Here is a 239,347-nt window from a genome sequence, read left to right on the forward strand (position 1 = left end):
ATTTAATGCCTGAAGTTTCCTGATACTGCACTGATAGAAATATTTAAATTCCAGTCTTTTAGATAATTGAAGCTTGTCTTAAACACACTCCACAACATTCATTTTGGTCTGAAGAAAACAATCATTTTTGTCTTTTTTGAATTCTCAGTGATGCAAAGCTAGAAAGCCTTCCTGTGCCAGCCACAATTTGTTTTGTGGTTAGTGGAAAATGAAGTAATGCTTTTAAAATGCCTAACAGCTGGTGATGGAAGCTTCATCCAGGAAATTCTCAACACTTGCAGTTTTGCTTTGCCCTAGAGTATTGACCGTTTCTGTATTGAAATATTTATCAACCCACTGATGGGCAAAACACATCTTTGCTTTGCCTAGTCTCTTGGATTTCTTCTCTGTCCCCGTGGATGATAATCTAATCCATTAATAACAACATTAACCCTAAAAACTAATTAATGCAATTGATAAATTATGTCTCAAATAGTTCTTGCTATGCTCAGCATAAAGGCTAACTGTTCCTCTTCATTTGTCCACAATGCTGTATTGTTTAGCAAGCCTGGAAAATAATGCCCATTGTATTTCTTTTGCTGCACTCCATGCAATTTGTGTTTTTATGTGGGAACAGGAGAAGTAGGTTTGAATAATGCTCGAAATCCCAGAAGTTCTCCACAGAGGCATTCCCCTACTCTTTCCAGGGAATTATCACAGCTCAATATCTTGCAGCACTGGATCCTAAAATATCCTTCATGGCTCGCTGCAATTCATTTGTTGTACACAAAGATTCAATTCCGGCATGTATCACTGAGAGTTGTTTTAATTTCTCAGGGGTTGAATTCCGTAGAAGCACAGTTAAAAAGCATTTTCTGCACTTAATATTAACCAAGTCCCTTAGCAGATGAGTCTCACAGCACAAAACTCACTTAAATACTCAACTGAATACGTGGTAGTAGATTTATGGATATAAACAGCCTTTAGCTTTTATCGGAAATACCAACGCAGGCATTAAGAACAGTAGCATTGGGTCCTCTAGGTGTATCAAACATGGTATTTTAACTGAAGTGCGGGAAGCAAGGAATAGCAGCATGACTATGAAAGAAACTAGAGGGAGAGAATCAAACTTTCACATCAGTCTCCAGAGAGACTATGATAGAGAGTCAAGAATCATTCAGGTTGAAAAAGACCTTTAAGATTATTGAGTCCAACCATAAATCTGGACAGTGTTTATATGGGACTTTGTTGGCTGAGCCATCTGCAGCCTGGGGTCTTTACTAGCTTTATCATTCTCCCTTGTTTTAACTTGCTCCATCTGTCAAAACAGCATGGACACATGTAATTACTCCATCAGGAAACAAGAACACACTGCCTTCTCCTGAAAAATTGTCTGGTCTTCACATGACTTGGTTGTTCACATATAAATGGAAGAAATGGCACTAATCTTCCTATTGAGGGCTGGACAAGTTCAATGAGGTCTCAGATCAATCAAGTGTGAGATAGGTGTTGGAAATGCAAACCCTTTATCCAACAAAGTTTCGGTCATCTTTCCAGCAAAGCAAATACTGAAAGATCTACCCTGCCAGCAGACAGCACTTTGCCATATAGCACAGACAGAAGCTGTCAGAGTCCTGTTAGGACTGCTGTCTTTCATTGCATGGCAGTGCTCCCCACAAGCAGGAACACTCACCTTCAGCATAACCATGAAGTTCAGGCAGCCATACAGATATGCTATGTTCTCCTTTATTTTGTTGCCTAAGTTGGTTGAGCTTAAAGCCAGCTCTGCTTCTACATTGTTGGCTTGGAAGATGAGCAGTGTGTTTGGGGAAAAACTTCTCCTTCAACATCTACACAGAATGAAAATGTAAAGCACATATAATTGATGGGGGATGGTGTTGCAAGGTCTGGATATAGAGGGGAAGATCTTTTCAGCTCCACACCTTATATTTCTAATCCTGCACCAGAAGAACAATGTGAATCAAGATCCTGAAATCCCCTGCCCTTCTTAAATTGTTCCTGTTCATAATAGTCCTGTTCTTTTGGAAATATCCCAGAGTACAGGCAAGTTCAGCAGTTTTACATAAAGACAGTTGTGAAGTCCTTCACAACCTAGGAAAACAGACCCAGCTTTTCTTTTGCATGGGTACTAAGAATTCACAGGTATCTCTGGCAGGGAAAAAAGAAAACAGACTTTAAAACCCTCACTGGCCCATCTATGAGATAGTTTCCCTTCTTGCTGCCAGAGAACTCAAGTTCAAAATAGTCTGTTTAGTTTCACTTCAGGAGAAAAAAAAATTAGTTAACTGCAAAATTGAGACCTTTTTTTAGGGAGAGAGCAAAAGAAAAAATGACAAGTCAAGCAAATTCCCATCCCACAGTCTGCTGGCATCAGTGCCCTTCTCTTGCTATTGTCCTTGCTGAGTTTCTGAGCTGTTTGGTGTTCCAATACCCAGTTCTCCCCAACTGAAATCCATTGACATTGTCTTAGTGATGCATAATCAAGTCAAAGCCTGAATGCCCACGCAGGTTTCACACACAGCACTGGAGAATGCGACACAGAGATGTTCAACCTTATTGAGTCCACTTGGCTTCAACAAAGCTAATTTAGTTCAGTCTTTGTAATGACAGACATTGTACAGGTCTCATGCTCCATTCTGATTAGTAACTCAGAGCAGCAGAGAAAATCAGGGGACATTCCCTAGCTGGCATGGCCAAACTGGATCTGGAGACAAGAGGTAAAGTTGCTGGACCCAAACTTATTCCGATCACCCAGACTTACCAAGTCCCTCCGTCTCTCCTAACACATAAGATACCATCAAGTGATAAGAGCAGCTATCAAGACAATAGGAGGAACTGTAGTAATAGGTCTTAGCATTAATACTAATACTATTAATAATAGTATTCTTGTAGGTGCATGTCATTGTGTATGGGACCTTATCCTGACAACATGATTTCAGAGGTGCACCTCCAGTACTCACTGGCAGATACCAGAAAATTCAGTGGGTATATCTAGTGGAGAGGATCCTGGATAGGAAAACTAAATGTATTACACTGGTGAAGGTGAGTGAAATGCAGGTGTAACTGCAGGAAAGGTGCTGGACAAGAGCAGGATATGAAAGGCTTGCTCTCAGTGTATGAAATTTTCCCTGTAAAGAACGGTGACAATAAAGATCAGCAGTACTTCTGCCTTTCCTCAGATTAATCCTTTTGAGGATTGTGAGGAGTCATTCCCCTACCATACAATCAGTGCTGTACCTTTGCTGACTTTTTAGCCAATTTTATTAGCTTCATGGCTGGACCTGCAGAAGTAGACTCAGCTACCTTAGCATAATATAATATGCGATCAACCCCTTAGTGCAGATCTTCAATGCATCTACGGCAATTCAGTAGATGAAGTGCATATACTGGCCAGGGTACAGGCCACCATTGTACCAAAAAAAAAAAAAAAAAAAAAAAAGAAAAAAAGTATTACTGAAATGAAAGGACAAAGCTGGACTCAGAAAAACTAGCTGAGTAGAATCAAGCCAGAACACGGTTTTTCTCTGATAATTTCTCCTCCCTTACCCTACCACCTCACTCTCTAGTAAAGCAGAAGGCCTTAGTTGGGGATACTTTTACATTCCTGTGCCTCTGCAGGGAACAGATAACAAGGTAAAAACCTACTAAGCCGGTTGCTACGTCCACACCCTCACATCAATTATCAGGAGCAAGCTGGCAACTATCCAGCAGTCACTACGCTCAGAGCCAGTGCCTCCAAGGGCTGCTTGTAAAGCATGATTAACTATATGTTCTTGAAGGGAATTTGCTTGGCTAGGCAAAGACATGCAACAAAAGGTGGCTTCTTGTGCCAATGCAGAGAGATGGGACCATCAAACAGAGCTTCAGTATGAAGTATTTACAGGCTCATTGCAGCACTGACTAGGTGAGATAGTCTAGACCATCAGGGCAGGCACTAAAACAGACCTGGAGAAAAAACTGGAGGGCTCATTGTTTAGATGACAGCTACTGATGTGACAGAAGTGCTGCTAAAGGCAAGCCTTGTTCATCCTCAGTGGCTATGGAGAAACTGGGGCAGAAGACCCCTATGACCTGGTGTTAATCCCAACAGTATTGTCTATTTCTTCAAATAGTTTTCTTATAAAAAATTTAGGGATAAACATTTGACAGTGCTGCAGTCACTACAGTGAAACACATTGAGAATTTGTTCTCTGGCCTGGAACAGAACATGGGTCAACTTGAAAGCAAAGTTGATGGCTTTGAATGTGAATGAAGAGCAAATTTACCAGAATGGTATCATCTGAGGGGTATGAGCAGATGAACAATAGCATGTGTAGGATAATATTGTTAGTTAGTATAGAATCATAGACCTATAGAATGGTATGGGTTGGAAGGGACCTTTATCTCATCTGGTTCCACCCCACTTCCCACTAGATCAGGTTGCTCAAAGCCCCATCCAGCCTGGCCTTGAACGCTCCCAGGGATGGGGCAGCCACAGCTTTTCTGGGCAACCAGTGACAGTGAGTCACCACCTTCACAGTAAAGAAATTCTTCCTCGTATCTACTCTAAATTTGCCCTTTCAGGTTGAAGCCATTCTCCCTTGTCCTATCATGACATGCCCTTGTAAAAAGTCCCTCCCCAAGTCTGTAGTATAGTACCAAGAGGAAGTGTTCTTCTGAATATTAAAAATAAGTTCTCAAAAAAGTTAGTCAAGAACCTTAAATCTTTACAGGCTTTCATGAAGGCCTTCCATGAAGGAAATATTGTATGTGTCATTTAATTAGATTCTGAACTGACTCAGGCACATGTTCTCACACTAATTAACTGCAAAGACAGCAAAGACAGAATATGCCCAGATGTTTGCAGGACTTGCAGACTCTCCAGCTAAGGAACTAAGACTTCAAACTGCCTCTAGACAAACAAGTTTACTGGGACTACACACAGTCATACCAGCATCTGCATGCATCTAAAACCCACACAGGTCCTGAAGCTGTTTTTGCCTCTGGGATGCAAACAGAGGAAATATAGTAACTTGGCAAATGAGCATGACTGCATTGCAGTGAGCAAGATCACAGTGTCACACAGATCAGCTCTGAAGTGATGCTGATTGGAGGTGCGGAGATGTCTATCAAACTACTTCTTAGACCAATGCACTTAACCATATTTCCCTTCCTTCTGAGGACAAAGTCATATTCTCAACAAGAATAATCAGCATCCCTGACATTCTGGTCCCAGATGTATTTAAGTAGAATCACAGAATGTGCTGAGTTGGAAGGGACCTCTCAGGACTATCAAGTCCAACTCCTGGCCCTGCACAGGCCACCCCAAGGGTCACACATGTACCCCAGAGCATTGTCCAAACACTTCTTGAATTCTGTCAGGCTTGGTGCTGTGACCACTGCCCTGGGGGGCCTGTTTCAGTGCCCAGCCACCCTCTGGGTGAAAATTTTTTTCCTGATATCCAGCCTAAACCTCCCCTGACTCATACAGCTATACGCACACCAACTTCAGAAGCAGCTTGCTTTTCTACACTTCCCAATTAAAATGTGAAAATGCACTCTAGATCCCAAAAGGGCTTCTTAATCATATTATGATTTTTATGATTTCAAAAAGGTACTTTTTGAGTATACTAAAATCAGTGTTAATTACAGTAAGTAAGTGCAATCAAGGTCCCACCCATTTTCACATGCATATCATAACATCACTGATCTCCCATGAAAATTAACACAGGGTTGTTTCAGGAAATACAAGACAGATATGATATATGATAGATAATATCTGTGATACATAATGTTATCTGTTGCACTGTTCATGCTCCCAAATTAATTAGCTGCGGCAATTTTATGCAAGTGTGGTTTGTCCTTGCACTTCCTTTTTTTTCTTATACCTCCATAGCTGACTATGCACCTCCTGGTAACTATCACTACTAGTTCATCACTGATAATTCTAAAACTTTTTAAAATTACATGTTTTGCAGTTATACATTTTTTAAAGGTAAGTATCTATTTCACAACCACATATTCTTTCTCTGTCATTCTATGTATAGGGAGGTTTTGATGGAAACAGTGAGAAACCCAGTGAAGCACAATCAGTAAACATATTCCTTTGGACAAGTTACCTATTTGTTGGGTTGGGGTTTTATTCCACTCAAAAGCTTCTCATTAAGAAATCACATTGATCCAAAAATTCTATCCAAAATGTGTATTAATAGACTGGACAAAGAGCATAGGTAGATAATTCGTTATGCTGGTCTCTGAGGAGAGCAAATCAGTGCTTTTGTTCAGTTGTTCAAATAACTAAAAACCCTATGTGAATTCATTCATTATGGGCATGTTTTTACTATAGGTACAGTGCTTGCAGGTGAAGCCTTTACTGGCATTAAACTAACTCACTGACTGAAGATTTCTGTGGTCTCACAAAGGATAATTTGCACTTTTCTCAAAGGTCCTCATTACTAACAAAGTCATAATCTGATTCTTAAAACAGACAAAATAAGTAAAGTCAGGGTAAAAAAGGGATTCAAGTTTCATATTTCATGTGTATCCAAAGGTAATAATAGATTGAAGGTCTGATTTATAACTGCTTTTAAACTGCTTCTCTACCTAAAAGAAAGGAGGGGCTGTGCCCACCAAGGAACAACCCACTTTCCCCAACAGCAAACAGAGGCCCACCAGCAAAAGGTTTGCTTTTCTTAGCTTTTGCAGTGATTAGTTTTTAAGAGGCTACATACACTTACAGGATTCTATGGATTATAGGTGGAAACTCACTGGATAGAGCAGACCCTCCACCTGAATTTCAATGTAGCCCAAGGCAAATTTCAGCAAAGCTTGACCCTTTTCTGCCTGTTGTCAACTTCAATTGAATCTTTAGCAAAACTGGAAAACAAAAAAAGTACTTTTAAAGGCCAAATTGATTTCAGTGTTTGGGAAACAAACAGTAATTGCACAATCTACAAAAAGTAATCTATTACGCAATATTAGAATGTAAAATGAGTCCTGTAGGGAAGGTGCAGTTCTGTGGTACAGGGTAGTACAGTGGAAAAATACTGAACTATACACGCTGTGCATCCATGGTAGCTGTGCATCCAGCTCACCTGAATATTATTTGAGATGACATGGCTCTCCTGGGACATAATGAACTGTACTTGTGAGAAATGCATATAGTTCTCAGAAAGCACTAAATCACATTTCTTATGAGTAACCAATGCAGCTCTTTGCCCAATAAACAAGCTGCTGTTAACCATCAAATTCCTCAAATATCAAGTTCTGCCATGGAAACTGTATGGAAAATAACTTTTTTTTTTTTTTTAATGGAAGGTTTCTTTCCCCTTTAGATGTAAAATGCTACTCAAAAAGCAAATCTGAATGATGACAAAAATCCTCAGTCTTCTGAGCATTCACAAAACATTACAACACTCCTGTAATCTTTGCTTTTGGTTTTGCTGAAGTGCAAGGCACAAGCAAAACACAAAAACCAGAAAAGTCTTAATGCATGTTCTGAATCTGTCCTATGAGATCATCTAAGATATTGACAGTTCTCTGTACTCAGAATATTCTCTGAAATAAACTGGAGTTTCATGCAATGTGTAAACATGCCCAAACTACGTTTAATTGTGGAATAACATCAAGCTGATATAAGAACAGTAGAGCACTGCATTTAACAAAACAGGCATAAACATGTTATAACTATATCATATAATTATCTATTTTGTAACCTCACTGTGGAATAAAGTAGCTAACCAACAAACCGTTCAATGTAAGCCTGGATCTGAAAAATCCTGCAGCAAACAGAAATTTCATGCGAATCGTAGGTAGAAACCCAAATGTTAAGTATCCAAGAAAAAATTTAGCCCTAACAAGACATTAAGTCAAATAACTAATAGCCAGAATATGGCTAAAAAGCATGAAACACTGCATGTAACCCAAACACAGATTTAGCTGTGCCACCGTAGTATGGCCTCTTGCCACACACCTCTGTAGCCACCACAGACAGGGCTTCCACCTCTCTTTGGGGTGGTTCTGGTACTGAAGGCAATAGCTGCATTTAACACAGTATTCCAGACATGGGGCAGCAGCTCAATTAATTGAGAAACTCAACATGGCCCAGCAATTTGTGCTTGTGGTCCAGAAGGCCAACCTTATCCTGGGCTGCACCAAGAATGCGGACATGTTGGAGGGAGTCCAGAGGAGGGCCATGAACACGCTAGAGGTCTGGAGCACCTCTCCTATAAAGCCAGACTGAGAGTTGGGGTTGGTCAGTCTGGAGAAGAGAAGGCTCCAGGGAGACCTTAGAGCACCTTCCAGTGCCTAAAGGGGGCCAACAGGAGAACTGAAGAGGGACTATTTAGGAGGGCATGTAGTGATAGGACAAGAGGTAAGGGCTTCAAATTGAAAGAGAGAAGGTTTAGATTAGCTATTAGAAAAAATTTATTGACAATGAGGATAGTCAGACACTGGAAAAAGTTGCCCAGAAATATGGATGCTCCATCCCTGGAAGTGTTCAAGTCTAGGGTGGATGGAGCTTTAAGCAACCTGTTTTACTGGAAGATGACCATCACCATGGCAGGGGAATAGAACTAGATAATTTTTAATGTCCTTTACAACACGAAATCATTGCATGATTCTATGAATTATCCCATGCAAAGCTTAATGTGCTACTCTGGCAGCCACTGAGTGCATTCAGAGTGGTGCTGGGTTTTCTCCCATTGCATTGCACTGTGCTGTGTAGAGAGAATTCTCTGGCCTCTGTAGCATCAATTCTTGAAGGAAGCCAAAGGGTCATAAAAGTCATGAGAGTAATAGATCATACTCATTATCTCATCTAACCTCCTGAAAACCTCTGCCATTGTATTTTCCTCAGATAAAAGCAAGCCATTTATAGAGACCTCTGATTTTTGTTAAGATTTCAAGCAATCTTAAGTAATTGATTCCTATGTTATCCTAATTGCTAGAATAGCACAACTTAGTCAAGGCTATGTTTGTTAAACTTCCAGTCATGGAAATCACCTTATGTCATAAGACTATAAATTTAAAGACTTTAAATCCCTCCAGCATTATGCTTCTTCCTACATATAGTGATTCATATCCTTCTTACCCCTTTTCTTTGATAAACTTTGTTTAAGGTCCTTCAACCTCAAGTCAAAATTGATTTTCTATCTTGAAAGGCAAACATGACAGCTGGAGACAGTATTCCAGTCACTTGTTTTATGGATGCTACCTATACAAGAAAGATCATTTCCTTATTTGTGTTTGCCACTCTTCATTTATATATATATATTTATATATATATTTATATATTCAAGGATTGTGTTGTCCTTTTGGCAATATCACAAAAAGAACTTACACTGAACAGGCTACATAAGAATATTCCTACCGAAAACAGTCTCCAGTCCTGAAGTAAGCATTGCATTCTTCATCACTTGCTTGCAGCAGCATTAAAACACATTATTTTTTTTTTAATCCAACAATTGAATCCAGCTATTCAGATATTTCTTACTAGTAATTTAGACAGTTTAGAGAACCATAGAAAAATTTATGTTTAAAAGAATCTGAAAAATATCCAGTCTAATCTCTTGTTCAAAGCCAGGCTAGTGTCACAGTAAGAACAGGTTGCCTAGGTCTTTTCTCAGCCTCTCTGGACACCATCTTTCATGGTTTACCCATTTTCAGGCAATTTTTAAATTTTATATAATAAAATCTGTATTATCTAAAAGCATACCATAGTCTTTGAAAAAATGCAAATTTTTGTTTAAAAATTTAGCCACAAAATGTCCACAGGCACCTTATTATCAATAACCTTGTTCACTGGCACCTGACCACTGACTATCTGTTAGAGAAGTGTCAGTAACCCAGTTTATAGTCCACGTAGCAGATATAAAATCTGTTAATTCAGTCTAATTTCATTGGTTCAGTAAACAGCATGAGATATTGAATTAAAAGTTCCAATACAGCCCAAGGAAACAAGAAGACTCAGTCAGACCAGTTGCTTCTGTCCAAAAAGATATACCTTTTAAGACAGCAGGCTGGCTAGTACTCATCTTTTTTGACTGCTAACTTTTGCTATTAGTGTCCTCCATTTCTCCTGGGAGTTTGCAAAGCAAGAGGTACTGCCTCATTCCACCTCCTTTCTCCAGTTGCTAATTTCAGCTGTACAACTTCTGCAATTTTCCCAGTTCAGCTGCTTAAAGTATTCCTCAGCTAGGTCTTTAACACTTGGGAACTAACTATACAGCTATGCTGATTAGAAAATGTTTAATTTCAGCAAATGCTGCTTTTCATCTTCCTTGAGTGCAGCTAATATTTCTATTCAAGTCTCTTATCCAAATGCCAATTAGTCCTTGAAGCACACAAAATCTGACCAGCAGCAGATAAAAGATAAACCCAGAAAGACCTTATTGCTTTCCATAGGCTCCCTGCTCTTGGCATTAATGCTGCATATTTATTGGTGGAGAAGTTATTGCTATGACAACATTTTGCTTCAAAATGTCTGTCTGCAAGATAGCACTCTAAGAAGGCAAGTTTGATGGTTATGAAGTCCTATATGGAAAGCAACTTGGTAGGCTAATTTACTTGGCAACTTGTTCTTAATTTTATTTAAACACACTTCTGTATCTTTAATGAAGTTTTTTTAAATGTCGTAACTGTTTGAGTGTTGCCACATTAGGTTGTTATAGAAGAAATGTTTATTTCTTCTCCATTTGGGATTATGAATCTAATATACAGCAACGTGACTATTTAAGAGGAGCCATTACACTTTATGTCAATCCAGCTACTATGCAAGTACATAAAATTTGCATAATAACACTCCTTATGTTAATTTCGATTTTAAAAACTGTTTGCCACGAACCATTTCTCAGCTTTGATATTTTAACTAATTGAAACATTTTCTTGCCAAGATAACCAAATAGGCTACTGTTTATTGTTAATTAGAGAAGTTTGTGCTGAATTCAGTTTATCAGAAGTGGGTGGTTCATATATACAAAACAATATTTAAACTTCTCTAATTTTAAGACAGCAAAATGTATTTTTAATCTGCCCTGAAAACTTTTGATGGCAATTTTTCCACAGCTTCCCTAATTATCTATACTAGTGCTTAAGTACTCTTGCAGCTGAAAACTTTTATTCATATGCAACCTTGAACTGCTGTACTTTCAACTCCTCTGTGGTATGTGAAAAAATAATGGGTGAGAAGAATGCTACCTTCCTCTTTATCCCAGCACTCCTTAAGCAAACGCAAGAGCACAGGTGCTACACAGGGAAATAGTTAAAAAGAACACCATTCTTCACTCAGTCATTTATTTCTCTACACCACTGTCCACCGAAGAGAAGGCAGGAGAAACTCAGTGGGACTCTGCCACACTGCCACACCTTTCTTGGATGGCAGCTGACCACGTTCCTTTCTCTTCGTGTGGACGACAACGGTAGAAAAACCAGAAGGCTGCCGACAAACCTCACAGAACTGCAGTGTGAAATTCCACGTTCGTGGATGGTCTTTAACAGAAGCCTCCATGTTCACACAAGCTGCAGCTGACCTACAAGAGGTGGCCGCCACGTGTCTGTGACCAACCCCTCGCGGTGGAGAGCTGGTGTGTGTGCTGGGTTTCTTAAGAATGGCCTGCCGCACATAGCACTTAGAAATAAGGTGATGGCTGGACTGATGAGGCTGACGCTTTGGTCCATCCAAAAAGCGTGGCTACATGGTATGTCCCTTAATCCGAGACTCTGCACAGTGCCAGGAACCGCCTCTCCCGGCTCCGCGCGCGGATTTTCCTTCCCCGCCGGCAGCCCTCGGAGCAGGGCCTCACCCAGGCCCACCGCTGCCCAGGCCCGGCCCGGCCCACCGCCCCCGGCCCAGGCGAGGCCGGGCCGCCGGATCCGGCCCCTGCCGGTCCTCCCCGCCCCGCGGCGCTGCGGAGCTCCCGCCCTCGCCCCTCTCTCTTCCTCCGCCGGCAGCTGCGGCATCCCCGGGGCGGTGGGACCGGCAGCGAACCGCCCCCCGCCCCCGCGCACGGCCCGGGCTGCTGCGATCTGTGCAGTCCCCAGTCTCTGCCCCGAGGCGAGCGCGGTGAGGCGGGGGCCGCTTGCCAGGCCCAGCTCCGGCGGCGCAGCGATGCCGGCAGCCCGCGCCGGGCCGCGCCGGGCCGCTCTGCGGCCGCAGCATCGCGGCGGCCCGTGTGCGATGAGCCGCCAAACCCTGGGCACCTTCTCCGCCCCGCTCGCCTCCTCCTCCCACGGAGCCACCCTCCTCCTCCGCCCCCTCTCCTTGCCAGCCTCCTCCCCGCCCTTCCCCGCACTCCACGCCGGTGCCGGAGCCGCGCGTCACTCGGGCTCCAGCCCCGCCGCAGACATGGCGACACTGACAGCGGTCCAGCCGCTCACGCTGGACAGAGGTAAGCGCCGCTGCCGCCGCTCCCGGGCCGCGCCTCCCGGGCCGCCCTGCCCGGGGGCCACCGCGGCAAGCGCCGGGTCTGCCCCCGCAGCTCCAGCGCGGCGGGCGCTGCCGCGGCAGCGCTCCAGCCCCGCAGTGCCCGGGGCCGGCTGTGGCGGCGGACAGCGGGGACGCGTCTCCCCGCGAGGCTCAGGTGGGCAGCGGGAGAAGGTCTGAAATGGAGGAGAAACTTTGTGCGGGCAGGGGCCGGGATGGGGCGGGTATCCCGGCGGCGCGGCGGTGCCGCAGGCGCAGGACGCGGCTCCGCGGTCAGCGCTCCTGCCCGGAGGCGCTCCGCGGTGCCGCTCCTCCGTCCCCGCCCTGCGCGGCTCCCCCGTGGGCGCCCCCCGCCGCGGCTCGGCGCCGAGGCCGCCCGTCGGCACCCCCGCAGGTGGCTCGGCGGGGGATGCTCAGTGGCGGGGCAGCGCCTTTCCGGCACCGAGTCGGGAGCCCGAACCTCTCGACGAGAGCGTCGTTTGCCGGCAAAATTCGGCTTTTTGGGGGCTTGCACGGGGGTGTGCGGAGCGGGCATCAGGGGTCCGTGACTGCAACTTGTCCGTTCGCATGCAAAAGAACGGTTCTGCGTATTCCTGTAGACAGCTACTCGGTCCTGGTAGGGAGAGCGTTGATGTTTGGGTAGCCTTGAGGCTAACGTCAGTAACCTTGTACAGGTAGTGTAAGGGGGTGCTGAAATCTTGAAGTTACGTTACCATTCAACTTTTGCCTCCAGACTGTAAAAATTGAACCTCTCCCTTGCAATGCAGTTGTTCCCATAACAAGGTTCAGCAGAAGCCTCATTAGATTTCTGTGGGTTACAAGGGGGAGTAACTTTGCTCCTACCCCTCCATCGGGTAGAGAGGTCCATCAGCTCCCAGTACGGCATCCTGAATTGCCGAGGTGTCCTTCTTCCTCACTTGCATCCAGAGGCTCCAAGAGGCTCCCAGTCCCTGTAAATCTTGTAGTCTTGAAAGCATAGTTGAGGCCAGTGCTTTGGTGTTTTAAATGTTTGGGGCTTTTTTCCAGAGGATTAAGATGGGTTTTTGAGGTAAGATAGAGGTTTTATTTTTTTCTGTAAATCCTATGCAAAAGAAACACAAACTCAGTTTCAAAATTATGAAGGAGAGGTAGGCACCTTTTCTAGAACCCAACCAAGAGCAAAACAGCCCACAAAGTACTCCAAGTACAGTTTTCTGGGCTTAGATTCTAGCATTAGTAGAAAGGAAGAATCTTAAGTTATTTTTACTGAAATATCAAAGTGTTAGCCTGCACTTTGAATTAAACTGCTCAGAAATCCACTGTGTAATCTACAGTTTCACCCTAATACTGTTTGCAGTAAGCAGGACAAATCTATTTTCTGGCAAAGGGCTGAACAGATGGCAATCCATTAGCAAACCTGACTTTTCAAAGGAAATATTATTATTTCAGAATTATACATCCCTTTTTGTAAAACTATGTTTTAAAAATTCCACAATACAGAAAAATGCAAATTAGTCCTAATTTAAATATAAGCATCTGTTGTCTGTGTCCAAGATATGCCTAACCATTTGGCAGGCATGCCAGTGTTACGGTCTCCCAGTTGTCAGCCAGGGCCGGTATTAATGTGAGTGAGATAAAACATCACAGAATGAGAGGATGTGATGTGCAAAACAAAAATACAGACAAGAGGAAATAGATTTAAATAGCGCACCTGGTGTGCAGAAGGCCATTTTGTCAGAGGGATACACTTCATCACTTGTAACATGCTGCTGCGTCAACTGTAGAGGATGGGCTGAAGCAACTCCAGGAGCAGCTAGACCAAGCCCAGTGCGTCCAGATATTTCCTCTGTAGTCTTTCTTTCACAGCCATGGGAAAGTTCTACATAGTGAGATTTTCTAGATTCCTGATGCTTTTGTTAAAGCAGATGAGCTATGTTTACTGTCACTATGCCTTGCACTTCTCTGCTGTGATCTAGGCATAGCCCTGAAAAGTCTTGTACCCTCATATCCTTTTCACCATGTCCCACAGGCAGCTCAGCAGAACAAGAAAATAGGCAGCGTTTCAGGAGAGGTGGTATTCTTAGCCTCTTGTGTTTCTGGGGGAATTGCTGCTTGATCTCTGTCCAGGAAGTGTTCTGCATTCCTCCTTTTTATGGGTCACTGACATGGTAAAACATCATATGGGTATATACATTAGAAATCTGAATTACGCTCTGACGTGATTTCCTCCTGGACAAAACATATTGACTGTATGCTAGTACATAGATGGAGGCTTTCTTAAAGCCTGATGTAAATGGCATTCAAAACCTGTATGGTAAAATGAATTACCATTTAAAGGTGAAGGGCATGGTGTGTGTGAATGATTGAAAGCCAATTATATTCTGGAAGATTACTTCAGTCCAAAGCACAGGAATTAATTTCCTTAATTCCTATCATCATATGCCTTTCTACCTGCACAAATGTGTGCAAGTTCCATTAGGGCTCTTTAATATGTAGAACAAGTTCACAAAATAATGGAAATTTTAATCACTTACAATCTAATCTCAAAGGCTTTTGCCTGACCTTTGCATGGTGCTCTGTTGGGAGGGGGGGAAGAAATCAGCAACTGCTTCGGGAAGGAAACCTAAGGCACTGTAGCGAGGAGTGGTACCACTTAGGAGAAGGTGGCCCCAGCATTTGGGAGCTTCGGGAGAGGAAAGTGCCTGCCTGCTGGGTGTATTCCAACAGAATCAGAGTTTTCTCTCTGAAAAAGTGCTCCCTTCCTACCTTTATTGCAAATGTCTTACACCCTGAATAGATAGCACCCCATCAGTAATCTCCAGTGTGCATCAGAGCTAACTAGGCAGATTCAAAGCTTAAACCTTCAAGGTATAGAGAGCTATACCTTGTTTCAGGTTGAGACCAAGTTACGGTAATGTCTTTAATAAAATGACAAGCAAGGTTGGGATTTTTTTTCTTTTTATTTTATATTCCAGGTTATGGATTTTTAAGTACATTTCCATTTTAATTTAACTCCATTAAAAAACCCAAAGTGGTCACTTCAGTCCAAAAGAGGAACGTTTAAAAACACCTATACAGTTACTTTTCACTTCTTCCACAGGTGTGTCTTCAATAAGAACTTTGTTGGCACTGGTTACAGACAGCTCTGGTTACAGTTAGTTGGCATTTTCCAACAGTGTTTATTTGTACTGGCATACCTCTCAGCTCACATCTTACTGCCTTTGCCTCTCCTCTCAATGTCCTTTGTCTTCCACAAAGCCATTGTTTCACCCTACCCCGTGACTAACAGTAGCTGCCTTCCCCTTTATTATCCAGAGCCCCAGGTCTCCCTTGCTTACTGCCTTCTGTTGCCTTGCTCTTCTCAAAGCCCTGGTGCAGTTAACTCCATTGCTCTGTGCGTTGCCCTTAATCTTTTTCCATTTTCACTGTTCAGCAACCCAATTTCCTCCTCTAATCCTCGGTTCTTCTGCTGTCCTGTGACTGTCGGCACCTCACCAGCCTGACACTGTCTCAAATGCTGCGTACAGATCCAGCAGCAAAGTTCTGCTTTTCTCCAAGTGCAGTGTCATCTCCCCCAGCCAGTTTAGCCTCCTCATGGTTATATGAAGACCTCCTGTGAGTTCCTGTATACTGCAGGTACACGTTCTAAGCAATGAGAAATTAAAGGAAGCTTGTTATGGTTGGGATCACTTAGGCTGTTTTAGCACAGTCTGATGAAATCATTTTCTACAAGTACCATTACCATCCTGGAAATATGTTAGAAGGGAATAGATTTCTGTGCTTCCCTTGGCACACTTTTAAGGAGTGGTCACATGGAGGCCTGCAAATTGAAGGAGGCATCTTTCTAGCTATGCATTATAGATGTTCCTCTCTATCTGAACTGTTTTATTTGACTAAATGTCTGAAATATTTTTCATAAACCTTATCTCACTTCAAATTTTGCTTGTATTTGTCCTTACAAGATGAAAATCATCTTTGAAAGAAAACTGACCATGTATTTTCTCAGACTGCTGCAAAATCTCAGTTCCAATTCCTCTGCATAGGATCATGAAAATGGCAGCTTTAAAAGGGCACTTTTCAGAAGTTGTGGTTTTTTTTGAAGATATACAATTAGCCTATACAAAGACCACCTCCTGATCAAGAACAAAGGAATATCTTTTCATATGAAGGGGGACTTTCAACTCCCTTTAAATAATCCATGTCCTACTATGTTTTTCCCTATATAGTTACTATTCATGTCACTGATGGTTTCACTTCTTAATGTGACTGAGGATAAAAGAAGAAATTTGAATAGACTGAGTATACAGTGCTGATGCTTCAATCCCTGTGAAGTTTCATAACAAGGTCATAGCTATTGGCTATTGACAACCAAATTTCTCTTGATTCCTTGGAAATGGAAAGACTTCTTGCTGTTTGGCTGTAATGCATAGCTGAGTTCCATTATTGTTTACGAATTCAAGCAAATATTTTTCCAGTGGAGTGCGTGTCCCAAAACTTCCTGAAAATCTATTATAAAGCACCGTGTTAAGTGACAATAAATAAAAATATGAATGGGCTTGGAATTGCCATCAGCTGTTAGAGATGTTAGACAAACTTTGTCAGATGGGGTAGCAGATGGCGCCTGACCGTTATTATACGCGGGTACTTGCTAGAGTACTCCTCCTTCCTTTCTTTTCATCTCTTCTTGTCATCTTCCTTGTCACCACATCCATAGCCTTCATAATTGGGGATTTTTTCCCCGTCTGTGCCTAAATGTATGTATACAACAGAAATTGTATCAAACATAAGTGGTGTTAGACTGTGCATATACTATTATAATGTATATTATCTTGGAAAAAAAATAAAACATACTCATCAAGAAGAGAAAATCAGATTCATAAAGTGTGAAATACAGTCCTTGACAGGGGAGCAGCATAAAGCCAGATCTCTTTTGCACAGGGTGAAGCCCTGTGGAGCATTGCTAAGTGATGTGCTGCTCCCTGCCTGGCTGCCTGTCTGTCATGGGGATGTCTTCTCTTGCTCTTCAGCCTAGCATGCTAAAATTGAAAAATCCTTCTGCAAGTGCCACACACTTCAAGTCTAACATTTCTCCTCTTGATGTGCCAGCTGAGGACATATAAATAACCAAATTCATTCTTCCAAGGAAAAAAAAGGTCTATTGTTTGTAGGGACAGAAAAAAAGTGACAATTCTAGTCACAGGCTAAAATGTTTGGGGTTTTTTTACATCAATATGTCACCATTTACTTGATTTTTTAAAATGAATTTTTCTGAAAGGATGGATTAAGGTAAGCGGATTGAGGCAGTGGTTTGTGGGTGTTGACTGGGACGCTGTATGAGGATCTGTGCAGTTGAAGCATTGGTTAGTTAGATGTAAAGCTCAGCTGTGCCACCTGGAACTCTGGAGCTGGAGTGGAAGAAAATACCCACCTACCTGTCATCTCTGATACTCATGAGTGGTGTAAAAATACATGGGTTTAAAATTTAATAGACATGTCCAGCTTAAATGTCTCTGGCAGTAGAGTCCTCCCCTGAAGAGGTGCTGGGGCACACAGGAGCTCTGTGCAAGGTGAGATATGCCTGAGATGGCTGGGCACCCACAGGAGCAGGTCTTTTAAGTTGGGCTTCCCCTTGTAGGTAGGGCCTTGTCCTTCAGCCCAGAGTGATGCATGGTGACATGGAAATTGAGAGCTGCACCTGTATGCAGACAGATGGAAGCATCTTCTAGGCAGCTTTTAACATTAAATCACCTTTGTGAAGTGTAGAGGGGGAAAACCTTATTTTCACTCATGTTTCCTTCAGAAGCATGTGACTAATAAGAAGGCAGAATCTGCAGATGTATGTGCTGTCGGGACAAGTTTTTGAGGCACCCTTGAAACTGATGGCAATGCAGAGACCTTGAGTTCCTCCTGCTCTCCCCATATGAAAATGTTCATTAGACATGGTAGCAGTGAATGAATCATTTTAGTCTATCTGAGTTTATCCTGCATAAAGGAAAATGGTACATTGAACTCACCGGTGTCCTGCTTTTGACCCCTCTAAGAGCATCTGCTTCTGCAGCTGGGGGTAGAGGCTGTGACAAGAGCCTGCACAGTTGAAGGATTCACCGTTTGCAGCAGGTTGCAAGAGTATTAGTGATTAGAAAGCATGAGGGATACTATTTTCTATGTTATAAATGTATACTCCCTGTTTACAGATAATGCTGAAAATGAAGAATTTATTTTCTAAATAACATCCCTTTGCTAGGTCCTACATATTTCAGTTTCACACTGATGTCTGAGAGACATTTTTATAACTTCAGAAAAACGTATTAATCTTTTGATGTAATTGTAAAGGAACAGTTTTCTTAATTACATCCTATTGCTTGAGTTGGACTTCTCGGATGATGTTACCAGAAAGAAAGTTTTTTGAAAAATATAACAAGTGAAGTCATCAGCTTTTTGCAGAGGATAATTTGTCTGATGAATTCGCTGTTTCAGGACATGTACATGCCCATTTTTCCTTAACATAGATGACCCTCATGCAAGTGCAAAAAATATAAGTACAAGTTTTTGTCTGACCTGTGTTATTTGAATACAAAATACTGTTCTTGTAGGTAATGCTATAGCATTTGAAATATGAGTTAGGTAAAATTATTAATTTCAGTTACTCATTAGAAGCACAAATAATGAGAAGGAAGGATTTAAGATGAAACCAGGCTAAGGCAGATAGTGTTTTGAAGCACCTAACTCTAAATTTGTGAGTCCACCTTCCATCACATGCCGTTAATTTGTTTTACATGATGCATTTTTTAAATTTTTTAAAGTAATATTTACTAATGTGCTATGAACTGTACATGTATGTATAAATCCAGGCATTTTCAAAGTTAATCTCAGTCAGCTTAATCTTCTTTTGAGACATTTGCTGAAGAGTCAGCCTCTGAATGAGAAACATTCAACTGTTAATTCTCTATTCAGATGAGAAGATTTGATTCATAAATGCACATTTTCATATAATAATGTTTTCCTGAGTGTATAAACCACAAGCTTGGATCTTAGATATGTTAAATAAAGAGGGAGATGTATGTACGTATTTGAGAACTTGTTTTACCAGGATCCAACATGGAGTGGTTAAATAAACCTCAAATTTCTCAAATGCAATTTAGCTAAGCTACCAGGAAATGCACACAGCTTCTCATAACATGTTGTTACCCTACTGCTACTTTACTAATAATTATAAGAAAAAAGAGATTAAAAAATCTTGATTGGAAAACAGAGATTAAAAAAATCTTGATTAGAATACCATGTCTCAAGAAGAGATCAGAGGGTGATTGTCCTTTGTTTTTTAAAAGATGGAACAATGAAGTATCCATGAATACACAGAGCATCAAAGCATTGATTTTGTTTCCGTTCAAACAGAGATAATTGTAGAAGAAAGAGTTTTGCTGAAAATAGGTTCTTAATTTATTTCTCCTGAACCAAAGTTACATTTTACTGGTTCTTTTCAATAAAAGCCCATGTTTAACCACTAATCCTTCACATCCACTAACTTTTTTAGTTTTCTGTTTCAAACATGTCTTCTAGCGAAGTAAATCTCCTGGACCTTAAGGAATCAATTCCTCTACAATCAGTTAAGCATTGGGGAAGAACGTACTTGATACAGATTAGGTGGATAACTGTGGCCATCAGCAGCAGTCCTAGCCTTGAGAAATGGATATATCATCATCTCTTCACTTTTCAATACACTTGGCAGCTGTGTTTTTGTGAAACTTACTGAATCAGCACTGGAGCAAAAAGATAATATAGCTGTTCTTTGTTACACAGAGACACACCAGAGAAACTTGAAGAGGGTGTGGTGGCTTTCAAATCTATGAAGCAGTCACTGGAAAAATAGGTGGTTTTATGTTTGATCTCCTCTGTAGCCTGACAGTCTTGTAACCTGATAGCTATGGAGTTACTATACATCACCTTCTGTATCCTACTGGTACAACTATGTGAAAGTGTGTGCTTCTCATATCTTAAGTAGATACCTTGGAAAATGAAGCTGCAGCCTGAGAGGAGTTCTACTACTCCTGTTCCAATTCTTGGGATCATTCAACATGTAGACACTAAGCAACAGAACTGCAAAGGTGACAGTGAGCTCTCTGTTTCACATGGGTTTTCTGTTTCAAGGTTTTGTTTGTAACTTGCTGCAGCAATTCAACAGTCGCAGCTTTCTTCAAAGATCATATTTGTTTCAAAGTTGAAAACTAACAGTGATCAGTTCTTGAAATCTGCCATCAGTGTATCTGTAGTGCCTATCTGTTTTGCAGGGCTTTATTAACAAAGGATTTTATTTTTGTTGCTTTCTTCTTGCTGTTGTAGGTTTTCACCTACACACTTTGAAAGAACAGGGTTTTTCTTTCCTGAGAAATGACGAGGATGTAGCCAGGTATCAGAGAGGTTCAGTCTGCAAAAAGCAGTATCTTTAAATGCAGTAAAATTTTAGGGCAGAATATTACCTCTCTTCTCATTACCTAAACCTACAAATAAAGTGTTAAACATGCATGTAATTATTGTGTTGCATCCATTGTTTTGCACAAATGACATATTTTCGCTGTTGTCTCATTAGACTCTCACACCATGTAGAAAAATAGAAGATAAAATTCTGATTCTAGACTTCAAGTGACAGTTTGTATTGTCACTATGTACACTTGCCAGTAGCCCACAGCCATCTTTCTCATCTTTCTGGTAATCACATGAAAAGATTTAAGACTAAGATAAGACTGAGGGGAGGCAGCAGGAGACTCTAGTAATGACATACGAGCAGGGAAAAAGTGAGAGTTACTGCTTTGGCTCGAACACAGTGCCTGTTGTGAAGGAGAATTAGCATCCCTAAGTTAACCCTACCTCCCTTTGTGAGACACCTGTTGGGTCTTTTTTTTCCCCCCTCTTCTATCTTCTTCCCTGCCAACAAAAATCTCTATGATGCAGGCTAAAAACACATGCTGGAAGTAGCAGTGTGGGAAAGGCATGAGGTTGCCCATATGGCCAGTAGTTTTGTGTTGCAGTGGGGATACTGCGACATGCATATATCAAACCAGGAGTCCCGTGGAAAGGAAATATATATGGACAGACAGATTCTTGCTAGATGTTTCAGAGATGTTTATTTCTCCAGCCGCATGGCCAGAGCTCTGCCAAGGAACTGTCCCAGTCACGGGACCAAGGGTCCTTCTGCCCGCGCAGGGAACACAAACCAACCAATGGGAACGAGGCTGAGCAGGGGCAGGGAAGCCCCGTGTCTGTGCCCTCAGGGCCCCTCTCCCAGGGCTACACGGCAGGGGAGGGACCCCAACATTTCACCCGTTTTATTTTAATAAAAGGAGAATGAAAACAACTGGATAAACATAACAAGAACAGTTTCAAGACAAAACAGGCCACCCTCCTGAGTCTTTAAATGTCCAAACAGATTCTGTGGAACATCTTAGGGCTGACAGAAGGGAGACAGAACTCTCTGAGCATGCTTTGTGGGGAAACTGAGGCAGGAGAGGGTTTAACTTCTTCCCTCCCCCTTTTCATCCCCCACTCGGCATTGGAAAGGGATTTTTTGGGGAAACAATTGGCAAAAGCATGGTTTTGTGAGGGAAACCATGGTGAAAAAACGGATTGGGAATACACTGGGGGTAATAGGACATAGGGTAAAAGGGAAAGGGTGGGATTAGGAAAGGGGAGACTGTAGGGGGGGGTTTACAGTGGAGATATTGTCTAACATGACTACGATTTTTTGCATATATACTGCCTTTTACAGGAACACCATCAGGCCCAGTGACCTGCGATGCTTGTAACCCTTTTCTACCTCGTATAATTTTGAACTGCACCACCTCTCCATCTCCCAAGCTTGGGATGCATTTTTCAGGGTTATTCTTTTTAATAGCAGTTCTATGCACGAATATGTCTTGCTGGTTGTTACAACCCTTGTTTATAAACCATAATTTTGCTTAACATTATACCATTTTACTATCCTAAGATCTTAGGTTACTATGATCTTTTCCTTTTTCCGAGTGGCTGCTGTTTTCTGTCTCGCTGCGTCTTTGCCCTCTCTTTCGGTCGCTCCCGTGTTGGAATTGTCGGGGCTGCTGGTGCCTGCGCGCTCTTCCCGGGGTTGCGTTCGGGGCTGCGCGGGCCGGGCCGGGCCGCGCCGCTCAGTTCTCCGCGCGGTCGCCTCCTCTGGTCGCAGCTTCGCTGCCGATGCCGGACGCTGCACCCCACGTCTCGGCCGGCCCCCGAGCGACGACCCCCCCGCGCCCTGCTCCAGCGCGCGTTTCGGCTGGGCGCGGCTCCGTTCCACCGCCGCCAGCCGCCGCCCGCGCGCCGCCCCTCTCGGTCGGGCGTTCCCGGGGCTCGCTCCACCACGCGCTGCGCGGGGCCGTGCGGGCACCGCCGGGTCCCGCCGCTCCCGCCGCGCCTCGCTCCACCACCGACACTGCGGCTTGCGTGGCTCCGCCCGCGCACGGGAACTGCCTCGCTGCTGCTCGCAGAGCGCTCGGTGCACGTGGCCTGGGCCGCACGGTCCCTGCGCCAGGCTTCCCTTCGCCAGGACACAGCTGACATTGCTCAACAGTCTCGGTAATTAAATAATATTCATGAAAATATTCTTCCATCGGCATATATTTTGACTCCAGTATTAACTGTGTCCAAACGGTTTTCCAAAAGCCCTTGGTAATAATTAAATCCCAAGAAACATAGAAAAAGTTCTTAAACAACCATGCCAGGAAGTGTTTCAGTTCTTTTTGAGCTTGAATCAAGCTAAAATTTACAAATCGTTGTTCAAGAATCATTTTAAGATAAATGTCCATATGCGGCCCTGAGAGCCAAGAGTCTTCCCACCGTTCCTCCATAGTTTAGATATGGAATAGCAAAGCAAAACCAAGAAGAGGAATCCAAAGTTTCCAGGGTTTATTCACACAAATCAGTCGCTTAGGGATCGGGGATCGTTCTGCTCACAATTCTCCACCATTATATTGCAGTGGAGATACTGCAACATGCATATAGCAAACCAGGAGTCCCGTGGAAAGGAAATATATATGGACAGACAGATTCTTGCTAGATGTTTCAGAGATGTTTATTTCTCCAGCCGCATGGCCGGGGCTGTGCCGAGGAACTGCTCCAGTCACGGGACCAAGGGTCCTTCTGCCCGCGCAGGGAACACAAACCAACCAATGGGAACGAGGCTGAGCAGGGGCAGGGAAGCCCCGTGTCTGTGCCCTCAGGGCCCCTCTCCCAGGGCTACACGGCAGGGGAGGGACCCCAACAGTTTTGTTTCATGATGCTCACATAGTGTGTATAAATACTTGCTTTTGCTTAGGCAGGGGAGCAAGAGAATGAATTTTAGCTAAAAGTGTGTTGTTTTTCATTCTGTTTTTCTTTGTTCAGGCAAGGTTTTTCCCAGTAATAATTTCTGTTTTCTGCTAGTCAAAATTTCAATTTCTTCACTGATTTTAATTTTTTTCCTATATACTTGAGGTTTAAAACACAAAAGTAAGTATTATGTCTAAATCCTCAGATTATGTTAATGTATCAACCTTTTCTTTTTCTTTTGATCTGTGGTCAGAACCTCTAAAGTGTTTTACATTTGCAGTTCCAGCCGGTCCAGAGTCCTTCAGTGTCTAAGAGTGCTTTTTGCCTAGTGTTTAAAGGAGCTTCATGCCAGCATTGTGAGCAGTGTCCTGCCAAGGTAGAACTGATCCTAACAAGATCAGTGATGTGATCAAGACAGAGAGGCTGGTGAAGTTATCAAGGGCATCACTTTACGTGATATTTATTGCTACAGAAGGCAGCAGGCAGTTTCCTTGCTTTCACATAGTTCAACTTGTAGGAACTTAATTCATTAAGGTCGGGTATATTCACCATACTGAATTTCTCAGTGAGTTGTAGCTTTCATTCAAAGGAATTTTTTTTTTTTTGTTATTTCACAGTTTCAGGGAGTCAGACAGAACATCAGTTCACATGTGTAGGTAAATAACTGCTTTAAACACCTGTGATCTCTATTTTTTAAAAAAATGCTTTCAGAAAGATTGAGAATTTAAATAACACGAAGTCAGAAAACTACAGAATACCTGCTGCATGCAAGAAACAAGTGTTAACTAATATATTCTGTATATTCCTTATATAAAATATATACTTATTTGAATACAAAATAAACTTTAAAAAACCCTGTTGTCTTTTTGTAACATATTTGTAGCCAACTGTACCTAGTCAAAAAGAAAGGATCAAAATCATGTCTCATCTGTTCTATTCATCAGTGAGTGGCTATAAATCATAGTTAGGATCACAATGGGCAGGTATGATTAAACATTATAAAGTCAAAACTACATACAAATGAAAGAAATTTTACCTTTTGAAAAAAGGAATTTGGCCTTCCCTCTTCTCTACAGCTAATTCAGGGGAAAAAATCATGAGGTTTTGTTTTAAGTAACATATTAGAACATACCACAGTTTTTAATGTTGTTCTGTTCTTTGCATTTTCTGCTTTATGTTTTGATCTTTTCTCTTAAAGGATAATTTGGTATCTTGCTTTTACAGAGATGCTATGTTCAATGTCTTCTGTACAAAGAAGTGGGTGCTGTCAAATGCAAAGGGTTGTTACAGCTGTAATTTCATCTTTCTCACAGATGGCAAAATCTTCTGGTGAAAATTTTCAAACTCGTATTTATGCACCTCATCCTGATTCCTTTAGAAATTGGCAATGAAACTAATAATTTGGAAGAAGAAAAACTATATCAGTGTTTAAAAATTATTAGGCTTTAATTTTAAATGCTCATCTTTGAAAATTCTATTTGTGTTATTGCTCTTCAGGCCTTGATTTAAGCCAGTGAAACTCATTGAATTGATCCTGAATTATCCATTAATTTTTCCTTTACTGTTCTGTGACTCATTATTATTTCTTTAAAAATCAGGACTGGAAATGTGACAGTACCATGCCACCTTCTCTAAGTAACTGTTGAACTCTTAATAGTTTTAGGTACTCTACAGATCAAGCTCACACATGCACAAGCAAATCAAATCTGAAATTGCTGACAAAGATGCTCCTGTGACTTACATTAGTCACATGAAGGCTTCAAGGAAAAAATTGGACTAGTTCTATCTATGCACAGTAATGAATATGCTAAGGAGATTGACCAAAGTAAAGCAAATACAGTTCTCACGGTTGGCCTTCATGCTAGGTTAAGGCTACGAAAATCCCTAGCTGAGGATAAGAACAGAAATCACTAGGTAAAACGTAGTGGAGTAAGAGGTGGCACAAGATTACTTAAGACATTGTAGACATTGTGAGGTTCAGAGAACACTGCATATTTTTTCTTTTAAGGGAACCTTTTGAATGTAGTATTTTGAATGTTGTATGAATGCAGAGCATTCAGGAGCAGTTTGCCTGAAATGTCAGTATTTCAGTGTTTGCCCGAACCAGCCAAAGTGACCTAAGTATGTGAAGAGAGCACTGAAGGGCTTTCACGGTGTTGAGGATGCTGGATTGAGGGGTCTCAAGACAGTTTGTTGTCTGTGATCTCAGATGGCACTGCTTTCCCTGCAAATAAACTGTGTCCTTTCTATAAGTTATTTTGCAAAACATCTCAGACCACCCTGTCTTGTTGAGATGTTGCTGCCAAAGCTGCTGGAAACACTCGTGGTGTGTAACACTGCCCTGGGTTGTGCAACAGTGGGGTCACAGGCTCTGTGTCTGAGAAATGGACTGAAGCAGAGAACTTGGATGCCTGTGGTGTGCCTGAGAAGCCTGAGTCAAACAGAATCTGAGTGCGGCTCAAGCAAATAGACTAAAACAAGGTCTGATGAGTAGCCAGAGAAAATGAGCCTGCTCCAGGCGTTGGGGGAATGTGTGTAGAAACTCATGGGGACAGACCATTAATGTTGTTGAGGGCAGTTGCCTTACATCAGGCAAAATGAGACAGACAGACATATACTGAATTATAGCTCATGATTTCCTGATTTTTTTCTCATACAATCTTTCTTCTTTTAAGAAGAAAAAAGAAATCCATAAAATAATTAGTTAAGGCATTTTTAAAAAGCTTTAAATCAAAACCACATTGGACTGCCTTGTAATGACACTTCTCTTGTCAAATATAACTCTTCTGAGGTATGATGTCTCCTGGACCACATGGAGATAAATTTGCCTGAGTCTTTCCCTATATATCTGGACAGAAGTGGGTTTCATCATACTGATGTAGGTGTCTGATATGTAGGATGCAGGCGTTTACATCTAAGGTAATCATCTAGTCTTTCTTTATAATCAACAAAGGGACAAGATGCTCCAGAATATGATTCAATTCATGTAAAGTAGGTCAGATGAATTGTAGCCTCAAAGTGTCTGTTCTTCCTCGTTGACTGTAACAACAGTTGAGGGTGAGTCAATGAGCTGTCCATGTCTACGTCAAAAGTGCGGCACCACAAGATGAGTCATGAGAACTCTGTACGGTTGTTCTTTGTTTTTTTATTTATGTGTTCATAGTAGTGTTTAACTGCAAGAGTGTAAAGTGACAATCCATTAAACCTGTAACTGCTACCCATATCATCTAAACCAGAGTGTGAAAGCACTGGCAGTATTATTCCTGCTATAATTAATTTGAGTAGACCTTACAGATGCATACTATGAGGTGTTAAATAATGCTGTTTTCTAACAGCTTAGCTCAGTGCTGCCTGTACATCAAGTTTGATTTACCATGGTGAAGTACACCTTTATGCTTACTGATTAGCATGAAATTTGGAGCAAGACAAACATATCAATTTAAATGAGAAAAGAAGCTGCTCTTTCCCTCAACATTTCTGAACTCTCCAGATTAGACTAAATAAATATATTAAGATAATGGAAGGGCCTCTGAATTTAGGAGAGCACTGCGCTGATAGTAAGGCACCAGATAGGTGAATGGAAGCATCTTGGACAATCTGGTATTATAAGAGTAGGACTTGCCATGTTGTATAAACCAGTGGCTGACAGCAGAACTCTAGTAATACAGAACATTTTCCGGAGATAGACACTGGAATTTTTCCAAAGCTGGTGCTTTAACCATGAAGTCACATAAATACTTTGATACAATGTACTTGGGCTGCTGGCTGTGAATTATGAATGAACTTTGCTAATCACTGCTGAATTTTGATTTCCCAACCATTGATTACCTGCTGTCATTTGATAGTGTTTTGAGAAGATTGCTAAATATAATAAAGCATCCTGTGTAGGCCTGTGGAATTACGATAAAAAGTTGACAGAATAACATTAAGAATTCTGGAGTGTATTCTCATGAGCTTAAAGGAATAACTGAACCTGAATGCAAGTATTGGAGGAATGAAAAACTAGTGGCAATTATAGGGACCTGTTATGTCATGCAAATTCTTCACCTTCAGCCTGATTAAAGGTCTTCAGGCACAATGGAACAGAGCTTGCAAATTTCCAGGATTATTACTCTGTAATGCCATGGCGAAGCTAGTGAATATTTTAGAGACTTACTGAGTATCCTTGCTGTCAATTTGTAGTGATGTTTTACCTCATTGAGGTATCAAAGGCTGGTGTTTATGCAGCACATTTACTTTTCCTAGTAACCAGCATACTAATGCAGTGACAGCCTCCAGAATTAACACGAACGAGGCATAGAAAGGACTCAAGAAGATGAGAAACCTGTTCTTGATAATACAAGAGGTCACCATATTTTGGCTTTGGGAACAACCCAACAGCTTAATTCTATAGTACTTACCAGGGTAAAGAAACACTGTGTTTCTTTGTGATTACTGTTTTGACCCAAACTGATATTACATAGCATTGCAACTACTATTTAACTGCCTGATAGTCTCTTAAATCAGATCATAGTATATTTATTTTAAAGACTGCAGACCAATTCACTCATGGACTAGCACAAAAAAGGAAGGTTATATAGACACTTATCTTGGTAGATCATTTTGCAGTATAAAATATGCACATACATTCTTTTTCAAGAGTGACTCAGGTATTAGATGGGCCACATTTAGCATGCTAAAATAATTTGCTACATTTTTCCTAGTAATTTTCAATCTATCTAAGCTGAAACAAACGTAAACCGTAACACAAAATCTACCAGAGAACCTCAGCCTGGACAACTTTCAGAGAATGCTGGAGCCTGGTCTACTCAATTTTAGTGGTAATGTGAAAGAGCACCAAGTTCAGACCAGCCTGGATTCATAATTTGCTTTCAAGTTGCAAAAGCTGTACTAGAAAAAACATTTGCTTTTTAAACATTAGCAAATAAAACAGATCAGTCTGCAGTGCTCATTGCTATCTATTTGAACAAAAGCCAGCAAATGAAAACAATATATAACAGAAAAAAGTGATAACTAAGCCAGATGACCTTTTTTTTCAACTGCACTCTGCTGTATATATATGTATATATGATATATACAGTGTTCCACTTGTATTGCAGTATGGTATCCTGCTACTTCTATGTTCTAGTGATTTCTTCAAGGGTTCGTATAGCAATCTTTTCCTTGTGTCCTGCAAGCAGTGCAAGTGGAACATCATTCAAATGAAAATACAGAAAGAACACTTGAAGATTTTTTTTCTGAGAGTCATGCTTTTCTTCTGATGAGTGCACTTGATAAAATACATTCCACCCACCCGCAGCCCCCTGCCTTCTCTGTGTTCCACTGATAACGTGACCCACCACACTGAAACAGTATTATTTCCTGAAAGGCTGTAGGCAAGCATGATGATGAGAAGAAAAAAGAGGAACGAATGTTAAACAGAATGGGAGAAAGAGGAATTGTGCATATGTATGAGAAAATCAGAAAAAAAAATTCAAAAGTGTGCTGAGAGTTGGATATAATAAGGGGGGAAGTAAGTGCATATTCCTTTTAAAATGTATGTATCATAAAATACAAAGGAATAATTCTACCCACATCATCAGTCAATTCCTACCAATTTGTGGGATGTGAATGGGGGAAATGACGATAACCACATTAGCACAAGTTTCGTGTTAGTATAATGGAGTGAATATTTTGGAAAATGTTTGAGAGTAGGCAAAACAATCTTTTTCAAAAATAAATATCTTTGCTTCAAGAGAGGACAAAGGAAATATACAGAGATAAAAAGCAGGGGTATTTAATTTATGTAGAAGTTAACTAATTTTAACATAATTGCAGGAACTTTTTTAACATATGTCTATGTAAATACACACACACTCTCTTCATCCATTTGCCCTTTTCACAAGTATGTAAGAAAATGGTATTTAAGAACAAATCCTTGGTGATAACATTTACAAGTAAGTCTAGTTAGATTTATAATCAAAAGTGGGTTGGAGACAAGAAAGTTGTCCTTGCAGTATTTGTCAAACATGTGACATTGCTCTCTAATTGACTTCAACAGGGCAGATTCCCTGCTATGTGCTTTATTTAATGTAACTTTAAAGTGTTCCTCATTGCTAGTCATATCACTTCTTTGAGCAAGCACTTTCTGCAGTTTTAGCTGGAGCTCACCTTGAGAGACCCATCAGGAAGAAGCCTGTGCATCACTTCAGTTCTTGTACACTGCTAAATTTCACTTTTTAACCTGTCCTAAAGTTTCCCCTTCAAAGTTATTAATGGAAGGAAATACAGCCTCTTTCATGAGGTCATATTTTATACACTCATGTTTTCACATTTTTAGCCTGCTCAAAGTTGTCTGTTTTGTGCAAAGTGTTATATTTTGCTCCTGACAAAGCATCAGCTGATAACCAACAGCTTTGTCCCTGAACATATGCCTCATTTTCTTTCTGTAATTTATATACTGTTCTCTCTTCTGTGAGCAATATCCCACAAGTCATTGCCAAATTAAGCAAGCTATGGGCCTAGTGGTGACAAGAGAAAGAAGACTGTTTATTGTTAATGGATAGGATAGGTGAATAATAAAGCAAGAACTTGGGCATTGGCATTCATGTATTTTAGCATTCTGGATGAATTTAGAAGTGCGAAAAATCAGAATGCTTTTGGGATATTCTGCTTTTGTTTACCTCCAATCACTTCTGAGTCAGAAAGTTAAGTAATCTAGTATTGGCAAATGACAACTTAATGCCCAGTTTTGCCTGTGAGGCTACATACTAAACACCCATGCTAGGCTTTTCAACCAGAAGATGAACTTACCATTTGTATTGTAACACTCATCACTTTACAAGTGATTAATTATCATCTGGAGTCTGACCTCTGCCCTAGGGAAATGTTTAGACCTGTACTTAACTCTTTTAGATTGATTAATGTACCTAAAGCTTTTTATGTTTCCTTCCAATCAGTACAAATTTCTCATTTAATGTAGTTTAGTTCAGGACTATAGAAATATGGGCTGTTTCCCAGAATTTTCAGGTGTGGTGATGACACTTCAAAACTACTGCAAAATAGTAACCAATCTGCCATCTGTGGCACTAACTTTTACAGCTATAGCTGGTGAGAGGCAAAGACAGTTCAAAACTTACCTGAACTGGACAGGATAGGACCCCAGTCTGATTTAGATTACGTCAATAGCTATCGTGCATAACATGAATTACAGAGGCCTTATCTGATCTATTATAGTAGGCTGTTGAAGCTTCTTCAGAATAAATCATCCAATTGCTTTGTGCTGCCTGATACATCAGTTTGCACCAACTAGTAATAATAACTGGAGAATGTGAATTCAGTACTTAACTAGCTACAAGTCTTGTCTGGCAGATAAAGAAAAATTCCAAGGTAAATCATTCAATAGCTTTGTTAAAAAATCAATGTAACATTATTATTACTGAGAACATCAAAAATTGTGTTAGGTTTTCATATTAGGTTTCCAACCTAAATGATTCTGTGATTCTATGATACTTAATGTTCTGTCATTCTTTTGCACTCTATTGAAATGGTTCTTGCTAAAAGTGTATTTACCACTACTTAAATCTTAAAAACATCTTCTTTGATGTATTAGCTCTCATCAGTCATATTCTTCTCTCTAGAATCTAATTTTTTCTTGATTTCCATGGTCTTATTATCCCAGATCTCCTTTTAACGTTCTGATCATCACTTCAGTAAGTATTTTAGAGGGATCTTTCTTGATGCAGCTGTGATCTGGTAACATGGACTGGGTGCCCAGTAGCAGCTGAAGCACTGCTTGGAGCAAAAGTTCAGGTGCCATTGTTGAATGCAGGGCCAGGTTAGTTTAATCTGAAAGTTTATGAGCTCCAGGACTGCTCTGCCATGCAAGCTACAGCCCAGTTCTTTCATCCTCCTGAAATAAACACTATGTTTTCTCTGTGCTTCCTCTCATTATCTGTCTTTTGGCAGATGCCTCTAAAAAAGCTTGAGAATTGTTTGGGTGTTTGTTAATCTACTAAGGCAGAACCTACCATGATGACTAGTTGCCTGCCTCTTTTAATTAAATTATAAATTTTTTGAGATTTTTTGAGTCATCTTCTCTTTTCCTAACACTGATGCAGTGGAAAGTATGTTTTTGTTATAAACGCAAATACATGATTACAGTTTTTCCTGTCATGTCTTTTCTCTTTCCAGAAGATTTCTCATGTCTTTGTTGTATCAGACAGCTTGGTCAGTATAGCTCAGTTACAAGCCAAGGATTGTGAGAACTGTTTCAATTACCATAATCTCCCAGTCACAAACAGTACGATCTTTGTCATCACAAAGGAGAGTTATATAAGGTTACTTCTAGACATTGCAGTAATTTCTGGAGTTGTGTAGTTGAAGGGAGACTGTTTTTTTTTTCTGCGCTTAAAACACCGAATTAAAATGCCTCAAATACTGTTTTATCATTTAATACTATGCATTCATTTCTTCACTGGGATACAGACCTATGTTTAGCAGAGTGGTGTAACTGAACAGTAGTGGCTCTGGTGGTTATGCAAAAGACACAAGAATATGTGAGAATGACCACGTAGTCAAGATGGCAGCATTGCCAGGTTCAGCTCTATCAGCAAACTTAAAGGAAAAGCTGCCAGGCAGCATTAAATGGCAGAGGAGAAAAATCCTCTCCATTTAAGCTCTGCCATCCTGGAGACTGACCAGGATATGTTTTGCTGAGTTCACTCCTAATGTAAGTCAGTGTGTCCCTTGCTTGACTAGGCTAGCCTCCAAAAGACCAGCCACTATTTCTTGTTCCTCTGTGTCGCCAGCCATAAGGGGTTGTTGGGCATCTTATGGGTTGGGTTGGGCTTTTTTTGGTGTATTTTAGTAATAGCTGTGTAAATTAGGAACTAGTGTTAAGAAAAAAAAATTGAGTGAAGGTACCACTACTGTTCAGCTGAACCAGAATCCCACTCGCCATTCAATATGGCTTAAGCCCTCTGGACTGCTCTTCAGAGACACTTTGATCTTTCCCTTGACAATACACAGGTGCTTAAGGAGAAGTCAGGCCACCATGTATTTCTATGGGTCATACGGGTTTTATGTAGTAGATCAGGTTTTTGGAGACCTAGACAAGAACCTTACATTTACTCTTCTCTAGTAGACCCCATTCTTCCAGAGCAGATTTTACCTGCCTCTGGAAAACTTTATTAGTTGATATTTAGATTTAGAAGAAGAAAAGATCAAATATTTTTCTTGGGCATTGTCATCCTGAGGTTGTTTACATAAAGACACAGCTTCATTTTTTCAGATTTTCTGAAAGTAAACCCTATGTTTTTCCTGTGCCATTTTCTCTTGTGCAGAAAGTAAGAAATATTTTAGTTCTAATACAGACTAGCCACTTTGAACTTGTACCTTTTTTCCAAAGAGTGTTTCCTACTAAGACTGAATCTCTCTCTCTGTTGTACACGTACGTGCGTGGTTTGTCTGTACTTCGGGATTTGGATCTCTCAACAGCAGCGTTGTTGCCTAGCAAAGTCTGGTATTACACAAGACTAATATAGTATATTTAATATAGTATGTGTTGGTAAAGCTGATTTTAAATTTAAAATGACAGTGTGCCCTTTTTAGTGTTTTAATAATCACTGTTTATACTGATCTGTATCCCTTTTGTTTTCCCCACTCAGATGTTGCAAGAGCAATTGAGTTATTGGAGAAACTGCAGGAATCTGGAGAAGTACCAGTGCACAAGCTACAGTCTCTAAAGAAGGTGCTGCAGAGTGAGTTTTGTACAGCTATCAGAGAGGTATGAATCTGAGATTTTTAGTTATTTCTCAGACTAACATTTCTCACCTGTAGAGAAAAGCATATTTGCCTTTCAGTGCTATGTTCTATAAAGGATGATGGATGTGAAATGTGTCTGTAGCTGCCTGCTACTGTGCAGAATGTTGAAATTACTGAAAAGCAGACAAAGAACAGTTGCATCAGCAAGACATCAATTAGCAATTAGCCTTGCTTACGAGAAAGGGTGATTAATTAGTACTTCAGCATTCTGCTTGCACTGTTTGAGGGTCTGGGGTAACCTGTACAGCACTGTGCTGAGATATGGGGACATGCCAGGTTGGGTCAGTGCAAGCTTCAATGCCTCTCCTTTGAGCTGAGGCGTGTGATAGGGAAGTGCTGATAAAATCAGAATGCAGTGACAACCAAAAGGGGCAAGACTGAAGTTAGCCGAAGCTGGCAGGAATCTTACCTTTGAAGTCAGTGGTTGGGTCCCAGTGGGCTTTGCTCCTCATGTCAGAAATCCTTGTCATGCTGCCAAGAACTATGATCATGCCACTGCCAGCTGTGGGCCTTCCTAAGCTCTGCCCAACAGTAGATAAATAGTAATTGTTTTATTCGAGTCAAGCTAGAGAAGATGCACCACACTTCTACATGCTTACAAGCAGTATCTTTAAAGCAGTTAACACTTCTGTTAGAAGTTTCTTAGAAGGAAAACATGGTTTAATACAACATTGCATCAGATATTTTACCTACTAAACCAAGGACCCAGCCTGCCAAACAGAAGCAGTTCTAAATGCCCTAACGAAGGCAACATCTTTTTAGTAGAAAATCTGTAAGAACTTCTGTTTCAGTTTATCTGTCTACTGCCTGGAACTAATCCTCCATTGCTGAAATCAATGGGGAATCTAATGTTCCCTCAATGGTAGCAAAATTGAACTCCTGATAACTAGGCAACAGCAGCAGATTGATTGAGTGGACTGCTGAGTGGCTGGAAGGAAAACAGAGATGAACAGACATTAGTTTAATAAGCAAAATGGAACACACTTGTTACTTTATGGAATATATTCTTCAATGTGAGAATCAGAGAGAGGCTTCCACCTAATTAAATGGCAGTTTTCAAGGCTTTTTAAAGGAAATAGTGTTCCCTGACAATAAATAATAAATAGTGTTCCCTGACAATAAATAATGGCATTGTGTACCCTCAAAAGCTTATATTCTGACTAGTCCTTTCATTTAACCAAACTAAATGCTTCTTTAAGTAACCACAGAGCATAGTAAAGTTGTAGGATTGCTTGGGGTTTTCTTCAGATAGCAGAGCCTGGTACTCCAGTTGTTAAAGGCAGCTTCGAATCTTTGCAGCATTGTCAGTGAAATCTTAATCTCTGGAAAACAGTTTTAGCAGCAACAAACACAAAATATAAGAACTATGAAACCAGCTTAGAAAAATGCATTCTCAGTTCAATGCACTGAAAGTAGATTTTGACAAAATCATCTCAGTGGCACAAAAGGATTTTATAGAATATTTTGTGAAGACAACCTGCACGTGACTAGAGCTAGTTACACAAGAATTGAGTGATGATGAATAAACAGTTCTACCAACTTCATAAAAAAAAACATGTATTTCTTATTAAATATATATAACCTATCTTTCTAATATATCACTAGCAGAGAACAAAGTTTCTACACCCAAAAAATCTGTACTGCTATGTGTGTAAATCTTTTTTTAGAAAAAAATCTTCAAATCTAAAAGGCCCAGTTATAAATCTTTTCATTTAGCTAGAGTAGGAGGATTGACATATGTACATTGCAAGTACTTAAGGTTGTTCAACGTGTGGCTTGTCTTTTCAGTTGCATTAAGTCCTTGGCAAATATTTAGACTGTAACACTCTTTTTTTCTACCAGTTTTTCTACCAGAAGAGCTATTGAAAAACTCAGAAAATAATTGCTTCTAAGACAGTAATTATAAAAGCATGGAATATTTTGGTCACATTACACTGTTAGATATCTCCAAGCACTATAACAAGGGCTGGGAGGGTATCTGAGCTGTGTCGTGTCATTAATCAGGGATGCCCTTCTTGTGTGTCCTTCATGTACACTGGAGTTTATTGAACGGCACAGATTTTTCTGGGTGTGTTTGAGTTTGAGATAGCTAAGGCTAGACAGAAATTTCTCTACAAATGCTCTCTCCCGTTGTTTATCTTTTCTTATCTTAGTGCAAGATGTGAGAGTGCGGTGACTAGATTTTCATTTATTACCATCTACACAGACTAGAGGAGAAGAGTTGTTGACATTACAAGAGAATGCATGGCAGTCAGTTGGAAATAATGAGAAAAGTGGGAGTGAAGCAGACTGGGTGTGAGCTGTAGGTAGGAGTAATCAAAATGGGATGAGGAGGCCGGCTTTGTGTTAGTATGCAGATTCTGAAAGAGGCTGCTTATTATATATATGCAGATACTCAGATCTTCTGTAATGCAAGATCAAGGCTGACTTTTGTAGTCCTATAAACACCATAATGGAGGAAGTTTGGAATACTAAAATTTTCTTTTCCAGTCTAAGAAGTTATGGAAACTTAACTGTCCAGTGTGTTTGGTTGTTAAAATAAGTCCCAGAGAAATTCAACATCAGGCTGAGCGTAAGTGAAAGGATCAAAGATGGCACGTAATCTGCACTAGACTAACTAAATGTGACTTGTCCCTTCTACAAGTAGGAATTCTTTAACTACAGAAACAGGAGGTCACTTTTATGACCCATTAGCCTTTAAAGATATGAGATACGTTATTAGATGACATACATTCCAATCTAATGTGTAGGAATCTATCTAAAGGCTGTAATTAATTGTATTTATGGGAATCTACTTAGTAAATAAAATTTCAAATCCCTACACTAATATTCCATAGAAATAAATCTTTTTAAAAATGACTGAGTGAATGGAATTTAAATAGGAGTACTTCAGCATTTTTCAAGGATGCTATGTTAGGAAATGGTGATTAATGGTTCCCACTTAGCTAAATATAAGTGCCACCAACTGAAATCTTCTGTCTGGCACTAGGCAGGAATATGGATTAGCTCTGAAAATAATAGAAATAATTGAAGTATATAATGGCCTCAGTATTTGCTATTCACCTGAGGACCCCTAGACCAGAAAACAAGTTGACCAAAGTCTGATCACACTAAAGGTCAGTTTGAAAAAAAAATTTAATCGTGTTTTAAATTACTTATTTTAAAAGGTTCCTAGCCACATGAAGATTAATTAGCCTTCTGTAGCTTTATCATCTGATAAACCTTGCACAAATCTTGTCCATTAAGTCCTTTACCCTTCTAAATGTTTTTGCTGTTTATTCAAAGCTCTTGCTATGTTATAGTCATATGCTTTCCAGGGGGCTACTGGAGTAAATGAAGGGCTGTGAAAGTGATTGTATAATTGAGCTACTGAGAAGTTATATTCACATGCAACTAAAACTAGACAGCCTAATTGATAAAGTTACTTTAATTGTTATAAGTCAGTAAAAGAAAGTTATAAGAACTGTAGGATACGGTGAATGTCTGGTCTGGCTAGAAACCCTAAAAACCTGTGGGCACAGATGATAGAATAAACAACTGAGCAAAACACAGTGGATCATCAGCAAGAAAATGTGGCATGCCTTAGCAGCTTATGTGAATTTAGTTTACTGCTAACATCTGATAATTGGTGGTCAAGCACCAGGAGAATAACTTTATGACCCATTTGCTCTTGGTGAGCAAAGTTTTCTTTCAGGTTGATTCCCTGATTTCCATTTCTATGTCTTAAATATGTAATACTCAGGTGTATCTCGCTTTTCTCCTAGCCTGCTTTTGCTACTCAATTTTCTGTTTCAAGGTTAAATCTAAAGTTTTTCTGTGTGGATATTATTTGAAATAAGATCTGACTAGGAAATACCTGTGGTGAATCAATGCCAAGATTAGTCGGATAAAAATGGGGTGTGGCAACCAGACACCCGAAAGTAACCATTATTTTATATTTATTATGATTCCCACCAAAATATCCTATCGTCACAGAAAAGCAATTCTGTAGGACTCAGTCACTGACAAAGGAGGAGCAATCAACACAAAGTATTCTAATCTTGTCCATCTTGTATGAAATTAGTCATTGGGAAAGCATGTTATCTTTGAAAATATTTCAGTTCCTACCTCACTAGTTTAAAACATTTTTAAGCTTGCTATAAAATATATACAGAGCATCCTGGACATTTGAAGACCCCTTTTGACTTACAGGCGTAAAAATGGGAATGGCAGAACACTGACCCATTTTTATGAGGTCCTGATGCTCCCTAGTTGCTTTAGAGATAATATTTGCTTATGTTGTATAGTATTAAAAACAGTTTCATTATATATTAGGCAGGATAGTTTAATAAGCCTAGTTAGTATATTGGAATGATTTCCCTTAATTAATAATTTTCATTTCCATGCCTTAGTGATCTGAACGCCCAGAATCCCAGTGCTGCTGATGTGCAGTGTGTTTTTATCTGGTCATTTCCTCAAGCTGCCCACTCACACTTTCCATTATTAACCCTGATACATGTCTTTTCAAATATTAAGGGACCAGAAGACAGCTGCTGGGTGGTGAAAACTGAATCTGGTGGTACTGTGCTTATCGCTATACTGTGATGCCATGTGTGACAGCAGAAGGCTGTCTGGAGCCCTTAGATGTTCATTCAACTTCAGATGTCTCAGTGTGGTGGTGTACTCCATTTTTACAGGGCTGTACTGAATATAACAATCTGGGTATTAGCTGGACTCAGGCAAAAATCCTCATTGATTCTTTTATTCAGTGATTAATTTAAGATTTTGATGTAGGAGTCGTTTAAATACCTGTTTTAATTGTGTTTCAAGAATCTTAGAATTTGCTTGTTCAGTTTGCAGTATAATGCTGTTCCTCCACATCCTAGACCTAGTCTCTGAAAGCAGGATTTCATTGTTTTCTGCCTCATGAGTCCTTGCAAAAATGGAGGTGCACCAGGCCAAATTCTCTCAGGCGGCACCAAGGTAAGCCCCAGAGTCCAAATTCTGCCCTGTGTTAATGCTTTATATTTGCTAGAAGCTGCATATTTGTTACAGGAGGAGAAATACAATTCTGGTCAGTCTGTCATTTCCACAGGGCAAGCCCAGCTTTTGAAGTTTTTAAATTACAAGATGCAAGCTTGGAAAAAAAATGTATTGAGGAGACTTACTGCTATAATTCACAGCACAGAACTGTGATTAAAGCTCAGTAGGAAGCCTGACATCTAAAGATCCCCTACTGTCACATTTACCCATTCAAACTGAACTGTTGGTCAGATTGAGCAGAAGGGATATGACAGACTTACTAATAAGGCAATTAGTAAACAAAAGGGCAATAGGACAACACATAGAAGTAAAGTGACCGAGATTTATCAGCTCAGAGTTGTAGCTCAGGTCACAAAAACAGTATGGTTGTATTAGCATGATGCCTCATTAGGCTGCCTGGGAAGCAGAGTTCTCCTTAGGCTAATCTGATACCTTGTTATAACTTGTTCTGGTGTTCCTGATAGTTTATTCAGAATCACTGTGCCATTAGTTTAGTAATAGGACTCATGCAGTAGCAAATAAGGAATTGTGCAAATTGACCAATTTCATTCCAATTTTAGCATGTTTATGCATTGATTTATTTTTAACTTTTCAATAAAATTTGTATTCCTGGATGCTAGTTGTAAAGTTTTGGTATTTTATCTGTTTTTTTAGATATTGGAGTGGATTGTAATGTCAGTCAAACCAGTTCAGCTTACCTAAATTCTGGGGCTGTGTAGCATTTGCAAGAATCTTCTACCTTTCCATCCCTTTTTCATTTCCAGTGTCCTAGCAATGAAAAGCCACATAAAATAATGATGTAAGTTTACACTAAATGAGTACTTCCATCACTGATAGGGAAGGGCATTACTTAGCTTCACTCAAATACGATGGTATGGCACAATAGTAACATATTCATGTTTTACAGATTTTGCTTTCTGCCTCCTGGTTGCAGGTACTGTATCCATCATGATGAGTTGAGAGAAGGATTTGTAATGTGTGTTAATTAGATAATAAAAAAATCAGATTTCTAAAGATGAGCTGTCTGCTCTTTGTCTTGCTACCATGCTGGCTAAGGCATTGAGAAGGTTCAGCAGAAAAGCTTAAGTTAGTGGTAAACACAGAACTTTTTTCTTTTTGATTACCCTACTGTGTTAAAATATATGGGCTTTTTTAGGATGAATGTAATCAGAAATCAGTCCAATTTTGAAAAACAATGAAGTTTCAATTGCCACTTTACCGTAATTGATTGAAGCATTACTCTGTTGCTCGCAAGCCCTGGATGGCCTGAATGAGAAGTTTTGGAAATTATTACCTTGTAACTCAGCAGATGGCCTTCATTAATGGCAATTATGTGAATTTACCAAGCTGCCCAAGCATTATCTGAGAGAAGGCATTATTTAGTCTCTGTGCAATTACTAAGTCCCTACCACTTTCATGACTTCACTGCAGGAGATTTAAAACAGCTGCTGTTGACACTTTTTTTTTAGCTGCCTAGAGCTAAATACATAGATTTCACAGATAGAGTACCCTAGAATCTGGGACCAGACTATATCACTGGTCTTTAATGGGTGCTTTCTTCCACTGGTTTTGATTAAAGATCAATTTCTAGAGTTGGCTGGTGGCTATATATCTAATCATACTTACATTCTGCTTGTGTAACTGTGCCTTTCACAACAGATAAATACATACTTCAGTGCTTCAGGAGTCCTGCAATTTACAGAATCAAAACAATCACATATCTTGTTCATGTTACAGTTTATCTGAGTGGTGCTCAGGTGATGTTCTCGTTTTGGCACACAGCTGCAGTTGCATGTGCTACGGAAGGTGACTCCAGTGGAACATGTGTGGTGCATCTCATCATCTTTTTCATTTGCTCACATTATCATTTTAGTTTATTGTTGCAGTATCCTATTTGATTACATAAAACTCTTCAGAATAAACAGAATAGCCTCCACTGCAGTTCATCTCAAGACTGCTTCTTCCTCTTGAGAGAAATCAGCAGCAAGGTTAACTACCAAGTAATATTAGTAAGTGACAGGTTGTTGGAAGCCACTGCACTATTCTTTTTGCCTTGATGGAGCCTCAGTATCCCTCTGCTGCCACTTAACTGATGTCACTGATGAGACTCCTGAGAAATGCTGCTCAATCTCCATTTTTTAATTGTGCCTTCAGAAAAGAAAAGAAATTATAAACTGTTTTAAAACTCTATTTTAACTATATTTTTTTGGCATTTAAAACAAGAAGTATCAGTAGTTTCCTTCCTTCTCCCTGCCTTCTCAGCTTGATAGGAACATTTGAGATGAGCTTGAATGATGATGTCATGTTTCATCCAGGTGCTCATTTTGGCAAGGTTTTGACAAATCTGTTAGATTTTGGAATGTGGCTGTTGCATATGTCAGCCTCAACAGCGTATACAGACTTACTGATAAAGTGGAGGAAATTAGTGTTTATTAATGCTTGGTGTGTTTTTGAACTGGCAGTGAGGTCTAACAGAGAGTTTGAAATTACAAGCTGTGAGTTCCGAGTGGTCTTACAGGAGTTAACTCATCACACATGTTGGTATTTCTTTTTATCCCAGTGTATTGCAGTAGAAACAGCAAAAGAGACTTTTAGGACTGTATTTTGCTAAGGTTTAGTGATTGCAAAGGATGCAATTTCTACACCTGTAACACTGTTTTAAGATGCCAGATCATAGTTCCCATTGACTTAGAGCAGAATATAGAACAGTGTGTAAGAGATATGAAATAAACTAAATGATCCAATTCTATTTTTCTTGTTCCTCATGTAAGTAGTTTTTACTTGCAAATAAAAGTCTATTTTTCCTTATTCTTAAAAAGGTGTGATGTAAATTCCTATTGACTTCAGGGTGTCAGTGATGACTCCAGACAGAATTGAGACTGTAAGGGAAGAGGGGGCACACAAAGGTCTTGTGTGTCCTAACAGCAACACCAGGCGTGTTTCAGTCGACTCACCCGATATGTGCAGAGGATGTGACAGTGTGCATTTTTGGATACATCTGCTACATTCTTCTGCTTGCACATAAGGGAGGAAGGAGATTCTGGCCCCAGCCTGTAACCCCTGTTGGGTTATTTCTTGGACAGATGCAGCATCATATGGCAAGAGCTCAGGGACCAAAACTTGGGTCAGCTTTCCAACACCACCACAGATACTGTTAGAGCAGAGTGCACATCTCCGTTTTCCACACAAAAAAAAAAGGAAAAAATTCCATTTTAGCTTGAGCCTTCATAAAGTATTTCACCCTAAATTAAAATATTAGACCTTTGCAGTGATTATACTTAATTTATTTTTAGAAATGTCTCAGACCCGTGCTGTTTTTTCCTACTGCCTAAGGACAGCTTAATAATGCATCAATATTCAGATCAGTTTTTTCACTTTGGTGGAACTGACCTAGTTTCCTCCGTAACCCCCATCCCCCAAAGAAGGAAACATTCAAATAAAATATCCTCAGTGAAAATGCTAAAGCCAACATGCATGATATTTCTTCCACACGGTCTAAAATTAAAACTGTCTCGTCTCCTCAAGTTGTTAAACAAGACTTAGTTTCATTTGCAAGTTTGAGCTTTTTAATGGGTTAGCATCCCTATAGAATCATGTGGCAAGATCCATGAAGTGTTATTTCATGAAAGGGGATTGTTGCAACAATTGTGAAAATGATGCAACGTTTGGTTTTGAGAATAGACACCACCAGTGGTTTTCCCAAAGCAAACATGTAACTGCTCAAAGTAATGAGAGCTTATCATGTAAAAATATTCAGAATACCAGCAACCTTGAATGACCACATTCTGTCTGATATAAATAGCTCAGTAATACAGACTAGTTGTCACAAAGCAGCTTTTTCAAATTCAATTGTCGAAATTCAGTAGCTGCAGGCAACAACTTCTATAATACAGACGTGTTGGTGCTTCCAGTAAGAACAATAATGTATCACACGCCTTCCTCTCAAAGGTACTTTTCAGCCATTTCAACCTCCCCATACTCACAGGTATCTATCAACTTGTCCTGTTGACATTGATGAAAGAACTTTCATCAGCTTGCACTCAAGGGCAGACTGAAGAATTATGTACAGTATACACACCATGAGCATGGGTGTAAGATGGCCTAATTCTGCTTCTGTTGGGATTACTCAAACACCTGTCATAGTCCTATAACAAAATGGGCTTTTGTGATTCATTTGCTCAAACAATCTTGTTTAAGAAGAATCTAAGTTTATTGTAAGCTTGAAGTTGTGGTGTGTGTACATGGCATCCACGGTGTTCTTCCACGACCAGTGGTTTTGTGGGATTCTGTCCCTCAAAAGCACTGCTGTTTAGACAGTCTTCTCAAATTCTCTTGCTTTTCAGTCATTCAGAACAGTCTCTTCCCCAATTTTTTTAATTAACTACCAAAGAGAGAAGTAGCTATAACATAATGAAAAAACAATGTTAATATTTTTGAGTCAACTTGATTGATAGAAAAGAAAATCAGCCTGCTTTGAACTACCCTATGGACCTACTGTCTTCTAGACTATGGTGTATGACAGTGTTTAGTACAGTATCTTAACTAGAGGCTATAGCTCTGGTGGAGAAAACGTGCTCTTAAAGATGTAGATGTGCTTTCCCAAGCATGCTTATCACATGAGATATTTTTTAAAAAGCAGAACACAGGCACAAAACCAGAAATTTCATCTGATATTCAAGAGATACAAAACTAAACACCCTGTTACTAGATATTTTCCACTTCCATTGAGCTACCCCAGGTTTATGGCTGAATGGAAGTGCTCCACTGCTTTGGTTTTGAGCTTGAGTAAGATTTCAGATGTAAAGAGTCATTATGAAAGAGGAATTAAGAAAGAGGAATTATGAAAGAGGAAATGTGGTTGGGTCAGCTGCATACCTCCATGCTGCTAATAGACACACTTCTGGTTGTGTTTGATTTGTTTTCTTTTTTTATGTCCTCGTCTGTTCAGGTGTCATCTTAGGTGGATAATTAGATCTGTTTGTAAGTAATCTTGTAGAAAAGAAAATGCTGTTTGAAATATCAGAAAACCTATCATAAAGGGCAGAGATTCTGAAAACTCTTGACTTCTGAAAAGTCTGTTGTTCAAGCAAAAATGGTGATTGGTGTAAGAAATTACCAGGTATAATTCCATGGTTTATGTTGTACAAGAGGTTAAGGGTTACCAGAGTCCCTCCTGATCTTTGTAGCATTTAAGATGTCCTTGCTCACTGATTTGTTCAAGCATGATCTGAATTGAGTGCTGAAGCACAGCTCAAGGGGAGTCTGTCCAGGCACACAAACCAATGCATTCCTTTCCACAGACATAAATATGTTGGATTAAGAATGGAAAATAATAGGCAAGGAAGAATGGCAAACAGAATGTGAAAGAGTCAAAAATTATGAAAACAAAGTAGAGTGGGAGAGGCACAATTGATTTGTGCTGCAGGTGGCAGTTTGGTCTCAGAAACAAGGGATTCACAGGCACAGTGGAGAGGTTTGCAGCTTTCCAGTGCACTTCTGCTCTGTAACTTCTCCCAGTCACAAGACTGGACATTCTCCTGGCCTGCCCCAAGCACTGGTTCACGTACACCAAGTGAAATGAAGTGTGGGTTCCAGATCAGAAGGAGACTGAAGTCCTGAGAGTCAGCTCCATATTTTGAGAGGGAGAAGAGAGTCCAGCAACTATGCTGAATAAAGCATCTTCTGCTCTTCTCACCATGGTAGAAGACTTATTAAGATACTTCTTTTTGCTTGGCATTTTAGAAGGGAAGAATATTTATCATCCTCTCCAACATACGAAGGCAATTAGGAAGACAGGGATTCAGCTGGTTGACAGCAGATGCATAGTACTGAGGTGTAAGTAAATAACAATCTCTCTTTTGTAGCTTAGCGTCAGTTCTGCAAGGATGCGCACATATATACACTGTTCCATTGACGTGAGTACAGAAGCACAGTGAAGCCAATTATGTCCTCCTTGCTCTGGTCATTCTCATGCTAACTCTCCTCTCTGTACTGTCTGTCAGGCTCTTGTCTTCCCTTCCTTGAAAGTCTTCTTCCAAAAATAGATACACAGTTCTTTTCTACACTTGAAGCAGCAAAAAATACAGCAAATGAGCTAAAGGAGCGAAGCCCAGATGATGCCAATATACGTTTTAAACAAATATTTATCCGTCTTTTTGTAGGTTTTTTTTTCATTTCACCCTTTTGCCTGCTTACCTGTGATTTACCTAAGTCACTTACTTAGGTTGTGACTTCTTGAAGGAAACATATTATGTCTTTTTATTATCATCATACTGCAGGCACTGTGGAAAGACATCTGATTACTACTATTTGCATATATTATCCCATACAATAAGAAACCCCTAACATTTTCAAAAAAGGTAACTTCCTCACTTAGAAATTTCAGAAAACTTTATTTGGGCTTGCTACATCACAGGTCTGAATTGCAATGTACTCTGTCTTGGATTGTGTTTGTGGGGGTTTTTGAGTACTAATTCATTGCTGTAAAATGACTTGTGCTTCATACCTGTTCCCTTCCGGTGTTCGGATCAGCTTGTCCTAAATTTGAGCATCATTATTGTAGGTACAGTCGTACTAGAATTACATATTTCATCAGGGGATGAATCATTAAATACCTCTTACAGAAGTTAATACAATAAAACTGTTTAATTAAATTCTATCTTTGAGAATTCATCAGAAAAGATGCTGTATCATTCAGGTTGTAAACAGAATACTGCTTCTAGACACCTTTAAAAAACAGGCTGCTAAGTGCACTGTTTCTCCTGGACCTTCTACAGCTTCGTGTTGACATAAATAGCCCAGCCCTAAATATCTTGCTGCTTTGTTATGAGTCCATATGGAGTAATTTTTGATACGAAGCCAGCTCCTAAAGTACCTGTAAGGCTGTTCCACTTCCTGCGCTCCAATAATCCTAAGCCAGCTGCTTGGCCTCCCAGCTGAATGCGTGGGGATGAGAACCATCATCATAACAATAATACCTGTTGCATCTGACTCACTACAGCTCCTGCTGGGAGAGGTAATAAAATGTGCGTTTCTCTGTGCCTGCGAGAGCTGCCACAGTACACGGAGGATTCGCTTCCAAGTTCAAATTTTCTAGTTGTAATTTACCTCCCTCCCTCTTTTTGTAATCTTTGAGTAGTATAGGAGAATAACTTTAGGTTATGTCTGAGGAGACTACCTGCAGAAGCTGAAATAAGTCTGAGATCTATATTCGTGCTTTCAGGAGTATTGCTTGGTGGGAGCGTTGTGTTCTGTGCTCCACAGGAAGGAGAAAACAAATCCAAGTACATCTTGCGCCACAGCACAAATGAGATCTGTGTGAACAAACCCCTGTCTGCAGCACGCCTTTACCTATGAACATTCAGCACACAGACACTCACAGTTTTGGTAGAAATCGCTGGGGGGGAGAAATGATCTGAAACATCACCGTTTACCCTTCAGCTGTAGCTTTGTGTCTTGAAACATTGACAATTCATCTGTAATTTAATCTCTATTATTAATGAATTATGGAAGCTCTTTTCCCTATGCACTAGACCATCAGATTGTGTGTAGAGTCTGTCAGTAAATAGTATTTCTAAACACCCATGTAGTCTTACAGACACTCAGAAAAGAAATAGCTGTGCATACAAAAATAGATATGCTCTTTTTCAAGTTAGTAACATATAGTAACCATCTAGATTAGATACTGTACTGGGCAACTGGCTCTAGGTGGCTCTGCTTGAGCAAGGCAGTTGGATGAGATGACCTCCAGAGTCACTTCCATCCTCAACTCCGTGATTCTGTGACATGTTAATTTTCATTCTTCAGCTCAATCATACTGTACAATGATGTCTTTGAAAATGATTCGTCATAGTCAACAAAGGTCACTGTTTTAAAAGACTTTTAGTAAACATCCTAAAGGGGTGATTTTAAAATGCTTGAAATTAAAATCTGTGCCTCAGTCTTTTTCTATACTGACTGATATTTTGTTTAAGTAAAGAAATCTACGGTAGATCTTATACAGGCGTCTTAAGGATGACATCGTTAGATTCAGGAGAATTGCTATATGTTAAAAATATAATCAGATGTACAGATAATAGTAGGAATTGAAAGAAAATACTTCATAAATCCATTTCAATTATTTGTCACATACAGTGGATTGAACAAGAAGCTATATTCCAAACCAGGAGGATTTAAATGCCACCTTACTCAGTTTGAGAACAAAGAGATTTTCAGTTTATGTGTTCTCTACATAGAAGAGGGAGCAGAATGGATTTGTTGTGCTAAAATCATGGCTAAGGTGGTGCTGAGAACAGCATAGATAAAGGGCTTAGTGTGGCTATAGGAAAACAGACAGCGTTTGTTCATGGACTTCAGTGCATTGCAAAAATGAGCCCTGATTAGATCTGAACCCTACAAAGAGTTTAAGTGGCTTGGTGGAACAGGTACAGTTAATCTGTGTTTGGTTGTTAAACTGACTTAGTAATAAGGAGGTTATGTGGGTGTATATGTTTTATCATTCTTAAACTCAAGTTACATTAATCATTATGTAACAGTCAAATAGGATAATCAGATTTACAAATGCCTCAAGCAAATATTCAAGACCAGTTGCATCTCTTGCTTATAGAGAGTGAGATCTGACATGCAGGACTCTTTGTTTGTAAGAACTGTGCTATAGATACCACAATCACTGATAACTCTTTGCAGAATATTTTAAATCTGTTAGCATTGAGAATTTACAAATTAACCCAAGGATTATATGACACTATTGATCATATTTTTCCACAAGTTTTTGAGCTGCTGGATTATTTTTTTGCTTACTAATTTAATCACACACTCGTGAGTCTGTTCTTTTACCAGTATACAAGTTAGTTACCAGGATACTGGATGTTAGAAAGTCTACCAGCTAGATACTGGTAGGATGCAATCAACAGGAAATTATACAACTTCAAACCTAGCAAACAATGACATGAATGTATCATTATCAGATCACCTTTGTGATAATCGACCTTAGTCATGAATATTTTAAAGAACTTTTTAGTAACTGTTACTCTATATGAAATACTGTGACCTCTTTTTGAAACAATTTAATGTCATAAGAGTTCAATATTCAAATATATGCTTTTAGACATTTTAGCAAGCCACAGCATTTAAAGCTGTGCAAGCAAAAACAATATGTAGAATCTGCTGTCATATTTTAAGATGGAGGGAAACCTGAAGAAAATACAGCATTATCAGTGGTTCAGTACGCTGTGGGTTTTAAAGAAACAAGTATGTAATGATTCATTACTGCAATTACACAGTATTCTTCTTATATAATGTAGTAGTTCTTCTTATGTAATAATGTGTCCTACAACATAATACAATAAACACTGAACTGATCTGTGCAGTATAATGCTGAGTATGTAGACTCAACCCATTTTTATGATGATATCATCTGGTACTAAAACATAAGAAACCAGAGATCCTTTAGAGACTATAAAAGACCTTTATTTTCCCAAATGTTTAAAAATAAGGGCAAAATCCTGGTTTCTGCTGTGGTCAATGTCCATGTTACCAATGGAAGCAAGATTTCATTTCAAATCATGGGAGATTTTCAGCATGCTCCCCTTGTCTCAGTTTTTCTTAACTCCCCCAGGTTCTTACGAATTCAGTTCTAGAATGACGTGTGTGCTGACAATAGTCAAGACAAAGAATCTTTTGCTGTATTGTGGAAGTGTTTGTCATATTTTAGATCTTTGAAATGGATCGTATTTTTTACCTCCTTTCTTTTTTTGCCTTTTCCTTTTATATGATACCCCAAGAAAAAAGGTTTGGCGATCAGTCACCCCCAAACATTTTGCTGCTTAAGAGTGCTTGATTAACACTATATCTGTCCACTGAAGTCAGAAATGCGCCACAAATCTTAATTCTGTTTAGATGTTTGCAGCACATGCTTGTCAGTGTGTTAAGTTTTATATTAACAGGCTCAGTGGGGAAAGATTCATCATTATGGTACTGCATGGACAGTGGGATGGAAAACTTCTGTCTATCAATGGGACAAGCTATTGTAGGTTACTTAAGTACTTCTCTGCCAAAGTAACATTTACATTACCAAAGAGGAAAGTTCTGCTAAAGCATCAGCAAATGAGTAAAAGGTAAATATATTTTTGAAAGTACATTTGAGTCTGCGCTCCTCAAGGAACATAAGGAGATTGCTGTAAAAACTAACATACTTTACCAACAAAGGTTCTCTCTGAGGAGTGCAGCCTGAGACATAAAACACATGAAACGACAAAATTTCTGATGAATTAGGTCAAGAAAATGCCCACAGTAAATCAGTGGCATATAGGAACTTATTTTTTAAGTTTGGTGGTTTTATAAGAAAGTTAAATAAAATGTTTGGTTTGTTTGCATTCACCTTTGTCTTTCAAAACACTTTCTGTATGTTATGTATAAATACTTTTATTTTTTAAGTTTGCTTTCAAAATAACTGGCTAGCATCAAGGCTTTGGTTGTCATTTTTCCTCTAAGAGTGTGATAAATCTAGAGAACAAAGGCAGTGTTAAGACAAAGCCTTTTCCTTTCTCTTTACTGGAGATGTTTAAAAGGGAGAGTTAAGGACCAGGGAAAATGGGCCAAAAGTGTATACCAGAAAAAAATGACAGAAAGTTATATATATAGGCAGTGTTAATTTTATGTAATTTATGCATATGTACAATTCCTTTTTAAAGGATAATCTTAGCCATTGACCATGTTTGACCTGACCTAACCTCTTTTCACTGCTCCTGGTTATGGTTGATAGAAGGTAGCACTGGGACCTTTCTTCAGAACTATTTTCACTTCGATTCTTCAGCTGAGCAGCATTCTTTTTCTTCTGCTGTATGCTGAGCAACTTACGTATTTTTTTAACATCAGTTTCCTAAGTCTTTTAGTTCAAGAAAGTTCAGAGACCAAAGAAGCCTTTGTTGGAGGCTGAGACACCTCTCAGGCCAGTTCAGATCATTTGCATTCAAGTCAGTTGCCTGGAGACACAAATTTTTGCTAACATACAACTTAACTGTTCTGGTTTTAGGAAACTACTTGCTAGAGAATGGAAGGGAGTTGTCTTGGAGGATACAAAGTTAAGTTTGGAAAGTATAATGAGAAAAACAGATTGATGCTCTCTGTTAGCCTGGGCATGCTCAAGTTTAGCAGACACTTGGCTATGTGATTGCATGAATACAGCATTAATGAAAGTTAGTTCTCTGACAGAAGGGAACTCTCCTTTCTGGGTTAGTATAAAGTCCTTGTTTTGCTTCTATAATTAATTTCATTTTATTTTCATGAACATTTTAGGTGTATCAATACATGCATGAAACCATAACTGTTAATGGCTGCCCCGAATTCCGAGCCAGGGCCACTGCAAAGGTAGGATACGTGCAGCTGTTGAAATACGTGTTACCAAAGTGATCTAGTAATTGACTGTGCGCGTGTGTGTTTCAGGTATTCGTGTGTACACTGTAAGAAAATTTAGACATCAGTGGCAGCCCAGAGTCTAGAACCAGTGCTACTTCCCAGGTAACAATCATAATGGAAAATTTCAACCTTTATGCTGCTTCTGTAGCTTAAGAAAAGAGAATGATTTTATGGAATATGATGCTTTTTGAAAAGTTGCTTTGCAAAAGCAAATATACTGGTTCTTCTGTAGCAGTCTGCCTGCAACAACCAATATTTTAATGGACTGTTTTCCCATACATCTCATCCAGAGAGGACACAATTACTTGGGAGATAGAAACTAAACAGTCAAAATTCCCCTTTTAAGTAATGGGAGCTGTAGGTGCTGAGAGAGTGGTGAGGATGAACAGTGACAGAAATAGCCTGATCAACATTTTATTGACTCCACAGCCAAATGTAAGCCTGGATTTTTTTCTGATACATTATCTGTTCTATTAAAATGTATTCTCTCTTTGTCCATGTGGGCCTGCCTTTCTTATATCCTAAGACAATGACAACTACGTTACTGCTGCTACTGAAATGATAAGGGAATTCACACAACCATGAAAGAACCCATTCTTTGTGCCAGTATGAAATATGCTCTGTATTTTCATAACATGCACAAAGATAGATGCTTCCCAACAAGGGTGTCCACCATAGCTTTCTTTTTCCCATTACTGTTTTGTACAAAACATGTCTTTTATGTGGTGTAGCAGGTACTATGCAAAGTGACTTGCAAAAGCCATAGATCTTCTTTCGAGATATTTCTTTATGATCCCATTCCTGTGAACATAAACTCCCTGAAGTCCTAGTGGAACTAAGATCTCTTACCATTAAGTATTTATGTTCAGAGACTTTAATTTAAAGCTGTATCCGAAGAGGAAGGTTGGGAGTGTGTTACAAAATGATTTAAGAGTATTTTAGAGAAGTAAGCTCTATAAGAGCAGCAAATAACCTAATATACTCTAAATTGCAGTGTATTTTCCATATTAAATAGGACTTTCTTTTCTGTAGGCTGTACTTCTGATTTTAACCTTCTGATTAAAAGCTAATGGTCAATGTAAATTTGTAAGGTCTTTGGTTCTATATAGAGAAATGTGTATATGAAATCCTGATTGTTTACACTGCACATAAACATAGAAATTATTGCTATGTTATTTAGTAAATGGGGAGAAGTCTGATTAGTGTTTCCCATTCTCATTTCTTATTCATATAGAACAGCAGGTTACAGAGCAATGTTTCAATATCGCAATATTTCCTGGTTATTTCTGGGCTGTCTGTATTTCATTCTCCTAGTGCATTCATGTCTGACATAAAATGTATGCATGATGACAAGTTCTGCATGTGCAAAAACATGTAATTGAGAATGAACCATTATGTCACATCATCCACTAGCTTCTATTGAGCATAAGTGTTATAGGATGCTCAAAAATATTAGTGTAATGCAAAATTGTCCAAGCAGTTTGAACTACAAACACATGTTAAAAACTATAAAATATTTTCTTAATGTTTATTTAATGCTTTATTAAGACCGATAATTAAGAAAATGCTTGTGGTGAAAAATCAAGGATAAATGTAATATTTTCCTGGATGCAAGCTTTACAGTATGTTACTTTTTTTTTTTTTCTCCCATGGAATAAGCGTAACAATCTAGATTTTTCTAATTGATTTATATATCTGTTGTTGTCTTAAGATTTAATTTTTCAGTAAAAGTTTCGACAGAATTATATAATAAAACCTCCTATTCCTGTTCCAGAAGTTATTTCACAAAGTTTATAAATTAAGCTTTTTAATTTAAGAATATATTTTGAGGATTTAAAATAAATAATTCCATAACTCCAAAAGCAAAGCAGAGAGTTAACAATTCAGTTCATCCATTTTATTTCAACTAGGAACACATTAGAGATCCCATTATCTTATCCCACAGGAATAAATTTTCTCCCTGTGAAAAGGCAAAGGAGAAATGTAGTAATGATCATAATGGTGCACCACCACAGAGGTGGCTTTCTGGTGCCCACTTCTGGCTCTGCTGGTAACTTTCTGTATTATCTTTGACAAGTCACCTAAATTCTCTGTTCCTCTGTTTATTCCTTTATTTGAAAAACATTGGCATAGAACTTGATGTTTTTAAAATATTTTCAGATAATCAGAAAAAGTCAGAGTAAGATACAGAAATGTTTTCACAGGAAGGAGTTCTTCCTGCGAATGAACAACAAAGTGTCTATCACTGTTCCCCCTAAATAGCCAAATCAATCTTTTTTTTCTTCCAGGCAACAGTTGCTGCATTTGCTGCAAGCGAAGGCCATTCACACCCGCGAGTGGTGGAGCTGCCAAAGACTGAGGAAGGCCTGGGCTTTAATGTCATGGGAGGAAAGGAACAAAATTCACCTATTTATATTTCTCGCATCATTCCTGGAGGAGTGGCAGAAAGACATGGTGGGCTCAAACGTGGGGACCAGCTGCTTTCAGTTAATGGAGTGGTATGTGCAAATTTGATAGAGCTTTCATTTTCATCTGGATTTTCATTTTTCACAGCTGTTCTAATGCCACGATTTAAATGCAGCCACACGAAACAAAAAGAATGAGCTCAGTGAGAGACCTTCAGTGTGCGTTTGTGGTGCAGTGAGGCAGAGCTCCAACAACAACTTTGTGCCATTACAATTTCTATTGTACTGGAGAGTGCTTGAAGAGCTTAATTTCAAATCCTCACCACCTAATTTATGAGGAACCTATGTCCTTAATTGATAATTCTGTAAGTTCCGCTTGTAGTAAAAGCTTAATAACAGACTGTCGTTCTTTCATTTCATAGCCTTCGAGGCACACAGCCCTTTCCAAGCACGGTGATGCCACAGTGGCACTTGTGTAGTCTTGTGACCTTCAGAGCCTTTGAACACATAAAATTGAAAGAAATTTGGTAAGCACATTTGGTGCTGATTTGCAGTGGGGGGCACATTCTAGATTTCTTTTAGTGATATTCATCCAGCTGTGATATCTTTGTCGGAGAAATCAGCTGTACAAATGTTCGCATAGAGCATGTATGCTGGGTAAAAAGGTACACTTTTTACATGGTCATTTTTCATGTAAGTCAAGGCGGAGTATTTTGCAGTAATTTCACTGTGGATGTCAATATGGAGGTAAAAAAAAGGGCTGTTGGAATAGAAGACGTACAAGGTTCTGACTCCATGATATGGGTCAAATTCTGCCTTTCATTTTGCTTTGTGTCTTCTTTTACAAAGAAAAGTAAAGTACTGAAAAGGTAAGGATAGTCGTTTATATAACCCTACACTTCCCTTTATGAACATGTAGTCCTTTTCCATGCAAACCTCCATCTGACCCTGTATTTAAATACATCAAAGGCACATAGTTTCTGAGTCCAGTCAGGAATCTAAGACTTTGCAACTTAAATTTCTTCTTCTTTGCAAGCCTATAAAAAATAAAAATGATTTATGTTTTCATCTTTTTCTGTCAACACTAGCTATTCCCTTTCTCTTGTAAGTATTTCTGTAACACTTCAGACAGACTTTTTCCACTTCTTGTATTAACTATCATGTTCTCAAAAGAGAAATACTAGTTCTGGAAACTTGTACACAATGAGGAAGAAAAGAAAAACCCACTGAAAAGATTATTTAGTCTCAAAGAAAAACAAACTGAATATTTAAGGAAGTTTGTTACTTGAACTTCACTGATTGAAAGTCGATCAAAAAATTTTGTTGTTTCTTTCAACAGGTGATTAAAAAGGCAGACAAAAATAGTTTTAATTCACTAATTGATGGATGATTCTTGAAAAATCCTTTTACTGTCAACAGCATCTAGGCAAATACCAGAGAGGAAAGTGGCGAACCTTCAGATGTCAAGATATATTGAATTTGACCCTCTTGTCACCTCTGTTTTATGATTCTCTATTCAAAAATTTGATGCATGTGCTCTAGAATATATATTTAGGTAATGCAGCAAAAAAACACAGTACAAAATTTCCAATTACATGTGGACACATGAGAAAGTTTAGAGATGCAAGAGAAATGTTTTTGTATTCAGAGTCTAAATAACAGAATTTAAAATTTGAATTCAAGTGCATACTTGAAATAATCACAGAATCATAGCAGGGTTTGGGTTGAAAGGGACCTTAAAGGTGATCTTGTTTCAACCCCCCCAGCATGGTTAGGAGCACCTTGCGCTAGAGCAGGTTGCTCAGAACCCCATCCAACCTAACTTTGAACCCTTCCAGGGATGGGACATGCACAAATTCTCTGGCAACCTGTTCCAGGGCCTCACCACCCTCACAGTAATGAGCAACTGTTCATAAACCAGTCTTGGGCGGAATTAATCCCATACAATATAATTTGTAAAAAGGCAAAAATTACAGATGTGATTATTTGTTGCGATAAGGAGCAGCGCAGATTCCCCAGGCAGGTGCAAAGGAGAGCCTTTATTGCAAAAACTCACCCTTTTTAAGCAGTTAGCCATTTATCAGTTTACATAGTTTTAAGGGATAACAAATATGATTCAACCAATCACCATACACAATGTAAACACATGATGGTTATATAACATGTTTTTCTACCTTAATTGAACTGTGTCTCTTTCCCACAGTCCTTTTCTACTTAGCCAAAGTAACAGGCCTGAGCCATGATTTTACAAATGCAACAAGGCCTTCATTTTATAAGGTTTTACCTATATGCAACAGTTATTTGTTTGCAGACAGCTGGAGACGGGACAAAAAAAATCTTAATTTAGCATTGTTTACTGGGACTAATTCACTCTGATTCTCTTAATTTAGCTGGAGAAAAGCAAATAATATACAGTATGTACAGTAGAACATACAGCTCAGTGGTGGGACATGAAAATGAAATATCTGTAACTTGTTTGTGCTCAGCCATCGATGGTTATCCAACTTCATAATTAGGAACATAAAATTAGAGCTGTGTATTCAGAATCCAGATTTGTTATCCCAGCATGACTGGGAAGACTGTTCCTTGAGCTGTTTCACTGGATGTTAAAAAACAGTGTTTTCTCATTATGCTGAGGATTTTGTTACATACTTTTGTCCCGTACCCCCTAAAAATAAAGGAAATTGAAAGCAGTAAGCTCTGCAGATGGCTCGACAAAAACACTTGCTGGTGCCTGTTGATATCTGGCAAAGATTCTGCATTTGTCAGATACCTTGTGTGAGTCAGATACAGAAAGGATGCAAAATAGATTTATAATGACTAGTTTGTCAACTAAGTATTTCTTTAGAGATACCTAATAGAAAAATTCTTTTCAGTTTCTCAACTTGTGGGCTAACAGTCAGATTTTCTTTTTTGTCTTCAAGAAAGTTAATTTTTTTCTTTTCAATTTATGGCAAGTCTGTGAACCAGGATAGAGTAATGGTTGGTATTTGCCCACACTATATCTGCAGTTCTTTCAGCTGTTCTTATCTGTACAGTGTTTTGCATTCTTCTCTTTGATGCAATCTGCCAATGCAATAATGGAAAAAAAAGAGTAAGTATATGTAAGTATATGTAATAAAGATTTTATATTAAGTAAATATATACTTTCCAAAACAATTTTACCCATTTGGTGGGCAGTTCTAAAGTAACGACAGTGTCAGATCCTTGCAGTGTCCCCCACCACCACAATCCAGTCAGCAAAGTACCTTGTGCAGGAATGACCTCTACCAGCAGGAGTCCTTTGCCACCACAACCTTAGAGGTTTGCAGAGGCAGAAAAATTCCAACAGCAAAACAACTTCCTTTGCCCTTTCCTTTTCCCCACTCCAAGGGGCTCTGCTATTTCACTTGTACAGCTGCTGTTAAGCAGGTAAAGTTTTTGTAACACCTTGAAAATTGAAGTGCAAGCAGTAATAAAGACATTAAGAGCAGGTATAACGGTCATATTATTAACAGCTGAAAACTGTGGTTGTAAAGATCTGGGTGAGGTGTGTTCAGAGAGCAGGATTTGTATTTAGCAGTGCTGTTTGCCTTTGTTATTTTCCCTTCTTTTGTTTATGGCTCAGAGCAGTAGGCTTAATTCTGTATCATTACTATTCAAATCAACAGGAGTTTTCCATTGACCTGAATAGCGGCAAAGTCAAACCCTTCATTTCTAATTGGAAAATACCATCTGAACTGGAAGAACAAGGCTGGGAGCAAACAGGAGAGAAAATAGACAATCATGATAAATGCAGTTTTCTGGGTTGTTGATGGAATTACTAAAACACACCAGCTTGTTATTCCCCTACAGAACTATCACAATTTCTTATTTCTTAACCATCCAGCTCTTTGAAAGCAAAGTTTTTTGAAAGAAAATGTTTCTACTTCATGTAGGTTGGGAGCTTACAATGTTTGGTCATAGCCTGTTCTAAGTTCATACTGTTGCACAGCAGCAGAACCAGTCATGACACCACTGAATACCCTATCATTTCCCCTGAATGTCCATGCCATGCCATGCCATGCTGACCATGATTTACAAGCAAAAAAGGAAAAATAAAAAAATGCTAAATTTTGTACACTTTGTCTTAAGGTGAGACTTACATTTCCAAAAGCCAGTATCAAAGCCAGTCACAAAGAATGTGCTATAAAAGAGAGCTAGTTATAGCATGTGTTAGTTATGATCACCTAACTAACATTGAACAGTTACAGGCTAGGGGATGTGGGGAAGAAGTTTTCATTTGTATCTGTGACTTGTTCATTACAGCAATTTCACAAAACGCCCTGTTCATCTATAGCTTTTTACTTTAGTTCACTTTGGAACATTAGACACATTCACTGTTACTTATGCAACGAGAGTTTCCATTTTTTTTTTTAAATATTTGTAAGGAAACAATTTCTTTCTCCAAATTACTTTTTAGTAGCAGTGCTTCTCCAGCAGATTTATCCCAGTTGCAATTTCTAAAAAATCTGGTCATCGAAGATCATGAATTTTCTTGAAGATCTTTGGATCTACTGGAGGAATTTTGTGAACATACAACTCAAAATATATATGTTCTTTCTCTATTTCTGGTAATCATTTCAGCACCTGACATTCATTATTTCTCTGAGTTTCATTAATGTTTCCAAAGCATCTTAAAATTTCTGTAGAAACTTAAGTCTGGTCAGTTAACTCAGACATAAAATGATTGTATTAATATGTTGAAGGATATTTAACAGGAGAGGGGAAGATAACTAGCAAAGTAATAACCTTGAATTGTTTATGCTATCTGTATAGAGTGGCTGGTTTTTGAAACTTCTAAATCATTATTTCTACATCTTAATGTGCCACATCAGAAGTAGTTCTTACTCCCTGTTCCCGCACAATGCTACTCAGTCAAATAGGAGAGATGAGTATAGAAAGAATTTTCTTCTGGCAGTTGCTATAACAATGCTAAGTTATTCTTTTTGCATGAATCGAATTTAATATTTTGAATGCTGCTACTTCTCTTTGGAAGCCTGTGGGTATAGTTTCATTTTAAATAGCATGGTATACATAAGAGTTTTCAAACACAGCAGGTAGCAAAACTTGGATTTAAGTGGGAAGAAAAATACATATTTTTAGATGATCTAAAATCCATGTGAAGGTTGCAGATATTCAGGCTGTTGGATTTTCTTCTCTGCAGAGATACTTCTGTTTTTTGGAACACATCCTACAACACATGTGGACAATCATGCACCATTAGAAAATTTTTCCCCATGCGCATGCCTAAAAAGCACTCCAGTCAGTCCACTTAATGGTTGAAATCGAATACTCTTCTTTAACAGCCAAGTCACCTCCCTGTTTTGGAAATTTACTGTTTCAAGCAACGTTAGCATAGAAATCAGAGCTTGAAAATTAATACATGCCCAGCAGTGCATAAGTCTTACTTAAGGTTTTCTTTTTAGTGGTCCCTTAAAAAGTGTAAGGTGTGGAAACTACCTAAAACTCTGACAGGCTTTCCATATGAAAAAGACAGCTCTAGATCAAAGCACCATTTTCACTATTAAATCTGTTCTCCCTGCTCCCAGAGTGTGGAAGGAGAACACCACGAGAAGGCAGTGGAGCTGCTGAAGGCAGCCAAGGACAGCGTGAAGCTGGTGGTGCGCTACACTCCCAAGGTGCTGGAGGAGATGGAGGCCCGCTTCGAAAAACTGAGAACAGCCCGGCGCCGGCAACAGCAGCAATTGCTCATTCAGCAGCAGCAACAGCAGCAAACGACACAGCAAAACCATATGTCGTAGGTGAGAGGATTCATTGTTCTTCCCTAAAGGCCACTGACAGCACCCCACCTGGGCCAGCCGCTTCCAGGGGTCTGTCAGGGCAGCATCCCAGAGCCCATCCCAGCCCCAGACAGGAGCAGGGCAGCCCCAGGCCTGGCCACCTGCCTGGGGATAGAGACAGGCTGGGACATGAGCTCACAGGTGCTCCCAGTTTAGTGGGATCCCATAGCTGAGCAGGGCAGGGCTATGGGGAGCAGGAGACTGGCCCTGCTGGGGCATTGCTGTGGCAGGACATGATGGCCCTGGGGGCTGACATGAGGTCTTGGGCTTTGGATGGGATGGAGGGAGCCCCAAGGGGGGACAGTCAGGGGCCTGGAGGTACCCTTGGGGCCCCAGCAAGCACTTAATGGAGTCAGGATGAGCAGAGCTCATTCTTTGGTGTATTTCCACATGGTTTTTCCCAGTAAAAATGCATTTTGAAAACAGGTTAAAGGCACTAGGAAATTCTGGAGCCAGTTTCCAACTAATAAACCTGAGCTCAGTAGCCACTGTGCAGTTCTGGCTTATCTGCAAGTGAAAGAAGTCCTGGGAATGTTTTTTTATATTGACAACCAGAGCATTTATGACAAGTAAGAATATGCCGCCAGATTTAAAGCATTTTCAACAAATCTGTTACCAGTCTGCAACAAAACATCAAGGTTTCTGCAACAAAACATCATGGTGGCAGGTGAAGAAAAGTCTTCCTTGCTACAGGGAGCCCAAACTTATTTCTGATTACTCTGCAGGGCACTTCTAAGTGCTTGCTTTTAGATACAGTTTGGTAGGAAGTATTTCGTTCACTCATGACTGACATTCAGTATTACAATAGCTTCCAAGAGGTTTGCAAGTCTCCCAAGTGGCATATGAGGTTCAAAGATGCTCTGCATATGCAGTTTTTCTGAAATCAGTGAGAGTTTGTGCTCTGAATGCATTTATAGATACACTCCACTTGCCTAAATAAAATGAAGTAGGAAGCATGTCCCAATGACTTACATCCCAACCCTCATCTCGTAGCTGTTTGTTCCCAAAACAGTATGCGTGTACTAAAGAGACAACAAGTGACTCAGAAAGTCCCCAAATAGTTAAAATCTGAAGTGCCCAGTGATGGTTTCATCCTTATTAGTGTTGACACTGACCTCTGTTGGTAATCATGGGAAAACACCCTCCTTGTAAACACCCTGTCCTGTGACCACCAGAATTCCAGATTTGTCGATGCAAACAAGGGCTCTGTTTTGAATCCCACCTCAGGGCCTCAACTCAAGACAAGAGGTATAAACAGTAGTATTTCATTAAGTAGGCTTGAGGTTTCTGTGTAAAACAAGGCCATTGCAGGAGACAGACATACACATGAAGTTTTTCATTTTTTTCAGTTCCTAAATCATTTCATTAGCAAGTAAAGAATTTTTGCTGATTTTAAATTGAAAGAGAAGAAAGGCAGGCAGAGACAGCCAGCAGCTTAATTCTTCAGTTATTTGTGCTTGCTCTGAGGAATGTGTTTCTTTAATTCTAGGTTGTTCTCAAGAAAGAAGAAGCCTCAATCAAGAGTTCAGTAATCAAGCAACCAGAGCTGTACTCTAATATTCCAGCAAAAGCAAACAACTACAGGAACATGAAACAGAATTCATCTGGAGAATGTACAGTGCCAGACTAATATTAAGTGGGCCGTAGGGAGGGTACCATCATGATAAGGCTTTTCAACACACAGCAGTCACAGATACCTTTTACTTCTGTGACTCTGTTCCTAACGAGAACAGCATGATTGGTAAACCCTATGAAACAGCGAAGTCCAGGGCTTCCAAATAATTCTGTTCGATCAAATCTTGTACCCCTTACTCTGACAAATTTCTAGTTGGCTTTCTCTAGTCACTGAAAGTTTTGTTTAAGGAGGTTAAGATTGTCTACTTTTGAGAGCAGGATCTTTCTCTACAGTTATCTCCAAGAATGAAAAACATCAGTTCAAAGTTTTGCCACAGACATCAAACTCGTACATCACGCTTCATAACCACTTTGTACTATATATTGTAGAGCTGTTTTAACCTAACTTCCTGTTTATAATTTTCAGATTTCCCTCTGGAAATAGCAATTTACTATATTTATAAAGTATTCCATTTGTAGAAGCAATTGGCTTTTTACTCTTGGTGTTTCCATATATTTTATTATGCATCAACAGAGTGAGAAAGTTTTAGGTCAACTTTAATTTTATTAGTAGTAAAGTTAGGGAAGCCTAGAACTGTATTTTTAAACGTAGGTATTGCTTGTATCTATTATAGTTACTATTCAGAAATCTATAACTGGATATATTATATATTTATTCCATAAAATATATATTGTCTGAATGTACCTGTTAGAGAAGTAGGGTCTTTGCTTAGCATGTATTGCAAATGTAGTAAGCTAATGTTAGCAAAAGACCGAGCTTTGTTTGGCAGATATTACTGTGATAGCATAATCTCTGCATTTCTGTATTGTTTAATTTATTTTCCAGTCTAATGTTAATATATTTTAGCGAGGAGGAAGTGTTAGTTGTTTCTTTTAAGACTCACACATTATCATTTAAATCAGTTTGAAATTAGAGTTCGTACTTTTTTTTTAATTAAACAAAATTGGAATGTGCAAGCAAAATCTGTAAGTTCTTAAGTTTACATGTCTGCTTTTCCAAAGAAGATAGTCAAAGCTGGAAGGCTGTAAATGTCATCTACTTTTAAGAAAATAAGAAAATGGACCCCCAAATCCTAAAAAAAAGATCAATTTTACATGCCTTCTGTGCTTCATTAGAAAAGACTGGGGGAGAAAAGGAGTTCAGGGGAAAACCATACAGTCACTGCATGTTGAAAACTCCTGCCGATGTCAGTGAAAGTTCAGTAATGTGAAGAATGGAATGTAGAAATGGTCAGAAACAGTGTTCTGTTCTGAACTTGGAACAAAGTCAGAAACAATTAATATATTGGAGGATCTATTCTCAAACAGAGAGAGGCAAAGCAAAACAGGGGAAATTGGCAGTATCATAGCATATGTTAGAAACCAAATGCAGGCTAGCCAACAGTATTGACAGTGTTTCATCAGTGTAAGTAGCCATTGAAAGGAAATTACTGTATTTTTAAAACCAAACAGCATGAGAGAAGCCTCATTTTATACAGAGAGGTAATTGTATTCAGCAGTCATTGGTGACAATATCAGTTAAGACAGTGGAGTTTGAGGACTACCAGAACTGAAGATGAAATGTATTGTGCTCTGCACGGTGTCTTTTTATACTTAATAAAATTGTACGTACCTATTTTAAAACTGTTCTCAAACAGGCATTGCTATTAATATTGACAGTATATAAGTTGTTATTATGACTGCATATAACTGTTCTGTATCTCATCAGTATGATTTGAATTACACTGATAGCTGCATTTTCAGAGACCAAGTATTCAGATTTAGTCAGCCCACTGTACTACATTTTTCCAAACTGCCTCTCCACCTCCTTCCCTCCTCTTCCTCAAAAAATTGAGTGGAATGTGCTGATTAATGAATTTCAGTAATAGACTGTCATTCATATAGAGAAGCATATCAGATTCATTTTCATATATTATTATTCAATAAATTATTTATACACACTAAAATTAACATTCTAGTCTTTGCCAACATTTAGCAGTAAGAACTGTCAATGACTTTCAAGTGGAAGCAGGTAGAAATAACTTTCTGTTGCTTTTCATGCCCCTTACTGATCAAAGAAACATACTGCTACTCAATCACAGAATAACCACTGTCCCTGAGCCTATGGTATGCTTTTGCTTGTAACCAGTATTTTCATTTGTGATTTAAATGTATTTGGTCCTGATTCAGTACTGCTCTTCCGTATGTGCACGGCTGAATTAGTATCCAAAAGAAGTGCAGGGAAGACAGCCCTTTCCACATGCAGGTCTGCAGGTATTTGTGCATTGTATTTTAACTGATTGGTCTTCTGGCATTTGCTGTTCCACTGCACTAAATTGATTTTCTTTCATTCGACTTAGTGAGTTTTATTGCCAGTATTTACCTTTGGGGCTCCCTCATGTTTCTCTGCACTGGTAGCAAACTGAGGTAGGAGATGCAAGACGCCTTTTCTGTCTCTTTATTACAGTAACCAAAGGAGTGTTTACATACTCTTGCATCATGTTCACTTAGACTGAAGATCCAGATGCAGGATCTAACAATAGTAGAGATTCGGGATTGGTGGCATTTACTTAGTAAAGTTGATGGTTCTGCTGTGCTAGCCATAGTTTTTCTGTTTGCAGCATTTGGTCTGACTGGCACTTTATAGTGTGTTGAAGAATTCCATAGTCTTTGATGAAGCAAAAAGCTCACCAGCTTGAATTTTTCTCTTCTAGTGACCGACCAATCATAGATTAAAAGTCAATGAATGCGCATGAGTGGAAAAAATGACATAAAAATCTACCTGCAGTTTCGTGGTGAATAATACTACAGATTTCACAGTCCCGTACATTGTCCCTTGCGTATGTATTTATCACAGCCAAGAATCCAGTATGATTTAGTAACCTTTGGGAACTCTTGCAGAAGGCACAAAATTATATGCCTTATTTGCAAGAGAAAAACTGTTTACTCACCTACTAACTAGGGATTTTAGAGTTCTAAATGAAATTAGGATCTCATGAGCAAACCAAATTCCTAGAATAAAAAAAAAAAAAAAAGCTAAACAAGGGGGGGAATGGTTTTGCCTGTGTTTGAAATCAAGCAAAATTTTAAGCATAATTTCAGAATTTGAAAGTTATTATGCAGAAAAGTGTCTGGAAGTACTAAGGACTATTCCATATGTAAGCAGTGGATTATTAGCTAGAAGCAGTACTGCCCCTCCATAAGTATTAGTGAGACCATTCTCATACCCAGCATTCGATAAAACAAAACAGATTTCTAAACCTGAGAGTATTCTGGGTCAGTTTGCAAGAATGTGCTGCTTGCTGCAATACATGTCTGATGAGACATACAGCTTTTTGTGCTTAGCCATGAGAAAGTCAGGATGAATTAGGGATGTGCTCAAACAGTCTTGCAAGCAGACCCATGTTCACCCTGCTTGTCCATGAAGCAAATGCAGTCTGAACGAGCAGAAAGATTCAGATACATGTTTGATGGATTCATTGTCTCTACCTTCAGCTGTCCAAAAGCGAGCTGTGGAACTTACATTGATTTTTTCCAAAATCAAGAGTTAGAGGTATCCATTGAATGTGGTTCATTCCACTTGTCTCTGACATACATCTTAAAATAGAGTAGGGCATTCTGTTAAAAAGTTCATAAGCAGAGCCACTACTGAACAACTTAAACTACTAGCTTGGAATAGGTAATGGCTTTTAAGGATGTGTTGCTGCTATGCTTGTGCACAGCTTCACAATAAATAAATAAAAAGTCCCCAGTTTTTTAATTCCCTAGTCTTAAACCTCTACATGCATAGCTCAGACGACCAAGAGGCCTTGCATGTATTGTGGTTTGTGAGGAGGTTCCTGTCACTACAGATTTCTGTTCTGAACCATTCTAAGAAATTTGAGAGCTCAGAACAGGTATTGTTAGCAAAATGCTTTAGTTGTGGTGCATACAGGAGCAGATTGTAAAAAGCTGCAGCCTGTGAATGCTGATAGCAGAAGTCTGTACTGCCATTCCCAACACTGGGCTAGTATGTGTGCATTTTACAATGCCTACCAAGAAGACGAACTATTGCTTTAGATTTGCAGTTACAAACAGAGATGCACAAAAATGAAAGCCATTAAACTTCCAACGTAGGGATTTGGGATAACGAGTCATAGCAAAATTTACCCAGTTGTGAAATCTAAAACCTGCAGCTATCTAGGATTAAGTAAAAAGATTACAAAAGCAGATGTCTAAAAGGAACAGCCAAGATCCAAGAAAAAAAAAAGTCATATAGGAGTTTAATCTCCGATCAGCTTTCAATTTACCTCCTTAAAGTTATTTTCGCTCCTGTCAACTTATCAACCACAAGAGAAGCATATGATTCAGCAATGGCAGTTCCTTTTGCCAAAATCATAAAGATCTCATAGGGTGGAGGAATACCTCTTCCTTCCTCTCTCTCAGATTTGTGAAGCTGGATTGTGCTGCAAAAAGGTGATACCTAAACATACCGCAGTCCTACAGAGAGTTTCTTCATTAGTCCTTTTTACAGTTTCTTCCCACCAGCAATTCTCGAGAGAGCTCTTAAGTGTGCTTTCTCAAAGTGAGTATGTTACATAGACACACAAATTCATGTTCATTTCGAGGAAAACTGTTTTAAGTCTGAAGCTTTAAATCTTGACCAGCCTTTTAATTTTGACATCCCAAAACAGACCAGCAGTTGCACTTAACTATATTCCGCTTGGAAGCCTGAGATTAGCTTGTAAACCGGTCCAGTTAAAAACTGGATCTCGGGAGACGCTTCCCTAACATTTCTGTTGAAATTGAAGAAACATAAAAGACAAAGTACAACCTCTGAAGTACAGAGTAGCCAGTGCAACACTACAGAAGAGGGAAGATAGTTAAAATTTTTCACTTATCCATGAAAACTTGTCTAGGAATATAGAATATTATTTTTATCTGAACAAGTTACTTTTTTATGTTGGGAGGATAAACCATGTCTCTTACAGCAGTTTCTGGAAAGAACAAGACAAAATGCTTAGCTAAAACAGCGTGGAAAGGATTCTGGGTATGTTAAGGTACCCATGAACAGTTTGGTGGGTAAGAGTGGCCCCAGCTCAGATGAGAGCAACTCCAAGGTACTTCTCCACTGATCTCTCTCCTATCACTCTACTTTTTGGCCTCACAAATTCCCTTTGACAAGAGCCCAAATGTCACCAAAAAACTATTCCAACTCTCCCACTGCAGTATTCCCCTACCCTTCTTTCCGTGTGAGTTTTCTGTTAGCTGAGCAGTGACACTTTTTGATCACGTGCAATCTCTTCAGCATTTAGGCTTTGCCATGTCTACCTTCTGGAGTGCTCTGCTCTTCACTTGCGCTCCATATCCATTAGCTGCCCTCTCATGGCCACCATAGTCAGCTGTCTTAGGTGCCTTACGCAAAATAATTGCACTAGCCCTCAAGGACACATGGGGGAAAATATGTTGAGAGGGTAGAAAAAATGGTAGATAAACCTTGAAAAAAAAATACAGGTATGCCGAGGATGTTACCTCTTTCTTGAGTCACCCCTTTTTCATCAGGTGATGATTTTCCCTTTCATTTCATTCCCTGCTGACAAAGCACTCTATGCCATGACAGTGACTGGAACAACCATACATCCTCCTCTGGCTGAAACAACAGCTCCTTATCTGGAACCAATGGATATCTAGACCTGCTTGAGGCATTACACTGTGAATTAACTTACATGCAGTAGGTCAGAGTCACTGTGCACAGACTGAACAACTGAGGTTTACAGGTGAAGAAAATCCAGCACACCTGGCATGTAGACCCATGTCTGTCTAGAATTTCACAGGTAAAAGTGTGGAGCCAACTCCTGGCAGCATCCTAACATTGAGTCAGTGCCTTCAGCCATCCAGTCTGAAAGTGTTTGTATTATAAAAAAGCACCCAGGAACTAATGTTTTATTTGTTTTGAAATTCTATTTCAAATAAAGTTTCCAAGAGTAAGCAGTGAGAAAGCAAGAGCCTTTCTTAAACTCCCAGGGGTCAAACACATAACAAACTTAATTTCTTTACTAACATCATGCTTCAAGTGCAGAACTTACACCAGCACCACCTTTCAACCTTGGTTTTGTGCATGTTGTCCTTACCTTGATAACATGGGGTTGACTGAAAGAAGTTAAACTTCACCGTTGGGTCTTAGTACCCTTAAAGGGAAACATAAACTTGGTCACGTGAAGGGTGTTTAAGCATCAGTTAACTCAGACTAAAGTATAAGTGCTGACTAGGTGTTTTGAGCAGTATTTGTCTCCACTATGAGGGCACTGTATCAGGTTTACAGCCCCGTTGTGCGAATCTATCTGTGTGTCCCTACGGACTCAGGGCTCCGTTCCGTGGGCACGGCAGGTGGAGCTCGCAGCTGAATAAGTATGCCAAGGGAGACGCCTAGTGCAAAACGATGTTCATGGCACCGGGAGCTGCTCATTCCGCTGTCACTGCCGAGGGCTTCTTTCCTCCTCACCTTAAAAAGCTACACGCAAAGATGTGCGCAGCATTCACTCAGCATATCGCCACACGTATTACAGCGAGTGGACAGTTCAGAAAACTGAACTCGATTTACATGTGCAGTAATACCACATGAGTGAATGCTCTCTGTGCTAAGAATGGCAAATGGCAATAGCATTATGGCAATAAAAGCAATACTCATACCTGGGTAATTATTCTAGGGTTAATGTAAATACTGCTTCACATGGTTATTGGACTGCACACAGGGTCTGATCACAGTTCACCTGCCGCTGCTGCTGTTGGAGATTATACATGTGCTGATTAAAAAAATGTCCCTCAGTGCCGCTAGGCAAGTGTATCATCCACGTTGAAGTAAACGAAAGATGAAGCCTTGCTGAAGGGAGCCACATAAACCAGGTGCAGTAACAAATCGATGCAAGTCATGAATCTCCCACTGCAACAGCTGCTCTGCTTTTAGCGGGGGACTTGCCAAAGATAGCCATCAAATTGGATTTCCATTGTGGCTGTGATTTTCTCAAAGATGGTAACAGTCTGTACCACTGCCTGGCACTACCTTCCTCAGAGGGACACCCAAACAGAATCTTGGGTTATTAGATCCAGGTGTATCTATGGATTAGCTCTAGAGGCATTTTTATTTCTCCCCTTCTAGACACTCCTATAATTTCTTCCTCTTTCTCCACCAGCTATAATCAAGGCTTTGATATTTAGCTGAAGTATGCAGACATCTGAAAGTTCCCCTTTTTTTCAGCAGGGAAAAGAAACTAGGAGCTACATTTTGTACACCACATCTTATATTCTCAGGTAGCTTCCTCTCTGAAAGGCCTGGGAGAAGGCAATACCCCCAAGAAGCACTAGTTTGACAAATACAGGAGCCCTCAGAAAACTGGCACCAGTGTTTAGAAGAAAGGATAGAGGAAGGAAGCCAAATGATAAAATAGTCCTACCTTCAGCAAGCTTCAGAGTTTAAGCCCAGGCTCTGACAGCCTTCGCTGTCTGTTAAGGGCCAGGTATGCTGTTCAGTTTTCATGTTCTGACTATGGTGCTTAACAGCAGCCCAAATTCTCCAGTTCTGTTAGAAACCCACTGGCTCTGGTAAGGGTTACAATCCCAGGCAAGGAAAGGGAACAAGAAACCTATATTCACCTGGAATTGTCTGGTGTGACTACCTAACTGTTTGCCAATTTAGACTTTAAGGCAAGGTAAGGCCAAAAATATATTTTGTCAAAATGCATGCCAATTGCTTCAAATAATAATCTCCTGACATCTGTAAACAAGTCTTCCACTGAGGCTGGTGTGGCTGAGACTGTTTCTTCCCTGTATCCCTGGCTAATTCTAGGATGATTATTTTAAATCTGCATGGAGCAAGGATGTGAGAAATGTCATTGACTCCAAAGAAGTGCAAGTGATTTTCATGCGATACAAAAGAGTTTCCAACCAGATTCTTTGCTGAACTAATGAACCCTCAGCAGCTGTCTGCATTACAATTAGCACACCTCCAAAGCATGTTTTAGAAGCATTTATCTTGCCTTTATTAAGTTATTCAGCTCAGATATGCAGGTGATCTGGGTTACTGAGGAGATGAATGCAATCTTAAAGCAAATTTGCTCTGTAAGCCAAGAGTCAATGACAATCTTCAAAGGTGGAAAAAAATAGGAGGGAAAAAAAGAATTAATTCCAAGTATCAAATCAGATGAAGACTTGGCATGTTTCTTTGACTGTAAAACTAACTGTTGAAGCAGCTGAAGTGACTCAGAAGTCAGACGAAACACCTGACATTTTTTTCTGAGACCAGTGCAATTAATTGCAGCTACCATCTCTCTGCAGCTAATGGAGGGAACAATTATCTCCAAGAGGTGATTCACCTCATCTGTGTAATGGTTACTGACACAATATAATACCTTTTTTTTCAGTGAAGACAGCAGAAGAGTTTTTTAGTCATCCTCTTCCATACCTCTCCCCTCTGCCTTGCCAGTCTTAATTCCCACCTCAGCTTTAACATGTTTCTCCTTCAGCCAGTGTAGGAGCATAAAACCATTCTCTCACTTTCCCCATTGAAAGCAGTGGTTTCTTGGTTTGTCTGTAGGAGCATCGTATTCCCAACTTGTCACTGAAGAAAATATATTGGGTATCTCATATTAATAATGGGAGATGCCTGTTTTCCTTCATTCACTACAGAGGGAACTTAGATGAATATCAGATAAGAAGCCTAAATTTTAGATGCTGCAGAATGCAGCATTTTAGCTGACAAGCACAAAAACTTTTGCCACAGGACAGTAAGTGCCAGAGATGAGTGCACAGAAGCCGAGCAAACTGTGACTGTATGAAGTAGTATGCTATAACTGAGACAAGGAACGATGTCTGTACGTCTGCAGCACACTGAGGATGCTGAATCAATAGCTTCAACTGAACAGGCCCAGCTCCCTCAGGCCATCATCATAAGAGAGATGCTCCAGTCCCTTAATCATCTTTGTTGCCCTCTGCTTGACCTGCTCCAGGAGCTCCATGACTCTCTGGTCCTGAGGAGCCCAAAACTGGATGCAGCACTCCAGATGTGGCCTCACTAAGGCTGAGTAGAGGGGCAGGATCAGCATTATTTATAACTGAGAAGCTTGGGAAGCAGCAGAAAAAAAGGCTCAGTTTAAATGCATAAGAACAGCATCCACATTTCCCCAGACCCAGATGGAAAATGGTTTTGTGCATTTTGATGCCACTCCACATCGCAACAACTTCTGAAAGCTATAAACAGCAGCCTGGCTCTTTGTCATGCACTAGTAATAGCAGATGGGTTTATTCAGGCTGTGTACACTTTTTGATCAGTTTTTCCTCTCAGGGAGACATAAGCAGGTTCAAGCAGGATAAGCAGTTAGATGCATCCTGTGTACTGCGAGATGGACCTTGCTGCTTTAGCATCCTTAAATGTGCAAAATTACAGGAATCTGACATGGGTGACTGCCACCACTTTAAGTCACTCTAAGTCACAGGATTTAAGGGAATAGTGGGGGGGGGAAAAAAAAAAAAAACAAACAAGTGACAAATGCTGGTCACAGAACAGTACAAGCATGTAAGGAATCATGCCAAATTATGCCACCTGTGGTGCAGCAAAAGGACAAAACATTTCTGCCTGGACATTGCTGTATCCTTCAGCATTATTCAAGAGTCACTGTTCACACACACATTTATTTTAATGGTATTCAAGCCAGGAACTACTTGAGCATTGGAAAAAAAATGCTCACACTCTGTGATCTGCTGCAAGCTCACCAGTCCTTAAGATATTGCTGCAGCAACACTGCACTTTGCTGCTGAATTTTCTCAGAAATGTAGGAGACATAACACAACAACATACTCCAGATGTATGCCTGAGGTAACTGCCATTTCATCCTCAATTCATTAACCTTCTTCCCCATGGAGTAATAATTCAATTCAGCAACAGAGGTTACAAATACCTGCAGGTAGCACAGATTTCTCTTTGTTTCTCCTTCAGTGCTCTGAGTTGCTGAAGCAGTTACTATGTGTAATATGCAAACCTGTTCATCATTCTGGGACATAACTATTCAAAGTGCAGTGACCACCACAAAGAAACTTCCTCCAATATTTGATGAAGGCAGAGAATAAGTTATTATACATTGCTATTCCAGTATGTATACTTGATGTTTATCAGAAACCTTCTTGTAATTGTCCTAGAGCTCCAGCTTGTCCTAAGAGGATCAGGTTTGGCAAGGAGGCCTCCTCTAGAAAGCAAAAAGGTCTAGAAATACCCAAATACCCAAGTCACTCAGCAAATAGCTGTGGTGGATCAAGACCTCCCTGTTACTACTGCTCATACTCCTCCCAGGCCACAGCAGAGTTGATGGATTTTCCTGTCACAGGGTCTCCAGTTCACAGCCCAGAAAGATCCAGCTTCTGCAGCAGCCCAGTGGTTACAAGGCTGTTGCTCCCGGATATCCACTCAGTCTGAAGAAGAGGCATGGGCTATAGGTCCTGACCCTGCCTATTTGTTCTCAATGACAAGTATGCCTCCTTTGAGACCAAAATACATGTTGCAAGGGACACACCTGAAAATGAGAATGAGCAGACTGCTCCCATCACATCTGAGCACACACAAGAGGTCTTGTCACAGGACTGAATTTGCTGTCCTTGCAGAATGGAAAACACCAACAGTTTAGCCATGTACTAGCTGCGCTTCCAGACATATAACCAAAAAGATCACAGAGCCCTTCAGAAAGAGATGATTATATGCCACACAACTCATCCATCCCAAAACCTGGGGAAAAAAGGAAGCAGAAATCTGATTTAGGGGCAAATTAAATGTCTGAGAAGCCAAAGTCATCATTCAAGCTGAAGGAAGGACCATCTAGTTTAGTCCATGTAGTAGTGCAAATCAAATTTGTACTGGAGACACCATGCCCTGAAACACCCTCTTCTCTCCTAATCAAAACAGTCCCTTCAACACAGCCAGAAAAGGGCTCAAACTCATCTTCCCACATCATGAGTGAATGCTGTAAGTGACAGCCCAGTTAATAAAAGGGGAACACTTGCACTTCCCCTTTTAGTTTGTAAATGAAGTATTTATGCCTGCTTAGACGATGGAACACGGGGCTTGGGCACAGGATGGAAAGGCAGACAGACAGAAAGAAAGATGGACAGATTGATCTTGAAAGACACTATATTCCAATCCAGATTAAGACACTTAAATCAGGCATGTTCTTCATCAAATTCTTGCTATTTAGACAGAGCCCTGCTTCACATTATGTGTTTCCAGACACTTTACTGGGGCCCAGGTGCCTCTCACCGCATGTTGAGAATTTCCCGTATTCCCAGTGTTCTGTATATCATTACAAGGACAAGGCCCTTGGCACTGGGAATCCCTAACCCTGCTTGTGGATCTGGAGTCTCTGATTCTCAGCTATATTTAAACACCTAATCCCCCTGGAGAATTCGAGCCTTCGTCTGCCGTAGGATTTTGTGAAGTGCCTAACTCCTATGTGTTTCAATGTTTTAAATAGTACAGCTGATTTTTTAGTCATCTATTTAAAATTCTGTACTTCAACATTTTAGAGGAATGACACTTTTTTTAAAATCCTACATTCTGTAGAAGATCTGTCCCTTAAGTGTCAGAATTTTTTTTTTTTGGGGGGGAGGGGGAGGGGAGGGGTGGAGAAGCAGAGTTCAGACCTTGTCCTGTACTTCCTACTTTTTTTATTCAGACTGGAATGATTAGAACTACTACTGGGCCCAAAATAGATTTACCACTTTCAAATACTCCCCAGTGACAGCTGAGTAGCATAATGATGCTTTATCCCATATTAGTGGCAAAATAAATTGCTTTTCCAGCACACACACAGAGCCTTATAAAAAGAATAATCCCACTGGAAAAAGGATTCTTCAGCTTTGAATTCCTGCACCTAAAAGGGCCTCAGCTGCAGCAGACTTCTCTGGAGAAGCCAGAGGGAGTAAAAGCTCACAGAAGTGCAGGGTGTCACTTAAAGGTAGGTACTTCTATTAAGACCAAAAGAATACAGTTTATAGTGTTCTTATGTTTGGATGCTGCTGAGTTATTTTTAATTTTATAAGTATTTGTGTGTTATACTTTCTGCTGGATTGGTGTTATGCTTATAAATTCCAATTTTCAGGCTACGGCTGTTTGAGTCACATTTGGCTCAGATGCACAGCATATGCCTTCAATATGGATTCAGGATTTTTTCCCTTCTCTTACCAAGTGATTCATTTCATTTCATTGCAGTGGGAGAATTACAGCATCAGAATTAATCCAGAAGCTCTTCTCCCTACTTCCAGCTCTAAGTTAGAGCCTGGTATGCTGGTGTGCCATGCCGAACAGCACCAACGTCAGCTCTGACCTGCCAAACCCTGCCTGAGCATGCATGTCATCAGAAGATTTTGAGGACTGTTTAATGTTGGGGCAATGCTCTAACTCTTACAGCACAGGCAGTTCTCAGATAACCCACATTTTCAAGTGGATTATACACTGCTTTTCTCCTTTTCTAAAGGAAGCGGGAAACAGGAATATAAAAGCATTCATAAACCACAAAATATTTGCCAGGCACATTTCTTCCTGGAATTGGAGGAAGAAGGGTTGTAGGTGTTGCTCACAGCTTTTAACCAAGTGACCTTCAAGATTAGAATCGAACAGAGCTATTCAGGTAGCTAAAAGATGCAGAACCTCCCCTTTGCAAAACTGCTGCTTGCCGGGAGACTCTGATGTCTCTAAAGGCCCTGAGCTTTCTGAAAAAATCACCTGCAGCAGTATGATGAAAAAGCTATGGGGAAAGACTTTGCCCAAAACACTACAGACATCTACATCTAACATACCAGGATTACATATAATAAAAATTATGTGGGGGCTGAAGACTCAGTCAAGCACCACACGACCGATCCTCCCAAAAATACTCCTGTGTCATTTTGAATAAAGAATCTGGTAATACTGCTATATTGGTTTTCTCCCTTCCCCCAAATGGACTCCGTTTTTAGGCTTTGAACATGCTAAAAGCTGCATATATAAAGTATGCCTGTACATGGGTATTTCTACTAGTTCAAAAGGATGTGGAAATAAACTTGGTTGCATCTTACTCTAAGATCTTACACATACTGATTTCTTTCTAAAGTCTGAAATTTGTTTTTAAAAAGTGGAGGGTTTTATCATGTCTTCAGCAACATTTTCTCTCTGACTTTATTTCTAACTAAACAGATGGGCAAAGTTTTTTAAAAAATAATTAAGCTCCAGAGGAAGAATTCTTCAAGAGCTCCTTGCACTCTACTGCCTATCAATAACTACTGTGCTAGGTAGGGAGGTACCTACCTTGTCTTACCTATTCAATAAGAGCTGTTGGCCTCCAAGACCTTCAAAACAACACTGCAGTTATTGTGAGCACAGTTTCAAGCTTCTACTTCTAGATATCATGGCCAAATTAAACAGAGAACATGATTGTACTTGATATGCCAGTGTGTGAACAGAGTGTGGGCTCTGGCTGTCAAGCACACTGCAAGTTATGTGAACCACTGTATCCATTATAATCACAATAAAAAGCAATTTTCCACAGTACTTTTCATTTAAAGAAAGATTCCTCTGAAAGGGGGGCTTGGGGAATGGGGCAGCAAGTCTCACAAGGATTTCTGAGCTGAAAGGATCAATAGGAAACTTTCTGCCACAGGAGCAGGAAGGCAAGGCTGGTGGAGAGAGCACTGGGCAGCCTTTGGGGATGGGGCAGTGTCTGAAGACACAGGCTTGCTACAGTTAAGCTTCAATATCAGCTAGGCTAGTCCTTATTTCAGCTTGAGCACCAAAGCTGTGCCCCTGCCCTTGTTTACCCTCAGCAGCAGTAGACCCCTCCTTTTGAAAGCAAAGGAGCAGTTTCGGATACCAGAGGATTTGGAGCAGAGGATCTGGATATTTTAATGTTGTTCAGGCTTCAGTCATCATGAATATCACTTTACAGCTCGGCGCATAAACAGTTCATTTTTGAAGCATGAGAAAATGAATATATTGTAACTACATTCTAGGCCTTCTGGCCCAAATCTGTTCCTGGTGAAACTCCAGGGGCTTCAGTGGAGCTGCAGCAAGAATAAACCTAGCTGTCTAGCTGTACTTTATAATACATTATTTCTGATTAAAAGAGAGTTTACATGAAGATAAAGTTGTTTCTGTACGTATTCAACCCAAAAGGAACTCAAATTTTTTCATCTAAATAAGAGTATTGTTTATAAACAGTAAAACTTTATAGAGATGGGAAAAAATGGAAAATAAAAAGCAGTAAAAAAATAGGACTATTCACTTTACAAAAAAGAATGTAAGTAATCATGATATTGCTGAAATGATGTATTAAAGCATGACTATACACCAGAATACATACTTCTTTTTTTCTCATGGTCCTTATCATCCACACAAAAGAGAGTAATGGGGACGTGGGTTGTGGGAGGCAGACATGGTCAGGACATCCCACAGAGCAGACAACTTCTGCTTGAAAAGTCCAGTTTCATGAGCACTTTTCTAAAAGGAGTTTCACTGTCCTACTTCTTAGGAAGTTTAGAAATAACAAGTTTCACATTTCAAAGTTCAGTCATTTTTGTATTTCACCCAGGAAATAAATGTGAGAAATTTGTGAAACCCAGTGAGAAATGTGCATTTCAGGCACGGGTAGGATACAGCTGCCTCAGCCCTTGTTTACTTGGTTTCTCCTCTACTTCATGCTCAGCAAAAGGAATTTTAGAGTTATTAAACTTTTTCCAGTTGCCCTGAGTCACCATCCCTTTACTCCATATTGAGTAGCTGCATACACAGCCATGTGACCACTGCCCTCCCTGCTTTCTGTGCTTACCCTCCTGGCTTCAGCAGGAACCCCCTTTTTTCTGCCACCAGGTGTGTCTTCCGAAGGGAATTCCCAATATGAGACACTCACTTTCTCCCAGACTGGGTGTTAATTCACCCATATTGCCAGCAATCAAACAGCTTCAGATTAGTGAAGTGTCTGCTTTCCCACTGCATGAAGCACCTTCATGGGATGTGTCTTCCTTGGCCAGTTGCACAGGAGGAAGAAACTCGGCACTGGTGGTCACTCACTACGCTGTGACAAGGTAAACAGTCTCATAGAGTTTGCAAGGAAGGTGAGGGTGAATGCTTAAACTCAGGGTGAGGCCCAGAAAAATCCCCATTTAATCATGCAGGGATTATGAGTTCAAATCTTACTATTTAGGTGCTGCTGAAGTCTTCATTACTGCAGGTCTGCAAGGGAATGGTGCTCACCCATTTGCAGAAGTTTTACAGCCAAACTATTCCCATTTGGGAGTTCACAGCATTATATACAACCTGAGAAAAAAAGACCAGACGGACTCCCAGCTGCCCACAACACAATGCTCATGAAATGTGGGAGTCCTAGGATCAGAATGACAGCCCTTGGTAGGCATATGCCCAGAGGAGAAGGGAGTGTGGTGTCTGCTCCCAATATCAGCTTGATACTATCCAAAGGAGAGAGAAATATGACAGTGAGGACCAGAGCAAAGGCAGCCACCTCTAGATGACTGGCTGACTCTACTCCAGCCAGCTGGAAGGGGGTTTAATGCTTTTAAAGCTACATTTTATGTCATGTTATATGGATTTTTAAAACAGAAAATAGTATCAGTTCAAAAGCACATATTCACAGAAGATCAGAGAAATAATGAGAAAATATGCAAATTTTTTCTCTGCTGCTACTTTACATCTGAAGGCCTCTCAGAGACTGTCAGACCCAAATTCACCTGATTTAATACAGATACTGAAATACCTTTCTGATCTCTCTCTGGGCTTGCTGACCCTCGTATATCATGGTATCACCTTTTTCAAGCACAGATGAGCAATGCCTTTGGCATCATAGCCAGCAACATTTTTCAGCAGATTGCCAGGCAGTTCGTAAATGTTACTAATGCTCAAAAAGAAAACAGACTCCATGGATTGATGCTGCCTTTCACCTGGTCATGGGAGTGGAAAGCAGGAGATGTTTGAGAAAGTAGCAGTACAGGGTTTTGCATGAGATCTATGAGTGTCCAAGATGGATAAGCTCCTGGAGATAGGAAAGTGGGGCACCTGCTGGATAAAGGGAAAATATATCCCACCACATTTGGGAAGGGGAAAAACTCCCTCAGTCCAGCCCTGGTCTGGTGGATGGGTGTATCTCTTGGACTCCGTGGAGTGAACACTGTGAGATGCAGTGAGGGTAAAGGCCACTAATGAAGCCTAATCTAATACTCAACAGAAAACTCAAAAAAAGCATGTGAAAAAAACAGCTCTGCTGTCTCTTTTTTTAATCATTCCACTAATCCAATTGGGTGTAGGGGAAGCCTGGCTCTAATGCCCTGGGGCAGCAGCACATAGATGGAGGCACTGCTCACTGCCTCCACATTGGGGATGAGCCCCTCAGTCCCTTGTGCAGGGTCAAATCAGCCAGCAGGATTCCAGCCCAGTCTCCAGCTGGCCAAGCTCATTAGGCCTTTAGTTGCCAGGAAGGCAGTTGTGGCCAGCTGTAAGGCTGATACCCCATGCAGAACCTGCCGAAGGTCAGCAGTCGTCAGCTGGCCAGCTGTGAGTCCTCCAGCACGCCAAGGTCCAGCTGAGAGGAGCAAGGAGAAGTGATGAGCGAGTCAAGGGTTCTGCAGAGGAGAAAGAGAAGGTGGAGAAGGAAGTAAAGGAGGGGAGAAGGGAGTGAGGGAGGAGGTTTAGGATGGGGAGAGGTGAGCTGCCTGCTGCCTGCTGTGGTTAAGGCTGACTGCTCCTGACAAGCAGGGTGAACTGGGAAGAAGAGATGCTGAATTTCCACTGAAATGTAGCTATGAATTTGAGGTGTTCCTAGGCATATTTAGACAAGCACTAGGAATAAAGATCTCTTCATCCTCCAAGAACTAACTACTAAAAATGTATCACTTTTAAGCCTTACCACAGGAAAAGGAAGAGCTTGATCTTTTCCTACAGGCAAAATGAGTGGTTTTCCACACAAGCAACTCAAGAAATTTGAACATAAAGAAAGCAAGATTTTTGTCCTGATGTTATCTTTAAGAGACCTTTTCCAGGTTTCTATGTTAGTTTTGCAATGTGCAAATGTCCCTTTTGATCTGAATTTAAAATATGCATTTCACTAAAGATCTCTGTTTGGTTTGTTAACAAAAGATACAAGAGACTTCACGCACAAAAAAACCCAAAGGTCAGCTGCCTCCCTCAGTCATAATTTAAGCCAAATAAGCATGGTTTTCAGAGGTAAAATACAACATCAGTTGTATTGTAAAAAATGTACAGAATTATGCTCTTCCTTGCAGTGAGTGATAGTCAAAAAACTTGCTGTAACACAGCTTCTGTGCTACATTCATTATTCTGACAGCATGAGACATCCCTGCACCTGCCCACCTGCCTGAGAGGCCACTACACGCTGTCCCAGAGCCTTAAGCAATCAGACACATAGTAGGAGTTGGGATAGGTGGAGCTCAGATTTTCTAGACCACCACCTTCTTATTTATTTCTGGGTACAGCCTTCTTTAAATGAACATGCTTCATATAGAGCACAAATCCTTCTTTTCAGTTCCACTTATTAATATGATTATTAAATATGTAAAATCTGACCACAATGGTGTATCTCCCATCAGCCTTGTTGTTATTCCCAATCCATAGACTAAAGGTAGTTTCATGGTGCTCACTTCCATTGCTTACAAGGATTGTTGCACTTTTCAGCTCATGGGAGCTTTCTTCATAGCTGTCCTGTAATTGTTTCCCAGATGTGTATAGTAAAAACCTACAGCTTGTAAACTACCATAGTAGGACTTAGGAGGCTACGGACAAACATCCCACAGACAGAATGCTACTCCTCACACTCTGAAAAGCTGCTTCTCAGAAGTATTGACCTTTTTGTGACTCTTAAAATGTCTGCCAGCCAAAGAGAGGTGTACATTACCAACATGTGATTTGCTAGCGTTACTCTGCATACTTCATCCAAGATCACTTGCCAAGGTCAGCACACTGCAGAATGAAATGCTCAAAGTTCTCTAGCTTAGCTCACTTTAAAATACCATTTAAAATCATCTGCACTCCATTAAATCCTAGGCATAAGTATCCTTGGGATAGTATTTTGATTGAGAGAAGTGAACACTGCAACACTGCAGCAGCTTGTGAGGAGCCAGGAAACAAAACCAGTGATGTTCACAGTCTTGCATAAGGATTCCTACGAACAGCAGGTTCAGGAAGTGATCCCCCAGAACCAAGAAAGACTTGCATACTCCTGAAGCATCTGCAATGACAGGAGAGTGAGAATACCTAGTTTGTACCTCTGCATGACCGCAACTCAGGGGTTTAAAACCACTTTTTCTGCTCCATCATTACTTCGGACATATCTATATACACAGAAAGCCCATTCTGGTCAAGGCTCCTCCTGAAATACTCTGCAGGAAAAGAACACTTACCTCAAGGCTATGCACAAGGGCAGAAAGTAATTTTGAGGAAAGCTGGGCACGAAGGGTGGGCTGGCCTTGCTCTGTGTCAGACACACACCCTGCTGCAGGCTCAGGCAGGCAGGTGCCACCTCACCTCTGTGGCCCCTTGTGGGACACACAGTCCTTCAGTATGTTACAGGGACAGAGCCATCCCTAAGCAAAGGCTTCTTTTATCTTTGGTTCAGAGACACTGACAAAGAGCATTCAGGTGATAACTTTTGGTGACATGACCAAGCTGGGCTGGGTTCAAGTGAAAGATTTATCAGAGGTGAAATACCACTACCAGGCCCCTTGGCCACTGAGTGCTAGCAACACAAACACAAATGGCAAATACATCCTTAACCCACAATAGTGAGGTGTGTATATATCCCTTCCCACTCAGAGTATTTATCATATGAAACATTTCTGGATGCACTGAAAGAGCCCATCTCTCCATCTCATATATTGTTTTTCTTTTTCTTTTTTTTTTTTTTTTTTTGTCGGGGGAGGGTGGAGGGTGGAGGGATTGGCTAAGAAGATTTTGAATTATAACTAGAGAAGTGCAAAGAGCCGGAAATTTTTCATGATAGATAGACTTGATTTAGTGCCTGGAAGGAAATACTTGTTAAGTCTGAAGATGCATGAAGATTTGACCTGGCTATTTCCAGAGCCATGTAGAGTAATGAATTTGCATCCTGATTGGTAAGACCAAAGTCATTAGGAGCAAATAAATCTGTATTGCTTTCGGAATATTGTGAAATATACCTCGTGGCTTGTGAAAGAGATACATGAGGTTTGTTCTTACTAACTTTGCTAAACTTGTCTCTGCCAGAGCAAGAAGTAAAATTCCCCAGCACAGCATCAGAGCTAGATCATACAGTTGTTTTAAGAGCAGAGTCACCATGCAATTTTAGGGTCAAATTCTGGAATACACAGTCCATCTTCATACCCAGTGAAGAAACATGAGCTTTGCAGGGGTGGATGGGAAAGGAAGGGGGGGAGGAGAGGATAGAAAAATATTACTACGAAATATTACTTTTACTTTTGCAGAAAATAAAGGAACCGCTGCCCATAACAGGACATATAGTGTGAGTATTTAAACTTCCACGGTTTTGTTGCTCCATGAGGGGTCTCAGAATAATATGCACTGGTGGAATAAGAAAAAAGCTGCCAGGCCCCAGCTCAGCAAGACACTCCACGTGCCGGCTTGGGCCCGCCGTGGTGAGGCGGGTGCCCCGCAGGCAGGAGCCGAGGGGCGACCAAGGCTGGGTGGGGGCTCCACAGGGATGCTGGCGGGCGCCCCGCAGCCGAGTCTCGCTGCCCTCCCCCATGCCAGGGAATGCACTTAAAGAACCAGCCGGCCACACAGCTCTCTCACAGCACGTTTTATTTGCAGCGGGGTTTCCAGGGCAGCGCGTGTGTCCCGAGCCGCGGGGTCTGCCTGCCGGGATGCGGGAGATCCCGGGCCGGGGCCCAGAGGGGCTCTTTGCCTCCAGCCCAGGAGGGAAGCGGCGGCCCAGGTGCTCCGGGGCTGCCCCTCTCGCCCGAGAAGCGTCTGCAGGAGGCGGCCCCGGCGGGCGGCAGCGGCCCCGGCGGCAGGCGCGGGGTGAGGGCCCTCCGGCCCCTCATAGCGCCTGGTAGGTCCGTCGGGGCAGCGGCGTCCCGGGCGCCTCCGGCCCCGAGTCGATGCTGGCGCCGGGCGAGAGGGAGTCGGCGTCGCGGAGGGACAGCCCTGGTTCCTCCGCCGGGGAGAGACGGTCCACGATGCTGGAGAGGCAGTCCAGGCTGGACAGGGCGCTGCTCTGATCGGCGGCGTACCCTGCGCCGAGGGGAGGGACGGGGACACGGCAGCGCGTTACTGCGGGGTGCGGCGCCGCCTCCCCCAAATGCCCCGGGGAGCGGGGGGTCCCCGGGCCCCGCCTCTACCCCCCAGGCCGCGTCGGGTCGAGTCGGGCTTACCGTGGGCCATCTCGGCGCAGTAGACGGCGTCGAAGCTGCCGCCTCTCGCCGACCAGACGGGGCTGCCACAGTCGGCCTGCAAGACAGCGAGGGGCGAGTGCCGGCCCCGCCGCCCCCGCCCAGGGGCCAGCGGGACGCTCCCCGCTAAGGGAAAGGGCCATAAAGGCCGGCGGGGAGCGAGCGAAGCAGCCGCTCCCCAACCAGGCTGCTGGCGCTGGGCAGCGCCTTCCCCGTCTCCCCCAGCCTTACCCCTCTAAGGCCGCACTAAGCGGGCAGGAGAGGGGACGCCAGAACCCCGGGGGCTGGGGCGCCTGTAGGGTGCCCTCGGGCAGCGCTACCTCCGCCCCCCCATGCATCCCCGGATAGCCCACGTGCGTGCTCAGCGCAAAATCTGGGAAGGGGCCTGCTCTGAGGCAAACCGCCCGCCTTTTCCTAATGTCCGGATGACTTCGGCCCGTCCCACACCCATGGGACCGGTCCCACGGCGTTGACACGAGGGGGCCCTGCCCACAGGCCGTCCTGGGGTCCCCACAGCCCTATCACTCCTGCCTCTCTCTTACCATCCCATCGGAGCAGCTCGAAGTGGGGCTGGTCGGTTCGGAGCAACTCTGTCCCGGCAGGTGATAGTAGTTTTCTACCTGTTCCCTCAAGAGCTCCTGGAGGCTCTCGATGTATCTGATGGCGTTTCTCAGGATCTCTACTTTGGGGAGTCTTTGGTTGGGGTTGGCAGTGGTGCATCTCTTAAGGGTCTCAAAAGCCTGGTTCACTTTCTTCAGCCTCCTCCTCTCCCTCATGGTGGCTGCCTTCCGCCGGTCCATTGTGGTGGATTTTCTTTTGCAGGCTTTGCAAGCCCACATGAGGCAGTGACCAGCTTGGTGGTGGCCAGTGGGAGCTCGGACATGCTCCTCTTCCTCAGAGCAGGCGGGCTCTGGGGGCTCGTGGGCGCTGAAGGGGGGCAGATCCCTGGGCTCAAAATCCTCGGGGAACTCGCCCTCCGGAGAGGAGAGGCAGGAGCTGTCATAGAAGAGCTCGGACCGGGAGAACTTGCAGCTGTCCATCACCTCCATCCCTGCTGCGGAGGCGTCAGTGCGGGACGACGGCCACCGGCTCTCGGCGAGGCGCTCCGCAGCGCGCTGGGGCAATTTCCTCCGTAATTAGCGACCCGAGACCAAGTGTCCTTCGGCTGATGCGGGGGGCCCTTATATATACATGGAAAGGGAGGCTGGTCCGCAGCGGCCAGTCTTTATTAGCATATCCCACCACAGCCCCTGCCGGGAGCTGTCTGGGCAAGCCCCCTCCGGTCCCCAGGAGACAATTTGCTCCGCACCGCTCCTTTGGAGCGCCGAGAGACGGGCACTTTTCTAATGAAAGACCTCCCAAGAACTGCTTGCGACATCTCCGAATTTTCAACCAAGTCTGTGAATTTGCAGTTTTGGGGTGGAAAGAGAAAGAGGGGCACTGGACGCGCGCGAACCACTGACATTTCCTACTGAGCCCTTCCTCGTCCCGATGTTCCCATCTCCCGTTTCCCATGTTTCCCATCACAGTTTTCCTCGGGAGGGACACCTCCAGTGTCTACTTGCATATCCTTACCTCCCGCAGCCCGTGATCCAGATCTAACCTGAAACAATACAACTTTCTTCTTAGACCTAAGATGTGTTTATTTATCTCAAGGAGCGCTTTGTCCTGTAATTAAAGTTCTCTCACCAACGGCTCAAATTTACAAATTCGGGGACAACAATGCACAGCTACTTGTGGCCAGGAGAGACGGGGAGGGGGGAAACCAGATTTTACTGCTGTCGGATCGGGTCACAAGGAAAGGTACTCACAAAAGAAAAGCGTATGTGTTTGCTCCGAGACAAATCCCCTTCCCATTCTTTCTCCTACTCGTGTGACCTGGTGCTGCTAAAGACACAACAGTCAAGCAGTGGCTTGCTAATTTTCTGCTTTCAGGCAAACTTGTACCGTTACAGATGCGTCCCAGCTGCCAGTGCAACAAACCCCTCCTGGAAGTGTAAAATTTCTAACCCCGCAATCCCTAAGTAACTTTACACAAGTCGGGGACAAAAGCCTCGCAGAGCCCCAGCCGCAGCAGTAGCCGAGCGGAGAGGTGCAAGGGTCATTAGAGTGGTAATGAAGCCATTTAACAGGCATTTGCTAACGCGCAGGAATCCTTTGGTTTCATCCAGGTGGCTTTTGTAGCTGAGGAAAATACTATGAGAAGGCAAAGGAAACCTTCTCTACCTGGGAATAAAATTATGTGACCTAGGCTAACTCAAACGGAGAGCAAATGACCCAGCAGTAGTTCAAACGCTACGGAGCCGGTTTGTGTGCCCAGGAAAAAGGCGCCTTCAGTCAGCCTCCCTTCAGGAAGCGGTAATGTGGTGGCATGGCGAGCCGCTTGTCTTCGGGAGCCGCTGATTAAGTGAGCAAGGCAGGTAGGGAGTATCCCCTGAGAGAGATGCCCTAGCAGCGCACACAGCTGGGAAGCCCTCCGATCCGCACGGGCAAGGCAGAGAAAGGCAAGCACCTCGGCCTGGGCTGGGGCTGGAGGGAACCCATCCGTTTCCCCGCTACCACCACCCCCGAGCCCCCAAAGGCGGATTTCCACTCTTAGGCTAAAATTTTTCCTAAGAAGCAACCATGCACACACCCTTCTTCCTACGAAGGGATGCATAATTATCTAAAAGCTGGAGAAGGCTACACCTGCACTTGAGGCCATAAACGCGGGGAGCTCTCTTTGAAATGAATACTGTATGAAAAGCAGAGAGTTGATAAAGGAGTAAAGGTACAGAATGGGAAAGCTCAGAATTTCAGGCTTCTGCCACTCTGAGGTGCAGGTTGCTGTTTTGTTGGGCCACATCTGAAACAGGACAGTTCCTATTGTTTTCCTAAGACAGCATCAGTCAGGAGGGGTCCTGCTCGGCAGTAACTTGAACTCTTCACTGGGCTGTGGCGTGCACACACACAGACACACACGGACACATGCACACAATTTGATTTATCACGTTTGCGCTGGCTAAAATAGACGTGTTTACATATTTATGCTTCGTGCACAAATAAAGCTGATCTTTAAAGTGCCAGTTGCGGTTCCGATCACCTTTCTGGGTTGGTGCATGCTTGGTTTCTCTCCAAGCATGCACTGTAGATCTCCCGGTGCACAACGCCAAGCCCCTCAGTCCCGCTCTCCTGGCATGCAGAGCTTTAGCTCGCAGATTTGATTCTTAACTCAGCGGAGCTGGGGCTGTTAAGAAATGCGCTTTCCCCCAAAAGTCTTTGAAGAGCTGGAAAAATGTCTTTCCTTTTTCCTTGAATATTTTTGGGGAAATGGAAGAAAGCATCGAAGCATTTTCTTCCTGTCACTCAGGAAGAAAAAAAAAATCAGTAATTAGTATCCCTTAAGGAGCCCCCGGCTCCTCTGGTAAAGTGATCTCAAAACAAATTTGCAAAAATGCAGTAGGCGAGTGGAACTAAAGAAAGGGGAGAGAAAACACGAACTACAAGGCTGGCTAATGAGGCTGCTGGGGAAGGGCGGGGTGGGGGGCGGGGGAGGATAGTGCTGCATTTCAGGAGGCTCAAGTCTCAAAAGCGGGAGCAGCTTTAGCATCAGACACTGTCTGCTCCTGTAGACTGGTAGAGAGAAAGTGGTAAACGTGTCAGGATCCCTTTAAATTGTGTTCCTCACCCTAGCCCTCCCCGCTCCTCAGGAATCCCCGTGCCGCACCTATTCCTGGAGGGACTCCATCCCGTGTGGGCACCGTTTGCAGAGCGTGCCATTTTTTCCCGTGTCCCACGCCTTTCTGTTTAAGAGAAGAAAATCCTACCGAAACCATAAGTCACGGGACTGAGGGGGTGAGAGGTGTTTGCGGTCCCCCCGAGCGCACCCCCACCTCCGGCCTTCCCGAGCGCCTCGCGCTGTGCCCGGCCGGCCTCCACGGAGCGCACACCGGGGCCCCGTGCAGGGCGGCGAGAGCGTGTAACTTAATGCTGCCGTCCGTGGGTGCCAGCAGCCGCAGCGAGGGCTCCTCCGTGATGCCCGGACAACAAAACTGTTTCCCAGTCGGGCTGGTGGGGCCGGGCGCTTTCCAGACGTGTGAGAAACGTTTGGTTCCCCCCAGCGCTGGGAACCGTGCGCACCTAAGTAAACACATTAGTACCTGCCAGAGGGATTTGTGTAGAGGACAGCTGAAGAAGGCATTGGCCTCTGCTGGCTCCCCGGGACTCCCAGGGGAGATCAAAGGGACACGAGGGGGTTTTTAGCAGCCTTGAGACTGGGAAAAGTTGCTAGTTCCTGCTATCTGAGGGACGTCCCAGCGAGCACATGGTTCAATTATTCGACCTCCACCCTCCCTGCCCCCTACACCCATCCCTAGCTCATTCTCCACAGAAAGACGGAAACTGTGGAAAAATCGTACGGGGTCCCCAAAGCAGCAGTGGTCCACGCAGGAGTTCTCCCGTGGAAATAGCTGCTGTGTTGCCTCTTGACCGCCTTGACTTCCACCTCAGAGAATGAGCTAAGCCTGCTGCTGGCTGTCCGCTTCCCTCCCTGGACTGCGGCCGATTTTACCGAGGAAAATAAAGATATACAATATAAAAACCAAAACCAATCAATCAAGAAAACCCAACAAAACAAAATAAAATAAAAACCCAAAACCTCAAACTAAAAGCAAGTCTTTAAACACTAGGTCGCGTCACTTCAGAGAAAAGCGGTGTCAATGCGGCAGCACTGCAGACAGGCACCCCATCTTCCCCCACTTCCCCTGACTTGCCCCCATCGCTCCCGGTCCCGCAGGCACCTCGGGCGGGCGGCGGAGCTCTGCCACGCCGGGCCGGGCACCCCGCACCGCGGGCCGGCGGAGCCCCGCATCCCTCCGCTCCTGAGGGAGCGAGCAGGTGGTTCCCGGGGGAGCGCAGCAGGTAGAGGCGAGGGGGCCTGCGTTGAGCGTGGGATTTTCAGCCCGCAGCGGGGAGGAGGGAGCGGCAGGGGCACTTGCATTTGCGTAAAAACTTCGATGACTTTGTACGTGGTCCCTCCGGAAAAAGACTTCATTAAATCACAAACCTCTTGTCTTTACCCAGTTATTGCCCTTTGATTTTGTGATTCCAGGGCCCTGTTTGCTTTGGCTGGGGACTTAAGTAAAGATTATCGTTATTAATATCTAACACAAACATTTTAATTGCAAACACACTGACGACCTTCACTGGGAAGCCCGGCATGTCAGCTGCAGCCGCGGGGGTCACGGAGAGTCTCTTCGGGAGGTATTTTCTTTATTTAATGAAAAAACTCTCCTTTAGGCAAACTTACTCCAAACAATCGCTCAAGTTACCCTGCTGCTGGAGGAGGCACTGCCGTGGGGGTCCTATCGGGCGGACGGGCAGCTTGTTGAGGTGAATGCCCGGCTGCAGGCGAACCTGTCGGTTGCCCCGGTGTCGGCGCGACACTGTGGCTTTGAGGGGTGGCTCAGCACGGCTCCTGCCCTGATGCGGGCAGCGGGTCCCGTGGGGCTCGAATCGCCGTGTGAACTGTGTGTAGCCCTTCCCGCGGACCCAGCGGGGTTTGAAACAAATTAAGAAGGAAGACGACGAGCTACTAACCCGATCGGATATACTCTCTGGCTGGGCAAGTGCGTTCGCTATAGAAGCGAGCTACATGGTCTCCTCTCTCGCACCAGGTCGCAGAGGCGGCACGCAGGGATCCGCGGTCCCCGATGCACCGCTTTCTGAAGAGTCCCAGGGTTCCCCGAGGCAACGGGGTTTAATTTGATAGGAGAAAAAACGGGGAAACTGTTGCATTACCATGCCCACCACACTGTCCCGCCGCAATTACTCCTTACAACGGAGTATCTCATTAGAGAGCAATTAGAACTAGCACATGACTGGTTTAAAAACCCGGCTGGCCACGGCGACGCAGAAAGGGTGGTAAGAAGGCATGGTCGATTGGAGAGCTAGCTCTCAGGGTAGGCTCTGCCCAGAGTTTCCACCTCAGGCGGGCTTACCCGCGCCCGAGATGGCCAGGAAGGGGAAGACCTTCCCGAAACGCGACAGTGACCTTTCAAAAAAACAGAAAAAAAAAGAATAAATCAAGGGCTAAAGTTGACGAGGAGAGCGCACGCAGGTAGAGTTGAAGTGTCCTCCGTTTACTTGTGCAGGCTCTCCGGCAAGCCCCGTGTGTGTGCCAGGGGCAGAACGCGCTGTTCCCTGGTGGTCGCCCCTTCCCGGGGGCACAATCTATTACAAACCGTAACGCTCTGAATGTGAGCAGCTCCGTTCCCCCATCCTCAGAGAGGCTGTGTTTTTTTACATCACTGAGTGAAAGGCTTCATATGCTGTTACCCCCCCACCTCTAAACCCTTTCGGTCACTTAACTCTTTCCTCCCCGAAGGACCCCATTCCCTTCTCCCTCAGGCTCAAGGAAGTCAAGGGGAGTTACCTTTCCTGGGAAGAAACCACAGCTCCCTCCAGCCCCAGAGGGAGCGGGTTCCTGTCACAGCCACTTGCTGCCCCGTTAGTGCAGCAGGCCCGTCATTTTTGCGGCAGACAAGCCCTTGCGTTCAAGTCCTCGGTGCCGAGAGAAGGTGAGACACACTAAGCTTCTCCCAGCTCAAGAACCGGGGCAGGAGCCCGGGGCGGGGGGGACGGGCGGGGGTATCTTCTTGCATGCCCAGTTTCTAACCTCACCTTCCACGTGCAGGGCAAGGCCGACGAAGCCTGGCAAGGTACTCGAGCGGCACTGTTGGACATTTTAGGGGAGCAGTATCGCTTTCCAGGAGGACGTGCGTTCTGCAAGCACGGCGAGGAACCGGAGCACTGCGGGCGGCCGGAGAGGTGGCGGGTCCTGCCCGTACACCCACCCGTGCCCGCCCGGGAGCCCGCAAGGAGTGGGTGATTCACACCGTGGGTGCGGCTCTAAAGAGGGAGAGACTGTCCTTAGAGGAGTAAACGAAGGAAATATATGTCCCCTGTCCTGCCTCCAATCACACGGTTCGTGCTTCTGCTACGTGGGTCTGACTCTTCTGGCCTTCATCTCGCTAAAGTCAGTGGTGGGTTTTAACTCCAGGATCGGGTTATTTTATGAAATTACGGGGAGGGGAGGAAAACACTAACACAAAGAGCTTTATTTTACAATCCAAGAAATCCATCTGTTCTTATATACAGTATCACATTCCACCATTTAAATATATATGTTATGTTTACAAAAGAAAAGACAGTACTGAAATTATTTACAGGAACGAAATGAGGCGGGAACTCTTTAAATATGACTCACACGAAAGGCAACCAACAGCTTCACTCAGACAGGAATGAACTTCCCGGTGAGTCTCAGACAAAGCGGATCACCGGTACACAGGTAAGTATCTTAAATTTTAAAAAAAGGGAAAAAAAGAAAAAAAAAAAAAGGGGGAGGGGAAAGGAAGGGTGGTCTATGCAACACAATTTAAAGAAAACAAAATTCGGGAAAAGAAAGAAGGCAAGGGGTAAGCCTGGCTCGAGTCAGTGGGAGCCATTTTCTTTGGGGTGGGTGTACCTCGATTCGATCTTAAAAAGGCCCCTGCTTGGGCTTTCCACTGTGTGAATTTGCTTCGTTTCTTAGTTTAGAGGAAAGAGGGTGGGGGCTCCGTCTCCGTTAAATATACTACCACAAAACCGGGTTTATTTCTCCACCGCTTCCTCCGCGCTGGGCAGTTTGGGCTCGTCGGAAGAAATACTGTCCACTATTGAAGAGAGGCAGCGAAGGCTGCTGGAGGCCGACGACTCGACAGCGGAGACGCCTGCTCAACGAGAGAAAAGGCATTAAAGAGCAGACCGCTCCTCCTCGCCGGGCCTGTGGCGCGGGGCTCGCGGCTGCCGGAGGGCCCGGGCGCAGGAGGGAGCGTGGGAGCCGCAGCGCCGGGGCCGCGGCCGTCGGGGCGGGGGAAGGGGGCTCGGGCCCGCGGCCGGAGGGCGAGCAGGGCCGGCAGGGCTGCGAGCGGGGCCCGCGGGGTGAGTTACCTTCCTTGGGGCTGACTCCTAGGGCTCGGGAATGGTCAGAAACGCTTTGCCAGTCGGAGCTGCAGGTGCTCAGGAAGTCCGAACTGGGGATCTGCGGCACACAGGCGGGGGCGGGAGCAGGGAGACACGGGGAGAGGACGGGTGTTAGAGGGGAGGCCGCGGCTCCCCGGGCCGGACCGGGCAGGCAGACCTCTGGAGGCCCGAGGACTGGCAGGTTCCCCGAGGAGCGCCCGCCGGCCCTGCCGGCCCCCGCAGCGGCCTTGCCGAAGAGGAGGAGGAGGGAGGGGACGGCGCGGCGGCGCTGCCGTGGCGGCGGAGGGGCCAAGCGGCAGTGCTTACATTTCCCTGCTTGGGGCTGAAGCTGAAGGGGTCCCCCCCGATCTCCTGCATTTTCTCCTGCTGATCCAGCCTGTGCAAGAGGTCCTGCAGCCTCTCGATGTAGCTGATGGCGCTCCTCAGTATCTCCACCTTGGGCAGCCTCTGGTTGGGGTTCGCCACAGTCCGCCTTTTCAGAGCCTCGAAGGCTTCGTTGATCTTCTTCAGCCTTCTCCTCTCCCGCAGGGTGGCTGCTTTCCGTCTGTCCGTGGGAGCCGACTTTCTCTTGCAAGTTTTACAAGCCCAGATCAAACACTGGCCGGGGAAGTGAGGGGGTTGTAGTCCCGGGGGTGCCAGCACATGCTCCTCTCCGCTGCTGTCACTGCCAGCCTCTGGCTGCATTTGGTCCTGACATGGAGACAAGGTGCCATCGCTGCCTGGGTACAGCGGGGATCCCTCAGCCATCTCCAGCTGCTGCAGGGCTCCATTCTCCCCGTCCAAGTAGAAGAAATAGGAGCCAGTTTCAAAAAGGTCCATCATGCTGTCCCTCGGCCTCTCTGCCTGCTTGAGTTGGGTGGCAGTCTCAAAAACACCCCGAGGAACAACCCAGATGGAATTTAATTAGTGCAGTGACATAAGTCCCCCCTGCTTTATATAGGAGCTGCTGAAACCCTATCCAACTTTTAGCTGTCGCGGTGTATCACCCTCCAAAACTGATTCCAGCCAGTCTCCCGGGCGCTGTCCTGAGAACATCTCCTATTTAGAAGGGGGGGGGGGGGGGGGGGGGGGGGGGGGGGGAGGGAGGACGGGACAGGACGGGACACGAGAGGTGGGAGACAAATCAGAAAAAAAAAATTTAAAAAGAACAAAAACAACCGTAAAAAAAATACAACCCAACTTTCCACCCTCCTCCGAAAGCCCGTGAGTTCGGGGTGCAGTGAAGGGACGCGAGGTGGGGGCTCGGGAGCAGCGGCCCGGCGCGGCGGGCGGCCCCGGCCCCGCTGCCGAGCCCTCGGGGGCGCAGCTGGAGGACAAAGGCGCGGGGCTGCGCAGGGAGCCCTCCCCCAGCCCATCCTCACACCCCCGGCGCACGGTCCCTGCCCGGGGCTAAGTATAGATCTATAAGGAGAGATTTCAAAGGCAGCCATTACTTTCCAAATAGGCGGGTTAATATTTTCAGAAGAAGCCCCTGCTATTTTCCCCCCTCCCCGCCCCCTTCCCCTTGAAGTATGCCATTCCTGTGACCCAAGCCACTCGGGCCAGCCCAAGGTTAGGAGCCAAGCTCGCTGTTCCTCCACACATGGGGAAGGTTGCCAAGGCAGAGCTGGGCTGCGATGATGAGGCACCCACAGACAGTGCCCCTCGGCTTAGCCTTTCAGTCTGAACTTTCCCACGTTGCCCATGAGGTGACAGGAGTGATTCCAGGTGACTGGGTTGCAGTGTGACGGGGCTCTCTGGACAGCCCTTGTCCTTGACGCTGTTTAGTGCAAGCAAAGCCCAGCCATATGGTTTAACTGAAGTTTAATCCCTTGGGCCTGGCAGGGTATACAGAGCTTCCTAGACACTGAGACAGAAATGGAGCTTGTGATCACCCTCTGTTAGCTTATACTGTAACGTCACATCATGTCTGGAACTGTCTGACATAAAGAAAGAGGATGGGGAAAACGGCTGCTTTGCCTCTTTTCCAGCACTGCCTTGTGTTCTTTAAGTACCATGTAATGTTTTTATGCTCGTGTAAATATATATATGTGTGTGTGCGTATATGCATATGTGTCCATATCTCTAGGCACACACACATGCATATGTATGTATATTTATGTGGATAAGTAAGTACATTCCTGTGTGCTTATGTGTATACACACATGTAAGCTTTTTATAGAAACAGTAATACATGAAGATGAAGCACCTGCAATGGTCTTATAGCTCTCAAATGTAGCTCCAAACTTCATCTTTCTGAAGGCAAATGTAGTGGTATTGTTCATTTCTCTAAAGCTACAATGAAATTAATCGTTAACTTGACTGGGTCTCCAAAACTGCAAACCAATTTTTTGGAGTACAAAAATCTTTAGCACTAAGAGTAGTTGTAGTTTTGTTTTCACCACATCAGTGTTGTTGGAGTGGATCTCATTTCTGCTTTAATGAGGCAGAACAATATCCAGTTTTGGATGAGACAGAGAAATTCAGACTGTTCTCAGCAAAACTAATTTTCATACTATTCCACCACTGAGGTTTTTTTCCCTCTTCAGATTAAAGAAAAGGCAGTCTGGCAGTTAAGGCACTGACCATAAGAAACAGTTTCTCAGTTTCCATGTTTTGCAACTTGCTTTCTGTTTGACCTTTGACCAGCCACTCACTTTTCCTGTGATTTAATTTTCTACCTTTAAAGAGGGATATAATGTTGACCTTTACCCATCCCTTGTGTCTCTGATTTAATTTGCTAACTGTCCACAGAGAAGCTACCCCTCTACATGCTTTCAGGTATTACAGGGGTCTCTGTCCCATCGCATTAATAATGGTAGTAATAAAAAACCCCAAAGCAGCAACAACAAAAACCAACCAACCAAACACAAACAAACCCCTCAACAAACAAAAAACCCCCAAATGCCACAAGCCAAAAGAGTGCTGATTGTTTAAATTTTTTTTTCACATTTACTACCCTCATTTTTTTTCTTTTAATCTTTTGCTTCTTCAATACTACTCTGGGAATATTTGGAACAAGACAGACGAGATCAGTCTATTGGTAAGGTGTACAAATGAAAATTTAGTTTAAAGGAGAAAGATAATTACCAAATTGTTGTTGGCCTTTCAAGAGCTTTAAGAGAACTCAGCAAGTTGGGAAACTGTAAGTTTAGGAGCCAGATGCTCCTGCTGCTTTCAACAGATTTTTTTTTAAACAGGAAACAAAATCAGTTCTTTCTTTCCAGCACTTAGTGACAGAGTAAACAGAGTCAGTTCCTCGCAGTGATGTGGGCACAGCATAATTAGTCCTTTGTAAGACTAATTGATAGGAGCAAAACTCCTAACAACTGTAAATGAATTTTAATTTGAATGAACACAATGAGTTTCCCCATCATATTAGAAACTTGAATTTTGCTGTATCTCCCACTCCAGATCCTTGGTTTATATAACACAGCTAGAAAACAGCCCTAGCACATATGAACAAAATATCCTCAGAGATGTTCTCCATTACAAAGCTGAGTCAAGCGGAGTGGCCTTTTTTCTCTTCGTGCCTTGTATTCCCAATCGTGTTAGATATAAACATAAAGACATAAGAGGAAGTAAAAGCATGTGAATAAGAATAACTGGACATAGAATTGAAAGGAGGATCACTGCTGAAGTCTGCTTGTAATTTCAGTCCGCTTGATAGAACCTCACAGAAAAACTTACTCTGAAGCCACTTCTTTATTCAATTGTTCATGCTTCCACACGTGGTAGCTCTACTGAAAATACACGTTCAGCATATTTATATAACTGTGATGTGCTGTATTTGGTCTACAAGGTCTATTATCCTTACCAAAGAAGTATTTCAGACAGTCAGCGAGTTGTAAATTCAGTAAGTGGTCAGGATGACCAAATCCAAGAAAGATGCACTGCATTTTAAGTCACAGCTGGTCTCCAGGAGTTAGATCCCTTCAAATTCACTTTTCCACATACAACTTTTCTGGATAACTGTGGTTGAATAATAAGCCTGGAACTGCCTGGGTCACTCTTGACATATTTAAGCAGAAATTTAGTAGAGAACTATAGAGAAGTGTTTTGTCAGCTAGGACCTACTTAACACTTTATACCATTCCAAATATCTCCTTTTTCTCCTTCACTGTTCTCAAGATTCTTCCAACCACAGGCACAGTGCATTTTAAATCTTTGATCTCTTTGGCACTTTGCAGTGGCATTGGTAATCAGTGAGAATCCATCATATCCATTCCTATGTGTCACTGTGAAAGCACACCTGGGTGAAGGTGAAATTTTCAGCCCTTGTTATAGCCCTATTCTACTCATACAATACCTCATTTGAGAGATGGGTAGATACTTTGGCTACGAGGATAATGATTCTTAAATTGCTTCTTGCAGATTTCTGAAATGCAGGTTACCAGTGTAGGTCCAGCTGTGGGCATAATGGGGCTCTCAGAGTTTGTCTTCACTTTAGAAATGGAAATCTTTCTGTTCGCATTCTTACTCTCCTCTTCTTCCTTTTACACTCATGTTCAACAACATCTTTCTTAGCAGAAACTTTCAGTATATTTTATTGTTAATACAGGATGTTGTTCTTCTGCCTTTGTCTTTTCAAAAGGTTTATATTCTTCTAAACATGTTTCTGAAATCCCTCTAACATTTGACTTTATATCTTCTACTCATTGCTATTTCTAACATCCTTTTTCTTTTCCCCACAGGAAAAATAACACCTTTTAAAATTGTAGCATTTTTCATCTAATTTCTCAACAGAAAAAAAGAAAAAATGCTTTCCTCATTACTGTCTCTAGGCAACCACTTGAGTACTGAAAACCTCTTTGCTACTGGAAACCTCTAGGCTCTTGCTCTTGTTGTGTTCTCAGTCTATTCCAGTTTACACAGACCTTCTCAAATGAGTTTAGTAGGTTGTTCAGGTAAGGGTAGGTGGCATGTCTAGAAATATGTGTTACTACCCATGTTTTGTTGTCACTTGTAGCCTGTGTGGTAACATAATTAGGACACCAGTCTAAGCTGTTAGAGGGTTAATTGTCTGTCATTCCTCATGACGTGTCAGTAGGTGCACTCAGATACTCACCCAGGATGTGTTTACATTCTCGTTTCAGTTTGACAGGAACGCCTTTGTGGAGCAAATCTCTGACTAGCCCCAACTTACTGCACTTTCCATACTCTTGACAGGGTGCTCTCAAGGGTGCGTCATCTGGGTTCTGTTCATGAGAAACTAAGTTAGAAGGCACCCTGAAATGTTAAGGGGACGCTGGGTCTTCAGCACTGATAGGTTTGACAGATCTGTGCTTGGCTCACCTATATTAGCTGCTAACATTTGTAGTCACAGTTCTTAGGGAACAACGAGACAAGTGTGATTCGCTGCTGAAATAGAATATTATGCTAAGGATTGCAAATGGAGGATTAGAAACTTCATCCCTCCTTTCCCTTCAGAAGGATATTTTAAGCATCTACTTTGTAGCATGTTTGAAATGGCTGACAGATGTGTAAGGGGAGAGTTGGTGCACCAAAGATTGGTAGTCTGTTAAAAAGCATGTACCTATTTCTGAATCTACAACATATTACAGAAATGTTTGGTAAATAAAGATTAGAGATTTGCCACGAATTTTCTTCAAAGTCTGGGCAATGGAGGCTCTATGAGGCACCAACATTTTTTATGCCGACAATGACCTATGGGAAATTTAAGCAAAAGAACCTTTCTGACATTCATGGAAGCATAATTCCTGGTACTGGAACAAAGCATATGGAACTTCATGGCTTTTAGTATGTAGCACCACTTCTCAGCTGAATTCCATTAGCTCTTCTTGCCTTAAACTGAATTTCACATAGGTCTGTAGGGATAACACAGACCAGCTTTAATTCTTGATGGTAATTTATGTATGTTGTTAGACTTATCTGACTTTTGTTTACCTAGAATTTGTTGTTTACTTGACCCTATTCAAATTCTGCTTGTCCAAGGTTACTATTTGATGATATGCATGATATTATTTGCATATCCACTATGTCACACGCATTCTCACAGGAGATTTAGGAACTGATTAGAGGAAGTGTGTGTGTACTGTACATGCCAGTGCTTGTATATAAGTATGTGACACTTTAAAGAATTTAAAAGCACATGGGAGCAACCATCCCTCAAATGCAAGTTTTACAAATAGAGTAGTGAGCAGTGTAGTAGTATATGCTCTGGAGCTGGGGAGCCAGAAAGGTAGAGACCTGGAAAAGAGAACTTTGTGAAAATTTACAATCTTTGTAGGGGAAGACTTAAAAATTCTTATTCACAGAGGTCTTGACTGTTATAGCTGTTCCAAATTATTGCTGTTTGCCTTTGATTGGATATGGACTTTAGTGTTCATATCAGTTACAGTCCTGTTAGTATCTGAGAGGTGCAACCTTGCTAACTAAACAGACTTCTCCAGTTCAATATGGTAAGATAGGGTTTCATTGCAGCTCTCATGTTGGCCAGTTATGAGACACAGTTCTAAATGGCAGATGCTTTAATGCCTGTGTCAGGGTCTACAGTGACAAATAGTCACCACTGCACAAACACATTTATTTTACTACAAGACGATTTCCTGGGGAGGAGGGAGTGCCTATCAGAAACTGGAGGCCCATTGCACTGTTGCTGGCTGGGACAAGGATTTTCTATGGTTCTATCCTCAAGCAGGGATTCCTTGCAGGAAGAAAAGGAGTAATAATGGCAGATGTCTTCTACTTGTGATTAGGAAAAACGCAGGGAACATGAAATGTGACATGAGTACAAGACACATTGTGTGTTGTACAATCACTTGTTACCATGCTTTTTGTAGTTACATGAAAGGCTATTTTTAAAGTATATGCTGATTTGTCTCTTTACACTACAAACTGCTGGAAGCGTAAAATGCATTTTCACACCATGTTGTTTCTGAACATGATGACTGTGGCATCTAAACCTAATCTCAATCAAGAGGGCAATAGTCAAACCATAATTCTGCAAGTGAAAGGAAGAAAAGGGTATGTGAAGGGGTAGCTTCTGCATCCAGCACTGGCTGATCACATCCCTGCTGTCTATGTACAAAAGAAGAGTTTAGTGCTCAGACTGTGGAAAAACGACAGCTTACTGCTCTGGGCCTCACAAGGATTTTTTGCAGAGCCATGGGCCTTCATGGAAAACTGGAATGATAGTGGCTAGGAAGTGGAAGCTCTGGAGATGCACTGAGAGTAATGAATGCACACAATTCCCTCCTTAGCAGTAACATAGGGATTGTTTAAAACAGCACACCACGAAACCACAAAATGATTATGCCAAATGATATTTCCTTTCTTTCAAAAGGAAAATAGCTGCTGTTTTTGGAAAATAGAAGCTATTAAGATAAAGTCATCTGGAAATAAATTTGCAGTAATGACCTTGAATATTGTATCCTGTTGTTACAGAAACTTATTGCACAGCTGCAAAACTTTTTTAGGCTGTGAAGGTCACTCAGTTATTCGTCTGTGTGACATTTAAGGTACATGCTCATATACAAGGTTGGTTACCTGTGATCTGCCACTCCAAGGAATACAACAGTCTGTACTGTATTCCTTCGCCTCTGTGTTCTGTTCATGTCTCATCATTTCACTTTATAACTTCTGCATGTTTATATACTAAGGTTTTATTTGCTTTGGTATTCCTGAAGGCTCAGAAACATATTAAAATACACTGGGATATAGAGGTTTTAACATGGTTTCTTGAATATGACATGGGTACGTGGAACAATAAAAAATCTGCAAATTTATTTTTTGAGTTTTTTGAAATAAGTAGATGGCTCTGATAACTACTTCTGTACCATGTTAAAACACCCTGGTGATATTCCAAAATCCAAAGTAGTCTTATGGTCTCTCCTAAAAGAGTACATGACATTTCTCAAGGTGTGGAAAGAACCTTGGTTGAGCTGATACTCTTCCTTCCCTATGCAATTCATAAAATATAAACAAAGACAGGAATGAAAGTGGTGTAGTACTCAGAGATTCCATATCACAAAATGGGTCTTAACCTTCACATTCTAATCAGATTTCAAAAAAGCATGCCGAAAATCCACTTGTATTTAATTTTTCACTAGACTGCTCTGGACAACATTTCAGAGAAACTGCACAGACTAAAAGATTGCCAGATGCCTTCTTGGCCAGAAAAAAATCATCCAAAATAAGGCTTCAACTGAATCGATGTAAGCTTGTGGATTTTTTGAGAAAGTGTATTGATTATATTTTTGGGGCAATTTGAAAATTAAACACTGAGGAAAAGTTTAGAAGAAGAAACATATTCTATTCTGATTAGATAAACCACCCTGACAAAATAATCTTAGATCTATGTTTTGAAACCGGTAACTGACAACTTATAGCTATGTTTAGACTCAGAGAAAATCGTGAGAAAAATTTTTTTTGTGAAGTGTAAACCAGCTGGCTTATACCAGAATCTGTCAACCTGTTGTGTCATTATTTGTGAATAACATTCATGTATTAGAGCAGCCTAATAGAAGTGTTTGCCTGGAAGTGTATGCTTTACAATTATTACTTTGAAGTATTAGTGACTACTATAATAACTAAGAAATAGAATATACTTAAGTTATTGTTCACTAGCAATTCCTAAATAAACTCCGTATGACCAATAATAAATTAATTTTATTTTGATAGGTCCATACCTAGTAGCTTAGTCATGTGCTGTTCAGTGGGAGCTGCTGAGTGCTTTGGACTTCTTAGAAGTCCAGTGTTTAAGTGAGATGAGCAAGTATAGATTATAGACATAATTTTGGGGTAATACAATTAATTGTAAAAACTTTGTATTGAAACTACTGCCTTCAGCTTGGAACAGCCATAGTGAAACAGCTCTAGCTTTCCAGTAGTGTCTGCAGCTGGTTTCTGAAACTGGATGATATTTGAAAAGGGAAGAGTTAGAATTAGATGAGTTCAGACCATGGCATTTACCAGTTCATGTAACTGCACCTTATTTTCCATTTCTTTCAGAATCGGTGCTTGCAGCCATATTAATTAGCAAGTTGCAAATTAAATGGTGAGCAAGGGGTAATGAGAGCAGTTGTGCTTACAGAGAGAGGCAGTCTGAAGGGCATAGCTAATCACAGATTGCTTTCTTCTTGCATTCACATTGCTGTCATCAGCAAACCACGTCTTTCTTTGAGGAATCAGGGTAAGTTGAATTAAATAAAAGATACACAAGACTGAATTTCCATCTGCAAACTACTACAGGAGAAGAAGTAATCAAACTGAACTGGGCATCACAATAAAGAATATGACCATCTCTGATAAAGTTGTTGGTGCAAACACTGAAAATTAAACCTAATTAGCATTCATTGGACAATACAAAACTATCCACATTTCTGCTTTGACTGTGGTGAACAGCATCAGTGTTTATTTTAAAGCAATGTAAAGATTCTAAGTGCTGCTCCTACAAGGTCAGTTGAGCACACTCAACAGTATGAAACAGAATCACCTAACAATGGCTCTCATCTGCAAGAATAAAACAAGTATTTAACAACAGGATAAACAAACTGTGCTGTATTTGGAAGACACACAGTGAAGAATACAAAGGCTCAGAAACATTTACAGGAATGACCATTAGCAGGAACATGGGTAAAAAAATATGTTGTCTCTGATGCAGATTCACCGTGAAGATTTAATCTTTTATCATCTTTCAAGCTGCAAAATCCATGCTGTACAATATACTAACTCTCAAGAATATTATGGTGAAGAACCTGACATTATGAGAAGCCTTAAAGACACTTTTTCTAGTTTTTTTTTTCCCAAGGAAATTACTTTTCATTATTACAAGAGAATGAGAAACCAGCATCCAAGGTTTCAATGTAATTAATGAGGAATTACCAAGAAAGATTGCCAATGAATTAGTAAATAGTTAATTAATTGAAATTTATTTTGGAGAAGAGAGCCCTCTGAAGGTTCTGGATCACTAGGATTGGTCCATTTGGATCCAAAAGTCATGTCAGTTTACAGAAAGACTTTATATAGATACATATATATATATATAGTCTTGATCCAGCTGATGCTAGGCCTGAGTATTTAATGGAATAAGGAGTTATTAAATGGTCACACAATTGACACCATCTTTACAAACTGTATTATTCATTATATTGGCTGAAAAGCAGTGTGTGAGCAGACTCAAGCAGCATCAATGCCACATGGATGCTGATATTTAGCTTTCTTTCCAAGCAGAGGATGTGTCTTTGCTGAAGTTGATTTTACACAGGCAGCAGCAACAGTTTATAAACAATAAAGAATCTGCAGAGGCTCGGATTATCATCTCTCATTGTGGAGCTTTCTCGGTCAAGCATCTCAAATTTGACGTTTCCATGGTCCCAGGAATTTTGTGACACTTCACATAAACTATTTTCCAGAATTCCAGCTGTTCAGTACTGTATTTATGCCCTGATTCAGTTAACAGTGAACTTGCTTAGCATTTTTTGGAACTGCTAGGCTGCTTGTGAAGTCATGTATCTGAAGAAAGAGAAGAAAATAAGAGGCTAGAAAAAAGCAATGTCACTTTCTTGAGATGTATGATATTCTCTGACAGAAGATAAGTATGTGCTCACAATGTCCCTGAACTGAAAGTCAGGCAATCAGTAGAGAACTGCCTGATGTGATCAAATAATTCTTTTCCTGACCAACATGAGCTATCTAATAAAAAATAAATTATAGCTGCATTTTTATTTCTGAAAAGAGTCACTGAGTCACCTTAGTTATAGCATATTCAAGAACTGCATGCATGCAGAGAACAACAGTCATGCCTGTGACTCAAACTGGTGTATATAGAGAGGTAAATGAGACTAAAGTTAGTCAAACTGCTTGATTTCACTTCTCCATTGCTCCAAAAATTCTAAGTAAACCATGATCTAGGATGGTCATATCAACTGTACCAAGCTCTTGGAAGGAATTAGATTTCTGATTGCGATAGCTTTTGGTTTGAAATACTTTGACATTATTTTAATCAAAAATACCTCAGGCAGAAATGTGATTCTTTGTGATTTATTTGCAACTTTATAGTATCTGATAACAGAATTCATTTTCATCTGAAGAGTCCAAGTTATACCAACAGCTTTTTCGTTTGAGCTGTCAGTGCACACTGCTGATCCCAACAAACAATCTTGCTGAACTATGGTGAAGATGAGAGATGCATAACAGATACTTCTGGAAGAGTTTGCATTATGACTTGCCAAGTTCTCATTGTCCTGCATAGCACTACTTGACCAGTTTATTAGCATTGGTTCAGCAGGGTGGCATCCTAGGTCAGATCTTCATGATCTTAACCCTGTTGTACCTGAGCAAATGCAGTACTAGGAAGAACAGACTGGATTAATTTCGGCCATCCTTACATTCCTTTTTGCCATAAGAATTAACATGTGATAGCAACTATTGACCTGAACCAAATGGCTTCCTTTTACATATATAAGCCATCAGACCAGTCATGTATAGTCTATGCCCGTCATCCACACACTTGCTCTTGGACACAGTGAGCTTACAGAAATAATTAATGGATGAGTGTGACTCTTCCAATTTTCTGTGTTACAGAGCACATCCCTGCCTACTTCTGTTAGTATCTGTTTACAGACATGTTGCCCATGAATTTATCTAATCCCTTTCTGAACATCCCAAAAGTGTCTCACCTCCCGAAGTATTTTTTGCAATTACTTACATCTGATAGGGCTTGCAGGATTGAGTCCCAAAGGACAAGCCATTGAAGGGAAATCTAGATAGATAATCCTTCTTGGACTAGCCATGAGAAGGGTCTCAGAGCTGCCGAGAGACATCAGGAATTGCATATGCTAGCACATGCCAATTAGCACTAATGACATCAAGGGCCTGTTTCCACATGGGATTTATGTGCCTGTGCTCCAATTTGAGTGCCTAAATTCACGTGTATTTTCAGGCCTTGCTGCAAGACCTTAGAGATATCTGGAAAGGTATATGTGCTGCATTTTTCATCAGTAATTTCCAGAGGTACCTAAACAGGATCTTCTGGATGTTTGCAGAAATCACTCACTGTTGGCTCAGTAGAGCAGTTAGGTGCATTATTTTTCGTGTGCTGACATATTGACAGGACCTAGAACAGATGGACTCAGAACACACTCTCTAGATTGAACTTCAAATACAACTTCTACTGGGGCATTTTATGTGGCAGTTCAGGACTTACTTGTCATTCTTGATGAGACTGTAACTACCTCTTAGTGAAGCCACAAGATAAATGGCCATCTTAACATACCAAGACCCTGAGTAACCTAATCAAACTTTGGAGTTGGACCTGGGTTAGATGACCTCCACAGGTCCTTTCCAGCCTACGTTATTCTAATACTCTATTTGAAACCTGAGGAAGAGCAGTCATAAACAACACAGGAAAAAAAGGTTGGGAAAGAAAGGATAGCACAGACACATAAGGACAGAATCAGAAAGGCAAGGGACAAATCAAGAAATCAATATCAAAAGTCATAAAAATTAAGAAGAAACTTCTATTAAGGTTTGCAATATCAAGAGAACAAAGGGAACCTAAACAGAGAGAAAGCCATTAACAGATGATGCTGTGCTTAATGCCTCCGTCAATTCAAAACACAATTAAAAAATGAAGTGCAATTAGCTGGTTAACAAAATTATTAGCACTAATGACAAAAGTAGAAGGAGTCAGGACAGGACAGGAAAACCAAGAGGTAAAATTATTAGATTAACTTACATGTTAAAACTGGTTTGGCCCCAGTGTAATTAGAGAATTGCCTGAAATGATCTCAGTCCCATTTCCTGATGTCTTTGAGAACTACTGGTGGATGAGTGAGCTTGCAGAGGTGTATAGACGGGCAAATGTAATGTAGAAACAGAAGGACTTGTAGATGAGAAGTTCAGCCCAAGTTTCTGTGAAAATACTGGAAAATGATACAATATTTGTGTACACCTATAAGAATACAAAGGGGTGAATAATGCCAACACAGAGTAGTTTTGTTCCTGTTAAAAAATATTCAAGAGTAAGCTGTGCCAAATCGATTTTTTGCCCTACCATAATAGGTGGTTATGGAATAAGCAGAAATATAGAAGAATATAAGGAGAATAAGCAGAAAACACTTGATTTAAATGAAGTTTTCTCTACATTTTCACATGACATCCTCATGTGAACACTATGAAAATGAAGACTATAAAATGAAACTCCTATGGGTGTTCAACTCTTTGCAAGCTCATCAAAGCAGAGCTCTCAAATGAGGGACTTCCCAGAGTTCTGCTCTAGGAACTCTGATTTTAATTAATAACTCATCTGGTAGAATTGAAAATATGTTCATCAAGTTTGCAGATATCACAGAGACACCTTGAATTATCACCTTTTGGAGGACTTCTGTAGATTTCAAATTGTTCATGACCTCAATTCGACAAGGACAAGTGCACAAATGAGCACTTCAGGGAGCCAGATCACTGCAGAAATACAAACTGAGTACCTGGCCAGGTGGTAATTCTACAGAAGAAGGAAACTGATAGTTACAGTGAGTCGTAAGATGGATATATGTCATGCTGTTCAGAAAAGAACATCACACATGCCGCTAGGACATGCAAACAAGTCAGAGGCACATGAGGTAGTCTTTCCCTCCTGTTCCAGGCTGGGAAGACTTAGCTGCAATTCCATGTCCATTTTCAGGGGCTGCACTGCATCTCAAAACTGATACAGCTGGTACAGCTATAGAAAGCACAGAATGGGAAGATGAAAGGCTACAAAGAATCATGAGGTGCTTAGAAACATTGTGTAAATGTTGAATGAATGTGGTGATAAAGGGGACAGAAAAGTCAAGGGAAAGTGCTGGCAGTGATCAAGCAAGCAGTAAACACTGCTGCAAAGAGGAACAGAGTAAACTGATGCTGGTGTTTATATGGATAGAAACAAATACATGCAATTAGGTGTAATTAGGCAGATTTATGTCAGTCTCCTGATAGAAAGAAAAACCCAGATAGCTTGGCTGCAGAGAAGCAGCAATATCAACTTCTGCTAGAGGGGATGTTGCTTTCAAGCAAAATATGCAGACTATGGGACAATGAGATTCCTTTTTTGCCCTATTTTGCCATGAAATATATTATAATTGTTTCTTATTATGAAGAATTCTACTTTATTAGGGATAACTGAGGATCATTAAAGGTAGAAGAAGAAAAGCAGTCAAGGTATCAGTGCTCTTGCAGGAAGGGAGAAGATCCAGCCAGGCTCCTGTAATTTTTTTTATTACTGTACTTTGGGATTTGAACAGCTGCCTTCCACATTTCATGTAAGAGCCTGCCCCCCTCAGGCTACATCCCTTTCTAAAGGAATATCTGAATATTCTTGAAAATGGCCCAGCAAGACAGATAGTGCATACATGATTCCCCAGTATGATGATTCCCTGAGATGTGATAAACAAGGATAAATTGTTCCCCGTTCTGAATAAAGAAGAGGATGAAAGTAAATCAGTGTATTATTTGAGTGTTTAAAATACAAGCCTAGCGGTTTACTTCTGGATTATTTTTGGAGGGGGACATCAGAATTGGCAATTCCAGTTGAATTAGACAACAGTTTTTATCTATATCATCGGTCCTTGTTTTTTCCTAAGTCTCGTTCATAGTTTCTGAGAATGCCTTTCTTAACTTGCTATTTTTCTATGTGCTTTGAGTTTGAGCACTTGCCTGTCAGCTAAGGATTCTGTCCAAGAGTTAAGCTCTGTAACATTTAAATGTCCTTGAAATTCTCTAACACAACCCAATTCCTGTTTTATGTCATTGCTCCTTTCTCAATACCTTTCTCTTTGACCTTCAGTTAAAAAAAAACCCAAAACTCCAACAAAAAAAGAAACAGTCCGTGGAATATGAAGCAGATTGTAATCTACCTGGTCTGCATATCGAAAACTTCCTGTGCCCAAGAGCCACCAGTGTTTCTGGTACACAGGGAAGCAGGAGAAGAGCACTCATTTGGAAAGGCTGGAATGCAGGAGATTGCCTTGGTTGTCCTCTGATCTCACTGCTTCTTTGTGGAACATGACTGGGCTGAGTGCCTGGACTATTCTGATGCTGTTGGCCTCAACAGCTTCCCCTGACTCACTTCCTCCCAAAGGCAGGGTTTGGATTACCCAGCAATGCCAGCAGACCATCACTGCCAGTCATGCACTATGTCTTTGGCATGGAAACTTTATTTGAATTGTGTGTGACCTATGTGCAGCACAAGGCTAGCCTCTGCTGAAATACAAAGCCTAAAATTACTCTTGCAGTCCATCTCCAGAAAGAATTATAGGTATTTCTTCTACAGTATATACTGTATTGATTTCCTAAATGTGATTGAAAATACCCTATGTAGATTACAAAGGCTTATTTTATAATAGAAATAGTAATAGAAAATCTCTTTTAGTTTGATTTGTATTCTCTTAGAAATAAAACCATGAAGTCTTTATCACAGGTTTACATCTTTGAAAGATTAACTTTTTAGTCAAGTTCGTCAAAACACTGAACTCTGACTTTTATTTGGAATTTCTCTTAGGAAAAAGCAAAACACATCATATTATGTTGTATACCAATGGAATATAGTATTTCTGTATTTAATTAATACAGTATTCTTTTCTCCTAAAGATTTTAATACTCGTGTTTCAAACGCATTATTCAATGTACTTTTGCTAAATACAAAGTTCTTTTCATCCAGATATTGGCTCAATTAGCATGTTTTTTTCAAGCTCATGTCTAAGTTTTAAATCCTTCTGGAATTGACACCAGCTGTCCATTTTGAAACTTTTTTGTTCGTTTTATCTCAATGGAAGCATTCTCCTTCTTTCAGCTGTTGGAGAAATTTTGTTTCACAAAGTCTACTTAAAGATACTGCTGAACATTTTTTCTGGTTTTGGAGAACCAGAAAAAATGACAGCCCAAAGTTTATTTCTAAAATCAGAATCAATTACTTCTGTAGATTCCATAGACTTAATGGTCACCAAGCAAGCTAGTCACGCCTGACCTGACTGATTTGGATGTGCTTTTAGTTTCAAGAGCTTGAGTCTCTGTTTGTGCATGCATACATAATAAAGGATGTGTGGATGTGATATATCATAACTATGATCACACAGCAGAAAAAGTGCTTGCATCTTCAGTTAATTCTTGTAATTCTTCTAGTATTCCAGATACAGATCTGGGAGATTTTTTCCCAAGGACTGAAAAAGAAGGAAGATGCTTTGTGTGACAACTACCTGCTGTACTTCTGAAATTTTCATTTGGAATCTTTCCAGAAAGATGAAGTTAGCTTTATGCAAAATCTCTCTTAGCTAATGCCCTTCATCTTGAGAGCCACTTGCCTACCACTAGCTCTTCCTTGTCAAGACAAGCAAACTGAAGGGATGATAAAGGCTAAGCAAAGCATGAGCACTATGTTGCAGTGCTGCCATCCATAGTGACTCTTGACAATCTTCTAGCCATTTGTGTGGTTTGAGATAGAGAAAGAATTTATTACTCTAATGTTGTTCTTAGTTGTGATAGAAGGTGCACAAAGACATTTGGGGAGAAATTGCTTTCCCACAGAGCTTTCAAATACAAATACATAGGACACATGAACATCAGGAAAAAAGGTTTTACAGGTATATTTTATACAGAAATTAAGTGATCTGTTTCAGATATGCGCAGTCTGTGAAAACGTGGAACTAAGAACAGATTTTCTCCCACATTAGCAGAGGACGATCTTTCTCTGACTGCCAGCTGGCACTGGTAGTGATGCCAGGGATCCCTTCTGGTTTCAGAGAGAGCACACCAGTATGAAGGGGAGGAATGTTTGACTCATTAAATTTTGACAGAGTTAATATAGCTGATGCATTAATCACCATTAACCAGCAACCTGATATGTCCCCAAAACCTGCTTAGGAGTGCCAGGATAGGATAAGAAGAATTGGAAGGGCAAAAAGAATGGGAAAATCAAGAAGTGATTAATGTATCTGCCTTCATGAGCATTCAGTCACACTCTTGGTGTGCAGGACATTTACTAGGTATGTCCTTACAATAATGGCCACCCCACAGGGTATAGGAGTATTTTTTAGTGATTACAATAATCTGTCCATTATTATAGAACAATTTTTATCAAAAAATCTTCTTAATGGCTGTTTTATCAGGACAGCTCAGTATTTTCCTGAGGTGACCTGTAACTATTTAAAAGTCGTATGTTCAAATTCCCACTTTGAAAGAGAAAAAAAAAGATGTAAAGGACAGAAATATGTCAAAATGTAAGTGCACTTTAAGCGCAAACCATGAAGAAGACAGTAAGTCTTTGTAAGTTAAAAGCACTATTAATACCAGTTAAACAAGAGGTTTCCTTCTTGGTGTCCTAAGCAGCAAAGATGGGTTGCTGACAATGACAGTCCTGAATTTTCTTGTTTATCCTTAGCAGAGAAAGGTTCAGATTAAACTCCTACATATAAATGTCAGACAGCTTTGAGAACATTTTCTGTACTCCCTGAATGGGACAGTGCATTGTCAGATAACTATCCTGTTCTCAAAGGGGGTAGGATTACATGCTAGGCAGCCACTCTCCTCAGGTCATTTCCTTGCCTGGGCCTGGAGTGCAGTATTGTGCTAGTACAGCTCAGTGAAGAATTCTGTGCACAATATGCAAGCCCAGATTCACACTCTGTGCATTGTCTCTGTAATACTGACAGAGAATTAGTAGAATTCTGTAAGAAAAATAGTTAGATGGAGCTATGGTGAATCCAAACAGAAGGCTGATAGATGAAAAGACACCATTCTGTAACTGCTTTATGCTGGATTCTGAGAAAGGGATTACCAATATAGGAATCAAATTACAAGTGAATGAACGCCATTTTTGTGAATGAATATTATTCCCAAGTGGTGAGCACGTGCAGATAGCAGACTGAGGCAAAGAGAGGGACATACAGGTTTAATTACTTATACGCTTGTGTCTCCATGAGTGGAAGAAAATCTTCCTTGTCTATATACCGTCTGTCCATGTTCTACACTTGTGGTGTCAAAGTATTTATCTAAATAGAGTCCTTTGGTTCCTATCACTAAGCTGAATCACAAATGTTGTTACCAGCTGTCATAATAGGTGTTACCTGCATTTGTGTTTTTCAAGTAAGCAAGGGATATTTTATGGTAAAGCTTATTCAAATGCATTCCTGCATGCATGGCAGGAGTTCCCTGCACCGCGCATTACTCAGCTCAAGGGCTGTGTTACATTGTCCCAAAAATGCTCTGTGTGTTCTAGGACACACCCCCTGCTCAGCAGGCTTCATGGAATGCAACTGTGAATGGTACAGCTTTAGCTGCATATTAGGTTTCCAGTATCCAAGCATTCTTTTTATATCATTCAGAACTCCATCGCCTCCAAAATATTTTGGGAACATCCTTGTAAAACTTCCCCCAGCTCTCACAGTATTGACTGTAAAGAGCACTGGAACGGTTTACTCATGATTACAGTGGATAGCTGGGTGCAGCTGTCATCCTACAAAAAGATCACCCTGGTAACACCAATCAACAAGCAGAGTAAGATGATCCAAATATATCTTAAACCTTCTAAATGTTGTCTTTCAACCAAAATACAGACTCACAGCTTCATTGCAAGCTGCCTGATGATGTGGGATCTATGAAATATGTCATACATTGTTACTCAGTGGTGAAAAGCCATTGATTTTCAGTTTTGTTTACATAGTAGAATCTGAGAAAGGGCCTACATGATAAGGGAGATGTGAGAAGAAACAATTAAAATAAGTAATTAGTTCAGCATTGTTTGGGAAAAGTTATTGGGAGAAGAGAATCACCATGCAAAATATTGAACACTGAATCCATCCTGCTTCCTTCAGCTCACACTGAACAATGACCAGTGCTAAAATTTATACCAGAATTTATTAGAGCAGTAAGAGGAACTTCTGGGTAGGAAACCAGCTTACCCTTACAATTGTATACAGAGCTGATGCTGCAAAGATGTGCCTCTGGTAACATAGCTCAGCTCTGGAACCACAGAAGTAGATTTGCACTTGCCTTGTAATAATAGCCACAGAGAGGATGGGGCAGAAAATGTATTGAACTGGAGTCAGAGCAAAAATGCAGCTGATATTCTGTGATGTCATCTGGAAATCAACTCATAGGAAAGAGATGGAGAGAATGTTTGAAGTATGACCACTACACACCTGTAAGACCACTACCTGCAGATCATGCCTGCAGTATTGGAATTCAGATGACCCATACTACATTTACAATTCCTTCTAATATAGTCACATACAAGAAACACAACATTAGAAAAGAGAATAAAACACGGAGAACAACGTTGGGAGGACTCAGTTTTTTTGACACCATACATAGAGTGGTGACACAACAGTCACAGGGAAATGGTTGAAACAGAGCATCACCTTTCAGCACATTTTCTCTGACTCATTTCCTTACAATCAAAACTGACAAAGACATGTTCAGTGCTTCGTGTCAATGATTTCCAGCTACAATCTACTGTATTCAATGCGCTACAGATTTTGCAGCACTGAATGGGCACATAACTTAATTATAAAATGACCCTGAACTCATTATTACCATATGTATATCCCCTAAACCAGGGGCTAATTGAATATTTTTCATAGATCTTACAAGAAAAATTATTTTGAATCTATTTTTCTGTATATTTCCACACATAGACAATGACCTCGTGTTATGCTTAACACGTTACACTCTGAAACAGGTACTTCTCAAATTTTATTTTCATCTGCTGTTAAAACATTTTCAGAAAATCTGTTCACAGAATTCACAGGGCTTTGTGTCCTGAATCTCTGCAAATTTATATCCATATTTAGGATGCTCTTTAATTTCTGTATGCAGCCAAGAAATCTCCCTATCATGCTACCTTATTATGAAATACGATTGACTCATTCCTCTCTGCTGCTTTTTCTTAGTAACTCCTTATGAACATACTCTGTATTGCAGAAATATATAGGTGGTGTTACGCAGATTAATTCACATTATTAATCTTTTATATAATGCTATGAAATCAAATTACTGAATAGCTCCACATATGCAGTAAAATTACAATTGAACTCACAATTATTTTTATCAACTCTTTTGACAATTTAAGAAGTGCTTTAAATTCAACATGAACTTAATGTTCTGCTGTCTTTCTGTTACCTTTGTGACCTGAACAAGTCAGTTTCTTAAGGGCACTGACAGTAGCCTCTTGTAATGATGTCCAGCAGAACTGGCTATAAATATATATACATAAATACTGCTTCTTCTCTGCATGCAGACATATCAGTCTCTAGAAATTTCCCAGATAATTTAATAGTGTGACCTAGTTTCAATACGATTTTAATAATTCTGCAGAATTTCTGAATTTTTCTCCAATTTTTATTTGTTCCATTTCTAATTTTGGCAGAGTACGCTCTTGCTATATTAGTAGTGCCAAGAATTTGTAGAAAATAAAGTGGTGACATTAAAAATGAATTGATGTGCTGCTTCATATATATAAATATATTCTTAAAATAGCAATTGGACAAATTCTGCTTGACTCCAGCTCTGCAATGCTGTCAGTAGCACCACCATAGGTGTCATTTCATAAGAGAAGGAGGGATGGAAGACAAGAGACTATGTGGAAATTCTTCATTCATAACTGAACTGAGGTCTGGAGGAATTTCTTGATGCATAGATTCTCCCCTATCCCTGTAAAGCATTGGCAGACACACAGGAAGGTTCAAACTACTGCTGTGTTTATATTGAAAGCCAGTACTTGGAGAGAATTGCTTGAAGATACTTCTTTCCCTGACCATGTAGCTTCTGAGCTGTGGCCAGTTTATGCTGAATATTGTCTTTTACCCTGGAGATGACACAAAATGTGTCGAGGTAGCATGCATCGGATTGCTTATGTCAAACTGTACAGTAAAGTACTTGAATTACTTTTCATGAAGAAAAGAGAGTCACATTTTCTAGTCTCTTACTAAGTTGTCAGACAAGCAGGTTACTGAATGCAGTGTAATCTGCAGTGTAACCGTAGGCACATCCCCTAAAGGAGTATATAGGATTCTTCACCATTAAGTATTTTATAAAAGGCAGAAAACACTTAAGCACATTTAGAACTTCTGGAGTTCATCTCTATGATGTATAAGGCTTAGCCTTTTCCTCCAGATATTCCACCATTATGGATATAAGATTATACAAGATTATGACTTTATAATGTCGATTTATCACAGTGCTCCCTGTACTGCTACCAAGTACAACCACAAATCATGAAAAACATCTGTAAGTCCCTATAAGCAATTTGTCAGAATACTTTAAAGTACATGTAAAATAAATGAAGAACACATGTTTCATAGGAACCAAATGAAACTAGAGCTGTACCGAATGCTTTGCCAGAGACTTGAACAGCTGTGGACATCAACTCTCTCTCCCCCTATCAAGCGTTAAAAGGCATTGTTTTCTTTTTTAGCCTGACAGGTGATGTTTACAATACTGTTGATCTTCCTAAAAGACAGATTGCCCAAATATCTCTGTAGACCACTTCTACCTCCTTAAACACAGTGTTTTGATTTTCATTTTAGATATTCGACACTTTCTGCCAAATTACAAAGGGTCTTCACTGTACCATCCTTGTCAGCTTCTAAAACCACCGTCAATTAGTTCTGAAAAAGTACCATGTTACCTTCTGCACAGCATTTTTTGTCTGGAAGTAGTGAAGAAATGGAAAGTTCTGTTCATTGACTATTCTGTTCGGAGTGTGCACACACAAGAACAGTCCTTCATATACATATTTCAAGCTTCTAAAGAAGTTTGTCTGACTTCCCTGATCTTGATGTCTCAACAAGACAGCTTTTTCTTTGATGTCTAAACACAATATGAGATGGCAGTTGCATAGTCTCTTTATTATTATGTTTTCCATCTCAGATTAAGGTTACAGCTTCATTGTTATTCAGAATGATGATACATTTCTTTACACTGAGAAAAAATTAGCAATCAACCCTTCCATCTAATAATATCAATTGAATACTGTCACTTCCATGTAAAACCAGAGCACACAGTTTCATTATCTCTCTAGTCTTCCTACTCTACCAGTTTTTGCTTTTCTTCTCAGATACAAGCTCCCTGCTTCTCACATTCCTGTTTCAGATCTATTTCCAATAATCATCATCATCATCGGGAGTGGAAGATGTTTTCTTTTATTAAATCTCCAGATATTAGCTCCTGTAATTTTCTGTGTGTACTGTGATTTGTCAAACCTGAGGAAGGTGAAAAAGCTTTTTTACTTAACAACTTTGTTATAAAATACATTGATATTAAATTTTAAGCAACCTTTCAAAATGCTGAATAGTGTTGTATTCAAGAAAGGTGAATGAATTCTAAACATTCTATTACACAAGCCAATCTAGCATTCATTATAATAGTATATTATTAGTTTTACTTTGTTTTATCTGCTTGAAAAAGTAGCAGGAATGTAAAATATTTTCTTCTGCACTGAACATATGCAATCATCATTATATATTAAAAAAACCCCAACCTGCTGATTATAAAATGGCTTAAATAGCCCCAAGTGTCCCTGAAGAGCTACTGTGTACTGTGTAAAAGCTGAATAATCCTGCCCATGTCAGAAGGTGACTCTTCAGCTGTTCAGGATCATGGGCTGATGTGCTACCACTTGTAAAAAAAATATTCAAAACACAAGAACATAGAGTTAGGTAAAGATCACTGTCATGGTCTTGGAATTAATCTGCAAGAACTGACAACACTGAAGCCAGTCTAGCAAGAATGAGTAAAGAAACTGTAGCTTTTACTTAAAACCAAAACACGCAGAACACCGCAAATTCACACCAAAATAAGTTCAGTGGAAATATTAATCTTTTACGTCCTATTTGGCTCATTTTTCTTTTACAAAGATAGTTTGGAAAAAAAGAATGTGTTCAAATACACTTTATATTTAAATACATACTGAATGCACTATTTATATAACACCAGAAGTACAGTCTCTGCAAAAGTACTCCAAACCATTATTGCTCAGTGTTCTGAATAAAATACTTTAAGTTATTTATGAAGGCACATTGATAGAAGAAAAGATGTTTCAATCATCTGTATTTCGTTTAATCAACAAAATAGGGGAATTCACTTTGGCCCCTGTGCTTAGAAAAATATGTCTTTGATTTTCAAAATCTCCTTTCTGTAATATTTACTCCTAGTATTTACATGGTAGTTTCTTCCCATTCAAGCTCCACATCACCTGCAGAAGAAACAGATACATTACATTAACCTACCTTGTAAACAAATATTAACTAACGGCAGGTAACTGTTTTTCACTGAATTTAAAAGATCTTGCATGGAAAAAAGTGGGGAAAGCTTGAGCAATGACTATCACTATAAGGGGGAATAAAAAGCAGCAAAAGGCTAGATATGTATATTTTTGAAGCAAAAAAATGCATGTCAAAGGACTTTTTTCTGCTTCTTAATCTGGACAAGTCATTGCACCTGCTATGAAAAAATAATTTTGACACAGTCTGTATCTCCTTACCTTCCATGGCATCCAGAGAGTCCATCTTTTGCAGTGCTGAGTAATTTACAAAACATAAGGGCTGACTATTTCCCTTGGTTGTCAACAGATCCAATACACATTGATGTAAAAAAATGTATTGTGCCTGTAAGATGTGAATTTAAAGATGCTTGATTAGAAGAAAAATGTACTTGTAATACCAAATAACCTTTTTACTTTTTCTATAACACCTAGAAATATCTCAAAGTAACTGAAGTTTAACTCAGCAATCTCAGTACTTTGGTGACCATATTGTGTATGCCTGATCTGATTTCAATTATTATGAAGAATAGTGCTTTAAATTTGTCAAAACATGTTAATCCTTATGACTAGTAAGATGTATGAAATTAGACTAACCATAACTGAGGGCTACTCCACAATTTTCTGTGACTGTTTATTCTGTGAACAGACATTTTGCCACTAAAGCAGACTGAAGAAACTGAACGATAAGAATGTAATATCTAGATAAGAAAATTTTCCTCTTTCTACCATAGAGAAAACCAGCAGGGTGCACTCAAATGCAGAAGTTCAAGTAAATCTAAATGTATATGTTTTAGTAGAATGCACCAGTGCTAGGAGCAAATCAACCTAGTATTTTGAGTGATACTTCTCGAGCTGTAGCCTCATTTTTAACAGATGATAGCACAAAGAGTGGGCAACTAAAGTTAATTTGACACTTCCAGGACATGAAGTCTGAAAAGAGGAAAACAAAATAAGACAATGTAAGAATGAAATAAAGGAATGAAAACTGATAGAAAGATAATAAATGGATTAAGCATATATTCACATAGGAGAAGTATTTTATATGTAGATGCAGAAAATAAGACACGTGTTCAGGTTGGAAGAGACCTCTTGAGACCATCTGGTGCAACTACCCACTGCTCAAGCTGGGTCAGCTAAAACATGTTGCCCAGGACCTTGTTGAGATGGACTGGAATATCTGCACCAAAATCATACTATTACCATTGACTTTTGCACCGACAAAAATATTTATGTAATTTTTCTGCTCAATAATTGCTATTTTGTTTCAGAACTGCCACCAATTTGCAATTCAAGTGTCTCAGATGTATGAGAGAAATTTGCTTACATAGATAAGTTTTATGGTCACAGCTCCAGAGCTGTGGGGGTAATTAAAACAGCTTTTCCCAGGCCTCCTGCAGCATGCAGTACCATCACACTTTTCAATAACTTTCTTTCTGAAATAATAGCATGGCATTACTTCAAACTAGCCCTTGTACTAGGCAAGAAGATAAACTTTAACATGTCCGCTGGACAAACATGGACTTTTAGAATGAAGGTCTGAAATTTCAGTGGAGTTTAGATTGGTTATTCCAGTTCAGAATGCAGACTGAAAGCTCCATAATCTCTTGGACTCATACAGCTACTCCTGATGATGTAGCAATGAAAATCTTTCTGGGTTTGCCAGGGGAGAGTGAGGCAGGCTACCTGGGCATTTTATGTGTAACTAGTTATTTTCCCAGTTAGAATCAATGAGAATCTTAACTATTCTCATCCATTGGCTACAGTAACAGATCAAGACTCTGTTAGAAAAAAAAACATTATTTTGAAGCTATAAACAAGAAAAATACAGGTCTGAGAGCAATCAGCTTTTATTTACTCATAGAACTTACAGACAGTTTGACTGAGGGATTTCTATACTGAGTCCTGGGGAGGCATTGCTCCTCTAATTTATATCTTCTGTGCTGATCACATAAAATCTGATTAATAGGCAACTCAACAGTGTTTTATAACAGAACTCTTGGAACAGTTTGACTTTTGAATCCACCATAAAAATTTACAAGATTTATTCCCTTTGGGCAAGTTTTGTCGATGATCTGACTTTTGTACTGTTGCGAACATGAGCTAGAAATTACCTAGACAGAGAACAGCCAATCTCAGAATTTTACTGCTAGCATACAGATGGATATTTGATTTGTTAGAAAATCTGAACTCTGACACCATCGTCTTGTATTGCATTTGAGCACACATTTTCCTAGCCCCTGCCAAAATATTCAAATGAAGAGGTACACAAAAATCATGTATATTTTAAAAACAAACATTGATCTTATTGAATGTCTCACTGTTTTAAGATTTTATTTTGGGAGCACTCCTATTAAATTGTCTGCCAGCCTTTGATTTATTTTTAGATGATTCTACTTCTAGTCAAAAGTGTAAGAGAAGGACCAAAAATAGTCCCAGAATTCATCATCACAAGAAAGTGCTTGCCATTGCTTAGCGGCATCAAGATTTCAAAAGGAAAAATTTAGAGCAAATGGTAATCAGACTGCACCTTACAAGATACATCATGCCAGAGTATCACCAGAAGGTCTCAAAAACGTCTGAGGAAGGGTTAACTGCTTTGCATATTCTGACATACTTTTTACATATTCTGATGTGATATGGACTAGCAGAATTGCATTCCCAATGGAGAAAGTCTCCTTACATTAAAATCAATTTAAATCCATCAGTCACGTGGAAGTTCATCCTGAAACTACTCCTCCATACTGAGAAGCTGGTAAATCACACTGTAGACTCAAAGGCTTCAGGCTGCCCTGGGTTAGATCTGGCCTGCAGGAGACTTATGCCAGAAGCCTTATCCAAATAAAGCTGATTTCCATTCCACTGGGCATTTAGGATCAGCTTTAAATTCTTCTATTATTCCTTTACGTATACTCAGAATTCCAGATACAGCAGAAGGAAGTCTTCCTCATCAGCAGATCGTCAATGACTTATGTTCATACAAAATAAATCTGCCAGAAATGTACTTTTTAGACCCAAAACCCACCACTGATTTTGAAAAGTTTGAAACCTGTACTTAAATCTATCCATATGTGCTATTTTATTTCAAGCAATTGAAAAAGAATCAAGGAATCAATAATGAGTTCAAAGGTAAATGAATATTTTAAGGTCTGGTGGACTATGTGACATATGCATACACAAAAAAATTGCACTTAAGTAGTAAATGAAGTCAAATCAAGTAGTGAATGAGCAAATCCATTTTTAATTTAACAATTGTTCTTCATTCAAAACTTGAAATAAAATTTCTTAGAGACTGAGAAATTATTATTTAGCTTCTAAAAATAAATAGCACTCTTTTCAGCACTTGTCAAGACTTTGCTGGCTAAGTATACTTAGGTGGACACATACAATATATTTCCACAATGCTTGAAATAAATGAAAGCAGAGTTTGGTAGAAAATTAATTATACAGCTGATTGTTATGAGCTTTCTAGTCTTGTTTAGTAGATCAGAGGAAGAGATGACTAATTTTTCAACAACAGGAAAACACAATAGATAAATCTTACCAGATTCTGTACCATACACATTCTTTCACTTCTTAGCTCAGCTACAAGTCCATAGATATCCACAAAATCATGGTCATTTATATGTTGGGTTAAATGGTCAAGTGCAATATAAACACCTGTTCTTCCAACACCAGCACTGCAAACATGATAAACAAGATAAAATAAAGCTATTATTTTAATGCTTTTAGCATTTTCTTGGAATGTTCTGGATAAATTGTTTATTATGAAAAGAAAAACTTTTGAAAAAAAACCAAAATCTTTTTTCAGTGTCTACATTTTGTGAATTCCTTGCTGAATTGGATCAAGTGAAATCTGGATTTGAAGCATTTTCTAATTTTGAGTCTACAATTTCACATTTTCATAATTTTTTTTTTTTTACTCATTTATATGACCCAAACCTGTTTGAACAGATTCCTATGGCTTTTCTGTGAGTTTTCTAGAGCTCATTAATTGAGAGGAAAAAAAAGCATAAGATTTTGTGAAATCACACTTGGATTCTGTGATACTTCTGGTGTTTGAGACAAAACAACATGGGATCTAGCAAAAAATTTAAAAGAAAATACTTTTAAAGGAGGATGAGTGTGCAAGACATGCTGGTAGGTAGTGTTTTATTTCAAGGTCTCATAATGAATAGGATCGTTTCCAAATTACTGTCAGACTTCTCTGCAATTGGTGTAATCAGTGCAGGGTATATCTCTGCAGACAATCAAGAGATATATAGCAGAACTCTTGAACTTGCAAGATCTAATGAGGAAAAAGTAATGAATGAATTTTCTGGATATGAGAATACATAGTAATGCTCTATAACAATCAGGAATTTGAGCACAGGTGGATGTGCCATGCTGGCCCCTTCATACACCTCCGTTCTGAAAAGCGGATAGAACTTGCAGAGAGTCCCCACAGAATACAAGTGTCCTGAAAATATGAAGACCATATTGTTCTCTCCTGTAATAATCTCTCTGGCCCTTGCAGTAGAGGGAAATGTTCATCAAAGAAAACAATATCAAATAAATGAGGCTTTACCACCCTTTGTGAGTGGCACCCATAGGATGCTGAGGACAAATAAAAAGACCTCCCATGCATGATAAAGTGGTTTGGGAAAAGATTTGTAGCATCAAAGCCATCTTTTCCTTCCTCTTATTTCCAGACTCACATCAAGTGAGAATGAGGCAAAGACTCAGTAGCAGACCTATGAGTTCAGATCCCTTTTATGGAGCCCACTCATTCAGTGGGAACACTGACCTGCACAAAATTTGCAAACACACTCATCGGTTTCCTTAAGACTTAGGCCTCCCCACACACTCACTCTTTGAAACAGAAGTTTAAGGGTGCTAATGAAATCAGTGGAAACTATGACAGCTGAACACCTCTAACCATCAAACCATTTATTTAAGAGCCTAAATATCGGTTTTAGCTGTTTACAGGCATCCAAGATTGAAATCTGGCCTGTGCAAACCCTTATTCCTATTTGTCATTCTCTGTGGCTTCCAAATAGTTTTTTCCTTATGATATGTGACATGTGCATTTAAAATATATTTTTAATACTTGCTTCTTAAGAAGACCTCTAATTATAATAGAACTAATTTAAACCAACATATGTCATTTTCTATTCCTCTTCTTATGATTAAAGAGGAAAATGGTGATAAACCCAGCATTATTTTATGGTAATTGTTGGAGCAATTATTTCCCATCACCTCATAATCCCATAATGGATTTCCATACATGGAAGCACAGACATTGGCATTTTACCTTCCAGAAGGGAGTAAGAAGGACTGCTGGAGAAACCTTCACTGCTGTCCATACTAGAACCCTATCTGTGCAATCAGTCTTCATGGTTGTTCTTCTGGCAACTTCCCTGTGCATTAATACATACTTGAAATTCTAGGCTACCAAATGATGATTTGGTAAATACACTTACCTGCAGTGAACCACCATTGGTGTGCTATCATGTGCTCTACTTGCACGGATGAGTTTTACAAAATGGATAATTGGTGCAGTAGTTTCAGGGACTCCATGTTCTGGCCAAGAAGTAAAGTTACACTGCCGCACCATCATGCAGTCTCCATGCTGAAAAATACAAAATAATGCAGTTTTTACAGAAGAAATGCTACAGAAGGTTCAGTAAGGTATATGTAACCATCTCTGTAATCTCATGTAAAAAATAAAGTTAGAATAGCATAATAATTATAGGATTTACTGGCATGAAGGGATAATTTGTTGTTCACAGAACTTCTGGGATGTTTTTTTGAGGGATGGCATCGAGTCCATCTTTCAGGAAGTATTAGTGACTTCAAGCAGTCACTCTTCATTTGACTTTAGTCATTATATCACTGTAATTTGTAGATTGCGGGTTGAAGTTTCTATGGCCCATTTAGAAGTTTATTGGGCTGGGATGACAAATCTGTTCAGGAAAAAGCAACCATTCTAAGACTGATCCAGTGTAGTGAAGGCAAACACACATACATTGGTAAACATAGATACATTTTCTTTCATGCTCTCTCAATCAGAGCAGCAGCAACAGTAAACCTCAAAAAATAGGTTATGATCTGATACCTAGATTACTTTTGAAGGATGTAAAAATGAAAGAACAGGATCATGCCAAAGGACTGTCTAGTTCAATATGCATTTCCAACCGTGGTCAAAAAAATGTTAGGGAACATTATAAAACATGACAACAATATATCTGTAGTTCCCCAGAATATCCTTTCCATTCTTAATAGTTTTTGACTTTTGAGCTGCCTCAGTCAGAGACAGTAAACTGATATTTAATAATAGTACACGTCAGTATTTTCTTCTACTGATTTATGGAGATTTTTTGAATCCCTGTAAGTTTTTAGACTTCACAATATCCTGCAGCAAGGAGTACCACAGTTTAATCAAACGTGTAATGAACCAGTTCCTATTTTTTTAGATTTCTTTTGAACCAATTGCTTGCTTCTTTCTTATTGCAAGAAATATTGAACAACTGTGAACAAGTATGTGTGGCAATTACTTTGTAGTTGTACTATTTTTTTAAAACTGATCAACATGGAAGAGGAGTTACTTTGCATGCACAATGGCAATGGTTTTGAGTTATTTGCTTCACATACGCTTTTTACCTTCACTGGAAGATCATCAAGCATCCACCCACTTGTGAATGGATGTACAATCTTAAAACCAGCAATACAGCACATTTAATGACATGCTTATAAAGGGCATAGCTTCTTGTGCAAGGTAGTTCAGCTATAGTAAATGGATCACCCAGTCAATTCAGATTATCTTCTTTTCAGCCTCACCCTCATTAACACAAGTGACTTTGCATTTCACTGGCATTCATTTTTATTCTAAATACTCCTTTTTCCAGTCTTGTTTCTCTGTGCTCTATTTTTAGCTGAAAAAAAGGTTTATCTTCTCTCAACCATTTTTAAATGTTCAGTTTCTCTGTACTATCTGCACAACATACCCTTATGGGGTGACAGCTGAGACAAGCCCCTAGCTGCTGTGTGCCCTTTGGCACGTGCACATGCCACAGGGTGATAATGCCTGCATTTGGACAGCCAAGTTCAGGTCCTAGGATCTGGCTACACAACATACAGATCAATGCTGGGAGTGCAAAAGAAAGCTGACCTAATTTTGGGTCATAATCCCCAGATTGCTTTTTGAGCCCGCCTGCTGCTCTGACTTAATGCTGGGTTATAATTTTTCCAAGGCATGGAAAGTGTAGTTGTGGATCATGACAAAGGTGAAGATCTCTTCTGTACCCTTACTTTTCCTTCCCAGCACAAAGCGTGGGAGTAATACTTATATTGGGTGAATCTCCTGGGGGTGGAGGCCAATGGCTGGTGGTACAATGCAAAGCAGCTGCACCAGAGAATCTTGCCCTTTAATCTGAGAGGGATACATTCAAAGAGATTTGTCTGATCCCAGAATGGTTAGCATTACTCCTTTCTAGAAGAGACACTGAGGTGTCCAAGCAGAAACTTCACCTCCCACCAGACCAGAGGTTCAGTAACCTTAAAAGGTCCTTCATAGCATGTTGGACATATTTCTGAGTTCTTTGTGACATATATTCTCAGGAAATAAAACATGAATGGAAACAAAATGCAGGACAACCAGGCAGTAAAATGTATATACACTGAAAGATTAAAAGAAGAATATTGAGGGAGTAGTTGGGTGGAATATAGTATATCTGATGTTCTTTGAGGTGTTGGATGAATTTTTTCAGTCAACTTCCAGTTGTGGCTTACCCTTTCAATTTTTAGATCTCTGATGGTCCAGTCTATTTGAATATCTTCCATCAGTTTAGTAATCACTATATCCCCAAACACAGTCACTGGTTTATTATCTTCTGGCCAGTACTGATGACATCTTATCTGCAGGGAGATGATTACTAATTAAATAAAAATTATCATATTATAATCTTGACAGAAATTACATACAGAATTTCCAGTTGTATCAAATGCTTTTAATTGGTTCACTGGTAACTTACACGCCCTTTTTCAAAACATTGTGTGAGCATCACAAGCGTTTTAGCTCTTGTCTCCCACACCATTCTCCAGAAATCACCCACTGTTCCTGGTAACGGTCCCTGAGTTGCAATAAACTCGTTTGGACATAAATAGCCCTAAGAAAGAGAAAATATTTAATACATAATGGTTGGCAAGGAAACAAAAGAGTTTGCATGTGACTCATAGTTGTGCTTGTATCTGCCATGCCTAAGGCTAAAACCTTGTCAGACATACTAAGCGAATTGGCATATGCCTGGTTAATCACTGCATGGCAGGCTGCCTTGGAAAACTAAGGAAGTAATGGCATTTTTTTTTATAGTCCAGTTATGAAACAACACTCTACTGAAGTATGGGAAGTGCCATGGTAATATAAATGCATTTAGCAGAGAAATTACAGGGACATCAGGTCATCAAATCCCATTAAAAAATATCTAAGCCTTCATATTAGCCTTACCACAGATCCAGCCAGAGGTCACCAAGAACTATGTCAAGAGGCAGCCAGCAAAGTAGAATTAAATAGTGCTAAGGAGCAGTGGAGCCAGGGAAACAACTAAGGAACAGTCTGAGAGCTAGTGCAAGTAATACACCCACTAATGACCTTGCTCTTTGGTGATTGTCAGGGATCTGCTGTAAGTTACAGCTGGAGCTTACTCAAATAAATGATCTCTGATGAAAGGTTTTCAAGAAACCTACTGTAGGTGTTGACTTCTATTTTAGTGTTGGCTTCTGCTCTTTAGTTAATTTATAAATTGGTGTAAAACTTGGGGAGAAGGAAGTTTGTTGAAAAAATCTGTGTAAGTGCTGTGAGTGCACGAGTTCACCTGGATCTGGCTCCTCATAGAAAAGAAGCATACCTACAGGAACTATTATGTACTACAGAAAGTCTAAAATAACAACAGTGGCAATAATAGCAATAAATTTATGCTGTAGAACTAGCAGTTTATAATATCACAGAGTTCTGCTTATTGCTCAAAATGACTGACACAGTGTTTTATAGCACCACCAAAGCTTCTTGTTGGAATTACAGCCCTATAATTCACAGCTGCCTGTTGCTTACTCCATTTATAATATACAGAACAGGTGGCAGTGGGAAACTATGCTAATCCTCCTTAGTTTAAGAGTGAGGTGAGAAACAATAATTCAGGGAGCTCACAGTTCAGTTACTGACTTTGTTTAACCAACGAAAGCAAAAGTAGCAGCAGAGCTCCCATTTGTTAAAACTGTATACCAGACTTCTCTTTTCCTCTCTTTACAAATGTGCATATGTAAATAGACCTAGGTGATTAGGTATGTAAATACACATACATATTGCATGTTTTCAGCTATATGCATTTATATATTTATACATCTACAAATACGGAAAGTGAGAGCATATAAAGGGAAAAACTTTAGCCTTGAGAAACCACAACACTGGAATTGTCTATTCACTGATGAATGGTCACCTAAAATGTATGCATACGCGCAAAATCTCAGCAGGGAACACTCTGTAGCTGGATTTTGCATCTGTTTGGAAGTTGCTGTTCATGTTCACTGCCTAAGGCTTGGCCTGTCAGTGATAGAAGGGTAAAGACTAGGCCATGCTCCAAGTTGCCTGCTTTCCTTCTCGGTCACTCTGTGTATGGTCCCAGCATCAAGTGGCATGGTTCTTCCTATCTGCTAACCCTCGGAACAAAGACATTCCATAAAAAGGCCATAAATAGCATTTGCTGATGAGAAAGGAAGATCTCTCAGCTCTGTTGCTTATTCTCTGTAATGTCTCTTAGTTACCTGGAAATAACTATTTCTACTTTCCTTTGGGTCGTCTGTTTAGACTACAGTCTGCATGCCTTGCTATGTGTTTGAAAAGTGTTTAGTGTAAACCAAGTCTTGACTTCATGTGAGATCACCAGCCACTGCTAGAAGAGATTAAATGCATAACTATAATTCACACTTTGAGCTTCAATAGGACAAAAATGAGATAAAAATAGAGATGAAGAATTTACTGAGCACACAATAAGAAAATGGAAAGTCTGGGAAGAAAGCTGAGGATGAAAAATACAGTATTACTTTCTTCTTCAAGAAACCTACTTTCATTTTCCTCCATCATAACTTTCACAAAATAATAAGGAACATGCCGAAACTGTTAGCCACTTCTATGAAAATTTTCAGTTCAGTAATCTTTGCATTGTCCTATTCATATACAACAACATTAACTCCAGAATCAGGAGACCAAATAACACCTATTTAAACAACTGACCTCAGTGGGAGTTCCACTATTGTCTTTAATGATAATGATATGAGATAATTTATAAAAAGGAATTTGCTGGACACAGTTTTGATTATTACTGGAAATAATTTCTTAGCAATGAAAATGGGACATGTGTACTTTTAAATTTTCATATTTAGTGACACAGGAGCCACCTGAATAATGCCATGGCAACAGTGGCTTTCTTCTACCAGAAAACAAATACAGTAAAAATGTGAGAGACTTTCTACTTACAGACACATAGCTGGCATTAATGTAGTCAGATCCAGGAATACCAGCATCAGGCATCAGCTTTACTCTGTTGTTATTATCTATCATGGAAGTAAAGTCTAGTTAATGAAAAGATTCATTCAAAAACCATAAAACATGTAAAAAGTATTCCTGGAGTGCTAAGAAATAAAAAAAATAGTGTTATTTTTGCTAATCTAACAATATTTGACAGAGTAGAACACTAATTACAAAGGTAATTTAAACTTCTTCCATTACTGTATAGTCTTTCTTTAATGTTCCAGACATGTTGTATATAATACTTTTTAATTTAAATGGTGAATGGGCCAAAACCTCCAGTGTGATGTATATATGGGGGGATTCTCTACCTAAAAGTATCCTGTGTACTTCAAGCCATGCTGTTCCAGCACACACAACTTCTGTGTGAATCAGAGAGTAGGGTCAGGAATCTGATAGTTTTTTTCTATATACTTGCTGACCAGGTCTCAGATCTGATTCAGATTCTGGCACTTTTCCATAGTTTTAATTTTTGGATGTAAGGTTAAGTCATCAAAAAAAAAAAAAAAAGAGGGTTTCTGATTTGGTCCCACAGCACAAATGCAGAAATTACAATATCCAAGAAACATGTCATGTGTAACACCAGAATATTGGTGTTTGGTCCCCAACTTAGTAGAGACCATTGGAATAAAAAGTTAAATATTTATGAAACATGTCTGTTTATGTTTTATTGTGTGTCATGAATATAAATTTTTAGTGACTGTATCTTAGAGTATGACTTGAACATGGAAGTAGATAGCAGGAGCAGCTGCTCTGAAAAGTTAATAGCACAGAATGTAGCATTATTAACCAAGGAATCCCATGCACTCCATCTCACATCACAGCTAATGCCTAAAATAATAATGACATTTCTTGTCTTATTAACTGAAAAATGAAGCAGTGTTGAGTATAGAGAGACAGACTCCTGTCTCCTGTGATAATATCTAGCCTGGGCTTATAAGTTACCATACAGTCACTCTGATCTTCTGTGCAACCTTTGTAGCACACGTACACATATCCACAAGAAAGCATATCTAGACTTCTGAGGTAGCTGAATGCACAAACATATGGATTTTATATGTTTAAAAAATTACTTCTTTCTAAAGGGGAAAAAAAAACAATGAGGAAGAATGTTAAAGAGTTTGCTACATGGCTTGAATTACAAAGCCAAGAAACTATTGAGGCTACAGTTTCTTGCACCTGCATATTAAAGCTTGTGAGAGCAAGTTGAAAGCTATTTGCAAATAAAACTGTCTTTAAAAAAACCCACAAAGTAAAAACGGATTACTCAACAGAAAATTATTTCATAATGTGGACATGATTGTACTGCCATTTCAAAGACAGATCAAAAAAAAATACACTTGCAGTCCAAATATCTGTTACACTACTGAAAGTAAAGAGCAAAATTTAGAAGTTGGTCAGTAAACACACATACATGGCTTTATGTTTGGGAAACGATTCTTAGACCTGTTCCAAGGCAGATCAGCATCAGTTGAAGCAAGGTCTTCAAGAAACTTGGGAAGTTCCTACAGAGGAATAAATGTTTGTTGGAAAACTTTTGCACTTGAATGAATTTAAAATATGACACACTCATCCAGTAAGAGGAAAAACTCCAGTTCTGCAACTGTGCATTTCTAAGAGTAGCTGGAAACATTACAGAGCTTTCCACCTCACTGTCAACCCCAGTTACACCAGCAGTGTTGGATACAGCACTGCAGACAATGCTGTCAAGTTGAACAATTAAGCTTACATGAACTTTCACCTTTACAAGCCTGGATGAAGTCAGTCTATCACCTTTTGCAGTTCTTTTCTGGTTTTTTACATGAAGTCACATGCTTGGTTACTATGCCCTACTGACTCAGCCTTAGTCTTGAATAATGCCTTTTCCTGACTCCTGTAACTTGGGAGGTTTTGTGGTACAGCATGAGAACTGATGAGAATTTAATTGAGTTGAGACAACTGGCAATTAGCTATTGTTCATGGGACTGTTTGTGAAAGGGGTGGCAAGAGATATCTTGGGTTGTACTGCAGTTTCATAACTGGTCATTAGTTCTGTTACTGGAGGACAGAGAGATAAATCATTCATGTTGAGGCACTTATTTGATGAGGATGTTTGTGTGCATAAACAGCTATAATTTACAAAGTTGATTAAAAGAGTGGAGACAACTTGTTAATGGAGGAAATGTGTTAAAAGTGATGATCTCATCGTGGTGTTAAGAGAATAGAAAACTCAGAAAAGGCAGAATTCCAAATATATTGTTAACTTTAATAGAATTTCCCTTTGCTTGACAAATGTTATGCAAATGCAAATCTGTTTTTTATATCTAAGATATAAATTAAGAGATCCACCTCTTGCTTTGAATGAGTACAATACAAAATTACTCTGCTTGTGCAGAGTAATCCCTTCAAATTTGTATTTTAATATTAGTGGTTACTGTCTGCATGGGCTACTTCCAAAAGTTGGGCAGATAGCCTTACTTTCAGGCTCAATATTAATTATTTTCAAGTGCCCTTTTGCCCAGGTATTTGAGACAGTTTGTATTTTATAAATAGAATTTAATGGGAATCTACTAGCAAATAAATAAATAAATGAGAGAGGTAATGAAAAATGGAAAACCAGGACTGTTTTACTGCAATGCTTTTCTTTCATTGTTAACTCAAGTATTTTGTCAGCCTTGTGTGTAAAACACAGTTAAAGGGGGAGATGTTAAAATTCCTCTCATTCAGAAAACTGAAACTCTCCCACAAAGTTTCTGTCATTGAATGTTTTCATGAAGGAAGAACATACACAAAATGCTTATTTTGCAAGTGTTTTGGGCTATGGAATCCCATATCATGTGAACTTCAACTTCCTTCATTTGCCTCACTCCTCCAAGTTTTAGCTTGCCAGTTAACTTGTGTAGAGGTAGCACCATTTACTGGTAGCAGTTTGTAGTAGAGAGGAAACAGAGAAGCAGATTTTGTTATTTTCATAGTAATGCTTCCATGGCTGAACAAGTGCTCAAAAGCCTTGTATCAATTCTCTGCATTAGCAGGGATTTCAGCCTTAATTATTATTTTCAGATTTGGGAAAAGACTATTTGTGTTCCCAGACTCCATGACAAATTTTCACAGAAACCATGTTTCTTTGCAAACTCATACAGCTTTGAAATAAACAATTTGCATTTTGTTTACTGCAGTACTTTTATGGCACTGTGGTGACATTTTGAAGTATTTCATTCTTTTATTCATGAACAAAACTTATCATAAAACAAGTATTATACTAGTATTTCTGTTTCAGTAATTTTCCAGCTACTAAAAAAGCTTAAGTTCCCAAATGTATCGAGAGACACAGGAATCAGCTTGAAAGCTGGAAGTGTGAATAGCGGTGAGGTGGTGCCCATCATCAGTTACTTTGGCTTCTTATGGTTTCTTTAAATTTGTCTTCTCTGACAAGAAATGGATCTAGGTCCATTCTGAGGTCCGGATTCCCTTCTCATCACATTTACACACAGGTCATGTTCACATGTGGACCAAGATTGACCCCTGAGGATGTCCTGGCCTGGCAGTTTGGTCAGTCAAGCAAATTAGATGAAATCAGGAATGTTCATGGGTTACAAGACTATGTGAAATGGAAAGAGTCACATTTATACTGGAAAACTCCAAATCATGTTTGTTGCCCACAAATTGCCTATTGTAAATTATCTGTAGACTACTTTACCTACCAAAGCATATCTTAGAATTTTCCAGGAAGACTGCTAGGTCAAACAATCCAAATTCAACATAGGGAATATACTATCAGGTTATTAGTATAAATTATCATATTCACATGTTCAGTTTCCAATACACCTGAATTTACTAGACACTTTCTGGTAATGAATGTTAATATGTGAAAGTGTTACTGATAGTAAAACTTTCTATCTGTTCAGTCATGTATAATGTAACTATACTCATTCTTGCTCAAGTGAAATAACACTTCTGGTTTTAGGAAAAAATGTTCTTACTTTATTGCTGTGAGAATTTTATGGTGTTTTTTATTATTAAATCCAGACCAATTTTACCTAATGAGCATAACAAAAAAAAAACGGTAGGAAAAACCATTAATCTTTATACACTTTTGTTAGTGTTCTCTTGGAAAGTGAAATATTATAATTTAGCAGAAGAAAAGCCAGTTGTTAAATCTCTATTTTTGTTAATCGAACTGGTAAATTATTCATGGTAAATTTATAAATCCAAAATAATAAAAATCACTGGACACTGACAAATTATTTTTGGGCAAATGACTGTATGGGTAAAGAAAGATAATGGTGATAAAGATTCTGAAATAACAAGAAGTTATTGTTGAGAAAAAAAAATGATAGCCATAAAATATTACTTAATGAAGATAGTGAAAACTTTGAGATCTAAATTTGAAATGATACGTGTATTATATTATCTGTAATGTATATTTTGAGAACTAGGCTCTTTTCAGAAAGCAAGACAGGTTGGCTGTGTTTATCTGCTCATGTAAGGAGATGGAGACTATTCACATGGAAGCTATTCTCAAGAGCATAACAAATATGACCCACTACTTGTAGAGGAACAAAAAGCTAAGTACCATGTGCAAACCTTTTACTTTCTGCACCAAAATCTATGAAAGGAAAACATTTCTGAGGCAGTGGCAGTATGACTGGGGCCTGAAAATTTCACAGAATGAACATTAACTCTGTTTTTGGAGTCATCATCACTCAGGAAAATGAACATATTTATAGCAGTTAAATATACCTGTGCATATGATAGAAAACTCTAAATAACTTGTTCTTAGGTAATCTACATATAAAACACTACATATGTAAAAACATAAATATGGTGGTCTTGAAATGTTGGAGACTAAAGAAGATCATCTTTGGCTGACACTAAGGTGAATAATTCTGACCAGGTTGCAGTATAGACTGCAGAATCCAAATCAGTGTACTATTACTTTCTAAACAATCAACCTGGTAATTGGGTATTGATTATCAAGGCCAGAGTCCTTCATGGCCTTGCCTGCTTAAAATGGACATGAAATGTGACACATGAAACGACTGAAGGTCTTGCGATGTTGTGACAACTGCTAGCAACATACCGAAAATTCTTCCTGAAACTTTAGGTTGTTGTTTGTGCAAAGCCCTTCAACATGTTGTAGAAAGGATTTCTTGCTTATTGGCCTGAAAATAAGGACAGAAGAATTAGAAACCCATAGGGAATGTCTTTGTCATTCTTTTTATTTAACTGTAGTTTGTTAATAAGCAATGTTTTCCAGTTCAATGGAAACTGATACTTACAGAAAATGAAAAATTGCTTACAGCACGCTTATTTGATTTCTTTTCGATCACTTAAAAGGGAAATATTTTATCCCCTTGTTGTTCCCCTTCACAAAATTTTTAATGTTGCTAATGTTAAGAGTACTGTAGGCTATGATTATTTTTATAGGTAACAGCATTTCAAGGCTAGGTTTTGACATTAAAGTAAATTTGTGAACTTATTATTGCATTCTAAGCTACATAATACTTCTTTGTCACACTGAAAACATTTTATACTTTGCAAGGTTTTAGACATATAAAATATTGCGGTGACCTCATTCTCATAATGACATGGTTTTTAAATCCTGAGGAGGTTAAATAACCCTGTATTACTTCCCAAGCTAAAACACAGACATGCAGGCTTCACCCCAGAGAGAGAGAAAGCATTTCTCCAGTTACCATGCAATTAGTCATGCTTTTATGATTTATACGCAGCTTGGAATTTTTTTCTAATAAACATAGAGGAGGGAACCACACGTTGAGACTCATCAATGAACACAACATAAAAATCTTTAATAAACTTACTTGATGGATTTTCTATAACTAAGTAACCTGCAACAGAGATTTTTGTTAAGTATAGCAAGCTGAGAGATAACCAATATTGTGCATGTTTATAGATTCTAGATTAAATACCAAGTAACTAAAGATTGGTTTCCCTTATGGATTCAAATTCAGGTATCTTTGGGTGATTGTCTTCATTAGTTTTTGTCTCAGGTATTGGCAGATATTGATAACAGTTTCTATCTTTCTCTTTAAGTCACTTCACAGTGCTCTGGGCTCATATGGCCCTGGGAAACCCATACTTGCTGCATACCATTACATATATATTTATAGGCTTTATTTTGCATACTTTACCCAATATCATCCTTCTAAGGACCATTTCAGAGCATCAGGATAGGATTAATCTAACTGAACACAGACACCTATTTCTTAGTTAGTCACTGGATTTCTTTTATAATCAATGAGGAGAAATAGGTGTAATTTCATTTCATTTGAAGCAGATATCTAAAATGAGTCACAGATGAATCATGCTACTGGTGTACCTCTACAGAAACCACAGCTATGGTAGTTTTCCTAAATACTTTAAAAATTAGTGTCCTGGTTTCATGTTCATTTTTCACATGTTCACTGCTGTTTCTGTATATGTCAATTTTAAAAACTGCGATACATATTAAATCTTTAACTTGATCTCACAGCAGGTTTCATGAAGATAGTATATGAGCATCTACACTCAGGGCACTTTCAGATGGCCTTGAAACTTGGTCACAATTGCTTCTGAATGTATTTAGAAACCAGACTTTGAGCACTCAGACCCATAAACCTTGTCTAAAGGACCAAAAAAAAAAGTTTGTAATAATTCAGTTTAAAAGATAACCTGCTCCTTCAAAAAATTCTAAGTACCCCTTTTATGTGTCTGTTCCTCCAAATACACATTCTTGCAGAAAATATGACAAAAAGTATTCTCTAATACAAATGTCTACCCTACTGCTGTCATAATTTTAGTAGAAAAGGAAAAAATTGCTTTAAAATAGTTGGTTTATGAAGTTATTTGTAATTATTTAAATTTAATTGAGATGATAAAATGAGATTAATACAATTGCTGAATAATTTATTATTAAGCTTCAGAGAAGTTAATTTCAAGGCTACTAAGGATGCCTTTGTGATGCATACTTTGTTAGAACTGTTACACTCAAACAAAGCAAACTGGCTATGAAAGCCTCACTGGATCAGTCTCACTGGAGTTAAAAGTATTCACAGAAATAAAGATGCTTACTAAGACAACTGAAGGACAGCTTCAGAGTGAAAAAGAAGGCAATAAGAGAAGAAAGCATGCAACTCTTTTTATTCAGAATGTTTAGACATACAGCTTGTGCTTATTGTATCACATAAGTTATTTGCATTACGTGGCAGATGAAACTACCTTCTAGTAGTATTGGCAACATTATAGAGCTAAAGTTTCCTAACAAAAAAGGATTTTTAATAGCTGTACCAAAGTACTGCACACAAATATATATTTGTCTTTGAGCAGAACAGAAATTTTTTGTAGCCTTTTTTTTCAGGACAAAATTATAAGCAGACTTTGAAGGGAGGTTACACTTGTTTTTCCTTTGAATTCACCTATTTTCACCATAGAACAACAGAAAAAAGTCATGTCCCAGTTGGCATTCCAGTAATTTTTCAAATACAGTTAGCTCTCAATTTTTTAGCCATGAGGGGCTTACTGCACATAATTTGCAGTAAGAAAACTCAGCTTGGTCATTAGGGAATAAAAATTAATTCTGTGTTGTACATAAGAAATCCAGGTATGCCATTTAGCACTTCAGTGCTGAAGGTACCTGGATCCAACAGTATAACTTTTTTTAAGAAGCAAGGCATTTATGGGTTGATACTTAAACCTATCTGTGGGAATTTAAGTGAAAGACTTGATTTTTAGAATTACTGAACTGTCACACTTCTGTTAGTAGCAAGTGCACATAGCAGTGGCTTGGCAGCTCAGAAAATAAGATGATTTACTTTAAAATGCCTATAGGAAAGTTAATGTCTAACTTGTCTAACTGCGGCAAAGGAGTTGGCTTTGCTGTGTAAGGATCTTCAGAAGGGATGAATTTTGTATTCTCACTAAATACTTCCAGCAGTGCTCTGTTTCACCATCCTTAGGCTTAAAATAATAGTATTTTTTCTATGTCTCTTGACTTAGAATACATAGTAATAATCTTACAGTATTTTGTCAATGAACAAATACTCATCTATCTGTAATCTTGTCCTCCACATTTCCCAGTGTTTTTTATAAAACTTAAAAATATAAATATCACTAGATCTTGATAAGCACAATTTAGAATCAAACCATGAAGTTGAAAATTTCCCTATTTCAGCTGGACCATTTCAGATTCCCACTTGTCTGACTCTGAAATGAGGAAAGAAAAACATTCTCTAAGATAAAGAATGCTTTATTGCCTTAAATCTGATTTTCTTTTAAAACAGTGTATTGTTTCATGTGTGGGGTTTTTTTGAAGACTATCAAAAATCTGAATCCCACTCAGATTACTTGTGATAGAGCTAGAAAGAAGCCATTTATTTGTGTTGGCAGTGATAACTGAAGACATATTGTCACACAGACTCAGCTTTCTCTCTGGGTCAATCATCTGAAATCCACAAGGAATTAAAATTTCGTCCAACCAGAAAACTACAGAAATTACTATGTAGGCAAAAGGCTTAACTCATAAGCACCACTGACACTTCCTAGGACCAACAGAGGAACTAATTTTTAATAAGTTAATTGAAAGCAATACAGAGCTTAACCCTTCCTACATATTAAAGGCCTAAGGAAAGAGAACACATGGTCATTTCTTCCATTGTACCAGGACATATACATTCATAAACATTGTTCTCCTGGGACACAAAATTTAGTAATCAGCTGTCAAAAATAGGCTTCCTGAAAGGAAAGTTGTTGAAGAAAAAGACAAGGCAGAAGCCATGCCTATCCTTACTCAAAGGAAGACAGGTCTGTCTACACAAAGAAAGAATTTGGCTGGTCTATAGAAATTACTGTGTGTGCAAAATTGTTACCTCAAATATAGACACCCACTGAATGCATAGTATATAGGAAAGATAAGATCAGACAATCATTTTCTATACAATACTTTTCCATAAGGAGTTCTAATTACCTAGTGTTTACAGGGGCTACAGTGTCTGTAATGCAGAAATATTTCTTCTGACCCCATTTTCTTGACAAGCTGTCTCACATAGAGTGAAACAAAAGCCTCAAAAGATCAACTACAAGGTGCAATTTCTCAAGGAAAGATTTAAAAAAACTGGAGATCTAAATGGCTTTATCCTTGCTGCAGAAAGCACCGCGAAAGTAGAGTGCCAGAGAGGCTATCTCCTAGGTAAGCACCTGGAACAAGGAAGAGTTACTTGTATCTCACCAAACCTGGCGCACCCTGAAAATTTAGGGACAGAATCTATTCACAGAAGATCAGGGTCTGCTTTGAAGGGTGACTTGGCAAACCCTGTGGAGCTGTTGTAAAAGGCAAGTAATGAGAGCACCCAGTATATGTATATCCAGTGCGCTTGATGAAAAAGTATTTAATTCAGTTTAGGTTGATGGGCTATATATATTTTGAACAAGGTTGCTTTTTACTGTTATTAGCTGTCTCACACCATCTCCACCATCAGTGCAACATATGTCCCAAACATTCAAAGTTAGCATTTTGGGTTCATAAGGAAGATCTAATTTTCCACTAAATTCAGTAGGACTTAATTCCCTGCATGCCCTCTGAAAATACACCCAATTGATAAATTGCTTAACAAAAACTTGGTGAGACAGACTGTATATGTACTAGCTAGTATTAGTAATTTTAGACACTGAAGTTTGTCAATAATTTTTTATTATGATCATTATGTTAAAAGACCACTACTGGAACTGGGATTTTCCTCTAATTTCCTGGTCCGAAAAAAAAAATGTTACCCACAAAAAAATTTCAAAGATGTCAAAATGGAATGCTTGGCACATTTAAATTTCTCTTTTTCTACTCAAACTGACTTTTGTAGCGCAAAATACATCATATTCAAAAAGCTATAAAAATGTGTGAAAGGTAATGTTTTGATTAACCTATACTGAACATTTGCTGGGCTTCAAGCTGTTGAATTTTTGATCTTGGAATGATAAAAAGTATTTCCAGTCATATTCATACAGAACAGGAAAATCTTTTTCTACTTTATTGTTTTTCTCATGAGATACCAGCTGCAAAAATTTTCTCAGAATATGAGCCAAGGTCATAAACCATGATTCACTAAGTATAAGAGAATGTCTGAAGAGACAATGGATGAGGGGCAGTCAAGAAGGATCTCATGAAGCAGGGTATTTTGATTCTGTGGATGAACTGTGTCAGCTGCATGTGCCTTTTTTGATTTAGAGTAGCTAAATAATATAATGTCAGAGAAGTGACCAAAAACCTGGTTTCCCCCTTCAAATGAGCACTGAATGGGATGATTAGTAGGTAGAGGAAAAAAATCTATATTATTCTTCTATCACCTAGGATTTTCACACAAACTCCCCATTGCCCTTTCAGGGTAGGAACCTGGACCAGATTTCTGTTGATTTACTGCTATCTGAAAAATACAAACATGCCAGTCTGGTAAAGAAATCTGCCCACCTCTGCCCTCCTCGTACACTTGCAAGATGCCACGAACTGAAACACAGCAAGTTCTGCAAACACAGATGAGATAGCTACCTAAATGCGGCCAGTGTCGATTGTGCAGATGCAGTGATGCCCATTCCAAGTGCATGGGAAATTTGTGAAGGTTAGACTGTAGTCATCAACATCAAATACAATAATTAAACATGCTAATATGTCACTGCTTTAACCACAAATCATGAGAATGATAGGGTCAACACAAGAACTGGGACTGTAATTGACTTCAACATCGTTTTTCCCCAATGGCAACAGGTACAAAGGTTCTTTCATTATGCAACTGTGGAAGTCTAAAAACAGGAAAAAAATATTTTAGTCATTAAGTTTTGCAGTAAGCTGTCTTGGTAAATGCTGCCATGCTTCTGCCAGCTCCTTGATATAACTCATTGTTACCAGGAAGGATGCTACTATATTAAAGACAGGTACTAGAGACACCTAAAATGTCCCTTTTGGCTATTGACTTTACTAGAACAGAATATTACACATAGTAAAAGATTCTTTGAGACTTAAAAAGCCAAAATAAACTGAAATATTTTGAACAGATAAAGGATATCCTGTGCCTCATTACCCCTCATGTTATCTAGGAGAGAACCTCAGGACATTTTCTGTCTTCTAGCTGAAAAGATATCATGAATCCTGTCCTTAGGAGCTCTCAATTAGTGCCTGCACTTCAAACTTCAACAGTTTGTCATAATGTTCAACAAAGGACCTGGGCAAGGAGCCTGCTGTAGCTTCAGTGCCACTACGGTTTGAAAAATAATAATCCAAAATTTTATCAGCTGCATCCTGTACCTTACAATGACAGCAGGAGAGAGTCTTTGCTTTTGACCATTAAAGGACAGTTGGAAGGAGGGAAGAGAAAAGTACAGATGGAAGGACATGACAAATTGCAAACCAAATTGTGAGACTGACTCATTAAAAAAGGGTGATGTAACTCAAACTGCTGAAGCACTGTTCAATAAAGGTCTTGCTGTGCATAAATCACATAATGAAGTGTACATGAGTATTAAATATTATAGTTTTCAATTACCCTTTAGAGTTTGAGACTGTAAAATTTTAAAATACACGCAATTTAGACAGAAAAGTGGTAGAATTGTATCTGCAAACCAACAAAGGATATTTGACTGTGTGGATATGTTGCTGAGATTGTAGGGGCATAGTATGAAACAGCTGTAGTTTGTGTACTAAAGACAGCTGAGGAAAAAAGATAATTTCTCTTAAGTATATATATCCTAACTTCCAAAGAAAAGAAACAGCATGTTTCTTATGTCACATTTGCACTACCTTTATTTCAAGGATATGTTGTGTATATCAGGGCTGTATTTCCATAATGTATTATAATTTCTATTTTAAAATTGCCCTGATTTATTTCAAAATGGTTGTGGAACTCCTATAACTCAACATTAGGGACTAAAAATATACATGATTTCATTATGACAAATACCTTTGTTTGTCATTAGAACATCTGCAAAGATTGACATTTCATTTTGATTAACTATATCATTCAATATAGCACGATAACACACAGGTTAAGAGAACAGAATGGAAAACACACCATGTTGCTTCAATAATACAAAAACTTACTGGATGACAAAAATCTCCTTGCGTCTAAAGAAAAATGAAGAGTATCTGGAAATAAAATCCATTAATACTTTAGTACATAAACAACATTAGTACTATTCTAATTCAGCTAGCGATGTGAAAACAAGGTAATTTTGAAGATACGTCAAGATCATTTATCTGAGGCAGAGTTGCTGCAGTGCATTGTCAATGGTTCCACCTTCAGAGGATGCTTTGCACTGTTATTAGCAGGTACTAAATTCTGCTATCTGAACAAGTGCCCTGCAGAGGACATACCCCAGACATTACATCAATGAGTTCCAGATGATTCCCAGTATGTTTTCTCATCTGTTACAAGCAGCCATTCTTGTGTGCTCTATTTTGAACAGGTTTGCACATGCAATCAACTTACTCTGTACCACACACAGACATACCCAAAAATCCCAGGTCAACAACTACAACCTTTCATCTTCCAGCTATTCCTAGTCTGAAACAGTAGGATATTTGGCTACTAGGGCCATTTTAGGGCTATTTTAGGCTTCTCATCTTTAAGGAGACTGCCTACCACAGTGTTTCATCTGTGACACAGCAGGGAAAATACAGGCAGGTGAAGAATGCTCACCAAACATTTCTAACTCAGTTGGTTGTCACATGTTACTGATAATAATTATATTTATTTGGTGAATAATATCAATATTTCTGGCAGTCAAAAAGTGGTTTTCCTTCTGATAAATACCTGTGACAAGATTTCTTGTCAGATACAAAATATGAATTGCTGCATGCACCTTAAATGAGTAGATGTTAGGATAGCCAGTGTGCTGAGCTCCACAGAAACCCAGATGTTATGCCAATCCCTCTGTTTAAAAAAAACCCCGCTTTCTAAATATCAATTAACAATGACAGATTTGTTCTTGAGTTAGTTGACAGGGACTTCTAGGGGTTTGGCCTGTGTAAGTTTGCAGCCTACACAAAATTTGGGCCATTAAAAAACTCACAAATTCTGCATGTTTAAAATATGTAGCCTCTCTTTGGCTAACACAATTAAACAGTGATTTGCACTTAGATTTTTATCTTGTTGTAAAAAGAGCTTAAGATTAAGTGATTTTCTAAAAGCTAGTGAGAAGTGTCTTGAGGATGGAGGTCATTCTTTGAAAAAGGATCTCAGTGACCTGTGTAAATAAGAACAGCACAAACACTTCCAAACAAGCAAAGGTCAGAAAGGGGTCATGGCTACAGACCCTTTGGACTACTGTTTTGCCTAAGGAGTACGCTTACCGTGTAAATCTCTCATCCTTCAGCTCCAGGTCTGCCACTGTGATCAGCTGATCCAGTTTGAATTTCGTGTCAATAATTTCAGCATCTCGTGGGGAGTATGTGCCTCCCTCTTTTTGCTTTTGCCGAATTCTAAACAGAAAATAGTGAAAAATACACATGCAAAATATTTAAGGACACATAGGTCAATACTTTGATTTGACAGGCTGAAACTGAAAAATGGTTGCCCGGAATCCTTCCTTGGCCTTTCTTCTTGTCTCCCTTCTAACAGTGTAATTTAGTCAAATACTGAATTTATGTTGCCTAAAATTCAGAAGAAAGAATCTAGGTGCTGTGCTCTTTTAGTTTTCCTACAAAAATTCTATGGTAATGCCTGAATAAAGCAGCTGAGTAAGAATAGAACTGATGAATGAACATCATGAATGAATGATGAAACTCACATCATGTGTGCAGTATGCAGCCTCCTTCTTTACATGGACATTTTGTTCACTATTTGAATTGAAACTCAATTTCTCTTCCACCTGTGGGACTTCTGTGTATTTAACTGATAAATTTAGAAAATAGAATTTAGAGTATTTACTTCATATCCAGCTGTAAATAGTATTAGGCATCATGATAACTATAACCAGCTGACACTCTGATCTGTCAATAGAGAAGTGGCTCTGAAAGGTTAAGAAAGGCTACCACTCTGATTTACCCTCTGGAAAAGATGGATTTGCTTCTTCATCTATGGAAGATTCCATCCTCACTAGACTAAATTCTTTGTGAGTCTCTCCCTTAGTTTCTACATAAAAACAAAAAAAAAAACCCCACAAACCAAAAATCAAGACATTTTGGAATTACATTTATAGGACTGTTTCAACTCTTCTTTAAACCATTTTTGAGTATTTTCAAACATGCTATGGCAAGGATATGTAAATCTCACCTTGCAAAAGCATATACTGCAGCCACCAAAAGAACAACTGAAAGTATACACAAAGTAACAGCGAGGATAACTTCTACAGATCTTCCTGTCGGTCCTTCACCTGCAACAGAAAGTGGAAAACTAATATATCATATATTCTTCAGAATTTCTAAAATTCTGACAGTATGAAATAGGGAAATAATGAAAGACAGACACATTTTGTCTCTGTATAACTGCACCCATTTTATGTTGGTTGAAAAGGTTCAAAAAAAAGAAAAATATAACAAAACCAGAAACAGTTTGTGTAAGGGTTCCTAAGCATTGCTGATCTACATAATACATCATTTTAATACAGATGTGTTAATACTATATGTGCAGATGTCACCTGGTGTTTTTCAGTTTTACCTGCTGAACAGGTTAAGGTCAGTCTATACTGCAGTAACATCAGCCTGAACACTGGCCTGAGGTCAGAACCTGCTTCAGTCTTTGTGCAGGACTACTGCAGCTCCTCAAGTGGAAAAGAAAGAGAACAACTCTAAAGCAATGACGCTTGCAGCTGCCACTCACAAACACAATGATATTATTTTTAGTGGAATTCTAAGGGTGCTGAAGGAACTGAACCAGTGGTGAGATCTGAACTTTCTAGATTAATCTGCCTCGCTGACCATTAACTCATGTTCCTGGTTTATGTGAGAATTTGTGATATTGTTAGGAATAACCACCAGTAGGCCAAAAGTAATCATAAAGGCCTTGATGACTGAAAAGTAAAGGTGTTGGTATTCTAATCAGTCCTTCCAGGTGAGAATGAAAGCTCATTCAGAAACTGATAAACTACTTAGATTAGTAGTTTCTAGGCCTCGTCTTGAATATCTTTAGTGCTAAATTTCTGAGACATTTAATTTCCCACCCTTCCTGTAATCCTGTGCCTATCATAAAACTCACCCTCATTTTCCCTTAGGCAACAGTGAAAATAAGTAAAGCAAGGGAATACTACTGATGGTACTGTTCACTTTTGTTGACATTCACCTCCACTTGCTGATCCACTGCAGAAAAACTTAGTTCCTGTTTAGCATCAAGGAGAAGGAGAAAATGTACAGTTTCCTGCCACATGAAACTATTTCCCGCTCAAGGGACAACATCCTCTCAAGGACACACTGGGAAACACCACAGTCTTGGTTTTGTTTATCTCAAAAGACTGTGATTTTTGGATTAGAGAGTATATTTCAGTTGATCTGGACTGATGTACCTGAGAGAATGTGATTAAAATTCAAAATGATCCTTATTTATCAGAAGAAATCACCTTAAAACAGTGGGATGGAATTTTGTAAGATCAAGCGCATGGTTCTACATGTAGGCAGGAATAATCGGCTACAATAATACAGCACAGTAAACAGTTGGCTAGGTAGAAATTTATCAGAGATTATTGTAGACTGACACCAACGTGAATAAGCAATATCATGTCTGTATGAAGTTACAGACAATAGAATTCAGTATAGTTTGCAAAACACCTGAAACAATTCTTCCACTGCATTAGTAAAAGTTTAGATGCAACACTGGACACTACAAGGTAAGAAAACATTTAATCTTAGGTATAGATAGTAGAATAGAAAAGCAAGTACATACAAAAATGTTTCAATGAGTAAATGAATCAAAAAGTTCCTGCCACTCACTTATCACTGTGATAAGGCAAAAATGTCAGTAATGTGAAAGAACAGAAGCATATCCAGAGAAACCTCTACAACAGTTCTGTTTTGCACTGAACTGTGAAGTCTGTGTCAAAATGCACAATTAACATCAATCCGAACAACGCAGATGTTATTAAACAAAACAGTGCTGGTAAAATGCCAACCAAGAATTAAAACCCCACATTTTCTCCTACTTCTTTGCAACAGGGGAGGATGACACATCTCTGTAGACATGTCTGTAGAGATAATCACGGGCATGGGAAAGGAGACCAAACAGAGAATGTCATGACGTATAACTCTGAAGTGCTGCACTCAATACATGATAATAACAAACTGCAATAATAGAATATCATAAGGTCGCTTTCTATGTAAAAGACAGTGTCAGGAAACCCCATTTTGATTCTTTCCTATCTCATCAGATTTACAATTCACATGGAATAAGCACACTTACACGGGACTACTGATTGCCCCACAGTGATTTGCTGAACTAACCACCAGAGTTTACAAAAGGGTTACAAGCTGCCTTGATGTATTACAAATTTAAACAGTATTTATTACTGTATCTTAATTATCCCATGGAAAAATCCTGACCTTTCACTGTAATAGGGACATTAACTTTGCAATGAGAGTCATGGATTATGAGTAAGAAACTCCACCTCTCCAGCTCAAGAGGAGGGTTGTGGTATGCCTAATATGATTGGGTGGGTGTGCCCTATTAAAATATATCCTTTACTATAATTAAAAAACATTATTGTAGCTGTATATTCCCATAATTTCTGCTTCAGTGGTCCTCCCTAACAAAATTCCTTGTATTTACAAGACCATCTGGCATGAGTCACAAAATGATCTCTCAAGGTTTTCCATATTTTTTTTCTGCTTCAAACATGTGACATTTAATTGTACCAAAAGGTTAACTGTCTGATTTTCCAGAACAAAGACCTACCTATTCTCTCAGTAGACTTAGAAACCAGAATGTAGGGGGTTTTGAACTGTTGTGAATAGCTCTGCCAAAATTCAAATTAGTGTTTCATCTAACAAAATGAAAGTCTAATGTTAGAAACCCAAAAATTTCAGTGGTTATTACTAAAGAAGCTAATTGATTTAAAATAAAATTGCAATTCTGATTTCAGGCAGCATAAATTCCTCTTGGAGAGAGGCTGATGTTATGAGTGCAATAGAAGTAACTGGGTTGCAAAGATTTATAAAAGCTGACTTTTTTGCATGTTTTCTGAGTTATATTTCTAGAGCAAGCTGGAAGTTCCTGTAACCAAAGTTTCTAGAAAGAAACACTTGGGCAAGGTTCCTCATGCTAAGTGTTTCAGGAGAGTGCTATATCTCCAATACCATTCAACTGCAGTACCTGCATCACTTGTGATGTATCAATTTGATGTTGATTTCACAGCACTTGTAAGAAGTCATGCAAAGAAGTTTTGATTATCTATTCCATGTAAGTTATGTAAGCTCTGAAATTTAGAAGCTAAGGCCAGACAAAAGTATGTTGTAGTCTGGCCTTAAAAAGCAGTGCTTGATGTTAAAAATTAACACAGAAAGCATTGGATGGGTGTGAGGAGACACAGATATCTGAGGAATTTATCCCTCGTTTTGGTTTTTTCCATATTAGATTTTATTCATCATACAAACAGATCTTGCTTATTTATCATGTACAAGGTAGAAAATGCCACAAGTTTTCAATAACAATGGATAAGGCAATGAATTACACTACCTGCTGCCACTAAGTATTGCAGATTTTTCTGTTAGAAAGGAGAAAATTGCCCAGAGGTCTGGATAGAGTTGGACTCATTTCCAGTGAACTTGTTTTGCCTGATTGGACACACTATCTTTCCCTTATTGGGAAAAATATTAGCTTCATTTGCTTAGATCTTTTAAATTCAGAACATATAAATACAACTTTTATGTTGCATTTTCCAGAGCATTCCGGGCTGGAGAAATAGCGCCAGATCCTTTCAGAATATTCAGGTAGTGAATCAGCATTTCAGGGTCTTCAGTATCAGATCATGTAACAAATCCCTAAAATGGATTAGATGAATAAGGGAGCTCATATCACAGAAGATGAATGCCAAATGAAAAATATGTGCCCACTAAAATTCTTCTGGGTACTCATCCAGTTGTCTTGGTGTGCATTTTGAGAAAGTCAGGGCTAATGCTTGGCTAAGTAAGTTTTTGACTTACAAATATATTAAAAGAACTTACAGATCTTATTACAGTCTGCTACAAGAGATGTCATTCCCAGTTTTAGAGGTGTATCAACATGGCCATGAGGGAATTATGTTTGATTTCAGACCAAATAACAACTGACCTATTGGCTAGTGACTTTAGAACCAGATGGATTCTCTTAGACAACATTAATTTATTAATTCAGATGGAGCTTTGTCTACTTCTAAAGGATGAAGGGGCTAAAGGGTCATGCCCTCAGATGACCTGCCATTAAGCTCACTGGAATATAATCATAGAATCATTTAGTTTGGAAAAGACCTTTAAGACCATCAAGTCCAACTGCTAACCCAGCATTGACAAGACCACTAAATCCTATCCCTAAGTGCCACATCTACACATCTTTTAAGTACCTCCAGGGATGGTGACTACCACTTTCCTGGGCAGCCTGCTCCAATGCTTGACTCTCTTTCTATGAAGAATTTTTTCCTTATATCTGATCTAAACCTCCCTTGACACCACATTTCCTCTCGTCGTATTGATTGTTACCTGGGAGAAGAGTCTGACACCCATCTTGCCACAACCTTTTCAGAGAGTGATAAGATCTCTCATGAGCTTCCTTTTCTCCATCCTAAATGACCCCAGCTCCCTCACCTGCTCCCCGCAGGACCTGTGCTCCAGACTCTTCACCAGCTCCATTATCTTTCCCTGGACATGCTCCAGCACCTCAATGTTTTTTGTAGTGAGGGGCTCAGAACTGGACACAGGATTCAAGGTGTGGCCTCACCAGTGCCAAGTACAGGAGGACAATCACTGCACTGGTCCTGCTGGCTACACCGATACAGTTCAGCCTGTATTCCGGATACAGGCCAGGAGGCCACTGGCCTCCTTGGCCACCTGGGCACATGCTGGATCATGTTCAGCATGACCAGCACCCACAGATTCTTTTTCCCTCAGGCATCATTCCAGCCACTCTTCCCCAAGCCTGTAGCATTGCACAGGGTGACTCAAGCGCAGGATTTGGCACTTGGCCTCATTGAATCTCATACAATTGGCCTTGGCCCATCAATCCAGCCTTTCCAGCTCCCTCTGCAGAGCCTTCCTGACCTCCAGCAGATCAACACTCCTGCCTAACTTGGTGTAATCTGCAAACTGACTGAAGGTGCCCTTGATCCCCTTGTCCAGGTCACCAACAGGGACATTAAACAGGACTGGCCAAATACTGAGCCCTGGGGAGCCCCACTAGGGACCAGCTGCCAGCTGGATGGAACTCCATTTAACCACCATTCTTTGGGCCCAGTCATCCAGCCAATTTTTCACATGGCCAAGAGTATCAAGTACTGGTTCTACATCCAACAGAGAAGGAAAGAGCAGAAAGAGAATGGCTGCTGGAGGTTTGCCAAACAGGATGAACTATCCTGGCATCATGGTATTTTTATTGTTATAATTGAATCTCTGCAAACAAGCTTTGTCAATGCTGCCTCTTCATTTAACAGTCCAGGCTGACATAGAATCTCTTGACAACCTCAAAAGGACATACAAGGCAATGGATATATTTCTTCAGCCATTCTAGTTAACAAACATAGAGATTACTTACTTCATGGAAACCACTGTATTAAAAAGAAACTGAATTGTGAAGACTCTTTAGAAATAGAGAAATACTTTAGTAAATGACATTCTTCTTACCTAATGTTTTGACAGGGTCCGAATAGTCGGAATCTGTAAACTGTCCTTTAATGTTAGTTGCTCTGAACTTAAATCTGTGAAAGAAAACCAGAAAAACTAATGAAATAAAGTTTATGTGTATTTTCTTAAATATTGTTTCACTTACGAACTAAAAAATATTTTTAAGTTTAGTGTAATATAATTTGGAATCATTAATCACCTGCAAAAGTGACATCATGACAGATATCAATAACTCAGTGCCAAAATCTTAAATTTCTGAAAAACCCTGATGTGAATTATTTATCTTGAATTTGAATTTATTTAATTTAAGAACTCAATAATCATCTTCTTTCATTTGAAAAATTTTGTAGAAAATTTATTTCCCATATCTGTGCTCAGCCAAAAAATTTTAAATAAGATATACATAATGATAATTTCAATGTCCACTTTTCTAATTGAACTATATGTTTTGAGTGTTTGCATAAATCTATATTTCACTTAAATCTTTCTCTTGGTCAAACATAGAGACAAACGTACTTACAGGTACTGCTTTCTTGGTTTCAGTGGGCCATTGCAGATTTTGTCTTGACTGGCTGGTATCATACATGTAGTATCAGCACCTATGACATATATCTCTTCTTTCCCACTCATGTCTTCTTTTCCTTCTATACATGGTGGGTTTGGAAAGCCTTCATTTGTAAAATACAGCCTTGGTTTGTTGAAGTAGGCATCATACCACTTGGTAACATTCCCATCATGCTGAGCTATTATCAAGAAAAGAAATAATAGATACAATTTACATTCTAACCAGACGGCAATTAAAGAAGTTACATAGGAAATTATTTTTTAAGAGCTTAGCATGCTATTGGTGCCATTTACACAAATAAGTCTATAACTGAATTTGCACTTAAACCCAAACTTCCTTACTATCCACACTATCTGTGTTTTGTTAACTCTGAGTAAGCCAACTAAATCACATCTAGAAATTTTGAGGGGCAATTTCACACAGCAGCTCTGCCTTTGGATTATATTATTTATGCAAGACACTTGACTTTGAACATGACTAGCTAGCAAGCCAGTAAAAAACCCTTTAGTCAGAAGACAATAAAGATTCATAAATTAAATTACTAGATTTCCGTATGTGGATGGAACCCAGCAGCTCATGAGAAAAATCTTCACAATGTTGCTTAGCATGGTATTTGTTCATCTTTCAGCTCAAGAGAATCTTCACAGCAATAGCTATGAAGTAAATGTCTTTAGGACTAGTGTTAAAATGCAAAGTTCAGAAAAAGGTGAGACACTTAAGGTGAGTTCACTTAATGTCCATGCTTTACTTCTATACTTTAAAACCAAGAAAAATAAGGGAATTAAATACCTGGAATTTTTCCTTCTTAGGTAAAGTAAGCATGACCATATGATGTCTTATCATAAAACTCCCACTCACATTGATAAGCAGTTAGTCAAAGGGTTTCACAGCACTCTTTGTACAAGTAAATACTCATCAGTCCATACAAGGGAATAAACATTCTTACCCACAGTCTATAGAAGGGATTTATATAACTCCCTCTGCCCCCGTAATGAAATGGAAATATCAACTGCACATGGCTGCATTCTTTTATGGGCAACACTAATAGCGACAGAAGAATAACCTTTCCAAACCCCAAAAGTTTCATATTTATTCACATTCACATATGTAAAATGTTGGGGTGTTTTCCAAGGAAACAGAAAATATAGTGAAAAAATTAGGGACAGAATAATATTGGTGGCTTCAAACAGCATAGAAGACCCTTTGTCGGCAAATATTCCCAGAATCCAGTACCCAGCCCACAGGTATTGTGAAAGATACTTTGCCCTTAGTGCTGTTGCCACAGCAAAAGTGACTTTGTTGACTGTCTCTTAAAATGAAATTACTGAAACCCAAGAAAATAAATGAAAAAGACAAACAGTTGAAACTGAACACTGTTTTCAAGGGAACTTATTAAATTCTACCTCCAGCTTCCACAACAAGAACTTGTATCTTCTTGATAGGACCATGATCGTCACTGTAATAACATATTGGCATTCTGATTGTAATTGTTGTCGCTGTGACCAGTAGTGCTCCATTGGTATCATAAACTGGTGCTGGTTTCTTTTTAGGCCTTGGCGGTTCTGTTTTTAAACAAAGATATACCACAGAGTTCTGTTTTACAGTATTTTCACTGCAGGTACATTGTTCAGGCCCACAGCTGAGTTGTGCAAAAAAAGATCTCCAGCATATTTTAAGAGACTTAATGTTCTACTTAATGTCTTAAGCCTCTAAAAACTATATTCTGATAAATACCTATGTATATCAGTTTTCAATTAAAAGAAGAAACAATAAAAAGAGTGATTTTCAGTTTTTCAATTAGTTTCAATCAATCACTTTCTTTATTTCAACAACTGATGCTGCATATTTAGCTATTCCTGTGTCATATTCTAAGCTGTTTGTTGATGATAACTAAAATACTGAACTTGATATGATTACTTCACTGAGTCTGCACATGCTGTACAGTATCGTTCTAATACAAATAGCAAATGATCTGTAAAACTAAACACTACAATTCAAGGTGATCAATTACATATTCCTGCTCCTACATTATGCAGCCTCTAAGTAATAGCTCAAGGAACACAGCTGTGTACTCACAGGTAGAACAGCAATTTCTTCAGAATTTACAGAGATTTCAGATAAAGGGTACTTTATGGGACATACCTTTGATATCCATGGTTATTTTCAATTGAATTTTTGGCCCTGCACCAGCACCATTAATTGCATACACCTTAAAAAAAATATATTTGTTTTAATGAGTATTGTAATAGCATCATATTGGCCAATACTGGATATATCTGAAGCAACAATGAATGCCAAAACACTCCATTTGTCATTCACACTTGGCTAGAAATTACTTTATATTCCTTTAAAATCCTAAGTGCAGTAGCACTTCATTGCTTATAATGTAGCTCTTAAAAAAGGAGTAAGCAAGCCCACTTAAAGAATGATCTTTTCTCCTCTCGTGTCCCTGTCTCTGAGTATTTGAAAGTACTTCATGCACGTACTTCTAGCAAGCTCCCCTTGCAGAACTGAACCTTTCATGTCCTATAAGCCAAATGAACAATTCCAGTAGTGGAATTAAGAGAGAGATTTAGTCTTGTGCTTGTGACTATGTGTCACAGATTGCTTTGCTAAGCGCATGAACGGGTCATCCAGACTAGTGATGTGTTCTGCTCCCACTCACTCTATCCTGTTCATTGCTCCCCTTGTTCCTCAGACCTGCCTCTCTTTGCACCCCAGCTAACCTTCTTGGCATGAAAATCTCATATTCAGTCAAAGTTTCAAACTAATCTCACACTTGCATCAAAGAAAAAAATACACCCCCCCAACTGTATCAGTTCTTACGCTGACATTATAGGTATGTCCTCCTTTTAGTCCTTCTATCATGGCAGTGACTGACTGATCTTTTTTTTCAATGACACTAAGGTTGTGGATCTGGATGGCAGCAGGGTCATCTTCATTGTAAACCATAGCTTGATACACTTGAATATTTCCATTTGGTTCAGATGGTGGCACAAATGTTACTTGGAACTTTGTTACTTCATCTGGTATCTTCTGAAAAGTTATGTTGTTAGGTGGGTCTTCAGGCACTGAAATAAATATTTCAATGACCCAAAATCAGTTTACTACTATTACTATTAGAGTAAAACCTGAAAAATTAAAATTGTAATTTTTTTGTATATCAGTATTATTTCACTGATAGTTTCTGGTTTTATAAAAAATTCTCAAATACTTACTGCATACGTAAGTATTCATAATCACAATAAAAAGACAAATATCTACTGAAATCCTATTCTTAATGAATGTGGCACTGAATTCTTAATGGCACTGAATGCTACAAACTTTAAAAATAATGATTAGATAACACTCAATAGTCTCTACTCAGAAAATTTTTTTATGATTATCTGCTGAGAAAGCCTGAAAACATCATTATACCTTGAAAGACATCTGGGCTAAACAAATCCTTGCATGGGTTGACAAGCAAGAAGCAAGAGTCAGTGAGTATCCCTTTCTGAAAGGCCTCTGTTGACAGCAAGCTCTCTCCTAACATATAAACAAGCCACTGTGCTCCTAAGAGTCTCTGCTTACCATAACTAAATCTTTAGGAAAAATTTTTCCACTAGCTGATGCTCAGACACAAGCACAACATGCATTTTTCCCGGGGGCAGTTTCTTGTCAAATGCTTGTTCCAATAGCTTATTCTCAGGACAGCAAAGGTATAAATCATTTTCCCAATGTTTCTATCTGAAAGAAAAGGCTGTAACATTCTTTCCAGGCAGCTAAATATTTATTGCTCTACCTGAGCAGACAAGTATGTAGCGTGACCTCTAAATAGTGAAATCAAGCAATGGAAGGTAAACACATTCCCTCAGCAAAGGATTTAGATGCAGTTGTCCTATTGCCCAGGTTTTTTATACTAGCCAACAAATGCTTACTCAGGCTTCTCTGGAGTAACTCTGCGTAAACTGGTCCTAACCAAGCTAAGCTGTGCAAAACAGATGAAACGAGATGGAAAAAAAATAACTGTTTCTCTCTAAAGTTACTGCACATCCTAATGTATCACATATTTACATAAGGAAAAGGGCTACCAGAAAAGGTAGCCAGACAGGATGCTGTCTATCTCAGAACAGACCCAGCTACCACATAGTTTACTTTTTAACTTTTCCACAGTAAAAGACCATATCAGCTTCCAGGGATAGAAGTAGGTCATGAAATCCTTAGAATTTAACTTATTTAAAGCATTGGAGATACATATATATATATGGATGGATGGATGTACACACTCATATAGTATCATATCAATAGGGACCTTGGCTTTTTATACATCAAAGGAAGGATAAATGATAAATAAAATCACTGTGTAGTACACTTAAATATGAAATTAACCTGAGTATATAACTAAAAAAGATGTTCTGCAGCTAGAGATAAGGGAATTGTGCTTTATACACAGGTGATAATTAGTTCAGATGAAACAAAACTTTAATACCCCTTGAGAAAATATTTTTAGTGTCTTGCTTGTTTTTTTAAAAAATTGAAAACAAATCAGAACCAGCAAAGTTAGTAGACAGAGCATAACTGTGATCTATATATGTAAAGTTAGGACTACATCTTCCCCATGTACACCTATTTCTATTTTTCTGAGCAAATGCAAATGCTATCTACTTTTCTGTAACAGCTCATCTCTCAGTTTTATTTCTCTGAGTAACTTAACAGCATCATCTACTTTTGTCACCTTAAAATCTAGCTCATTCTCCAGATTGTTATGAATCTGTGGAACAGCTGACTCAAGCAGAGATTCCTGTGGGCCTTTGCTAGCAACTTCCTTCCACTGAGAATACATAAATAATGTCATCAAGTCAGCACAGATCCCATTTATAAATGGTAAGATGCATTTCACTTAATTTTTTATGTTTAAATTTTGCACCAAAACCAAGGATGTTGTATAGAGTTTTCAGTAGTCTCAAGAAAAACAGGCACCTCCACAAGGGAGTCATGCCTGCCTATGATAGGTGTCTTAAATATACATGCTAATATAGATAGAACCTTTGTTTTCATTGGCTATAGAAGTAATCTTCATGGCTGTGTTCCACATATCCAAATTTTACATGGAGCAAGGTAGGATCCCTGCATAACTAAAGGTAAGTCTTAGTATTTATAACCATTCATTTTTTGTTGTCTGACACCTTTTTAAATATTAAAGGAAAATATTGTGAGGACAAATCTGTATTAAAAGCCCATTTTTTGTTCAAATTTCTCATTCATTTGTCAAATTAAACTGTGAAGTTTGATCTGTATAAAGTAGAAAAAATACAAACCTGCTTCAAAAGTGGAGACAATTACTGGGGAACTAGCCTTGCCTTCTAGGAGTGCAGCATTCACATCCCCCGTAAAGGCAATGATTACTACAGAATACCTCGTAAATGCTTTTAAATCAGAAATTTCTAAGACTTTACCCTCCTCATTTGTCTTCAAAAACCGACCTTTATAGTTGTCATTATCTACCTTTAAAAATATAGTAAAAAAAAGGAAAAAAAGTTGTTACAAGGCTTGAAACAGGCAAAAGCAGGAAATTATTATTTGAACACCTTATTTAAATTTTATTCTTCCACTTTTCTAACTAGTTACATAGGAGATTTCACAAGAAGTTTCTAGGTACCATGAGTATAAAGTTGTGCTGGGGAGTACATTCCCATCTCACCCACGTGTTGCCTCTGTGGCATTCCATGCAGTATGCACTTAAGGGAATGGGCTGTTTGGGTGGTGCTGTCTCACGCCAAGTGAAGATGGACCAATTTGGAGGCACTGGGCCAAGGCAACTGTAGTGACCTGAAATGGGAATCAAACTAGGCAAAGACCCAGAAGATGAGCAGCTATATAGCAGAAGATTGTTTGGAATACAATTAGAAAATTGGGCAGCAATATATAATGTTGATACTACAGCAGAAAGTGGGATTCTTCTTTGGATGTATTAATTCTGTTTTATGAGAGAGTTGGGAAGGAGTAATTTTCTCACTAGAAAAGCTGGACAGCTTTAGGGTTCAATCTAAAAAAGGGAGGATTACAGAAGACCTAGTAATAAGTTTAAAATATAAAATGATGTTAATAAATTGAAGAGAACCCCCTGTTTGCAGTGTTCATGAAAATACAAATAGAAATTTTACTTGCACAAAAAACCAACTGGAATTAAAAATTACACAGAATGCAATGACATACCTAAAAAAGTAAATAAAACTATGACTATTCATTTAGTTATAAACTAAAATAATCTATTGAGGGTTGCTGAGCAATTTGCAGCACTGGATATTACATGGAAAGGGTAACAAATAATTTGTGAGGAATATTTTAGGCACATTTGTTTCTGTGTTAGAGCAGCCTATGTGTTGGGTTACATTGTGGATACCTATCATCCTTACATCTCAAATAATCGGTAGTTCTGTAGAAAAATCTCCAGCGTTAGACTTTTTATCCAACTAATCACTTCTAATGGTAGCTTCAAAAACACGAAAAAGGAAAAAAAGAGTGTTTCATCAAGTATCATTTACAAAATTCTATTTATGTATATTCCCACTGCTTCAGTTAATAATGTTTTTATTATTGTTTCTTCAGTGTGTAATTTGAAAAGAGGATTAGGTGGCTGTACAGTAGTTTTCCCACTGAACAAAATCTGTATTAAATGCAGCTGATAAAACATTAGAATAGGTCAAGCATACCTTTTATTTGATGGATAGGCATATATCCCCACTGAGAATTAACCTGAACTAAACTTTGTGATGAATTAAACAGACATTCATTTCCTGGGAGGGCCATCAAGAGCTGAAACACTTTCTTCTATCTGACTATCAAAAGTGCGGCATATAAATATTTATTCAACAGCTAAAGTACAATCACAACACTACATCATTAAATGTATTTCTACTCTTCATGAAGTTTAATGGTTAAGTTTCATTTTCCTTACCCATTTCCAGGAATATTTTATTCAGAACTACTTCTAATTATAGTAGGCTGTAAGACAAACTAAAACATGACTTGGAGGAACAATAACAAAAGAGCACTTTTTAGTTTTTCTGATCTTTAAAACTGCAAGGAACATCCTAGCAATTTAAGCAGAATCCTAATACATTCAGTTATGAATACTAATTATTAACTTTTAGTATATAACAGAGTAGAAACCGGAATTATTCTGTTCCATGATGCTATTTTTATAAATATTCAAAGATACTCAGTTGAGAATAAAAATATACATACTGGAAGTTTGTGGAATTTGGAGTCTTCAAAAAAATTTCCCGCTGCGACAATAAAATATATACTAAAAATTTCACTGAAAAAGATTGTGACAGCTTTATTGGTCTTTAAGAAGGAATAGATTTGTCTACTAAAGTTCTACAGAACTGGCATCTGTAGTTACTGATCATTAGACAGACAACATCTAATTAGAAGTAATCCATAAACACAAAGCTGGTTATCTGAAATATATTTGGAAAAAAAACCAACCAAACAAACAAAAAACTCACTTTGTAAAAACAAAACTAGTCCTCCAAACTGAAGATTTAAACCATTTTTTAAAGTTCCTTTCAAATGCTGGCAAGTTCACCTGGCACATTCCTCAGTTCATCCTGCTTCAGGAGTTTTATTATAACTTATATTGATAAGGTATTTATAATATTTTCAGAGTATAGATTGAGATTATATAATTTATAATTTTGGAATTATCAGAGAGGAAATTGTTTCAATACAGATTGATAAAATATTAAACCCAAAAAAAACCAAGCTTTGAAAATTGAATTTGTAAGTTTTATGAAAACCATGAAATGTTTTTCTGCTGATGCACTATAATGCTGTTTAGTAAAAAATGACAGGAATTTTTCACAAGGAGGAAGTTTTCCCTAATTTTATTAGAGGGGAAATAAAACTTGCTGTGTAGTTTTTAGCGACCTACCCATTGGGCCAAGGAAACATCCCTATATGTCCTCCCCTTGTTGTACATCCTTCATCCTGCCATTCTACTGCTGCAGTAAGCTTGTTCAGAACTGAGCAGATTTCACTCTGCATGTTGTACAATGAACTTAGAGGAAAATTGCAGGACTACACATTACTCTCTCTTGTAACTTTTCTGAGTAGCTTAAAAATATTTGGTATTTTTTACTATCTCCTTAGAAATTTTGATTGCAGAAATATCTCAGCATTAATATACTAGCAGGTCTGTAATTCTTATGACAGACTCAGAAAAATTAAATATGCACACGTAGTCTTACTCTCTTCTCAGAAATCTTAAAGAAAATTTGTGTTTAAAGGCCTTAAATAGTTTGAACTGCTCTTTAATTTTTTTTTCCTACCATCTAACAGACTGATTCAGAATTTTTGAAACTGCAAACAGCAACTTGTCCTGGGTAAAGTCTCATAAAATACTTCATATTTTCACTTACAGCCCTGTCTATGTAATTTCTGGCAGAACAGGGAACCTATATCCTACTTCTCATGTGCTTGAACTTAGTTGACTATCTTGCCACAGGGCAGGAAATAAGGTTTATTAATGGTGGTTTTAGGAAGCTTTGGAAATGTAGCAGAGGATGAAAAGAGAAAAGCCACCAGAGTTTTTCTTTCATGTCAGTTTTTTTGGTTATAAAGGTCAAGGAGAAAGAAATGTTATTATTGTGCTACCAAAATACAGCTAATCTAATGGACAGAGCACCAAGTGCAAAGTGGGAAATCTAGTTTGACTTTAAAGTTTTCCCTCTGGTGCCATGTAAGCTTGTGCAAGTCATTTCCTTTTGCTAGGCTCTCCATTTTCATTCGTAGAATCACTACTATGAGCACTTCCCTCCTTTGAAGAAACAAATGTCATGACGGCTAAAAAGAGGTTCACTTTCACAAAGCTCAACTACTGCTTTCCTGTGTACGTTTATAGGCACACTTTTTTTTTTCTCCAAGACCTCTTACTATCACGTTTTTTAATATGAAGTAATTAATTTATCTTCCATTAATAAATTAATAAACGTACAATTAATTCTTATGAAGAATTTATGAGGAAATAGACACAACTATATGGTTTTCAATCTAGTTATGTCTGCTCTAAAATCTCTATAAGAATATCTGCTGTGGTATTAATATCCCCAAACATCTGTATAACCAGTAACAGTAAAACAGAACTGCCTTACTGAGGTAACATCTATGAGGTAGCTCGTTGGTCCCGTAATGATGGCAGGTTCACTCCAGCTGACATTAATACTGTGAGGAGATGTAGCTAAAACTGTCACATTTTCTGGAGGACCATCTGGAGCTGTAGAAAAAACTGTGTATGTGAATCATGGCCAAAGAAGTGCACAAAAAATAACACAGTAATTTTAATGGCCAGTAGAGATTTGAAAATGAAGCTTTTTCACATATTTAAGATTGCTTAAATAACTATAATTTACATTGCTTAAATAACTATAACTTTTTCCTTTTTTTTCATATGTAAGGCACACCATGTGATTTAGAAATACATCTTTCATTGCAACCACTAAAATTTTTCTAGGGTATGGACTACCTACGACTTCATCTTAAATTGAGATTATAGGGTCATTTAATTACAAGTTCTTTATAAGTATTTCACATGACACAAGTAAAATATATGCAAATATTTATACAAATAGACAATCATAATATATTTGTTTATGTCAAATGAATAATTCAAAGAACAAGAAATTGTGAGAAGACATCATATTCTGCATGCTAGAAAAAATTTCCAGTAGTATTGGAAAGTACAAGCAGAAATAATTTTTTACATTTCCTTTCAATTTATTCTTAACATGTTGAGAAACTACTGAAAACCCAAACAAAAGAAGTGGTAAGAATTGAAAGAGGGCAAAAATGTTCACACTAAGAAATGGGATTTCCCTAAAATTTCCATTTGTCAGGGTGATATGTGAATTAAGCTAGTTATTTCTTAGTCATGAATAAGAAATTAATGAAATCATAATAACAACGTAGCAATTCTCAGTAAGCGGTATTATTTTTTCATAATAACCTTTTAAATTTCAGGAACATAAAATTTGGTATAGAATGACAACTGATTCATAGATAATTACAAAACTTGGCTCCAGGGTGCCTTGTTTTTGGATCTACTACAAAAAAAAGACAACTGTGGTAAGTATCACTGAACAGCCTGTTATAAAACAACAACATATTTGTACATATTTCCAGAACTTGGCTTTATGGTGCCTTTTCAATCTACCACAAAAATATACATATCAGTTAACAACATATTATAAAAAAAATACTGAAGTGATCATACCTATGCTAATCAGAAGATGCAGGCTCTTTTCTCAAACAAGATTAACATATGAATATGCAGTTTGCCATTATAATCATTAGGTAAGAGGGCTAAATGAGGAAAAAAATTTGGAGGGCATGCAAGACTACTTAGTTCTCCCGAAAGAACACAGAGTAGGAAAAGAACATGAAAAGAAGTATGTAACTGCTGCAATTATGTGTGAAAGATTAATGAGGAAAATAATAACATTTTGCACTATGGAGTTGAAAATTTGGCACCATTGTTGCAGAATAAAACAGAAGTATTTGGGATTAGGTAAGGCGCTATAGTGAGTTTAGGGTGTTGGATATAGGAATTAGATTCCTGTGCTGGGATTAGCAGGAGTTTATAAGACTTTATAGGCAGGATCAAATTCAACCATTGGAAGCAGTCCCCAAAAATACTGAATAGTATGGAGCAACTGAATGAAGAGTGTAACTAAATGAGCTGTGAGTGCACATGAGGGATGGTAAAAGAGGAGAGCGTTCAGAGAAGGCTAGCTGTCAACTGCGGAGGTACAACAGATAAAACAAAATACAAAGGCAAGCAAGTTCCCTGAAAATGAAAATAAGCACACATTTTATTTTTCAGGTAATGCATGTCAGGCTTGTTGCTAAACAGTGTCTTTCAGTAACTATGGCAGTGATATCTATTAACTTTATCGCAAAATGAAATTTCTGAAAAACAGTATAAAATTATTTATATATAGCTTCTTGAGCCTTAGTTTTCAAACCAACCAATTTTCCAAAGACAATTTTCCATTGCTTTTTTATAGAACTAATGGAATATTTAGTCTCTCAGTATTTTTTCAAAAGCCACTCTGCAGTGATGGTGGGGAATAATTTCAAAGCATAATCTAATCTACAAATTATCCAATCTGCAGTTACTTATTTGGTTAATTTCCATATGTAGTTTATACTTGATGCATTTTTAGATATTTTCAAGAAAATTCTGATTGTATGCTATATTTAAGATACTTATCTAAAGTACGTGTAAGCATTAATACCTGGTTTATTTTCATAATGAAAAGTAAAATATCAGACATTAACCAAGTCATACTGAAATGTAGGAATATTTTCTGAAATAACATATACAGTTGGGGAGAAAACCACAAAATGAAAGGTATCTGACGTGTCTCATGTCTTACAAAAAACATCTTTTTAAAAACTGTGTTTGATTCAGTGGATAACTGCTGCTTTCTGATTTAGGTTTGTTTGTGAAATGAATCTGGTCAATATGAAGCCATGATATCACTACCCCCTTTCTCTTATAAATCACAGCAATTTACTCTGGAGAAATGACCTAGTCTTATTCTCTCATTCCCCCATAATCCAATCACTTCCTCTCATAAGCACTTTTCTCCTGGTTTTCACAATAATGCATTTTCTGTAACTAATAACCATCATTTCCTGATTATCATGCTTCTATCCTTGCACAGGAATGTGGGTCTTATGGAGGTCAGGGTCATCTTTGCCATCCATCTGTGTCCTGATGCTAAGGCAGCAGTTAAGTGTGTTAGTTTGAAGATAAGTCTGGATAGCCCATCATTTAGCATAATCCTCAAAAATAAGACTGAATACTCCAGTCTTCTAAAAAAATTCATGCTTGCCAGTTTGGTTAGGATCAGCTCTGTTTTTCCTTTTTCCCAAAAAAATTGTGTCCTTCAGTTTTTTAATTTTTAATCATCTAAGTAATTTTTACATAATTTTAAACAGTTATGTCTTATATTCGTCCATAATTATTCCAATGTTTACTTTTGAGGAAATGTAACAAAGAAAAAGAACTTCTCTCAGGCAAGGCTTTCTAGAAGAAAGAACACATAACAAGACATGAAATCTCAGTACTTTTTATCACAGAGATGTATTTCTTTAATAGTACCAGGCAACTGGGTATCATCAGGGATTGGGAAAGAAGGCGCTGAAAAGAGAAGCATAACCCTCTGCCCCATGCTTCTATGTCCTAGCCTTCATGGGACATTCGAGCATCTGGGATTTTCCTTTATATCTCAGTATATCCTGGTATTAGGGGATTTGGCAGTTTACCAAAAAGCATTGTATTGTGTAACTGTACGAGATCCAAAATGAGGTCAGTGATCTCACTGTCATTCATTTTCCATCTAACACTGACCCTCCACAATTATTTTTCTCTCATAAAACCTAAGTTCGGCCAATGCTATTCTTCTTATAAATGTAAGAGTAAAACTGGGCGTAAGTGCAGGTGTGAGGGAACAAAGTTTCCATAGCTATGAAAAACATTTCTTGCTCTTTCCCTTACTGTGAAACAACACTGTGATCTTCTGTGCTGGTAACTATATAAATCTAAGTTATGACGAACATATTTAATCTTGAAGAATAGATTTGGCTCTTGGGTAATCAATCAGCTAAGTAATAATGGTGCCATCACACTACTTTATGAGACAGTAAGACAATTCCTGTGAGGATAATCTGCAAGACAGAAGGCTGAATAGTTTATCTGTGTGATGTGAGAACTGGACTGTACTAACAATCCACAATATTTTCAACAGAGTAACTCTATAACCACTATCAGTACAGAACACCGCCATTATTTTTTGTTTGAAACTTGCAAATGAGATAAAGAATCATGAAAAGAATTCCTATAGCCTTACATTTGTCTTCATAATGACCAACTGAAATAAACAGCTAAGATCTTCACCTTATTCACTGGATGGTCAGAATTATTAGTTATTTCTGCTTTAGCACAACAATCAAATCCTCAGAACTTGTAAAAATTATTTAGGATGTCTTTTACGTAATTTTTGCTGCCGTTGAAGTTTCTTCTCTTTATATTCTGGGAAATGAGTCTAACAGTTTTCAGCTTAAATGCTGTAACCTCCTGAATACAGTACATTAATATTTTTTTTAGGCTTGAGAGAAACACAAATTTCTGAGAACACAATGAATTATGAAGAAAAAATTCTTTAACTATTATTTCACAATGAAGGTAACTTTAACTCTGGTAGAAGCAATGTCTTACAGAGGCACTTCTTGAAAATAAGTGAAATGGTGCCTAGCTTCTGCTCTCAAATGTGCAAACACAGCTCCCATTGATTTTATGGGCTAAGTACTCAGGGTATTTTACATAGCAGCTAAGCACTCCTAAGCCCTAACAGACCATGTATATATTGGCTGTGTATCAGCAGGCTAATCCAGAGGATGCTTGGCCCTGTCCATGAGGGAAAGGAGAGGGAGATCAACACCTGTTTTCTGCATACACTTTGCAAGGCTGCCCAGTGTGCCAGACCTGTTTGGTGCATTCTGAATTTCTCTTTCCTCCTACAGGCTGTACCCTTTGCAAAAGAAAGAGGGGAACTGAGGGGGGGTTTTAACAGTAATTCTAAAAACTAGGCTTTGAAAACTATGAGGCATCTAGAAACCTGCCCTTGCTAATGATCAACCACTGCTCAGCGAGGCTCCCAGCACTGAAGCACAAAGGAGCTGCCAGCTGGCTTCCCAGCTGTGTCATGTCACCTTCCTCTTTTTTTCCTCCTCAGCTGATTGCTATTACCCCAGGAAAAAGACCAGTGCCCAGCTATGACATTTGGAATAGTGCCCATGCTTCCTTGACTCCACAATAGTGTGTTTTATAGGCAGCTTATCTCCTGATGTGTCACCAATTTAGCTCACAGGAGACTCGTTGCTGCCTACTTCCGTCGCCACAGATACAGGTCAGCAGCCCCAGACACTTAGGCTTGAAGAACTGCTGGAACTTTTTAAACTTCTACCCCACCACTTTTAAACTATCTAACAGAACACACAGAGGACCTACTGCTGAGAATGACACTGAACTGGCATGGAAAGGGCTTGTGCAGTCTATCGAGATGTTTATACTTTTAGCTACCATTTTTTCAGTGGGACTGGATAGGAAACTAGTTCTCTCTTAAGCCAAATTATCACTGTCCAGAGAGGAAATCATAAGAAGTTCCTAACTTTATGCAATTATATGTGTTTTCATTATCTGCTTCTCCATCCAGTTTAAATCCTTAACTATTCTAAACTCCAACAATTTTTCGAAAATAAGTATTTGCATATGTCAGCAGCTGAGTTCTATCAAATTAATAGTAAGAAATCTCCCCAGAGCTGGTGGCTCAAGAGTTGCACAACTTCTGTTATCTATTTTCTGCTCCATCTGGGTTTGTTGTTTTATTTTCCTTCTCCATCATTTAAAATGTTGCATTGATTTGCAGGCAGAGCTTCCCCATAAGAGTCACTGGACAAAGAAAGTAAGTGTATACGAGAATGACTCTGCAGCTGATTCCAGCACTTCTCAATCCAAACGAGTGCTTCTGTGCTTTATTAAAAAATCAGGCTGTTGTATTGTTTACTATCACAGTGTCCAAAGCCTCCTGCGTTCACATCACATGATTATAAAAACACGAGTGGGACAAGGTAAGTATCTGGACTGTTGACTAGTCCTTGGTACACAGCTGTTTAAGTACTTGGTAGTTCTATTATTATTACTTTATAAGGGGAAATGACTGAAAGAGCTGTGATTAGGTAAGGAAACTCATAGTGATTCTCAGTTGTTCTACAGAGGCTATAGGCCAGATCTCAGATATTCTCTATCCTAGGATGGCTGCAAACTGGTAGGGAAGGTCATATATCCCCATGACAACTGCCTAAATAATTTATGTTTCATGTCCCCTTCTCTCAAATATTTGGTGGTGACTTATTTATGACAACTACTTCTTCTCTTACTTGGAAACTTAAATCCTCAGCTGAGGCATGAGAGTTCTAATATGTGTCATGGCAATCCTGTGCATGTTACATGGCTACTCTGATTAGTAAACTCTGTAGGTGGATATGGAATTGGAAAGAAATCTTAATTCCTCTGAAACTATTGCTTAAATTCTATTGCGAAGAACATACAACAGAATTTCAGGAAAGTTTTACAATGTTAATAAACAGACTTTCAGTCAAAGAATTGAAGAACAACTTTTTAAATTGACACACCCAACACGTGAAATTGCATTGAAAAATGGCATATCAACCCAAACTAGCAAAAATTCAGACTTCCCAAGTCTACACGTGTAGTATAGCTGAGGATTAAAAATGTTGTTGGGTAAGCGGTAAATATAAAAGAGTATACAAAAGACACTGAAATATCAAGCAGTGTTAAGTATGTATACCTACTGCACGATTTATATAATATAAATATATATATCATAAGTCCAGAGTTGCAATAAATCCTTATTGACTTCACCAGTATTTTAGGTCTATGAAGAAATAACTTCTACCAAGTGTTCTTGCTTATTTAGATGAACATCACATTGTTACAGCATTATAAGACACAGCAGACATCCTTACTTACAGCCAGGAAGGGTTTGTGTTGAAATCCAAGGTGAAGAACTGCCATAGCCAACATTCGTACTGGCAGCTACTGCAAATCTGTACCATCTGTATTTTTTCAGTCCATACACTGTGTCTTCTATCCAGTCATCCATGACATTTTCATATAAATACTGATGCATCTCATATTCAATACATTCCATAGCTTCCCAGTCACTGCAGTGGATGGATTGTAGCTGTGTGGTAATCTTGTAGTTTTGAAAGTAGCCAAGAATAGATTTTGGTGATCTCCAATGCAAGGTCACACTTGTTGATTGCACATTGGAAAAAACAATATCCCTGGGAGCACTAGGAACTGAAGGTTAAAACACTTGTAAGATACCTTAATTTGAATGAAAAGTGATTGCTACTATAATACTTTTATCCAGTGTTGAAAAATTATTTTAATAAGCATGTCTAAAGACCAAGAGTCAACTTCATGTGTTTAATAAACAATAATTCCAATGGCATAAATCACACTGTACGTATTTAGGTGTCATACATTTACTGTTGTTTTTGAAACAAAGAAAAATTCTTTCGGGCATGGCATGTAGGACCAGCTTTGAGAGGTGTGACATTTCTATTGCTACTTTTGGGACTAAGTCTCAGCTAAGGGAGGAAATATTAGGCAAAGTTATTTTTCGCCTACCCATAGCATCTTTTACTGTGGGTTGTAACTGAAATTCTTTACCTCTAATTTAGAAATACTAATTTGTCTCCCTCTCTCTTGGTAGTATATGAAATCCTCACACAACACATCAAGGTAAATTTCGTAAGTCTCCTGTTTCACCCTCTGAATGAAAAGTATTAACAATGTGATATGTTTGTCTGGCATTATAGAAGTGCTTTACAAGAATGCTAAGAGAAAGAGCTGAATAACAGATAAAAAAGAAACTTCCCATAAACTTTGATTCCATTTATTTATATACAGGCTATATTCACGTCCATGAGAGAGAAGCAGCGCATATATGTACATAGATAGACACGTACGCACGTTTACCCTGTCTATATTGAGTCAGTAGTGTACTCCCAGCTTTCACAAACTAGATGCAACATATGGTTTTGTGCTATATCACATAGTCATAGAGAAAGCTAACATCTCTAAGACTCTGTAAGATAATACTAATACTCTGTATGGAAAAACTGTGCCGAGAAATCAGCTCAGAAATCATTGTGTGCACTTAGCTTTAAAGAGTGCTTTAGAGTCTTTGGGGGAAGAGGTATCGTTGGTAAAAGAAAAACACGTGATACATCCTCAAACTGAAACTGAAGAAGTCCCAAGGCTTACATAAAGACGAAAAGGATCCCAGACCAACATCACTGGGGAAGAACAGAGAAAACACTCCTTTTTCTTTTCTTTCAACCTTATGGAAATATCTGATCTTTGCTTTTGTCTGCAACAATTTGTTTATTAAAATCATCACAATATAAGAAGCTGAAACTTCTCCATTAAATATGGATATTTAACAAGAAATGTAAATTCTGAGTCAGACAAAGCTGTGTTGATGAAAAGGTTAAGAATTTAAAATCCCTTCAAATGAGCCCAAAGCAGGTGGAGTCTGCAGGAGAGGGAGTAGGCAGAGAACCATGTGCCTTCCCTGTTCTTCCATTCAGCTCTCATGCACAAGTACACAATACCCCAGCATGCAACAGCCTCTTAGGTTCCCACCTTGCTACACACTAACCTGACACAGAACAAGAGCAAACTATATTAAAAAAAAAAAGTCTTTGCTATAGACAACTTCCATCATTTTACGCCATGCTATCAAAATTAAAGTTGTTTTGCTCTGTTGTTATTAACATGAAGATAATTACAGAAAGTAGTAAAAAACCTCAAAACATGCAGTACCATTCTTCCTTGCTAAGATCTGTATATGTAATACTCAGTCCTTTCACTTTCAAAAAAATTAAGCACTGCAATATTTTCGTAAAAACTCTATAAACTGCATTAGCTATCTGTGTAAATTACAAGAAATGGCCTAGTTTGACTATTAGTTTCTGGAAAATAAAAGCAGAGAAATGCCAAATGATTAGTAGAAAACACCTGTATTTTTCCTCTATAAATCCTCTACTCTACTGTAGTGTAAGCTATTAATACCTGTTAAGATACTGCAAAAATATAAATTCCTGCACACTCAAATATGATAATGATAAAATGTGGAATAGAATAGAAGACTGACTGTTGGGCTATATTCCAATACAGAAACTGGGGTTTGCCATAAAGCAGATAGTAATTGGGTGCTTGGAGAGTGTCAATAGGAAGGTGGAAATATATACCTTCATTTGCTCAAATGTGCAGCTGGTTTAGCCCTGGCTGGCACAACTGCAGTCTCTGCACCTAAAACAAGGCAGGTTAAAGAGGATAGTCACAGATATAGAAAGAGCAGTGCCCATGGTCTAGACACAGTGGTGGCCTTTCCTTCTTAAGGAGAGTACCTTGTTCCCTCAGTTTCAACACAGATAATGACATCAAAAATAACTGAGAGTTAGCAATTTTGCAATAAAGAAGGAAAAGAGACTTGGGTTTCATAGAACTAGAAATTATATCAGGCAAAATGGTGGTGGCTCTGATTTGTGCACTCTCCCACAGACAAACAAAATTCTAATGAATCCAGCCTCCATATGCTTTCCTTGTATTTGGAAAAGAGACAAACTCACTGAAAGTGGGGGAAAGAATGGACAGTGGAGAAATTATGTTTCTATCTGTCCTTTTACCCACTGACTACTGAGGGAGCCCATACACACTATCTTCACAAGGCTGAAGATAATGTCTGTGATTATCCCAGTAAGCAGCACTACATGAAAACCACCATTTTAAAAGATAAACTTGCAGGTATCCTGATAGCAGACAATCAGACAAGCATTTCCTCTTTTACACAAAAGCTTTGATAGCTATTTTATGTTGTCATTTTTCCAGTTTATGAAGACCTATATAAAAAAAATATTTTGAACCCACAAAATCAAGGGTCAGTCAGCAGAATTCACAGTAAAATTTTCTGTCAGTGCCTAGACAGACCTTTAAAATGGAATCAGAGCCTTAAATGTTAGTCAGTTTAAGATCAAGCTAATTTTGTCTCCTTCCTTATGTAGACAAATCAAACATAAATGTAACCACTCATTAGAACAAATAAAAAGATGTGATCTGAATCTGGAGCAGATCAAAGAGCTTTGATCCTAGGGCCACAGTGAAGAGCAGTGACACCCAGTGGCACAGTATCTCTTGAACTTGATGATTGTGTTCAGATAATTTCAAGACAGCTATGCTATTGGGTTACAGATACAAAAAGGATTACAATTACTCTAGCATGGAGAATCAGATTTCCATTCCTCAAGAATGACTAAAATTCCCCCAACTTTTCTGTCCACAGATGGTACTGATTTGAACAAACCATTCCATGCTTCCTAGAGTAATCATGCAGCTTGTCTAAATTTTCTAAACGTGACTTAACTATGATAAAGTGATCACAGTTCACACTAAAAATTATGGAAGCCAGAAGCTGCATCTTTTTCAATTATTATTTCAGGTTTCATTGGAACTGCATAAAGATTATCTATTCTTATACACTGACACCTTGACATGTACCTACTGGGAACTTTATTATTAATCCAAATTTCCAGAAAGGTGTACTGAAAGAAAAGGCATGAAAAAGGTTGTGAGTGTGGCATTGGAAGGCACTAATTGCTGAGGACTGTGCTCTGATTAGCTAGTGGGAATTCTTATCCTAATCCCAAGTTTGGATTTCCCAAGAATCATACATAAGATCCCTTAAGTCTCATCACATATCTCACAGTCTTTTCCTATTGTATTATGTTGCATTTGCTATAATTCAGCTATGTCTGGGAGTAGGGAGTTTTTCTGAGTCTGAAACATTTGGTGCAATGTACTCCATCTAATTTTCCATTTAATAACTTCTAATTCAGCTTCTGAGGGCCAGCTGGGGAGCTGGCAGAGAGGCTAGCCATGAAATGCTAGTGAATTCAGTTTCTAGAGTGGAAGAGGAACAAGGTATTTTCAGGTTCATCTACTATGGTTCATAAGATGCCTAAATTTCAATGAAAAATAACTGAAGTCAGATCCACATGCGATTTTAAGCTCCTAAAACCTATTTACATGCCTGAACTCTCGCTGAAGTTGACAGAAGGTTAAACACCTAAATACAAGTTACTTTGGCAGATCTTGACCCTATGCTTGTCTGGCTGCAATGCTAATCAAAGCTGGTGGAGTGCTCTGAGATCAAGTTTTTATTTGAGAACCTAAATGGAAGGAAATTCTTAGTAGAAAAAGCACTAGCACAGTGCGAAGACTCATATCAAGTTGAAATTGGCCAGTGGAATTGGTTTAAACTAACAAAAACATTTAGTAGAAAAAACCTTATTCACAATGCAAAGATAACCTAAGGGCAGCAAAGGACACACACAAATCTACTGGGAAAAGCGAGGTTATGGCTTTCTGTGAAGACTTTTGTGGAAAGCAACAACTACAGCTGCACGGGCCGTGAACAGAAGACAGTAATATGATATGGCATAGTTCCTAACGAAGTTAATAAAAAAAAGTCTGCCTACAGAACAGCTGCTTGTAGCTGGAGTTAGGATTAAAAGAACTGCGGCAGCCTAGAAATCTGTTGGGTGGTATTAAGAGCATCAATAGGAGGAAAGTGAAGAACAAAGTAGAACTGACAGCAGTGGGCACACACCAAAAAAAGTCTTCAGAAAATAGAATAAGTGAAAAGAAAATAAATATTCTGTATTGATTATCTCTATTAAATTTTGAAAGCTTAGTTACACAAATGAGTTCCATGGGTTAAGATGATAACCCTGATCATACTAAATATTAATCTAGTATAGACAGCTAACTGCAGGGGTACCCATTATGATATAAAGTCCTGCTCAGTATGAAAAGGTACATCATAAATAGGACCCAAATTATTTTGCTAACATAAAAATATAAAAAACTGTAGACTATTTTTCCCATGACTTGGGACTGACATTATCGGACATGCTTTAAAGGAAATTGCACAGTTGAGAACACATCTTAAAAGAGCCTCTCTGGACCACGTTTCTCAGTCCTTACCACATATGAAAACTCAGTCTCCAACTGTGGGATCTAAGTACTGAGGAATCAAATCCTGCAAATCTAGAGAGAAATGCACTCCTTTAAGCTAAAAAGAGAAGTACTGAAAAGCTGTCCGTACTCAAGTCAAATGTTCAGCTTTCCATTAAACTAAAACACCTCTGCTTTTCAGTATACATTATGTTTGACCTGTAAGTGCTATCCATGTCAGCTTTGTACATATATGTCAGTAGCATTTCTTATAGATCAATGCAGAGTTGACGCAGTCCCTACAAAAAAGAAAAAAATTCCTTTATCCTATACTATATTAATAATCTATTTTTCTCAACCTCCTTATAAAAATAATACCAATACAATTTCATTGGCCAGTGAAATCAACCAACTTATCACTGCATTTTTCTAGTGAGGATTTGCTATCAACATCAGAGCCATTAACTTAAATTTGGACCAAACAACTAATCAGAAAATGTAAAAAATCCACATTACATAAAGAAAATTACATCTAGGAAAAAAACCACTTATCTTGGAAAGAAGCATTTGAAGGATTCTTATTCCTGATTCACTCTACAATTTTTGGATGATTTTACTTTAATACGATTTGGAAATGTGAACTTGTGTCATGGACTGAACATGTGAAACACACAGCTCTTACGTGTATTAATGACGGGGGACACCAAAGCTCTGCCATTTCCAATACAGTGGCTCTGCAGCAGGCTGATTTCTCAGGATAACCAGGCCAACACACTGCACTGCACATCTTCCTTGCAGCCCTAAGAGCCACTTGAGGCTTCGGGTTTAAATATTCTTCCAGTACATCACGGTCATCTGTTGTTTTCTTCACTACTTAATGAGGAAAATCATGTAACTCCAACTCTGACCTGTCATGAACTGCCAGATTCTGAGAAAAAGATTTATGGTGAAGGAAATAGCATTTCCTTGGATATGAAGGAGGCTTTAAACTCTTGTGGTATTTTATGCTTCTCGAAGGTCTTGATTTAAAAAGCCCACATTTTCCAAAGGGAACCTCCATACTGGAGATACAAATCCAGAATCTTTAAAGTGTTCCTTGTGCAGAGAGTAAAGCCATTTTGTGCACATGCAACAAAAGATGATGTTAATTTGTCACCTCCACACCAAAAGACCAGAGAAACCTTCCCATCACCAATTCCCTTAGGCACTACTTTATTCACAAGGCAAACTTCTGTGTACAGCTACAAGCTAGTAATGGCCAGGAAAATGAAGCCCAGATTAAGTTTAAAAATGCTTCTTGGACAAATTTCTAGCCATATTTCTTTTAAATGTAAGATATGAATGAATCTCTATTTAGCAGAAAACAAATGGTAAGGACTGTCACCAGAGTACAATGGGGGCCTCAACCTCTTCTAAGGTTGTGTTCAGGTATAGTATTAAGTATGACTAGCAGTAAGGGAGAGAAGTGGGGGAATTACTCTGTGTGTCTTAATACCACAATCAATATGAATAATATCCTCAGAAAACAATGAAAAGTCTATAAAGAAAAATCTAAAATAAAAAAATTTAAAACAGAAGCAGTTTTCTTTCTATTATTTATGCAATTAAAAAGCAAGCAGCTTTTTAATTGTTCTATTTTTATTGTAAACTAAATGACTGTTACACTCTTCCCAGATTTGTGAGTTAGCTGAATATTCACAGCTTTAGTGTGCCTTTTAGAGAAGTTTCCTACTATTTTATGGCTCTCTCGCACTTCTAAAAATTCACTCAACCTTAATGAAATTTCATTTTAGTATGTGAATTATCTTGAAAATAATCCAAGGATAACTATTCAGTCATAAAATCCTAACTCACTTATGCATGTGTATGTATACTATATTGTCTTTCATATCTTTTATAATGTATTTAATCACAAACTAATACTACCACTACAAAGCTGATGGCTTTTATAACATACTGCAGCCTGGCAGTATGTTATAAAAGCAGAAGTGGTTTACCATGACAGTGGAGCTAGATTAGACACAAAACACTACTAATCTCCTCATAAATTTAAGCTTCGTGATTCATGTTTAATTGTACCCAGATATGAAAAAATTTACCTCAAAAAAAGACAAATAATCTTGCCAAGAATTTAAAGGTCAAATGCTATGCAGTGAGACACTGAGCCAAATTCGATTTCACTTTATGTCAGAAATAAATGCATTGTCAGTGACTCAGTTCTGGCTACATATTCTGTGACTAATCTTAGACCACCATAAATAAGAAGCTGACAACAGCTATTAAACTGTTTCCATTCCCATCCATGAATCTCCGGTTCCTAGTATCCAGTCACTACAAAACAATTCATGCAAACACACAGCTAAGGAAATGTCCTAGTAATAACTAGTTGGTTGTAATTATGACTAAGCAACAACAAAGCAAGAAAGGGACTGTGCAGTGTATATGGCAAAAAGTACATGTGTTGTACTATAAATCCTTCACTTAGGAAAACTCCCAGTGATAAGACACATGAAACAAATGTTGCTACAAAATAAAGACTGGTTTGGTTATTTTCCCTGCTACAACTCTTTATAACATGGACCACGAGACACTACTAGTCTCTCTCTCAAGCCCAGGCTTAATCTACAGCTTTCTCAGTCTTTCCTCAAGGACTACTTAAAAGATAACCCCAAATTTCTCAGAAATCCCAACAATTAACTTTCTCAGGTGTCAGGCTTCTTTAACACTACGGGAAGACTTTCCCCCATCTTCCAAGATGTGAAGCACCTGGGAAGCCTCCTGTTCTTCTCTGTTACCAGAAGGTAACATCCCACCTATACAACTATCTCCCAGTCTGAACTCCATCCCCAGGTTCAGTCTTGCTCTAGATCTGATGGTTGGCTGTTCAGCAGCCAGGGTGTAAAAGAAAGCTTTGAGAGTTCTGACTGCTTTTGAAAAGTGTCTGGAAATGCAGGAGCACACACATTCACATCAAGCACAGCAGCTAAGCTCACTACATTATTTCCAGCCAACACTGTAAAATGTTATGTATGCTCATGTCTAACACTTAAACAATGCCTTTATCTTTTCAAAACTGGATTTTGAGCCCTACTGATGAGCAGAAGTTTCTGAGCAAACAAGATGACCCAGGCAGAAGTCTTAAATTACCAAGGTTCTGGAAAGAAAGGGACCAGGAGGGATCACAAACTGGCAGCATTTCTAGGCAAGCAGTTGATGAGGAAGCCAATTTAGAAAATTTTCATCAGAAATGAGTAGGAATATGCCACATCATAGTTCAAATAAGAGACATGGCCAGGCTTTAGTGGGATAGACTGCATCACGAAGAGGGGCAATCATCAAAGTACAACCCTGGCTATTTTCACAATGTTGGCCAAAATCTGCCAGCAAGTGGACACCCTGCTTGTCCTCATTTGGAGCTCATCCATTTGATCTGGAACCAAAGCAGCAGTAGTTCAGCTGACAGCACAGACATGGTCTAGATTCATTCAGACATGCACATCCATAAGTCTAATTTTAAGAATTGTGGAAATCAAAGCTCATAATGGGGCACCGAGGCTTTGTAGACAGGAGGGATCCAATGGACGTGCATGCTACTCAGGAATCTAGAAACAGGAATTCTAAGAGTAGGGCTAAGTCTGATCTCCTCCAAGTTCAATGTCTGACTCAAGTCTGCACAGCAGAGCTGCTCCTCGCCACTTGTCCTCCTGAACCAAAACCTTGTTGCTGACACAGATTCTTGTGTTTATTATTTGACAGATCTGAGAAAACTCACTCTTTCAGTTAAAGTATATATGGGAATGGGTGCTGCAACTCATCTTTTAAGTTATTGAATAACTTAGTAATAAAGTATTGCAAAAGCTAGGTTTGGTTTCTAAGTCTCGAGGGGTAAAGTTGTGGTCCTTTATCCCACCCCTGTGTTTCTTAATTATCCAGCTGTTCTGAAATAGAGACCTCCTCAACTCCATTGCATAATTTGATATCACTTAAGAAAGCACCAAAAAAGGAGCTAAATGCAGTAATTGCTCCTGTAATTTAGCAGAAAAGTAAAATCTTTTCTGAATCTTTCTTGCTGAAAATAATTTTTTAATTTTTATATTAAACTATAACCAAAGAAGAAAAAAACCCCAATAAATAGTCCCAAGAGTAGAAATCATCCCTGACTGAAGAAAAGGCCTGAAACAGGCCTTGGCTTCCTGGATTGATATTTGAACTCCTCTCCACTTTCAGTTTAAAAGGTAGGTACATAGCTGTTCACACAGAATTAACAGTGTATTTTGCACAGAATATCATCTCCATGTTTCATATGTCAAGTGAAAACACAGCCAAGATTAGGTGAAGCGTGAAGTGTGTGTGTGGAGAGAGAAAGGAAGACAGATTTTGGGTAAAAATTTTTCACTTCAATGCCAGAAAACCTGTCTACATTTCTCTTTGGATTTAGCTCACAATTTTCTTTCTTGTTTAAAAAAATCCTATCCATCAAAAGTTATGAGAAAGTCTGCTTGTAGAAGTTAAATTCTTCTCAATTTCCTGAATTCTGAACAGCTTTATTATCAATGAATTCACACCACTGTCAGCTAGTAAAAAAAACCAACAAAAATTTCACTCCCAAAAATATTTTCAGACTTACAGTCTCCAATATCCTAAATACACTAGGAATAAGGCAGATACTATAAGAAAAAAAATAATAGTTGATCATAAATCAATAAAATAACTATTCAAACTCAGACAGAAAAATGTGTTCTCTCTGTGTTTTTTAAAATGGCAATTTATTCTCATCACTAGGCAGGTTCTAAAACAGGACAAAGAGGAAGCCCTGTTTCTCTTCATTCACTATTAGCAAGAAATTTAAACAACAGAATGATTTAACTGCCTGTATTGAAGCAGGCTTTTTATGCCTGCTTGTTTCATAGTCATCATTTAAATTAAATAAAAAAATTAACTTGAATAATTTTAGTTACCTTTTTCTGGAAGGGTGCTGGCATTGCATATCTGCTCTTCACCATCACCAGCAGATGTTGCAGCTTTTATTTTAATTTCATAAGTAATATTGGAAATCAGATTTCTAAAAGTATGCAGTGTATCATAAGATGAAAAATTTGTAGAATTTCCTTCAACAGTTATGATGTAATGTGTAATTACACCGTTGGCTGAAGCAGGAGGGTCCCACTGCAATAGGATTGATTGCCAACTCGTTGCAATACAATGGAAGTTCTGTACAGCATCTGGCACTTAAAAGATGCACATGCACCAAAGATTAACATGCATACACAATTAAAATTGTAGTCACAGAACAATATCACTAGAGAAGCAAACCCTATGTTCATAGCAAGAGTCAAACACTACAGTTTCAGACAAATTAATAAAAGAAACACATTAAAGGAACAAAAATATGTCTTCATCCTCATTAGATTGTTCATTTCCAACTACTATAAATGTGACCAATGTTAGTCCTTGAGACAGAAGAGGCCATCTATCTGGCTTTTTCCTAGTTGTGTGCTTCAGTTTTGTTTTCCCGACAAAACTTTTGCTTGTATTTTCACCATAATTTTTTAAACACAGTGTTTATAACATACATAATATACATACTCCATATACCTACTCCATATACATAGCAACTGCATCAACAGCAGAAATTCCTTATTTATCTGTTTCCGTATTTATTTCTTTCAGGCACTATATCGCACTTCTCTGTACATAAGTCACTGGGCAGGTTTCAGAGCTTTCATATGCATCATTTTATCTTACTGTTCCCCATCTATTTGCTGGTTCCAGCAGAAGAAAATTTTTAAATGCTCATAAAAAATTAATGAAGGTAGAAAATATAATAATCATGTTGAAAATAGAGCAATTACTTATGAACAATTGGTTAAAGAAAACTGAAAAAAGTACCACAAGTATGGAATGTCAGTGATGAAATGAAACAACTGACAGATGACCATGGTTCTTGAGTAGGACCACCTTCAGCAGCACGGGTCCAATAGCCAAACTGAACCAGCTTAGTGATGGTCCAGATTTCTGATGGTGTTGTAACTCTTGGGTACAATAAACAGCATAACTTTTTCCGAGAACCTCTGCTTTACCTGTTCTGGAAAGAACCTCTCACTGGAAGCATGATCTTAGCAAACCTGTAGTCATTATATGGGATCTTTTGATATTTTGTCTGCTCCCTTTGCTAATGGTGTAAAGGAACCTGGGAGCCCCCTAACCCATGCTAGTCCCCTGGCACTGACAACCCTTACAGAGCCTGGGGGTTGCTCTGACCTGGCAAAAGAGCTACAGTTTTGCATGATGGCCCATTTCACAAACCCACAGGCTCTCTTTAGTGAAAGTTAGGTATTTCACTTTTAGTGGCTAGCTTCCATCCTAAAATAAATTATAAAAAAAAAAAAAGTAAAAAATTTCTATTTGTCTAATACAATTTCCAGTTCATTTGCCAATCTTTTGTCCAGCTGCTTTTGATACTGCTAATGTTTCAGTTATTTTCATAGGCATATGAATTACTGCTTTGATCTGCAAAGACTGATATCTATCTAATTTTCCTCCCTTTATCTGTGTTGCTATTAAAAGATTTATAGTAGCCATATAAGCCTCTCATTTCAGATGAGGACATTTTTAATTCTACACTTCCGAAATCAAACTTCAAACCCAGTCTACAACAGGAATGTGAATCGGTGCTACACAGGCAAGAGACAGTGAGATAGTGTTAGGTTGTGTTTTCTTTGGAGAGATGAGGAAGACTTTTGTTCAGCCATACAAGGAAAATAAATATATTTAAACAGAATTTCAGCTTAGAAAAAGTCACATCTAACCTGATTCCATCGTTGTAAATTGGACAGCATTGCTGAACTGATTGCCATTCCCAAGCTTGGTAAATGCAGAGACACTGATAAAATAGGGGCTGTATGGTTCTAACCCAACAAGGTTTGCCTCATGGTTTGAACCTGAAATGTTCTTAAGGAAGAAAAAATTATTAGTACACAATTAATCTCTAGAAACATTGTGGGCTTCACCTTGAACCTACTGAAATGAACAGAGGATTTACAGCCATAGTTTTGCCTCTTCCACTCTGAGTAGCTTTCAGTCAAATACTGAAAACCCTTTCCAGCTTCACATCAATCCCTCTTACCTTCTACTTCCTTACTACACCTCTGCAGTGGAAGAGATAGCTTCTAATTTCTTTTACTTTACCTTAACTAGATACATAGATTGATGAAGACTTTTTTTATTAAAAAAAAGCTAAAACCTACCACTCAATTCCTTGGACCTGTTTATGCAAGGCATGTTTGAACCTGAACATTTATATAGCAGCTATTTCAGTTACAATTTACTCAGTTATTCTGCATTTTTTTTTTAAGTGAAGACCTCTGAACAGTTTTACTATTTTATAAGATGACTAGGAATTACTGTCTTTTTGAATCTTGAAAGTCCATAGATATTAAATAGCTAAACAAAGGTAGCCACAAGGCAAGTAACTACTGCCATTTTCTAACATCAAGCTTACACTAAAATGCAAATTAAGATTAATAAATCTCACCATTAGTGAAACATCAGAAGCTCAAAGCAAGTTAACATCAAACAATTTTTTTCTGTTTAATTTGAAAAGTTGAATTACAGGTATGGTGGGAAGGGAATTAAACTGTCTTAGCAAATAGGAATTTATAGGAACTTCATAATTCTAGGAGCATGATATTTAAAATATTTGCCATATCATTTTTCCTAAAGCATGAAAAAATATTTTTAAAAATTATACACTCAATTAAAAACATACCCAAAAAAATAGTTTTTCAGTGTTGTTCTGATAAATCTTAAAATTATATCTCATAATAACACCATTTGACTGGGGACTTGGATCCCATTTTAGCCACACAGAATCTGCGGTGTAGTTGATAATGGTCAAGTTCTGGGGTGGAGCTAATGGCACTGGAAAAGAGAAATGCTATTGAGTTCCAAATCACAAATAATCCAGACAAAACAAAACACTTTGCACATGCAGAGAACATAGGTACTTTTGTTTACATTTGTATCTAAACTCAAGCTAACAGTACTTCATTGTTATTTCAATCTTTCTTCTTCTTCTTTGACATGAAACAAATTCCATTAATCCAGAATACATGTTTAGTCAGCAAGGGATCTTCTTAGAGATCTAACAAAACTATTAATCACTTAAACATCCCTATTGTCAGAACTAAGACATTTAACAAAAGCCATATTACATATATAACTAGAATGAGGTATACTTTGCTTTCTACACCATATATGGAGCCCAGCTCATATATTTAAAAGATATGTCATTTACCATGCAGCGGAGAGGAGGTTCATGTAAAGGAAAACTGTGTCAGTGTGTCCGAAATATTTACATGTTTTATCATTTTTCAATTACATGAGCACATGAAGAGAAAGGTACTGTTGCTTGCTTCAAAATCCCTGACATTTTGGAAACAATAACACATTCCAAAGGCAAAAGATATTTCTTCATGGAGTTATTTTTGTAATCCTATGCAGAATGTGACCTCCTCTTGCACAGTGTGGCAGGAGGAGGAGCACTCAGAAACACTTGTCTTGCAGTGTTTCCTTCTGAAAGCTCTTCACCCACAGACCAATGGAAAATTAATTCTTCATTTCAACAGGTCTGATGCTCAGATCCAAGATGGATGCAGTAACATAAGGCTGATATTTTGAAGTTGGTTACAACTGAATTTTCTCACCTGACTCATCTGTGTAGAACTGAAGCACAGCGGATGGACCGGGTCCTTTTATTGTTCTTGCAGCTGCATAAATGCTGTACAATGTGAATGGCAGAAGGTCTTCCAAGATGATAAAATTATTGGTGGTAGAGAATGAGTTATTCCTTTCTGGCCCATATAGGTTTAAATCATAACGTATTATAATACCATTTGGCTTAATAGGAGGGTCCCATGAAAGCATAACTGAGGTAGTTGAGAGATTTGAAAATGTTTTGATTACAGGTGCAGATTCTGGGACTATATGAAGAAACAATAAAGAGAAAAACAAGGATAATCTCAGAAAAATATGAGTTAGAATGAAAAATTCCATTTCATGGTGTCAAAGCAGAAATGTGTAGCAGCTGTTTGTGTCACTGTATAACAAAAAAACTTTAAGTGACACAAGAAAAACGCAATTTTTTTTCTTTTAGAAAGTTATTTGGGGTTTTTTTTATACATTTCCTTAGGAATTAATAAAAAATCTTACCATCTTCATCAGTTCTTATATGAAGACTTAGAGAATGCCGTTCAGAAGATCCTTTATCAGTGGCTGGTGTGATTTTCAGAATGTAATCAGTATATTTCTCCAGATCATCAAAAATTATGCTCATGTTGTAAGTAAGGAAAGATAATGTCTTACTGGTTCCCAGTTGCATTAAACTTAGAGAAACATGAAAGAAGACTAAGCCATTTGGCTGGGATGGTGGAAGCCAGCTTACATTTACAGAAGATGAGGAAATGTTTTGATAGACCAGATTTTCAACAAAACCTTCTGGGACTATGAGAGATAATAAGCAAAAAATTAAATGCATGGATTACAGTAATAAAACATCCAAACCCAAGCCAGAAATAACTGTTCAAAATATAATTAGTCTGAAAATGTCAGTTGTAATATTTTTTACAACTTTTAAAAATGATTTTTGTTTCAATATCAAAAGAAAAATAGTTGAAGGCATATATGAATAATCATCTCTGTTAAATTTGTTTAAGAAAAGAGTTTTAATGACATCTTAAGACAATAATTTTATTGCTTGTATACACAGAGGCTTTTGAGCTATGTTAGTATTTCAAAGACTTAGATCAAAATGCCCTCCTGGCAAAGATAAATATTGCAGCATTCAAAACCACTCAATGATATGTTTTTGACTTTGCCATCATAACAGTAAAATAATTTTTAAGTTAGAGAATATTTAATAAATATAAGCACTGATATACAATGAGCACTAAAAAAGTTATTAACTTACTATCCTGATCTGTGTACACATCTATTTTTTCACTGGTTTTGTTTCCATCTCCAAATGCTGTGCTTGCAGTTAACCATAAAATATAATGGCTGTATTTTGCCAAGTCATCCAGCACTACAAATGGAGACACACTGACATTGCTGTCATTACCATGACTTGTGAAATTCTAAAGGGAAAAAAAAAAAAGAAAACGTTACCACTTAAAATGTTTTTAATCACTGATTTCTCTTTCTAGTTCCCCATTTAGCCATCACCACCAGCACCAGCAGCAGACATGATTCACCATAGCATTCAGAAGACATAAATCTGTACTTTGACTCCTAATGAGTACTGATTTTTTTCTGAAATACTCGATTGTATGATGTCTATTTTTACTGCTTGTAATACTACAGAGTACATAATTGTCTTCTCCTGTTGTTTGTAATTGTTGAATGCCAGTTCAGAGATTAAAACTGTTATATTGCAGTGTGTTTATCCATATTTCATCCAGAAAATTACAAAAAAAAAAGCAACATCTACTAATTGCTCATAGATTACCTGAATCACGCATGCCTTGGCTGATCATTATTAATCAAAACAAAGGTCTTCTCTCTCTAATCTATTTTTATGAGAGTAGATTTTGAACTTAAAACTTTCAGTGGCAGAGATCTCACTGCATCACTTGATAAACATTTCCTTTTGTTAGTTGTCCCTCCCAATAACAACGTGCCATTATCTCTAAGGAAATGTCTATAGTGAGTGGACCGTGTTAAAACAAAGGCATCAACAGAATTTTTTTCCTTTCTTCTGTTACTTGCTAATGAAAGGATAGCAGCAGAACCTAGACCCACTTTCTTTTGAACTGTGTAAGAAAATGTCACTAATACTGTGACTACAGCAATAGGTTAGTGCTTCAGATCAGCACCTCTAAGGAGGCTATTCCTGTTTAGGATCAACAACTTTGGAAGATGAAAAGAAAAACTATAAAGCATATTATTTATGTAAGTTCAGCTATACCACATAAGCAAATGTGTTGAATCATCCACTGCTTTACAGGAACCTGACTTAGAGGATCCAACACAGTTTGTTTCATGATTTGAAAATTGTTGAGAAGTTATTTAGCCCATAGGCATATTCAGATCAAGCATTAGGTCAAATCTTCGCTTCTGATTCAAAGAGCCAGTAGCATTCCTCTCTGACAGCCACGTTGCTCCATTGAGCAGATGGCATGGACAGCACTTCTCAGGACCAAAGAAGTCCTAATTTTTCTACATAGCAACATTTTCAGGGTGAGATTTATTTTTCCTAAGCCCCTGATGAATTCCAGCTATTTGGCCAGCCTCCTATTTTTGGTGTTAAATCTAATCCACATCCTCCACTTCTTTAAAAACCAAGTTAGCTTTCAAGTAAATGCTTTTCTGAAAAAGTGAGGCTGTGAGAGCAAACTTACTAAAGCAGGAGAAAGGCAATAGAAATATTTGGGTGTTAAAATTTAGAAATACCACATATAAGCACAGACATGCTAAAACTGCATACTGAAAAATGGATTGTATTTCCCACGAGGAAAGTTCCTACTGAAGAAGTCACTGTTATGTGCCCTATCACAGCTGAATCAGTACTGTACAAACTGATAGTTCAGTACACAATCTTGGTATCTGTCACCAAAACATATCAATTTATATATTTAATGCAACACATCAGCAATATTTTTTACGGGCAAAATATTTTTATTTTTTCAGAAAACAATAGGTGACACTCTCAGCCATTTCCCTGAGATTTTTATACCCTGTACCTGACCTAGTTTTCCCTGCAGTCAATAGTACTTACATAACATAAATAAGTAAACAGTTTGTTTGGCAATGAAAATTTAAGCCTTTTTTTTGAATGCAGAACAGAAGCTGCACAAATTGTGAGTACAAATTTTTATATCCACTCCTATTAACTGAATATAAGCACACTGTTAGTTTTGCCCAAAAGATTAAGTTAAGCCAACATCAGTCAAAATACAAAAAATTCCACCTAAATATATTACTTTCTTCTAAATTAGTTTGGATTTCACACTAGCTTCATACCTAACTGAAAAAGGCTGGAAAGAACTTTGTGTTACATTTGGTAGGTTAAGATACAGGAAACAGTGGATCCAATTCTCAGGTATTTAATTAAACTTTCTAATACTTAAGCAGGGTATGACAGAATACATCATCTGGCCCAGAAGAAGCATTCTAATGCCCTCTTTTTGTTATTGTTATTATTATTATTACTGTTAGCAATGATTAGTAATTTATAACATCTAATAATGAGACTTTTTTTAATAAGCCCTTAAATAACAACCTGAGTATTCAAGGTAAAAATGGCAAGGCTACCGCATCAAGTTTTGATCCTAGATTTAACAGGAGTTTATTGGTATGAACAGCTGAAAATTCAACTCTTAGTTTAAAAAGCATACCTTTACAGTTCAGCCAGCTGTCTGGCAGTTAAAGACTCAGTGAACCAACGTCAATATTATTAACGGGGTTTTGGTGGGTCAACAAACACTATTTTGAGAGGTAGTTCCTTTACTTTGAGGAGCCCAAGGAGTGGAGATTATCTCAAACTACTGATATGACAACATATTAGGAAAAAAAAGGAACACATAATTAAGAGTAACAATGAGCAGGAAGAACTGTGTGGGTACAAACTGAGAAGAGATGAAACTTGTACTAATTGTACCCTGGGGATAGAACACTATAGGAAGTTTTACAATTAACTGTGGCTGCAGATGAAAGGAAACAGCTTAGGATCTTTGGCTACAGCTGAAGAAATTCTTCCTTCTGTCCCTTTCTTCATCCATACATGAAAGAAGTTTTGACATAGCAAAGTATCAGATTATTAAAAGCAGCTAAGTGTAAGCAATACACTCAAGCCATGAAAGTGTCAGCAGAAACTAGTATCTTCTTCACCTCAGGAAGCGGCAGATATTTCCAGGGGCATAAAGCTGTAATTAGCTGTATATGGAAATATGGGCATAAAGCTGTAATTAGCTGTATATGGAAATATGGTGATGCTCTTCTTCACTTTTAACCTTTTTCCCCTGTTCTGTTTTCTTCTTTAGGTTCATTGTGTTGCATTCTTGTTTCAAGTTGGAGGATCACACACTTGACTCTGGCAATCAGGTGAGTGGTGACACTGTGAGGGCTAATCCAAACCATCCTTCAAGGACCGTAATAGTCACTGTTCCAGTAAAAACCTAAGTGAAGTTATTTCCTTTCTGTGTGCTCTGCCATTCTGAGACCAGCTTTTTAAAAACTTGCAGTTTATTTTAGGGAAGTTCCCCTTTTTATCCCTACTTTGGTCATATTGGTGAAACAAAATGTTTGGTTGTTAAGTAATATAGCACATTCTTTGCATCCCTTGTCTGCATCCCAAGGGTAGACCAAGTTGAATTTCACTCTGAACTGTATCCAGTCATATTCACTTCAATTGGCTTGAGGTAGAGGTTGGATGATTTGGGGTCTGATGTTCAGTTGCTAGAAGGATCATAGGCTTTTTTTCAGTACTTTGCTCCTGGTTCCCCTGTCTGGTTTGTCAGAGCGGGACATTTTTCATCTGTACTGAAATTGCTACACTGGGGAACTTTATTGAATCATAAATTTATATTTGTAATTAGCACCTTTCCCACTTTCTTGCTAATCAAAACACAAATATATAGAGATTGAATAGAAGAGTTTATTCAAATCAATGATATCTTCCATAGGTTGATATTTAGCCATGAGACAATTACTTCCATAAAGTCTTTGACTTATTTCCTTGATAAGACTGAAAATGTGGGCAGTATGATTGCTTCAAGCACCAGGCAAGGCATCATGGAGCAAAACTTGCAAAGCTGCTACTGCAAACAGTGAAAGCTTGAATTGTAGGAGCCCAGTAGTGTCACAGAGAAGTGATGTGAAGAAAAGGTACAGTGTCATGTCATCTGTGAAGGAAGTACTCTTTGTCAGCATACATGTCATATCTTTACAGCACTGGGACAGGATATATATACCAAGAAGTAGCATACTCCCTAGACCTATGACAGCAGAATATGAAAGATAAAGCTGAACTGGAACCTAGCCTAATGCAGGTAATGGTTTCTTCTAGCTGGCTACCAGTCATTCCTCCCTCTCTGACACATTTTCTTTTACAACTGTCAGCATCCCCATAGAAACAGCCCACTCATCTACCAAAATCCTTAAATCTAATCTCCATCACTAAATATTTCCTTCTGCTATTCTGGTTCTGAACCTTACGTCTGAGCATCCCAGGCCTTCTGACTGGACAGCTGCAGTGTTATTTTTCATGTAGACCAGTAAAGCAAAGAAACTATATATTATTTTTCTGACTTATGAAGGTACATAAATTTTCCCTTTGTGAAGGAAAACTCAAGTTTCTGCATCATGTAAAGGAGTAAACTGTATCTTTTATCTCAGGTCTTTTTTATATCCTAAATAAAACACTGTGCAGATATTAACTTCCTAGTTTTAACATATTAATAGTCAGTAGTTTATATAATTTGGTTTTAATATGCCTGAGAAGTTCGAGAGTGTGTGAGAACTGAGAAATTGAGACAACAGAATAGCACCAGTTTTAGTATGACTTCTTAATCTATTTCAGATTATGAAAGCACTGGGAGATGTTAACTTGCTTGATATTCTTCAGCAAGGGTGGATTTTCAGGCATCTAGAAGATATTCTTTAAGACTTGGACCTCTGGAATTATGTCCTGACAAAGAAACAGAGGAAAGACTGATAGAGAATGGCTGCCTACAACATGAAAATGTGAAACGTGAAAAGATACCTACTTTTTAAATTCTCCTGTATAATTTCTCAAACTGAAAATACAGTTTGGATAAACATAAGCAGAATGGTTACCTCGATGCAGAGTATTTCAGCTGAGGATTCTTTCTTTCCAAATGTGTGCAATACAAAACTTAGCAACAGATCCTACAATTACATGGTTATACTTCTAAGTTACAGATAGTTGTAAGCTATACGGATGCATACTCGTGCAGCTTACAACTGTCTCTATATGTCATATAAATATATAAATAGTCACATATCAGGCTGACTTTTACACATGCATTTCTCTCTTGTAAAAAGAGTAATATAAAATATCTGACAGAAATGAGTTGGCTTTTTTTACCTGTTCGAAATCTGTCTTGCACCCACAGGCATGCCAAGGTACAGAATAGGACTGCAGCATAGATACGGTAGTTGTTATGCTAAGCAGTGAGCAGACAGGATGTGAAGGGCAGAAGAAGTTAAAGAGAGCAGACAGATTAAGATTTGATCATGATTTGAGAGATTAACGTTCATATCCCATGGGCAATAAGAGACAGATGCAACAGCAGCTGAAACCTATCTTCAGACGGCAGAGGGATGAGATAAAAATCAAAGTCAAAATGATGAAAATGGTAGTTTCCACACACAGAAGTAGAGCTACTGTCAGCACTTTCCTGCTATCCACCTCATAATATGCCAAAGCAGCATTAACTTCCACTTGTGCCACTGTCCTTTCCCTGCCTGACTGCATTACAGGATAATAAAACTGGACCCTCGCCTTGCTGGGCCAATGCTACCGTGCTCCATCTTCCCTATCTTCCTCCTTTATTTCCAGAGTCCTGGGCACATCCTGGGGGATTTTCTCTTCCTCTCTCAGAGTAAGCTTCACCTTACTCATTCATCTCAGAGCTGCACCTTCCTAAAGGCAGGAATAGTCCAAGTCCATAGTCCTCCTCCAAAATTTCTTGAGATGTACTTCATAGGATGGGCTAGTTCAGGCGCACTGTTGTAAAGGTTTGCCCAGAGATTTGTTAAGAAAAATGCTGTTGTTATAGCAGTGTGTGCAAACAGAGTCTACATTCTGAACTGTAGCCCTGATTTTAATCTCAATTTTAATCAGAATATGAACTCATGGCACAGTCCTGCTTGCACCTGAAACTATGCAGAGCCAGGCAACCACATACCTTCACAGAAGTCAGAGAAGTGTACACACTGAAGTATGGCAGCAATTACTCACTCACAGATATTTGTAACATTTGTGAACACTTTTTCTAGTTATCCTCAAACACATGCATACTTCACCTTAGACATATCTTGAGCATAAATTTATGCAGTCAAGGTTATTTTCCATACATAATTTTCTAAATGAATTTATATTTCTTGTTTTTCTTCCATATGTGTAAAACTTGTGACAAAAGATCTGTAAAGGAAGCTTATTTCCCTTATTATATTTCTGTACCATAAGATATTCATAGAAAGGAGAACAGAAAGATTATATATAAAATTGATGTGTAGTGCATAATTAAGGATGAAAGCAGCAACAGCAAAAAAACCTATGTGAAAATAAATCACCAAAATATTATTTATAAGATTTTGCCTTTTAAGCTTTAACATCAGAGTATCAATATCTTTGCTTCAGTATAGTAAACAGTAATTTCCTCCGGAGAGTAAGAAAAATATGAAGTAAAAATGTGTTCCCTACTTTCATATTACCTTCATATTTTCAATACTGTACAAACATGTATTAAAAAGTAAAACCAGAACCAGAAATTTCATTGCTAGATTAGACTAAAATAAATACTCTTGAGGATGTGCCATGCATGTAGTGGGTCTTGAGTCTATCCATTACATATGTTAAGCGTATATGTATTAAGCGCACGTGTGCATATATTTATATAGATACATGTGCATATAAACTTTGCATAATGGAATATTACACAAAATCTACTGGCTTTAATGATTAATGATATGAATGCTTAGTGGGATACACAATGTAACATGATTACAAGATATGCTTCTGCCTTTGTGAGCTAAAATACTACATCATGATAAAGGAAATATGAAAAACCAATTTATTGATAACCATAAAATTGATTTAATCTTTAAGTAATTATTAGAACATTTCATTGACTTCTACAAAAGAATATAAATAAGCTTACCTGTACGAATATTCCTGAATTATTTTTGAAATAAACTGAGTAGTACAGTATATTTCCATTAGGCTTTTGAGGAGGAGACCAGAATAACATTATTGATGTGGAAGTAAGGTTTCTGTATGTAACATCTTTCGGTGCATCGCTTGGTGCTGGAAAAATGTTAAGTTTTAGCATACCTAAAGCTTTTCTATCTCAGGCTTTTGTACATTTTAGTACCTGAGGAACATCCACTATGGTAGATCTTACAGTATCCTATGGCAAATTAAATGTATTTCTGATTATGGTATAGAAAATGCTTCACAAAAAAAATTAAATAAAACTGTAAATGTAAAAATGAATTTTTAAAACACTTTTTCAACCGTATTTGTATTTAGCTGCATTTGTGAACAGACAGAGTTTTCTTATAGAATTTGTCCTGTACTTACTGCTTTGTGCACATAGAAAATCTAATTGGCAGACATTGAAAGTTGACAGAGTTAGGTCTCTATACTCCAAATATGGTTAGTAGGGAAAAAAAGGACTTGTTTTACAAAACCTAAATTAAAAGCCTTGTTCTCTCTGATTATAAACAGAATTTAGTCTCACAACCTATGTGGGTAAACCAGGTACATAACTTGGACAGTATGATAATTTCACTTTTTTCCTCTTTTCTCAGCCTATTAAATGTGCAGGAAGACTCCTGTAAGACTTCTTCAATTAATCTCTCCTCCTGTTTTATAAAGAATAGCAGCATATGGTTCTTCTCAGTAACACAGTGATGTAGGAGAGCTAAATTCAATCCCTTAAGTCAGCTTAGGAGAATTTAAATCAAGATTTCTCAGCATCCAAGAAAGTGCTGTACAGAACATGCAGTAGAGTACTGAACACTCTAAGTTATGTACCTCTCTTGCTTTGTGCTGCTCTAGTTTGTGTAAAATACTAAAATATTAATTGGAGGGGGAACCCCAGGACCAGTAACTAAAAGTCTGTCCCTATAAAGTCAATTCTTATTTCCATAACAGCTTTAATAGCAATGACTGTAAATACCTACAACCTGATGATGTAGACAGACTTTGGAGGGATGGCTTCAATAGATGCTAATCCTGCCAGTGGTTGTGAGTTGGGGAATTGCTTTATCTATGCAGGATGATTCTGAAGTATGCCTACATACACCTATTTTGGAACCACATCAATATGATTGATGCAAAACCAGACACAGTACTTAAACTGAATGACTTTCAAAGCACAGTATACACTATGATCATATAAAAGTCACTTTCCATGTTGGAAGTATAAAATAATTAAAATAGAATAAACAAATCAATGTACACTTATAGAGCTCATTTTCGAATTAAAAATATTTCAGATTTAAGAGGGATACTCTAAGGAGTATTTTCCCTATCAGAAGTTGTGTCACGGCAGCTTAAAGTAAGGATCTAGTAAAATATATTACAAAAATAATTTATTTCAAAGTTTAGAATGAAATTATTTGGATCTTACCTGTTCTGAAGAGAAATGCTAATTTCTTCTCAGTATAAGTTAACATAAATACCAATCATAATTTTATAGAGCCACAGATACTTGTAGACACAAGGATAGAGCCACACAGACAGGTAGCACGTCTCTTCTTGACAAGTCAAATGTCACTTCTACTTCAGTGGCTTTATTAACTTAAATAAGGCTGACAGAATTTTAAGACTGAATGAAAATAAAGGTTCATAGTGTATATAAGCTTACCTCCTTCAGAAGTTCTGAATGTTATAGTATCACTTTTTACGTTGCCATCTCCAAATCTTGTACTTGCTGTTAGGTAAGCACTATACTCATAGTTATATTCTAGGTCTGCCAACTCCAGTGATGTTTCTGTTACATTTACACTCCTCTTTGACATTTTATTCCTAAAGAAAAAAGTATTTTCTTAATTATATACACATGCCATATCTCTCTATATACAATTATGGCATTCGTTGTAAAACTGAAACATGCAATATTGTGTTAAATACAAGTAGTTTAGGTTTTTAAAATAGGCTAGGATAACTTTTTGTCTTTTATGGTGAAAAACTAACTTTTTACTGTGACATCGAGGTAGGGCTCTTCATTTTGTTCCTTAAAATAATAACACCCCAATACTCCACAAAAATATGCTTATAAATTACATCAACAAAGACAATGGCTATATGAAATAACTAAGGAGGAGTATTTCTATCTCTTAGCTGCTTTCAAATGGTTATGTGTACCCTTGGGAAGGACAAAGTAGGGCATAACTAAACTGTCTCCCTGGACAGGAATAGCGAAATATAAAAAGATTATAGCAGGGAGCATGCCCTACTGTGACACTGTGAAATTGGTCAGAAGGCTGAAGTTATAAATGGAATAATAGAAGATGATATGGAACAGGAATTAGCTGGTGCTGAGTTAATTCTGGTGGAATGTAGCAGAGGATCAGAATGGAACTCTAGTCAGGTCAAAACCCGCCTAGAAAGACTGTAAGATGTAACATTAATAAAACACTGCTATTAGCATAGGTATGAAATGATTATCAGAAAGTAAAATAAGATACAGAAATAACTAACTTGACTTCAAAAAGTCTTTATTCATTGTAAAGTCATTATTCTTTGTAAAGTTAATGTAATCTTTTAAGAAAAAAAAAAGGAGGAAAATAAAAACCTAACATTCCATTCCTTCAAAGATTTCTATATGAGTAGGTGTCCTGTGTCTCTAATAGGATTTCATACAGAGATGATAATTTGATAAGTAAAACAAAATGTCTTACTCCAGGAGTCACTGTGAAGCTTTTCACAAATGACAATGTGTTCTAATACTAAAAAAAAGAAAAAAGTTATTAAAAACTACTAGATTTTCATCCTTTGATAACTGGATGACTGTCCTATTAGCAAAAATCACCATCTAATATATCTGAAATAAGGTTACACTAACAAATAAATGGAATGAGAAAATGTATGAGAATGAAAAAAAATCCTCCTTAACCCTCAGATTTTGAGTGGAATGTCACTTGACATGGGAAACACTCTTGGCAATAGAGAAAGTTAACATTTACATTTTTCCCAAACTTCTGACATTTTTAATAGTCAGTAAAATTTACAAGAGATTGCAGCTGTGCTTATCAAACCCTATACAAAGAAAGACATCTTTTCCTGGATCTTTGCCCAGTGTATTCTTAGTATGGAAATACGTATCTGGTTATAATTTAAGTAAGAAGAAAATCCACAGCTTAGTGCTGCAAACATTTCTACTCTTGAGTAACTACGTTTTTACATCTGAGTTGTCAAAAAACATTTCCACAACTAGGCACAGAAAGAAGAACAAAAGCTTGAGGTATTTCAAGGGAAGTTGATTTTCTGTTCAGAAACAACTGAGATTGCAATAAAAATAAGAAATCACTAATCAAAGTGAGTGCAGTCTTCACAGACAGCAAGAAAGTACTTAGCAGAATAAGTTAAGCCAAGAAATCTTAATGAAGAAAAATATTACAAAAAGGTCTTAAACAGCATTTTTCAAAAATGCAAACAACAGAGATTCTAAGAAATTGCATACTTTCATTTGATAAATACAGGTACCATATTTTCTTAAAAATCTGTACTTGAAAATAGATCTAGTCAACAAGTATCTCACAAAAATTTGTAGAAAGGATAATGCCAAAAAAACAATGGCTACATACAAGTTCAGCAATTTTGTTAATTGCACATTTAATACTCAAAAATTTCATTTAGGGAGTATGAGTTTGTAGGCTCAAGGCAGGAAGAAAGTTTCTTTGATACTCCCTAGCACCCAAAACCACCTTGTCTTCTGACAAATTCCATGAAATATAACTGAAAACATTGCAGATATCACCCTCTCTATTCTCTTTGTTGTGGATTCTTGTTCCAAATCAGCTAAAGAAAGGTTACCAAATTCTCTACAACTGTCGCAAAATATTTAAGTGAAGGAACACTTATTTAACATCTGTAGTAACCTTCTTCCTTCTGCTTTATTGAGAAGCACTGGGATTAACAATCTCCTCCAAAATATATTGAATACCTCCCAAGAGCAGCAACTATATGGCACTACAGTTTGCCTTGTCAAATCTCCCCCTGCAATGCATTTTATGAAACTGTAGAGACAGCTCTGTTAAATACTTGAAATTTCTCTCCTTCCTCCACCCCCCTCCCTCCCTGCCAAGGAAGGAGTGAAGTTATGGCCTCTTTGAAGGCAAAGGGAGTTTTTCTCCAATGTCCTTGCCTTAACATGATACATAAAGCCTCTCTAAATTTAGGTATGGCACAGTAACGACAGACAAGACAGAGCAAAAAGAATATGGGGCAAGGCTTACAGCAAGAGATTATGTTGTTGCTTAATTGAAATATTTAGAAAGACGGATCATTTAAGAGTTTTTTTAAAAAATACTTCTGGTTAAATCTTTTCTCACAGTAACAAAAGCAGTAAGTTATGAGGGAACATAAGGATGAAAATTTGCATAACCTCAATTCTTTGAACACAGTATGTATCAAAAAACATAGCCCTTATCATGAAGTAACTCTTCCCTAGCTCGAGGACGGTCATCATTTGAAAGAGCAACAGACATTCCCAATAGAGTAGAATTAACAAGAGAAGACAAATTTAACTTTTCTGAAAAGAAGACCTTGCTCCTCTTCACTTTATCATCAACTTAACTAGAAATTACAATTAAAAAAAAAAAAAAATGTAGTGACTGAGGCCAAACCCTACCCCAAAACTGTCAAATAACAATAAAATAATGTAAGCTCAAGAGCAGTGTGCCCATAACAACTGCAGATTTGCACATCTGGTTTACATCTTATAATGTGCACTTTAGTATTTGATTCCTGCACCTTAGTACTGGCAATAAAATGGTAAAGCACAAATGCAATATATTAATAGTGATCAATAAAAAATATTTTCACTCCCAGTAGAAGTTATAGATCTTTGAAGAGATGCCACATCGCTTGACCAAACTGTGTTATGCAAGGAATAGGACAGAAGCTGCAAGTTTTAAAGTGACAAAAGTCCTTTGTAAAGGTGAGAAAATATCACAGCGGGATGTCAGGAGGGAAAAAATGGGAAAAAAAGGTTAGATAGAAAAAACTAAAACACAATAAATGAAAAGTATCTGTTAAAAATACTCTTTTGCTATTAATGTAATAAAACCAAAATATAACAGCAGATATAATTGATAGCTCATACAAAAACTCTGAACATGGCTCTTACTGTCTAAAAGAGGAGGCAATATTTCTCTATTTTAAGCCTATTTCAAATCTCCTTGACAATTCAGCATGGGTTTGTGCCCTGCTGTGCAGCAGGCCTAATCAGAATATAATGAAAATAGTCACCATGCTCTAGTTTAAATTTGAATTCACTTACTACAGCATAATGTTTGGAAAAATGTTGAGGATTCTTACAAAATGTTGAAATTGTTCCCCCAGTTTTTGGCTACTCTGAATTTGCATATACAAAAGTCTAGTATTTTAAGTGCTGGATGAATATTTGTTCTCCCAAAACATATAATCAACATATTGTGTAATAAAAACCTAACATTCCTGATAGGTTACAGATTAACATTTATCCTCAGAACTACTTCCAGAAAAATCTTACCAGACATAAACTGTGTAATAGAGGATAATTCCATTTGGCTCCAGCGGTGGTTTCCATGACAACTTCACAGTGACACCCAACAACTGTTGTACAGAGAGGGCTTGTGGAGGAGAACTTGGAGCTATAAAATGAGAGAACAGGACACAACATCTTGTTGAACAGCTAAGATCGATGGGATACACAGCATCCTTAAATGGGCTTTTAATTATTTGTGATAGAAAATTAACCTTGTACCACACGGGTACAGTATCCATCAGCTAATGTTAAGGCACAGCTTCTTTTCCTTTTTCTGACAGATGATAAAAGAAGATTTTGCATGGTGGTGTTAGAACATCTGTTTCTGTGATTCAATGGAAAAAGTACTTCATGAGAAAACAGAGCGGTGGCTAGGTCACAGTGACTCACCTACTGCCCGAGTATATTGCTGTAATTTTTTTTCCCTTCTAATAAAAGCAAGACCTTTATAGATATGAACACATGTAAAATACAGCATAATAGTTCCCCTGAGGAAAAAAAGATGCTGTAAAGAATAATACAAAACACCAAAAGGTGGAAAAACAGATAAGCATGGCATTGAGAGATTATAAAATTGTGGGATACTAAACAGTGATAAAATCTATTCACTCCATCAGATAAGGACCACATTCATACATTTAACATGTCACAAGGGCAAATTAAAAGATAGACATTCACTGAGACCCTTAAAATTCATTTTAAGATGATCTCTAGATGACACCCTATCCCAACTCTCTAGGGAAACATTGTAAGTAAATGAAAATGTTAGACCATGTTTGATTTTTTTTCTAAGGTTCTTATTAATTTTACTGAGGAAAAATAACTCATGTATGCATAAGCAATACTGCTTTATTGTCAGTGTGTTATTGAGAAATGAATCTTCATCTTGATTCACAGACCTATGTATCACTATAAAGTAATATTAGAATTACATTTGTTTTTCTCAAATTAAACTGAAGAGCATCATGCACTAAAAATTCAGGTCATAGCTGTAGTCATGCATGAAAATTGAGAATATGAGCATAACTATTAGCAAATCTATGAAACATTTGGTCTGAACCTTGGAACACTGTGTTCCTGTGAATACAGAACATGTGGTGTATTATAAATATTGTTGTTTTTCACTTCTTGTTGCTTTCACTAATTGAAAGTTGGCATAAAGGTTTTATAACTCTTTATATTATAGGAAAAACTCTTTTATATTGTTCATTAACAAAGTTTCACTGAATTCAGTGAGTTTATATGCCAGTGAAAAATGTTAACAGCTGTATTTTGTTTTACTTGTTATATTATCCTCAGTGGCTACATAATAAAAGATCTGTCATACAGTGAATGTCATCTTTTTGACATGTCTAGTTCATTCTACAATTCTTATTCAGAGGATTTTTTTCCTAAAGAATAGAAACTTCATTGCTCTAAATAAAAATACTCTCTGCTAAAAAAATGGATTTATCCAAATGAGCTCTTTTCAGTCTGCTCCACCAACATAACTCTTGAGCAAAGTTTTTATACTGATGGTGTGGCTGGTGGGTTGCTTGTGTCAATGCCACTTTAGAATAGATTCCCAGAGATTTCCTCCCTAATCAATGGAGAGGAACAGACACAGCCTTCTCCAAAATGTGTCTCACAGCACCTAAGTTAAGATTTTTGCTATGAATTTTTTTTTCAGAATTCCCTGGCAGAATTAGAGAGGTGACCAATGATAACTTCCCACAACTACATTGTGTACTGAAAGTACAACTATAATTTTAAGGTTACTCTGCTGATTTGTTACCTACTGTACAAATTAGCAGGGGTTGCAACAACTGTCTTCTACCCTCAGCCTGCAGTGCAGAACACTCCCCTGCTCAGTTTGGAAGTCTAGTGCTACAGATGATGGACTTCGGTCATTTTCATAATATTAATAATTTCATATCTATCTATGTGTATCTGTACATGCATCTGTTTAGAAGAATGCAAAAATCTTTCCCCAAAAAAACCCACAGAAATGTCCCCGGGCAATTCAAACTGGCTTTTTGTGGTTTTCCTTTTCCCCAGCTCTCACATGACTGAAAAACCGAATACAGTATTTAATTCTACCATGTCATGTATCAGATTAAAATAATATGAGTACATTAAGATTCTTCAAATTCATAAGATATTGGTAAGGCCAAAAGTCCATGCACAGCAACTGCGACATTTCATATAGCTTGTATTGATAAATCTTTTGGTAGATAGATAGATAGATAGATAGATAAAGTATGTTTGTGTGTAGATACATAGACACAGATAGCAATGGAGAGACATAACTGCCAAAAAAATGCATAAAACTTAAAAACATCTGACATGAAGTGTAAGAGTAAATTAAGAATACAGGTAGACAATAATGTACTGAAACTTCTGTTCTGACTTACCATCTTCATCAGTTAGTATATGCAGAGGTGAACTACGAACACCCTCCCCCACTGTGGTACTAGCAGACACTTCTACAGTATATTCTGTATATTTATTTAAATCTAAATAAAAAAGAATAATTCAATAAAACAACCATTCAATGGGACAAAATAATAGTGTAAGTATTTTTGAAGTGGTGAACAAGCCTATCACACTCAACTATATCATTAGAGACTGAAGTAAGCGTTGGGAAAGCTTGGAGCACAAAGTATTTTGCAAAAGAAGGGGCAAAGCCCTAATTACCAGTTAATACTTCATATTCCTAGAATGCTTTGCAGTTTGTCCTTGGCTGTACTCGGAAAATGTTGCAGTGAAGGTACTGAGATCCCAGCACTAATTGCTGTGACATGCCTCAGCAATAATGACAGAACTTAGGAAAAGATGCAAAGGTGAGTGGAAAAGGAAGTTTTTTATCCAGAATGTTTTACCCAGTATTTTTATCCAAAATAAGATCATAAAGATATGCAGGTGACTTGAGGGTTTACTTTGTTACAATGATAGGTCTGCAAATATAGCTATTGAAGTTCCTTGTACTTTAAACATCTAAAATACAGTGAGATATATGTTAGACTATACCATTTAATGCCCATTTCACCACATTATGGCAAGACGCAAGTTATTTCTTAGGACAGAGAGCAAAAAACTTTATGTTAGGGCAAAAAGGATCAGGTCCAACCAATGAGCTAATATACCTCTGTCTGTCTGTTGCATGCTTCTCAGAAGAACTTACAGTTGCCGTAAGTTCCAGATTATTATATACTGGCCTGTGATACGTAGTGTCAGAAGAGTAGTGTTTATGACTCTTTGCTCAGTCCCATTAGTCCTCGTGAGATATATTGTGTAGGTCTGTACGATTCCATTGGGAACGGATGGTGGAAAAAATGATAATTCAATTTCCACGGATGAGATGTTCCTATAGGTTATGTTTTCTGGTGCAGAATCAGGAACTAGAAGAAAAAAATTATGGAAGGTTTCAGTGAGTTTCGTCGATTTGGAAAGAATTTTTATAAATTGGTTTCAATGAAACACATTGTAAACATGTGGATTTGTATCCTATTTTTTTTATGAAATACATTTTAAAAGGGGACGGATTGGAAGATCAAAACCACTCAGATACACACAGTAACAACAAGGTAATTTTTAAAAAATGGATAGAAATCATCTTAATATGCCATATTAAAAAACCTGGAGCATGACACTAAACTTTCCTTCTAACACTCCAGAACTATCACTGCAATTCTTCAAGTTAGCTATTATTAGGATATTTTTCATGTTGTGCTACCATAATTTACACTTGCAACATGCATTTTCTTTCTTTTGCCTGGGTCCCCTACACAAACAGTATAAATACTCGCAGGAAAAAAAGGGAGCCAAACATGCTGCTGGAAGGGCCCTGAAAGTAACCCCTCTCTTGGATGCTGGGACTCAGGGCCAGTGTAGTCAAGGGCTGCCTCCTCCTTCTGCCAGGCAATGCTGTGGGGAGGCTGTGGCCAGGGCTGACCACTGCCCTCGGGGAGCTGCTTTCAGCAAGGGCTCTCAAGCTTTGCCCCCGTCTGAATTACAGCTCCTGCTTCGCCGCTGTCATGGCTGTGCTTGGCCATGGGCCCACTGATCCAGTCCCTGCCTTGCATCCAGTCCCTGCCCTGCATCCAGTCCCTGCCTGACATGGCAGCCAGGCCTCAGCTTGGCTCTCCCCCTGCAGGCCTGCAGCTGGCACTGGACTGTATCTGGTTTGGTTACTATCACCAAATTTGTGAACTTTCTTTCCTGGCTTGACCTCAGACCTGCCATGTCAGCATGAAGTGTTTGGCACCCCAGACTGGCCCTGGCTGCTCCCCCTCACCCGCCCTGCGCTCTTCACAAGCAGGGTGGTGAGATGAGTCCTGGCAAGTGAGGCCTCTGCCCAGCTGGCCTGAGGACCCCTGGGCTCTTGGCTCCCCATCCCTTACCAAGCACCTGGCCTTGCTCTTTTGCTTTGTATATAAAAGAGAAAAACTGGATTCAAACTTACTGCCTTGCAAAGCAAGCAAATACTTTTTAAATTATTAAATCTTATCTCCTGGCCATCAAAGGTTATCATAAGCAGATTCTTCTCACAAATTTTCACTTTTAAAATAATATAATGTACTCACCAGTTTCAGAAGTTCTGACAAGAAGTGGAAAAGACGACTGATTCCCATGGCCAAGTCTGGTGAATGCCCTTACTGAGATGTAGTAAAGAGTATATGGCTTCACTTCACTTAGTGATACACTTGTAGATGAGGCATTTTTAATGAAAAAATAATTGGAATCGCTGTACAGAACTTCATAATGAGTTATGAGACCATTAGGCTGCTCAGGTGGTAACCATCTCAGATTTATTTCTGTTGCAGTTACATTTATTAATTCTAAGTTTTGAGGTGGGGAGTCTGGTTCTGCAATACAGAAATCAGAAAAAAACCCATTTCAATTAGTTGAATACAGAACTGAGATCATAAACCTATTGGATCCTGACATTGGATCCTAACTGTACCAAAGGGGCTACACTCATTTTCTCACTCTCCATCTCAAAGTCTTACTGCTTTTTACCTCAGTTAATTTTGGTATGTCTCTTTTCCACTCATAAAACTAGGCATCTTTTTGAGCTATGACACTTTAGCTTTTCTGGAATTTCTTTTCTCATCCACGTCTAAATCTATCTGAAACTGCTTTTATTAAGAAAAAAAGTTTCTTCTCTCTACCAGTCTCATGCAGACTGATCTTTCAAATCCTCTCATTGTCTTCTTCATATTCAGTTCTTTAAATTTAGATTAATGTCCTCTTACTGCTTTCTATGTAAATAACCACCCTTTGTACTTCACTCAACCAACTATTGAATCAAGAAAGGGACTGTATGTACAGTAACTAAACTCCCTTTAGTGAACCCAGTGTAAATCTTACACACTCTGGTGTGAAGGTCATGCACAAAACAAGTCCAGCTCCGGGGTGATGTGTTGGCTAAATCTACTGGCAAAGCATGAGTTCATGTGACTCCAGTGAGCTAATAAGGCATGGAAGTGTTGAAGGAGTGAGTGGGCTGCACTTATGAATAAAATCAGCTCTGAATGTCAACTCTGATTCCACTGAAGGCTTCACCACTTCACCCCTGAAATAATCTGTAAAATCAAAATTAAAATATACTACCTACCCAGAATCATAGGATTCAGTTTGTGTACGAATGCCCGTAAGCAGGTATTTCAGAATTCATCATAAATTTTTTTGCCTAAAAGGTCTCACAAATTACTTTCATTCCTGATTTCTGAGCACATGAATGGAAAGTGTTAACTGTAACAGATCACTGCTCTCTGGATGACAAGACGGCCCACATGGATATTTCCCATGTGAAGAAGCTTAATTTTTAATTGAAATGCATTTTGCAATTTATCTGGCATGGTAAAATATTTAAATGCAGCAGCCTAGTTCCTTCCATTCTAATGCAAGTTATCTAAGACAGTTGTAGTGAATCTTTTATTTGGAGGTATCTCTCTTTTCAAGAGTCAAACAAATTGTTGTTCGTAGGTTGGCTAAAGTTAGGAGACATAAATCTCAGCCTGAATTACCTCAGGAAAGCTAAACAACAAGAAGTAGAAAATTAATTACGCAGAGCCTTATAAAAAGGCAAGAATTCTTGATGGGTTTCTCCCTGGTTTCCTCAAGCTTTGTGTGGCTCCTTTATGAATGAATGAACCGTTGGCCTGAAAGTCTACTCTGAAAAATTTCTTTAACACTCAAAGGCAAGGGATTGCAAGCTCTCAGAGGAAAGAATGTTTATATAAGTAACTTTCTATTATTGTGATATGCCTTTCCTCTGTTAAAAAAAACGTAACAGCATAGAAGCATGTAAATTAAAAAAAAAAATTGCAAGTATTTTAAGTTTCACAGTTTAATTTGATATTTTGCATGGTTATTCAAATCACCTAAGCTTCATAAATACCCATGTTTTTTAATCCTGTAGTCCTTCCTTTCCTTTATTGACACTCAATTGTTTTTCTTGTATTGTGGTACATTTGACAATGAGAGAGAGAAACGACAACAGAGCAATCACACCCTATTACTTCAGTAAAAACTGGAAATAACTTTGCTGAAACCAGTGAAAATACAAACTTGATACAAAAGAGAAAAGACTAATATTCATGACTCTGCTCTGCAAATCAAATTCCCATGTTTTCTTTGCAGAAGCCAATGACAACTCCAGCTCTTGCCCCAGTGCTTTCATGGGTTGAAACTGCCTCGTAAGTAAGAAAGGAAGATTCAGAAATCTTCCTAATGTAGTATTATACCGTACATTAAACCTATTGATCAGTCTTAAAATTAATAACACCTATACAAAAACAACTGCATATAATATTAAGCATAAAAAAATCTTCATTTTATCAGCTTCTTTGCCTACAGATAGCAATATGGCCTCTGAATTGTTGAAAGCTGCCATGTCCATACGCTTCAAAACCAAACTAATTTACACATGATAACATAAAAAGAAAAAGAAATAAGACTGAGTCATAAAGATTATGATTTAGATGGATGCTAGGGACACATTGTTTTGAGAGAGAGAGCCTCAGCTCTGCAGCTTTCCTTCCATTTGTCTATCACAATCAAAATTAGCTGATTCCAGGTCATGCCGCAGCTTTCATCATTATTTTTTTAGCACTTACCTAAAAATGGTCTCAATGAAGTCACTGACTGTTAGAAGACTAATAATTTCAACATTGATTTTATTCATACACTTTCTTCCCCCTTTATGTATGTGCCAGTCTTCTTTTTGAACAAACACAAACTTCAGTACAGAAAATAAATCATCATTGCAAACAATGTATTACCGTCCTCAGGGGTTCGCACAAAAACATCATTCTCTTCAGACAAAGCACTTTCTCCAACTGCGGTAGAGGCTGCGACTCTCATTTTATAACTTGTGTACTTTTTTAAACCTGAAAAGATTAAGTTAAAAAATTTAGGCTCTTAACTTCGTAAACAAGGCTGTCAACTTCTTTTGTCATATCTACTTACAAAACTATAATACTGGATACTGTTCTCAGAGTTTTTGATACACCTTTGTCACCTAAAAGAGTATGTGCAATACCATTCATTTGGTGAAGTCAAACAGGCATACAGTTTGAAGTAAGTCAACTAGTTTCAACCCTGTAAACAGCTTAAAGAATTTGTCAAGGCAATCAAAGAATGTATATATGAACATCCAAATATGGGGGTTTAGTCTGTATGCATTTTTCTGATTAAAATCAATATATGCCTGAAACTCCATTAGGAATATGTTTGCTTCAATTACTATAAAAATTACCACCTTAAAATAAGAAAACTGTTATTAATATCAGACAAATACTGTGAAAGCCTGAAAACAACTTGACAATTTAGGAAAATTTTCCTATGGAGACACAAGAGACTGAGGCAAATATTCCAAGGAGAAATCCATTTCACAATTTACTACTTTTACCATTTCAAAAATTACTGTTTATCTTACCTAGTCCTCTTCTCCCATCTCACATACTCTACATATTGCTCCACAGTAGACGAGTGTGAGTAGTGTCCCAGCCCTGTTTTTACATGCAGTTTTGTTGTGTGTGTGTGGATGTGTGTGAATGTGTGAGATTTGATCCACCTACATTTTAAATGGCTACATTATACAAAATTGGAGAAAGTAATTTTGTAAAGTGTACTTGCAAGTTTAAATTTTTATATTTTTTTCATGAAATGACACTGTACCTGTCATGAGTAAGCTGTTGTTTGAAGTTGTTTCATGAAATGCTCTTTTTGTATCCAGTTCCATAGCATAAACAGTATAATGAATGATTTTCCCATTGGGATTTGCTGGAGGATCCCAATACAGCAAGACAGAGGAGGAGCTAATATTCTTGTAAGATATATTTTGTACTGAGCTTGGAACTTAGACAAAAACATAAAAAAATGACAATAAGTAAATAAATTACTAAAAAAATTCAAACATTCCATGAAATAAGTCATGTATGTTAACTTTGATAATACCAGAGTTATAACAATTTACCTTGTTCATGTGTCCTGACTGTAAGAACTGATGGTGGTCCTTCTCCAACAGCAGTGAAAGCAGACACACTAATTGTGTAATCTGTGAAAGGTGTGAGGCCCTTTATAACATATGACAGGTCTTCAGACAAAATGTCAATGTTATATTGATTATCTGTGAATAAATAGAGAGAAATAGCTCTTACTCATAAAGTCATTTTATTTCTTATGCATTCTGAATTCACCTTGGCATGATTCACCTTTACGAACTATTTTGTTCTTGTCAATTATAAAAATATAAAGAAAAGTCTACATTCCACCTCTTAATTCCACAAAGGAGTGTCTACTATAGGTCCATTTTCATGTGTACAGTAGATTGGGCTGGGTGAAGGAATGAGTGAACAAAAGTAGAATTGTAAGGTTTTCTGAGTTATCCCCTAGAAACTAGGAAAGGGTACTTTTGTATGAGACCTAGTCTCTCCAGTGATTTCAGAACCATGGGTCCTAGATTGATGGAGCTTTTGAGGGGTTTTAAATATTTTTAATTGAGAAAGACAGATTCCCTCTTCCTTGCCCTCCCAATGGGGCTAGAACAACTATACTTGGAAAGGCTGCTTGCACAGATCCCTTCATGCTGGTATTTTTAGCAGAAGAGCTGTGGTCAGCAGAATGAAGAAGCCATGCATGCCCACAAAGAGATTTTGGCGCACTTATGATAAAGTTCAAAGTCAGCCACGATCCAACTGTACCAACCAAAATCATCTGCTATAAAGCAGTCATTATGCCAGAGCAACATGAAGAAGTTTGGGTGCTTCACATACCTGAATATCAGGCTCAGAGTTCAGTGAGAAGGGCATTAAAATGAAGGCATTGAAAAATCAGCAGACCCTGTTGATAATTTGGCTATCAACAGCTTTAACTACTATAATAACTCCTATAAAATAATACTTATATGCTAGATCACAACAGACACTGGCTGAAATCAATTTTCAGCAACACAGGCATCTTTTAGCAACTTAATACTTCAAGATGAATGAAGCTAAAAAATATTTACATTTAAAACACTGTACATTTCCTGTGTATGACAAAGAAGATTCTTCAGGCTTAACATAGCACAGAAAATATCCACTGTAGGTTAAAATAATGGATTAAATACTGGTTTTAGATACTGGTGCATATAAATTAATTCAGTGACTTAATTAAATTAATTAAAAAAAATAAAACCTTTATTTTCTCCCCACTGTTTAAAACACTGTAAAAATTTAGAGTGGTATTTGAAATCCCTGCCTGTCAGCTGAGACCTGCTTAATGATTTGTAAATATCCATACTTGGTAAAGAAACAGTGGTCCATTGATAATACAGAACAAGTGTACTCACTAATGACATCACCATGTCATGGGGTCATCTCCACCTGTTTGTAACCCATATAGCAAAGTTGTAACTTTTTGACCTATTTACCTTCACTGACATTTGAAAACCTATTAGTCAAAAGGCTTAGAGAAATCAAGGTCTCTGAAGGGCTTGGAGGTATGTTAATCCCTGACAATCACACCTGCTTTGGCAACTGTAATAACTGATTGTCTATGCAGCTTGGCTGATGGCTTTCGGGTGCTCCTTTCACTAGGAAGAAGGTCAGCTGGGTGACAAGGGGCTAGTTCCTGCCTGTGTGGCATTCCCATTTGTTTCAGAAGGTTATTTGGTAGTAAAAAAATTCTGACTCCAGCAAATGACCCATTTATAATTTGCTTGAACCATGTGCTAAAGATCATGGGACAGTGATGGGGGTCCTTCAGAACAAACAAGCAGGTAGAAAAATACCCTAAAATATCTTACCCAAGGAAGAATGTAATTCTGCAGCTCCAGTTATATCAGGCAAATTATCACCAGATACACTTGTAAACATTACTGGGGAAGCTGTCTGAATGCTGGAAAACATTTCAGCTGAACCTTCATATAAATCGTTGTCTGCTTCCATTGAATTCCAAGTGGGAGAAGGAGGTCTGATACTTTCATTTATTGCATATGGTTCCAAAGTATCAATCAGATACTAAAAATTAGACATATAAAAAGAAATCACAAACCTAGTCATCAGTAAATTACATAATTTAATTTATATATAATATAGAAATAATGCTTGTATATTTGTGTATGCATATACATACTATATAAATGTTGGCATACAAACATTATTGATCATTAGAATAATTAAAAATTATAATCTTTATCATAAAAATGCTCAGCTTCCAGTAGCCTACAACTTTTTATTCTGGTTGTTGTTTAATCAAACACCCCTTTTTAAAAAAACTCTTAAAATATCTATTTTATATTAAGGTGGCAATTTAAGAGTAAAGCCTTTAATTTAAAAGCTATATCCTTGGAGCAATATTGAATAGATACACATTTGAACTTGGGAGATCCTGTTTGTGCTAACTACATTCTGAAAGAAGGCAGCAGGCATTGAAAACAAGAGGACTTCAGATGGCCCTTCCTGTCCCTCAAGAAAAGGATTAGCAGGTTGACTAGATCTCTGAGAGGGAATAAGAGGAGAGGGAGAAAACCTGAAACTGATGAAATAAAAGGGAGAGGAAAAATAAGGGTGTGTATATGTGAAAAGGGAGAGTGAAAGGGAGGTAAGTTATACAGGGGACTGTAGGACAGAGGAGGCAAAGAACAAATGTTGGAAAAGGATGGCAGTAGATGTAAGTGGAGCAAGAACAACAAAGAGAGGAGAAACAAAAGCAGAAAAGAGAGAGAGGCTAGAGTATAGGTACAAAATGGTGTGTTAACACCAGATCTTCATGCCCCTTCAAAATCTGGGACCAAATCCAGGACTCTGGTGTCTCTGAATTGTTCTGCTGTCATGTGAAACACTCCCCACTCACACATATGGCCCATCTCATTGCCAGAAAGAGATGCTTTTACAGTGATGTAACTAAGACACATTAGTTCTTTCCCTATGGACCCTGGGTAAAGAGAGGGCAAAGCCACTTTTTTTACTCCTTTAACTGAGGGTGCATTAGCCACAGGCACAGACAGAGCATCAATCTCAGCTAAGTACCAAGAGGCAAAAACTGTGTATGACTCATCTTCACCAGCATTTTATAGCAAAATTTAGGTCACATGGAAATACTTTTTGCTTGTGAGGATTTTCCTCATATAAGACAACAGCTTTTTATTGCTACTGTTCGTGGAGTACCATTAGCACTGTGGGTCTGCCAGTTCAAGTCCTATAGATGCTCTAAGCTTAGGTCAATGGGGTTCTAAATAAAGCAAGGTGATTTGTATTGGTTTTTAATTAGAAAATTACATTCAATAAATTATAATAAAGCAGCAATGATGCTGCACTAAGAACTCAAAAATTAGGAAATTCCATCACTAAAACATTTTTGTGCAGACTACTTTTGTGTCTGGACTATGATACAATCTTTAATTACAGAGTTATATACTTTCCTTTTCCAAGGATGCCTGCCTGGTTTAATGAATGGATCCTTATCCTAACTTTTTTTCCCATTACTCCTTATTTAATGTACTCCAGGGCTCTATTTGATGCTTATCATTCAACTTGAAAGTGAACTCCTTCCTTGAGCTCTACATCATAAACTTAGATTCCAATTCAGATCCAGTGAAAGATGTCACTGTCTGAAAAAATAAGGAACTATACTGGCTTTAGGCACCTGTATTTAAAATTCAGCCCAAAAAGCCCTGCCTCAGAAAGAATTCAATCCTGAGCTGGAAGTTTGCTAGGGGTCTACAGTTCTGTGCTGCATACTCAGAGCTGCTCCTCTAAGCATGTAAAGCACATCAGCACCCAAAATCCAGAAGCTAGACTGATTGACAGCGTAAGTCCCCTAAGAGATATGATCCCATAGATGTGCACACATATCCTCAGTATGCAACCACAGCATGGAGTTCAGCATGTAGTATCACACATGTGAATTTAAGGATACAAAAGGAGCCAGAAAGTCTAGGCCTGTCTGCCTTGCTAGTAGAACACTTAACCAGCCTTTGGACACTTCTGCTGAATTCACAGGGTTCCTACCTGCATCTTCTAGAGGTTTGACTGAGTGGCCGTGTATCAATCTTGGCACCTAAATCTTTACTCTTATAGTCTGGCCACCCTATGCTGCAAAGAATTCAAGGACTCAGAAGGACAAGACTGTGGGCTATGGCTTTCTGCCTTCAGTATCATTCTGCCAGAATGATTTATTTTTTCATGTTGTGGAAACAGCATTATTGGAATTCTTTTGAAAGCCAGGCAGAGAAAGAGAGTGGACTGAGGAAGGTGGTTTTTAAAAACATTAACAATTCCTCTGTGGGAGCTAGTTCCACATTCTGTAAATGTCAGATAAGGCAGAGAGCAAATTTAATCTAACAAAAAATCCATATTAAAAAAAAAAGAAGAGAATACCTTATTTTTATCTCCAAGAATAGTGTTTTCCAGAGTGACGAGTGTTTCCTGCACATGTACTTTAACTCTGTACTGGGTAATGATTCCATTTGGTTGTTGTGGTTTCCTCCAAACAATTTTTATATATGTGGCTTCCACTTCTGATAATTGTAAATCTGACACAGCACCTGGGACTAAATATTCAAGAAGAAATTTGATTTCCTTAAACACTGGTGATTATTACAAGGTTTTTCAGCACTGTATGTATGCAAAGTACAATAGACAATCAAATTTCACATCCTTATCTTTTGATTTGACCCTGTGCAGGGTAGAGACTTACTTCACATGTTTTCTTAGCAAACAAGCTACAGTTCTAAAAATATGCACACTTTTTTTTTAACACATAAAACGTGTATGAGTATGATCAGAGACTAAGATTATGTAAACCAGGATAGTTCTACTGAAGTCTACTTGATTGGAATCAAGCAGACCTTTGATATTTTCCTATATTGAATCTTATGTACACTTGAAAATTAAAGGTTAGCTCTAAAAACATCAAAGCCATACAAGAATGAAGTAAAAAGCTGGGGGAAAAAAAATTAACGTGATACAGCTTGTTAATTTCCCTTTTACAACAGGTTTATATAATTTTATTTAGGTTGATGTAATTTTATTTATATTATATAAATCATTTATATATATAATTATGTGTAATTATAGATATAAAATCTATATCTATATAAATTAAAGATATAAATTATATAGTTCAAATAATGTCTTCATTAAACATTCAGTCTTAATTATATTGTCATTTCCATAGGACCACCAGAGATAAAATACATTTACATTCAATAGACTGATATTCAGATTTGATACAAAAAGAAATATTTTTTTTTCTAATACACTTCAGTAAAAGACAATTTTGAAATTCCTTGCCTAAGGAGGATTTTTAGATTTGGCATTAAAATAAGACACTCTATGTTACACTAAAAGAACCCCAAACCCAGCAAAGTTCCCTTTGGCTTCTGACAGTGCATTTCAACACAAGATGAGAATGACTGTAGTCAGGCAGGCCATCTCTGGAAATTGTCTCTGAGAGTTGCCAAAAGCATATCAATAAGGAAAGAGTACAATAAATAAAGATAGGTTTTCCTCCCAGTGTTACACCTTGACAACAAATATTTCCAGCAATCAGTGAGGCAGAGATTTTCTAAATTTGTGTTCTGTGGCATAAATGTAATACAGAAATAAGCATCTTGTAACTGCCTCTCTATTACACACCAAATCTCAATTTTTCCTCCTTGCATCCTCAAATGCTGACCAAGAATCCCGCACAATCTCACATACACATAAGATAAAACGGCATTTCTATGCAGCCAAGGACTCTAACCTGGAGAGTTGACTATTTGGGACCACAGGTCCCAAACCACGGAACTGAGGGCTCGGGGGCAGAACCAACCACTTCACTGCACCAGGACAAGACCTCGATGTTGGGTCAATCCCAGAGCCACGGTCGCTAGTAAGGGTGGCTCCATCAGAGACGGGGATGGGGCCTTGGATTTGCTGAGAAGTAGTCAAACGAGAGGTTTAATAAGGAACGTGGGGGCTGAAAGAAACAGTCGCGGGCATCTGCGCTGGTCTTTCTTTTCCTCTTGCTGCCATCTAACGGGGGATAGGGGGTCCTGCAACTTAATTACTACATCTGAAAATAACTCCTCTCATTTAGAAAGAAACATTTCTTTCGCAATCTCTGAAGGCTTATGATAGCGGATAAATGTACTGACAGAGTATGAATTTGACAAAAACAAAGAATAAATGACATAGTAATCTTCGGCTGACTTATTTTCTTTAGGATTTTTAATCTATTTTTTTATCTCTTGCAGTGCTCTTATACCCATTCTCTCTTTTGCAAAGTACCTTAAAGGCCCTGAAGGGAAAACTGAAACCCTTTATCACATCCAGTTCATTTACTTTACCTCTCTATGCTTGCTTACCGTCTGCAGGAGTGAAAACTGTAAGGTTGGTCTTTGGCCCCACCCCAGCACTTGTCTCAGCACCGACATACACATCATATGTTGTAAACGGCACGAGGTTACTAAACGCAAACTTCTGGTCTTTTGTACTGTTATCCAGAATGTGACCTGGAATTAAAAACAAAGAGGTTCTAGCTCAAAAATAGAAACAGTCCATGGCTGCTTTCCAGGATGATGAACAAATGAAAAGCCACATTCGTCTGGGGAAAAGCTAATTGGGAATCAACTTCAGTGCAATAATGCTGAGTAAATGGGGAATAAAACAACCAACCAACCAACCAAGCCACTTCAAGGAGGTATGAGTTTCAAGAGGAAGAGATTTTAAAAAAATGTTTCTATTGCTTTGCCTGTGTGGTCCCATAAAAACAGAATAGAATACAGCTCATGTCTTACATAAGTACAGGCAATTCTATAATTGCTTTATCTATACATGTCTGAGTTTAAAAAAATTGCAAAAACATCATAACAGACTTAAGGAGTTGATTGCATACTGCATGAGAATGAAAACTCTCCAGAAATCTTTAACAGAAAGAGAAAAGGGTAAAGGTAAATACAGAATGATTTGGATATATAAGCACAGTAATTCAGCTCCGCTTAGCCTATCATCTCCTGAAAGAGTGAGGAGAAGTTAGTTTTCTCCATTCTTAAGAACAACTAACGTGAATTTAATTTTATATTCTTCCTTGTGATGGACTGATTTTTCCCTTAAAAGTAATCTACAAACCATTAAAATATATAATAGTAAAAAGGGATACATAACTGCTTTTGAATATTCGTTTTTGATTGTCAGGCACAGAAGAATGTAAGTGTAAGGAAATAACCACAAAAAAATCAATAGAAATGTTAACATCAACTCTGACTTACCAGATGGTCCATACAGCTCAACTCTGTAACTAAACTTCCCTGTTACCATGGTTGGTGGGTCCCATATTACTGAGAAAGACTTTGCTGTAATGTTGCTCTTGGCAAAATTCTGTGGTGGGTCTTCTGGAACTTAAACAACATTAGAAAAAGTCTTTGAACATACAATACTTTATATTAGGATGTCCAAGAACTCCATATCAGACAATTCATTTTACACATAAACATGAAATATTTTGAAGAGAAGTTATAAAAGCATATCTCATTAAAATTACTTAATTTCTGTTTTAAGGTAATTGTCAGGAAAGGTATCAAGAGAGCTGATAGTATGCAAATAATCCCTAGGAGACAAAGGTGAAAAATAATCTGGAAATTAGCCCTGAAATCAGAAGAAGAGACACTGACCAAAATTCCATAGGCAGGGCAGCAAACTAAGGCTATTGAAATTCCATCAAAGGAATTCACATGAACATATCTAGGAGGCAACGAAATTTCTTTTCATCTGGACAGTGCTATCTATTTTGTTTGTATGAAAGGGAACCAAGTAACATCAAACCATATCAAACAAAAGAATGATGTACCAGCAAACAGAAAGCCAGAAAAACATTTCTCTGGAATGCCTTTTTGGTATAGCTCTATTAGCAGCGTTGCCATTATAAAAGTCCTGCTCCTTGACCTTTGTTTCCAATTCTAACTTCTCAATTCATTGCAAGTAATCAAAAATCAACTCCACCTAGTCCTTAAAGATTTCTTCAACACTGAACAACTTTCTGCAATAGGTCCAGATTGGGAACGTAAATACAGGACTTTTCTTTATATTGCTTATTTGTCTACAAAGGTAAAGAAGCATTAAGTGCATTACTATGTACACAACACACATACTTTTAGAATACTATGCCTGACAGCTTTTCCCTTCATCTTTGTTTTTAATTCTTCTGCCATTATGCTATTAATTACAGTTCTTAAATTGTCCTCAGTTTTCCATAAGATTTGATCTGTCCTGAGCATAACTTTGGTATCTTTGACTCCTAACAATAACTGAACTCCCATTCACTGTACATTATTAGATACATTAATACATATATATTTTCCGTTAATTCCATCAGATAAAATTAAGTAATCATGCAAATACAAAAGCATGATGCAGATAAAGACAGATTAGGACTGAAGTATCTTGCAGCAGAAAATCAAACCTCTATTTTGAAGTTTTTCACATAAATCTGAGACCATTACTGCCATTTGAAAGCAGCGTGTATTTTATGTACCTGATTCTGGTGTCCGGACAATCGCACTGTCAATGTAGCCTGCTTCAGTGGTGACTGCAGAGACCTCGAAAAGATAGGTGGTGTATGGCCTGAGGTTAGTTACAGCAAAGCTAATTGGTTCACTCCAAACAGAGCTCATTTGACTTGGTGCTTCTGTGCTTTCTTTCACTGTAGACTGTGAAAGAATTGTGGATTTTCCAAAAGTAGTTGAAGGGGTGGTAGTACTCCACAAAAATGATTCACTCTTATCCTAGAAATAAAAAAAAGGAAACATAATGAGCTGCATCTGTAACCTATAATTGTAAGTATGTGTAGACGAAAAAAAGACAGACCACCTTTGAGACAATTACCCTAAATTGGTTCTCCTTTTTATACTTCAATTTCCAGATTTAGGTAGACGTTGCTAGTACATCCTATTAGTGACAGTATTATAGTTTCCTGCCTTATTCAAAAAGATCCCAAATCTGACTGAACAGAAGCATCTCTCTTGGATTCATTTATTTATTCCCAGTTTCTATTTTCAGCATTCAGTCTCTCTTGAAAAAAAAGTTCCCTAGTGAGGTCCTTTTGCATCACCTGTATGTTCTATGTGTGTATGTGCATACACAGGTATAGCATACACATATTCATGTATCATGGATAAAACCAGACAGAAGTTTCTTAATCCACAGTGTCAGGAGACAACTCTGAAAAATTGCTAGGCATTATGGTGACCAATGCTGCTGGTTCAGTAGGTGGCAGCCTGTCTTCTCAGTGCTGAATTAAATCAGCCTGGTGTCAGGAACCTTTGTAATGCCTAACATGATCTTCCAAATAAAATCTGAAAACAAAGTTATGATGATTTTTGTCATTTAAAACTTCACTTTTCATCACAGCACTAAGCGTAGGAAATTGGGAAAAAAAAAATAAAAGGAAAAAGGTTTGGTTACTTGACATTTTGACATTTGGGTAATTGCAAAGCTGTGCTCAAAGTAAGAAAGAAAAAGAGAAAAAAATTCTAGAAGAGAGAATTTTCTTCAAGAAATTCCAGAAGGTTACAATGGTTACAGGTCTGAATTCAATGATAAGAACAATTCAGGCTACAACTATATTTTTGAAAATCACTCTGCTAATCATGTTTGGTTTTTATTTTGGTATGAGAAGTATTTTAAAAATATTGAAATAAGATACACAGAATAAAGCATACTTTTAAAATACAAAAAGCATTGTCATACTATATAGAAAATTAGATGTTAACAATAATATATGTCTGCACTGACCAAAACAAACCCTGTAAGTTCTTGGTTCTTTCTAATTGAATATTATATAAAACAAAAAAATAAAAACTGAAAGCTGAAAAAAATAGAAGTTTTCTATTTCATTATTTTCTGTTAAAAGGATGCCAAATTTAACCTTTCTTAGCATTTTCACTTTGATTAAACTGAGCGTTTCAAGCAAAAGTGTTCCATTTAAACTATTTTGAACAGAAAGGTTTTTCTTCATTCATTTTATCCTGTTTTGAGACTAAGTAAGTAAGGTTTTTGGAATTTTTCTGAAAATAAAGCCTCCACATTTTTATGTCTCAAATTTTAAATGTAAAACTACATTTTGTGGATTGAGTCTATTACTAATTTAAAAGGTTTATAGCACTTACATTACATTCTGGTAACCTCCCAGACAGAAGGTCCTCTACTTTAACCAAGACATCTTTCACTACAATTCCACTTCTTGCATGTTTCACACTAATCTTGAAACTAGTTATCTTTCCATTTGGTTGCCGAGGGAGAAACCAGATCAGATTTACAGCTGAAGAATTTAAGGCTTCAACTGTGAGATTCACTACTTTACCTGGAGCTTGAAAACAAAACAAACAAAAGCAGTGAGATAAATTTTTCTTCTCAGCACTGAAAAATAACAATTTTTTTTTTTTTTGTAATGCTATTTCTAACTTCCAAATTCTGAAGCAAAAACATAAAAAATCATTCACAAACACATGTAAAGAAGCTGATATACAACCAGCTCTTTTTCAATCTAGTTTAAGTGAGAAATACAATTATTTCAATCTCATAGTATATATAGTAACTGGTTTGGTCAAATTAAAAATATTCTTCTTAAAAGCGAGTTATCTACTCTTCCAGAAGCAGAAAAATTTTGTCCATTTTTTTCTGGTTAAGAGCATCTGACAACACTGTGTGATTTATTTCACTTTACCTGTGTCATCTTTTCAGCTGCACATAGATTTTTGGTAGCTTTAAGTAACTCAATTAAATTGGAACGCTCACAATTATTGCATATACTGTGCTCTTTGTACCAGTGACAGTTTCTGTGGCCTTTTGTCAGAACATCAGTATTAATCACAGCACAAAGGAATGAGATGCAACATCTAAATCGTATTTTACATGCTATTTTACATGCTGAACTCTCCTGTGTCTCCCTCTTAGTCCTGCCTACACATGGCACAGTCAGCAGCAGGTCCCGCAATAGCTGCCTTAGTACTAAGGAGAAAAAGCTTTTCACACTCTCTTAAAAAATAAAGCATTCCACATTTACAGACCTTCCACAGGTGATTTGTGACAGCTCCTCCAAGCCTCATATTTAGCTCTTTCAGTCTTGCTAAGTGTTTTCCAGATCTTTCACCTTCTTTCCCCTCCTCCCAAACCACCACCTTTATATTTAAATAATTTTAACTTCTGGCTAACTTTCTTACTTTAAATTTCCCATCTTTATGTTGATTAAAATGTTTGGCTTTCTTTAGACATCAAAGCAAGAATTAGAACAAAAAAAGTTGAGAAGGTAAAAGTATAAATGCTATACCAATGACACATAAGTCACCTACAATTTGAAAAAACCTTCCAATTACATTTATAGTAAGGCATTTTAGGTTTAATGAAAATGCAGACAGAAATGCTTCCAAAACTAAAAAGCTTACATTCTCACATGGGTATATGCCAGTGTTGTACTCTGTCAAACATGAGTGAATAATAAAGCTCACAGAAATAAGGTTTTTTACCAGCAATAATGCACAAATAGTGAAGAATAATGATTTCACATAGATCCATGCGGCAAGTTTACTACTCCTCCTTATATTGGGCTCATAAATTATTACGTTATTTTACAAATCTCCGGCAGAGTGATGATTTTCTGCCATTAATTGAGATATCTCACTCTGCAGTTTGCGTACAAACAGAAATCAGCCTAACACAGATGGACAGTCTGCCCTGGCAGCATGAGCTCTGTACTCCATTGAGACTGGTTCACACTGGCACAACTGGACTGGTGCCAGCTCTTCAGCCAGGGCACAACTGCTCCTGGAGCATGAGCGAAATCACAAACACTAAATTAGTAAAGATTGTGCAAACTCAGACTATGTTGTTTAGTCTTCAAAACCACCAACTCAAATTTTCATTTCAGACCTTTTTTTTTTACCTTCAGAATTAATATATAAAAATTTAATAAAATACATTCTGTCCTGAGCTTCTTAGAACCCATCACTAAACAAATACAGATCAATTTAAGTAGGCAATGGCAGAGATGATTCCACAGCAAAATCTCTCTCCTAGAACTGCTGCAGGAAACAGCAGACAGATCCACTTGATAGGTATCTCTGTTCTGCTGTGACTTACTTTCTGGAAGCTGCCTACCTAGAAACTGGCATAGGAAAACTCCAAGAGAAATTACTTTGTGTACATAAACGCCCCTATGGGCACATCTTAAAGGCTGCTGTTAACAAATAGAAAAAAATGAACCTGTGTCATTGACAGAATAAGAATAAGGATTTTGTTCTAAATGCATTGGAATTTGCTCAAGTATGAAATTTGCCATGGATAATTTATTTGAATGAATTAGAGCAGCTTTAATCGAAATAATTAACAGCTTTATTAGATTTACCACTTTCCGCAGTCTGAAAAAGGAAAGGATCACTAAACACTCCAATACCAGCACTGTTCTCAGCAGCAACCTACAGAAAAAAAGGAAAGAATCCACATTAGAAAATCTACAGTATATACAGCTTCAGGGAAAATGAAAATCCTAAGGATACACAGAGATACAGCTTTTAGCTTTTAAACTATAAATATGCAAATGAACATGCCCTTTTTAGTTGAGTTTATACTCAATGTTTAAGTGTAAAAAAATAAAACTGAAAAAGTATGTAACAGCATAAGAAATTGAGAAAAGCACACGTGAATATCCACACATCAAAAGAGGATCCCTAATTTATGAGCCCTTATTTTATGCAAAAACCAACAGCAAGAATAACATCAGTAACACTTCTTTTTCCTACTACAATACACTTAAACCAGATTCTGCATCCCTATTTTACTTAGTATAACTTATAAGAGTAAAAAGGAGAAAAAGTTCCCTTTTATTTCTCTGTCTCCTGAAGGCTAGCAAGAGCAGGTCAACCTTCCTCAAGGCAGAAACCCAAGGAAAGCATGTCTTTTTGCAGAAAGGCAATAGGTCAGGGGACTGTAAATGCACTTCAGTGCTCATGATCACGGCACAGTCTTCCCACAGAAAAGCAGTACATCAAGACTTTGGTAGAATTTATGGAGATAAACAAAACAACAATGCCATTTGCTCTGCAATATAGGATTTGGTGACAATTCAACTCAGCAATGGGCCATGGCATACAACAGTTACAAAGAAAAAGGAACACGGTCTAACTTCTTATTTTGAAAAGAAGTAAAAGGGACAACAAAAGGTAAACATGAGCAAAATTCCAACTGTGTTGATGAGAGGTGTGTGAAAGAAGAAGCAAAGGGAAAAGCTCTCCAGCACGGTTATAGCTGGCAATGTTAGGCAGCAATGGTGTGGCTGTGGGGCTTAGGGAGCTGACAGTGCAGACTGCGGGGAACGCAGGGTGAGAAGGGGTAGGTGCGCAAAACTAAGTGTGGATCACTGTAGAAGTGACAGACAGCCCACAGAGGATAAAAAAGGGCAAAAGAAAGCAGAAGGCCTCAGGAGAGAAAGGGAAACTTTTTCTGATCACTTCTTGGCACTAAAACGTGCATTTTTCAAAGACTGTAAATATTAAACAAAGGACAAAGCTACAGCAGACAAACACAGCAAAGAAATACAAGGTAGCATTGAAGAATTCATCAGGGATGTCAAGAACCTGTGTCAGTGGCTATCTCCTTCTTAAGCCATACAAACACATGCACATCCACCTCACGACTACAGCCAACCCTACCTACTTATGCTTCACAGGGACAATGACTTGAAACATCCTTAGGCATTGATAAACTCTACAGTAATTGCAATAGCTGAGGAAATTGACTGGAGATCTTCAGGGGGTTGACATGCAGTCAGGAAATTCTGACAGTACTTAAATTACACTATACAAATCTGAAACTATGCCCTCACCTAAACATTAGTTTTTAATACCTCATCACAAGGTAGGTATTGTAGAAAGAATTCAGAAACAAAAACTAGCATTAAGATAGACATGGAAACTCCTTCCTCATATGTACAGTTTCAAGGCAACTGAATGGAATGAAGCAAATCAACACATAATTTCAGTTAATTCTTGGTATTGAAAAGAGTAACCTCTCCAAGGTTCTTATGAAAGCGTAAGGCAGGCAATGAATTGCTTGGCAAACTTTGCCGAAAGAATAGCAGTTACTTTCTGTCCACCTGAAGTCATCTGTTGCTGAAGAGTTCAGAGATGGATCAGGAGTTCGTAATCTCAATGCAAATAAGTTCCATGTCTAGACTACATGCTTTTCTGGATCTGGCTGAGATGATTTAGTAATCTGCATGTAATATGCAAAGCACACCAGTCATTTGAAAGATTAAATCTCAATGAAGATAAGGAAGGATTTAGATGTTTCCAAAAATTCTACCCTTTGCTTTTTATGTTTTACCACACAATGCCATGTGTCAATACAAATATCAGTAGAAGAAGGTACATTTCAGAACAAGTTTGACTGGAATATTTTTAAGTAGATTTAAAAAACACTACTGTAAACAAATATCTCGTTAATATATTTTGTTATATGGCAACAGTAAATAACATCGTCCTTCAGAAAACTCTACAGTAACCTACTATAAATTCACACAATTTACAATAAATCAGAATTCAAAATACTAAGAGGCATTTGTAAGGCTTTTACCATAATTTCGTAAGTTGTTCCAGGGTTAAGACTGGTGAGAAGAACTTCCAAACTATCTGGCTTTGTTGTGACCTGTGTATAAGCTGTTTGCATCCATGGGCAGACTTCTTTATATTTAACAACATAGGAGACAATTCTCCCATTTGGATAGAGTGGTGTGTTCCATGACAGCAGAATCCCAGCAGAGCCCACTCTTTCACCTGCAAGGAACACAGGGGGCCCAGGATCTAAAAAAAAAAAAATTAAAAAATTAAAAATATATTTATACACACACACAAGCACACACAAGTAAAACAATTTTTAATTAAGAATCATCATAGTGAAGACACATTCACAGATTTTATAGGGAAATGAAATCATCTGCCAGCATAAACTCATAAAACTACTGAAAACTGATGTATTTTTGAAAAAAAGCTTTTTTTCTGGAAATAGTCCTGTTAAAAATTATTAAGTTAATTTTGGAACACCAAAAACATTCTTCTATAAGAATATAAAAAATGTATTGCTCAAGATCTTTGTTGAAAAAACAGAGTTTAATGCCAGTTTAATATCTGACATATTCTAGCACTCAATTAAAGGGCATTCTCTTAAAAAGCACATCTGCTTTGGCTACATTTTTTTTTGGAAATAGCTCAGAACACTTCTTTATGTACCACTATAGATATAAATCAGAGTCTGGATATTATTACATGACACAATAGCAAATTTTTCAAAAGCTTGTAAATTCTTAAGGTCTCATACAATGCTTCAGATTCAGTATATTTTTAAATGGTTAACGATGAAAAATTTTAATGACTGTTCAAAACTGATTATAGTTTCTTGGACATTAGTGTGCACATAATAAACATAAAAAAGCATAGTTTCAAAAATAGAAGAAATTTCATCAGTCATTTTTAACTCACTTGTCACATTTGTTGTCACAGTTCTACTCGCAGGTGAACTATAGACTGAGGAAGAAACTGCAGAAACTGTAACATTGTATGTTGTTCCAGGAATAGTATAGGAAAAATCAGCCTGAAACAGAGCGTAGTTATTTCAGCCTTTTACCAAGAACCACAAAAATGACCCCTCCCCCAAAAAATCCCAAAACAAACAAACAAACAGAAAAAACCCTACAAAACAAAGCACAAAAAAACCACAGAAAAGTTTGAGCAATTCATTACTAAAAATAGTTGTTTACATTTTAGCTACAGTACAATATTTTGCTGTCAACTACCCTTCATATGATGTGTAAAACATTCAATATTAAAGAACAACAAAATTAACTATTAATTTTATCCCAGAGTCCCCTATCAGTATATCTATAGAGGTTTTTCTCTATTATCATTATCAAAGTAAATATGCAGCATTAAAAAATTCCTTTTTGAGAGAATGAACAAAAAAGCAACCTGAAAAGCAAGTTTTTGAACCTTAAACTAACCCATCCCTTGCAGTAAACATAATTAAAGTTATTTAGCAAGAAATTATATAAAATACCTGTATCTTTGCGGTTCCAATGAAAAACAAAAGCAAAACAACCAGAACAACCATTATTTCTGTTAATATTATATTTTCCAGACAGCAGAATCAAGAAGTGTTCCTATATCTTTTTGATGGCTTAGGAGTGAAATGTTGCCTGCATTAATGATTTAAACAGAGATCTTCCTGGCAAGTACACAATTAATGAGTCTGTACTACTCAATAGCTCTGCCCTTCCCTTGTTAAACTATTCATGAACCCTTGGATGACTGTCTGCATCCTTCTAGTAGACTTTAAAAAAACAGTAAGTTCACTACCTGTTGTTAGGTAACAAACTGTGAATGCTGAAATTTGCTCCCATCCCACCAAATTTTCATTAATACTTTTGTATTCATAAATGCATTAAAACATCTAAGGAGGAAAGCTTGAATTTCTCATCAGCACAGTGCATAAGGAAAAGCCGGCCCTGCAAGTCCTAGAATAAAAGCACATACTTGATACTCCCTAACTCCAAGATCTAGGATAACAACAGAAGCATGGTCAGGAATAAGATCCACGTGAAATCTGTCTACAAGTCCATAAGGTAGTCTCCAATACAGTGAAAAATAATATGATGAAACATTGAAGAATTTAAGTCCTTCTGGCTTTGCAGGTTCTGAAAGAGAATTGTAGAATAGAAGACATTAACTTAAATAACTCCCTATAAAATATATTAGTAGTTACAACTGAATATAAAAGCATCCAAGAAGAGTTTACTTTCTATATGAAAGTTTAGTCTGGACATGGCAGCATGTGATCCTACAGTTGCTATGCTACCTCTGGGTCTTGGGTGAGAGTCTCCCAACTCTGCTGAGATCCCCACTCACAGAGAGCAAGCTCAAGTGTCTCTATACAGTGTTCAGTTAGCAATAAAATCTCTGCACAGTCCTGGGGTTTCTGCTGTCCTCAACCTTAAAGTTAGCACTACTGCTGACATAACTACTGCTACAGTTGAAATTCAAGATATAGCTGGTGCTTGTTCTGCTGGTAGCCACAGGTTTGATAACTCTTTTATACATTTCATATATTTGGAATCCCAGTAATGCCATGAACTCTAGTCAGTTAAGTACCCAAAATTTGAGTGGTCTACTCCTTTTATTAAAGCCAAATTTCCACCTGCTCATGTCACAACATCTCATTTTATTCTGCTTTTAAATGCACCTTTAAATGTGTGTTATTCACTGTAAGCCTATTAACAAGATTTTAAATTCTTCAGTAGGTCATTAAAATGTTGTCTACATATAAGACTGTGTATTTGTTCACCTGTGCAGTCTCTAGCCACGTGCATCTGTCTCCTTTCCACTTTAGAACGCATGTGCAACTATCAGCTTTCCCCTTGCTCATGTCTCAGAGCAAGCCCTGTCAGTGATGCTCTTTGTCTCATTTCAGATTCACCCTTGCGCTCAGACCTCTTTCTGCCTTTCTAACACAGTTCTTCAGACTAAATCTTCCACTACTGTTTATACATTAGTATCGTACTGTGCAGTCTGAGTAACATATAGGTTCAGCTCTGAAAGACTTCTATTTCTTTCTTATTTGCTGTAAATCTGCTAAGATTATATATCTTTCATGAACTATTTACACTATATTTAGGCTATTCAAAGCTGAAGAATTGTTTCAAACAGTTTACTCTGGTTCTGCCATCAAATAACCTGAAATATTAATATATCCATATATTAACTTTAGATTTTACATTCCATCCGTATTTTTCTCATATGTAGGATTTTTAACTCACGGTTTTATTTTTACATTAACAGAAAAAAAAATATTAATAATATATATGGAGGTGTGCAAGTTTAACCTAGAGCAGAGGTTCTTCCTTTTAGTATACTCATAGATTTTGAGTCCTACTGCTCTCATCGCTCCTATTATTTGCATGGATCTCAACTTCCATTAAAGCTGGATTTTATATTTGCAGAGGTCTTTTTGTACAGACCCACAATTAATTTCTGAGTGAAGTTTACAATCTAAAGCCTTAATTCTACAAACACTTCTTAACTTCTAAACTGTTGTTTAACTTCACTCACTGCAAAAAACCTATTGAAATGAGGTAAGGTAAATTTCAGCTTATGTGTAACTCTTAGCAGGATAAGATCTGAAATACTAAAAATGGTCAAAAGAAATCCAGCACAGCTAAAGACATTATGCTTCTGATAGTGAATCACTACATGCAGGTTGAATAGGTTGAATAGGCTATAAGTAATATATGCCCACAACAACAGCAAACTATTACATGTACAATCTCTTGAAATTTCAGTCTTATTCTACAAAGTGAGATGTACAAAGCTAAACATGCACTGCTAAGGACAGCTACCACTCACTGGCAAGGAGAGGAAACAAGAAACCATACAGACCTGTTACAAATTCAAGGGAAGCAGAAGCTCCTTCAATATTTCCTTTTAGTCTTTTCAGTGTAAAATTATAAATGCCGCCAGCAGTCAGGTCTGTAACACTGAAGTCAGTCAGTGTTCCTGGAATTCTTAACTTTTTTATAAAGGTGTTGTTTGATAAAGATGCTTTATAAGAAGTGAAGTTAGTCTTGGTTGGATTCCACATTAGAGTTGCAGAAGAAGTATTTACCATTTTTAGTGTCAGACCACATATCCCAGCAGGTCCTATGGTAAAAATTATTCTGATTAATAAAGAAAAAATTAATCCTTAATACTTAAAACATAAGAAAATAACAGCTTTTTTTAAAAGTGGTTTTTACTTAAATGAATGTTTTGAGACTTCAAATAATCATGAAATATGGATACAAATTTTAGAATTGTTTGTACGGATATATAATAAACAGTGTCATTATGTTGCACAGGGTAAATACAACCTGGAGATGTACCTCCTGTGCGCACTATGCAATTTATGGAAGAAAATTCCAATTTTATCAGAGCTTCTCTAAGAATGGTAACATTGCTCACTGGTGTAACAGAATGAGAATGGAACACTTTGTAAGCAGAATTAGAGATTTTAGTCAGTTTAAAGTTTTCTAAAATACATTATATGACATATAATTTTAGGAAACTGTTTGTTTGCTCACTTAAGGACACAGTAAATAGCATAGTCTCAGTGATTATCCTTTTATTCCTTTCTAGATAATCTTTTTTATTATATTAAGATTCCTGAAGTCACAGAACATTTACTAATAGCACCTCCATTAATCTGTGTAGCACAGATTCTTAGGTAAGAAAAGTGTTACAATTCCTCCTAAAAAGTGAATCTCCCAGATAATTGATTTATCTTGCTTGAAGCTTTATGAAAAATACTAATTAACATATGCCTATTATTCAGCCTGAAAAAAATCCTAAAGGTTTACCATTAAAATTATAGAGTAAACTTTCCATAATCTAGGCATACTCTGGACCCATCCACAATTCTCTTAAAAATATTTACCTGAGGATAAAAAGAATCCTCAGGAACATGATAATGAATATTCTGCTGCACATTTCATTCACAAGAATCTGCAGGACTTGTTCTGGTTTTTTTCAGAGATTCACTTATCTTTGAATAACTAAGTGCATAGCCTCCTTGACTATCAACTGAGTTAAGGAGTTACAATCCAAACTGAGTTAGGGAGTTATAGTCCAAACAAGCCACAGAACAGAATATCTGTCAAAGAAAAGAGGAGGTCTATGATATGCATGTGTATAAACCTGGGAGATTGTTTATTTTCTGATTACAACTTGCTGTTCTTTATCTGCTTTGGCAGTCCAGAATTCAATATAAATCTTCTTCTTCAGATCTATGCCACAAATAAATTTCCTTCTTTTTTATGTTGTATCACAGGAGCATTGGAAAATACATGTTTGCTCAGAGACAGAAAATGAGTGCAAGATTCTGGTTTCTGGACCTTGTTAAGTTCTCTGAAGCACAATTCCTCTTACTGTCTTAAGCATTCTGGGGCCTTGTACAGGAGAAATACTCCAATCTGAGACCATGGGCTTGCAAGAACTTAGGAGATGCAGGAACAATTATAAACAAAATGCAAAGTAATTATGAAAGTACAGGAAGCTATTCTGGCAAGATCTTACTTTGTTATAGCTGGAAGCTTTTTTCAAAGAGCCATGTCTAGACTCCTCAACCTCAATCCAGCGAGTTATGTACAAGTCTCCTATTCAAACAACTATCGCAAGAAGAAGCACAACTTTTCTCCCACAGTTAAAGTCTCATTTTGAACCCTGTGACCTTTGTTAGTTACTTACAATGATGTAAACGTCTCTGTATATTTACTGGTTTTCAAAAGGCAATTTATAAGGTATTTCCTTACTCGTGATGACTTTTTTCACCACAGCCACAGAGGAATCCAAGCCTTTAATTGTCCTTAACTGAAAAATGTATTCTGTCCCAGGGGTCAGATTTTTCACTACAGCTCTGCTGTCATAAATAGTTCTGGTAAGCATCTTTTCATTATTCATCAGACAATGTGAAAGCTATTGAAGAAAAAGAATTTCTTGTATTAGACTATTAAAGTTGATAAAAGTAATGCTCAGAGATTGCAACTACCTGTTAATATAAAAATATTTAGAATATTAGCAACAAATATTTTCCCCATTTTAAACACAAAAAGGATCAAGGAGCTTTATGTTATGTTCCACCAATGTAGAACACTTACTCTAAGATTCCTTAATAGCGAAGTAGTGAAAGCAATGACTTTAACATTTAAAAGTAGATGGAGGAAGCAAAGTGAAGTTCAATCTTACAGGTTTTTGCTCTTGGAGGAAGGATAATAAGGCACACTCTGACTCTTCAGTCTCACAGCTATACTGATGAACTGTACAGTTAAGTAACTCTGTATCTTTCTGGCAAAAAAACTCAAAACAAAACAAAAAAACCAAAACAAAGCAAAACAAAGAAAAAAATCCCAAACAACACCTAAAAGCGCTCAACCAAAAAATACACACGTGCACTGTTCAGAGGTGAGATTCTGAAAATACTCCCAAGGAATCTGTCACTCAACTCTGCTCACTGCTATACCTTCAAAATTCATCTCTTAAGAGCCACTGCAGACAATAAAAGAGCTGGAGATATCAAAACACTGAAATCTGGGGACTTAACTCCTAGAGACTGTGAGGATTCCTTCTGACCTTCCAGACAACTCTAAGGTGACAAAAACAATTCCTGTGACAGTTCTTTCTGTGGACATAGAAAAGTGCCCCTGCAGACTGGTTCCTATCTGCACTAGTGAGAGGCAAGATGCAGACCGTGCCTGCGCTGCAGAGGAGAGCACTGGACGAGCATCTCCCACACACACACACGGGTTTCTCAGGAGTGGCAGTTAATACTGAGACCAGGAAGGGTTGCAGCTGCCTGAATAGTGAGTCCTGTCCTGTCACAAGTAATTTCCTCCAGCAAAAGGGGATGTTGTACACCAGTGACCTGAAAGCACTGGGGTTAGCTGCTATTCATCAGGGGAGGAAAGATCCACTTCCCCTCTGTCTATTTTACCAGCACAGTGCCTGTTTATACAAACAAAATCTTGGAAGCTGTCATCACCTTATTAGAATTACAGCATTGCAAGATGCTAGAAGCAAAGCTATAGATTAAAGATTTACATCTCATATAAAGAAGTTAGGAAAGGACCTTTTGTGCACTCTTTGCTCTGAAAACTGCAAATTTGAAAAGCATAGAAAGTTGGTGAGCAGGGATGATTAATTTTAAATGATTAGTAAAATGATCTCTTTTATGTGGGTGCACCTTACTAAGCAATCAGTCTACGAAAGCATTTCTCATTAAAGATTTAAAGATAAGCTCATTTGTACAGACAAAGCACTGTCTAATGTGGCTACTTGCTCTATGAGATGCTGAACAATAATACTGTGACGCAAAGATCAATATTACAGATGACAGTTATTTTCTGCAGGGTAGCAACAATAGCATTACCACATTCAAAAGTGTATCTGAACAGGTTCAAACATGAACAAGATAATTAAATTTAATTTAAAAATTTTTAAATATGCTCCAGGCTGCACCAGAAAATAGTGTGAGAGGTTAACTGGCTCCATTGAGATCAGTGCAGCTTTACTCTAATGAAGAGAGAAGAAACGTCAAGGAACTATCCTAAGGATACTCAGATTTCAGGTTTAGGTAAGGATATAACTGAAGCCATGGGAGAGCAGAAGGAAAAGGATTGGACACTGTAATATGGGGTAAAAACTGTGCATACCATTAAAGCAAAGTACTTTGTCTCATGGTAGTGCTACATACCAAAGAATATCCCAGTCAAGTAAGTTAACTAAAAAAGATTATACCTAGGAACCATATTGATTCAAGTGATGTGCTAAAACAGCAGTATACTGAGTTTTATTGACCACATGTTGACAAGTGGCTACAAAATGCTAAGGATAATGCAAGACAGACTGCAAAAGCCAGGATACAAAAGAGAGACTGGTTGCATTTCATAGTGAAACACGATCTGTGGGCAAAGTATTTAGGTGCCATTGTGGATTGTTTTTGACAGAGAACTGAAAGAATGACTGATGAGAAATTGAAGAAATTGAAGTTTATAAAATCATGAAAGGTATGGGTATGGTGAGCAGGGAAGTACTAGCTGTTTCTAATGTATCAAGAACCTAAAGACTAACAGGTTTAAAAAGAAGAAGTGTAATTTTTTAAACAGGACATAAAAAAATTGTGAAGTATAAATAACAAAAAAAATTCAGGAGTAGCCCCTGTTTTTCTTTATGTATATCCAATTTAAACCTATCACTGAGGAAGTCCCTAAACTACTTACTGCCCAAGGCCGGAAGGATACGGGAGGCAGCAAAGGTTTGCAGTTTTGTCTAATAAATTGCTATATTTAAAAAAAAACCTCCCCAATTATTCTGTAACTTTCTAAACAAAACATTTAGATTCTTCTATATGGAATGTATTTTTTATTTTTCACTTCAGTTAAATTAATTTGCATTACAAATTTGAAAAGCTGAGAAAAAAAGATTACATTGCAGTTACATTCCACCCTTGACCTGTGATCTTTTTTCACACTAGTTGAAAAATCAGTTTTTGAAAGCTATTAAAAGCATATTTTAAAAATATTTTTTAAATTATTATGTAATATGAAGTACATATTTATCTGACCTTTTCCAATAGCAGTATTTCCTTCCAGTATTAACATAGGTTATAAAAATAAATATTTATTGCCGGGTTTGCAGTACATACAGAATGATAATTTAATTGAGAAATTACCCAAAAAAAATTTGCAATGGTTTCTTCCCATTCTCATCTCACCTGAAACATATCAAATCCTCCTCTTGGTAGTTTCCAAGAAAAATAGACTGCATTCTCTTCTTGTCCAAATACTTGTAAATCTGATGGTGGATCAGGATCTGAGGATGTAAAATTTAGATTTAAAATAATCTATATAAATTTTAAGGAAGTTGATATCTACGGAATACACAGGTTTAATTTATTATTTTTTAGTTCCATCTAGAAAGAGATTTTATTTTGTACTTAAAAAGAATTTCAAATAAATGAAAATCACCTCTATATATTAGAAACAGAATCAGAAATAAAGTCAACATTTGTCAATTTTTATGGAAAAGTTTTATCATCCTAACATTACTGCTGATTCAGTTAGTGGCAAAATATCACTCAATCCAGAGGAAACTTGTTTGTGTTTTAAAAGCTTTTATATATAGTAATTTTCAAAGATGTTTAGATTGAAAAGAAAAACTTATATGCATTAATTCAGACATCGTTAAGATGGATGGATTTAATAAGGAATAGCTTTCCTTAGAAAACACCTTAAAATGTAAAAACCTTAATTATCTGAAACCATGAAAAGTCATTAATAAACTGAACCTACGGGTGCTAGTCTTGAGGACAGTAGGGCGACTTCTTTTTAATCCATTGGTTGTCACAATATTGATTAAGAAATCAGTGCCTGGCAGAAGATGCTCAAATTTGTGCATTCTACAAAGATTAAAAGAAGAGATTGTGTCCTTTAGGATTCTAAAAATGCATGTGTGTTCATATGTCAATTCTTTATAGTTTTATGGATATTATTTACACATGATGTATGCATACATGTTTATATGTTGTGAGTCAAAAAATATTTTAGTACTATAAAATCTTAAATAGGGTGCATTACACTATGGTTCACAGCAAGTTCCAGTACTAGAAAGTCTTTAAGTATTGAATTAAATATCCAGAGTGGCACACAGGTTTTACTGGTGCTCACCCCAATGCAGTATTTTGTTTGCTCCTCTTTGGATAAAAATATCATATGAGAATTACAATTTGTTTTAAAATTGCAGTTCTTAAAATACATGGGCATAGTAATGTATATCAACTAAACCATAAAAAACATATAACATACAAATAACAGCACAGGCTACTTATTTTAAATACACAGGGAAACAGCTGCTTTGAGTTTATGTCAGTTATTTTTAAAATGCAATCATCCTACCTCACACCAGAAGGTAACATTTTCTTCTCATTGAAGACCTTACTGTTTATTGAGAGAACATATCCATCAAACATACTTTTGGCTGGTGGCCAGGTAACAGTTATTGACTCAGAGTCTCTGCTACAGTTCAGGTATTTGACTGCACTTGGCACTGTGTGACAATAAAACAAAATGCATTGATTCAAAAATGCATTTTAAACACATTTCTTTATGACAGGCCTCTCATCACCAGAATGCAATGAAAACTCCACAAAAATTATGTCATGTCCTTCCTTATCTCAAGGACATGCAGACTACTACTACTGCAGTAACCTGTACAGGGACTTTTGTTATCCAGGAAAACCAGAGCCAAACTGTTTATTGTTCAGTAATGCTGCTTAGCACAGTTCTGTTATCACTGACGTGGAGTTCTCCAAAACTAGAAAATTCCTTAAAAAAAGAAATGTCAGTATAAGAGGTAACATGCTCTGCAGAGACCCAAGTCCCCACTAGCACAGTATCTTTTAGTCAACAGTGGCCAAAAGCTTGTCTCCAGAAAAAGCAAGAATTGCATAGAGTGATAATTCCTTTCAGTTTCCCCAGACTGCAGTTTGCAGCCCAAGGATTTCATGAGGCAAAGGAGATTTCTATTTCATAAATCTCAGCAGATTTTTGTTTTATGAATGTCTTTGGTCTTCACTTGAACCTATGATTGCAATCATCAGGCAACATACCTTGTGGCCAGAAGTTCTGCAATTTATCTACAAATTTAATAAACAACCATTTGCTTTTGCTTGTTTTCTATTTTCTGTTTTCTAGTTTCAAGTGTTAGTTCTTGAAAAGGAAATGTCAGAGTATTATGATTTACTTGCTCCATAATTGCATCTACATGATTCATCCTCTCACAAATGCTTTTATGTTGTTCCTGTATAAGTTTTAACTCAGTGGTTCCTTGGATGCAAAACATTACATATCTTTGATCACATATGCTGAACCTTTTCAATTGCATCTATTATGCTTGATTTTTTCACATTAGTGAGCTGTTAGAGGAAACTATAACACGTGAGATCTAATAGCCTGAGAGGCTGTGTCTCCAGGTTCAACCAGTTAGAAGTACTGGAATTGAGGAGAACTATACTGCTGAGAATCAAATGTACTAACCCAAAGTAAAACTAAACACAGAAAAGCCCAAATTTGCTTGTGATGTGAGGGGAGGCCAATGAGAAAACATGATAAAACAAATTTAGTTCTGGACATTTAAGTGTGTTCAAAGTCATAGCTGAAGAGAAAAATTAAAGCATTAAACAGAAGCCTAAGAAAAAAAAAAATGTTTTCTCTAATGTTGGTGGCAAGACACTGTGCAAGTATCAGGTACTGGACTGTACAGCTGCTTGAATCAACATGAAGTTAACATTGGTAGCTCATTGTACACAGGAGCACTATTGAGATTCTTAATGGTCCCTTGCAGTCAAAGAATAAGAAAAATAACAAGGAAAGAGAATAAGGAGAAAATTACAAAAATGGCTGAATTATTCTTCTCTGAGACAAAAATAAAATTCAAGAAGAAAGCAAGAGATATAGATGGAGTAAAACAAATGCTGAATTTGACAACATTGTGGTCTTACCGGTCTCTATTTCTTTTGTCACAAAAATACTGTCTCTGAAACCTTCCTTCTCTGTTCGAATTGCAAAACTGTACAGCTTACCAGGACTAAGATTGGAAAACGTTGCTGTTTGTTGCTTGACCTTCTGGACCTAGAAAATCAAGTACAGCTTTCACAGAACTGCTTACAAAATTCACTTATGGTATGTAAACTGCACACCCAACTATTTTAATGGGAAATAAAGCTTTTAATTCAGCCTCTGATTACTTAACAGAATACTGAGAAGTAGCTGCAGTGTTTATCCACAGGTGGTGCTGTACACAGCATACCTTGAAAGCACTTTCACAGTTTGTACATGTAACCTCGTATTGCTCAAAATCTCCATCAGCACGGTCCCAAGAGACCTGTATTGAAGTGTCAGTGACGTTACCCTCTTGTACATTCAGGGGAGCTGCCAGACCTACAGAAGAACATAAAACACATGGCTGTTCAATCCCAGGAGCTGTTCAATCTAACATTTTTCATATCTCCTGGAAAGACGTGAAAGTGAAGATAATCGGTAACAGACAAATAGAGGGTAAAATCTGATCTCAGGCATGCAGACACACAGCGATTCCAAGATAGAAAAAGAAAAAAATAGAGAAAGAAAAAAGATATATAATGCCACTATTTAAGAAAATTTTCTTGCTTTTTTATCTTAAAATTACATGAGGTTGAATATGCATTTCTCTCTGAGGACAGAGCTGGCACTCCTAGGTGGGAAGGTTCTCCAGGATGAAGTTAATTCCTCCAAAAGCACCACCATAGTGGTCAGGATGCACCTAAATTTTGTCCAAATGCTCAGCAAAATTGGGTGGATCAGGCTAGACAAATACACTTCATCCCTAATTAGTATAGTCTTGTCAGGTACAATTCAGATCACATTACAGGAAAGTTTCCACTCTTCTCTACATCTCTTTCATCCCCATCACAGCCGTTTCTGTCTGGAATATACCAAAATTTACACATTTTCTGAGGAAAAATTGTATACATGTAAGGGGTCAGGATTTTTATTTCTTCCAAATTTTTGAGGCCCGAGAACAAGACTAGGTTTTCTAAGGCAGTTTACCACTAAATTTAGGAAATGCTGGCATAAGATTGACTGAACACCAAGTGTTTATTAAAACTATTTTAAGAAAAGTCATCTTTCAAGGCTTTCTTTGTTTTATTTAGATTTTTTTCTGTCTTTCCCTCTTCTCTTCTTTCTTCCTTACTTCCTTAGATTCTATCCTAATTTTTCCTTTTATAACATTTCTACTCTGAAAGAAACAGGGCAAAAAAAAATTTTAAGGAAAAATGATAAAATGGGAAAAGAAAAACTTGAGGAAGTATAAATACAATTAAAAAATAAGAAAGTCAAAACACAAAATTTCAGCAGGTATTTTTAAACATTTTGAAAGTTTCTATTAAAATTCCATTTTTAAAGGCCTTGCTAGAAGCAGTCCTTTCCATTACAGCTCTTTTAATGTCTTTTTAAATGAATTTATTACCTTGGAGAATCTCAACATTTTTATTTGTCACTTAAATCTGCACCAGGATGAATAAACTTAGTAATTTCAAGGCACAGAAGTAACTCCTTTAATACTCATCTACTTGTTTAAAATAAGTGGTCAAAATGTGTCTTTTCTCCCATAAGGACAATAATTTAATACAGGCTTAATTACTGAAATGCTGGCTAGACATTTTATACACAATATAAAAAACACAATTTAGCACGTTTAGAACTTCTAAGGGATTCAAAGTCTTGCTTAAAAAACAGCTAGTGTTAGTACAACTGCAAATTGCTTACACAGATATATTAAGACGATTTTTGAATAGCATGTCTTTTCTATTGCACTGAAATACCAATAAAATTAAAAAGGTTCAAAAACTAAGATTTTATATGGTGCAATTTTATAAGAACTTAAAATACTCACATGTTTTTACACCATTTATATGGTAAAAGGAGCTCAAAATGTTTCCACTTTTTGTGGAGACACAAAAATCATATTCTCTTCCTGCAGTAAGGTTTTCAATTGTTATTTTACCATCACTTTTTAAAGAGAATGTTGCATTAGGTCCTTCTTTACTTGTAACATAGACGCCATCAAATACTCCAATATCGGGCATGCGAACAAATAGTACCACAGCATTGCTATGGAGCACATAAGGAACTACAATTTGAACAGGCTTGGGCTCTAGAAGAAAAAAATTGCCACATGTTAAACCAGTTGAAAATAAATTAAACGAAAACCTCATAATGGACCTGAAGCAACTGCCCTGAGAAATACTCTTGCTGAGTGCAAATTTATAGCTACGATAGTAAAACATATCTTAGCTCAGAAACAATATCTTTTAAGTATTTATTATTAGAATTTCCTTCTCAGCCACAACTGTACCAAGAAGGTAAGCAGGATAACTGGAAAACTCTACAGAAATGTAGATGTGGACAGGGAGACGACCAGGGAGAATGAGGTGCATTTGATGGATACAACATTGACATGTTTAGTTTTCTTCCCTTACAGTTGGCTCTGACAGCTGTGAAATATCCCATCTAGAATTTTGTCATCTGTGTTGTGAATGAGGTATTAAATCTAATCCTATATAAAAAATTCTGGAAAAGACTTAAGACTGTTACCCTCCAAAATACTGTAATCATTTAGAAAAAAAATGACAATGCAGCATTTCATAAATCTGTAACCTGACAGCTGCAGCCTTTACATACTACATGTATAAGTGAATCCTGCCCACTTCTTTCACATATGCAAAAAATTTATACTGTACCAAAAGCGTTTCAACATTTTGGTAAACTAAGACCCTTCAATAAACCCTTTCCAATCGATGGGAAATACGCCTTAACAAACGATGCAAAGCTTTTATTTTCAGCTATTATTACTTCAATTCTTTCCTAGCAGCCTCTCACTAATGGTAAGGCAATTTCTTTCTCACCGTTCACAGAAGAACTAATGTATCTCCAAAAAAAAATAATCTTTTGCAACCATTCCAATATTTTCCTATTTCAATGCAAATCAGTGATTCACCCAGTTTCTTCTGCCAGTGGGAACAAGATTTCCAGCTGTGGTCCCCATCACAGTTGTCACTAGTACCAGTATGTTTTCAAAGGCTGCACTCTCTTTACAAGAATTGTTAATGTTGCTGTTAACGATTAGGATTAGGAACTCTGTATTTCATATTTAAGTTGATCCTTGCCTATTTAGCAAGCTAGTTTGGTCTACAAAATCTATTAGGTGATAGCAACAATAGCAAGACTGACATATGTATTACAGTCTGTATTTTCCATTATAAGCAGTATCTTACTTAAAGTGCATGGAATGGTCTTCAGTTCACTCACAGTTCCATTTTTCACACTTGCCACTGCTATTTCATAAGCCATTCCAGGAACTAGGTCATCAACCTTTAATTCTTCTGTGTTGCTTAATAAAAACTTTTTAATTTCACCTATGTCTGCTTTAGGTTTCACTTCAATGTAGGATTCCTGACACTCTTGTGGCAGCTTCCAGTGAAGGATTACACTCTCTTCTTCTACATCCTCTGGGTGAATATAAACAGCTGTAGGTGGACTGAGGGCTTGATCAAAGAAAAAGATGTCAGTATAAAACCATATATCAAACTTACTATCAATTTACAATCACTTCCCAATGATGTCTCTTGGTTTGTTTTTTCTTCTAAGATGTCATGATTTTAAAGCTACTGATTCATTTAATTATTTCTTGAAATAGTTTGCAGACAACTGCCTTTTACAGGCAGATTCTACTTTCTGTTTTCTCTTAACAAATAGGGACTCATTTTGCAGGCATATTCCATTCCACTGGATATATACAGAGTAAAAAATGACACAGTCTGAGTCTCAGTATCTATTATTAGAAAAATAAATTAGTCTACCCTAAAAGATTTGAGACATCATTGTAATGTTTTAACTTTGCTAAAATTAAAGATACTAACTATGAATCAGAATTTATCAAGCAGAATGTAATTTCTTTAGTTCATACTAATATGGTCTAAGTAGGCAAATGAATAAATAAATAAAGGGATTGGTACTTTCACAATTTTGGAAGGTTCTGAAGAATATCCCAACAACCACAATGTGACAAGGCTTTAAAGATACCTTTATGCCTTGTATTTTCAATTTAAACTCTGTCTAGTAAAATAAAACTAGAAAATGGATACATCACCTGTTGTGATTAATATAGGCTTCTCGTGGCAGCTTAGAGTTCCTTTCTCTGCTACATTCTGTAAATATAACTGATACTGATGATAAGGTTTTATGTTTTGTATGACTATGGAAGTCTTGCTTTTTTCAACTGGTAACTGTTCCCAGATGTTGGTTTCGGTGTCCAATATGTTGACCAGGTAGTACTGAAAAGAAGCACTGGATGAATGCTGGGGAGGCTTCCATTTCAAATGTATTTCTGCAGATGAAACATACGTAACCTCTAACTTCTGGGAGTGCAACAGCCCTGTTGAATAAGATTAGGAATAGAAATAGGATAATAGTTTCTCAGGCCTTTCATCAATAACTGTGGGGTGTTTTGTTGTGTCTTTTTGTTTGTTTGTTTGTGTGTTTTAAATAGAGCCTGAAAACCTAACAATACACACTTACATACAGACTAAATACTATTAGAGCAAATCTAACAAAGCAACCTTGACAGTGTACCAGTGACAGTGAATATTGATACACAGAGAATACTCCTACTCGCTAATTGAGGTTTTTCTGAATCAACTCGCTCCTTATGTAGAACCCAGTTTCCCCGTTTAGGTCCTCTCTTGTACTTCAGTCAGTTCAGAAACACCATCCAAGGCAAATGGCATGCATTACTCCAGTTCATAGAATCACAGAATCATAGAATGGTTTGAGTTGGAAGGGACCTTAAAGACAATCAAGTTCTAACCCTCCTGCCATGGGCAGGGACACTTACCACCAGACCAGCTTACTCAAAGCCCCATCCATCCTGGTCTTGAACACTTCCAGGGATGTGGAGTCCACAGCCTCTCTGGGAAACCAGTTCCAGCACATCAACACTGGTTCTTCCTATTATCTAATCTAAAACTACCCTCCTGCAGCTTGATGTTGTCCCTCTTTGTCCTGTCAATACATGCCTTCATGAAAATTCCCTCTCCAGCTCTCTTGTAGGCTCTCTTTAGGTACTAGAAGGTGCTGTAAGGTCTCCCTGGAGGCTTTTCTTCTCCAGACTGAGCAGCCCCAAGTCTCTTAGTCTGTCTTCATAGGAGAGATTTTCCAGTTCTCTGGTCTAGTTAGTGGCCATCTCTGGACTCATTCCAAAAATTCAGCATCTTTCTTGTGATGGAGACCCCAGAGCTGTACACAGCACTCCAGGTGGGGTTCACTGGAGCAGAGCAGAAGGTCAGAATCACCTCCCTCACTGCAGCCCAGGATGCAGTTGGCTTTCTGGGCTGTGAGTGCATACTGCTGGGTCACATTAAGCTTTTCATCCACAAACGTCCCCCAGTCTTTCTGCCCAATACTAGCCTTGATCCGTTCTCCACCCAGCCTGTGCTTGTCCTTGGGATTGCCCCAGCAGAGGTGCAGAACCTTGTACTTGGCCTGGTTGAGCTCCATGAGGTTCCCACAGGCCTACCTCTCAAATTTGCTTCTCAAAGAAGAAAACAGGAATGTATTTCCTTCATTATACAGGCAACTTGCATTACAAGGTCTTATATATAGAAAAAACCCCATCAAATTATGGAGGAGAGAGGCTGGTAGGCACAGGAGATGGAAGGACTTTCAAGTGCACTAAAGTACCCTGGAGGAGGAAATTAACTGCACAAAACGTACTTGCTGGAGAAAAAGAACAGCTTCTTTCCCCAAAGATTAACTTCTATTTTGTTCTAAGAAAATAGACCTCTCTGTATGTTTGGACTGCCTTGACAGAACTGGTAAAAACATTAGGGCACTATCTTCTCTTTAATGTCTGAAAATGAGAACATCTTCCCAGTACCACATAAACAGGAATATGAAGAAAATTTGCACCTAAAGTTGTGTCTATAAAGTACTTTTTCCTTGAAGACATCTCTGCTTTATTAGGTGCAAAGGCATTTATCACCTCTACCAACTGGCAGGCTTCATTTGGCTTCATTCAGATAGACTTTACAAGTTAATTGTGAATGAATATTACATATGCCACAGTGCATCATGTAGCAAGTCAAAACGCAATGTATTTTAAACCATAAAGACCATCTTAGCTTCAGATATTCAGGGACACCTCTGCTTTGTCCAACAAAATCTTTTACTTCAGATTGGAAAATATGCCACTCTGTTTCACCATCATGGCCAAAAAATACTTTGCTACTTCGACATCCAGCTTTACCTTTAAACATCAGTAGAAACTCTGTGAGTAAAATCATTGTAATAGTGAGATTTTAAAATATGCTTCACAGAAACAGAATTTGTATGGTTTTCTGTTTGCAGGCACTGAAAACTTCAGAGCTTTTCCTCATCAATCCCAACAAAGCATTTTAGTACAAAGCAAAATGAAGTCTTTGGAATCTACTTCACAAACTAGTAAATCCTGAGTTCAGAATTCATGTTCAGATTTATTTATACTTTCAGACAAAATATCAGCACAAGAAACGGTGTCATTAAAAGGAAAATTGTGGATACAATATTGTTGCTAGCAAGAATTTTTCTTGCTTCTTTCCAGTCCCATGAGATATTTTTCTCTCTCACAGAAGATATTAGCAGAGTTCTATAAACTATGAACACCTGCGACCTTGCAGAGGTTTGTTTATGGTACAGTAGAAAAATATTTTGACAATGGATGTTTTAGGATTTTAGCCAATCACCCCCAAGGGGTGGCTGATCCTTTGACCAATTAAACTGTGAAGAAAAAAGTCTATAAAAGAGTTGTAAAATAATTAAATAAATGAATCCTGCTGCACAATTCCTGCCTGTTGGATCTCTCTTCTCCTCCCTACCACTGCGGGACACCGTGATAGAGAATGTAAAAAATATTTTATTATCTGGTTATTATTGCTATTTGTTTTTGTAACTTACTTGTTTCTACCTTCAGAATTGGACTTAAGACAGTCTGTGCTCCTTCTGGGTTCCTTGCTGCTAATAAGAAACTATAGCGAAGGCCTGGAGACAACTGCCCAATTTTTGTTTGCGTTGTATTCACAGGCAAGTTCAGAATGTATGGTTTCCACTGATCAAAATAGTACTTAAGTATCAGTGCAAAGCCTGACTTAAGCCACATGTCCATATTGCTCCACACAAGTACAGCTTCAGTTGTCTTGACATCACGCACATCAAACGTGAAGTCTTCTGGTACCAGAGGTACTGAAAAAGAACATCAAAAATGAAAAAATTTGAAAATCATTAAAACCTTTTCTTTTTATATTTGTACCTTTAAATGCAAACTTAATCAAGGCAAGGCTTTTAAAAATAAATGCAAAAAGATTGAAAAAATATAGTTACATTCATATTCACAGATATATGGCAGCTGTACATAGCAGAAAAATCCAGTGAAGAAATAGTCTGGGCCAGTGGGATCTCTCTGAAGGGCATAGCAGTCAGTTTGATTTTCTGGTATCATTGACAGAGATGAGATACCAGCTTTTAGAAGATAAGGAGATCCATCTGTCCACAAGAGCTGACCTTCTTCCTGGATTGAAAAAAATGAAATTACAAAGCATATATTTTTAGGTTATATTTATAAATTATTAAGTCTTCCCTCATCACAAGTATATCTCCAAAACATCCAAAATTTATGTACTTCATTTACACAAATTAATTATATAGGACCGTTTTTAACAAAGGTTTCAATCTAAAATTTTATCCTTTCTATTACAAAGATTACAAGAAAATAATATAACATAGCATAATATAATAAAAACCACATGAGTATGTTTCATCATTACAAACAAGCCTTTAAAATTCACTATTAATCAAATAATTTAATAATCTTTATGGATAATTTTCTAAAAATGGTATTCATTTAAAACATCAGTCAGGCAAAAATACTCATAATTTTTGTCTGAAAACAGAAATATTTAGCTGAAAATAACTGTGGCCAGATTCACAATCAGATGAAGAAATGCTATCTTTCCCCCTTCTCCTGTTTGCTGGTTTCTCAGCAGTCAGGACACTCACACCTCACTCCAGGTTTCTAACCTCTAAGGTAATTTCTGGTTTTCCAGCAGAGCTCTACAAACATTAGAGTGGGGCAACATGACAGTTTGGGGGAAAGATGCTTGCCCAGTCTGCTTCCAGCATCGTAAGGCAGATGCCTCCAGTGGGACACAGGCTTCAGTCTGCACTACACTAAAATATTCTTACATCTACAGGGCATTAATAGAAAACCCAACACATTTAGGCATGGCATTGGGGCACTCTCCGGAGGCAAAAGAGCGTAAGTGCACTCAGGCATAGCAAGTCTGTGCTCCTACAATGTAAGTGAATGCTTTAAGTACTCCAGTGGAGAAATGTTGAGGTACCACCATCATTTTAAGACTTCTGTTGTTTATCCTTTTATTAAAGATGTTCAGAAGAGTGGAAAGGGAGGAAAAAACTAATTTTTTTCATTTCTCTGAGAAAATGATAAGAAGTCACATTTGTTAAGAATAAGCCTATTTTTTCAGTTAATTTGGTGTGTTGAAAAAATGAAATAAAATATTGTGATATCTTTCATTTCCCAAGAGAGCAAAGAACATTTTCAACGGTATGAAATACGTCGACTTGTCTTTCAGGAGGACTTATGCATATAGTCTGCCACTTCAAAAATGCTATACAGATCAGTGTATGTCTTTTTTTATTAACTGGTCTTCCTAGACACTAGAGTTAACAACAAGCACAGGAAACCATGAGATACTACCATGACACAAACCTCTGCAGCAAGGCTTGTAGGAGAAAGCTCAGTTGTCTTTGGCAACATTTTCCACTTCCTAACTGAAGAACTGCACCAACAGACAGACATGAGGGTGTCACCAAAGCACTCCATTCATTCATGCAGTGACCTACATCTCCAGGGTCTCTGTTGCATTTCACAGAATGCTCATCCTCACCAGGAAGGGTTTTTATTCAGATATAGATCAAAGTAGGGTTAAAGAAGGAGAAACTGTGAGAATACAAATGCAACAGAACTAATCCTGTTCACAGGGCTGTTAATTTTTATCAGTGTCACAGTGCTTGGCAGTTTTCCTAAGGCTGCTGGAATCTTCTGAGTAGGTTATAGCCTCAACTTTTTTCAGCAAGTGTTTCAAGTCCTGGGGTTCTTGAAGAAAAATAGAAATTTTGAACTTTCTTACTGAAAAGAGAACTTTAACTTTCTAATGCTTCAAATACAAATGAGAAAGCAAAAATAAATGAATCTGCAATTCATATCTCAGATTTTAAAGAAATCCTGCAACTCCTACTGCATGTCCCATGATATTTAAACTCCTCAAGTAAGTGCAATTTGGTGCAAGTACAATCTTTAGTTCTCATGAGAGCAGATGACAACAATGACATTTAGGAGCGAAACATGTTCAGACAGCGCTTGAACACACTAATTAAGTACAAATATTTAGGAAAACAAGCATTTTATTGTTATCCCTTGCTATTCTTAAAACAACATAGGTTCTCATCTAGTTCATTTCACTGACTGACTCCCACAAACATAAAAATGCATGTAATGATTAAACAGTTGACTAACAGTCAAATTCCAAACTGGCAATCGACGCTTTTCTGTGTAATCAGAGTTTAAAAAAAACAACTTTCGAGTACTCTTTCCAACATGCAAAAATATAATGCTTCAAGGGACAGCTATTTCTGACAGCCTCTTACAAATACTACCTTATTTCTAAAATTCCAAGCTGGTTACAAGGGATATCACTACGGTGTAAAACTTACGGCAATTTGACAAGCGACTTTAGAGTCATAATTACAAAATAATATTACATGTAAAGTGCATATATTCCTGGTGCTTTACTAGCCAGGATGGCTACAGTGTTTCTCTAACCTAGACAGATTTGTGTTTCCTCAGCTTGCATGTTATCTCACTCTGACTTGTTTGAGTTGCCCCAATATTTAACAGAGTCTACAAAAAGGAAATTTTCTGTCTCTATGACATGGGGTGTGACATTTACCACTCCTGCTTTTACACATAAAGTTTGCTTTGGTTTTGCTACTTTCACAGTAAAATAATTTTAAAATAATTTTAACATAATGTTTAAATAATTATACCAATATTAAAACTAAATTTCAGAGTGCAGATTTTTTTTAAACCAAAAAAATACTGGCATTCTCCCAACCTTCTATACTTAGCACAAAGTAAGATTTCACTAAACCAGATCACAGAAGCCTGTATCCCACATTTCTGGCACAGTGCCTCCATCTTTCCAAGAGCTTTCCCAACAGTTTAATTTATGTCTGTAGTTCTTCCCAAATCACACACCATACAACACTGAATCATTTTGTAACAGCAGATGTGGCATTAAGAACTTTCATATTCTGAATACGAGGAACAGGAAATATTTTACAATAAACACTTTGCTCCACCTGTACTGGACAAACATCACTAAGGTCAACACTCAATATTTCAGACCTGCAGCGAAACTGAGAAAGCCAAACCCAGACTTAGATATCCACAGTAACAAGTGTGTGTAGACTGAGATTTAAAATCTGGTAATGCAGCACCACCTACAGGCAAAGTAATATCCCCGGGAAATACACACAAAATTACAGGTTAAGGATACACTATGGGGATTTTTTCCCCAGCTATGGCCTTCTAAGTATTTTCAGTATTTCTAAATAGGAAGAAACGATAGTTCTTCATCTAATTACTAGTAACTACATGAACAAATAACCAATGTACTGTTTAGTAATTTTGTTTTGTTTTGTTTAGTAATATGTTCCAAAGGATTGGTTTCTCGATTTCAAAGTTCTCCTGCTTCCATATCTGTAATAACAAAGAAGATAGAATATACTGACCTTTAGGTCATTAAGACCTGTCCATAACATGATTATTCGATTAATTTTCTGGAGATATGACAACACAAATCCACGTTCTTCTTCACTCCCTATGTCAAGAAGATGTGCCCCTTGCGAAGAGGTTTCACAGATTCGTTGTGCCACCTTCCATGGCTTGCTCTCCTTACCTATTCGGTAGCAGCTGCTCTGGAATGCCACCCACCCTTGGGAACAGGTGCCTATAAGAGAGCAAGGACAGGATTTTAAAGATATGTTGTATTAGTCATGGTAGTGTTACTGATACCTTATAATTACACAGATATTTTGAGGACAATAGCATTTAATTAAGTCATGATTTTAACCCCCAAAGCATTCAGTAATTGTAAACCAACACTTCTTCAAAGTCGTGTTTTAAAAAATCTGATTGACTGAATTAAAAGCTACAACTGCAACCAAGTGAAGAAAAAAAAAAAAATCCACTAATCTTTGTCATACTGTAGAAAATAAATTAATTTTTAAGTTTAGTTTCTGATGGTTCAATTTTTTTAATTATAAAAATGAGTTCAACAAATCATTTGATTTTAATATCTGCTTGAGTTTAGGAAAATAATTACTTCCTTGAATTTGAGTGTATATAGTTCTTTCTTTTGTGTATCTAATTTTAAAGATTTTAAGTTTCATTATGAGAGTAGCACATTTAAAGGAATAAGGATACACAACCAAGCCGTAATATCCTCAGAACTCTGTCTCCTTCATAGCACTTCTAACAAAACAGTACAGCTAAGCTGGCCACTCAGCAATAAAAAACACATCATTTTGAATGCTGCAGAAAGTGTTCCAAATCCTTCCCAAACTCAGGATTTTCTTTGCCTTTTCATTGAAACTACATAGCAAATTCAACCCATACACTCCAATAATTACAAGGCTTAACTTCAACATTGGCTTGACTCTATTTTAGACTGCAAAAACATTGTTAGCTTAAAATATTTGCACATGCAAATTTGAATTCTTGCTTCTAAAATACTAAGAAGTATTAATTAGAAATAACCTTCCTATGTCATTAACATTCAATTTATTTCCTCTTTCTAGAAAAAACATCCATATCTACTAAAATATGTAAAATGGAATTCAGGATTTTACAACTTACTCATAACTCTTCTGGAAAATATGCAGTACTAACTTGCATTTACTGTGACTACAAGAAACTAACATATACCTGTTTCAACTTGAATATCCAGTGATTGAGACACATTTACAAATGTAGGGTTTAATTGTTCAAATAGAAACTTAAAGGTATAAATGGTGGCAGGTGTCAAATTTTTCCATACAAAGAATCCACTGGGTCTTTTTATAATCTGAGAAGTACCATTCAGGAAAAGAGAAACTGAAAATTCTTTGATCATCATTCTCCAATTAAAAGACACTGTAGTAGCTGTCACAAATGTTTTGATGTCATTTTCTGAAATTCCACCTAGTAGAGAAAGGAAAAATAAACGCTATTTTTACCACAAAAGAATATTTAACTCAAAGTTTTATTTCATCAGTATTATTACTTTTTTCTTTTGAGAAGGGATGAGGGATAGACCAAATAGAGAAGGAAATGTAGCATCATTTAAGAAAGTAATGTTTTTCTTTATTTTCACAGTATGTTTGCTTATGTCTGAAGCAAGCAGAGATAAAAGTGCACAGTTTAAGAACTTTTTTAGCTGTAAAAGTACATATTTTGATAGAATATCAGTGAAGTAATAGATGTTAAGTGCAGTAATAAATTAGTAGCATAACCATTTCCTGTAGCTTGCTGAATGTTCTTTCAGCAGTCAATGGCTCCTTCAATCCTTTCAACTTACTACTTATTTTTCCCAGTTTTGTTGTCTGAATTCAGGTCCTAGTCTGGATCCCAAAGCTAGTATGAGCTTGCAATATGTACAAAGGTAATGCTATAAACTATTTTAATTGACAAAGTTAAGATTGGGAAGCCCCTTTAACCGGTGGGACTTGTGGTCCTGAACAGATTCACAGCTCTAAATGATGTTTTTGTAAGTTCAGTGGACAAAGTCATAAATTCTTATACCAAAAAACTGTCCCAGTTAGTTACAATGTTAAGATCTTCAGGGTACTCATTAACCCTTTTTAATGGGTGACTGTTATAAAGCTAAAACAAAAATTTTAAATTTTTAAATTTGTATAAGACAAACAATCATGACCTCATGTTATTATGAAATTGCCAGACTTTAAGTAACTTTCTCCATGGTCCTCTTTTATAAATTTCTTCTCCTAGAATTACTTGTAGTATAAAAAAACCTGTAATATTAAAAAATCTCACAAACTTTTACATCAGTCCCGTATTTTAGAATTGTTACATCAACCAAACACATTATATAAAATTATTCCTTCAACACTTCATGGTTGAAAACATACATCAATGCAAAGTTCCTAAATATGTGAGTGAGCTCAGGATTTGAACCTGTACTTTTTAATCTTCAGTATTAGACTGACTATAAAGATACCAAAATATTTCTGTGTTACTCAACTTACGTGTCTTAAATGATTTTACACTTAAGATTCGGCCATTTTTCAGGGATTCTATTGTAATATCATACTTCTTACTTTCCTCGAGCAGAACTGTAGTACTGACAGGCTTCCATTCAACTTTAGAAATGTTTCTTACATTCTGCAAGTTAGAAGAATTTCTGAATATAGTGAAAGTAATAAAAATACAGTTTATAAGTGATCCATGAAGCTTTTAGAAGGAGAGCTTATATTGCTGCATATCAAACTTGAGGCTACAGTTACACTGCAAAATACCTGATGCATTTAAAACAAAGTCTTTTAGAAATCACATTAACAACAAACACCTTCATATTAAAATCCCTATATTTTCTTTACATTCCAGAACATCCTGTGCTCAAAATAAGAACACTGCCCTCCCACAGAGATCTAGGGGTAGTGTCTGTGCCTCTCCTGGAGAAGTTAGACTCCTTCAAACCACAGCACCTTGAAGAACCTTAATTTTGAGCATATCACTATCCATCCTTATTCAACAGGATACTCAAGGGTCTTTTAAGTCCCATTAGCTTCAGTAGGACTCTGTATGAGTACACATAAATGACATGAATTTAAAAATCCAGTAAATTTTTTCCAAATTTTCTCTTTATTTGCTATTTTACTTTTTTTTTAAGACAAAATCAGCAAACCAAACAAGCACACGCTGCTATTTGTTACTGGTTTCAACAGATTAAATAACATGGAACAATTTATTGCTTAGATTGATAAAATATACTTTTTGACTGAAAGCATCTGCTTGCTGGTACATCACAATATAATAGTCTGGATCCTCTCCTTTGGGCAGTTCAGTCCACTCCATCAAAGCTATTCTAGCAGGCTTTTTCTCTTGGTCGCAGTCCAGACACTGTGCGCCCTGTGACACAGACACACATGAATGCAGCTTAGTAGGAAATGCAGAAAACATGCCTCTAACTAAATAATTAATCTCTGTCAATTTTAACTAACTTTACCTAGAGCTTGTCAGCTAGCAATAGTTTTTACATGGACCAGTACCCCCAGCTCTATTGTGTGCCTCCTAACTTTTTACAAGTTCTGCAAGTACAGGTTCTAGTTTTCTTTCTCTCTCTCTTTCTTATTCTCTGGTGGAATAATCATGTCAGCTGACCCAAATATGACAGAAACCTGTCATTCTTTTATATTAGAAACAATGTCAGAGATTTCACTTGCAATGTTCACACGGCAACCACAGTTACAGGCGGTCAGGAGCTGGAGGTCTCAGTCCTGTTCTGATGTTACATGTTAAAAACTTTAGTGGCATCACTTTCAAAATTTTCAAATATTTCAGAATAATAAACAACCACTTTCAAGAGGTAAAGAAATAACTTATAAACACCTCCCTAGCAATCTAATTTACCCTGGCAATGCAAATTTCATCCAGCACTTCAGCTTCTTGCAGAAGTGAACTCATTCTAGACACAAGTATCCTGCATTTTTGACACTACCTTTTTGATAATTTTACCTGCCTTCAAAGGACCTTGGCTTAACATTTCAGAGAAGCATGTTCCTTCTCTGAGTTTCATTTTGAACCAGAAACTTACGGGCTGCTTCAATCTAATTTAAGATAAACATCTAACATTCAAAGAAATTGGTGCATGCGATGCCCATCCCTATCACAAAACATTTATAAAAGACTGCAGTTCTGTCTTCTGTGTTCCATTTTTGCTTTCTTAATGAATTGAGATGACAAGTAAATGCCATCTTTAGCAATGAACTTAAAATCTAGTTCAGAAAACTAAACCAAAATAAAAATCAAATACAACCCCCTAGGACACTAAAATAAAAGTTAGGAGTTTTATTATTGTATTACTTTGTGTTGTCCTGTAAAGCAATCAACCATGCACAAAAAATGCCCAAACCAAACCAAACCAACATCATAAAAAGCAAAAACACTCAGCTGTATAATTTTTTTAAGTACAACTTACTCTGGAATTCAGTTTGGCTTAACATAACTTCGTTTAACTAATGAATAGCTAACATAACTATAAATCTATCAATATCTCATTGTTCAGAGTTTAGATTATACATTGTGAAGTATAAAATTTGTAAAGTTTATAAAGTCTTTAAACTCTATAAATCCTTTACAAGGGGTATATACCACCTCTGGGATGAACTGACACAATGAACTTATAATACTGATGGCATACACAGAAGTGTTTAAGGAATATTTTTCCAGGAAAATTTGCAGATTTTTAATTCAGTATATTGGATGTATAGCCAGCTTGCATTCCCTGAAAATACAATCTGTCTAGCCCAGACAATCCAAAGGGTAGGAAAATCTAATTTTAAAGATAAAAAATATATACTTGACAATAATTCAATTAACCATTTTTAATAATTTTCCAGCACCAGCAATTGTGTGCCATTTTACTATACATAAATACAGCCTACTTAGACCTAAAAAACAAGAACTGCATTTTCAAGTGTACACAGAAATTTTTCCATGCTTTTACCTAATGAGAGGGATTTAGAATGTTCCCTTTTTGTGCCAGCACCTTGCCATCACTTTTTAGGCCCTTATCTAAAGAATGCAGCAATTTAAAAAGTAAAGCCAAAATTATTACATTGACCAAAGAGACCTAAGGCTCAAATCTGTCTTCAGGCTAGCTACACAGGAGGCAGGAGACCTAAACAATAAACACTTATGTTGAGAAGCAGTCGATAGCAGAAGTCAATAAGACTCAAGTAGGGTTCTTAGTCTGGAAACGAGGCACTCGAGGGGAAATACAGCAGAGGTCTATAACATTTTAAGTAGCCAAAAGTGTGCAGAGATTGATTTTCATTTTTTCTTCAAGTACAAGCACTGTGATGGATGAAACACAGCTGGTATGCTCCAGATTTGAAGAGGGAAAAAAGGCAGTTCTTCACAAAGTAAGTAGTTGATGTGACAAAGCTAAAAATGAGTACTAAAAGTTTCAAGGGGTGCCAGAGGAGGCCCATTCATGTTCACAAAATTTCAAGTTCATAGAAGAGAACTACAGTGAAGCTCACAAATTGCAAAGTAAATACACACCCATCTCAAGAAGTTCTTAAGCTGCCAATGGTGGAAAACTGACATAGTATAGGTAATTTTCACATGCTATTCTTACAGTCATCCCCAAGGGTCTGCTTTTTGCCACTGTCAGAGGTATGACAATGAACTCATTAAAGCTTTTAATTCACACCATCCTGTCTAAAAGGTGACTTAAAGATGCTGGGATATCTTACTTCTTCTGGGAAACAACATTAAACCCAAAGCAGCAGGCAATAAATCATATTAAAAGATCTCAAAAGAGCTTCCAACTATTTAAATAGAAGGAAGACTGAGAGTGCTCAGTAGTGCTAAATGAGAGCTCCCTGTGACTGCTAGAATGGGAAAAAAACCCAGTCCAAATCAAAAATCATCAATTTTCAACATTCACTTTGTCTAGGTATCCACCCCCAAAAAACAGAGTATTTTTCTTACCTCAAATAAATATCTAAATAAAAGCAGAAGCAGAATTGGTTGATCCATAGAGAAAGAAATGTTATAGTCCCAGTACCTCTTAAGTGCTTATATCACCACAGCTTCAAAGCAAAATCATGTCAGAATATCCTAAGGAGGGAAAAACTAATACACTCATTTATACTTCACATGGATACAGAGGCAGCCAATTGTGCACCCGAGATGTGTGTCTTTGCTCTGGCCCTGCCTCTCCCCAAGCCTCGTATCAAGTTTCCTGAGATCCTTTAATTTCAGTGAACTGTGGATGTGCCTGTTGTGCACTAGTCATACAAAAACCCCTCAGAGTAAAAAATGTTTTTTAGTTTTTATGTGATTACCAGATCAAAATTCATTGCAATCAGTGCTACTCCTTACTTATTTTGCTTCAGACTCTGGTTGTTTTCCACATTACACATTTCTATCCAGATGTTCCGTGGTCAGTGTACAAAATAAGCCTTTAAACACATTTCTGCAGAAGTACTAAGCACAGCTACAGAACCATTGGTATGTCCTGTGACCTTACAGAGGTCCCACACAAAGTCACCAGTATAAGCATTTATAAATAAAGAATAGACAAGAATTAATAGCAGTAGATCATAACTGATCTATTTCTTAAGGGCTGCTGAACAAGAACTTGTCTCAGAAAAAATATGTTGTGTGACATCCATCTTTGGACAGATCTGAAGCAGCAATTTGAGTTGAACTTACCTCAATATATTTCCCAGTACTTTAACCATTCCCAATTAATCTTTTTAATAGAAAATTAGTTTCCCACTGTGTTCTTTTAAATTAAATCCGTTTAATAAGCTGATAAAATTTTTTACTGATTGTAGAATAAATAAAGATCAGTGCCATAGTATATGTGTACCATAAAAATGAGTAATAATATATAGTTTGCATCCTCTTAGGTGCTATCATCACATCATGCTTCTCTCTTGAGACAGTATCTTGTTTTTCAGTGGGTTGTTCCCAATTTTTATTAAAACCTGTATCCCATTGAACTGTGAATCGTGAAATAAGGAATAAATTTTTCAACTAAAGCTTTATTTAGAACTTGTACTAAACAAGAAAGGCTTACTCTCACCAGAAATACAACATTTTGAAGCTTTTATGTTATCCAGACTCGAAGACACACATAGTAAATCAAAAGCTGCTGCAGTGAAATCCCTCATCTCAAAACACTGAGTCAATCCCCCTGTCAGAGCAGCAGAGCACAGGGGTGTAATCACCTGAACGCCATTTCAGCTATTAATGACAAAAGTAAGCTACTGCTTATTCAGCTCTTTTGCAAAGCAGACATGCTCAATTTTTTTCCAGAGCAATTTGTAGTCATCAGGTACAAAGGGAGACTTTACTAACAAAGTGATTTTCAAGACACCAGCAGGAGCCCTCTCTGTGTTAATGCCAATAAATTACATGTGCATAGCACATTCCACCTTAATCAAAAGAGCACTCCCCCAAAACATAACCACATTCCTTTTATTCAGCATTTCTAATGATTAAGTCTTAACATCATTCACTATTGGTTTTCTCCAGAATGTGACATCAGTACAGAAGCAGCTCTTCAAGCTCCCCCATACAAAAACTACTCATAAAACTAGAAAATACATGTATAAGATGTTTTTTCAGACCATCTCCTTGAAGCAAGATTCTTAAATCTCTGATCTTAGGGAATCAGTTAACAGTGATTTCAGTAGATATAGGACCACCTAATTGGTGCATATCTAGAATTATTTTTCCAAATAGACAAAAATTCCAGTAGTTAAGTGATCAGTATGTGGCTGCCAAGATCCAGTCAATGTATCTTATTTGCTAAAGTTCATTGTCTTTCAGTTCTGAATATACCTTTCCTCCCTAAACTGTGGCAACCTGTTAATGGATAGACAATTTTTTAAGTTTTCTTATTCTATAGGTGGCTTGCACATTCCACCTGGCATTTAAAGAAAGATTAGACAAAATTTAGTACACAGTGTTAGGCACACACTCTCTCCACCATAACCTTTTCTCAATAAAACCCTTTTTTTCTCTTGCATTGAAGTGCTGAAGTCTACCCCTCAAAAGAATTTTTACTTACATGTTGTGAATGTTTTTTGAAAATGTATTTCCCAGAATAGTTGGGCGCGTGTAACTGTACAAATTTTCTGCTAATGTTCTGGCCTTCATGCTTTGTCCTCCATGGTGGTTATATTGCAATGGTTACGTGTGACAACTCATTTCTGTTTTGTCCCCTGTACTAGAACACACGCCTACGAGATTTTTCCTTTGGACATACACCTGTACATGATTACAGTAGCAGCAGCATCTCATGGTAACATCTAGAAAAGGTATTGATGAGACAGAACTTAAAAAAATTAGTTCAAGTCAATGTTTGCC

The 239,347-nt window shown here is 38.2% G+C and overlaps 4 protein-coding genes across 6 annotated transcripts; 1 reads left to right on the forward strand and 3 right to left on the reverse strand.

Annotated features, from left to right (window-relative positions):
- The first annotated feature begins 11,751 nt into the window (after nucleotides 1-11,751).
- On the forward strand, nucleotides 11,752-62,132 carry LIN7A (lin-7 homolog A, crumbs cell polarity complex component). 3 transcript variants are annotated; one of them, XM_032106432.1, is made up of 6 exons: nucleotides 11,752-12,368; nucleotides 33,343-33,461; nucleotides 49,817-49,888; nucleotides 52,225-52,434; nucleotides 57,912-58,120; nucleotides 59,653-62,132. In XM_032106432.1, the coding sequence occupies exons 1-6, from the start codon at nucleotides 12,089-12,091 to the stop codon at nucleotides 59,693-59,695; spliced, it is 933 nt and encodes a 310-aa protein (XP_031962323.1). In that variant the 5' UTR covers nucleotides 11,752-12,088; the 3' UTR covers nucleotides 59,696-62,132. The 3 variants fall into 3 exon arrangements, with proteins under 3 accessions (XP_031962323.1, XP_031962322.1, XP_031962321.1); XM_032106430.1 differs by having other exon boundaries at nucleotides 11,921-12,368; nucleotides 57,912-58,124; XM_032106431.1 differs by lacking the exon at nucleotides 49,817-49,888 and having other exon boundaries at nucleotides 11,911-12,368.
- Nucleotides 62,133-79,565: 17,433 nt separating this feature from the next.
- Nucleotides 79,566-82,584, reverse strand: MYF5 (myogenic factor 5). Its single transcript, XM_032107884.1, has 3 exons — nucleotides 80,720-82,584; nucleotides 80,160-80,235; nucleotides 79,566-80,019 (listed from the first exon to the last, which is right to left on the reverse strand). The coding sequence occupies exons 1-3, from the start codon at nucleotides 81,224-81,226 to the stop codon at nucleotides 79,826-79,828; spliced, it is 777 nt and encodes a 258-aa protein (XP_031963775.1). The 5' UTR covers nucleotides 81,227-82,584; the 3' UTR covers nucleotides 79,566-79,825.
- Nucleotides 82,585-87,251: 4,667 nt separating this feature from the next.
- On the reverse strand, nucleotides 87,252-89,545 carry MYF6 (myogenic factor 6). Its single transcript, XM_032107824.1, has 3 exons — nucleotides 88,485-89,545; nucleotides 88,146-88,236; nucleotides 87,252-87,925 (listed from the first exon to the last, which is right to left on the reverse strand). The coding sequence occupies exons 1-3, from the start codon at nucleotides 88,998-89,000 to the stop codon at nucleotides 87,807-87,809; spliced, it is 726 nt and encodes a 241-aa protein (XP_031963715.1). The 5' UTR covers nucleotides 89,001-89,545; the 3' UTR covers nucleotides 87,252-87,806.
- A 20,430-nt stretch (nucleotides 89,546-109,975) lies between these two features.
- Nucleotides 109,976-234,922, reverse strand: PTPRQ (protein tyrosine phosphatase receptor type Q). The gene is made up of 59 exons (XM_032107005.1): nucleotides 234,869-234,922; nucleotides 234,230-234,367; nucleotides 233,485-233,620; nucleotides 232,316-232,420; nucleotides 230,971-231,188; nucleotides 227,479-227,665; nucleotides 227,056-227,340; nucleotides 223,341-223,610; nucleotides 222,071-222,220; nucleotides 220,334-220,464; nucleotides 220,026-220,155; nucleotides 218,422-218,572; nucleotides 217,819-217,925; nucleotides 217,242-217,339; nucleotides 214,285-214,447; nucleotides 210,479-210,639; nucleotides 209,429-209,540; nucleotides 208,527-208,753; nucleotides 206,302-206,371; nucleotides 204,068-204,267; nucleotides 202,435-202,684; nucleotides 201,173-201,301; nucleotides 200,270-200,416; nucleotides 198,297-198,469; nucleotides 195,722-195,935; nucleotides 193,910-194,062; nucleotides 193,612-193,791; nucleotides 192,714-192,821; nucleotides 190,011-190,292; nucleotides 188,643-188,825; nucleotides 187,839-187,940; nucleotides 185,431-185,551; nucleotides 181,561-181,721; nucleotides 179,848-179,993; nucleotides 172,914-173,079; nucleotides 172,157-172,447; nucleotides 171,652-171,927; nucleotides 170,715-170,866; nucleotides 169,756-169,897; nucleotides 167,905-168,174; nucleotides 157,889-158,221; nucleotides 151,425-151,546; nucleotides 147,585-147,771; nucleotides 145,114-145,358; nucleotides 144,430-144,496; nucleotides 143,691-143,849; nucleotides 142,243-142,465; nucleotides 141,723-141,796; nucleotides 136,201-136,300; nucleotides 135,279-135,407; nucleotides 127,032-127,113; nucleotides 123,384-123,474; nucleotides 121,919-121,995; nucleotides 119,421-119,555; nucleotides 119,179-119,304; nucleotides 116,871-117,019; nucleotides 114,953-115,088; nucleotides 111,631-111,754; nucleotides 109,976-111,342 (listed from the first exon to the last, which is right to left on the reverse strand). The coding sequence occupies exons 1-59, from the start codon at nucleotides 234,920-234,922 to the stop codon at nucleotides 111,305-111,307; spliced, it is 9,336 nt and encodes a 3,111-aa protein (XP_031962896.1). The 3' UTR covers nucleotides 109,976-111,304.
- Between the last annotated feature and the right edge of the window lie 4,425 nt (nucleotides 234,923-239,347).

The sequence above is a fragment of the Corvus moneduloides genome, chromosome 4 (genome assembly GCF_009650955.1).
Source record: "Corvus moneduloides isolate bCorMon1 chromosome 4, bCorMon1.pri, whole genome shotgun sequence".
NCBI lineage: Eukaryota > Metazoa > Chordata > Aves > Passeriformes > Corvidae > Corvus > Corvus moneduloides.

Coding starts and splice junctions, on each gene's coding strand:
- MYF5 (XM_032107884.1), bottom strand. CDS start 81,226: ATGGAGGTGATGGACAGCTGCAAGTTCTCCCGGTCCGAGCTCTTCTAT. Junction 80,236..80,719: donor CGAGCTGCTCCGATGGGATG/GTAAGAGAGAGG, acceptor GCTGTCTTGCAG/GCCGACTGTGGCAGCCCCGT. Junction 80,020..80,159: donor CTGCGCCGAGATGGCCCACG/GTAAGCCCGACT, acceptor CCCTCGGCGCAG/GGTACGCCGCCGATCAGAGC.
- MYF6 (XM_032107824.1), bottom strand. CDS start 89,000: ATGATGGACCTTTTTGAAACTGGCTCCTATTTCTTCTACTTGGACGGG. Junction 88,237..88,484: donor TCAGCCCCAAGCAGGGAAAT/GTAAGCACTGCC, acceptor TGTGTGCCGCAG/ATCCCCAGTTCGGACTTCCT. Junction 87,926..88,145: donor AGGAGTCAGCCCCAAGGAAG/GTAACTCACCCC, acceptor CTCGTTGAGCAG/GCGTCTCCGCTGTCGAGTCG.
- PTPRQ (XM_032107005.1), bottom strand. CDS start 234,922: ATGAGTTCACTTCTGCAAGAAGCTGAAGTGCTGGATGAAATTTGCATT. Junction 209,541..210,478: donor TTGGAGTTAGGGAGTATCAA/GTATGTGCTTTT, acceptor GCTCTGTTTCAG/GCTGATTTTTCCTATACTAT. Junction 169,898..170,714: donor CTGAAAAACTATTTTTTTGG/GTATGTTTTTAA, acceptor TTCTTCCTTAAG/AACATTTCAGGTTCAAACCA.
- LIN7A (XM_032106432.1), top strand. CDS start 12,089: ATGCCGGCAGCCCGCGCCGGGCCGCGCCGGGCCGCTCTGCGGCCGCAG. Junction 33,462..49,816: donor TTTGTACAGCTATCAGAGAG/GTATGAATCTGA, acceptor TGAACATTTTAG/GTGTATCAATACATGCATGA. Junction 49,889..52,224: donor GAGCCAGGGCCACTGCAAAG/GTAGGATACGTG, acceptor TTTTTCTTCCAG/GCAACAGTTGCTGCATTTGC.